Source organism: Schistocerca americana, chromosome 6 (assembly GCF_021461395.2).
Source record: "Schistocerca americana isolate TAMUIC-IGC-003095 chromosome 6, iqSchAmer2.1, whole genome shotgun sequence".
Classification (NCBI taxonomy): domain Eukaryota; kingdom Metazoa; phylum Arthropoda; class Insecta; order Orthoptera; family Acrididae; genus Schistocerca; species Schistocerca americana.
Window position 1 is genome coordinate 343,096,867 of NC_060124.1, and position 288,358 is coordinate 343,385,224.

Genomic DNA, 288,358 nt, shown 5'->3' on the forward strand with positions numbered 1-288,358 from the left:
TTTGTTACATTAGCATTTAAACAAAAAATCAAGTAAACAAAGATAAGAAAGAAAGTGAATGAAAACAAAAGGTAAGTTGAGGCCAGTAGGTGGAGAAACTCACACAACGCACTTATTTCCTCTTTGGAAATAGATGAATGTTTATCTCTCACTTACACAGCATCCATTTTATGATTATTTCATGGACGGTTCAAGATATCCAAACGAGGTGTTTGGCAAATGACAGTAAGCCGCTGAGATTGTAATTTTCTTTTATGGGTAATCGAACTATCTCCCGAAGCAACTTCGACTGCGCCTAAGTGACCAAAATTGCCTGCCTTCCAGAACCGAATCAGTTCTTTCCTGTTAATGCTGATGACAAGGGACGCACTCAGCCGTCTGCTGAAGCCTCCTAGCAAAATCACGTCATCGGTTTAGCCAGTACAGTATGGGGGAGGCAGGTCGCGTGTGCGGACCCTGGAGGGTTCTACAGTGCAGAAAGGAATTACTTCTCGCCCATTGTGATCCAGATCTCGACTACAACAGAAGTCTTTGTTGGGAAGCAGAGCCTCTGGCTCTGCAACCCATGACCGACCACCAACAGAACATAACAGCAACCGCCTCCCCTTCCGTTTCCCTTCTTTTCGTTGTTCGTCCTCCTAGACTGACATACTTCTGGTAACTTCCTAACCCAGGTGCACCCCGTGTATCCCATTTATTGAAAGACATTCTCTTTATTTGAACTCCTTTCCTGTTCTGTCATTTAATACCGTAGTTTCCTGTTCTGTCGATTAATATCAAACGTGGGTGCCTGCTCACAGGTTCTGAGGGCTCGACCAAATGCACATTGTCACCAGTAGTGAGATGCAATAACCTTACTGTCCCTGAAACTCTAATTTCCATTGAAGAAGGTTACTGATGTCCTGAAATTAGAGATGGGCAAAGTGGTTCATCCTTGGGAACTAGTTCACTGGTGATCGCTCTTTTTTGGGAACCGTAGATTTTTATTTGTTCACCGTTCATTTGTGCTTGGTATATGGTTCTTATGAAGAATTGAAAATTAGTAGCATAGGTGACTGAAGATGGTTCGCGCCAAGCGGGGGCACTAGCCTCCCTCCTGGAGTACAGACTTTTTATTCATTATACAATTCTCACACACTTCTAATTTTCGTGATTCTGCAAAACATCTCGTTTAGCCAACTGTAGCGTTATGTGGCTGATCGCAGTGGAATAATATAAGGTGGTGCACGAAAAACCGGGCCCGAGTACAGACTGTTCGCCAATTAAGAACGATTTCAAAATGTTCAAATGTGTGTGAATTCCTAAGGGACCAAACTGCTGAGGTCTTCGGTCCCTAGACTTACACACTACTTAAACTAGCTTAAAGTAACTTATGCTAAGACCAACACACACAGCCATGCCCGAGGGAGGACTCGAACCTCCGACGGGAGGGGCCGACGCACGATTTGTTGACCGCAACGAGTAGAATATATAAACATGTAATAATTAGCAGTGAAGAAATAACAAATAAGCTTATGCAAACAACTTCGAAACAACAGATGATGAGTGGTAAGCGACAATGAGCAGTCTAGTATTTGGGGCCGATTTTTGGTGCGCCACCCTGTGCCACTGAAATTATATTGTAGGAGTTACCATATTCTCTTTACAAAATGTGACACCAGACACTCGATTACGAAGCGCGAGCTGCATTCGGTTGTAAGTCGGTCTGCCTTCCATAACAATGAACATGCTCTTTTACCTTGGATCAAAAAAAGACGGAAAATGGCCACTCGTATGTGCTGTGCCGACGTTCTTTGCTTGTGTAATAACAAAAAATCTTGCCTTTCTTTAAGTATTTCTTCTGCTGCTTATCGAAATAGTGAAGTAAGCTGATACGCCGTTTTGTTACCTGAAAAGACTTATGTATTACATACCACGTAATTTTTATGTTGTTTTTGCAATTATAAAATACACTTTAATTATCGGTCGTGGACGCTGAAGAATACGAAAAGAACCCGAAGTTCAGAGTTCAGAAAAGGATTGAAAAAGATCTAGAATGGGCGTGCGAAGCGAACGAAACGAACAAGAACAACTAGATACTGAACTAACTATGAGCAGTTGGCAGTGGAACTGCGACGAGTGGCCGCGCGAAGGAGGACGATTCCCTGCGAACGAGACCGAGACCGAGACAGACGGGAACGGGACCGAGGCTGGAACGAGACCGGCCGACGTGCCGTTGCGGGAACGAGACGGACCATTTCCCGTTCCCAGGAACTACAAGTAGAAAGCCGCGACCGAAGTGAACTATGAAAGACCGTTCCTTAGAATTCGCTCCTCGCTCGTTCCGTTCATCTCGGTGAAGCGTTCCTTTGACCCCTTAGTTCGCGAACGACCCATCTCTACCCTACGCCATAGTCGGCCCTGAGGCCACACTATTGAGAATCGGGCATTTGATACTGTCAACTTTGACATGCTGCTTGGAGAAATGTGATCGCTGAAATGTTTAGATACTACGCCGGTGTGGTTTGAAAGATGGTTGAAGAACGGAAAGCTATGTTTTGTCTCTTAGACTGAAGACCGGTCCTGGAAGCGTGTTCTTTCAGGAGTGCCACAAGCGCCGGCTCTGGACCCAGCATTAGTTTCCTAGTGCGCCAATGACGTCTCGTCGGCTCACTTCTCCTGCAAGGTATCATTTCCATGCCGGTGTAAGTGCCACCACCGAAGACATCAATAGTGGCAGCGTCCAAACGAATGATATTCTGTCTTCGGTGACGCTTAAACTAAGTGCCAAAAATTACCCAGTAATTTTAGAATTCCAGTAGAAATTAATGAGCTGTGAACAACTGCCTCCTAGTCTTCTCGATAATATTCCAATATGTTATCGGAAAACAGTAAAGAACCTGGCTGTAGCTTTGGACGGACATCTCAACTGAGAAAAATATTTTGTCGCTACATGCAAGAAGACTTACGCTTCCCTTATGCCCTCAGAAAGCTTCCGAACATTTTCCACGGGATGTATATCGCAAACCTGTTTAATAGTGAGAACACTAGATGGACAGAACTAGCCATGATCGCTTATGTGTTTTACACATGCAACAACCCTCTGTACTACCACGTCAGCGCTTCATACGCCCGTTTAGGTCGCTCGCGGCAACACACGCTACGTCACTGCCATACATTGTGTCAACTTCAGTTATGAAACGTCCCCTTTTGAAAAATTATATACGTGACTAGGCTTAAACTGACACACAATATTTTAAGCGCAACGCAATCTGACTTTCAAAAATCCCTACAAAAGAATGGCCCTGACTAACATTAACCTATACCTTTCACAAATCACTTACCTCACCAAAAATCTTCGTTACTCGAACTACTGCAATACAGCGAGCGCCACTACTGCCAGCTAAATAAAAGATTCTAACTACGGAAGGCACTAACTACTGATCGGCATAGTTAGCAAATGAAAGATTTTAATAGAGAACAAACAATGTATTTACCTTAATAGTCATCAAAAGTCATAATATATATAGCAGTTCATGACATCCAGTCTTACAAATTTCAAAATTCCACCATTTCTCTCCCCACATCCACCACTGCTGGCGGCTCACCTCCAACTGCGCAACGCTATGCGCTGTTAGCATCCAGCTGCCCAACACTACAATGGCAGACGACAATGCAAACTAGCCACAGACTGCACACAGCACAGCCAGTGATTTTCATACAGAGCGCTACGTGGCGTTACCAATAAGAAAACCTAAACAGCCTACTTACACAGTGTTTCCCCAAGTCACACGCACCCCAGTACATCGCAACAGAGATGAAGTGCCTGTCATCTTATCGTAATCGAAACACAAGGTTCCATTCATCTAGTATCCAAACTGTGCCTACCCATTCAACAAAAATACAGGATGTGGTAAATAAAAGTGGCCGGACGAGTGGATACGACTAGTCGTGAATTTATGGCAGCATCAACGGGGGAGGAAAAGACCTGCAGTTACTTTCAACAGGATAGCACCTGCCCGTGCGGCCGCCCGAACCTTGGAGCGCATTCACACCATCTTCACTCATGACAGTGAAACTTAATAGTTTTTCACTTCAACTGCTGAGTGTCTCTTTGCTTGTCTTTATCCTTTCAACAGTGACCTACAGAACTTGCCCTGACAAAACGAAACTCAAACTTTTCCTGTTCACTAATTACTCACAATATTCAAGGATAACGCGATCTGACTGCTTTAAAATTATAACCTGACTTCAAATAATTAATACAAAAGAATGGCCCTATATAAGAAGAAATCCTAACAGTAACGTATACATTTCATATGTCACTTACCTCACAAAAATGTTCATTACACGAACTACGGTAACGCCGCAAGCACCAATACTGCCAGCTAAATAAAAGATTCAGACTACTGAAGGCTCTATCTACTAATAGGCATGTGGTTAGCAAAGGAAAGATTTTGTTGCAGAGCAAACAATGTATTTACCTTAAGACTGTGACAACCAGTTCAAAAACTATATAATCGACCATGACATCCAGTTCCAAAAATTATATAATCATGAATAATATTCAGTCTCCATGTCGGACAGTTCCAGATCGTCCGCTCGCGCTAATACTGCAAACCTCCAACACTGCTAATTATTAACCTCTAACCTCCATTACTGCTGGCTGTTCACCTGCAACTTCCATCACTGCTGACTATTAACTTCCAACTACGAGTCCGACCAGCCACAAACTCTCTTACAGAGTGCGCGCAGCGCAGTCAGAGTTATTAATGAAGAGCGCTGCATAGCGCTACCAACATACAAACAAATAAACAGCCTACTTACAATAGTTGTTTGCAGAGGTCAGTAGGGTCGCGGCCCTAGCTGATCTCCCAGGTCACCTGACCTGTCAGTGTGCGATTACTTTGTGTGGGGAACCCTCAAGACTAAGGTATATCGCAACGACTCTCATAGTCTTCAAGAACTGCAGCAGAACATTTCGGATGAGACTGCAGCAATTCCAATTCCAATTTACGCTCCTTCCATGAGACGGGCCAATTTCTTTTCCCCTGTCTTCATTAACTGTGTTTTATCACATCCTTCTTTCTCTTTCTCTCTTAAAGTTCTTCTCTCATTTCTACAGGGTTACGAACGTTATTGAAGACACTGGAGCAATAACCACTTCTATATACACGGGTTGGACAAAAATATGCCAGCATGGCGACTAATGCATGCTTGAACATAAATGCAGATGCTGGTCAAGACAGCAGGTGGCGCTCTTGTATTTAACCACGAACGGCACAGGCTAAACGTACCTGCTGGTAACAACAAACCCGACACGATTCTTGAGGCAACAGCCAGAACCGACAGACTTACACGTAAGACAGAAAGGAAAAGGCTGGACTAAGGAAAAAAAACAGAAACACTGGCATTCCTGACAGTAGACGGAAAAGATGGAAGGAAAGACCATTCCTCACATTTACAAGCTCGCATACCCACTGAATGCGGGTATGCGCATTCAGTGCACCTGAGCCAACAGAAACAATACTAAGTGGAATAGTGATAATGGTGAGTGAACTCTTCGATTTTACATCGTGCAAATTATGATCCGTATAAGCTACTTTAAAACGAAGTACTAAGCATTAATATACACAAGTTCTAATTATTTTTTACATCGTTATGCTCAGCCATGGAGTGCGACTGAAGCTATTTCGCTGGTGTGTTCGCTGTCTTCTTCTCCTAAAATCTCTTCATGTTCTCACTGTGTTTTTTTTAATGTTCTTCTGCCCACGTTGTCTTGCATGCAACACTTGGTTTAACTTTAAACTGATGCTTGCCAATTAAAAGTTTTGAATACTCCTCTGTCCTCTATAATTCTGTTTGTAATACCTATGTTCTCTTTCAGTTTCAAGTATCCAGTTGTGCCTAACTTTCATTCAGAGAGCAAGGCAGAAACTCATTTTGCTCAGCATATAATCGCTCATTCTGAGGATGTCGTCATAAAATTTCAATCTTCTGTTCCTGAAAGTGACCGAGATTTTCTCCAAATTTGGATATAACTTGTTAGAACTTCGTCTCATCCTAATTACCTCTACACAAACCGAACTAAAAATTTTCCTTGCTATTTTCCTTTCTTGTTTTTCTATGCATTTAGTTAACAACCTACCTCCAGTGGTTAGTCCCTGAAGCACATAACGTGTCACGTTTGCCTCTCATGACATAATATTTTAATTTTAATCCACACAGTTCTACAGAGTAAGTCACTAACTGTTGCCACCTAGAATAACTCCGAAAGTATGAAAGTAGCTGAAAAGTTTGCGGGACAAATGTTACATGGGACAACGGGGGCCATACTATGAAGTTGGTTTCTTGTTACTGGGTGGGGTCGCGTCAGAGATATGAAGGTCATTTTTGTTTTTTTAATGGGGTGCTATAGTTCGATACTTATTTTCTGGTGGCGGCCCCCGTTGTCCCATGTACCTTTTGTCCCACAAACATTTCAGCTCCTGTCATACTTTCGGAGTTATTCTAGGTGGCAATAGTTAGTGAATCATCTTGTATAAGCTTTTTGTAGTTTAATAATGTGTCTCGGTTTGCTTTCTCAATTTAATCCAGAGAGTTGGATGACTGCTGATAGGTATTTAAATTCGGGTACTTGAGACATTTTTCTCAAATTGTGTATATGTGGGTTGCCTATCTACGTATGGAGGAGAACCTACCACGTACTGGGCTTTCCCACAAGAAATTTCCAGCGCGCTTTTAGCTCCTAGTTCACGGAGTTTTTTCGGAGTGTTAATCAACTCTTATGTGTTGTTTTAAAAGATTGCTTGATCGTCTGAATAAGCCAAACATTATAAATGAATTTTATTTTCACGTAGTCTGTCAGTGGTTATTCCTTTTACTTATTTTTCCCTTGACCTTATGGCTTTTCCTAGCTGTCGCATCAATGTTTTTGTATGAAACAAGAATATGTGTTTATTCCAATCTTCTTTTAATGTGTTTTCTCCTTTTCCTTCTCTCTGTCAATTTCCTCCTTCCCGCCCTCTGTCTGTCCATCTCCCCCTATCCCCTCGCCTCTCCACGTTACCGCCCCTACCTCAATAGGAGACTGTTGTTCTGAACCCCCCTCCCTCCCCCACAGTATTTCTTTCCAGATAGTAAGTAATATATGTACCAAATTTGGCTGAAATCAGTCCAGGGGTTTAGGAGCAGTTTCTCACCTGTGGCTTTGCCCATGTATGTTTACGTAACATATGATGATGATGAGTCCCATACTTCTTTACAGAGCGTAGGGGACGCGGCGCGGGAGACCCGCGCCGCCTTACTAGGGAAGGTCCTAGTGGAGGTGGTTTGCCATTGCCTTCCTCCAACCGTAATGGAATGAATGATGATGACGAAGACGACAACACCCAGTCATCTCGAGGCAGGAAAAATCCCTGACCCCGCCGGGAACCGGACCCGGGGCCCCGTGCTCGGGAAGCGAGAACGCTACCGCGAGACCACGAGCTGCGGACTAATGTAACATATATTCCAAATATATTTAACATATTCCACACGTATTTGTGGATATATTTCACCTGTATCTCGAACGAATTCCACCTTGCAGTTTCATTTTCATGCAGCTCCATGTTTTTGACGTCGTATCTCTTGAACTATGTATCGTACAATTATCAATTTGTGTGGCTATATTTAGTGGCATACAGAGGTAAAAAATCTAAACGTAATGCATGATGCGGCGGTTTCTCACGCATTTCAGTGTTTATGACCACATATCTGTTTAACTTTGTGTCGTACAGCGATTTCATTCTGCTGATATGTCCGTGGTATATGTGAATACTGTCCGCAAAATGTGTCGTGAATTCAGTTATTAGTAAAGAAGTAAAACATCATGTCTTACGTGGTAGTTTTACTGCATCAGCTGAGAAAATGTAGTAAACATTAAACTTTTTTCCTTTCATCTCATTGTGTTGGCTGTTAGCGAGAAAAAGTTTCGTTAAGGTTTGAAATTATGTGTCAAGTTTGTTGTAAGTCAGTAAGTACGCTCATTCTGAAATATTCGACGAATAAAAGCTAAATATTCGCGCGTCATGGGCTACACGTCTTATCCCCATAACGATCCTTTCCAGACAGTAAGTGATAAGTGTACTATGTTTGGCTAAGTGTACAATGTTTGGTTGAAATTGGTCCAGCAGTTTAGGAGGCGATGTGGAAAACATACAAATACATACACACACACATTATATGTGTATGCACACTGAAGAGGCAAAGAAACTAGCACACCTGCCTAATACTTTGTAAGACCGCTGCGGGCACGCAGAAGTGCCGCAGCACAATGTGACACGGAGTCGACTAATGTGTGAAGTAGTGCTGGAGGGAACCGACACTATGAATCCAACAGGGATGTCCATAAATCCGTAAGAGTATGAGGGGCTGGAGATCTCTTCTGAACAGCACGTTGCAAGGCATCCCAGATACGCTTAATAATGTTCATGTGTGGGGAGTTTGGTGGCCAGTAGAGGCGTTTAAAGCCAGAAGAGTGTTCCTGGAGCCACTCTGTAGCAATTCTGGACGTGTGGGGTGTCGCATTTTCCTGCTGGAACTGCCCAAGTCCATCGGAATGCAGAATAGACATGAATGGATGCAGGTAATCAGATAGGATGCTTACATTCGTGTCACCTGTCAGAGTCGTGTATAGACGTATCATTGATCCCATATCGCTCCAACTGCACACACCCCACACTGTTACAGAGCCTCCATAGCTTGAACAGTCCCCTGCTGACATGCGGGATCCATGGATTCATGAGGTTGTCTCCATATCCGTACACGTCCATCCGCTCGATACAATTTGAAACGAGACTCGTCCGAACAAGCAACATGTTTCCAGTCATGAACAGTCCAATCTCGGTATTGAACGGCCCAGGCGAGACGTAAAGTTCTATGTTGTGCAAACATAGGGTACACGAGTGGACTTTCGGCTCCGAAAGGCCATATCGATGGAGTTTCGTTCAATGGTTCGCCCTCTGACGTTTGGTGATGGCCCAGCATTGATATCTGGAGCAATGTTCGGGAGGGTTGTATTTCTGTCACGTTGGACGTTTCTCTTGAGTCGTCGTTGGTCCCGTTCTTGCAGGATCTTTTTCGGCCGCTGCGATGTCGGAGATTTGAAGTTTTACCGGATCCTGATATTCACGGTACACTCGTGAAATGGTCGTGCGACAAAATCTCCACTTCTTCGCTACCTCGAAGATGCTGTGTCGCATCGCTCGTGCGCCAACTATAGCACCACGTTCACACTCACTCAAATCTTGATAACCTTCCATTATAGAAGCAGTATCTTATCTAACAACTGTGCCAGACACTTGTTGCCTTATATAGACGTTGCTGACGGCAGCGCTGTATTCTGCCGGTTTACATATCTCTGTATTTGAATGCGCATGCCCATACCAGTTTCATTTGATGATGACAAGGTCCCATACTCCGAGGAGCATAGGGGACGATGCGGGAGACCCGCATTTTGATATGTTTTAGTACACACTACTGGCCATTAAAATTGCTACACCAAGAAGAAATGCAGATGATAAACGGGTATTCATTGAACAAATTTATTATACTAGAACTGACGTGTGATTACATTTGCACGCAATTTGGGTGCTTAGATCCTGATAAATCAGTACCCAGAACAACCACCACTGGCCGTAATAACAGCCTTGATACGCCTGCGCATTGAGTCGAACAGAGCTTGGATGACGTGTACAGGTACAGCTGCTCGTGCAGCTTCAAACGATACCACAGTTCATCAACAGTAGTGACTGGCGTGTTGTGAGGAGCCAGTTCCTCGGCTACCATTGACCAGACGTTTTCAATTGGTGAGAGATCTGGAGAATGTGCTGGCCAAGGCATCAGTCGAACATTTTCTGTATCCAGAAAGACCCGTGCAGGACCTGCAACATGCGGTCGTCAATTATCCTGCTGAAATGTAGGATTTCGCAGGGATCGAATGAAGGGTAGAGCCACGGGTCGTAACACATCTGAAATGTAATGTCCATTGCTGAAAGTGCCGTCAATACGAACAACAGGTGACCGAGACGTGTAACCAATGGCACCCCATATCATCACGCCGGGTGATACGCCAGTATGGGGATGACGAATACACGCTTCCAATGCGCGTTCACTGCGATGTCGCCAAACACGGACGCGACCATCATGATGCTGTAAACAGAACCTGGATTCATCAGAAAAAATGACGTTTTGCCATTCGTGCACCCACGTTCGTCGTTGAGTACACAATCGCAGGCGCTCATGTCTGTGATGCAGCGACAAGGGTAACCGCAACCGTGGTCTCCTAGCTGATATTCCATGCTGCTGGAAATGTCGTCGAACTGTTCGTGCAGATGGTTGTCGTCTTGTAAAGTCCCCATCTGTTGACCCAGGGATCGAGACGTGGCTGCACGATCCGTTACAGCCATGTGGATAAGATGCCTGTCTTCTCGACTGCTGGTGATAGGAGGGCGTTGGGATCCAGCACGACGTTCCGTATTACCCTCCTGAACCCACCGATTCCATATTCTGCTAACAGTCATTAGATCTCGACCAACGCGAGCAACAATGTCGCGATACGATAAACGGCTATCGCGATAGGCTACAATCCGACCTTTATCAAAGTCGGAAATGTGATAGTACGCATGTCTCCTCCTTACACGAGGCATCACAACAACGTTTCACCAGGCAACGCCAGTCAACTGCTGTTTGTGTATGAGAAATCGGTTGGAAACTTTCCTCATGTCAGCACGTTGTAGGTGTCGCCACCGGCGCCAACCTTGTGTGAATGCTCTGAAAAGCTAATCATTTGCATATCACAGCATCTTCTTCCTGTTTGTTAAATTTCGCGTCTGTAGCACGTCATCTTCGTAGTGTAGCAATTTTAATGGCCAGTAGTGTATTATTATTATTATTAAATCCTAAACAAGTGATGTATGTTAGAAGTTTGTGTGACAGCAAATCACATTTGGAGAGGGGTCGGTGGTGCAGGAGACGGAAGGAAAAACATTGACAGCTTTCCTGCCCTCCCCCTCCCCCTCTCCCTCCCCCTCGCCACCCATCCCTGTAGAACCTAATCCTGGCTCCATGTATACCCTGACCCTTCAAGAAGTGCATGGTCAGCGTGATGCTTGGGTCAGAATAAGAGGTGTGGGAGGGAGGGAGAGGGGGGGGGGTAGGCCTTACCTGTCGAACGCCAGGTCCTTGATACCGGCGCGCAGCTGCGCCGCGACGTCGTGCGCCAGCTTACGCGCGCTGTCCGGGTCGTAGCGCTCCGGGTAGCTCATCTCCTCCCCCTCGAGTAGGTCGTGCAGCAGCAGGGACACGCGGTCACTGCTGAACGGCTTCTTCGGGTCCAGCACGTAACTGTTCTCGTACATGGCCTGTTGGACCACATATCCACCCTAAGTACAGCTAGAGCGCGAGTGTATGGCATACGTCTGGTGTTGCACGGTATCGCTTCTATTAAAGTTTTAAAAAAAATTGTCCAACGAACCGACACGACAGGAACAAAATCTCACTCCAGCACTTGGAGTGACGGTCGAGAAGAAACCCTACATCCTCGCACGAACGAAAAAATGGCTGACATCGAAATAAGTGTCCAAGGAATAGAAAAGCGACTGAAATCACTCAACAGAGGAAAGTCCACTGGACCTGACGGGATATCAGTTCGATTCTACACAGAGTACGCGAAAGAACTTGCCCCCCTTCTAACAACCGTGTACCGCAAGTCTCTAGAGGAACGGAAGGTTCCAAATGATTGGAAAACACATGGATGTGTGTGATGTCCTTAGGTTAGTTAGGTTTAATTAGTTCTAAGTTCTAGGCGACTGATGACCTCAGAAGTTAAGTCGCATAGTGCTCAGAGCCATTTGAACCATTTGATTGGAAAACAGCACAGGTAGCCCTAGTCTTCAAGAAGGGTCGTCGAGCAGATGCGCAAAACTATAGGCCTATATCTCTGACATCGATCTGTTGTAGAATTTTAGAACATGTCATTTCTGGAAACCCAGAATCTTCTCTGTAGGAATCAACATGGATTCCGGAAACAGCGATCGTGTGAGACCCAACTCGCTTTATTTGTTCATGAGACCCAGAAAATATTAGATACAGGCTCCCAAGTAGATGCCATTTTCCTTGACTTCCGGAAGGCGTTCGATACAGTTCCGCACTATCGCCTGATAAACAAAGTAAGAGCCTACGGAATATCAGACCAGCAGTGTGGCTGAATTGAAGAGTTTTTAGCAAACAGAACACAGCATGTTATTCTCAATGGAGAGACGTCTACAGACCTAACCTCTGGCGTGCCACAGGGGAGTGTTATGGGACCATTGCTTTTCACAATATATATAAATTACCTAGTAGATAGTGTCGGAAGTTCCATGCGGATTTCGCGGATGATGCTGTAGTATACAGAGAAGTTGCAGCATTAGAAAATTGCAGCGAAATGCAGGAAGATCTGCAGCGGATAGGCACTTGGTGCAGAGAGTGACAACTGTCCCTTATCATTGACAAATGTAATGTATTGCGAATACATAGAAAGGAGGATCCTTTATTGTATGATTATATGATAGCGGAACAAGCACTGGTAGCAGTTACTTCCGTAAAATATCTGGGAGTGTGCGTAGGGAACGATTTGAAGTGGAATGATCATATAAAATTAATTGTTGGTAAGGCGGGTTGAGTTGAGTTGTTTTGGGGGAAGAGACCAAACAGCGAGGTCATCGGTCTCATCGGAGTAGGGAAGGATGGGGAAGGAAGTCAGCCGTGCCCTTTGAAAGAAACCATCCCAGCATTTGCCTGGAGCGATTTAGGGAAATCACGGAAAACCTAATCAGGATGTTCGGACGCGGGATTGAACCGTCGTCCTCCCGAATGCGAGTCCAGTGTGCTACCACTGCGCCACCTCGCTCGGTCTAGGTACCAGGTTGAGATTCATTGGGAGAGTCCTTAGAAAATGTAGTCCATCAACAAAGGAGGTGGCTTACGAAACACTCGTTCGACCTATACTTGAATATTGCTCCACAGTGTGGGATCCGTACCAGTTCGGGTTGACAGAGGAGATAGAGAAGATCCAAAGAAGAGCGGCGAGTTTCGTCACAGGGTTATATGGTAACCGTGATAGCGTTACGGAGATGTTTAGCAAACTCAAGTGGCAGACTCTGCAAGAGACACGCTCTGCATCGCGGTGTAGCTCGTTGTCCAGATTTCGAGAGGGTGCGTTTCTGGATGAGGTATCGAATATATTGCTTCCCCATACTTATACCTCCCGAAGAGATCACGAATGTAAAATTAGAGAGATTCGAGCGCGCACGGAGGATTTCTGGCAGTCGTTCTTCCCGCGAACCATACGCGACTCGAACAGGAAAGGGAGGTAATGCAGTGACACGTAAAGTGCCCTCCGCCACACATCATTGGGTGGCTTGCGGAGTATAAATGTAGATGTAGATTCTTAAAGCAAACTACGAACTCACAGATATGTTCGTAATGTTGGGTACCACGATGTGATTCATCAGTATTTAAGTAGCCTTAAATACACCTACAGTCTGATTAAAATTGCTTATAGTTGACGCTTCCCGCCCGACAACTACATCTGTACTCATCAAGCCGCCTTGTGGTGTGTGTTAGACGGTATTTCTTGTATCACTGTCATCTTCCCATATTTCTTTTCCAGTCACATATAGTCCGCGAGAACAACGATTGTTACGGGCTACGCAGCGAACTGCCCCAGACGTGTTCGCATCCCATGTTGACACTACGACATTGCAGTTACGACTGCACTGGGTACAAGATCATCTAGGTTGGACTGAGCGGATGCACCGCGTTTCTTGTTATACCAGGTCGATGATCGTGTGCGAATACATCGTTATCCAGACGATACGTTGCTCTAAACGAGCACCGTGCAGCGTGTAATGGTTCTTTATTTACGTGATCATTACGGCACTCCAACCCCAGTTCTCGATACCAGTAATATCGTACTACTTTTCTGCGAAGTAACAGACATATTTTTGTGACAATATTCACATTTGGTTTTATTAATGTATAGGTACTCCAAGGTATATTACAGTGATATGGTCCTTGTGTGTATTCTTTTCTATGAGACTGTCATAATCTTTGACTTACTTGTAACCGTTTTGGCGCGAATGCGCACAGAGCAGTCTTTGTTTCACTTTGCAGAAGTTAAGTTGTTATTTCGCTTTGTAAAAGAACAGTCAAGTCTTGTGTTTGGTTAAAGTGGAAATTAAATATATGAAGATTGATACAAAACTTTTTTCTTGATGGTGTGACAGTTAAGAAGAAGTATAGGTGAATTTACAGGAAGTTTTATAAAAATGTGGATCGTGAACACAAAGTCAAAAATTATTTCTACCATACCATTGTTCTGATCTGGGATTGTTTGATCATTAAGAATTTCCTGAAAAACGCATTTTTTCGGTCTTCAAATATTGCTAAAATACAGATCTGGACCTTCTAAAGTCAAAGTGGAATCACCCTGGAATTAACAAGATGAGCCATAACAACTTCGACGAAACCTACGTGGAAATCCATTCAAGACAAGTGCCAACATCAATGACTTTTTTACAGTGACTTTATTATTTCCATTCTGACGTTACCATCCACAGTCAGTAACTTTGTTCTTGCCCGATAAAGCGAACATATGCTGCGTGAGCAACATTATTAATCTGATTTCTAGCCTACTTTGCAAGCGGACGCAGGCATGTGGGGCAGTATTATGCTACAGGGGACATTTACCTGTGTTTCCATGCGCCCGGTGCTATTAACTGAAGGCGCCATGATACGTGTGAACTATGTAAACATCGTACGAATACACGATCTCGCTGCGATGTGGCTTAATAAAATATCTGGAGCTTCTAGCTGCGTCAGGTGGTTAAAACCCAGGAGCTTCGATGAAACATCTGTCATTTTGAGGACGAAGGGATTTTCGTTCAGTGTCATAAAACAAGCGGTAGCAATTAAAAACTATCTGATAACGCCATCAAAAATGTGGTACGTAAAGTGCCCTCCGCCACACACCGTTGGGTGGCTTGCGGAGTATAAATGTAGATGTAGATGTAGATGAAATTAGGACGGCGGTTTGCAACTCAGCACAGCATGGGACCCGGTCATTGCGAAGTTGAAGCGACGGTCGAGGGACGAAACCATACCACAGTAGGCGAGGAAAAGGGCACCAGTGACGTCACAGCCAGCAGCGTGGCTGTATAACGGTGACGTCATGGCGACACGGCAGTCATTTGCCTCTTGACAATGGCCGAGGAGAGCACGGTAGAAAGCTCTTGAGATTTTAACCACCTGACGCGGTTGGAAGCCCGAGAAGACTTTATTACGTAAACATTGTTGCGAAGCACCTGCTTCCCTTCATGGTCGATGTCTTCCTCGACGACGACGTCATCTGCTAGCAGTGGAACAGTCCAGGTCACAAGTCCAGAATCGTTTACAATGTTTTGACCAGAATGATTGTGGAATTATGGTGAGCTCGGGACCACGAAATTCACCTGATCTGTACCTGATGCAATAGCGCTATCGGGCGCCAGCTACGCGACCGCAAAACACCAGCTGGAAACTTAAGGGAATTACATGACAGGTTTGTAGAAATGTGGTACCACGTATCTCCAGAAAACCTACTATGGACTCATCAAAATCTATGCCACGAGATTCGTTGTTATAATGCGTTCAAAAGGTGGGACAACGTGCTGTTAAACACGCAGTCATAAAGTTCTGGCTCATCAGTGTTTTTCCAAGAAGTGCTTTAAGTACCAGATTGTTCATATTCTTCCCTACTATGTTTAACGACACAATGGACCAGTACAGACTTTTACAGAACACACGGTAGTCGGCAAGACTAATACAAAGGCTACCAGAAAAAAAATCAGCTTTCTTTAAAATTCAACGGACATTGGTATGCTGTGCGGTATGGAATTTTTCACAGTTTCACAACTTGTTTTCAGTTAAGATCCATGCGTTTAGTAATATATCCCGAAAATCTGCGCTTTTCGCTAAAAATTCAAAAATTGTTATTAAATTCCTAACTTAATTTTTATTCTTAAATATTTCTTACGTGCTTGGTGGCTCATAACTGACCAATTGAACGTTAACGTTGCGACCTTAGCTGTTATACTACAAAGCAAATAAATCAGTATTAAAGCTCTAGACTACTAAAAGTGCTCGCATTCTGTGATCTGACATTTTCATAGTTTGTCTCAGCAGTAGAGAAGGGATGTTTCAAAAGCTAACACACGGGTCCTAGAAAAATCCGAGAGATTACGCCTTTTTAGGACGTAAATCTGTGACAACGCCACGTTTACTGAGCGTAAACGGTTCTTACGAGAGAAAAAGTAAAGTTAGCGAACTATACATCTATGAAAGAAATGAAGTTAAAAATTATATGGGATATATATTTACATGTACAAAAATCCTCCATCAACACTTGATTAATCATAGGAGCAAGAGCTCTAAAAACAGCAAATTCCATTCCATTATAATATCCAACACAGGTACGTATTTTCGAATAAAAATAATTTGGTGTGGAATGTCACGTTCCTTTTATTCATTAGATACAAACAGCCTGCAGTGTATGAGAATGCAAACACTGCCACGTCATTTTCGAGAAGGCAGCACTTCCTTCACAGATAACTGGAAAGCTGAAGTATTTCCTACATTCTCTAACTTTATTTTTACACATTTCCCATTTAAATTCATGTTAGTATTTCACACATATACGGTTTAGTCGCTTTGGTATCGCAAAGATTGCTTAATAGAATGCTGAAGTAAAAAAAAAATTATACAGCCCTTTTTTTTATAATGGTCACAGAACTCAGAACTTGTTACGTAAATTTCTGTTTCCCTCAAACACGAGTCCTGATGAGCAGGGATTATTTGTAAATGAAGGGTTGCCATGCTAAAGCGACTAAGAGCCAGATCTGCATAAATTGTGTTCCCTACTTCGTTAGGTGGTATGTGAACTGGGCTTTTACATACTTAAACGGCTGTCTCCGGTGATGGCTAATGTCGTGATACGACGACCGGTAGATGGTGTGAGAGACAACACCTATAATTTGTTCACGCTAAATAGCGGAAGTGCAGAATGCGTTACGGACATAGAGATGATACACATCCACTTGCTTCTGACGTTTTGTAGCCTGTCTCTTGTTTGTCTTCATCGGCGGTACAATGGATAATGAAATAATATGAATAATTCAACAAAGGGAATTAATAGAAAACTGCTAAATCGAAAAGAAAGCCTCAGCAAAGATGAAGAATTTCTCTGCCTCGTGATGACTGGGTGTTGTGTGATGTCCTTAGGTTAGTTAGGTTTAAGTAGTTCTAAGTTCTAGGGGACTGATGACCATAGATGTGCAGTCCCGTAGTGCTCAGAGCCAAAGATGGAGAAGTATTTCGTTCATGATGCTGCAATGAATACCATACCAATAGCTCGCAGTAAGCAATCATTTCAAGTGGTTCAGATGAAACGCAGCCAGTTTCAGCAAAGAGCTGATGTGATCACTAACACTACCAAGGATAAAAACCACCATGCTTCGATTAATTCAGGTAATAAAGACACTTGGTGGAACGAGGGCTGAGAAATGATAAAAGCGTTGAAAAAAGGATGTTGAAGTGAATATTTGAAAACGATCACTGGTACAGAGAAGAAAGGAGACCTCTGAAGTATGATGAAATATCTACCTGAGGGGCACAAACAGTTTTACAGTGAACAGCAATAGGACTGAACAACAAAACATTGGATTTGTTTATAAATAACTTTTCTGCAACCAGTCACGATTTTCTGGTATTCATAATTTTATACGACTCGTTTCGGGAAATGATTCTCATTTTCAAGTGTGTATTTCTTTGTGCTATGCCATTTTTACATAATTTATTTCGGTGTGTGGGAGCCTGTTTGGTTTTGTTGACTTTATTTAGCCCTTTTAGCATGATATCCCTTCAGATGATCTCATTACCAAGTACGAAGATCACGATTTTAGACACTCCAGTTCATTTCTTTTGTGTGTGTGTGTGGGGGGGGGGGGGGGGGGGGTGCGAATTACGTAGTGCTCATTTCAGTTCACTGAGTCAGCAGAGGAAATATGACACGGCGCGTATTTTGCGATTCGTTTGGTGAAGATACATCACAAATGATATGTGGTTTAATTTAATACATGCACTTTCCAGAATGAGATTTTTCACTCTGCAGCGGAGTGTGCGCTGATATGAAACTCCTGGCAGATTAAAACTGTGTGCCCGACCGAGACTCGAACTCGGGACGTTTTTTACATGCACTTTGTTGTGGCAGTTGCATGCATTCGCACAAAGTAAGATGAGATATTCAGCTGCAGGAGTGAAAAAAATGCACTGCAATTACTTATTGTTTCTGTGAGTTATTGACAACTGATAATGACTATATTTGCGTTTCTGCTGTCATTTTGAACTTCGTGTTTACGTAGCTTGTTATCTCTCCTACATATTAAGCTCGGTAGTGTTAAACAGACATTAGCTATTTTAGCACTTATTCAACAACAAAACTTTGCGTCAATGCAACACGTAATGTTGCAATAACATGAGTCACTACCCGCCAGTCGGTATTTTAATATTTCGTTCCATTTTCCTCTTTTTTACTCTTAATTAAGGATATAACATCTCTAACTCAGTTTCACCCGACTTTCCATATATTTCAGCAACTTGGTTCGATTCCTTATATCAACATCTATTTTTTGCCTTACTTAGCATTACTGTTCCAATATTTTGCTCTATGTTCGTAATCCCACTTGTTTGTTGTTTATTGACTGTACACAACGAGTTATGACCGTTTTAGCATTCACGGTGTTTTGTGTTGCCACGACGTCGCAATTTTGCCCGTATTTCGTTTGTTTCAGCGCGGTTATTGATCACTTGCATTTCACTGCGCGTTTATGTTTACCCATAATTGTTGCAGTAAGCGTCAGTTGTTCACATTCCTTTTGTGCAGTACGAGAGGTTTGTCAGCTGCACACACGTTCCCACTGTTATGCAAATGTGTTTGGTTTGTACGCCGGCAGCTGCAATTGGCTGGATCTTTCTCATCGGCCTATTTTCCGCATTGGATAATTTACTGAAGTTGATATGATTTTCAATATTCAGCAGGTTGTTCACTAAGCGTTTTCTTCATATTTGTATCAACATTCCTGTCCTGTAGCTAGCTGCATATTACTGTCTGTCGTGAACACATTAATTTTTGTCGCTTTCCTTTTTTCTTAATGACAACCGATAAAGCTTCCTAAATTTATGTTCGGAACAAGAGACGCTCATTTTAAAGCGCTAACGTCTGAATCAAATTTCCGCTACAAAGGCGTTAGTGAGGAAGTGAGAAAACAGGTTAGAATATCTGAACACCATGTTGCTCGTCATTGTTCCCTGCTGAATTTCAGACTACTCTGTACTAACCAGCATAGAGAGGTCATGCAGCACGACTGATAAATGCTGCAAGGACTTTTCGAGAATTCGAGTACGATATAAAATCGCTTGGCCACTTGAGAGCATCCGTTCAATTATTTATAAGTTAGTCATGTTCAGAAAAGCTCAAACGAGTACTACGCGAAATGAGGAACAAAAAAGCGAGTGGCACCAAATACCCGCTGATGTGTGGAAAACACTGAAAGATATTGGTGAGATACGGTTTGCAAAACTGCTTAACAACACCCTGAAAAGCAAGGATATACCAAACGCCTGGAGAAGGCAACTGAATCTGACGCGGTACCAACTCTATTCTACACAAAGTATCCGAAAGAATTTGCCGTTTTCTAGTAGCAGTGTGCCGTAGGTCTTTGAAGGAAAGAAATTTTCCTGTAATTGGAAAAAAACACAAGTCGTTCCCGTTTTTAAAAAGGGTCGTCCAACAAACGCACGAAACTGTAAGCATATATCTCTGACTTTGGTCTGTCTTAGCATTTTGGAACAAATTTATGCTAGCGTATTATGACACTTCTCGAGATCGATACTCTCCTCTGTAGCAAGCAACATGGATTCCTAAAGCAGCACTCATATGAGACCGAGCTTGTTCCCCTCGTCCACGAAGTCAGACAGAAGTAGATACGGGCGTCCAGCGAGGAACTTCCGTGGCGTTTTCTATACAGTTCTGCTCTGCCGCCTAACCAACAAAATAGGAGCGTATGGAATATAAGATTAACTGTGTGGGTGGACTGAAGGCTTTCTAGCAAACAGAACACAGCCTGTCATTCTCAACGGACGGAACTCTTCAGCCGTGAAAGTTACCTCCAATGGAGTGTTATAGTTCGATTACTTTTCACAACACTTATGTAGGAGTTAGTAGACGTCGAAAGTGCCACGAGGCTTTTCGCAAATGATTCTGTTATACACAGGGCTCTGGCTCTGAGCACTATGGGACTTAACATCTGTGGTCATCAGTCCCCTAGAGCGTAGAACTACTTAAACCTAACTAACCTAAAGGCATCACACACATACAGGCCCGAGGCAGGATTCGAACCTGCGACCGTATCGGTTGCGCGGTTCCAGACTGAAGCGCCTAGAACCGCTCGGCCACACCGGCCGGCGCCACAAAATTGCAACGAAATGCAGGAAGACCGGCAGAGGACCGATGCTTAGTGCAGAGAACGGCATTTGACCCTCAACATAAACAAATGTGACGTATTACGTGTACATAGAAAGAACCATTATTGTATAATCACACGAATGCAAAACAATCACTATTAGATTTGCCTTACGTAAAATATCTAGGAGTATGCGTACGGACCCGTGGTAAGTGGAACGACCACATAAAAATAATCGCAGAAAGGGCAGTTACCAGATTGAGAGTCATTTGTATGCATAGCTTGCAAAAGGAACTTGAAATTAAAATTGGAGGGATTAGAGTCGGTACAGAGACTTATTGGCAATAGTTCTTCCTGCGAATCACTGGCGACTGAAACAGGAAAAGGGGGGAAGTAACAGACAGTCGTACGCTAAGTACCCTCCATCACACACGGAAATTTGGTTGCGGATGATAGATGTAGATTTAGATACAGGAGCAATGACAGTGCAATCTCCAGGGGCACAAAACTTTTATACCGTACTCTTAAAGTTTGGAAAAGAGTCCTTGAATAACGCCTCAGCCATCTTATCTTGTCAATAGAAATTTAGTTTGGATTCACAACATAAATGGAAATACGCAACCAATTGATGCAATAATACTATAGTTCAATTCTTTTATCTTGGCGGCTCGTGCATCCCCGCCCAGACGCTGGAGATTGCTGCGTTGCCAGTTGCACACGACGCACGCGCCAATAGAAGCAGCGCCATAGTATAGCATAGTTCGCAAGCTTACGTGTAGGGGGGAGCGCGCAGTTCATGAAGTAAAGCCGCCACGGCCGCATTAACACTTTCGCTGCTACAAAGACGTGCTCCCTGCATTCCGCGCTGTGGGCGATTTTGTCACTGCACTGCTCGCCTGTGCAGACACATTGTGTTCCGACTGCTTTGACACTCTTTATCATTCGATTCCACAAAAACTATTTGGCTCAAAAATTAGATTTTTACCTATCTTATTGACTGATACCTTCCCCCCATAAATGACGTAATTTTGTTTCGATGTTCAACGCAGTTATTATGCAGCATTAAATATAGTAAACCTTTGCACGAAATTTTGAAGAGTTTGCAGAGGTAAAAGTCTATAGAGTATACTTTCCATACGGTCATTTTAGTTGCCACAATGGTGAGAATGAAATGTGGGCAAGATACCTATATATTTCATTTCATTTAAGTACCACATAAGTGTCGTATGTAATATTGAGAAATATTCCACCTTTCGCGACTGTAACAAAAGTTTTACTTAAACTGGGCACGTTTGGCTTTATTTTAAAACACTTCAATCAATCAAAAGGAAGTAGACAAAATACATTAAACAAAACTGTGGAGTTACAAAAACATTAGGACTTGAATATACCGTCTATCAGTGAAGTGCTCTGAGCTATGTCAAATATAATTTTTGTATGTGGCACACACAAACATCATTTATTTGCTAAAACACTGAAATGCCAACACAAACGTTGAATATTGTGTTACCGCAGCACAAAACTACGAAAGGTGACTTGGCAATGGAGGAGACAAAATACTGTCCACTGAAGATGCTTCAAAAGAGATAAACGCGTCTGGTCCAAATAAGTCGCTTATTACAGTTGCAGAAGAGGAATATGTTTCAGTACCATTGGTAAAACTGCGACTGTGGAAGAAAAATAAGAAAGAGAACATGAGTACCATTGTGTATGTGCCATACCTTTCCTTGATTGAAGTCCTTTAAAATAAAGCCAAACGCGCCGTGTGTAAATAATACTTTTATTACAGTCGCGAAAGACGGAATATTTCTCAATATTACATACGACACCTATGTCGAACTTAAATTAAATGAGATATTGTTATACAGTAAATTTTATATGAAATTTAGGTATCTTGTCCACATTTTATTCTCAACATTGTGGCAACTAAAATCGACCATACGGAAAGTATACGCTATGGACTTATACCTCTGCAAACTCTTCAAAATTTCGTGCACACATCAAAACAAAATTAAGTCGTTTATGGGGGGAAGGTATCAGGCAAGAAGACGTGTAAAAATCAAATTTTTTGGCAAAATAGTTTTTGTGAAATCGAATGATAAGTGTGTCAAAGCAGTGGGAACACCATGTGTCTGCACAGGCGAGAAGTGCAGTGATGACAAAATCGCGCACAGCGCGGAATGCGGGGAGCACGTGTCTGCAGCAGCGAAAAAGTTAATGAAGAGGCTTGGCACTAGAAATTTCATTCAAACGAATAAAATTCGTGAAGTAAGGCACTCCAATATTGTTTTTAAATAAAGAAAATATTACGTACTGCACAAGGTTTGAACTCATAACCTTTCACTTGGTAGCCCAACACCTTAACCGTTCCGCTACCTCAGCTCATCAAACAGTGTAGCTCCATAAGGACTCTAACACCTCACGCAACTACTTATAAACACTGTTGGTATGACTATGAATTACTCACGCTTCGTCGAAGTACAGTAGGAAATAAACAATTACCGCTGTTCTTTATTGCGAAAAAGCAGTTCGTGAGATTGAAACAAACACCTTTCCTTGCTATCGCCTGAATTAGGAGTCTTATTGCTTGTTTGGTTTAATTAATTAATAGAATATGAAGCAATTGGTATAAAGAATGCTTTTTCCAAACTTTCTGTAAAAGAAAGTCTGCTATCAAGACATTGCTTTTGTTCTATAACTTTATTTATGACTGAACGTTTCTAAAACTGAAGACACTCGTCCGTGCTCTGCACTGCTGTCGAGATCTGGCAACGTCGTTCTCTGTTCATTGGCTGACTGTGTTTTGTGACGTCAGATGCGCAGAACGAACCTAAATTCGGCCGCCAAGATATATGACGCGCACTTTAGTAATGGAAAAACCTGGAGGAAACAAGCAAAATCTCTGGTTGGTCTTTATAGATCTAGAAACGGTTTCTGATCAAGTTTCACGGACATTAAATGGCAAGCACTACGTACACATCAAGGGCTGCGGTACTATAAACTAATCATTATGGACATTTACAACAATTTCCAAGCTAGTGTCAGAAGTCCTGCATTCATATCAAAACGCTTTGATGTTAATCCACGTGTGCATCAGAAATCTCCATCAATCTACAGTCCTTTAATGTCGTCATGAATTGTGTAACCACAGAGGAACAGGGGTTGGACAAAAATGCGTGAAAACTGCGAGAAATGCATGCTTGAACATAAATGGAGACGCTAGCCAAGCCTTCAAGTTGCGCTGCTGTGTTTGACCTCGAACGGCACCTGTGAAATGTCCTCAATATGTTGCAAGTATCAGTTGTGGTCAGAACACTGTTCTGTTTAGTTGGGAGTGCATTACGTCGGAGCTAAGTGACTTCGAATGTAGGGAAAGTGTTGGTTCTCGTGTGATGGATGCTGCCATAACGACAGTAGCCGAACTGTTTCGCGTTTCAAGAAATATCATATCGAAGATTTATAGCGCCTACAGAGAAAGCGGAAAAACATCATTCGCTAAGTCGCAACGTGGACAAAAGTGTGTGCTGAATGATGACAGACGGTCACAGAAGACGACCGTAACGAAAAATAATAGGGACCGCCCACTGTGGCCGAACGGTTCTAGGCTCTTCAGTCTGAAACCGCGTGACCGCTACGGTCGTAGGTTCGAATCCTTCCTCGGGCATGGATGTGTGTGACGTCCTTAGGTTAGTTAGGTTTAAGTAGTTCTAAGTTCTAGGGGACTGATGACCTCAGATGTTAAGTCGCATAGTGCTCAGAGCCATTTGAACCGTTTGAAACCTTGATGACGTCACACTTCGAAGAGCTGAAATTTTTTATATCTGGGATCGGTAATATCAGAGCAAGAAATAGTTCAAGCAGACATAACACATAGAATACCATCGCATGGGACAAGTGTCTTATCCTGTCAGTGTTTCCAGTGACGCAAAAATGCCCATACAAGCCAAAGGCAAAATTTATAAAACTGCTGTAAGACCAGCACTATTGTATGGCAGTGAATTCTGGGCGTCAGAAATGAGTGCGAAGCAGAAGCTTCATACAACAGAAATTACAACTAACGGAGGAATAGCGCCGGAAAGACAAAGTGCGCAGTGAAATCATAAGGCTCAGATGGCATGGTGACGTGACACGAACACGTGAACATCATCTCGTGAGAATTGCCTTGCCATGGCCAAAAAAGATAAACGGATAAGAAGACCTCAGACGACCTGGTTGACGATTTTCCGCAGTAGTATGAAGAAGCTCAGCATTAGCGAAGATGACGCCTGCTAGCAGGATTGATGCTGCTGCCTGCTGCCGCGCTGAGTAACTGGAAAAGGCGAGGACAAAGAGAAGTCTCTTTCACGAAAGGAACGAAAGAAAAGCAAAAATCTTACACTAACGTGCAGACATGCATTGCATGCTCGAAGAGCGCTGTGTAAAAATATCCTGAAATAGGAACAGAGCAGAAAGTCCTGTCAGGACTGTTATACCAAAGCATCAGGTATCTTTTCTAATGGCAGGATTATGCTAGTCTTTCTGTTCAATGAGATTTGAGGTAGTTAACGATACATATATCGTGGAAACCCTTGCAGATACACTCGAACCCGGCGAAACATGGGTGGCGTCTGTACTCCAGAGGAGTGGCTAGCCAAAGGCGAGTGTTCCGGGTTAAAATTAGCCCCATATTTGGATCTCCAGCTGAGAGCTATATTAATGTCACAAAATCCTAAATAAAATCAGAGAACCAGTGCTTTCAAATACACACATATAATTGTCATTCGCTAATGTGAGACGAGACATCGACAGAAATAGAACAGGAATTAGGAAAAATTAACTGGAGCATTGTTGGCTTAAGTAAAGTACGTCGTAAAAGTGAAAACTGCCTTTGACGGAATTTGGGAAATATCTTCTATTACTGAAACTTCCTGGCAGATTAAAACTGTGTGCCCGACCGACACTCGAACTCGGAACCTTTGCCTTTCGCGGGCAAGTGCTCTACCAACTGAGCTACCGAAGCACGACTCACGCCCGGTACTCACAGCTTTACTTCTGCCAGTACCTCGTCTCCTACCTTCCAAACTTTACAGACGCTCTCCTGCGAACCTAGCAGAACTAGCACTCCTGAAAGAAAGGATAATGCGGAGACATGGCTTAGCCACAGCCTGGGAGATGTTTCCAGAATGAGATTTTCACTCTGCAGCGGAGTGTGCGCTGATATGAAACTTCCTGGAAGATTAAAACTGTGTGCCCGACCGAGACTCGAACTCGGAACCCTTGCCTTTCGCGGGCAAGTGCTCTACCAACTGAGCTACCGAAGCACGACTCACGGCCGGTACTCACAGCTTTGCTTCTGCCAGTACCTCGTCTCCTACCTTCCAAACTTTACAGACGCTCTCCTGCGAACCTAGCAGAACTAGCACTCCTGAAAGAAAGGATAATGCGGAGACATGGCTTAGCCACAGCGTGGGGGATGTGGCTATTACTGTGGTAAACCAAATGGAAAACTAAATGCAATCAAGCTTTTAGGGAACAAAATCATATTAGACAAAATAGTAGTATTAAAATGAACTGCAAGCTTAGTAGCGAGTTTGGTCGTCAAAATATCACGAAGTTATAAAATCCAGATAGTTCAAACATATGCACTTACTTCTAGTCATCCCGATGAAGAGATAGATTCCTTCTATGATTGCCTGAAAGAAACCTAAGAAAAAGGGAGAAATTGCTCTTATAAATTTGTGATTTATAATAGAACAGGCCTATGCTAAAGTCTTGTACAACACATTTAAAACCTCCATAGCGTGTGTGAATGTAGTTGAAGAAATCGATGAATTTTCCATCGAAATGGGTTAATGCAAGGTAACTATTTATCTCCAGAACTATTTTCAGTAGTGCTCGACAAAGAAAAGTCTACATTGGATCGGAAAACAGAGGGAACCCAAATTCAGGGAAAGAGATCAAATAGTCTGGGGTTTGCTGATGATAATGTTCTATCTGCAGATAATATAGAAGAACTTGAAGTACTGTTTAGTGTACTTGCGTTAGTCTGCTCTTAAGTTGGCCTAAAAATAGATTCTGATAGAATCAAGATCATGATGAATGAATGGACAGCCAAGGGAAATACAGGGTGATTCAAAAAGAATACCACAACTTTAAAAATGTGTATTTAATGAAAGAAACATAATATAACCTTCTGTTATACATCATTACAAAGAGTATTTAAAAAGGTTTTTTTTTCACTCAAAAACAAGTTCAGAGATGTTCAATATGGCCCCCTCCAGAGACTCGAGCAATATCAACCCGATACTCCAAATCGTTCCACACTCTCTGTAGCATATCAGGCGTAACAGTTTGGATAGCTGCTGTTATTTCTCGTTTCAAATCATCAATGGTGGCTGGGAGAGGTGGCCGAAACACCATATCCTTAACATACCCCCATAAGAAAAAATCGCAGGGGGTAAGTCAGGGCTTCTTGGAGGCCAGTGATGAAGTGCTCTGTCTCGGCCGTCCAGAACTTTTCCCTTTGCACAAACACCCATTCTCTGTAAACTGTTTATACCAACGTTTAATACACCACCTATCAGGAGGTTTAACACCATACTTCGTTCGAAATGCACGCTGAACAACTGTCGTCGATTCACTTCTGCCGTACTCAATAACACAAAAAGCTTTCTGTTGAGCGGTCGCCATCTTAGCATCAACTAACGCTGACGCCTAGTCAACAGCGCCTCAAGCGAACAAATGTACAACTAAATGAAACTTTATAGCTCCCTTAATTCGCCGACAGATAGTGGTTAGCTCTGCCTTTTGTCGTTGCAGAGTTTTAAATTCCTAAAGTTGTGGTATTCTTTTTGAATCACCCTGTATATCTGCTGGAAGTACGCAAGTGAAAAGGGTGCACAGAATATGCCAATCTGGGTCAGCTGCTAAATACGAAAGGAGACCAAAAACTTGGAAGATACTCATCAATTCTGAAGTCTAAGATGTCCGCAGAGCTGTAGAAAACAGTTTTTCATCAATGTATACTGTCAGTATTAACTTATGGCTGAGAGACGTGGACATTGATTGAATTAATTGTTAGTAGACTAACAGCAGCCAGAAGAGGAATGGAAAGATCAATGTTGAGCTACACAAAGAAAGAATGAAAGCAGTTGATATCAAACAGACAGCAAAGGTCAGTGACAAAGTGGAAAGAGTGAATGCCCTTGAAATGATCGTGGGCTGGTCACGTCGTTCGAAGGAAAGATGGCAGGTGGCCAAAACAAATGTTAGATTAGAGTCGAATTTACCAAAAAAGGCGAAAGGGAAGACGACCGGAGAGATGGTACAGTGACTTATGAAAGATATTGAAGTGGCAACGGGAAGCTCAAGACCGGCAGGAATGGAAGAACCTGCAGAGACCCTATGCTGTCAGCCGACTCAAAAAGGCGACGTCACCAAGTGATCGAAATCATCAAGTGATCGGACTGGCTGATGATTATGTATATATATAGAAAAGGGCAGTACTGGAGTTGTGCAGACATTACTCAAAGGACGGACGCACTGAGACATATAGTGAATATTTACTCTTCAAAACTGGTGACGATTAAAGCAAACTCACTCAGTAATACTCTGTAAACATAATGCATCAAAGGAGGGAGTGGCTCTGAGCACTATGGGACTCAACATCTGTGGTCATAAGTCCCCTAGAACTGAGAACTACTTAAACCTAACTAACTTAAGGACAACACACACATCCATGCCCGAGGCAGGATTCGAACCTGCGACCGTAGCAGTCGCGCGGTTCCTGGCTGAGCGCCTAGAACCGCTAGACCACCGCGGCCGGCAAAGGAGGGAGAAATGCCACATTATCTGTGATTTATACAACTTGTCACCAGACATATACAGTATCCGCTCCAAGATGCGCTGCTATGAAGGTCACTCCACTTAGACGTTCAACTGACGATGGCATACTACCCGAAACAAGCTTGCAATGAAGAAATACGACTAGCACAAGGTAAATAAAATATTTTGTATGTAACTGGGAAAAATTTATGCATAAGTGTGCCGTGAATGTTACAATTCACGATTCTCTGTGGATTATTTGTGGTATATCACAGACTGCGAATAGCATTGTAGTTGAAACATTCACCACTGATCTTGAAGAGACTCACTGTTGTACTTATCGAGCAAGCGGATTGTTCACTGCAATGTAATTTTACGGCAACAAAGGGCTCAAGCAGGTACATTAACACTTCGATACGAAAATCTATCAATTTACAAATCTGTACAAGTGTAACTTGAACAAGGTTTTTTTATTGTCTTCATGCTATTCACTGTACTAATTATTTATTTAATATTCTAGTTATTATTTGGGTAACAGACGCCAGTAACTGGGCAACTATGGTTGCATGAATCACTGGATCACATAGTGATAAGCGGCACGAGAATCTTTTGCAAAAATACAAAAAATTACTTAAATATTCAGTGTCTGTACTCATAAAATTAGTTTTATGGTAGTTTCCTATCAGTTTTGTCATGCCTACTTCTTTGCCGGTGCCCACTCTTAAAAATGATTTGTATGATACAAGAAAGAAATCATAAACGTTGACATAACCAACATCAACAAATTCCTCAGCGACTGACATAGGGTCCACTACACATACAAAAATAGCTGCTCTGGTATCGTATGTTTGTAGACTTATTACCATACATTAGTTTACCTACTCACTAGGTAGGAAAAAATAACTCCCTGTACCACCGTCACTAATAGCGTTCAGTCTTCCAAGTAAGATACAACTAGCTTAACAGCAAGCACCGTATTGATTAAACCTAAGGAGGTTAATAAAATATTTTTGTTAAACTGAAATAATTTGTTTGTGACGGTCGTTATATATGGTGGGAACAATGAAACATCCCGTAAATAGTACTGCATTCCTTTGTTTGGGGTGAGATCTGTGCCAGTTAGAGGCAACAGGGCAAAGTAAATGTTACATTTGCTACAATTTATATAAAACATTTCAGTTTTTTTGAATAACTTGGACATCGAATAAGAGTTCCAATAACATGTAGCTAACAGTTCAACGAGGACTAAAAGTTTATTACAAAATCCTGTGCATACGGCCAGTATCAACAGGTGAAGAACTTGCTGAAAGTCTTAAGGAAATTCAGCGAGGAGCCGTAACCACGAGTACGTAATATGAGGTGATTTCGGTTTGCGCGCTGTCAACTTGTAAAACTACTTTCTCGTCGTATGGGCTAAGGTAAATCATGACAAATTGTTCTGCTAATGTAGTTTAAGCATTATCTGAGACTGCTAATGAGACAAAGACATAATGACTGCAGTGCAGAGTTAGTTAATACGCGCTTGATAATCAGGTATGAGTAACGTACATGTTACGACCAAATATCTAATGTTGCAAAAGTGCAAATGAATGGTCGAAGGGTGTCCTGCAGGAACTGCACACTCAGAAGAACACTGTCCCAGATCCTTCGTGTGTATGGGGGAGTTTAAAGTAGACTGGAGTAGTAGTGAGAATTTGGATCAAGGAGGGAGGCATGCCAGAGTAATCCACGCAGTTGTGCAAACCGCTATAGCAAGGTGGCTTTGTGGCTAGCACACCTGCCTAATCAGTAGGAGGCCCTTGTTCGATTCCTGGCCTTGGTACAAACACAGACTTCAGTCTATATACATGAAATCAAACTCTAATTCTTAGTTACGTCTGGACTCTAGTGTATTCACGGTGTAGCGTTTCATTTTGTCATTCTTGTTCATTTCCATTCATATAAATATATACTTATTCTACTACTACAGGCCAACCATCCGGGCGGCCAGTGCGTGATGTATGAACAGCCTCTGCATATAGGCATACCTTCATCTTGTCAAAGCCGAGGCTGCTCCTGCGGAAGGAGATGAAGCTGCCAGACCGCTGGAAGGCCCTGGAGGCTGGCCGCACGCGCATCAGGCTCTCCTGTAACAACACAGAAACCTTTGCTCATTTCCATCACAAGATCATCTATATTTCTGTGCAAAAAGTGAAAAATATCTCGTCACTGTACGTCTCGTTTCCATCACCCACAACATCTTCCAATCAGTCTGTTGCTTAATGTACAGTTGACTACTTATGTGAAGGGAAAAAGAGAAAACCATAAATAAATACTGATAAATGAAAGAGCTGACAAAACCTATGTCTACATCTACGTGATTACTCTGCTATTCACAATAAAGTGCCTGGCAGAGGGTTCAATGAACCACCTTCAAGCTTTCTCTCTACCGTACCACTCTCGAACGGCGCGCGGGAAAAATAAGCACTTAAATTTTTCTGTACGAGCTGTGATTTCCCTTATTTTATCGTGGTGATCATTTTTCCCTATGTAAGTGAGTGCCAACGGAATGTTTTCGCAATCGGAGGAGAAAATTGGTGATTGAAATTTCATGAGGATATCCCGTCGTAACGAAAAACGCCTTTGTTTTAATGATAGCCACTCCAATTCACGTATCATGTCTGTGGCACTATCTCCCCTACTTCGCAGTAATACATAACGACCTGTCCTTCTTTGTGCTTTCGATGTCATCCGTCAGTCCAATCTGATGCGGATCCCACACCACACAGCAATACTCCAGAATAGGGCAGACAAATGTGGTGTAAGCAGACCTGTTGAACCTTCTAAGTGTTCTGCCAATGAATCGTAGTCTTTGGTTGGCTCTGCCCATAACATTACTTATGTGATCGTTCCACGATGTGGAAAATACGAGGGTTGCCCAGAAAGTAATTGTGGTGTGCGTACTGTAAGACCTTCAGTACACACACCATCAGATTATTTGACTTGTCGCTCTAACGAAGTAGGAGAGTGTCAGCAGTATGTCTCGTGGTCTTATCGTGGCGTGTTTATCTTCTGCCGTTAGGTTAGACGATAGAAATGCCACTTGCACGCTTACAGTAGCAGATTTACGGTGACCAACTTTAAACAGAACTTGATTAATTTTCACACACATTTATTAAAATAATAACAAGCGTAAAAATTACTTAACTTGGTTCTGGATGCTATTTACAATTGACAGTCTGAAGTTCCTTTGGTATTGGTACGTTAATCTTATTCTCACATATATCTCTGATACTTGACAACAGTGTCTATACATTTATCTTCGTGGCTATGTACAGGAATATGGTAATCTTATTAGGTGCAGACTGGAACTTGACTATAGACTGGTACAGACTAATGCAGACTGACTAATCGGAGGTCTGTGCACTCCTTATAATACCTCGCGCGTTCATGTATCACTGCGCGAGTGTGATCCGCGAGGAGAAAAGGTTCTATGTTAGCAGCAATCTCATTGGCTGCGTTACATATTAATACACGGATCGGCGGAAGCAGAATTTGGTCCGTCTCTATGGCAGCGCCATCTCGTAGTGCGGAGATGGACAAGTGCTGCGCCTGCGCTTTTGTGCTTAGCGGGGCGCGCTCTAGTGGGAAAGTTGTGTACGCGCTGACTACGCGGAACTATTTACACAACAGTAATGCACCGCATTTTTTCTCAGCTGAAAACAATGCTAGAAATGCGAAGCGTTACGTGTGTATTATTTGAAGTCTCCTGAGTGAGCACGCCAAGTTTCTGCCACTTCCAATAGACAGCGTAGCTGCAGGACAGTTTCAAAATGGCGTCTGTAGGTGATGTAAGTTACAAGGAACTTTCCATCATTGAATTTCTCACTGCAGAGAAGGAAACTGTGAAGAATATTCACAAACGCCTGTGCAAAGTCTATGGAGCATTTGCTGTCAACAGAAGTAGTTAGTCGCTGAGCGCGTAGGGAAACGATCATCAGAAGGAGGTTCGGCGGAGCTCCACCATTTGCAGCGATCGGGTCGCACCTGACATGTTGCAGCTAGCTGATGATATCATTCGCGAGGACAGACGCATTACGACTCGGCAGTTAGCAGACAATTTGAGGACGAGGAGGAGGTGATTCACACAGTGAAGCACTGGCTCTGCCACCAGGACAAGGATTTGTACCGACAGGTCATCCTCGCCCTTGTTTCGCGCTGGAGGAGGGCCTCAGAGCGGGATGGAGATTACATGGAAAAATAAGGTGTGTAGATAAAACACCATTCTTTCGTGAGTGTAATTCTCGTTATGTTCAATAGAGATTTGTTGAAGAAAAAATGCGGTACATTACTTTCTGGGTGACCCTCGTACAACACAGTGTAATTCCATAATCCATCCACAATAACTGTTACAACTAAACCATATAACACAGCCGAATTTGAAACTTATGTCTAAAGAACAGGAAGTTTTGAAAATTCTGTTTTTACTAGTATGAGTACTGCTCACAACTACAAAGGGAGAGTGCTTTAAATATATCCTTGGAAGTAAATACGTATTAAGATATGAGCTATTTTCATTTGTGCTGAAAACAGTAAGTGCTCAGTACTCATTAATGCACGCTGCCTTCCTGTTCATTGCTCATTTGTTGTATTTTGTCTGGGAAGATGCAAATCCTTGAGCGATCGATGTGTGGGCAGCAATCGTAGCTGAATGACTTTTAGGGCTATATATTTCTCCAAGAAGTTAATAGGTGCATACTGTTTCTCGCCGATTTCTAACTTCACTAGTGGACAACATTTCGCATGAAGGAAGAAAATAGACATGGATTATGCACGATGAGGCAACACCTCTTTAACATCTTGTATGACAGTACTGCGTACGAGGGCTGCTCAGTTAAGAACGATCATAGTTGTTTTGACAACATACTTTTACTCATACCCATAAATTTGTTGGTCCTTCTCAAACCAGTCTCCTTTGGATGCGATGCAGTTGTCCCAGCCTTTCTGCCAGCCTGCAAAGACATGCTGGAACACATTTTTTGAAAGGTTCTTCAGAATCTCCTCTGCAATCTTAACTACTGCTTCTGGTGATAGGAAATACGAGGGTAATCCCAAAAGTAAGGTCTCCTATGTTTTTATAAGTGCATAGACCTCGTTATTTCTACAATGGTTTACATCTGTTTACAGCTTGAACATTCAGCTATTTTTCGACATAATCACCATTTCTGTCGATGCATTTTTGTAGACGCTGTGGCAGTTTTTGTATGCCCATGTCATACCAGCTCGCCGCCATGCTGTTCAGAAAGTTATGAACCTCTTCTTTCACCTCGTCGTCGAAGCTGAATCGCTTTCCGGCCAAATGTTCATTTAACCCAGGGAACAGGTGATAGTCACTGGGCGCCAAGTCAGGACTATAGCGTGGGTGGGTGATTATGTTCCACTGAAACTGTTGCAGGAGAGCAACGGTTTGCCGAGCGATGTGTGGGCGACCGTCTTCATGGAGAATGTGTACGCCCTTGCTCAACATTCCTCCTCTCCGGGTCTGAATTGCCCGTTTGAGTTTTGTCAGAGTCTCACAGTACCTGTCAGCGTTAACTGTGGTCCCAGCGATTCTGCTCCGACGACGATGTGAAAGAAGAGGTTCATAACTTTCTGAACAGCATGGCGGTGAGCTGGTATGACATGGGCATACAAAAACTGCCACAGCATCTACAAAAATGCATCGACAGAAACGGTTATTATGTCGAAAAATAGCTAGATGTTCAAGCTGTAAACAGATGTAAACCACTGTAGAAATAAACAGGTCTATGTACTTATCAAAAAAAAAATAGGAGACCTTACTTTTGGGATTACTCTCGTACCATGTTCCTTCAGAATAGGAAACAGAAGTCACACACAGATAAACCCGGGCAATAAAGAGGGTGAGATATGCACTTCACATTGATTTTTGGAAGATATTCAGTAACAACATTTGCAATATGCAACTGTACGTGCATCCAGCCTGTTTTAGGGATATGTTGTCTTTTGGCACTGATATTGACCTACAAGGTTTCTAGGGCATCCCTGCAAGTATTTTCCAGTTACTGATGTGTGTGCAGATACAACATGATGATAAAGCATTCCAGGAACATCACCTGCACGCGAATGTCCTTTTGTACGGCAATCAGCAGTCTTGGAACCCAACGCTCACAAGCACGTCTCATGGGTGTGGCTGGCAACCAATGAAATTTTCAGTATTACAGAAACTGTTCGTTAGGTTAACCCCGTCGATCCTCTCTCATAGTGACAGCAGTGGTCTTGATGTTTACTTTCATATGAGTGGTAACAGTAGCGCCGGTTCACCCTCATTTGAAACTGATTGTCTGTCCTCTTCAAACAACTTGAATCATCTTCGAGCAGTTCTGTAGGCCTCCTGCAGCTTTTCAGAGCCCTCAGATGAAGAGCTCTTGTCAGGAAATCAGAATTTCAAAGCCGCCTCTTGTCCTTTACGCGTCACTTCCTTTGTTGCCGTAGGCGATACTGAGCATGTCTCAGCTTGTCCATCTCTCACATGCGAGAACCAGGAGTGCCACCACTAAAACTTGCACAGCGTGTTGTTTACACATTGAGCTAGCAGAATATCATATGATTAAAGTGTAGTGCGAGAAATTATGGCTGTAAAAGAATTATGATCATTCTTTATCGAAGAGCCCTTGTACGAACGTGTAATCAGCGATGCATCGGTCGGGGAAGTCTAATATTAGTGAAGCCTGACATTGTAAGGGAGGAGACGGTGATCTCAGTACACTTTATTAAATACAAAATTTTAAAGTAAAAATGATTTAATGCGAAGATCGAAGTTTTCCTATGACAAAGTACGATACGTAGTTTCGGTCCGTATTCGCAACCACTGTCAGATAGTTCAAAATGTAAAAAGGCGGTGAATAAGCGTTGGAAAGCATCATTAGCTGTAGTCGTGCAATGACATGTGTTCGTACATATCAAAACAATAACAGTACGTAGTTTAAAAACATCACCATTAGTGATCCAGCTTTTACTCATGTAACTGGACATTTTTCTGCATTACCTTCATCCTGCGAGATTACGGTCTAGAACCTGGCTTGCTCGCAGTGATATTTTTAAACTACGTACTGTTACTCTTTTGGTATTTACGAATGCTAGTGGCAATACTGGTTCCTGTCAGATCACCGAGGGTAAGCGCTGTCAGGCTGGGCTAGCACTTGAATGGGTGACCATCCGGCCTGCCGAGCGCTGTTGGCAAGTGGGGTGCACTCAGCCCTTGTGAGGCAAAACTGAGGAGCTGCTTGACTGAGAAGTAGGGGATCCGGTCTCGTAAACTGACATACGGCCGGGAGAGCGGTGTGCTGACCACATGCCCCTCCATATCCGCATCCGGTGACGCCTATGCGCTGAGGATGAGACGGTGGCCTGTAGGTACAGTTGGGCCTTCGTGGCCTGTTCGGGAGGAGTTTGGTTTCTTTATTTACGAATGCATGTTATTACATGACTACAGTTAATGATGCTTTCCAATGCCTATTCACCGTCTTCTCACATTTTGACCGATCCGAAGATAGTTGCAGATAGCAACCGAAACCAGTTATCGTACTTAAATTGTGATAGGAAAATTGCGGTCTAACATTTTCTGTATCCAGAAAGGCCCGTACAGGAGCTGCAACATGCGGTCGTGCATTATCCTGCTGAAATGCAGGGTTTCGGAGGGATCGAATGAAGGCTAACATCCGACCTTTATCAAAGTCGCAAACGTGATGGTACGCATTTCTCATCCCTACACGAGGCATCACAACGACTTTTCACCAGGCAACGCCGGTCAACTGCTGTTTGTGTATGAGAAATCGGTTGGAAACTTTTCTCATGTCAGCAAGTTGTAGGTGTCGCCACCGGCGCCAACTTTGTGTGAATGCTCTGAAAAGCTAATCATTTGCATATCACAGCATCTTCTTCCTGTCGGTTAAATTTCGCGTCTGTAGCACGTCATCTTCGTGGTGTAGCAATTTTAATGGCCAGTAGTGTAATACAATTTTCAATAAAAATCTTATCGGTTTACAAGCTGGGTCACACTGAATAAAATACTAGAACTTTCGAGACCTGTCGCTGCTATCGTCATCAGGAATTAAAATCACTGACTGCCGAAGCTGGCACGGTGTTATGCTGATACAGATGCAATGGCAGCAATGGAACCTTCGAGAGGGCAGGAGCGACGCACGCGCGGAAGACAAGTTGGGCAACTGCCAACAGCTCAGTCCTGCTGCAGGACCAGGGCCTACGAGAAACAGGGGCCCCGCAACGGACTTGTGACGTCACACTAGGCGGTCTGTCTGCCACACGGCTCCATGCAGGGCCCACGGGAAATCAAAACGTAACTGGAAAGGTACCCACTTAAGGTCCTAACTCTGTCGTGTGCTGTCGAGAGCTAACATGCATTCAAACGTGCTGTCAAGAACCACTGAATTCGTCTGAAGTAGTCACTCGCTCCCCACCGGAGACCCCTCTCCCGGTCGGAGACGACTTCTCTCACTCGTAACACCTGCAGTACGCGCCATGGCCTGCCTTTCTCGCGTACCTCGCGAAGGACGAGTGCCTTCAAATGGCACGTGGGGCTGGCGCCACGTTTGTAGCCGCTTCTCCTGCGTCCCTAGAAGCGTCGAGCCTCCGTATTCACTTTCACTCAATGTCCAAAGCCCTCTCCGGGCCCTACTAAATGTATATCCCTGAGATCTGCTAAAATTGTCGCTGTTTATTCTAATTTCGGACGCTTATTTTAAAACAGAAACTACAGGAGGTACGGTAATTTTGGGAGATGCTCGATTTCATTGTGACCTTCATACCATCTTATCTCCCACCTTTCATCCCAAACGCATTCTGAGACACGCAGTTTCCTGTGGTTGCCAAAGCTGTTACAAGCTGTCACTTGAACGTTAATTGGAGTTTGGTAGCACCATTGTTTCCAGTGGAGTGGCCGAATCATGACGTTTAGGATTTTACATACCGTTGAAGACGAGGTCGTTAGAGACAGAGAGCCCGCATCTCGTGGTCGTGCGGTAGCGTTCTCGCTTCCCGCGCCCGGGTTCCCGGGTTCGATTCCCGGCGGGGTCAGGGATTTTCTCTGCCTCGTGATGGCTGGGTGTTGTGTGCTGTCCTTAGGTTAGTTAGGTTTAAGTAGTTTTAAGTTCTAGGGGACTTATGACCACAGCAGTTGAGTCCCGTAGTGCTCAGAGCCATTTGAGCCATTTTGAGAGACAGAGCATGAGCTCGATTTAGGGAAGAGTGGGGATGGAAAATGTTTTAGGCGATTTAGGGTATCAAAGGGCAACCTAAATCTGGGTGACTCGACGGGGATTTGAAGCCCCGTCCTCCTGAAAGTGGGTCCACCATCTCACCACTGTGCCACCTCTTTCGGTGAATTTCTTTGAGTCCAATCGGATTGCTTCATGGAAGTGATCTGTTATGGCAGAGTTGTGACTTTCGACATTATCTCCCATTTTAGACCGTGACTAGAAATACATATTTAAAAACTATTTAGTAATACAACGGGGTAGAGAGTTGGTCATGATCCGTCAATTGCCTGTGGAGCAATCTAGTCACGTACGTCTCAAAGATCTGAACTAAAGTACGGCCATATTTTGCGATTGCAAGATTACAGTAATAAGGCGTCAGTAATTTCACAGTTATGTGAAACTGGTAGTTCAAAGTTGGTCTCATAGCAAGATGTAATACTTAGATATGCAAGAGTTGATAAAAAACTTTCTGCCTTAATACTTAGAAAATAAAATTGACTTACGTTGCAGTGTGAAAGGTAACGCTGGTGGCGATTATTTAAATGATTAAAAATGTTAGGATAATTTTAGTGGTCTAACAACACTTATTTTTTCTTTTAGCCCTAAGTACAAGGATAACGCAATCTGAATTGATCTGACGCTGAGGAGATTTTGATTAACTAAATCTACTGTAGTCTCTATATATAGGTGCAGCTGAAAGCAAGTGGCGATTGAGATCTGTACGCCCTGCCAATGCCGGAGCGGCAGTACGTTACCTTGTTTGCTTCGTGCGGCGATGTAACTTGCAGCTGGCGAGATGTGTGCGGCGGAGATGAGACGTGGATGCTGCACCTGTGCATCGATTGCGGCCACGAAAGAAATGCAAAAATCTCACGGTCTAGCGATCAGGCAGACGGATCGCAATTTACTCTCTACCAGAGCCTTGAAATCACCGTAGATTTCAGTCTGTGGCACACCATTCATTGGCCATACCAAGGACCAATTTGGCTCACTTATATGACAGAGCGCACAAGGATACCAAACGTCAAGACTGGTAAACAAAAAAGAGTAAGTGTGCCCTCGGCAAACGAGCAGTCCGAGACGTTTGAGGTCACACTGTCGGTATAGTGAGAACTTCACCACAGACTCTGCAGTCTGAACTACTCGCAAGTGAAGTCAGTCTTAGCACAGGTCCCAAGTACCAACCACACATGCCAGAGTATCGACGAGAGCTCTCTTACCACACCAAAGTCTCACACCCGACTGCCTTGCATCTCTTCAGAAAAAAAATCCGTTTTCCCTCAAAGTGCACGAAGGACACCACCTTCACCCCATCTTGAGCCAGTCATAGGGCTCTAGAGGCGCTAAATCTCCCCTTTCACACGACAGCACAAACTCATGTCGAACCAGGGAAAGAGTTAGGAAACCTGCGACTCTGGAAAAAAAAGAAACCGCTGATTACTGGCTTTTTTAAGCTTTTGCAGAGGGGGAAGATGATTTTCTCTGCAGTCATGTCACTTCCAATGGAAAGAAGCGAACAGATGCAATCTTAAAGATCTTTATCTAAATCGCCTGTGCCTTGGAGATTGTTAGTCTTAGCTATGAGGTGTAATAAAGATTCTCTCTCTAAACGTTTCTCACACGCTGGAGTTTCTTACACAACCGAGGTGGCCAATGGAAGTGGTTCACAGACCTATTTGCAGTATCGGCAAACACGAAAACTTATGAATTTTTACTAAGCGTGTCTCTGCACACAATGCCTGGTTTATGATTCCAATGTGCAGATGTGGCCCTTCAGACCATTGCCCCAGCCCAGGCTTCAGCTGGTGCCACAGCAGGTAGCTCAGCATTGTTCTGCTGGAGACCTGTCTTGGCAAGGGGCTACCCTCTCTTCCCGGTATGGTTGTGGACCTGTCCGGCAAGAATTAGTAAGGGGTGGGCTCACCGCCAATTGCTTTCAACTCCCAACATGCCGTTTCTATGACCTAAGAACCATAAAAATACCTCACGATTCTAGCACCCTACAAGGCTCCATCAACATCTGCTCAGCCTGTTAACTTTCTAGAGTTTCGTTCAAGGTGCGACAGGTTGTAATGGAATCTTTAATAACTTTCCATATTCGAAAAATAGTTGGAGAACAACTTGTCCTGTCTCAAGTGTTACATTTATAAATGGGGTCAAAAATCGACGTATCGGATTATGAAGCAAATTTTGTGATTGTTATTAGAAATTAGGCATTAGATATCATCAAAAATATACACTCCTGGAAATGGAAAAAAGAACACATTGACACCGGTGTGTCAGACCCACCATACTTGCTCCGGACACTGCGAGAGGGCTGTACAAGCAATGATCACACGCACGGCACAGCGGACACACCAGGAACCGCGGTGTTGGCCGTCGAATGGCGCTAGCTGCGCAGCATTTGTGCACCGCCGCCGTCAGTGTCAGCCAGTTTGCCGTGGCATACGGAGCTCCATCGCAGTCTGTAACACTGGTAGCAAGCCGCGACAGCGTGGACGTGAACCGTATGTGCAGTTGACGGACTTTGAGCAAGGGCGTATAGTGGGCATGCGGGAGGCCGGGTGGACGTACCGCCGAATTGTTCAACACGTGGGGCGTGAGGTCTCCACAGTACATGGATGTTGTCGCCAGTGGTCGGCGGAAGGTGCACGTGCCCGTCGACCTGGGACCGGACCGCAGCGACGCACGGATGCACGCCAAGACCGTAGGATCCTACGCAGTGCTGTAGGGGACCGCACCGCCACTTCCCAGCAAATTAGGGACACTGTTGCTCTTGGGGTATCGGCGAGGACCATTCGCAACCGTCTCCATGAAGCTGGGCTACGGTCCCGCACACCGTTAGGCCGTCTTCCGCTCACGCCCCAACATCGTGCAGCCCGCCTCCAGTGGTGTCGCGACAGGCTTGAATGGAGGGACGAATGGAGACGTGTCGTCTTCAGCGATGAGAGTCGCTTCTGCCTTGGTGCCAATGATGGTCGTATGCGTGTTTGGCGCCGTGCAGGTGAGCGCCACAATCAGGACTGCATACGACCGAGGCACACAGGGCCAACACCCGGCATCATGGTGTGGGGAGCGATCTCCTACACTGGCCGTACACCACTGGTGATCGTCGAGGGGACACTGAATAGTGCACGGTACATCCAAACCGTCATCGAACCCATCGTTCTACCATTCCTAGACCGGCAAGGGAACTTGCTGTTCCAACAGGACAATGCACGTCCGCATGTATCCCGTGCCACCCAACGTGCTCTAGAAGGTGTAAGTCAACTACCCTGGCCAGCAAGATCTCCGGATCTGTCCCCCATTGAGCATGTTTGGGACTGGATGAAGCGTCGTCTCACGCGGTCTGCACGTCCAGCACGAACGCTGGTCCAACTGAGGCGCCAGGTGGAAATGGCATGGCAAGCCGTTCCACAGGACTACATCCAGCATCTCTACGATCGTCTCCATGGGAGAATAGCAGCCTGCATTACTGCGAAAGGTGGATATACACTGTACTAGTGCCGACATTGTGCATGCTCTGTTGCCTGTGTCTATGTGCCTGTGGTTCTGTCAGTGTGATCATGTGATGTATCTGACCCCAGGAATGTGTCAATAAAGTTTCCCCTTCCTGGGACAATGAATTCACGGTGTTCTTATTTCAATTTCCAGGAGTGTATATTAGCATATTTTGCATGTCAGAGAACAAGTGATAGACACTTTTTTCTTCTTCACAACATTCCGGAGTATGTCTTAAATAGTTAATTTTGAGATTGCGATCTGTGACACAATAATGGTGACACTAGGCCGCACGTTGTAAGGTGCCTCTTACGTGAGGAAGACATTTTTACCAATTTTAATAAATTATTGTCTCTTATTGATGTATTCACGATAGTTAGGAAGTGCTGTAGTCCGTAGCCGGCCATGAGTCGGAGAGCATTTCCCACGCTGGCTGGCTAGGTGACGAAGCGACCATATGTCGCGCGTAGTGGGGTGGGGCTCGGCGGTGGACCGTAGCAACAAGAGTCAGCCTGGGAAATATACATGACGGGAAGTACCGCCATCTTGGCGCCAAAGTCACCGATTTTGTTTATTTATGTTTAATAATCAAAGTCATTTATGACAATATGAATACTAGGAAGAGCCTCTGGATGTTTAAAACTATTTATCATAATTTTGCCTCCTTAAAATTCACACCCGTTCATTAACAAATGTATATCTTAGTAAGTACGATCTTGATCGGAAATCCACGAACGGTGACGAAACTAGTACGAGATACGGACTGCGCGCCAAAGTCGGCAGTCGGCGTTAAGAGCTCTTCCTGTCTTGTTCGATGACAGCCATGCTCTCGGTTACGAGTAGTTAGTGACGCGAGTGTTTCATTATTGATCTAATAGGAATAAAAGTGATATTACGGCATTCTGAATGTTAATTTCGAGTAAATAGATACCTCAAAGTTGATCGACAGCAATTTCAGATAATTAGCTTCCACCGACAGACACATCCAATGCGCCAATGAAGAATCTGCACGGGACGACATTTACGAGAGCTGCACCGCGCACAGGTAGGAGGAAATCCGACGACACGCCCCACCAAGGAGGATCAAGGAAGGTCCTACTTACACTCGCAACTCCGGTTGGAAATGCTGACCAGTCATACTGTAAGTCACATATACCACCCTCTGCGGACTCGCGGCTGAGTAATAACAGTATCAGTTTAGAAGCGAGGGGATCTTGCAACGCTCAGGACTTAACATTGATTGCTAACAACTGACTGACGAAATGCACTGATGTTGTTCACAGTTGTTACTTCAAACTGCCACCGAAATTACTGAGCTGACGTCTCGGAACTTTCTGGAACGACGGTGTACGTAACAACAGTAGCTGCATTATGAAACTAAGGGCTGCCCATACTTTTCTTTTTTTGATATAGTACGAGTAGTTATCACAGTTGCCGTACCACTAGATGGCAGACCTTACCTGTTATCACAAATAATAACATGAAAAACGCCTGGAGAAACTTGTGGATTCTCTTTCTCACCGTAGTGCGATGTTAGAAACAACAGACCGACTCAGGACGAAATTTTCACTCCGCAGCGAAATTTGACCTGTTTTGAAGTTTCCAGACTTACTGTATTTAGTCCGAGACTCGAATCCTGCTTGGTATGTAGACAGGGTAAAGGCAGAATTAAAAGAGAGAGGATATGTCGTCAGTTGGGTGTGGATAGCTCAGGCAGTAATAGCGTTACCGGGGAAAGGCAGGGTACCAGATTCGGAGGAAAGGATGAGGATTAAAGTTTAAAGGCCCATCGACAGCGAGGTCATTAGGGATAGTCCGCATTCGAGTCCCTGTCCAGTGCACGTATTTTATCGGCTACCAAGTTTCAACAAAGGATTCTTTCGGGAATTAAAGTCGAATTGCTTTAGGCTCATCTTCCATGTTCAATATGTAGTTCTTATACTGTCCACAGGGCAGCACTTTGTATCATTACCTTTACTGTTTTTTCACAATACTCCATGCAAATATTGTTTTCCTAGGCAGTGGCTGGTGGTTTTCAGTTTGCTGATCTGTCAGGTTTCTTCGGTGTGATTGATTAATGCTATGCTTCTGAGTTACTGAGCCGAACGTTGTATTCCACATAATGTTTCCGCCAACAACCAAATTGTCATCTTCAGGGTCGTTTGCCAAAACGCCGTGAAAAATGAATCAACAACTCGGCTGCACACCCGAAAGAACTCCTTTAGTGTTCAGCTGTCGTCTTCCGATAGGATAACATCATATTTCACGTATGTTATACGTCTGCTTCGTCAACAACTCAGGTTTTACTGAAGACCGATTGAGAACAAATGAGTAACAGAATGTAAATGACACTGACTTTCTTGAAATGAAGAGAAAGAAAGACTTCTGGAGATGGATACCTTTTGGTCATCAAATTACTCTGGAGGTCTGATGAATACCCAAAACACTGCTGCTGGAGGACGCTAAGTTTTCGCTCTGAAAAGTACTCGAACACGCACACGCCACCAGTTCTCTCACGGAAGGCAGAACAAGCGATCGAACGGAGAATAGCTACTACAGCGCTGCACTATGGAAACAGACATGTCTGTGTGCAAACCAAACGTCAGCAACAGGTAGCAACAAATTCCAAATGAACGCCCAGATAACAGCAAACTATCGCAAGTTTGTCGTAATTAATTGCACCAGGGAACATGTACTACCCGACCACGGTATTGCTGCACTTGGCTTCGCGCGGCCATTATCGCAAATACACAGTGACGTCACGGTAAACAAGTGCATTGGCGCTTAAGGGACACGCATCACATTGTCAATGATTCCAACAGTGGTGCGTATACTGTCAAGTGGTTCAGTGCGTCCTCGTGAAACGTTATGATAAAAACGCACGATAAGGCGATTGCAGCGCCCTCACTCTCAGCTGTAATAATATTGCAGTCAACTAACGGCGTACATCAACGACATGGGACAAATGAGGAAAAGTCAGCCCGCGGCGGTCAAAACACGTGCCGCTGATGTTTACGCACGTGATCTGGCACTGGTGGACGTATCACTGCGCGTTCTGCGTAAAGGTCTTGCCGAATGTCGAAGTAATTATTTCGACTGATCCATCGATACATACGGCGGGATTACAGACTATCAAACTCAGAAATAAGTAGTCGAGAGCGCAGATTAATTTCTACATTTATCTAGTCTGCTGTGATGAAATGTTAATATTTGGTTTACGAAGAGATGTAGATTTCAGTAAATAATGTTATTAACTAGACTACACTGAACTACGCTAACTTTCGATTCATTGAGACAATTGAAATAGGTCCTTTTGAATGATCCTAAAATGGTGGCAAGTTCATTATATATACATATAAAGTTTAGGCGTCATTATATAATTACACTATGTTAATATAAATTATCTACACTTCTGGCCATTAAAATTGCTACACCACGAAGATGACGTGCTACAGACGCGAAATTCAACTGACAGGAAGAAGATGTGGTGATATGCAAATGATTAGCTTTTCAGAGCATTCACACAAGGTTGGCGCTGGTGGAGACACCTACAGCGTGCTGACATGAGGAAAGTTTCCAACTGATTTCTCATACACAAACAGCAGTCGACCGGCGTTGCCTGGTGCAACGTTATTGTGATGCCTCGTGTAAAGAGGAGAAATGCGTACCATCACGTTTCCGACTATGATAAAAGTCGGATTGTAGCCTATCGCGATTGCGGTTTATCGTATCGCGACATTGCTGCTCGCGTTGGTCGAGATCCAATGACTGTTAGCAGAATATGGAATCGGTGGGTTCAGGTGGGTAATACAGAACGCCGTGCTGGATCCCAACGGCCTCGTATCACTAGCAGTCGAGAGATGACAGGCATCTTATCCGCATGGCTGTAACGGATCGTGCAGACACGTCTCGATTCCTGAGTCAACAGATGAGGACGTTTCCCAGACAACAACCATCTGCATGAACAGTTCGACGACGTCTCCAGCAGCATGGACTATCAGCTAGGAGACCATGGCTGCGGTTACCCTCGACGTTGCATCACAGACAGGAGCACCTGCGATGGTGTAGGCCTACTCAACGACGAACCTGGGTGCAGGAATAGCAAAACGTCATTTTTTCGGATGAATCCAGGTTCTGTTTACAGCATCATGAAGGTCGCATCCGTGTTTAGCGACATCGCGGTGAACGCACGTTGGAACCGTGGCGTATCACCCGGCGTGATGGTATGGGGTGCCATTGGTTACACGTCCCGGTCACCTTTTGTTCGCATTGACGGCACTTTGAACAGTGGACGTTACATTTCAGATGTGTTACGACCCGTGGCTCTACCCTTCATTCGATCCCTGCGAAACCCTACATTTCAGTAGGATAATGCACGACCGCATGTGCAGGTCCTGTACGGGCCTTTCTGGATACAGAAAATGTTCGACTGCTGCCCTGGCCAGCACATTCTCCAGGTATCGCACTAATTGAAAACGTCTGGTCAATGGTGGCCGAGCAACTGGTTCGTCACAATACGCCAGTCACTACTCTTGATACACTGTGGTATCGTGTTGAAGCTGCATGGGCAGTTGTACCTGTACACACCATCCAAGCTCTGTTTGACTCAATGTCCAGGCGTATCAAGGCCGTTATTACGGCCAGAGGTGGTTGTTCTGGGTACTATGCACCCAAATTGCGTGAAAATGTAATAACATGTCAGTTCTAGTATAATATATTTGTCCAATGAATAGCCGTTTATCATCTGCATTTCTTCTTGGCGTAGCAATTTTAGTGGTCAGTGATGTATATTTGGTTGGTAGATTAACTAATTGGGCCGGCCGAGGTGGCCGAGCGATTCTTGGCGCTACAGTCTGGAACCGCGCAGGTTCGAGTCCTGCCTCGGGCATGGATGTGTCTGATGTCCTTAGGTTTGTTAGGTTTAAATAGTTCCAAGTTCTAGGGGACTGATGACCTCAGAAGTTAAGTCCCACAGTGCTCAGAGCTGTTTGAACCATTTTTGATTAACTTATTTTAGGTACAATACACTGATGGAAGAAAAACCGCAGCACCAAGAAGGAGCAGTGCTACATAAATGAAAGTTGGTAAGCGTGTTTCCACATCTGAAGGATGATATCTGTTCAAATTTCAGGCCACTCGCGTAAGTTAGGGTTAGTAGCGCCACTATGAGGGCGGAAATCAAGTTTGCTTTTAATACACGAAGTAACGGTCGTGAGCGTTAATTGCCTTTGAGGTTGATCGTGGTGAGCTGATCTTAGTCAAGAATGCCTTTAAGGTGACATAGATGCTGTTATCGACACGTCACTGAATCTGAACGAGGTCGTATAATAGAGTTACGAGAAGCTCGATGTTCCTTCTGCGATAGTGCAGAAAGTCGTGGCAGCAACGTAATTACTGTATGTTATTGCTGACAGCTGTGGTCACAGGAATTTACGGTCCCAAGGAGACTGGGCTCCGGACGGCCAAGATGCACGACCGAGAGGGAAGATCGTCGAGTTTGGCGTATGGCTCTGGCGCATCATACAGCATATGTAACAGCAATCTGAACAGCACTTGGCACCACAATGACACAACGAACTGTTAAAAATCGGCTACTTGATGGACGGCTCCGAGCCAGACCCCTTACAGCGTGCATTCCACTACCCCAACCCAACACCGTGTGCCACTTCAGTGGCATCAAGCGACAACTCTTTCGAGGGTGGCGTGGAGGTCTGTTGTGTTTTCTGATGAAAGTCTGTTCTGCTTCGTTGCCAGTGATGGCTGTATGTTTTTTAGAAGGAAGCCAGTTGAGGCCCTGCAACCGGCTTGTCTGCGTGCTAGACACACTTAGCCTATACCTGGAGTCATAGTCTGGGGTGCGATTTCGTGTGACAGTGGAAGCACTCTCGTGGTTATCCCACACACCTTGACTACAATTCTGTACGTCCATCTGGTGCTTTGAAGTGTTGTGCTGCCATTCATAAACAGCATTCCAGGGGGTGTTTTCCAACAGGATAACGTTCGCCCACATACCGCTGTTGTAATCGAAATTGCTCTACAAAGTGTCGACCTATTGCCTTGGCTTGGTCGTTCACCAGATATGTCTCCAATCGGACACATGTAGGCTATAACTGAACGACAACTCTAATGTCATCCACAACTAGCGTTAACCGTCCTTGTATTGGCTAAGTGGAACAGGCATGTAGCTCCATTCCAAAACCGACTCCAGCACCTGTGCAACACATGCTTGCATTCAACGTTCTGGCGGCTACACCGACTATTAAAGTTGTAAGTAGGCTGTTTAGGTTCTTATACTGGCAACGCCACCGCCACCTAGCGCTCTATATGAAAATCACTGGCTGTGCTGTGTGCAGTCTGTGGCTGGGTGGCATTGTTGGAATAGTCGCTATTGTAGTGTTGGGCAGTTGGCTGTTAACAGCGCGTAGCGTTGCGCAGTTGGAGGTGAGCCGCCAGCAGTGGTGGATGTGGGGAGTGAGATGGCGGAGTTTTGAGAGCGGATGATCTGGACAGAGACAGTAAATTTGTAATATTGAATATCATGGACTGATATAGATATTATGACTTTTGAACACTATTAAGGTAAATACATTGTTTGTTCTCCATCAAAATCTTTCATTTGCTAACTATGCCTATCAATATTTAGTGCCTTCAGTAGTTTGAATCTTTTATTTAGCTCGCAGTAGTGGCGCTCGCTGTATTGCAGTAGTTTGAGTAACGAAGATTTTTGTGAGGTAAGTGATTTGTGAAAGGTATAGGTTATTGTTAGTCAGGGCCATCCTTTTGTAGGGATTATTAAAAGTCAGATTGCGTTGCGTTAAAAAATATTGTGCGTCAGTTTAGTGTTGATCAGAATAGGGAAAGAGCGAAATGTCTGAGTACGTTCAGTTCTGCTCAGCTGTTTGAAAATCAAATAATGTAAGAGGTTTATCAGCACAGTCATTCATAAATTTTTCTAAGGGGACGTTTCAATGTACCACCATTTCGCTTCTGCAATGGCTTACCTCGTGCTTACATTAACCTGTGACCTTGCAGTGTTAATTACTTAAATATGTTCCCTAGACAAACGTATTCCTCAAATTTCATTACTCTGCATTTGTTGTTTTTTTATCTTGCAATGTTTTTCCCATCAGTGTATTTCACTTTCTAGACGGCTCTAAATATCGGAGTCAAAAAAAATCACATTGTCTAACAAAGTCGAACATTATAGACAAGTAATCATTGGCACGTGTAAGCGCTTAATAAAGAGAGTTAATCAGATCATATTCGGGAATTTCTGCACATGTCGGCCAGCCTAGAAACAGGCATTATGCCGCTGTAGACCTGCTCGAGAGAGCAATATCCGCGCACTGCCGCGGTAATGGCGCCTCATTCCTCATTCGAGCAGCCTAAGCAGGAAAGCTCGCGAGAAAATTGGAATCGATAGTGGAGATGGGTTCGGTCTTCGTGCTACAGAGGCAGGCGTTGCTGGAATACAAACTCTGAACACGAAGTGCAACTTATCTCGAACGGAAATTAGTCTCTGATCTGGCTGACAACTTGAGATAGAGCAGGCAGTGTTACGAGGGGCGTTCACTAAGTACTGCAACACATTTTTTTCTGAAAGAAAGTTAGTCTTATTCATGATTCCAATACACCATATTATTTCCCACTCAAAAATGGTGCAAATGGCTCTGAGCACTATGGGACTCAACTGCTGTGGTCATCAGTCCCCTAGAACTTAGAACTACTTAAACCTAAATAACCTAAGGACATCACACACACCCATGCCCGAGGCAGGATTCGAACCTGCGACCGCAGCAGCAGCGCGGCTCCGGACTGAGCGCCTAGAACCGCACGGCCCCCGCGGTCGGCTATTTCCCACTGGTCTGGCAACAAAAATCTATTTTTCAACATTCAATGTGACGACCTTACGCCACCTTACTGGCAGGGCCTGTATGCTCGCATTGTACCACCCTACTGGTCAATGTCGGAGCCACCGTCTTGCTGCATCAATAACCTCCCCATCATCCACATAATGCTTTCCGCAGAGTGTATCCGTTATTGGGCCAAACAGATGGAAGGCAGAAGGTGCAGGGTCTGGGCTGTAGGGCACATGAGGAAGAACGCCGCAATGAAGTTTTTTGAGCTTCTCTCGGTTGTGCAGCTTGTGTTAGGCCTTGCGTTGTTGTGGAGGAGACGTTGGTTTGCATCCATCAGTCACCTCGAATGTGAGTGTCCGCACATTGCAAAATTACAGGAGTCACATCTGTGTGCAGCCGGCGACATGCGGGAGATCGCTTACGTCTGCGCGACCTTGTTGCAATGATGGCAGGCACCTCTCCTGACGACTCACCGTGCTTTTATTCACCGCCCGTCAATGTCTGCGTTGTTCTGGCCTTCCACCAAAAGAAACTAAATGGCATCTGTCTGCTAGGAACGCATCTCTGCTGCAGACGCCATTTTGATGGCTACATATAGCGCCGCCACCTGTCGGAACTTTCTGAAGCTGTAGGGGCACTATAGGAGCTGGAGCGGGAATATTCCACGATATCGCACCAACGAATTCCACATTTTTTGTTTCAACTGAAACTGGCAGAGGAAAATAAAAGTGTTGCATTATTTATTGAACGCCTTTCGCACCAGTGGTTATGGAGATTCGTTTTCAGCTGTATTAAAACTAGTATTTTATCCATCCTCAGCAATAGCAGTTGTGTGTAACGAAATACACTACTGGCCATTAAAATTGCTACACCAAGAACAAATGCAGATGATAAACGGGTATTCATTGGACAAATATATTATACTAGAACTGACATGTGATTACATTTTCACGCAATTTGGGTGCATAGATCCCGACAAATCAGTACCCAGAACAACCACCTCTGGCCGTTATAACGGCCTTGATACGCCTAGGCATTGAGACAAGCAGAGCTTGGATGGCGTGTACAGGTACAGCTGCCCATGCAGCTTCAACACGATACCACAGTTTATCAAGAGTAGTGACTAGCATATTATGACGAGCCAGTTGCTCGGCCACCATTGACCAGACGTTTTCAGTTGGTGAGAGATCTGGAGAATGTGCTGGCCAAGGCAGCAGTCGAACATTTTCTGTATCCAGAAAGGCCCGTACAGGACCTGCAACATGCGGTCCTGCATTATCCTGCTGAAATGTAGGGTTTCGCAGGGATCGAATGAAGGGTAGAGCCACGGGTCGTAACACATCTGGAATGTAACGTCCACTGTTCAAAGTGCCGTCAGTGCGAACAAGAGGTGACCGAGACGTGTAACCAATGGCACCCCATACCATCACTCCGGGCGATGACGAATACACGCTTCCAATGTGCGTTCACCGCGATGTCGCCAAACACGATGCGACCATCATGATGCTGTAAACAGAACCTGGATTCATCCGAAAACATACGTTTTGCCATTCGTGCACCCAGGTTCGTCGTTGAGTACACCATCGCAGGCGCTCCTGTCTGTGATGCAGCGTCAAGAGTAACTGCAGCCATGGTCTCCGAGCTGATAGTCCATGCTGCTGCAAACGTCGTCGAACTGTTCGTGCAGATGGTTGTTGTCTTGCAAACGTCCCCAGCTGTTGACTCAGGGATCGAGACGTGGCTGCACGATTCGTTACAGGCATGCGGATAAGATGCCTGTCATCTCTACTGTTAGCGATACGAGGCCGTTGGGATCCAGCACGGCGTCCAGCATTACGCTCCTGAACCCACCAATTCCATATTCTCCAAACAGTCATTGGATCCCGACCAACGCGAACAGCAATGTCGCGATGTGATAAACCGCAATCGCGATAGGCTACAATCCGACCTCTATCAAAGTCGGAAACGTGATGGTACGCATTTCTCCTCCTTACACGAGGCATCGCAAGAACGTTTCACCAGGCAACGGCGGTCAGCTGCTGTTTGTGTCTGAGAAATCGGTTGGAAACTCTTCACATATCACCACGTTGTAGGTGTCGCCACCAGCGCCAACCTTTTGTGACTGCTCTGAAAAGCTAATCATTTGTATATCACAGCATGCTCTTCCTGTCGGTTAAATTTCGCGTCTGTAGCACGTCATCTTCGTGTTGTAGCAATTTTAATGGCCAGTAGTGTAATAAGCAACCGGCTGCACAGTTTGAGTTATTCTTCAGAAGGTTACACCCATCACATTATTTACGAGTATCAACAATATGAGGCATATGCATAGTGCCGTGGTTAAGTAGTTCATAGTGTTTCTACAAAAATACAGTAGTATAAAGAAGCGAAACAACAAGTTCTGAAGAAGGGGCGTAAGTGCCCGAAACCTGTAAAGAAATTAAATTTTTTTCATGCAAGTGGTTGCTTATTATTTCGTTACGTGTAATAAAATTTCTAGACATATTAAAACTGGAAGGACATCCTGGTAGATAAAGTAGCGCAAGACATGGATGGATGACTCCGTTGATGAATTTATCTGCTAAAGACAAAGGTCTGATGTCCAACACTGATCAGGCTCAAAGATTTTTATCTTTATAGGACGTTTCCGTTTAGTCGTAAATATTGAATAGCTATACTTGACGTATTTTGAAAGGAGCTTATAAAAGGAATACACATAACTAGAATTGCGATATTCATATTTACGTTATAGGTGTCCCGTTGTCTTTCGCCTTACTGCTTTACCTTCTGTGGGGAATACTTCCAAAATGAGTCACCTACAATTTAGCTAAGCGAGTCTTTACCTGTAGCTATAGTTGCGCTCTACCACAACTACAGTTCGTAGTTTTGGTACAGTACGCAAAATCACATAGTAAATGCAAGTACTAGCGGTAGTACTGATAGCTTTGATAGGGAAAGAAACATAAATGAATATGTAAGATAGCAACTGGGAGACAACGACTTCTGTTTGTTTCTTGTTTGTTGCTTTGTTTGTTTTGCACATAATTGGAATGCACATCATCGAGTGTGAGTCCACTGTGTATATTTTACGCCTACAGAATGTAAACTGCATTTTATAAGTAATAGAAATTAGTTGATCGCATGACTTCGGCGTTTTTTATGCAAGTACAGTTTAGATGCACAAAATAAAAAAAAACTATTCTTATTTGGTACTCAGTAGAAAGTTCTTCATCATAATCAAAGGCAAGAGTTCCCAGTTATTGCTGATAAATCCTAAAGTTGTTTATGAATAACAGAAACATGTTTTATATGCGTTCGTCGACGTATTGAAGCGATGTTTGATATATTTTTGTTTTACGGTTTTTTTATTTTGTCCCTTTTGAGAGATTTGCGTTTTTTTTTTTTGTCACTGTGTAGTTAATGTGTACGGCTATCTTCATATTTACGACACCATCCTTCTGTTTCACGTTACAAAGCAACAGTTTTCAAATAAAAGCTGAATTAAGCGTTGACTATTTCTATTTTGCAATAAATACTGTTTATTTTTACTTGATAGACATGAGGATAACTAAGGAGAAGAAAAATGTTCCATGGGTGACCTGGCTCTTTATATAGCCTCACTAAGTTTGTAGACAGATCACCGCATCCGATTTTAAGGGAATCTATCGCATACATAAAGAAAGCAGTTGTTATGAGGTAACGCCCCGTAAGTACGTAACACACCTATTGGACAGGTAACATGGGTATGACATTAACTGACCATAGCTAGTAGGAAAGCTACCGTAGTCAGCGCTTACTTATGATCGTCCACGGTAGCCTGCAGTAGTTTAACAACTCCGCATCTAACGGCTGACCAGGGAATATTTATAGCCGCTCTCGCCAGCTGTGTTGTGACGGGAGCCTGTCCCCTGTGGGTGTTCATTGTTGTGCCATAGCATACGGAAACCCACCCACTGCTACGGCAGACTGCTGTATTGCAGAGTGATGTACAAGAATTATTTTAGTACCCAGCGGCAGCATATCGCTGGCAACTCATCTGCACGCCCTTCGTCTGACTACGAAGTTTGACCTACGGTTGTTTCCACGACGTCTGAGTAATTTTGTACAAGGGACTCGTAGTCTTCAGTGACTTGTGTAGCGGAGATGTGTTCCAAGCAGAGAACTGTCACTGAGTTTCTTTTGGCGGAAAACCAGACCGTCTCAGATATTCATAGGCGCTTGCAGAATGTGTACGGAGACCCGACAGTGAACAAAAGCACGGTGAGTCGTCGCGCAAGGAGTCTGTCGTCATCGCCATAACGTTGCGCAAATCTGTCCGAACTACTGCGTGCAGTGTTGCCAACTTACGGGGTTTTCCCGCCCAAATTTAGGTGGAAGATAGATGGAAAGGGTTTTTTGTAGGGGATTCATTTTTATGGGGGGATTTTTGGGGGGACTCTCAGAGAAAGACAGAAACTGCGCGCGAAAGACAGCAGTTGAGATCATGGAGACTAGAGCAAAGGAGTGTGCACAGTGTGCTTCAGCAGTAGACACAGACTCCGTACCTCTTGTGATGGCGCTGCGGTCGTATATATATGTAGACGTGGCTTTGATGGGAATCGTTTACTCTAGTCTCCAAGGCAACATGAAAGACCTTCATATCGCGCAAGCGCTGAACGGTATTGTACTGCTATTGGTCGATGTTGCGCATCTTCGCGCCGCTCGCGGTAGAACACAGAACTATCGAAAGAACTGATTTCCAGTACACTGGTACTACGTAATCTCCTATTCTGTGCACACTCCTTCACTCTATTCTCCATGGTTGGGATTCTAACGTGGCCAGGTACCCGATGGCCTGTGTAGCAACGTATTCTACTCTTTGAGATTACAAAGTAAGTTATAATTGTCTTTCTAAGGAACCGCGAAATGAACAAGAACATCAATGAATAACGATTGGTGCTTATAGTCATTCTAGAATGCCAAAAGAAAACAGGAAACGATATCAACAAAAATATGTGAAATGCTAGGAGCTTGATCCATAACTCAAAGATCTGTAGCCAAGCTTTTTTTTTTTTGTAATTGGTATAAAAATTGTTCGTAATTTATCGCATTCTAGTCGAAATATTATATTCTCCGTATCATACTCTGTCCGAGATAAAGAATAACCGAATGTGATCACGGAAAACCTAAACTGAAAAGTAAAATGAGGTTAGGAAGATAGTCTAATTTCCGCAGTCAGATTGTTTCCATCGGCCATTGGTTTGCAGCAATACGTAATGAATAGTCATGTAATTGTTGATTCTTTCGATAAATATTTATTATCCAAGAATTTCTTCAAAGCTTCCAGACCAGGAGACCAGCCAAGATTTTCGCAACATTTTCTTAAAAAAGGTAAAATAGGTTAAGTATGTCAGTTGTCAGTGTGTTTCAGTTCAGTTCGTTGAATGTCTTTGAACAGGAACTTGATTTGGCAGTGATTGATCATTACTTCCAGGTGTTGCACATTAATTTTGCTCAGTTTACATGTACTAGCTTGATTGCTTGTTTTTCTAAATGAGTTCGTTAATCTCTCTATCTTACGAGTGAATCATGAGGATATTTCTATCGGCACGGCATATTGAATATTTTCATGCTTGCACGCGTGACGTTTGATATGGAGGTGGTCTGAAAGTTCTTTTTAACTAATGTTTTTACATTTATTCCGTTCCCCAGGTAGTTGACGAAATATTCAATGTTTTGTAAGTCGAAATCGAAGAACATTTTTATCATTCCCGAAAAATTTTTGTTTCATGTTAAATTTCAAGAATTCGTACTGTGCGTTATTTTTTCCCATTATCATTATTGTCTTAACTTTCAGATTTTTTAACCTCGATGTTAGTTAAGAAACAGCATTACTAAGTTTTTCAAATAATGAATCAAACATCCTTACATAAAATGTCTATTTTTATATCAATTAACATTATCACAACGCTTAAGAACTAGTCGAAAAATTTCGCCAGTGTCTGTTTATCGTAATAGGGTATTTAGATTATAAGTTACATTGCATAAAATACAACTGTGTAAATTAAATAATCATTTCTTCCTACTCGAATGTTTTTTATTAATAGTTCAATGTTTCTACGAAAGTAAGATCTCCTTTTTTTTATAAGTACAGAACTCTGTTTGTGTGGCAGTTGGTCACATTGTTATGAAGAGTGCTTCACGCGCTGTGTGTAAATATGCGCACGCCGCGCTGAGGCGCTCAGTGTTGGCTTGGCAGCCGTTGAGAATGGAGCTACCATGGATGTTACCGCCAAGTTTGAATTGCGCACAGTTATTCGGTTTTTGAACGCAAAGGGCACTGCGCCGATTGAAATCCATCGCCAGTTGACGGAAGTGTATGGTGAGTCGTGCATGGATGTCAAAAATGTTCCTAAGTGATGTAGAGAGTTTGCAGCTGGTCGGACCGAAATTCACAACGAACAAAGGAGAGGGAGACCGTCAGTTTCTGAGGAGACGGTGTTGAAGGTTGAGCAAAGCATACGTGAAGATCGGCGGATCACCCTGGATGATCTCTGCACATTGGTTCCTGAGGTTTCCCGAAGCACCGAACACAGAATTTTAACGGAAACATTGAACTACCGGAAGGTGTGCGCAAGATGGATGCCACGCATGCTGACTGAGGACCACATGCGGCAACGAGTTGATGCTTCCCGCTCATTTCTTCACCGCCTTGCAGCCGAACAGGACAACTTTCTGGACTCAATTGTCACCGGTGACGAAACCTGGGTGTACCACTTTACACCCGAGACAAAGCAACAGTCACGCCAGTGGCGGCATCCTTTTTCGCCAAAGCCCCGGAAATTCAAACAAACACAGTCTGCCGGCAAAGTCATGACAACCGTTTTTTGGGATCGGAAAGGGGTATTGTTGGTCGACTTTATGCCCACTGGGACCACACAATTAACGCTGACAGGTACTGTGAGACTCTGAAAAAACTCAAACGGGCAATTCAGAACCGGAGACGAAAAATGTTTAGCAAGGGCGTACACGTTCTTCATGACAACGCTCGCCCACACATCGCTCGGCAAACCGTTGCTCTCCTGCAACAGTTTCAGTGGAACATTATCACCCACTCACCCTATAGTCCTGATTTGGCGCCCAGTGACTATCACCTGTTCCCTAGGTTAAAAGAACATTTGGCCGGAAATCGATTCAGCTCCGACGACGAGGTGAAAGAAGTGGTTCATAAGTTTCTGAACAGCATGGCGGCGAGCTGGTATGACATGGACATACAAAAACTGCCACACCGTCTACAAAAATGCATTGACAGAAATGGTGATTATGTCGAAAAATAGCTAAATGTTCAAGCTGTAAACTGATGTAAACCATTGCTGAAATAAACAAGACTATGTAATGAAACTTCCTGGAAGATTAAAACTGTGTGCCGGTCCGAGACTCAAACTCGTGGGCAAGTGTTCTACCACCTGAACTACCCAAGCACGACTCACGCCCCGTCCTCACAGCTTTACTTCTGCTAGTACCTCTTCTTCTACTTTCCAAACTTCACAGAAGATCTTCTGTGAACTTTGGGTAGCTCAGATGGTAGAGCACTTGCCTGCGAAAGGCAAAGGTCCCGAGTTCGAGTCTCGGTCCGGCACACGGTTTAAATCTGCTAGGAAGTTTCATTTCAGCTCACACTCCGCTGCAGAGTGAAAATCTCACTCTGGAGGTCTATGTACTTATAAAAAAATAGGAGACCTTACTTTTGGGCTTACCCTCGTGTCAAACACAGATGCCTATTCGGAGTTTTAGGAGGTTCTAACGAAAATTTAGAGGGATTTCGAATTGATCCTTGTGGTAACGTTTTTTAGGAGTTGGGAACGCTGGCGTTGTGGCGGCAGGTCGCACACAGCTGTGACTGCTGCAGTGTTGGACTGTGTAGACACTATCATTCGAGGTGATTGATTGTGATCCATCCAACACCTCGTTTCACAACAGAACCTCTTTGTTGGTAGTGCTGACACAATCGTCCACCAGTTGGGGTACTCAAAGGTGTGTGTCCGCTGAGTTTCTCAGCACGTAGCCGCGCGGTTTAAGGCGCCTTGTCGCGGTTCGCGAGGCTCTCCCCGTCGGAGGTTTGAGTCCTCCCTCGGGCATGGATGTGTGTGTTGTCATTAGTGTAAGTTAGATCAAGTAGTATGTAAGCCTAGGGACCGATGACCTTACCACAAATTTCCAAATATTTCCTTCCCACCTAACAGAGGACCATAAAGAGCAACGATGGACTATCTGTGCCGAATTGCTTCGCGCGTTGCTAGGCTGATTGTGACACGTTTTCGACGAACATCGTCAAAGGTGATGATATATGGATTCATCATTTCAAACTGGAAACAAAACGGTAATCCATGAAGTGGCGCCACACCATCTTTCCACCCAAGAACAGGTTCAGAGCCGGGAAAGTCATGACGATAGTCTTCTGGGTCTCTGAAGGGGCTAATCTGTTTGATTTCCTCCCTCACGGTGCAACAATCAACTCTGAATTATATTGTGCTACCCTCAGGAAACCGAAGAAACGACTTCCGCATGTTCGTCACCACATAAATTCAAACGAACTTCTTCCTCTCTATGACAAAGCACGGCCTCACACAAGTCAGTGCAGCCTAGAGCAGCTCGCAAAACTTCGTTGGGCTGTTCTTCCTCATCCATCCTACATCGTGTATCTCGCACATTCTGACTACCGTCTGTTGGATCCAATGAAGAACGCACTACGCGGGAAGGAGTACGTGGATGACGAGGAGCTTGTTAACGCAGCAAGACGTTGGCTCCGGCGTCGAACAGTAGAGTGATACTACTTAGGTATACAGCCCTCCCAGTAAAGTGGAGAAAGGCCGTCGCATTGAACGGAGGTTATGTTGAAAAATAGGGTTTTTTAGCCACAAGAGTGGGGAATAATATGGTGTACTGGAATCCTGAAAAAAACCAACCTGTATTCAGAAAAACAAGTGTTGCCAGATTTGTTCAACAAACTAAACTTTTATCCAATACATGAAATGGATTCGCAATTGTTAATAAGAACAACTATCACCTGTAGAATGGAATGACGACAATGCCGGACTGGGACTCGAACCCGTATTTTCCAGTTATCCATTGTTGTTGTTGTTGTTGTCCTCAGTCCTGAGACTGGTTTGATGCAGCTCTCCATGCTACTCTATCCTATGCAAGCTTCTTCATCTCCCAGTACTTACTGCAATCTACATCCTTCTGAATCTGCTTAATGTATTCATCTCTTGGTCTCCCTCTACGATTTTTACCCTCCACGCTGCCCTCCAATGCTACATGTTTGATCCCTTGATGCCTCAGAACATGTCCTACCAACCGATCCATTCTTCTTGTCAAGTTGTGCCACAAAGTCCTCTTCTCCCCAATTCTAGTAAATACCTCCTCATTAGCTACGTGATCTACCCATCTAATCTTCAGCATTCTTCTGTAGCACCACATTTCGTAAGCTTCTATTCTCTTCTTGTCCAAACTATTAATCGTCCATGTTTCACTTCCATACATGGCTACACTCCATACAAATACTTTCAGAAACGACTTCCTGACACTTAAATCAATACTCGATGTTAACAAATTTCTATTCTTCAGAAACGCTTTCCTTTCCATTGCCAGTATACATTTTATATCCTCTCTACTTCGACCATCATCAGTTATTTTGCTCCCCAAATAGCAAAACTCCTTTCCAACTTTAAGTGTCTCATTTCCTAATCTAATTCCCTCAGCATCACCTGACTTAATTCGACTACATTCCGTTATCCTTGTTTTGCTTTTGTTGATGTTCATCTTATACCCTCCTTTCAAGACACTGTCCATTCCGTTCAACTGCTCTACCAAGTCCTTTGCTGTCTCTGACAGAATTACAATGTCATCGGCGAACCTCAACGTTTTTATTTCTTCTCCATGGATTTTAATACCTACTCCGAACTTTTCTTTTGTTTCCTTTATTCCTTACTCAATATACAGATTGAATAACATCTGGGACAGGCTACAACCCTGTCTCACGCCCTTCCCAACCATTGCTTCCCTTTCATGCCCCTCGATTCTTATAACTGCCATCTGGTTTCTGTACAAATTGTAAATAGCCTTTCGCTCCCTGTATTTTACCCCTGTCACCTTTAGAATTTGAAAGAGAGTATTCCAGTCAACACTGTCAAAAGCTTTTTCTAACTCTACAAATGCTAGAAATGTAGGTTTGCCTTTCCGTAATCTATTTTCTAAGATAAGTCGTAGGGTCAGTATTGCCTCACGTGTTCCAACATTTCTGCGGAATCCAAACTGATCTTCGCCGAGTCGGCTTCTACTAGTTTTTCCATTCCTCTGTAAAGAATTCGGGTTAGTATTTTGCAGTTGTGACTTATTAAACTGATAGTTCGGTAATTTTCACATCTGTCAACACCTGCTTTCTTTGGGATTGGAATTATTATATTCTTCTTGAAGTCTGACGGTATTTCGCCTGTCTCATACATCTTGCTCACCAGATAGTAGAGTTTTGTCAGTACTGGCTCTCCCAAGGCCGTCAGTAGTTCCAATGGAATGTTGTCTACTCCCGGGGCCTTGTTTCGACTCAGGTCTTTCAGTGCTCTGTCAAAGTCTTCACGAAGTATCGTATCTCCCATTTCATCTTCATCTACATCCTCTAACATTTCCATAATATTGTGCTCAAGTACATCGCCCTTGTATAGACCCTTTATATACTCCTTCCATCTTTCTGCTTTCCCTTCTTTGCTTGGAGCTGGGTTTCCATCTGAGCTCTTGGTGTTCATACAAGTGGCTCTCTTTTCTCCAAAGGTCTCTCTAATTTTCCTGTAGGCAGTATCTACCTAACCCCTACTGAGATAAGCCTTTACATCCTTACATTTGTCCTCTAGCCATCCCTGATTAGCCATTTTGCACTTCCTGTCGATCTCATTTTTGAGACATTTGTATTCCCTTTTGCCTGCTTCATTTACTGCATTTTTATATTTTCTCCTTTCATCAATTAAATTCAATATTTCTTGTGTTACTCAAGGATTTCTACTAGCCCTCGTCTTTTTACCTACTTGATCCTCAGCTGCCTTCACTACTTCATCCCTCAGACCTACACATTCTTCTTGTACTGTATTTCTTTCCCTCATTCCTCTCAATTGTTCCCTTATGCTGTCCCTGAAACTCTGTACAACCTCTGGTTTAGTCAGTTTATCCAGGTCCCATCTCCTTAAATTCCCACCTTTTTGCAGTTTCTTCAGTTTTAATCTACAGTTCATAACCAATAAATCGTGGTCATAGTCCACATCTGCCCCTGGAAATGTCTTACAATTTAAAACCTGGTTCCTAAATCTCTGTCTTACCATCATATAATCTATCTGATACCTTCTAGTATCTTCACGATTCTTCCATGTATACAACCTTCTTTTATGATTCTTGAACCAAGTGTTAGCTATGATTAAGTTATGCTCTGAGCAAAATTCTACCAGACGGCTTCCTCTTTCATTTCTCTGCCCCAATCCATATTTACCCACTATGTTTCTTTCTCTCCCTTTTCCTATTCTCGAATTCCAGTCACCCATGACTATTAAACTTTCGTCTCCCTTCACTACCTGAGTAATTTCCTATATATCATCATACATTTCATCAGTTTCAATTTTCATCAATTATCCGTTATTTATATGTAATGGATGTCTGAATACAAGTGGTAGACTCACGGCTGACGACATGTGGAAGTTTGGGCTGGCCGTGAGTCGTGCACGGATAGGCAAATGATAAGGTGACCATACCCAATAAGCGGGAAATCCGCGTTGGAGTCCCGGTGCGGCCCAAATTTTCATTGTTGTCATTCCATTCTACAGCTGATGGTCGAATACTTTTAATGTATTTCATAACGGCTGTAGTCGCCGGAGTGCTTGTTCATTTGGATATGCATGCGTGTTCGAAGGAATTTTGCTTCGTAATCAGATTAACACAGGCACTACGGTATCGTGTAAACCTTTATCTGTCATTTCCAAAAGGTTCCACATCAATAGCAATGCCCCAAAATAACAAGTGGATAACAGTAACGGCCTTGCTGTGCTGGTACTGCGAACGGCTGAAAGCAATGGGGAACTACAGCCGTAATTTTTCCCGAGGGCATGCAGCTTTACTGTATGGTTAAATGATGATGGCGTCCTCTTGGGTAAAATATTCCGGATGTAAAATAGTCCCCCATTCGGATCTCCGGGCGGGGACTACTCAAGAGGACGTCGTTATCAGGAGAAAGAAAACTGGCATTCTACGGATCGGAGCGTGGAATGTCAGATCCCTTAATCGGGCAGGTAGGCTAGAAAATTTAAAAAGGGAAATGGATAGGTTAAAGTTACATACAGAGGGAATTAGCGAAGTTCGGTGGCAGGAGGAACAAGACTTCTGGTCAGGTGAATACAGGGTTACAAATACAAAATCAAATAGGGGTAATGCAGGAGTAGGTTTAATAATGAATAAAAAAATAGGAGTGCGGGTAAGCTACTACAAACAGCATAGTGAACGCATTATAGTGGCCAAGATAGACACGAAGCCCATGCCTACTACAGTAGAAAAGTTTATATGCCAACTAGCTCTGCAGATGACGAAGAAATTGAAGAAATGTATGATGAGATAAAAGAAATTATCCAGGTAGTGAAGGGAGACGAAAATTTAATAGTCATGGGTGACTGGAATTCGACAGTAGGAAAAGGGAGAGAAGGAAACATAGTAGGTGAATATGGCTTGGGGCTAAGAAATGAAAAATGGAGTGTAGCCATGTATGGAAGTGAAACATGGACAATAAATAGTTTGGACAAGAAGAGGATAGAAGCTTTCGAAATGTGGTGCTACAGAAGAATGTTGAAGATTAGGTGGGTAGATCACGTAACTAATGAGGAGGTATTGAATAGGATTGGGGAGAAGAGACGTTTGTGGCACAACTTGACTAGAAGAAGGGATCGGTTGGTAGGACATGTCCTGAGGCATCAAGGGATCACAAATTTAGCATTGGAGGGCAGCGTGGAGGGTAAAAATCGTAGAGGGAGACCAAGAGATGAATACACTAAACAGATTCAGAAGGATGTAGGTTGCATTAGGTACTGGGAGATGAAGGAGCTTGCGCAGGATAGATTAGCATGGAGAGCTGCATCAAGCCAGTCTCAGGATTGAAGACCACAGCAACGACAACAGCAGTATACATAACAATTTCCTCCTAGATCATGAACTTTGTCAGTTCCACGAGAGGAACCCATATTGAAAAATGGTTCAAATGGCTCTGAGCACTATGGGACTTAACATCTGTGGTCATCAGTCCCCTCGAACTTAGAACTACTTAAACCTAACTAACCTAAGGACATTACACACATCCATGCCCGAGGCAGGATTCGAACCTGCGACCGCGGCTCCAGACTGAAGCGCCTAGAACCGCAAGGCCACACCGGCCGGCGAACCCATATTGAGCCAGACTTCCTAATCTGTTATCAAAGGTGGAAAGAGGTTTGTAGGAAGGTGATAGGTGGTGCAAATGACTTAAAGCTGAAAGAACGTATAAACAAGAAACAGAAAAGCAGATACAGTATCTCAATCACTCACAGACAAAACGCAGAGGTAGGTCTCTAAATGACCCACAGAAACCAGCAAATATATAAGCAGGATCAACGTTTATTATTTAGTAGGATTAGTTGCCTGCACCATTCGTTTATGTTTACACTGTAATTTATAGAATGAAGAGATCCTAAGATCTGCTTCAGGGGGTAGTCAGACAGGGCCAAATCTTCATTTTAGCGTTTACTATTGTCTGTTGCGCACATTCATTTTACACCCACCTGGAGTAGCATCTTGGATGTTTTGTGGTAATAGGAAATGCAGATGACAGTAAGTAATGTGTTTAGAATCTTTTTCAGAAACAGGAGTAAAACTAAAAACAGAAATTCAGGTATTGAAAATGTCAGTCAATGTGTGTTTGTGTGCGTGTGTGTGTGTGTGTGTGTGTGTGTGTGTGTGTAGAGACACAGTATAGAACAGTCAGCTTCCATTGATAGACCGAAATGGTGAGTCCGAGGAAGGATTTTCCTTGGGCGCTGAATGTAAATACGTAAGGAAAGGGTAGGTCCAAGTTAGATTAGTTAGTGAAGTATAATGTATGTATAGATATTCTTATGTTTGGAATATTAGTGTGTGAATTAGATGTGTATCAGAAAGTTTTTCTTTTGATTTGTAGTTTACGGATATATGCTAAAGGAATTTGTGAGTTGCAGGAAACTGAAGGGAAAGCAATGACAAAACGAAATGTAGAGAATAATAAAAGATGATACCAAAAAGATATGAACAGTCTCAAAGGAGGAAATGATGGACAACTGATAAAAAGAACTATCGTATGAAGAGAGAGTCGATTTCCATTGAAAGAACACAGTTTGTATTTACTGCAGTTTATTTGATTTGTAAATAAAAACCTCCTTTTCTTCCTTTTCGTCTTGTCCGTATTGTTGTGATGCATTATCAACCTTCTTTCACTAATTACAGACAGTTTTCGACCAAATATATATAATTAGTGGCAGAAGACTGATACTGCATCACAACAATAAGGACAAACAAGATGAAAAGCGGGAAGAAAAAAGTTCGGAACATAAAAAAATGCATATGTTTCGTAAACACAGCTGTTGCGCAACCTCCAGCATTTGACAAGATGAGAGGAAACGCAGATACCAACCAAGAACGCGAAGAACGGTAAATAATCACTGACTTATATAAGCGGCTTCTTTAGGAGTCTGTTTTGACCACTGGAAAATCGCTGAGGCAATAGCAGCACGGCTGGTGAATGTGCTGCCACGGAGAGTGTCTTTCATTGTTGGAAAAAGCCAAAAGTCACTAGGAGCCAGGTCAGGTGAGTAGGGAGCATGAGGAATCACTTCAAAGTTGTTATCACGAAGAAACTGTTGCGTAACGTTAGCTCGATGTGCGGGTGCGTTGTCTTGGTGAAACAGCACACGCGCAGCCCTTCCTGGACGTTTTTGTTGCAGTGCAGAAAGGAATTTGTTCTTCAAAACATTTCCGTAGGATGCACCTGTTACCGTAGTGCCCTTTGGAACGCAATGGGTAAGGATTACGCCCTCGCTGTCCCAGAACATGGTCACAATTATTTTTTCAGCACTGGCGGTTACCCGAATTTTTTTTGGTGGCGGTGAATCTGTGTGCTTCCATTGAGCTGACTGGCGCATTGTTTCTGGATTGAAAAATGGCATCCACTTCTCATCCATTGTCACAACCGACGAAAAGAAAGTCCCATTCATGCTGTCGTTGCTGGCGTGGTGGCCGAGCGATTCTAGGCGCTACAGTCTGGAATCGCGCGACCGCTGCGGTCGCAGGTTCGAATCCTGCCTTGGGCATGGATGTGTGTGATGTCTTTAGGTTTGTTAGGTTTAAGTAGTTCTAAGTTCTAGGGGACTGATGACCTCAGAAGTTAAGTCCCATAGTGCTCAGAGCCATTTGAACCATGCTGTCGTTGTGCGTCAACATTGCTTGGTAACATTCCACACCGGCAGCCATGTGGTCGTCCGTCAGCATTCGTGGCACCCACCTGGATGACACTTTTCGCATTTCCAGGTCGTCATGCAGGATTTTGTGCACAAAAGCCACAGAAATGCCAACTCTGGAGGCGATCTGTTCAACAGTCATTCGGCGATCCTCCAAAACAATTCTCTCCACTTTCTCGATTATGTCATTAGACCGGCTTGTGCGAGCCCGAGGTTGTTTCGGTTTGTTGTCACACGATGTTCTGCCTTCATTAAACTGTCGCACCCACGAACGCACTTTCGACACATCCATAACTCCATCACCACATGTCTCCTTCAACTGTCGATGAATTTCAATTGGTTTCACACCACCCAAATTCAGAAAACGAATGATTGCACGCTGTTCAAGTAAGGAAAACGTCGCCATTTTAAGTATTTAAAACAGTTCTCATTCTCGCCACTGGCCGTAAAATTCCATCTGCCATAGGGTGCTGCCATCTCTGGGACGTATTGACAATGAACGCGGCCTCATTTTAAAATAAGGCGCATGTTTCTATCTCTTTCCAGTCCAGAGAAAAAAATCAGAGGCCTTAGAACTTGAATGCACCTCGTAGAAGTCATGTGAAAACGAGCTCTTCCAAGTAGTTGGTAATTTAAATTTAAAGCACAGAAGCAAAAATAATATGTTGGGCTGGTGTACTTCAATCAAAATGTTTCATAGTAGAATTAAGTGATAAAGATGTTTAGAACAGCTGCAAAGTAAGTCATTACGTTATTATGAAGACACCATTCAGTTTCGCTCTTTGAAGTGCCAGACAAGTATTTGTATGTCTCATATTTCGTGCAAAGACGTCATTAAATGGAGAGGCGTGAAACTGCCAAAACATGGAGTTATTCCTAATCATGTAAATCTGATAGCGTGTCACAAATTAGTTCTGATTTTAATTTTCCGTCCTTAAGAATAAAATTATGTATTAAATGCAGAGTGAAAATAGTGTAATGCAGAATGGACATGAAAATACTTGTTTTGTGTTTTGATGAGCGTTAGTAGTTCCTTTGCATAGTGTTTTTTTTTTATTGAAACGAATTATAAAATTATGTGGTGATAAATGTGTGTAAAATTATTAATGTATTTAGGTTTAAGTATTTAAATCTTATAAAAATTGTAAACGAATTGTGGCCACGTTTAGGAATTATTTTGCTTAATGTAGTGTCACCTGACCCGACTCAGGACAGGGGATATGAGACGGAAAATGTGGTCTTTTGGTCGTAATGGTAAGTTCGGAGCGGCAAAGTGCGGCGAGTGTAAGCATGGACGCCAGTGTATGTGAAAGAACAGCGTGAAAGTGTGTAGGTGCGAGACAGTAAACCATGTGTACGAATTGCACCGATTATTATTGATCCAGATCGGTTTGTGAACTTTAATATGCATGGCCACAAAGTTAGAAGTGTTTTTTTTTTAGATAAATAACTTTCAATCTGACCTTGTATAGTCTACCTCATTTTGCGCAAGGTTATGGTATAGACAATTGTGCATTCATTTCACTGCTGTTCAGAGGGTAGCCAATATTTGACTCAGTATTAGGGGTGAAAATGCAACCGTTCACTACCAACTCCCTCTGCAGATGAGCCACGTGTAAAACAGGTAGTGAATGAGCCCGGGTACAGTTGCAGTACGACATGAGAGGCCGAGCTGGTCGTTGTCATCATGAATCGACGGTCCGTCTACACTGGGATGCAGCCATAAGACCCTCCCAGGTTTTCCTCCAAGTGGCTGCCCTCCAGTTGCCCTGTGCCGCGCCCCCATCGTCGAATGTAAGGGAACAGTGACGTGTGGAAGTTCAAATTAGTACAATATAGGTTTCGCGTATCCGTCTACAGTGATCACTTACTAAGTCAGTGCTTCTGCTTCGCCGCGTAAGGACGAGTATACGTGTAATTATTATTTTCTTATCTTTTGTATGACTTTTCTAAGTGTGTATTCCGTAAATTTCTTTTGCTTAATAGCTCCATTTCATAAGGTGACCCACAAACACCCCTTGCTGGGTTATTCCCTCTTTTAATTGAACTAAGGTGATATCATTTGTATATTTGCACTCAATGTTATGCACAATTTGTTACTATTGTTTTTGTTGAACACCATTAATCATGAGCAATTTTTGGAACTAAATTTGCACTGAAAAGCTAGTTTCAGTACATCGTTTCTTTTTGGAATTGTCGTTTGGTGAGAGAGATCTGTAAGATTCCTCTCATATTCTTTACTTTTTGTTAATTGTTCATTGGCATTTGCTATTTGTTTGTAAGTGGCAAAAGTGAATCAACAATACATGTACTAATTATTTGCAAATATCATCAGCTTGCAGGTATTACCACCCTCTCGGAGAGGACGGTATGCCATTGTTATTTTATGTAAAATGTAAAATAAATGATGATTTGGGTCCGCACTCCTCATTTCCTTCCCAATCCAACTTGACACAAAGCAACGAAGAGGTAAATTATTAAAAAGAACATGGGAAGACGCTGACGTATTTCTCACTAAATGCGCTTTGATTGAGACATATGCCTGCTCTCACCAAAAGGCAGTTAAGATACGTTTGCAGTGCTTAAAAGTTAGGTAAGATTAATTACCACCTGTTATTTTGGTGTGAATAGAGTAGAAACAATTGCTGTTACCATCGTAATTAGATGCTTTTGTTTATTCTAATCAGGCAGTTTAATGCTCCTATCAACATCTCAAGATACAAGTAAGTCGGTTCTAATTGAAGTAATAGTTTTCGTTCGTAAACTAATGTCCTTATGGCCGAAATTTCACAAGCAGCCCTTGCAGCAAGATGGCTCTATAGGTCTATTGTGGGCACTACAGTCGCAAGTGAAGTATTCAACAGAGCCGCTGCCCGGCGCATCACTTTTCACGCTCGACAGGGGTCCGTCACGGAGTGTTCTGCGTGGTACACACCGCGGAGGTTAATTAATTAATTGCTGAGACTTGTACCTCACTGCCTCACCGGCTGCAGCCCACCAAGACAGTTAAGAAACTGATGACCATTCTACGCCCTCATACAACGTACCGCCGGCAGGGGAAAGTTCGACAACTTTCTGACTGAAGCGGAAGTTACACCCCCAGCAAACGTACTGGTACCAAGGGTATATAGCAAAACCGTGAGAGGAGTTAAGACATTTTCGGAATATATTCAGGATGGTATGGGAAGAAACGAGCATTCGCACGTATCTCATAGGCTAACGCATAAACTAGAGCTCTCATTGCTCACCAATATGTGACGTAATTCGTTCTGACGCTCGTAAAATGAGAGGAGGGGAGTTTTGTGGATAATTTTCTCTTTTTACAAGACATGGTTGCCTGACACGAGTTGTGAAAGCAATTATGTTTCGTGGACCGAAGAATTGGGGAAGTGAACAGTAAGGAGTAGATCCTGTTTTGGAGAGTGGTTGAGTATGGTCAGTGTTTTTCTAGAGAGAGGAACAAGAAACATTCTGCTTAAGAGAGCGGTGAAACAGTTGGTGATTGGCCGAGATCCGATAGTGTTCTCGCCGCTGTGCTAGGAAGTTAATCGAGTTTAATACAGCGAAGTTTAGGAACGTTGTGATCAAGTTAGAACTGTCCCACATTTAAGTTATTTCTCGCTTCGGGCTTACCATTTTGTTCCAGTGATTTTTAAGTGACCATTGACTTGCTTGTTAACTTTTCCTGTGCCTGTGTTAATTGTAGTGCACGTGCCGTCTTGTTAATGACATGGAGTATAAGTGTACTCAATCGCAATCTTTGGAAATAACACTTCTTTTACTCCATGTTCTCCAGTACCTTTTGGACCAACATTATCTGTATTAATGAGACGGAAACATAAACTTTATTGTCTCTAATGTCGTGTATGAATGATGACGTTTGCCATGTTCAGTTTTGTCCATATATACAGATACTTATAACATAAACGTGTGTAATTCGAATTCTTTTGAATATCATTTCAGTAATTAGTTGATCCTACGTCATTTCAGTACAGATTAATCAAAGTGCCTGCCATAGATATACGTGCATGACGTCGCTTTTCTATGACGATAAAGTGGTGCTAATTTTCTTCTACAATTACAGATAGCTTTCCATCGGCGAACAGGCCATTGGAAATATTACTTGATTTTTGTTTTAATTATTGATACTCAAGCGTCTGGCGACATTTGGATTGAATAATTAGAAAATCAAATAGCTCGCATGGTTCCTTCCGACGTAACAACAGTCAGGTTTCACATAATTCAGCCTGTCGAGATAGGTACTTCTCCATGTTGTATAGATAGCTCACGTTTAGATCATCATGCCGGGATTTTAACTACGTATTAATAATACATGGGTAACAACAGAAACAAGAGATCTAAGAACAACACGGTAAATGAATAATGATCAACATTTTAAAACTTACGAAATATACTGATTTAGTAACATACGAGTATTAGTCCGTTTCACATTGTAATACAACCCTAGAAGAATTAACAGATTAGTAACATACGAGTATTAGTCAGTTTCACATTATAATATAACCCTAGAAGAATTAACAGATCAAAATTACCTGTCTGCACCAAGAGAAGATTTAATTCTGATCTCGACTATGATGTATCAGAATTACATAATTATATAACATTATCTGGATGCTTAGTGATCAAGACTACCTACTACTCACGGTGCACATGTAGTTGTGCTTGTATGCTACCTCTGGTACTTACTCGAGCTGATGCTAGCGACTGCCTGCTTGAAGTCCGCAAACCCTGCAAAAAAAAGAAGAGAGTTTCACTACGTTAGTTTATCGCAGTATTTTGAGGGATAAGTATCGAAAGCCAATTATTAGGCGACTGTTTCTTCGGAAACACTCCCGTAACGTATGTAAAATTAAAATACGGAGGCTCTTTCGATCGGAATAATTATTCGACACCGAGGAAACCCTTATTAATAACAATGCTTTGTAATAGATAATTCCGTTATGATGAAGATGGCGTTCAGTCTTTTAGGCTTGCCTATCTTAGTAAACTCCCCATAATTAAAAATGCCTTCATAAATTACCAGTAGGGCCATGATAAGATTTCTAAGTGGTGCGTGGCAGCTCGCTTTAAATGTTCAGAATTGTAAAACGGTGTATTTCACAAATCATAGTATTTCATGACTGCAATATCAGTGTATCACAAACGGAATGAATCTAAGACACTACCATCACATATAGTTAGGCAACATTGTTTCATTTTTCTGATATTATTTTTTATTTGCTAGAGAGGAAAGCATTGCATTTTTTCCGCTGGGTCGGTGTGCTCCTGCTGTGGCCTCCGGTTCCTGTTAGTGAGCAAAACATAATGTATCTCCTTACCAGAGGCGAGCCTCCCCTGAGAGATGGACAACTTTCGTGTAAGTGGGGCTGCGTCTTGCTCCCCGCTTTCGTGTGCAGAGCCAGCACCTGTCCTCACTGGTGGCAGAGCCGGCACCTGTCCTCACTGATGGCAGATGACGTCGTACCTCCTTGTCATATCCATAAAATAACTGAACACGACAGTTTCGCCGTTTCTGCAAGAACATCAAAGGACGAGACGCTACGGTTTCACCTGACCAGCATGAAAAGGTCGGTTGTTCCAAAAGTTATTGTGTATCTAATCGAATATGAGGCCCTGGTCACCGTGCTTCGTTCGAAGAATCTGGCCAATCAAGGAGACACTGCTCCACGCTGGAACCAATCTCGTGTTTGTTAACGCGCATTTTGTATGCCACGAGTGTGAAGTTTCTGCTGTGTTCCACTGTTTCTTCGTCAAATAAGCTATATTTTAGTCCATTACATTGACAACAGCATTGAGTCATCCCTCTCTAACATTCTGCGTGGTTTCTGTTTGTTCTATGTCGTGTCTCCCTACCACTTTCGCGCAACGACGCTCTGAGCGTGTTTTTTTTAGGGAATTGACTATTTTGAACCTGGGCCCTGTTGCTGGTAAGGAGACGCCAGACCACACATGACATGTAGAGTTCAGAAGAGTTCAGTGAGATTAGCGATGATATAATCAAACACTTAATGATTTCAGCGTCAGCTCCACTGCACTCCCTGTAAAAGAATGTTAATACTAACTAAATTTAGTGGAATGGATTCAAGGCTTTCCTATTTTTAGTTAGCTGGTAAAATAACGTCGAAAAAGATGTTAAGTTTACCATTGGAATTTTTATCCTACTCACAAGACATTGTTTATAAATTGCACTATTGGTAAAAGGAAATATTTTAATACAGGATGATAAAAACCAACTGCATTCAACAAAAATGTGAACGAATATTCCCTGAGTGGGTTTCCAAGTTCTACAATGGATCGAAGGATGACCTATGCCATATCACATATATAATCTAGGTTTAAATTAAGTTTCACAAAAGAGAAAACTATCAAAATGGTATACAGTGACCCTCAATTATCTTTAATTACTTATCTAACTTGTCGTAAATTACAGTGGCTGATGTGGCTTCTCAATAATTATATAACAGAAAAATCATCGCGTTTCAGATTTTAACTTACGTAGCAAACGTGAATACCATGAGCTTTAATTGACGATCGACACTAGTATTACGTAAAAAGGGAATGTAACAGATGAGACTTCTGCAGTTCTGAGTGAAGCCTTATGCGCTCTTACGCGGCATCACGTGCGTTCATTACCTTGTCGGTCGTTAGGGAGCGTCAGGGGCGGCTGGCGGCGCAGCTCCACACACCTCGCCATCGCAGCTCCACACACCTCGCCATCTCGGAAGCAACTCTCTCAAACTTATCCTTACTACTGGTTACCGAAGTTGGTTTAAGAAAAAGGTATCTGGCTGTGTTTTCAACTGACCAATAAGCGTCTCAATGTTAACCTTAAGCTCCACCTACAAAAATTCTGTCTATCCAATGAGAAACGTTATACTTTTTGTGGTGGGGCAATGTTTTTAATGTTTGCTACGTAACACAGATGCATATAGCTCACGCTAAAACTTGCAGCTGGGATGGCCCTTTTACTGTTATCATAAGATCTATACTGTTCTTCTGGAGGGCTCTAGCCTTTAACATGGGCTGGGGGGTGGTCTTGGCGGCCGGCTGGAGATGTGGGTGTCCGTCCCTTATCATAGGGCCTTCTCGCTTACACGACTCTGCTCTCGGCTTCTGTTCTCGTTTCTCCCCTCAGAACTGCGTCTGTTTCACGGTGGGAAGGTATGACCTGCATTTAGGCGTTCTTGTGTTAGTCTGTGGTATTCCATTTGCTCACTCGTTGATCGTATGACTTTGTTTAATTTAATGTCAGGATTTATTCGGAGCTATGGGACATATTGCCGGATTTGCTACCATGTCAGGGTTTTCATGGAAGGTGTCGGATTTGCCTGACACTTTACACCTCCATGTAGAGTTGACAACAAGAACGAAGATTTGAGGCTCTTCATTTCATGTCTGTCGTCTGGTGCTGTTAGGCGGACACTTTGCTGATTCTGGAGACATGTGTCGCAGTCCACCGTAGCGCAATCCATATTTTGACCAGCTTGCTATTTACTTCTTCTGGTACGCAACTTGAGTTGCCAATTTGACTTTTTATTTCTGATTTTCTCTCATTAAAGTTGAATCCACCAGCTACCGAGATAAGGCTGTCTTGTTGCGTTTTCTCCATGCAGTCTTCCATATAATTTGGTACCTCTGCACAGTGTTAGGGCCATTTTGTGTGAATTTAATCGAGTTTTTAGAGCACTTTCTTCTCTATCAACTTCTTGTGAACTGTGCCCGTCAATAAGCACAAATAAAGAAATCTGTTATAGGCAGCCTTGACTTAAATTTCAAGATCCTTTAATTATCCTACAGCTTTTCTAAGTTAGGTGGCCCCCTAATAACGAATATAGCCTGCTGTACAGCTAAGTTTGTTGTTCTCGTTGTGACGGTGTTATTGTTGCGTACAGTGGCCAAACTCACTGATATGTTAGTTATTATTCAGTGGAGGTAACGAACATTGCACTCGCTCGTATTGAGTGACTACAGATTTGTTTATTGACTAGAGATGGCCGTGTCAGTTTCCGTTACGATTATAGCTTTGCTCTATGAAGTTTCGTGGTAATTTAGGTAACAACGTTTCAGAACTCACACGTAATAAGCAACAACGTTTTTATAGCAACATCTTATCATAATGCAGGACAAAGGCACACTTCCAACAAAATTAGCGACGAACATACATACAACTTACAAGTCAAAACATAAAAATAGCTAGTGTAAAGTTTGTAGGGATATGAATGGAATTGTCAGATAGCCTCAGTTTTAGGGAAAACAAATGCCAGACGTAGGTTCATTCATTCCGCACTCCATAGCCAGTAATTTGGAGGACACTAGATATCGAGAGCTTAGTCGTAAAACCCCTACCATCTCCCAATCCTCTAGAAGTCTTAGGAAGCTATCCTGAAGGGTGATTTCGTCTTTTCAAACTGGCTGGCACCTGCTTTGTGTGAATCGCGGCTACTGTCACGGCCTTCTGAGATCAAATTCCTAGTTTCTGTTAAGAAATTGTTAGGGTTGCCATCTTTCTGGCACAGAAAGAAAACGATATAGTCAACATAACTTAATGAACAAAACATAGAACGATAAATATAATGCTGCCTAGCTTATGCCTTGGGAAGCAACTGGCTAATCTCCTTGCCCCACACTCTTGCGACGCAATTTCTTGTGGCGAATACTACCCCACCCGGCAGACCGGAACAAGAACAACATGGGTGATGGGCGGAGGTATGCGGTGACAGATATGCTGTCCGCATACACAGTCACATCCAAAAGTCTTTGATCCACATGCGTGGATATTGCAGTTCAGTAAAGGACTTAAAACCATTCGGTGCGCCTCAACTCTGATGATTCGCTTGCGCCTGGACTGAATTCCTGCTTGCTGAAGTCTGCACTCGGATTTCAAACATTACTAAAAATTAAGAGCTGGAAACATTTCAGTTTCAGTCAAATTTAACACATAAGCTGTGTTCAAAGTGGAACAAAACATTTTAGTTCTTTATTTATGTTACGATGCGAGTCGGCAGCCTTTGTGTTCCGAGGAGCCAAATCTTATGTCCTCGTCGCTAACGATAAATTGGCGGAAGATGGCCAAAGGGCTCTGTCGCCATGGTAATCTGGAATTTGGACAGGAAGCAAAAGATTAGTTCTACAAGTGCACTTTAAATAGAGAAAGACGATCGCTTACTTATGTATGTACAGAGCACCTGACGATGGCAATTTGCCGAAATGGGCTCATCATGAATGATATAAAATTTAAACAATTTACATAACAGTGTAGCTGGCTATTATTCCTAACAACCACGTCATTACAAGATATATTTTGCACTGCGGGCCCCAAAAACAATAGCTATATAAATAAAATTTACTCAACTTGGGCGAAACAGGTGCTACACTGCTGACAACGTGTGGCTGCCGTGGCTAGCTATAAGCAGAGGCCCGGCACGGGCGTGCACCTAAGTACACGGAATGTCTGCCGGTGGAACTACCAACAACTCAGACTCTCGCTCGGCACCTACTAACGACACGGAAGTACTCTCAACCAGAAGACTGGTGTCCAGGTGCCCATTGCTTATAAAACCGCTCTGACGTTCTTCATTTGTCGGCGGCCTGGAGGTTCTTCATTGGTGGCGATGTTCAAATCTCCTTCGCGGACACGGAGGAATCTTCGAGGCGTCGGTTCCGGCAGTATCGATAGGCTACGATACTACCATTTCTGTTTAAGGACTTTTGGTGGGCAAAACTCTTTTCCCCACTTATTAACACGGGACCGAGGGACCTCCTCGTTTGCATTTCGTATAATAACGACGAAGAGTCCTGTCATGACGACATTTTGTTACAAGATAGCCAGCCGTGTTCACGTTTTGTTCCGCAACTATAACTCTCTCTCGTTATTTTGTGTTACGTTCGCGGAACATTTCCGTGACATTGGGAAGTCAGATGAAGTCCTGATACAGGTTGTCACATGTCGCATACTGCTAAATGTCAGTCACATACTTCCTTTTACCATATGTACGTCAATTGCAATCATTGACGAAAACTGTACAATAATATTGATATCGTCCTTTAACTTTTATCCAAGAAGTGATTATTATTTTGAATATCCGAAGATCTGTCAAAGTACATTATTATCCGCACAGATATCTAGCCATTGGATGGGGCTCCGACCTCCGCCAATCAGAGGACATCTTTTATGAGTTGACGAGGAAAATGAAGGTAAAAAAGCACCCCAATTTCAGGCACGTGATTACTGCTGAGGGTTTCCGGCTTCTCATCCTTTTACGACTCTTCTATATTACAAAAATTACCGAGAATATTGGTCGGGTAGTCTCTTCAACGAAGTTCGAGCGTATGACTGGCGTCACCACTTTCTCAGTGAACTCGTATGACCTGGCGCCAAACCTAGTATTTTTTATGTGCCTCCGCTACTGGTTCATGGTGGCGGTTACTCTTCCAAGCTGGCGATTCTACGACTGGCTTAAAGTATAAAATATTTCGCATCTCACCACCTCCTCGCAAGAACGCTATCATCATTCGATATCACATTAGGCAAAAATAATATCAGTGATTAAACAGGAATATAAACAGAGCAGTACTTTCGATAATAAATAAGCTAGCGTCTCGAAACACGATGTTTTTTCGAGTGTGTGTGTGCCATGTGTGTGTGTGTGTGTGTGTGTGTGTGTGTGTTGTTGGGTGGGTGGGTGTGGTTGGTGTGGTTACACATGTTTGTTCGTAATCTCAAACATTTTTCGTAACTGTCGAATCTTTAATGAACTTGATTAATAAATGATACCTAATTTTTACGGCAGTCAGCAACCTTCAGCTCACGTGAATGAGTTCCAACAAAGCGAATACACTTGATTTTAAGAACAATTTTTTAATATAAAACGCAAATGTCAAATGGAAATGCAGCAAGTACAGTATCAATAGAAGAGTGGCGTAACCATTCACTAATTTAAAGCCCGTTCCTATTCTTTCGACGTTTTCGGAAGATTTTCCCTATCGTCATGTGGAAGTTTCGGATAATAGTTGCTTTCTGTGGGACACTTTTGTTTTGTGTGTGTTCTAGTGGTTATTTGGGTTACCGAAGATTCATTCCTATTAATATTTTTAATTATGTAAATCTTCACGGTGAATGATAACAGCCAAACAGTAGCAGGATAAAGATTTATTGAAATCTTTGACCACAGTTTCGGTATAAATGAATACACCTTCATCAGACGCTAAAATACACCTGAACGGTAAGACACATTCCTTAGCAAAAAACTTAGCACCATAACAGACAAAGAAAAAACACTTACAGCTTTAAGTAACCGTAAAATTACCAAAGTATTACAAGCACAAAAACTTTTAGTCACTTACTAAAATCACATCCTGCAGTGGAGACACAATCATGCCAAAGTCGTCGTCAGTAATTAAAATTAAAATATTATAAGACGTGGTCTCCTGACCTTCATTGCTTACGTATTCCGCCCTCACAATCATGCTCCGCACATCAAGACGCTTCATTCGAACCCAAACTCGGTAAGATAAAGTCAATGTTGTATGAATTCATGTAAACGATATGCAATTGACAAGTGAGCGCACCATGATTGAAATACTCGAGGCTGGCGTGCACACATACATTCCAGACACGACGGTCACAGAGGGTTTTAGTTCAGGAGAGAGGCCACACAATGGAACGCCAGGCCCTTCAGAGGACGACCCAGCCCATGTCGGCCAGCGACCGCCCATAGCAGACAGCGTGGGCTCGAGTGAAAAGGGGAACGACCCCGTGTTCGGCTTAAAAGCAAATTCCGCTACATTGTGTGGGAGCGGCCAGCCTACGCATTCTTTACACATAGCATGCAGTTTCAGAGATTTTCACAGGGAGACATCAAACGCCAAACGCCAATGTTACAGGTTTCCGGGTTGGTCGCCTTAAACGAAACGTCATTCTCCGGTTTTAGAAGAGCAATGCTGATTGGCAGACGATATTTCTGAGCCCTTGAGCTGAAGGAATAATGGAAGAGACCAAAAGATATACCCCTTCACGTCTGGCGTGGAGAGGGGCCGTTCCGTTGTTGCTCTTGGAGCGAGAACACGTAACGAGAGCGTGCGCGCTCGTACATCTTCTCGAAAGAGCGAGGAACAAGTCTCTCCTCAGTACTTCACTGGGAGAGCACCTCTGTCAAGAGCGAATGAAAGGGCGACTCTATATTGAGTCCTTGCAATTAAGCGTTGTTCACTGTGTTGGCCGACACACTTATTGTGCGGTACGAACGGACAGAGTTGTAGTTAAACGCCTGCGAGCGAATTTTGAGTGGCATTGCAGTGGACTGGTTATCTGACCAGTGTACCACGCCAATAGTTAGACTAGGGGCGAATAGGAATCCTTGACTTCATCAAGGCATAGGGAGAGTTTGATTGGCGAAGGTCAATCCAGATAGAACGAGAGTTATCTTATTTGTCAGCAGCGAGCGGCACAGACAGCAGTCATCGCAACGTATGGTATTATGTGCTACAGCTATTGCGAGCCCCATATTTCCTCCACAACAGTACACTTCACTGCATTTCACACAGGACAGCCTCGACCGTACCTAACAACATTCTAAAGGATAATTATTCAAGTTGAGTAGGTGTGCCTCTCAGCCATTCTGCCAAGGCAACAAGCATCTTAAACTTTGTATAGAAATTTCATTAGCGAATCCTATCCTTGAGAGGTAACTTCACATTCCGAAAAGAACCAGGATATAACTTGTTCAGTTCATAACTAAAAGTGTCATTGTGATTTCTCAGTATTTTTCCAAAATAAATAATAACTTTCGTTAGTTTCATGTTTTTTACACTAACTAGCACTACTCCAGTACCCAAGTATCCCACTAGTTACATAAGAAATTTTGTGAATTTTTGTGTCATTTCCTTACAGTGGACAACTCCAGAAGATATTTATTGCTGAAAGTTTTTCAGAAATTTCTCTTTAGAACGTTAGGATCGTCTGTCTGACTTCTGTAGTAGTATGGGAGTGGAAATTGCATCTTGCAGGACCCACAGGGTAAAGGGTACATCTCAGATTAATCCATTGCGCAGAATGACAGATCAACCCCCGTTAGCTCACAATATCACCTGCATTTGTACAGCATTATTATGCAGAGAAGGTCGATGCGAACACAGCATATAATCAGTACTTGGCCTGTGAGCTAGCCTGAAGAGGGTGTGGAAGCTCTAGGGCAGACAGTTTCACCAAGAGAGGGCACCTGTAGTATGTGCAAGACAATCACGCTCATTAAAACCCAGGGTTACATACTCATACCCATCAAAATTTTAAGAGTTGTGCTAATTCAAACCCTCTGTCTTAATAAATAAAACATATCAGAACCATTTAAGACACCTACATACAATATAAAATATGAAACCAATTTGCCTGTGTCCTAGTGTCAAGCGGATGGAGCTTGTGTTAAGGAACACACCTAATGAGAGAGGGCACTAGTGTTTTTTGCTAATGAAGGTGTCTTCCTGTTCAGGTGTATTTTTGCTTCTGATGAAGGTATATTTAGATGTATCGAAACCGTGGTCAAGGATTTCAATAAATCTTTGTCCTGCAACTATTTCACTGTTATCATTTACCGTGAAGATTTTCAACAGTTGCTGCTTCAGCCATGTTTAAAATTTTGTTATTGCAGTTTCCAAAGAGATGTACAAAATATGAAAAAGGAAACTATGTGCTGCACAGAGAAGCTGTTAGATGAGAAGGATGTGACTGTCACCCTTTTCTTAAGTCGGCAAGAAGTGAAGAGTCACTGGTGCTTCTTGATGAAGAGCTGACGCGAACATTTTTATCGCTCTTCCTACTGTAACAGTTTGGTTGATTGTAACGGATTTTGGGTTGGTATAACATTCATTAGGCGACGCACAGCAGCTGTATTCGAGACGACAATCACAGCAAAAGGAAAACTTACAGTTTCCCACTGACAAGAAAATACAACTAAGAACATTTACTGTTTAATTTCCTAAAAAGTTTATTTCAGATATGTTCGATGATATCTGTTCAGCAGCCGCCCGAAAAGCATTTCATTAACTTCCATTCATGACTTCACAATTAAACTCAGAAAACATTACCAATTCAAAAACTCTAATTCATTATCCACCCAGTATTAAAATATAGAATATAACACACTGGCGACTGGACAGAGACAGGATCACGCAGTCTCCGGATCCCAAGTAAAACGTTATTTAATTGTAACAGTGAATGCTGAAATACTACTTGTATTCTTTGTTCCATATAATGAGGGCGCTATGAGAAAAGAAGAATGTTGCCAGTAAAAACGGAATGAAGTTACGGAAACTGAAGAAAGTTTTCTCCAGAAACAATTGAACTTTACCTATCATCAGAAGAAATACATCAACCAAAGGTAGGATCCAGAATATTCCACTGATCATAGCACGCAATAACAATTTCGCCACAATATCCTTTTTCCTTAAACTGCTTAAAATCCTTTTGCAGGGAACAAGATTTAGGGCAGGGTTGATTTTTCATTGCAATAGAAAAGATTTTCGTACACATAACAGTGACATAATGAAAAGCCATCTTATCGCGGACGTATATCACGAGTGAAATTTTCCACAACTATTGAGTTTCTATTATATTTCAATACCTCAATTTCAGTATGCACCTTTTATCGTCAGTAAACATGGAATCAAGTGTCAATGAGAAAATTAACACTAACGATAGTGATCTCGAAAATGCCGAATCAATCTGATGCATTAGATAATGAAAAGGATGATCCATCGCAACTGGTTGGCAATGTCACAGTCGAAAACAATATACAACTGAACTCAACTCAAATGCATGGGCAGAATGTTAGACCAAATGATGACACATGGCAAACAGTCAATGATGCTGATTCAAAATCCTCAATAGGAAATGTCTCCTTTAAATGACAGGGACAAAAATACACATGATGACACATGGTGTAAGTAGGCTGTTTATGTTTTCTTTATGTAAGAGGCTGTTTAGGTTCTTATGTAAGTAGGCTGTTTAGGATTTCTTATTGGTAACGCCACCTCTGTATGAAAATCACTGGCTGTGCTGTGTGCAGTCTGTGGCTGCTTTGCATTGTTGTAATACTCGCCATTGTAGTGTTAGGCAGCTGGCTGTGGACAGCGCGTAGCGTTGGGCAGTTGGAGGTGAGCCGCCAGCAGTGGTGGATGTGGGGAGAGAGATGGCGGAGTTTTGTAATTTTTCATGAACTGCTATATTTATATATGATGATATCAAGGTAAATACATTGTTTGTTCTCTATTAATATCTTTCATTTGCTAACTACCCCTATCAGTAGTTAGTGCCTTCAGTAGTTTGAATCTTTCATTTAGCTGGCAGTAGTGGCGCTTGCTGTATTGCAGTAGCTTGAGCAGCGAAGATTTTTGTGAGGTAAGTGATTTGTGAAAGGTATAGTTTAATGTTAGTCAGGGCCATTCTTTTGTAGGGAATTTTGAAAGTCAGATTGCGTTGCGCTAACAAAGTATTGTGTGTCAGGTTAAGCACAGTCTCGTGTAGAATTGTTCAAAGGGGACGTTTCATATGTCGACCCTTAGCCGAGGATACCTCACTGGAATCTTCTGATTTTTCTTGTAGTTTGTGTAATTAGTGTAGATTTTGTTTATTGCTAGCGCGTAATTATAGAGAGAATTTCCTTTGTAGTTGCAGTCTTTCATTGTTGTATAGTAAAACAGTTGTGGCATGCATGTAGATTTGCACTAAGTATTTCGCAGCTGCGCTTGCAATTAACTAGATATTATTTTCAGTGCTATGTTAATGTGTTCTCTTATTTTTGATCTTCAAATTGTGTTTTTCTGTGTTGTCGTGTGAAATACTGTGACAATAATGGCGTGTGAAAAACGTAACACTAGGCTCCAAAGTAAACTGAGAAATGACAGTGGAAATGAAAGCAGTGTGTTAGCGCCACCGAGTAATGAATTAACTGATGTTCAAAGTAGTAATTTGGTAATCGTGCATAGGGAAATGGAGCGGGCGGCGAACAATGGCACGGACAGTGAAACAATTAGTGAAGAGGGAAGCATTATCGATCGATCGGTCGGCAACAGCTCGCCTCAGGAATCCGAAATGACAGGACACAATTTTGCAAATACTGTAGATTCAGGTTTTGCGTCCTCACCGTTTTCTCAAATGAGTCAAGACACATTTTCCGCTTGTCAAAATGTGAATGTTGCCGGTGCAAATTCACTGCCGAAAAGCACTGAGGAACATGTTTCAGACACCAGTGCATTGTTATTACAGTTAATGCAACAAATGGGACAAAAGCTTGAAAAGTTAGACACAATGGAACAAAATCTTCAAAAGTTAGACACAATGGAACAACACCAGAGACAAACACAGCAACAGTTAGACGCAATGGGACAAAATCTTCAAAAGTTAGACACTACACTTGAACAAACACGTGAAGATTTAACCACTGAGTTACATAACATCGAATCGAAATGTCAAAAGGTCTGTAATGACGTAAAAACTCAAATTTGTGAGCATTTTCAACCTATTTTTTCGCGGCATGAAAATACATTACAGAATCACGAAGCAGCCATAAAAGAACTGCAAACTATTGTTCATGAAAATCATGAGACCTTGCAAGCTAAAACTGACTCAGTTGCATCTACCGATTCGGTTACGCAACTTGCAAAAACTCTGGAAAACTTCAAGGACACAGTAGATACTCTGAAACTTGGTTCAGAAAAACACACTGAGGAAATAAGTACACTATCGGATAAAGTAGCCGAACTTTCAGATCAGTTCACTAACTTATCTACAAAGGTAGATGATGATCTGAATGACACAACACCTGTAGCCTTCACTGACACAGAAGAGTATGAACAAATTAAGAAATTCAAACAAAATCAGAATCAAATTAATACGCAACACCAAAGAGAAATCCGGGAAGTACAAGATCAGCTGACACAGGTAATACAAGAATTACGTATTTCAGAGGACACTCGCGCCCCAACACGGGAAGAGGGACTTAGAAATACGGAAAAGACGCAAAATAATAACACAGGGCATTTCGGAAGTTATGAAAGAAACTGGCAATGTGCACCGAATTTCGAGATGGAACGGCCGACACGACCTAACAACGACCGATATGCGACTCGCCGACATGATGATTTTGACTATAAGCTGTTCATTACTACACGTAAATTCAAAACATTTAAGAATTCAGGCAACGACATTCATCCACAAGCATGGCTCCATCAATTCTCTCATTGTTTTCCTCCCAACTGGTCGTTAGATCACAGATTAGAATTTATGTGTGGCTACTTAGAGAATGAACCAGCTGTAAGAATGCGATCGGTCATTCACGATTGTCACAGTGAAGGAGAATTTTATCGTGCCTTCCTCTCAGCATATTGGTCTCAAGCCACACAAGACCGCGTAAAACATGGCATCATAATGATGAAACATTTCGAACAATCTGAATTCTCCAGTCTTGTGAAATATTTTGAAGACATGTTGCACAAGAATCAATATCTTTCAAACCCATACAGCCCCTCAGAACTTATCCGCATTTGCTTACTCAAATTGCCTGAACATTTACGACATATTATTTTAGCAGGACGTTGCAAAGATGACATTGAAGCATTTCAGGGTCTGTTACAAGAATTGGAAATTGACACTGACAATCGGGGAACGCGGAAACAGGAGCACAACAATTACAGGTCACATCTGTCACAATTCCACGATGAAAGAAGTAATAACTGGACACGACAAGGCTATTCTCACAACACATATCGTGACCAAAACAGACACCACCCGTATGACAACCGTTGGCAGAGTAGTAATAACTACAGGGAAAGATCACCTCTCCGTGGTAATGACTATCACAGAGACAATCAGAGAAACAGACAATATGGGAACCAAAACAATCATTATCAAGGGAGACAGAATAACTTTAGACGCAACGGTCCAGCGCGCAGTTACGATTCAGGGAGAAATTCTCCACCACTTAACCGACAAGAAAGAAACTACAGGAACTATCGACATGACGACAGACGATGCGATCGTAACGACAGACCTGAATTGCATCAGAACTGGCGGGATTTAAACAGGGCAGGGCCCTCTCGTCACGGTGAATTTGTAGAAGTTAGGTCTCCAAATCCCAATAACGACGCTCGCCAACAAAGAGACAATAGGCAATGACTCACACCGCTGGGAGCCACAAAACGTTCTTATGACACTAACGACGCAGCTGCCGTAGCTAGTAATTACGTAAAAATGGAAGACATTAGGGACATCTTACTCCAAGAACAAGACGTAAAACATAACAACATTGCATATCCTGTGATTCACATTACAGTAAATGACGTAAAATTTACGGCAGTACTTGACTCTGGCAGTCCCATTTCAGTAATCAGTGAAACAGCCTTTAGCAAATGCAACAAATCGAACGATTGCCCCACACTTCCGTTACGTAAGATTAAATTGCAAGGTGCAATCTTTGGAAAAAGTGTAGATGTACGCCAACAAACCAACCTAGAATTCTTTTGTCAAAGCCACAGCTTCTCTATGAACTTTCTTATTGTTCCATTATTGTCGACGGAAATTATACTGGGAGTAGACTTTTTAAATGAATACAAAGCAATCTTAAGCTTTCACGATGCTGAAATAAGTTTAGAAAAAGAAGGTAAGTCAGTAGCTTTGAAATTTGAAGATTGGCTCTCAAACCATGACGAGGAAATTAATCGGCTTTACCTTCTGTTAGACAACAGTTCGGAATTTTCGACGGAACTTGACACTAACAATCACTCTGCAAGTACTGACAGGGATGACATCGACGGCATATTTGAAATTAATGAGTTAATTCAGAATAAAATTCAAGCAATTGAGAATTGTAATGACACTGATAGGCAGGACCTTTTTGAAATTTTACAAGCACATTCCACAGTTTTTACTCACAAAACAGGAACAATCAAGGGATTTCAATACCAATTTCGTGTTCGTGAGCATACTAAATTTTGTGTTAGACCATACGTAATTCCGGCGCATTATAGGGACCGTGTTAGAACAGAAATACAATCTATGCTTGACGAGGGCATTATTGAGCCTGCAGTAAGCTCATACAACAATACGTTACATGTTGTTGAGAAGAAAAATGGATCGATCAGGCTTGTCTTAGATTCGAGACAAATCAATACGATCATTATTCCTGAAACAGACAGGCCGCAAACGTTGGAAGAACTTCTTCAAAATTTTAATGGTGTAAAAGTGTTGTCTTCCATTGATCTCAGATCCAGCTTTTATCAGATCGAACTTCATTCAGAATGTAGAAAATACACAGCTTTCCTTTGTTTCGGCGTTTGTTATCAGTTTCGGAAACTTCCCTTTGGTTTGAACATTTCTTCGGCAGCATTCATTCGTGGGTTAAATTCCATATTACCTGAGTTCTTAAAACGTCACATCACCTTATATGTGGACGATATTCTGATAGCAGAAGCTTCATGGGAACAACATAATCGCATTCTCAACAGTTTGTTACATATTTTTGCAGAATCTGGAATTACAGTTAACTTGGAAAAGTCTGAATTCGGTAGGTCAAAGGTGAGGTTTTTGGGACATATTATTTCTTCTGAAGGCATTCAGCCGGATCCTGAAAAGTTAGAAGCAATCAGAGCCATTCCAGTCCCATCCACAAAAAGACAAGTTCGCAGTTTTCTAGGTCTCGTAAATTTTTACCGTCGTTTTCTGAATATGCAAATTCTTGTTACACCAAAACTTTGTTCTCTCACTGGAAAAAACACTATTTGGAACTGGGACGAACAAGCACAGATGGAATTCAATTCTTTGAAAGAATCGCTACTTAACGCGCCAATACTAGCTCATCCAGATCTGTCACAAGATTTCTGCCTTAGCACGGATTCTTCTGAAGTCGGACTTGGTGCCCATTTATTTCAAGAAGCCACAGAAAATGACACTACTGTTCAGAAAACCATTGCTTTTGCTAGCCGAGTGCTAACCAAATCTGAAAAAAATTATTCCGTTACTGAATTAGAAGCTTTAGCTATCGTTTGGGCATTTAACAAATTCCGTTTCTTTCTTTCTGGTAAGCACGTAAAAGTATACAGTGATCATCGTGCATTACAATTTCTTATGTCCTCAAAATTAAATCATGACAGGTTAAAACGTTGGGCATTGTTTCTGCAAGAATTCCGCTTCACAATAGTCTACATTCCCGGCAAGGAGAACATTGTTGCGGACGCACTGTCACGCGCACCGGCTGGGCTTGAGAAAAGTAACACAGAAGGCAACCTCGAGAAAAATTTCAGTATTCTTTACATTCAGAAAGTCGCCTTTGAAAACTTCATCACCACATCTTTAAAGGACATTGCTCATGAACAAGATAAAGATCCGATTTGGAAAGACATCAAGAGCAAATGGCATGAAAAGACACACACTCAGATTCGGCATTATTACCTGGTTAGAAACAACATACTCTTCAAACGCTGCACTGTTGATGACAAGCTATGGGTACTTTGCATTCCTGACGATTTTGTTAATAAGCTCATTTGGTACATTCATTTCAGCTATGCACATTTTGGCCCAAGAAAATGTTATCATATTCTTCGAACGACTTGTTATTTTAACAATATGGAAAAGAGAATTCGAAGAGTCTTGTCTATTTGTAAACTTTGTCAAAAGGCGAAACCATCTACTATCTCCCATAGTGCTCCGCTGTTTCCTATCATTCCTTCTAAATTAAAAGAATTTGCTGCTGTTGATCTCTTGGGACCACTTGTCAGAACATCTAATGGATTTTCGTACGTTCTAGTCGCTGTTGAACTTACTTCAAAATTTGTTTCTTTCACACCGTTACGTAAAGCCACTGGACGGTCTGTATCCAACGCCTTTGTTAAAAATTTCTTACGTGAAGTTGGACACGTTAGTAAAGTCATTTCAGATAACGGACCGCAATTCAGATCTGCTGTTTGGTCACGCATGCTTCGCAACCATAAAATCAAACCTGTTTTTATTTCATTGTACTCACCACATTGTAACCCGTCTGAACGGATTATGAAAGAAATCAATAAGCTTTGCAGACTTTATTGTCACAGAAAGCATCAGCATTGGGACAGATATTTACACTTATTGCAAAATGTGCTGAATGAAATGCCTCATGATTCCACTGCTTTACCACCTACTCTTGTACTGAAGAATGAAGAACCACCGAACAGAATCAGAGAGCTTGTACCTTTCCCGAATACACGTAAACTTCGACACAAAGACATAATTGATTTGGCTCTTAAAAATATAAAATCTGCAGCAGACAAAAGGAGAAAACTACACGGTAAATCAAATGCAAAGAAATTGTATATTGGTCAGAAAGTTCTTATTAAAGCTCATTCATTGTCACATAAGAAGAAACACTTGAGTCACAAATTCTTTCTAGTTTACAATGGACCTTACAGAATCCGACGTATACCACATGATAATTGTGTTGAAGTTGAAACTCTGCGTACTAGGAAGAGTAAAGGTTTACACCACATTTCACATGTAAAACCATTTATTGAGAGATGATCTGCTTTTTAACTTTGTCTTTGCCATAAAACGTTTCACTTCACGTTACTAGTATGCTTAAGAAACTGTTAACATACAACAATGTTTGAAGTACAATATCCAGTCTAGAACCTAGGGAACATTTTTAAACAGAAATTACGAATGCATTGTTATAGTGAACAGACGACACAGTGTTGTATTTGTACATTCTTGCTTGTTTGTTGCACGATTACGTAACGACTATAAGGCTCACATACTTAGAACATTTACCAGTACTGCTAATGAGATTTTAAGGCAACAATGCTGACGAATGTTTTTTTTTTTTTGACACTTATATTTATAGGATTTTGTTTCTACAGATTTGCAACGCTAATTCTTGACCTGTGAAATATTTTTATATGAGACTGCCACGGTAGCAGAAACTGCTGTCGTAAATATTTCCGTACGAAAGTTAAGTGACCACCTGCACATAATGCGTCGTGGGCACCCAGCTGCACGACAAACGCGTGGAGAACAAGCCATTAGTGCCTTTCAGAGCACAGGAAGAAAAAAAAAAAAAAAGGGACGCCATTAACCTCGCTTCTGACATTCCTTTGTAGAAAGCATCGCAAAAACGACACGGTCGAACTTGTGATTATAACAAGTATTTTTCTCCGAGAGTTGAGTGCTACTGACTTACGAAATACCACATGACTATTGAATGATATTTTTATGCTTTGCTTTTCATAGTTGCTTATTTCATTTGACATCTGTTTTCCAGCTGTGTTGTGGCATTGCTTTTATAAAATAAAATGCATTTGCTAATGTGAACACTTTCTGTCAACAGATCTATTAAATAATTATTTTATGATCCACATTCTTTAAAAAAGGAGCACTTGGAAAGGAAAGAACAATACGAAGGAACTAGTAACAGTAACACATAATTTTCTTTTCAAGTACTTGGTAATTTCTTTTGTAGAATAAATTGTGATGCATCACTCTAGTGTTAAGATGTGATATAGGTATTAGACATGGCCATTTTTAGTGTAATATTTTTTTCTGCTTGAGCTATGTCATGTTTTGATATAAGTTATTACAATTGCTGCTGCTAGCTTTGCCAATCTGTACTTTTTGTCATTGCTGCTTGTGTTAATTGTTTTATGTGCTGCTGCATTGCCTCGTCCCTTAGTTTAGCATCTGAGCTCAGTAGATTTAAGTTAGCTTAAGAGGGGTAGACTATGTAAGAAACTAACTATGATGAATTGGAGGAAATGCATTGAGAAGCTATAAGAAAATGGTTTGGCCAAAAAAAAAAAAAGTATTTTAGGTAGAATTTTCTTGGAAATAAATGATGAGGTAAGATAATGGAAAATAAAAATGAGGTAAGAAATGTGTGAACATATAAACACAGAAAGCATGCTTAGTTAGAATTTTTTTTGGTGGAAACAAAGGATGAAATAAGAGGAAAGATGTATGAAGTTTTGGGTTGGACTGCAGTACCAAATGTTACACTGAAAACGAACCCTGTCCTTTCCTATTGGTGTTATCCCACTATGTGTGTGTGTACCCTTGTGTATTTGTTTTCTTCCTGTCTCTGTGTAGTTTCATAGAATTTTTTCTTCTTTTAATATTAAGCTACATTCACTATGATGAGGAATACTTTTATCCTCGAATATAATTGGCATTAATAATATGTTATTTACTTTGTAAAGATGTTAGACATTATTAATTCGTTCTGTTTCATGCTCATGTGTGAAGTTGATGTTTCAAAAGTTATTGTGATCTTTTATGTATGTACTCATGTCATAATTCCACTGATGTATATGTTAGTTTGATTCTTTTGTAAAGCCTGTACTACAGATGTTGTCTGTATTATTATGTTTTTAATGATGTATCATGTACCTTTGTTATTGTATTTTTATGTTACCAAATTGTAATTGTTACCAGTTCTTCAAATTAAGTAACATTTCACTGCACACGTTTCTGTTGGTCATAGTATATGGACAATATGTGAGAAGTAGGGACTGTTAGTGTTTGCACGTGTGTTAATAATTCAGCAAGGGACTGGATAACAGCATTGCTGGTTCTAAGGACAATTCCAAAAACATTGTGAGTGCACAAGTGGTGGTTTATGGACTTGCTATATTCTCCGCAAGACTCTTCGATGGTGAATGTGCACCTGCACAATCGCAACAGATGGCTGCTGGCCATCTCTACAAGGACTACAGTGGGTCTGCATCTTTGATGGCCCACCATTACCATTATCTCTACAAGGACTACAGTGGGTCTGCACCTCTGGTGGCCCACCAATACCACAATCTCTACCAGGACTACAGTGGGTCTGTTCTGTGATGACCTACCTACCAATATTCTTCAAAACGTCGAATGACTCTGCTGTGGGTTTGCTCTGTTGTGGCCCATTATCTGTCAGCATGTTGCTATTCTGCTGTTATGTACGATTAGGACTGTCTTTATGGACTGTGAGAAAATTTGAGCTTTTGACCAACGTTGTATCAATAAGTGTGTGCATTTTATATCTTTGTTACTGTAATTGTGAAAAATTTTTGTCAAATCTGTATTGGCCAGTGCCCAACACCATTTGTAAAAATTTTTTGTGGGGAGCATGGGGGCTATGTAAGTAGGCTGTTTATGTTTTCTTTATGTAAGAGGCTGTTTAGGTTCTTATGTAAGTAGGCTGTTTAGGATTTCTTATTGGTAATGCCACCTCTGTATGAAAATCACTGGCTGTGCTGTGTGCAGTCTGTGGCTGCTTTGCATTGTTGTAATACTCGCCATTGTAGTGTTACGCAGCTGGCTGTGGACAGCGCGTAGCGTTGGGCAGTTGGAGGTGAGCCGCCAGCAGTGGTGGATGTGGGGAGAGAGATGGCGGAGTTTTGTAATTTTTCATGAACTGCTATATTTATATATGATGATATCAAGGTAAATACATTGTTTGTTCTCTATTAATATCTTTCATTTGCTAACTACCCCTATCAGTAGTTAGTGCCTTCAGTAGTTTGAATCTTTCATTTAGCTGGCAGTAGTGGCGCTTGCTGTATTGCAGTAGCTTGAGCAGCGAAGATTTTTGTGAGGTAAGTGATTTGTGAAAGGTATAGTTTAATGTTAGTCAGGGCCATTCTTTTGTAGGGAATTTTGAAAGTCAGATTGCGTTGCGCTAACAAAGTATTGTGTGTCAGGTTAAGCACAGTCTCGTGTAGAATTGTTCAAAGGGGACGTTTCAATGGCAAACAGTCGATGATGTTGATTCAAAACCCTCAATAGGAAATGTCTCCTTTAAATGACATAGACAAAAATAATGCAACAGAAGTAGGAAATTTTCCGAGTTCGATATTGAGTGAACGGAACCAGTAAAGTCCCATGACCCACTATCAGTCGATGCCGCAGAACCTTTTCTTATGGCAGGAGGAGTGAAATGTGTAATAGCCCTGTATGATGTGTTTTCTAAATATCTGCAGATATATGCCACTAAAGCTCTAATGGCAAGCCCTGTAATCAAGCGGATCGTGGAAAAATATTTTGTGAGAAAGGGTAAAACAAAAGCTGATCTGACTGATAGTGCAACTAACTTTGAGAGGTGGCATGATCCCTCTCTCATATTTCTATCTTAGTCTGAGTAATTCGATCTTCCTCTCTAATTGCATGCAGTAAAAAGTCGCTATTCCCTCACACACGTACTTCCCACGCAGAGTCTCTCGTCACCCGGGTGGTCCGGTGACAGGTGGGCGCTTCTGATCTTGAAAGGGTTAAGCTGACAGGTGTGAGGGAGTTGAGTGAATGCTTTCCAGACGCTGACATTGTCATAATAGCGGCGGAGACACGCCCGCAGGGGCCTGAAGGAGCGGCTGGGCTAGAGGTTCCGTTACTTCGCAGAAACTTAGCGAAAACACTTTCTGGAAAGCGAGGCGTGGGAACGACTTGTGTACCCAGGCAGTCTTGGCGGGCAAATTCCCGCGTTTTCTGCAAAATCGTAACTGTGATTGGCTTGCTCAGGGCATAGCTCCATGACGTAGCAAAATCGGCGCAGAAATTGGCGCCAAGAGTCTCCATTGGTGGAATGGTAGTGCTTCGGCAATAGAGTGGAATTTTCCACCGGTTTTCGAGTTGCTGATTGGAACGTTTAACCACAGCCACTGTCGTGGGGGCGGGAACGTTCTGTGTTCGGCTTGTACGGGTGCTCTTGAGAGAGTCGGCTATCACCTTTTGGTAGGAGTAGGTTACAAGACTGAGCTCTCGCTGCTCTGGACAGCCTGCCTTCCGTTGGCTGTCTAACATACTTTTATTTAATTGTAACTGTTTGACGAAGTTGCTGAAGTTTCGACATCAACGTAACTTTCCGAGTACAGTTGGCAGTTGAGCGGTCTGCGTACAAGCGGCCTATGTTGTCTGTCTTGAGCAGTTCTGGCTAAAGTTGACTGTATCAGAGTTACTGTGTGACTTTGCTTGTTAAAATCAATCACTGTACCATCAGTGATTGTGTGGCGAGCCTTCTTCGTCTCCCTCAGAGGCGCATTTGTATTGCTAGGAAGTCTTTTGTCTGGAACAACCAGACCAGGATAATTTGTTTTGGGCTATACTCGCGACATTATCATCACCATGATGGGACGTCGAAGCAACCATCCATCGCCTCCGGTACGCCAGATCGTGTTCTTGCAGTTAAGAAGACAGTTTGGTAATGTATGTCCGCAGCACCAGCAGATAGGGATTTTCCTAGGTGATAATCAGTGCTCAGCAGAGCGCGCCTGTTCGTCTTTTTCTAACTTTGTTCTGTCTTGGGTGTTCATTGTCTGAGTTCTCAATACTGTAGCGGCAATTAATGTTGGGTTGGCTGTGTGTTTCTCTTAAGAATTGAGTTGCAAGGTATTGGCTCGACATACCACTTCGTCATAAATGTCACAATCTAGTTTAGGGGCAACTTCACCTTCACAGCATTTATTTGAGTATCCAATTTGAGCCAATTTGATGTATTGTAAATGTTTCATGTGTTTTGTTTATTATTTTGATTTTAGTCATAATAAATCATGTTGTTATTTTGGACAGAACTTTCATTCTGTTGATCGGTAGAGCAACCCTTTCATTTCTCACTACGTTAATGGAACTTTCCTTTATTTAACTTATTTATCAAATTAAATTATTGCAGGTGCCAAACTCTTTTCTACTCCACTTGCAGGGTCGATTACAGTCAGTTCGCGTTTCTTTTTAATCCATGTGCAACAGCAAAAGTCGGAGTTAGAATAGGGGGGGGGGGGGCTTAGAGCATCATTTATATATGAAGATTCTAGAAGAATTTAGTGTTAAATACACTGATAGCCCTGGCACCTCGCAACTTCACAACTGCAAAGTGGAAAGAGTTTTTCAAGTCACGTAACATAAAGCATGTTTGTGTATCCAAATTTCATTCCGAAGCCAGCCAAATAGAATGGATATATCATGAGTTTAACAGGTTGATCAGAACGTATACACCACACAGACACACTACGTGGACTGAATTTGTGACGCCCTTCCCGCAAGTAGTAAGCAATTTGCTACACTTGTCAACATGTTTTACATGAATCGAATTAGTGTACGAGATATATAAAATAGACGACTGTGTTAAAGCCTTACCTAAATTTTCTGAGAAAGATATGTCGTTAGAAGAAAGGGTTAGAAAAGCCTTAATAATGTTGTGAGCATACGCACTAGCTAGAAAAAAAAACAGTATGATAAAAGAATAGGTCGTATAACTATTTTTCATGTTCGACAGATGTTACTGCACACATATCCTCGATCTAGCAAACATAAAACGGTTAACAAGAATGGCAGTCATTGTACACAGGACCATACATTATATACAGAATACCACACCTGGAATGCTATTTGTTTAGCAACGAAAACAGGGAAAATACGTGGATTATAAAACAACATTCTATAATAGCTATAGAAATTAGGCGATTCTGTCTGATAGCAAAAACTGAAAACACATCTAGGATGTGACACAATATACATTTTCGTTTAACTACACACAAAATATAAATATCACATTTGAAATAAATTGGAGTATCTCATAATGAATCTTAAACTATATATGACGGTAGTATCCGTTCCCGAGAGAACAGTTACCGTGGATGACCATGCAGCTTTGCTGGAAATGAAATGATAATTAAATGGACACCCTAGCTGCAAACAGGCGTTGATGTACTTCATAGGGGACATGTTGAAAATGTGTGCCCCGACCGGGACTCGAACCCGGGATCTCCTCCTTATATGGCAGACGCTCTATCCATCTGAGCCACCGCGGGCACAGAGGATAGTGCGTCTGCAGGGACTTATCCCTTGATAAGGGATGATAGGCAAACATCTATTAGGCGCACTACGAATGTAGTGGTGTGGACATGTTGGGAATGTGGATCTCACGGGGAGCGTGCAAGGGATAAGTCCCTGCAGACGCACTACCCTCTGTGCCCGCGGTGACTCAGATGGATAGAGCGTCTGCCATGTAAGCAGGAGATCACGGGTTCGAGTCCCAGTCGGGGCACACATTTTCAACATGTCCCCAATGAAGTACATCAACGCCTGTTTGCAGCTAGGGTGTCCACTTAATTATCATTTCAAATCTTAAACTAGATATAAACCAAGGTAAGTACGAAGTTGCTTTGAAATCTGTTACGAAAATTTTCTTATTCTATTCAGAGCGAAATGACAATACACAAACTGTGTGCTAAATATATTTTTAGAGACGGTAAATCTGTGGCTTGGTCCTAAAAGGGCCAATGTCAAGAATCTTAGTTTTAAGTTATAAGCTTCTGAATATTTCCTGTCTTTTTTTGACAAGTATCAACAATACATTTGGGGCTATTTGTTACTATCATTATAGTAAATCAACTTAACAAAAGCTTACTTTTAAACAATAAATTTCTAGAATTTTCGACTTCAGAATTAAAGGACTTAACAGGACATTGGCCCTTTTTGACATCATGAAGTCTCTTAAATTATTTGACATTGGCCCCGTTGGACATCAGGGTCAGGTACACTGAATAACCAGAAACACGTAATTTTGAGATAAATATTTTCTTGTACCAATTAATTAAATCTCTTTATTCATTCCTAAAGAATTTAATAACTGACAGCAACTGTTACATGTTCCAAAACTCACATTTTATCACCGTACATCATGAAAACACTGTTTGGTCTCGTAGTCAAACGGGTCAAATGGCTCTGAGCACTATCAGACTTAAAATCTGAGGTCATCAGTCCCCTAGAACTTAGAACTACTTAAACCTAACTAACCTAAGGACATCACACACATCCATGCCCGAGGCAGGATTCGAACCTGCGACCGTAGCAGCAGCGCGGTTCCGGACTGAAACGCCTAGAACCGCTCGGCCACCGCGGCCGGCTCTCGCAATTAGGGGTGAAACTGTTTATTCACATTTCTAAATATCAGACAAATAATTTTCCTACAATATGGTTGATACTGTAAAAGGGGAGATAAAAAATATAGCACTCGTTTCCGTCATCTTTACCATCCTCGTCCTCCCTTCGTAAGATTTCTGTTTATCTCTTTCATCTGACTGTGTATTGGCTCTCAGGCGATTGATGAACTGTATGTAGAATGGATGACTGCTTATATTGATGTACGGAAGGAGATTCCTTAAGTCCTTTAATTTCTTTTCTGAAACAGGTATGATGGCATCAGAAATAGGTGCAAGATTTGGCATAGACAAGCGTCGATTTTTCTTTCTGTTCAGATCTATCATCTTGAATGGTTCTCCTGAGGAGTAACTGTGTAGGAGACAATTCCTGGCATACCGGTACCTGAGTGACACTTCATCCATTTAATCTTGTGCCAAAGAATAGGCTTCCCTTCTGTATTAATTTTCTTGTGCAGATAATGACTTCTCATAAAGTCTTTAAAGTTGTAGAAGTCCTTTTGGTCCAACTCTGTTGCAGTTATGGGTGGCTTTCGGGGAATCATGCGCATTAATTTGGCTCAGTCTCTTGGCAGTTCTACCTCAACAGTTGTTTTTTTCTTTGTCTTCTCAATGCCTGCATGAATTGAGTCAGCTCCCAACTGAGTATGTCCAACTTCAAGAAACTTGTGGTTCATTTCCGAACGTCTTCCCCAAATCATGAATTCTTTCACTACTCTCAGAAACATGATGGCAATAAAAATACTTGTTTTGTCCGATACACGAATCGCTGTACAGGTGTACGTCAACAATTTCGTCCATCAAATAATCACATAGACAAGATGTTATTTCTTGGCCACCTCTTTCTGCCTCTGTTTCATTCCGAATGTAACATACTGGAGAACATTCTTTGTGTCTCTTTACATAGATGGTCGAGTCGAAGGTCCAAATCAAAGGCCAGGGTTACTACATTAGAATTCTGCTCAGCTTTCTTTTTATCTTCAATCCTTGAAGATCTTTTAAGTGTCTTTCGTACAGCTACAGTCCCTCCGTCATTGCTTTCATCACTACTTTCGCCACCACTTGGAACATATTCATCAGAATCTTGAAATACATCTTCATCACGTCTGCCAATAATGATGAACATTCATTTCCTTCTGTACTGGTAGTGGGATAATCTTACAGAAAATAAAAATGAAATAAATTTAATAGGTGGTTAATAATATTTTAAATCAGCATTAAGTAGAGATACCAGTCAATTTATGGTCTTGTGTTAGAAAAAATACATATAACTGCTCCTGATAACAGTTTATTTTAGTAAACTTACCTTCAAGGCAAAGTGACGACTTCAGCCGTGATATTTCAAGTGCAGTTTTTTCCTCAAGCTCTTCTTTATCTCCTCTGTGAAACATGATGTTTGTGCCCACCAAGAATGTCTAGTCTCCTCACTAACAATGCGCCGAATGGTTATGGGAATTGTTAAAGGAACAACTCTTATTATTGTTTATTCCTGCCAGATTTAAGTCCAATGTCACAGCACTGATTCAATTGTTGAAATCATCAGTCAGCAAAACAGGCCGATGTCGACATTGGCCCTTCTTACAACAAATGTAAAATAAGAGGTAGGGCCAATGTCAAGATTGACCCTTTCATATTGACTGGAAACTTCATAAAACACTTTGGGGCTTACGCATTTAAACCCCACTATCTATCATCCTATGTAGCTTAGACACTGGCCGTTTTAACATTATGAAGAGTACGTGACACTATATGGAATACATGAATAAAACCAGTTTTGAAGAATATTGACATTGCCACTTTCAGAACGAAGCCACAGAAATATAAACGACAAGAATACAGTCTGGCAGCCTGCACTTGGCGCAGCAGTAGGGAAGGAATTAGCTGATTTGCGGATGGTAAACATTTCATCCCCTCCCCCCCCCCTCTCCATTTCCCACCCTTGACGTAGTCCGCAGTTGCCATATTCGCGCAATACCCAACGCACTAACGCGCTGCTTAACAAACAATAACTGAACGTAAGAGAAACAGCGAGTCGTTAATTTGTGAATATGACAAAATAAGACTTGATTACGCAAAAGCAATACTGCCAATAAGCCGCATTTAATAAACGCCGACGCATACGTAACATCAAATTACAGATATTCGAATAAGTGAAGTGGCAAATTTTTCATGTTAACGTATACATCTGGTTATAGGAACAAAGACTACACCTGATAACCGTATCGCTAACCAGGGTATTAACCATAAGATTAAACATGTATAACGAGCACTATTACTGCACACTTTGTATTTTCTACACGGATTTTGCTAGTATGAAATATCTGAAATGTCCATTTTGTCACGTCATTCTGTGAAAACTTCGAAATCAACGTCACACATACGACCGTATGTAGACGTGGGACTGTATAAGAGAAGAAAGATATATCAGAGTAAGAAGCTATATACAAAAGAAATTAATTATAGAGAAAGAACAATTGTCACGCGCGAGGAAAGAACTTTTTACGGAAAGGTACGATTGAACAAAAGTAATAAATGTTAGCGCATGAGCTACGAAGACAAACAGTCTAATGAATATAGTGACTGTACTAAAATTAAGTGCAACTTATATTACACTATCTACAGCTGCTTTCAGTAAGAAAGAACTAAGCAATTTATACAAAACTACAACCGATTAAGCTATGACAGTCCTTTACACTATTCTATTGAAAACTACCTCTACATTAAAGTGAACACGAAAAACTAATGTAGTGGAAGGAATTTAAAAAGAAGAAAAGATTAAATTCGGGACACGCGATAAAAATAGCAAACATTTCGCATAACTAGCAATATACTCTGACAGGTATGAAAACGAAATATTACTAGCAAAAATATTAAATGTACCGAGCTGTACTTTATGTGTGCGTATGTGTGAATGAACACGCTGACCGACCCACAGGCAGTTATGCATAATTTAGAGGTTAGGCAGCATTAAGAATTTTGTAGGAAATGATGCAAAGTAGCACATCCCGGTTAGCAAATGGATTGAGTTTCGGGTGAAGGTACCCCCTTGATTTTAATTTATAAGTTATGTATAATTGAGATTATGTGTGAATTTATGTGAAGAAGGATAAGTAGGTACATTTATATTCAGTACGTTGAAACAGCTAAACACGAGTGTAGCTCTGCCAGCTGAAGAGTAATAACGAGCACAGTGGATCTCACATTAACTCACTTAGTAAATGAATCGACTTCATTTACTTCCGGTACGATGGACGTGGAAGAATTATGGGCAAATTTTAAACACATTGTAAATCACGCAGTGGGCTACGGACGGAAAAGACCCACCGTGACTTAACAGCGCAATTCGGAGAATGCTCAGGAAGCAAAAGTAGTTGCACTCGCGGTACAAGAAAGATCGGGAGAATGAGGACAGGCAAAAGTTAGTAGAGATTCGTGCTGCTGTAAAAAGAGCGATGCGCGAAGCACACAACCACTACCACCGTCATACCTTAGCAAAAGATGTTGCTGAAAACCCAAAGAAATTCTGGTCTTACGTAAAATCGGTAAGCGGGTCGAAGGCTTCCATCCAGTCATTCACTGAGCAGTCGGGCCAGCCAACGGAAAACAGCAAAACGGAAGCTGAAATTTTAAATGTAGCATTTGAGAAATCTTGCACGCAGGAGGATCGTACAAACATACCGTCGTTTTAGTCTCGTACAGATTCCCGTATGGAGGACATAGTGATAGACATCCCTGGGGTTGTGAAGCAGCTGAATGGGTTGAAAATAAATAAATCGCCAGGTCCTGATGGGATTCCAATTCGGTTTTACAGAGAGTACTCTACTGCATTGGCTCCTTGCTTGGCTCCCATTTATCGCGAATCTCTTGCCCAACGTCCCGAGCGACTGAAAAAAAAAAACGCAGGAGACGCCTGTATATAAGAAAAGTAGAAGGACGGATCCTCAAAATTACAGAGCAATATCCTTAACATCGGTTTGTTGCAGGATTCTCGAACATATTCTCAGTTCGAATATAATGAATTTTCTTGAGACAGAGAAGTTGCCGTCCATGCATCAGCACGGCTTTAGAAAGCATCGCTCCTGCGAAACGAAACTCGCCCTTTTTTCACATGATATCTTGCGAACTATGGATATGGTATCAGACGTTTTCCATATTCCTTGACTTCCGGAAAGCGTTTGACTCGGAGCCCCACTGCAGACTCCTAACTAAGGTACGAGAATATGGGATTGGTTCCCAAGTATGTGAGTGGATCGAAGACTTCTTAAGTAGTAGAACCCAGTACGTTGTCCTCGATGGTGAGTGTTCATCGGAGGTGAGGGTATCATCTGGAGTGCCCCAGGGAAGTGTGGTAGGTCCGCTGTTGTTTTGTATATACATAAATGATCTTTTGGATAGGGTGGATAGCAATGTGTGGTTGTTTGCTGATGATGCTGTGGTGTACGGGAGGTGTCGTTGTTGAGTGACTGTAGGAGGATACAAGATGACTTGGACAGGATTTGTGATTGGTGTAAAGAATGACAGCTAACTCTAAATATAGGTAAATGTAAATTAATGCAGATGAATAGGAAAAAGAATCCCGTAATGTTTGAATACTCCATTAGTAGTGTAGCGCTTGACACAGTCACGTCGATTAAATATTTGGGTGTAACACTGCAGAGCGATATGAAGTGGGACAAGCATGTAATGGGAGTTGTGGGGAAGGCGGATAGTCGTCTTCGGTTCATTGGTAGACTTTTGGGAAGATGTGGTTCATCTGTAAAGGAGACCGCTTATAAAACACTAATACGAACTATTCTTGAGTACTGCTCGACCGTTTGGGATCCCTATCAGGCTGGATTGAGGGAGGACATAGAAGCGATTCAGAGGCGGGCTGCTAGATTTGTTACTGGTAGGTTTGATCATCACGCGAGTTTTACGGAAATGCCTCAGGAACTCGGGTGGGAGTCTCTAGAGGAAAAGAGGCGTTCTTTTCGTGAATCGCTACTGAGGAAATTTAGAGAACCAGCATTTGAGACTGACTGCAGTACAATTTTACTCCCGCCAACTTACATTTCGCGGGAAGACCACAAAGATAAGATAAGAGAGATAGGGCTCGTACAGAGGCATATAGGCAGTCATTTTTTCCTCGTTCTGTTTGGGAGTGGAACAGGGAGAGAAGATGCTAGTTGTAGTACGAGGTACCCTCCGCCACGCACCGTATGGTGGATTGTGGAGTATGTATGTAGATGTATTAATGCCTGCGTGTTAAGCGATTACGTAAACTAGTGTAGAATACAGGTATTGGCAACAGGTCCAACTTCCTGCCCGCTCCCCATCGCACAGTGGGTTGGGTTGGGTTGTGAGAAAAAGCATGGTCCGACACACTGCCACGATGCTTAGTAAGTAATGGGTGTGCTGGCTTTGCTCGGCGACAAGATTGCCATCAAAGTATTTTACAATAAAGCCCTTTAATCCAAATTCTGATAGGTACGCTGCAGAGACGTGTAGCACTGAAAAATCGAGATGATTCCATAATTTTTGTTTAAATTTCAGGTGTTTTGAAGTATTTTAGATACCATGCTTTGTCCACGAGGAAAACTGTTAGGCTCTCAGTCGACTGTGCATGTCAGGTATTGAGGTCCTGGTTTCGGAATTAGATAAGTGATCATGTATTAATTAAGTTGGAACTGAAGTGAAACAGTGTGAAATTTATTTTTCTAATAATCACTGAGGCCATGTCACCAAGTGTTGATAAACTAAATGAGTGTTCATTTCATAAAGTGGTGAGTACACAGCTCCAGCACTGTTGAATGAGATGATCACACCGAGTGTTAATTTAAACGAATTGAACCGTGGCTGTGTGTAAGATATTTTTCTGATGATCAGTGGGGTCGTCAGCCATCACATGTTACTTAGTTCATGGTGCGCGCCAGTGCATTCCATGCCGTTCTTCCGTAATGTGCTACATGTTCCACTCGGCGGTTCTACATGTTTTCTTAAATACTGAATTAATTGTTTCATGTTTCCTCAAAATAATTCGTGTGTATGATTTTGTTTCGTGGTACCTATACGATCCACTAAACTCCACCAAACGTAAGTGTTGTCCTTATTGTTCTTTTCTATTGCGTATTTGATGTTGATTACAATATCATGCCACAATGCTAGTGTGGTAAGCCAAAAACAAGAGTGTTAAGCTATTAGGCATGTTGTAATACTTCAGGATTAGGTTTTGTGTTAAACTAATGTTATATTTAATCCATCTTTAATTGAGTTACATTACCCAAGCGTCCACGTCTTTCCCTTGTCCCCATGAACTAATAACACCCGTTTAGAAAGAACAGCACTGATTTGAGCTCTAACAAAACGAAAAGCTGCTCGTTAACTTAAGGGAAATTTTTCAGTATTTACGACGTTCTCTTCCATGTGAATGTGTTTGCCTGTCTTGTTTTATATTCAGATTTAAGTCGTTATGCATTTGCGCCAGGGAAATTCGTGATTAACATTTTAAATGGCTAATTCATGCCAAATAATACACCATGCATTATTAGATAGCACACAAGCTCCCGAAGAACGCGTGTGTGAGTCATATTAAAGTGTAATAAGAGGACATGTTAAACCAAGTCTCCCTGATATTAATGTCCCATGCGACAAATAAAAGATCAAGAGCGGGAGTCTCTCAAACGAACGGTGGTATGCTAATCGTTTAAAGGAAACCGGAGGCCACTGAAAATTGTCTCAATTTCATGAAGTAATTTAATAATATCTGAATAAAAATGACGAAATTGGTATAATTTAACAACATGATTTACTCTTTTGAATACACAAAAGGAGCGTATTCTGCACTGTGCGCGTCCATCAATCACGCAGTCAGAACACGCCAAAGTCGTTAGTTGTTTGTCTAATTTTTAACTATCGAAAATATTTTATGATCTCTAACATTAAAATTCGGACCTCCGGGCGGGGACTACTCAAGAGGACGTCGTTATCAGGAGAAAGGAAACTGGCGTTCTACGGATCGGAGAGTGGAATGTCAGATCCCTTAATCGGGTAGGTAGGATAGAAAATTTAAAAAGGGAAATGGATAGGTTAAAGTTAGATATAGTGGGAATTAGTGAAGTTCGGTGGCAGGAGGAACAAGACTTCTGGTCAGGTGATTACAGGGTTATAAATACAAAATCAAATAGGGGTAATGCAGGAGTAGGTTTAATAATGAATAAAAACATAGGAGTGCGGGTAAGCTACTACAAACAGCAATGTGAACGCATTATTGTGGCCAAGATAGACACAAAGCCCATGCCTACTACAGTAGTACAAGTTTATATGCCAACTAGCTCTGCAGATGATGAAGAAATTGATGAAATGTATGACGAGATAAAAGAAATTATTCAGACATTGAAGGGAGACGAAAATTTAATAGTCATGGGTGACTGGAATTCGTCAGTAGGAAAAGGGAGAGAAGGAAACATAGTAGGTGAATATGGATTGGGGGGAAGAAATGAAATAGGAAGTCGCCTTGTAGAATTTTGCACAGAGCATAACTTAATCATAGCTAACACTTGGTTCAAGAATCATAAAAGAAGGTTGTATACCTGGAGGAATCCTGGAGATACTAAAAGGTATCAGATAGATTATATAATGGTAAGACAGAGATTAAGGAACCAGGTTTTAAATTGTAAGACATTTCCAGGGGCAGATGTGGATTCTGACCACAATCTATTGGTTACGAACCGCAGATTGAAACTGAAGAAACTGCAAAAAGGTGGGAATTTAAGGAGATGGGACCTGGATAAACTGAAATAACCAGAGGTTGTACAGAGTTTCAGGGACAGCATAAGGGAACAATTGGCAGGAATGGGGGAATGAAATACAGTAGAAGAAGAATGGGTAGCTCTGAGGGATGAAGTAGTGAAGGCAGCAGACGATCAAGTAGGTAAAAAGACGAGGGCTAATAAAATTCTTGGGTAACAGAAGAAATATTGAATTTAATTGATGAAAGGAGAAAATATAAAAATGCAGTAAATGAAGCAGGCAAAAAGGAATACAAACGTCTCAAAAATGAGATTGACAGGAAGTGCAAAATGGCTAAGCAGGGATGGCTAGAGGACAAATGTAAGGATATAGAGGCTTGTCTCACTATGGGTAAGATAGATACTGCCTACAGGAAAATTAAAGAGACCTTTGGAGAGAAGAGAACCACTTGTATGAATATCAAGAGCTCAGATGGCAACCCAGTTCTAAGCAAAGAAGGGAAGGCAGAAAGGTGGAAGGAGTATATAGAGGGTTTATACAAGGGCGATGAACTTGAGGACAATGTTACGGAAATGGAAGAGGATGTAGATGAAGACGAAATGGGAGATAAGATACTGCGTGAAGAGTTTGACAGAGCACTGAAAGACCTGAGTCGAAACAAGGCCCCGGGAATAGACAACATTCCATTAGAACTACTCATGGCCTTGGGAGAGCCAGTCATGACAAAACTCTACCATCTGGTGAGCAAGATGTACGAGACAGGCGAAATACCGTCAGACTTCAAGAAGAATATAATAATTCCAATCCCAAAGAAAGCAGGTGTTGACAGATGTGAAAAATACCGAACTATCGGTTTAATAAGTCACAGCTGCAAAATACTAACGCGAATTCTTTACAGACGAATGGAAAAACTGGTAGACGCGGACCTCGGGGAAGATCAGTTTGGATTCCGTAGAAATGTTGGAACACGTGAGGCAACACTAACCTTACGACTTATCTTAGAAGAAAGATTAAGAAAAGGCAAACCTACGTTTCTAGCATTTGTAGACTTAGAGAAAGCTTTTGACAACGTTAACTGGAACACTCTCTTTTAAATTCTGAAGGTGGCAGGGGTAAAATACAGAGAGCGAAAGGCTATTTACAATTTGTACAGAAACCAGATGGCAGTTATAAGAGTCGAGGGGCATGAAAGGGAAGCAGTGGTTGGGAAAGGAGTGAGACAGGGTTGTAGCGTGTCCCCGATGTTATTCAATCTGTATATTGAGCAAGCAGTAAAGGAAACAAAAGAATAATTCGGAGTAGGTATTAAAATTCATGGAGAAGAAGTAAAAACTTTGAGGTTCGCCGATGACATTGTAATTCTGTCAGAGATAGCAAAGGACTTGGAAGAGCAGTTGAACGGAATGAACTGTGTCTTGAAAGGAGGATATAAGATGAACATCAACAAAAGCAAAACAAGGATAATGGAATGTGGTCAAATTAAATCGGGTGATGCTGAGGGAATTAGATTAGGAAATGAGACACTTAAAGTAGTAAAGGAGTTTTGCTGGTTAGGGAGTAAAATAACTGATGATGGTCGACGTAGAGAGGAAATAAAATGTAGACTGGCAATGGCAAGGAAATCGTTTCTGAAGAAGAGAAATTTGTTAACATCGAGTATAGATTTAAGTGTCAGGAAGTCGTTTCTGAAAGTATTTGTATGGAGTGTAGCCATGTATGGAAGTGAAACATGGACGATAACTAGTTTGGACAAGAAGAGAATAGAAGCTTTCGAAATGTGGTGCTACAGAAGAATGCTGAAGATTATATGGGTAGATCACGTAGCTAATGAGGAAGTATTGAATAGGATTGGGGAGAAGAGAAGTTTGTGGCACAACTTGACTAGAAGAAGGGATCGGTTGGTAGGACATGTTTTGAGGCATCAAGGGACCACCAATTTAGCATTGGAGGGCAGCGTGGAGGGTAAAAATCGTAGAGGGAGACCAAGAGATCAATACACTAAGCAGATTCAGAAGGATGTAGGTTGCAATAGGTACTGGGAGATGAAGAAGCTTGCACAGGATAGAGTAGCATGGAGAGCTGCATCAAACCAGTCTCAGGACTGAAGACCACAACAACAACAACAACACTAAAATTCAATAGAGCTGTCTAATCGATCGATAAAGCAAAAAAAGTGCAGAGATCTTCCTGACATGAAAGCACACTCATTGACTTGTATCCCTCCATCCATACAAATACGCTGCCCCCTCACCCAGTGGCTATGGATTTTAGTGCAACAAACGATACCTACTTCATCAACGAAGTACATAACTGTAACTATTGACGACACAGGAAAATAACTGCTCTCCTCCTCCCTACAGAAAACGTTATTTTATTATTTTGACATAATTATGAAACATCGGAGGTATTCCCGTTATGAGGTACTCCTTGTATATGCTGTATAAATACTATATACACACGCTTGATAGACTGTTTACGTGACTATCTGTTTACAGTAAAACACAGCGTAACTAGTACTAAATTATTACTTTTTATTTAGGACTCGTTTCAGAGGCTTTGGTTCTCATCCAGTGGCAGTTCCCACTATTTAGTTCACGCGTATTGGGCCTTGGAAACTTAGTTGTGTACTTTCCCCACGAGAACTGCAGTGAATTTGTTATTTGTTTATGTATTTATTTTACCTGGCAAGATTAGGATCTGCGGGTCCCCTTTTTCCTTAACCAGAACTCCTTAGAGAGTCAACATTACATGTTGTATGGTACTTGAACAGTACAATAATATTGGCAATATGGATATTAATGAATGTACTGAATTTAAGAAATGTTAGTATTATTACGAGTAACGTTAAGCAGTTTCTTCATTATGGTCTTGTCGAATATGAGTCATGACATTTAATAGAAATTTGTGGCTACAGTACAGAAGAAAACAATGTGTAGAAGAAATCGAAATACAACATCTTTGGAAAAGGAGTTTATGATCTTGAAAGATTTCGTGAACCAGAGTACGCTTTGGAAAGTCAGGAACAAGAAGGACAAACAATGCTTACGTACCCTAACTTCAACAACGGTAATGGGCTGTATACACAATACTTCTGTACATTAAAGAAGGTGTTCGAAGTGGCGTCTACCACATTCAATTCATACTTAACATTTTGCTGGCGCACTCTACAAAGTATACCAGGCATTGCATGAACCTCGTTGTAAGTATCCTGGCCAGAAGGGTTTGTTCATCAGGAAAAAGCTTCTCACTCGCCCTACAAAAAATTAAAAAAAGATCAGGAGGACTCAGATTAGGGTAGGGAGGTGGCCATGCAATTCGACCCACCCTTCTCATCCAACAGCCTGGGTTATGTTGCACTGCGTACTTGCAGGGAACAGTGAGTAGGTGCTCCATCTATATGCATCCACATCTGACGACGCATGTTAAATGGTACATTCTCCAACTGTTCTGGAAGACTTGTTCGATGAAGACCTTGTATCTCGCTGCTTTCAAACGAAGGTATGAGCCGCCCGCGTGATTACCGATAATACCAGACAATATCTTCGCTGCAAACCGTGAGCCGGCCGGAGTGGCCGAGCGGTTCTAGGCGCTACACTCTGGGACCGCGCGACCGCTACGGTCGCAGGTTCGAATCCTGCCTCGGGCATGGATGTGTGTGATGTCCTTAGGTTAGTTAGGTTTAATTAGTTCTGAGTTCTAGGGGACTGATGACCACAGCAGTTAAGTCCCATAGTGCTCAGAGCCATTTGAACCTTTTAACCTTTTTTTGCAAACCGTGGCTGGTGATGGAGTTCGAATGGGATGAAAAGATAGTACCAAGCACAGATGTAGCTCTTACAGCAATTAAAGACTTCACGTCTGGTGAACTGTGCCTCATGTGTGAATAGCACATTTACATAGAGCACTCAACTCATTCTCATTGTGCTGAACAGTCATTTCACAAAACCGAAATCTTCGTCGCAAATTATCCACTCCCAAACCATGAATTTGCTGGTGATGATAGGAGAAGAACTTCTTGTTATAGAGGACACACCTCACACTACATTGAAACATACCCATAGTATGAGCGATTACACACTTGCTTGTTCATGGTTGTTCTTGCGTTCACTGATGAGCTAAAACATTATGACCGTCGCTTAACAGCTTGTTTGTCTGTCTTTGGAATGAAATATGCTTATCAGGGATCCGACAGTTTCTTGGTAGGTTTGTGGAGGTATGCGACATTAGATGTTTACACAAGCACGTGTGTAATAATGGCTCATGCCATGGGTATGTTCTGATATTGAGAAGGCTGTTTATACATACAGTGAAAATGTCCTTAATTCATTAGACAACAAATTAGGGGTAACTGACATATTCTGTGACCTGTCAAAGGCTTTTGGTTGTGTGAATCACAGCATTTTTTTAAGTAAATTAAAATATTATGGCATCACTGGTAGTGCTGCAGAGTAGTTTCAGTCATATTTTACTAATAGAAAACAAAGGGTGTCATTATGTAACAGGCAATCAGACATCATCTGACTGGGAAGAAATTACATGTGGTGTTCCCCAAGGTTCCATACTAGGTCCCCTACTTTTTCTTGTGTGTATTAATGACCTGTCATCTGTTACATTACCAGATGCCAAGTCTGTCTTATTTGCAGATGATACAAACATTGCAATAAATAGTAAATCAAATGTAAATTTAGAAAGGGCAGCTAATCAAATTTTTGCTGAGATCAATAAGCAGTTCATAGCCAATTCACTGTCATTAAACTTTGAGAAGACCCACTATATGCAGTTCAGAACTTACAAGAGATTTCCTTCTAGTGTGTGTATAAAATATGATGACATGGAAACAGAAGAAGTTGAGAGTGTAAAATGCTTGGGATTATAACTTGAAAATAAGTTCAGCTGGGAGCAACATACTAACGAGCTGCTAAAGCTCCTAAACAGGTCTGTGTTTGCAATGCGAATGATGTCAGACATAGGAGATATAAATATAAAAAAACTGGCATATTTTGCTTATTTTCATTCCATTATGCCATATGGTATGATATTTTGGGATAACTCCACAAACTGAGAAAATTTTTTTAGAGTACAGAAGCGTATAACAAGAGTAATGTGTAGTGTAAATCGAAGAACATCATGTCGAAACCTATTCAAAGAATTGGGCATACTAACCACAGCTTCTCAGTATATTTATTCCTTAATGAAGTTTGTTGTAAATAATACATCTCTTTTTCCAACTAACTGCTTAGTACACAGTGTCAATACTAGGAATAAGAACAATATACATAAAGATTTAAAATCACTTACACTTGCCCAGAAAGGAGTCCAGTATTCAGCAATACACATTTTCAATAAGTTACCAGCAACCATTACGAGTTTAGTTCCAGACAAGGCACAATTTAAACATAATTTAAAAGAATTTTTGGTGACCAACTCCTTCTATTCCATCCATGAATTTCTCAACAAGTGCAGTAGACCATTTTAATCAAAATTTATTATACTTTAATTTTTGACAATACTTGGTTGTAACAGCCAAGTAACTTCCTATTGTGTGAGTGACGGATGTATGGAAAGCAGATGTATGCCTTAAGCCTGTAAATAGTGGAAGTTTAATTTTAAATCTTGTACATAATTTGACTGTTCTTAACTGAGGATCATCGAAATGAATAGTTTACTTTAATTTTTGACAATACTTGGTTGTAATAGCCAAGTAACTAGCTACTGTGTGAATGATGGATTTAATGAAAGCAGATGTAAGTATTAAACCTGTAAATATTAGAAGTTTAATTTTAATTCATGTACATAATTTTACTGTTTATTGACTGAGGATCATTAAAATTAATGAAACTCGAGTTTTTCTAATTACATTTTTATAATGTGTTTATCTGACATGTTCCACACCCAGGAGGATCCTCTCTTTGTGGGTCTATGGAATGAATAATTAATGTAATATAAGCACAGGTTATGTAATTCTCGTAAATAACGGGCCGCTGGTTTTCGTACGCGGTGATAGCGCCCGGTAGCGAACCAGACATGTTCCATAGGATTTACATCAGGCAAATTTGGTCGCCGAAACGCCAACGTGAGTTCACTATAATGCTCCTCAAACTACTGTAACACAGTTCTGGCTCCGACGCACGGACAGTTGTATTGCTGAAAGATGACATCGCGATCGAGGAAGACATCAAGCATGTAGGGATGCACGTGGTTCGCGCCCGTCAGCGTGTCTTCGATTATTACCAAAGGCCCCATGCAGGCGCAGTAGAAAGTCTCCCATAGCACAACACTGCTCCCACCAGCCTGCGTCCGTGGCGCGCTGCACTTTTCGAGTCGCCGTTCACCTCGACGACGGCGTTCATGAAGAAGACCAGCGACCTAGTGTAGCAAAAATGTGATTCACCCGAAGAGCCGATACGTTTCCACTGATTGACGGTCGGATCCGGATGGTCTCGTGCTCACTGCAGTCGTAATTGACGATGCCGTTGGATCAACATGTGAACACGTAGGTTTGGTCTGCTGTGGAGCATCACGTTCAACACTGTATGATGAACAGTGTCCTTCGAAACATTAGTGCGTGTACCTGTATTGTGCTCTTCCGGCAGAGATGCCACACGTAACCATCTATCGTACTTTACATAGCAGACAAGTCTCCGAACTCCACGTTCTGTGAAGAGTCGTGGACGTCCAACCACTTAGCGCCTGGTGGTAGTTTCATTGTACTTCTACCTCTTTCCATAGATGCCTACGTCAGTAGCACGTGCATATTCGACCAGCTTCGGCGTTTTCGAGCTACTCGTTCGTAGGCTCTGTGTAATAATAATCTGTCCTTTGTCAAAGTCGCATATCTCAATGGATTTTCCTATTTGCAGACCATATCTTCGCTAGGGTGATCCCTCGCTCATGTCTGCTGCGCTTACAAGCTTTTGTTACCGAATCACCTGTCCGTAGCGGCACCAGGCGCCATCCAACGTCCCCGTGGGCCGTAGTTATAATGTTTTGGCTGATCAGTGTATGCGTAAGTACTTACTCTTCCATGGCGACTGATAGAGTACTCCGTGGGCGGCCCGCGTAATGTACTGGATGTAAAGACGCTGTTTCTCTGTGACGGCAGTGAACGGTATGTAACTTTCAAGGCTGTGGATATTGAGCGCTGTACAGGCGTTGAGCTTCGCGTGCATTGCCAGTGGCTCTACCATACATGAAATGCTCGTCTATAAGTTCTGTGTAGGTGTACCGCTCCATTTCGCAAGTAATTTACGTATCACAAACACAGCAGTTATCTTTGGTAATTCCGCTGTGTACACTGGCAATATACAGCAGTACTGCAATGCAAATAACCCGATTGTCTCAGAGCGCACGAATGGAAAGGAGATGTATGCACGCAGCAACCAGTACACAAGAGCTTTATGACATGACAACAGAATGAACATGCTCGAGTGACAGGCAAATTTAAGTAAACAGAAACAGTGCGTCATCTTTGCCGAACTTATGGCTGGTGTGCATTGACTGTCGTTGCTTATGAGATTTCAAAGCTTTCTCTGATTCACGACTGCTTCCAAGACTACAAACTGCTGTTCCAGGGATGTTTTCTTTTACTCCTCTATTAGCTTCTTCAGTTTGTGGGAAATCTTTTGAATCACCCTGTATCTAGAATAATGAATAGATTCAATTTAAAAACTGACAGTTTTTTTACCATTGACTAATTTCCTCGTTACGTTCTGGTCGAGAACGAGAAATAAAATGATAAGATTAGCCGATGAGATGGAAGGAAGAGAACATATATAAAAAAGGATGAAATAACCGTAGCAAGTTACACCGTGACTGAGGTACTCGTTCACAATTGGGCAGAAGGGAAAAAGCTACGCCGATAACAGATGCAGGTTTTGATCTGCTCTTGAATGAAAAGTCGTTGCGGGATAAGACGCAGGTTAGGTATTTTGAAACGTACTGATATGGCAGAAATAAAGGAATATTTAGTTTTATGTACAGGTACAGCCAAGATGGCGAACGTAACAGATCTGGTATTGCAATATTAAATGGCGACAGGTACCTGAAGTGTGGGGAGAGCTACTGATGTCAACAGTGGCTAAGAAACCGATAAAATAAACAGGGCGGTGTGTAAACCACATCGCCCATCCGGCCGCATCTAGCATGAATGTAGAAAAGACTGATGTCATCAATGTTATACACATGTCTTACACGAGAGCTAATAGCTAGTTCGAGTCACCTGGATTTGTGTGTGTGTGTGTGTGTGTGTGTGTGTGTGTGTGTGTGTGTGTTTGTGTGTCTAATGAACCACATCACGTTAGTAAAGATTTGGCAGGACTAATTTAAGTCTAATTTGGGGTCGAATACTTTCCTACATTTTTGGACTCCATATTGGTTGGAAATGGACGATCATATACTCATGTCTTGGTCACTATATTATTTTTATGACTGCTCCTGATTATGAGTTTCGCTTTAACAGCATTATCAGATCAGATCTGTGGTGTAATGAAGTAATATTAGATAGATGGAACAAATTTTTATGAGAACAATTTGTAGCATAATTGTGGTGACGCTTAAGTTGATTACATACGTCATGGATACATTCTATCTTCTCAGAGTTAAACATCTTGCTCAGCATCAAAAGCTTAACTGGCTCTCGCCATGCAGGCCACTCCAAAAGGAAGCATTTCGACTACCAGGTCGCTGAAGGGAACAGCATATACCGAATACAGTTTCCTACGTAAATTTTAATGTCAAATAACTATTCCTTAAATAAGCTAATTACAGTCAAAAAAATAACATTTCAAAATCATTTTGCACTGTGTGTTATTCTGCCTCAAAAGATATGATGACGCTAATTTCTTCAATATAACCTCTTAAAAAAACCAAAACATGTTTATTACATGTGCAGAGTAATATAAGAATGCAGCATTGCCGCAAAACTATAGCTACCGGTGTTACAGGTGTAGAGGAGAAAGGAACTTTATTTTGAGGCCAGGATAGGAAAGAAAACGTTTTATACGGCATCCAAGACAAAGGATCATATAAAAAACAGTGATGACAGCAATAACATTAGTGACTGTAAAAACACTGATGACAATAATGACAGTAATAACGGTAATGGCAGTGAACAAGACTGACAGTGACAGTACATATGTGACACGCCTGTATGTATTATATAAGGCTTAACACTCATGTGTGAAACTTATATGCATAAAATGTAACATTCTTGTGTGAATTTTGTGCACAGTGAAACCAAAATTAAATATGTAATCTTAACTAATATGCTTAGTTATTTGGCGAAAAACACATCAAGAACATCAACAGTAATGTGGGATGTGAGGTGTGCGATACCGGAATGGCTATGCACAACATCCAGCGTGATATGCAAGACTACCACTATATTTAAATGCATCTAAAACAAATCCTGAAAAAATGTTCCTAATGTGAAAATGGTAGCAAGATGCGAAGGTCTCGTCAATTAACACTTTAAGGGTCGCTCAGTGTCAAAATCGTGTAAGAGCAAAAGCCCAAACAGTATGGAAGTACTTCCACTTAGCTAAAAGCTCGCTTGGAATACCATATTACGCCAAAGTTACAAAACACCATTAATCAGAAAACCACAGTATCGGCAACCGCGCTTCTAACATTCTGCGTGGTGTCTGTTTGTTCTATATCGTGTCTCCCTACCACTTTCGCGCAACGACGCTCTGAGCGTGTTTTTTAGGGAATTGACTAGTTTGAACCTGGGACCTGTTGCTGGTAAGGAGACGCCAGACAACACATGACATGTAGAGTTCAGAAGAATTCAGTGAGACTAGCGATGATATAACCAAATACTTAATGATTTCAGCGTCAGCTCCACTGCATTCCCTGTAAAAGAATCTTAATACTAACTAAATTTAGTGGAAGGGGTTCAAGGCTTTCCTATTTTTTATTTGGCTGGTAAAATAACGTCGAGAAAGCAGTTAAGTTTACCATTGGAAATTTTATTCTACTCACAAAACATTGTTTATACATTGCACTATTCGTAAAAGGAAATATTTTAATACAGGATGATAAAAACCAACTGCGTTCAACAAAAATGTGAACGAATATTACCTGAGTGGGTTTCCAAGTTCTACAGTGGATCGAAGGATGACCTATGCCATATATCTATAATCTAGGTTTAAATTAAGTTTCACAAAAGGAAAACTATCAAAATGGTCTACAGTGACCCTCAATTATCTTTAATTACTTATCTAACTTGTCGTAAATTACAGTGGCTGATGTGGCTTCTCAATAATTATATAACAGAAAAATCATCGCGCTTCAGATTTTAACTTACGTAGCAAACGTGAATACCATGAGCTTTAATTGACGATCGACACTAGTATTACGCAAAAGGGGGTGTAACAGATGAGACTTCTGCAGTTCTGAGTGAAGCTTTATGCGCTGTTATGCGGCATCGCACGCGTTCATTACCTTGTCGTTGGTTAGGCAGTGTCAGGGGGCGGCGGCGGCGAAGCTCCATATAGCTCGCCGTCTCGGAAGCAACTCTCTCCTACCTTCTCCTTACTACAAATTACCGAAGTTGGTTTAAAAAAACTATCTGGCTGTGTTTTCATCTGACCAATCAGGGTCTCAATGTTAACCTTAAGCTCCGCCTACAAAAATTCTGTCTATCCAATGAGAAACGCTATACTTTTCGTGGTGGGGCAATGTTTTTAACGTTTGCAACATAACAGAGACGCAAAAAAGTCTCACGCTAAAACTTGCGGCTGGTGTGGCCCATTTAGCGTTATCGTAAGATCTATACTGTTCTTCTGGAGGGCTCTAGCTTTTAACATGGGCTGGGGGGTGATCCTGCAGGTTAGCTGGCGATGTGGGTGTTCTCGTTTCTCCCCTCGGAACTGCGTCTGTCTCACGGTGGGAAGGTATGACATGCATTTAGGCATTCTTGTGTTAGTCTGTGGTATTCCATTTGCTCACTCGTTACTCGTATTACTTTGGTTAATTTAATGTCACGATTTATTTAGAGCTATGTGACATACTGCTGGATTTGCTTATCAGGTCAGGGTTTTCATGGAACGTGTTGGATTTGCCTGACAGCTTACATATCACCACCCTTCGAACTTAATTTTTGCACTGAAGTTAGGCAGTTATTGAATCGTTGTCTAAGTCAGTCAAAAATTATTCCTTAACTAAATTTTGTTGCCTACTGTTCAGCCGCATTACTCTGGTTCTATGCTAGTTTGTATTACTAATTTATATTTTTATATTCTTCCACATTATTCTCAAAAATATTTTTATATTGACAAGAGAAGAATATTTTATGCTATTATTATTATTATTAATTTTTAATTATTTTCTTTCTTTATTTAAGTGTGAAGTTTGTTTTTTAAGAAGTTTGTTATCGAAAGTGAGGAGTCTTTCACATCGATTTTCTTAGAAATATTTTTTTATAAATGTAGTAATTAAGTAAAATCTTTTCCTAACACATTTTCTAAATATCATGTACAAGTAAAATGTTTTTGTTTCTAGACACTCATTTCAACATTGTTACACTAACAAATAAGAATTATTTCCAAGAATTGCTTTGACAAAGAAATATACGTACACAAGTATTGAGATATTATCCTAACAAATGGTACAAATGTTAAAAAAAAGAGAAAACATCCAACAAGATAATTTTTTATTCTTTGATTTTATAAGGAGAAAATAAGTAAAATATAGTTATTCTTTTATTTTTACGAGGAGAAAATAAGTGGCATATAGTTTTAGTGTTTATTATGCCTTACTTTTGTTTTTTATATAATGTCCATTTCAGAACTAATGACACATTTTTATCGGTAGTCTACTTTTTACTTAAGTCCATAGTCAATGACTGTTATTTTGTAGTTTATTACCTGTTTGGTGTGCTTAACTTATTTAGTTTTTCACACGTTTCTTTTGCACAATTTCTACATCACATAATTTGATTTCACACATTGACACAATCCTATGGATGTTTAAGCATGAGGTTGGCGAATGTTTTTGCACGAAGGTGATGGACTTGAGCGAGATGGATGCGGGCAAGTATTTGATGTACAGCTTCGTTCATCATTCCTTGTTGGCTTTGCAACAGTGTGTTGCTGTTATGGAGTTCCCATAATGGAATGGCGCTGTGAGTGCAGAATCTCGTGGTTTACTGGCTCCGTATGCGTGAAAGTAATCGTTATGTGTCGCTGAAAGCGGTCGTTTTTCGTTGTGATACTTCGCAGACGACTAGATTACAATAGGATAGGGATTTGGGAAGGTATGTCGTCTATTCTTCACCCATCTTCTTTCTTGGTCTCAATCTTGAGAATCTTCAACTTCTGTTCCTCCTGCATTTTCTCTGCTTCTTACTTGATTCTTGGTTCTTCTCTGGGCAGGATATGGGAATATTTATTGATAACTAGTCGCTTTGAAGTTCTCCTATTAGTAACAGTTTGATAAATTGTTTGGACATGTCATTTTTACTTTGTGGAAGTTTTCTTCAGTTTCGTGCATCAGCATGCTGTTTAATAGCAGTAGTGTGAGTTTTACACAATTTTTTTTTTTTGCCAGTGGTGGCTTGCCCAAGCCATTTTTTGTTCGCTCCGCTGAGTCGGGGCGTACCGGGGTTTACGAGCGGTGAAAGTCCGGTGTTTGCTTGTCTGTCCCTTCAGTAGTAGATTTACAAGTGCCCTTTGTTGGTATTACTGTCCTTTCCCTTCTCTCGACGCTTCTGCCTTGTAGGAATCGTGTCTTGCTAATTACGTCCTTTCCTTTCTTGATACTTCTCTGGTTGTAACTTGTGGGTCGTTGCATCTGGTTTTTTGCTGGAGTTTTTTACAATGGTTCTTACAAAAAGTTTTACTTATATTCATTTAACATATGTCTAGTACCTACATTGTTTTATGCCTTTTTAAAAAGCTTTATAAATTTTGGCGCCCTTTCCATGTTACAATTCTAAGATACTTTGAATCTTAACTTCTACAAGAATCCTCAAATTCGTTTTTTATTTTTGTGTAGTGTCATGGTGTATAGCATTTTAGTATTTCATGCTGTTAGACTATCTACACTTTATCCCTTCACCTTAATCTATGGTACTATTGGTGTTATTTTTGTTTCTGTTTTTATTGAAACTACTTTCTTTTTCCCAGCTTCCTCTCTCTTCATTCTTCTTTCTCCTGACAATCTTATCTGCAACATAATCTTGAAATATTGTGCTGATTATTTACCAGTAATAAAATTAATCTTCAAACTCTTTGATATAGCTCACATGGTGAAGTCCTAAAGTTTTGCCTGTTTTTGGGTTCATTACTTCCACAGCATTATCATGAGCAATTCAGCTAATTATGACAGGTCCTTTGTATGCAGTGTAAAACTTATGTATTTTGTGTTTCTGATTGCTGGAGAGATGGTGTGTTTTTACAAATACTTTCTGTCCTACTGAGAATGTTCTTTTAATTGCTGTTCTATCTCCTCTTTATTTTCTTTTAATGGCTGCCTTTCTGATGTTGGAGAGTGCTGTTGCTATGACTTGTTTGGGCTGTCTACGTGGTACAATAGGAAATCTAACATTTTCTCTGGCTATGTTTGGGGGTTCAATATTTTTAAGTACAGTAACTGGAGGTAGTAGTGTAGTGCTATGTGGCATTTCATTTATTACTTCTTGAAAATCTTTAAGGTATATATCCCAAGTGTTGTGTCTTTTTCCTGCATATAATCGGCATAAAGTGCCTATGTCCTTCATAGATCATTCTGATGGATTTACGCTAGGTTTGTACTTAGATATGTAGATGGGTTTTATTTTGTGTTGTTTTAAAGTGTTCTGCCATTGCACTGATTTGTATTGTGGGCCATTATCCAAAATTATTCGTTCCACTCGACCTATTTGTCTGAGAAAATCTTGTCTAAATGCTTTACTTATAGTAAGACCTGTTGCCCGTTTTAATGGTGTCAAGGTACCATATTTAGAAGTAAGTTCAAAAAAGATAAATATGAAAATATATCCATTTTTTGTGTGTGGGAGGGGCCCCATCAAATCTGTTGCAGCTATTTCTTTTAATTTTTTAGGGATTATTGGAAACATAGGTGGTTTGGTTTGGAAAGTGATGTGTTTAGCCCTCATACATTTTTTGCATTTGACTAATACTCTTCTAATTCGTGTTCCCATATTAGGAACATGGCTTGTTTGTTTTATTTTTAAAAAGCATTTCTTTGATCCAAAGTGACCATTACTTAAATGTGTATACCATATGTACTTATTAATTAGTTCAGCTGGGATATATATTAACCATTCATCCGTTGCAACATTTCGTCTAAAAAATAAAACATTGTTTTTTACGAGATAGTGCTGTCGAATGTCTGGAAAATCCTTACTTCTCCACTTGTGTTTGATTCCTAGTATTTCGGGATCCTTGTCCTGTTCTTTGCCTGTGTTTTTCAATGCTGTCGTAATGTAGTTTTCGAAAGGTACTTGTCTCATATAGTACACTGTAAACTGGTCTTTTGCTGCTTCCAAACCTATGTTATTGGATGCGCCCTGTGGACATCATGATAAAGCATCTGCTAATACATTCGCTGGTCCTGGTATGTGTGTAATAGTGAAGTCAAATTCTTGTAGTATTAACATCCATCTGGGTAACCTCCCATGAGTTAGTTTGGCGGATAACAGAAATTCTAATGCTTTGTGGTCAGTGTATACTTTTGTTTTTCTTCTGAATAGGAAGTATCGAAAACGTTGGAAGCCCCATACGATGGCCAATGCTTCCGATCCGTGACTGAAGAGTTTTTCTCGCTTTTTGTGAGTACACGACTGTCAAATGCAATTGTTCTATATGATCTTAGCCCTGCCTGTTCGTATTCTTGGAATAAAACAACTCCTAAACCTGATTTCGCGCTATCAGTGGCCATACAAAAATTTTGTGTTAGATCAGGATGTGCTAAAATCGGTGCTGTTCTTAGTGCGTTTTTCACTTTTAAAAATTCTTCATTGGCTTGTTGATCCCATACCCATGGCGTGTTTTTTCCAGTCAGTGCACATAGGCGTGGTGTTGCGAGAGAGTCGATCCAAATAAATTTTTTATAGAATCCGGTGAGACCTAGAAATCCTCAGTGAGTTTTCTTATTATATGGAGTACAGAATTCTTTGATTACCGTTAGTTTTTCTGGGTCGGGCATTACCCCTTTCTCTGAAATTATGTGTCATAGAAATTTGACCTCTTGCCTTCCAAATTTGGATTTTGTTATATTTACTGTGACCCCATGCGCTTTCATGATCTGTAAAAACTGATTTAATGTGTCGTTGTGATGTTCCCAAGAGGGTTCTGCTATAATCACATCATCAACATAACAAGTAATTTTTTGTAGAATTTCAGGACTGAGTATAGTATTAAATCCCCTAATAAATGCTGCTGATGATATGTTTAAACCAAATGGCAATCGTTTAAATTGGTAACATCTATCGAATACGATAAATGCTGTAAATTTTGTACATTCTGGGGCCAATTCTATTTGCCAGAAACTACCCTGTAAATCAATTGATGAAAATATCTTAACACTGTGGAAGTTTTGTATCAATTCCTCTAATTTTTCTGGGCGATCTGTCTCAGTGATTATGATTGTGTTGATCTGTCTGGAATCAAGCACTAACCTGATGCTCCCATCTCGTTTTTGTACAACATGGAGCGGGCTGTTATATGTGGAGGTAGCTGGTTCAATAATATCATCATCTAACATTTTAGATATCTCCTGGAATACTTTATTCCTGTAGCTTAATGGGATTGTATAGGGTGGCACTCTAAATCGTTTGTGCTGTTTTACTTCAAACGTGTACTGAAAGTGTTTAATACTGCCAGTCTTAGGTAAAAATACCTTTGCTTTATCTCGTAAAATACCCTCTAATTCTCTTTTACTGTGTTCCGAAATACCTTGAACTTCTTGCAGTTTTTCGTCGATTTCTTTATGGACTTCTAACATGAGTTGAGGCGATTCCCCCTTTTGTGCATACAATTCTAATTCTTCATCCTCTTTATCTAGCATCATTCTTAATTGTTTGTTTATAACTGGTATTTCTTCTAATTTTAGCTTTTGCTCAAAGAGAAGTGTGACATTCCCGAATGTTACGCTACCTTTCCCCATATCTATTATCGCTCGTCTCTCATTTAAAAAATCTGCACCTGTAATCAAATCTACAGTTAGTTTAGGTATAATCACAAAGTTGGCTTCAATCTTCTGACCTTGACACGAAAGAGTTAACCTTGTTTGTCTCGTAACTTCAGCAGCATTGTTTCTAATAGGACCTCTTACTTTAATCTTACGTGTTTTCATAACTGGCAATTCCTCATTGGCATTACACTGCATGAATAAATTTTCTGAGATCGCGGTCAGTTCACTTCCGCTATCAATTACAATATTGACTGGGATATGCTTTACCATGGCCTTCAAAATTGATTGAATTTGAAAGGGTTGGTTCTGTTCTTCTTTTTCTTGCATCAACGAATCCTGCACTGAATCATACATGAGTCTTTTCAGGACTTTCCCCTGTGAATTCGAACTTTCTGTAGGATAAGCTTCGACTACTACTTCTCTCTCTTTTATTTCCTCTTCTCTATTTCTACCTTCATTTACGCTTTCTTCAACATCCTCTACTTTTTCCTCATCCTCGTCTATCTTCTCCTTCTTCGTCGCTACTTCCACATAATCGCATCTAAATGCTCTAATTATCGCTTCATAACTTCCTTCATTATATACGTTGGGTTGTGTGCCCACTAGTAACTTATTTTCAACTTCTGTCGACTGCGGATTATCCTCACTGAATTCGCTTTCCCTGGTTTCCATCTCAAATAGCTCTGCAATACTCATTACTTTGTCCTTTCCTCCTACATTCGTTGCGCATGCCTCTGGTAATTCATCTTCCTCGTCAGTATTCTCCCAATTAATTTCGTCCCAACACGATATTGTTATTTTCCTGTCTTCGTTTTCATTTGGTCCCTGCGGATTTGTTTCTTCCTTCTTCTCTTCTCGTGATAAGGTATTTACTTCTCTGTTCAAGGTGCTGCGATGGTCCTGGGTCGGTGCGTCATTCTCTTTGGCATGGGCGCTTAGCTGTCAATTCGAACGTTTATCGGGGTTTGGTGGTCTTACCTCCACCTCTTCTATCTGTATTCTCTTTTCTTGTTCAGCTTGTTGATATTGGTTTCTTTGTTGATAATTTGGCGGTCTATTGGTTCTCCAGTACCCGTTCCGGTTTTCGTTATTCCCTCTGTAATAGTTGTTGCCGTTCCTGGGTGAATTATAGTTATTGCCATATTCTCTTCTAAATCCATAATCCGTTCTTGGTGCGAAGTTATCACATGATTCGTAATTATTGTTTCTTCGTACTGTGTCTTGTGGATTCCACTGCTTTTTGCTTTCGTTTTCACGTGCACTTCGTCTTTTTCTTGCGTCATCTTCCGAAAATATGAACTCTAGTTCCCTTAGAATACCTTTAAATGCTTCGACGTCATTGCCTCCGCAACCTACTAATGATTGCTGGTATTTCAATGGTAACTTCATCGCGCATAATTTAATCAACTCTCCGTCACTGTAGGGTACATCTAAGCATTGATTTTTCTTTGCCATTAATTCGAAAAATTTCTGGGGACTCTTCTCTCCTGAATTTTCAAAATATGGGTTCTGTAATAATTCGTACTTCACTCTGTTCTGTGCTTCGCTGGACCAATATCGTGAGAGAAACTTCTCTCTGAAATATTCGTACGATCGGCATGTCCCTGCAACATTCTGCATGGTTTCTGCGACTGTTCCTGACATGTGTGCACATATAAAGTCTAATTTGTGTGCTAGCGTCCAGTGTTCTGGTAATCCTACTCGGAATTGATCTATAAAAGTTCGTGGATGTAATGAGTTTCCTTCTCGAAAGTGTTGAAATTTTCTGACTGTGAGGAAATGATCGTTGTCGTACTTCGTCATAGTTCCATATGAAATTCGCGATTCTTCGCCACATTTGTTTCTGATCATTTCTCCCGTCGTGCGGTAGCGTTCTCGCTTCCCACGCCCGGGTTCCCGGGTTCGATTCCCGGCGCGGTCAGGGATTTTCTCTGCCTCGTGATGGCTGGGTGTTGTGTGATGTCCTTAGGTTAGTTAGGTTTGAGTAGTTCTAAGTTCTAGGGGACTCATGACCATAGATGTTAAGTCCCATAGTGCTCAGAGCCATTTGAATCTCCCGTCGTTCTTTCCGGTTTTAGTAGATCCATTGGATATTGTCCACTGTAACTTTCGCGTACCCTTGCGTAGTATCGTTGGAGTGGTACGCAATAATTTTCTTCCATCGGTTGTGAACGTGTAGCTGAATGCATTGCACTGTACTCTTCGCGACCTGGCTTTACATTGTCACGTATTGGTTGGGTATGTTGTCTGGCTAACCTTGCCGCTTCATTGCACGATCCAGACTGTCTTGAAACATACATTTGTGGTTCTGCATGTATTTGTGGTGCCGTTTGTGCATCAAGAATTTCGAAACGTGTTTGTTGCGGTGCAGGCTGTCTGATTTCAAGTATGTTATTTTCCGCCTGTGATTGGAATCGAAAATGCATGATATCTTCGATAATTGCTTGTTTTTCCGGTGCTGTTACAGATACGGATGTGGTTGCAGACTCAGTGCTTGTTCGATCCTGTTCACTACGCTCTTCAATGGTTTGCAACGACTCTGTTCGCAATTTCTGAAATTGTTGCTTCGTTTGCGCTTCTATTTTGACGATGCGGTTATCATATCTTTTCAGCGCTGCTTTTGTGATACGTTTGTGTAACACACTATTTTCAACAATTTCACGCGCTGTTCCTGCTGCTTGTCTAGTAATTACGTTTATCTGTTTCTCTAGTTTCTTGACTTCTCCCTGGGTGTTGTTACGTAATGTTTTGATCTCGTCCTGAGTGTCATTACGCAATGTTTGTACGTCCGCTTGTACTTTGTCAATGTCTGTTCTCAATTGATTGTGACCTTTTACTAAGTTTCCTATCACTTCTCGAGATTCTTTTGCCACGTCTTCAATACGACTTAGGTGTAACTGAATTTTTTTTGTTTTGTTCTTTAATCTCACGCATTTGTCTCGTGGTTTCTGCAATTTGGTTCGTCGTTTCTACATTCTGAATTTTAATTTGGTTCGCAGTTTCTTTATTTTGTCTTGTCATGGTTTCCGTCATTAATTGTAATAATTCTGCCGCATTGGTGGGTCCTATTACGTTTTCTTCCGACGTCCTACGCTCTGTGTTTTACGCCCAAGTGTTGGTTTGCAACCGATTGCATTGAACTGTGCGGTGACACGTTTCTGCTCGAATTCCTTGTACTCTGTGGTGAGCGAGCTCTGATTACTTGTACTATGGGTTCTACGTATTCAAGACGCAAGTTAGAATCCTCATCGGCTGTCTCTCTACTTTCCTGCTCCTCTGTCGTATGCTGACCTAGGTTTTCTGTGCCTTGGCGTACATTATCCTCGTTATGGTGCGTTATCTGTTCTATTTCTCGCGATACTGCATCGTCTGTTGTACTGTCCTCTATTCTATTCTCTGTCCATCTTTATGTTAGGCCTCTACCTCAATTCGGTCAAGGTCTCGATTTGCCTTTGCTAATCTTTCCGAATCCCTTATTTTCTGTTTTAAAAGCAATTCACGCGCCCTACTTCGCGTCAACATGCGCTCATACGATCTCACGCGTTTCATAAACTTTTTGTTCACACGACTTAACACTTATTATACCCAAGACTGATGTTCCATTCACTTACTTGTTGGATCAGAACCAACTTGTCAACGATGTATCCGCCATCTGTGCGCTTGCGTTGGAGAAAAAACTTAATTCTAACAATATTAAAATTTCATAACTTAATTATGCTATTCTCTCTGCTAGAATGTCTCACGTTCTATTGAATATTTTCTTGCTATCTATCGCTGTAGCTACTGTTTTCGACTGTTTATAACTTTCAACAAAAATTTTTTGTTATGAAAATTTTTCAACAGGATATTTTTCTGACCTAGTTAGGCATGTGTTCGACCTTCAATCATGGTATTTTACCATCCTGGAAGGGTCGCCATTTTCTAACATTCTGTTTGTTCTATATCGTGTCTCCCTACCACTTTCGCGCAACGACGCTCTGAGCGAGTTTTTTAGGGAATTCACTAGTTTGAACCTGGGACCTGTTGCTGGTAAGAAGACGCCAGACCACACATGACATGTAGAGTTCAGAAGAGTTCAGTGAGACTAGCGATGATATAACCAAATACTTAATGATTTCAGCGTCAGCTCCACTGCATTCCCTGTAAAAGAATCTTAATACTAACTAAATTTAGTGGAAGGGGTTCAAGGCTTTCCTATTTTTTACTTAGCTGGTAAAATAACGTCGAAAAAGCAGTTAAGTTTACCATTGGAAATTTTATTCTACTCACAAAACATTGTTTATAAATTGCACTATTCGTAAAAGGAAATATTTTAATACAGGATGATAAAAACCAATTGAGTTCAACAAAAATGTGAACGAATATTCCCTGAGTGGGTTTCCAAGTTCTACAGTGGATCGAAGGATGACCTATGCCATATCACATCTATAATTTAGGTTTAAATTTTTACAAAAGAGAAAACTATCAAAATGGTCTACAGTGACTCTCAATTATCTTTAATTACTTATCTAACTTGTCGTTAATTACAGTGGCTGATGTGGCTTCTCAGTAACTATATAACAGAAAAATCATCGCGCTTCAGATTTTAACTTACGTAGCAAACGTGAATACCATGAGCTTTATTTGACGATCGACACTAGTATTACGCAAAAAGGGGGTGTAACAGATGAGACTTCCGCAGTTCTGAGTGAAGCTTTATGCACTGTTATGCGGCATTGCGTGTGTTCATTACCTTGTCGATGGTTAGGCAGTGTCAGGGGCCGGCGGGCGGCGAAGCTCCATATAGCTCGCCGTCTCGGAAGCAACTCTCTCCTAACTTCTCCTTACTACAATTTACCGAAGTTGGTTTAAAAAAAAAAAAGCTATCTGGCTGTGTTTTCATCTGAACAATCAGGGTCTCAATGTTAACCTTAAGCTCCGTCTACAAAAATTCTGTCTATCCAATGAGAAACATTATACTTTTCGTGGTGGGGCAATGTTTTCAACATTTGCAACGTAACAGAGACGCGTAAAAGTCTCACGCTAAAACTTGCAGCTGGTGTGGCCCTTTTAGTGGTATCGTAAGATCTATACTGTTCTTCTGGAGGGCTCTATCTTTTAACATGGGCTGGGGGGTGGTCCTTGCAGTACTTTTCGTGGTGGGGCAATGTTTTTAACGTTTGCAACATAACAGAGACGCAAAAAAGTCTCACGCTAAAACTTGCGGCTGGTGTGGCCCTTTTAGCGTTATCGTAAGATCTATACTGTTCTTCTGGAGGGCTCTAGCTTTTAACATGGGCTGGGGGGTGATCCTGGAGGTTAGCTGGCGATGTGGGTGTCCGTCCCTTATCGTAGGGCCTTCTATCTTAACACGGTTCTGCTCTCGGCTTCTGTTCTCGTTTCTCCCCTCGGAACTGCGTCTGTCTCACGGTGGGAAGGTATGACATGCATTTAGGCATTCTTGTGTTAGTCTGTGGTATTCCATTTGCTCACTCGTTACTCGTATTACTTTGGTTAATTATATGTCACGATTTATTCGAAGCTGTGTGACATACTGCTGGATTTGCTTATCATGTCAGGGTTTTCATGGAAGGTGTTGGATTTGCCTGACACCTCACAAAGTGCCTATGGGTCTAAACTGCTGAGATCATCGGTCCGTAGGCTTACGCACTACTTAACATTAGCGTACGCTAAAGACAACACACACACCCATGTTCGAGGGTGGACTCGAACCTCCGACAGGGGGAGCCGCGTGAACCGTTGTAAGGCTCCCTAGACAGAGCGGCTATCCCACGCGGCACACCATTATTCTTTTTTACTTTCTGATCGAGCAAATGTCCATTCTGCGAAGGCGCAGACATTATCAGATATGAGTTGTGGCCAATTATCTGTAGAGGATTGACGCTACTTGTAATTAGCTCGGTGCCAATTTGTGGAAACATAACATGATTAATTATTACTGCGGGTTCTAACCCGTTTAGCACATAAACGTAGCGTATATAACTGCACGTTGACAACTGACGTTTTTTAGTCTTCATAGGAAGAATAAAGAAAAGTAAATAAAGGTTTCTCTCTATCATTTAACAGTCACTACTTATCCCCTCAGATTTTCATGTTCGCAGAATACGCTACCGGACAGTGACGAGGTTGTGGAGGAAAACAAATTGTTCTCGTATCTCGTAATTTGAACAGTCATGTGAAAGGAAATTTAAATCTAACGTAATACTCATTTATTGAGTCACAAACCTTATTTTCAACGAGATACGAGAAGTTAGTGCTTCCCAATTTCGATGCTTATCGACAATTATGCCGACAGCTCCTACTGTGTCACGCTCAAACGAAGTGCTCAAAGAGAAAAGTACCAAACGCAGATGTACAGGACTGCGCACATGCAACATCAGTGTTTTTCTAGGAGTGATGCACCTGAACTAACCATCCGGCTGGTCCCGGCGGAGGTTCGACTCCTCCCTCGGGCATGGGTGTGTGTGTTTGTCCTTAGGATAATTTACGTTAAGTAGTGTGTAAGCTCAGGGGCTGATGACCTTAACATTTAAGTCCCATACGTTTTCACACACATTTGAACATTTTTGAACCATCCGGATCTGTCATCTTATAATGAAGTAAAGCTTCCTAAGAGAGCGATAAATTTTATTTTTTTTAAAGAAGGCTTCCTAATGTAGTGACTGGCACGTTGCGTTTTTATTGATGTTACAAAAAGACCGTCAAGGAAACATTCTACCAAACGTGTGTTTGTGTAATATTTACAAATATCCAAGCAAAAGTTCTAACTGAATAGTCTGAAAAAAATTCTGCTGTCTGACAAGGGGTCACTGTAGCTGAGAAGGTTACGGGCTAGATAAGGTTTACCAGGTGTACAAGGTGTCCCTCGGAGCGCTATTTCATAAATCGCTCAACGTTAGAAAACATGTTTTCTGTGAGGGAGAGGAGAGTAATTATTTTTGTGTCTTGCGCTTCTTTGTCTACCGCTATACTGATTAGGCTATCTTTCGTTTCAGTGACACTGGATTCCATTAGGATGTTTGTGCACTACGACCACACAACAAGCAACGCAAACAAGGGAAACTCCAGCATTGGTCGTACAAATTTGAATAACAGTAAAATACGGTATAAATTTGAATAATATTAAAGAAACGGTTTCAAGTTTATTCGACCAGTGCTGGAGTTTCCCTTGTCTGCCAATTTTGTTTCAGTGGAGTCACTGTGATATCATCACCAATGGAGGGTTGGCGGGATGTTGGGCAGTGAGCCTAGCTTCTAGTCAGTAGCGTCGCTGAACATTTTTTTGCTGTTTCTATTAGGCAGGTCTGTTGAGGTTTATCTACTAGGAATCAAAAAATAATTTCGATCGTTAAAGAATTAGAGAAGCAAGAAACGACTTACTTCTGTTCTGACTGGGTGGTAGAGAAAGCACCATCACTGTATTCAAAAAAATAAATCATACTGTTGAGCACACAGATGATGCGGTTTTTTCTGTTCGTATATCTTTAAATTACAACCTGATTTTGGACAATTTTCAGCGGCTGCCGGTTGCCGTTGAAGGATTAACGTCTCACCGCTAGTAATAATGAGTGAAGTGTTTGCATACGAGTTTGCAATATGTTAAACCAGGTACTTTTTTCAACAGAACTATTCTTAAGTAATGACATATTTCGTTAAAATTAATGCGAAAAGAAATTTGTTGCTTTAGCTTTGCATTTCGTCTCACAGTGACATATTTCACTGACAGTTTCTCACAGGGCGACATCAGAATGAAATATATACGTAATTTAATTGTAGCGACCAGACGGTAAGCCACACTGATGACGGATAACAATGTAAAGAAATCGAATGGTGCAGTACACTGGTAAAAATGTGAGCGTGGTTGAATATTTTCTCTTTACCTGTTTCAATCTATCACCCAAATCTTTTTTGTAATTGGGGATGCGTCAAGTCCATGAGTAGGTTTGTTTGATGTCGTTGTTCGACGTCGAGTGACCGGTCAACACCGTACACTTCGTACAAAATAATATTACGTAAGGTAATGAAAATGGTCAGTAGAAATTTCTGAAAGGTTCTAGCTTCCGTTAACGAAACAGTCAATGAAAGAACACGAATAGCGTTTGGTTGTTCACCGCCAAACAATTCGCCTGCATCTTCTCATATTTTGCGCAGAAAAATACATCCAAAATACAAAGTTATTTGTACGACAAGGATACGGGCTAGCGACAACGTTTAAAATAATTAACAGGACTAAACACGGTAAATAATATAAGCCAACAGTTACAGACATAGTACACTTACATGTTGTTAGTACAACCTGAGAATAGAAGACAAAATAAGGAGGCAGGAAGAAGACAAAATGGCTCTGAGCACTATGCGACTCAACTGCCGAGGTCATCAGTCGCCTAGAACTTAGAACTAATTAAACCTAACTAACCTAAGGACAGCACACAACACCCAGCCATCACGAGGCAGAGAAAATCCCTGACCCCGCCGGGAATCGAACCCGGGAACCCGGGCGTGGGAAGCGAGAACGCTACCGCACGACCACGAGATACGGGCAGGAAGAAGACAAGCGAAGTGAAATTCATCACTTGTTTTCGGAGACATAGACTCCCATCTTACGTAGGTCTAGTACTTTCGTTAAACACAAACGTCCACCATGGTCACAAAAGTGCGATCTGTTTTTTTTAACAAATAGCACTCCAGGAAAATATGTCACCGAACATATTCAAGACCAACTGACTCTTCTTTATACATAATCATTTTGAACATGTGTTAAACAAAAAAATATAAAAGGTAACGCTTCATTCCTAGATTGGAACTGTGTCTGACCAGAACTCGAAATCTGTGCCAGAATGGCACTATATAATTAAAATTTTGAATCAACTCATTTCTTGTGCCTACACAGCTAAGTTGGTAACAGCATTTTCCCCATAACATAGTATCCAGGTTCGATTCCCGGTCTCGTACACATTGATGTGGGGCCCTTTACGCTATCTTCACAATGGAGTGGAAGTGAAACTGCACATTTCGCAGAGTCTGGTTAATACTGTGACAGATTTGTTTGTAGTGTTTAACAAACATTTTATGTCTTTTTTTTCTTTTCCCACTCTTTGATATGCCATTAAATGAAGGGCAGTGGCCTTAAAAATATAACGTGCTTGCATTGGTATCTCTGCATACAAAGCAGTTATGGCTATAAACACCAAATTAATCTCTCCTCTTCACAGGGTCTCTTGCGACAACCATTTTACGATATTAATAACAGTTCCTAAAACGTTAGAAATAAATGTGTTACGCAGAATGCTTTGTGTGTTAGGCACGGACTCTTTAAACTGTTACAGATAAAAAGAAACCGAGGGTCTAAAAGTTAAATGTTTACAGTGACGTCGCTACAAAAATAACAAAGTGAAGAAAGACGTCGAGTGAACACAAACACGAGAACGCACACAAAATAAAAGAGTACTGCAGAAACCAACAAACCTGCCGCAACATCCAGCGGCAGCCGAAAGCCCGGAAAGAAAAACAGCGCGCCTCTTTTATGGGGAACAACGTAAACAACAGGTCGCCCACCGCTCTATCTTCTAAACCAAACTCAAAGCTGAACGATTTACGTGCTCTCTCCTAGACTGTTCGTCTATTCTGTTGGGGTGAATACTGAACAAGGGCCACTAGGACTTGAGCTCTGAAGGTTTAGTGCAAACTCAGTTATATATATATAGATAATTAATCTACAGATTTTGATGAGTGAGTTTGCGAATGTCAAAATATGTGACATAAATGGGCGTATATTTTTGACTGCGTTGACTTAGAAGCTTACATTTTTGCATCTCGAAGAGACTGCACACCCTAGTAGTGGACATGAATTTCAACTTGATACCTCTAGCCATTCCTGAGAAAGAAAAAAGTGTCCTATCCCAGTACAGACACAGAGACAGACAAAAAATGACAAAAAATGTTTTATTCGTGTGATATAATTACAAATTAATCGCTTTCGGATTTTTTCCCTTGCTTATACTTTGAAACCTTACTTCTTGCCAAATTTCATGATTCTAGGTCAACGGCAAGTACGCTATAAGTTTAGATGAGTGAGTTTGCAACTATTAAAATATGTGGCGTAAATGTCCGTATCTTGTTACTGCATTGAGTTAGGAACTGAAAGTTTTTACATGCCAAGGGATCGCAGAACTTGGCATAAATTTCAACCTCATAGCTCTAACCGTTCTTGAGAAAAAGGGGTCTTAGCAAGCGGACAGATAGTCAGGCGGTTAACAAAGTGATTTTATAATAGTTACGTTTTTACTTATTGACGTACGGAACCGTATTAGAAAAGGACAGCTAATAATCCGATGCTTGTGGAGTTTGAGTTTGGCAAAGAAGCCAGAGTGCAGTAACACTGAGAAACTCGTTTAACTTATCATTGTGCCAGTAAATCTGCATCACTCCATCAGATATTTATTCCAACAGCACAGCAAATTTGTACTAACTGAAAAAGAAACATTTGAAATAGTTCTTGGGCAACTTAAAAAATGTCGAAATGTCTTTTATAGTAATAGCGCGTTTCGCTGAAAAAGATGCAATCGTGTTTGTCTCTGCTTTTTTTTTTCTAATGGGCAAGTTTCTCACCTTCTTAGTAGTTGTCTGATACGTAGAATAATCAAGCATTCTTTAATATTAGGAATACGCACACAGTTACAGCACCTATCAAACATTACAGTTATGCTATGTCAGTGACCCGCCATGGTATTGCACAGTTAAAACTAACTACTTGCGGGTGGATGACTTATCGGAGGGAGCGGTAATAAATTAAATACCCAAACCTTCCTAGCGAATCTCAGTATTAGTTAGTGAAAACAGCATCAAAATCTTTGTAGCATCTCCTGGTATTAGTCTCCACATACAGACGTAAAAGCGTAGCGGGGAACTTTAATTTGTAAAATGTGTAGATAACCATATTGACAACTAAAAAATGCGTGCTCAAGAAATGAATCATCCAGAGACCCTGCGTAAATGAGATGAGAGACACATTTTATGTATTATATGACCGTTCAGTATTAGTGAAACCCATCATGTACATAACTCTTAAATTCACTACCGATTACTGTTGTACCCTCATCCGGCGTCGACAAAGACGAAAGATCACAAAGATGTTTGATGTACGGCTGATGACTGGGCGGTATGCACGGCATATAGCACAACGCTGGGACGGGGAACTCAACAGAATGCCGTGCACATTGCTACAAGCCTCAGCAGTAGCACTCAAAAAGTAATGTCTAAATATTGTATCGGATGTAGTCGAGACACATACCCGTTACAAAGCGCCCGCACTTGTCACTTTGTTACGAGACCTCTTTAGGATAAGGCAATTAACATGAAATTACCACTGAAAGACATCAGATATAGCGGTAAAAGTTATTTTAGATGTCATATATGACTTCGTAGTTTGGAAGCTAAAGTGCAATATGAAGTGTATTCCGTGTCGTAACTTGGATGCTGAGAAGAAAAATTACTGCTTCTACTCGCCAGTGCACTGAAGGTGGTACAATTTGTTATAAGAAGGTGTTAGAAGAAAACTTGTCACCATTGACTGAGCATCTAGTTAACTGGCACTTAGCACATATCGATTTGGAATTATGTAACTGGATTACAGACAATACTGCAGTTCAATAAAAGCTTAATCTTCTATCGTAGAAAAAGGATGGAGGAAAGTGGCGAGATTGGACTGAGCAAAGGTTGGGAATTTGTACGGGCGCTGATAGCCGCGCAGTTGAGTGCCCCACACGCCAATCATCATCATAATCATCATCATCATCTATATGAACCAGATGGGAACGCACCTTACTACCCCGGTACAGACGACCTCGCTGTGCACCTGTATTCTGTATTGTGTTCTCTATGAACAGCTCGTATTCTGCTGGAGAAGCACTTGCCTGAATTTGCGGGAGATGCTGAAGTTAGGGATTCAATAGCTTTGTCACCAGCAGCCTTACTAGATACAAAAATACCTTACATGTCTCGTGGTTTCAGCGATGTCTGTTGTCATAAGCGAAATTGCAAAGACAATCCCTGGGGAATGCTTACTAACAATTTTCTTCAGAATTTCGGAATGTCAGGGAGTTATTGTATCACCACTTAAAATCCGCCAGTCGTTTGGAAAACCCGTTCTTATGATATGCTAAAATATAGCATTTGAAATATGCATCTAACTATTTGTATGGTGCGTGGTTAATGAGAGTGTACATTTACTCAAGAGTCTTAGCTGAAGTAAACTGCATTGATCCTGACTTGAGATGTTACTCATACGTAATGGTACGAAAAATCAGCTGAATAAAAAACCTGAAAGTGCATGTAAAATTTAAACTTTCACGGCCGGAAATTTCACAATCAATAAAATGATCCAGGCTATTATGCCGTGATCGAATGGATTTCACCTTAAAACCAACGTTTCGTCCCCATCTGTGAGAGATATTTTCAAGGGGGATGGTAGCTTTTTTGAATGTCCAATTCATACCGTACTGACTGCACGTTACACATGGATGGCTAACCACTTAGCAAGAAAGTAGGAGTGGATTCATTCAGACATGTTACAAAATTTTTAATGCACTGGCTAGAGTTTCCACTGTCAGCTGGGTTGGTGGATAGGTCTCCAACTAAGCTGAGAATTGAACACAACTGCTGTTTCATCCTGAATACACAGGTCGCCCTTTCGTAAGGAAATGACTACGTGCAGTGTACGATCAAACAGTTTCCGCGAAAGTCTGACCACGATGAGACATAAGATACAACAATAACCGACGTATGGCATCTCAGTTTAGATTTTAAGAAATTGTATATTCAGTTTTCCCGACATTTTTGTCGCGAGATGTTCCGCAATTGCATTAATATCTAAAATGTATCGTTTGTTTCGCCGTCTTAGTTTCTTATTTATTTTTGTGGTACGGCTAGTTTCGTTAAAAGTTACTCATCTTCAGAGCCAAAAATAAAACACAGCAAAATAGTATGTATGTAATTTACATTACTTCACGACATGCTCGTTACGCAACCACATAGGTTAATGCTTATCTGTAATACTTTTTTACTTATTACACAGTAATGGAAACTAAATACTTTTCTTTTTACTCTGTTTTAATTTATATCTGAATATGATTAACTTTGGTCGAAAGTGACGTCGTAAAAATAAAACTGCGATTTAGACAGTAAAATAAACGATACGTTTTACGATCTGTAAATTTCCTTGGGGAAAATGTGAGACTGTTTCTCTGAGAATGTCACTAATGAACCACACACCGCAATATCACGTCACTCCATAACGAAGCTACCTAATCTGTTAGAAAAGTTTTCCATGTGTCGGAATTCTTCCCAGACTGGTGTGCAAAGAAAAATTTGGCGATGTTGAAGTCATCAAATACCGAGAATTTCATACCGTGACTCGATTTACTGTATTAAATTTCGTTTCGCAGCTCTACAATTAGCAAAGCGCTGAAATACACTACACAGCTAACCGATCTGTCGCCGGTACACTACGCAATGCGGCTTACACGGCACAACAGCGCAAACAACGGGTGATTGTACTACGTACTATGTATGTGACGTAACCATAATACGTGGTAGGTTGCATAGCGTAAACATGGCATGTACCTGTGCATTGTTTGGAAGCAAATCACGTTACGGTCCAGTTGTATTGCGTATACGTTCACGTTGTGCACATGAATTTTGCAGAATTAAAGTTCCCTTCAATACCCATACCTCCCCAACGAAGCATTTGCGGACTTACGTTCATATAACTTTTTTTGTTCAGAATTACTTATACTATCATTGTTTAAAATATTGACTTTTCCTCCCCAAACACCAAACACCCTGTATGCTGCTGTAAGACGAATAAAATGGAAGACATTATTTTAAATTGATTCTTTTTGTGATAGTCAGCAACAGGCTACTCGAATCGTGGATTCTAAATAAAATCTTATTATGCTTCCAGTCGTCTCAGAAGAGTGGAAATATCGTGTTTGACAGACCACCAGTTTTTTTTTTCAAATAAATTGTATGTCCTACTCTTTAATCAGAAACTGGAGGCGAGTAATAAAAATATTGAACCAGTTTGAGAAGTACAATAAGCTTATTGATGGTTTTATTTCAGAAAAAATCTTATTCTCCAGAACGGAGGTTAAAATGAATGGTTGTTTATGAACGGCTTCTGATTGGCACCGCTATCTCAACGAAATAGCTTTCATTTAGTGCCATAAATATACAAAACTCCTGAGTAGAACAGACTACTTTCAGACCGCAGACGAATGTATAACTCTTTTGCAAATCAGGCTCTTTACGGTTAAAGACCAGGGCGGATGTGGATATTCTCAATAACAATTATTTTGTGGATAAAAGCCCACACCGATGCCTACATCCCCAGGTATATCTGCACACATCCGCAATAATAATTACCTCATTGTTAAAAGGTTAAAGGATTATGCCAGTACTACGATCTTTCCCTATTTGGATTACATATGATCATCATCATAAACTAAAGGCTATGCCTTGTCGATTTAGCCACGTCCCTCTCATCCTGTTCAATTCTTCATACGATTTTATCCCCATATCTTCTTTGATGTTATTAAAATACGTTGCCCTTGGCCTGCCTCTTGGTTTTTTACCTAAAACTTTTCCTTAAAATACATTCTTTAGGGACTGGTTGTGTCTCATTATGTGCCCTATCATTTTTGATTTTCTTCTTCCTATATAATTTAGCAGCGTCCTGTTCTCATTCACTTCTCTTAAGACCTGTTCATTACTTTTTCTATCTACCCAGCTTGCTTTCGTCATTCTTCTCCATATCCACATTTCCATTGCTTCCAGTCTCTTTTTCTCTGCCTTTCCCAGAGTCCACGCTTCACATCCAGACAAAAGTTTTGGCAAACTTTTTCCTACTTTCTAGGCTTACATGATTGTCTGTTAGTAAATTCCTTTTATTTTTGAAAGCTTGCTTTGCCAAGGCTATTCTTCTCTTTATATCTGTGATACATTTATTGTCGTCAGCGATTGTGCTTCCCAAATAACAGAAGTTCTCAACCTGTTCTAGAACATCATTCTCTAGTTTAATATTAACTTTACAATTTTCTTTTGTCTTCCCCACTACCATAGTTTTTGTTTTCTTCTTAACTTTTTAGATTAAATTCTCTTAGGATTTTGGCGGATTTTGGTAAATTTTAGCAACATAAACTCCATTTCCTGTACTGATTCAGCAAGTACTACTATATCATCTGCAAAACGGATACAGTGTATTCGTTTCCCGTTAATATTAATTCTTTTGGTTATTCTTTTCAATTTTTCAATCTTTTTTTCCAGTAAATAAGTTGAACTAATATGGTGATAATCGGGATACTTGCCTTACTCCCCTCCTTATCACTGACATTATAATTGTTTTAAGTCACTCTTATCACTCGTTCTGAAAGGAGTGCTATAGTGTCGACCGGAATTCTCACTGTCCTAGAGAGGGGAGAAGCGATATTGACACCTGAGAGAGCTGAAGATGGAGACACCGCTTTTTTCCTCCTTTACTTCACAAGTGCACGAACATCCTACTTTCGTCTTACCAGAAGCTAAGTTACGACATAAACAATGATCGGTATAAAATAAGTGAGTTTCTCAACATTTCTCTTAAACTACAACACATATTGCAACTCCTATTAGATTTAGAAGTGTAGCACAGTGATGTTATGTCACACTGTAGTGAGTTAACGTACATTTGGTAAAGGAACAACATTAAAAATGTTTGACATTATGCAATATGTGATGACAATTTGTGACGACTTCATTATACGAGTAGTTTCCAAAGTAGTAGAAGTGTTCCGCAGAGAAATTCACAAAACCGGTATCATTAACAACGGCAGGAAGCCATAACTTATAGACCATATTAAAAATATGACAGGCCATGCTATATTAAAATGTGGTTAACACTGGTCTCTAAAAGGTTCGAATTCGGCAAACGAAAACTCAAGACAGCTACAAGCCTTTCGTCGGAGCTCCGGCGCACCGAACAACTTAAAATGATTCATCAGTTTTGTAATTTCTACGTATGCAGTGACAGAGTTGCGGATGCAGATGTGGATAAAGGACTTGCTGATTCAGATTGTATTTCTCCTGTCCGTGCGCATCTCTCGAAATGGTCCTCATTGAGTCATCGGGATTACATACACAATTCTATGTGCAAAATCACATTTATTTTCCAGCATTTGCTCTCACCTCAGTCCAAAAACTTCCGTGAGAGGATTAAAATAACATAGAAATAAGAGGAGATGGTTGTTTCAGTGCTTCATGTGTTTTACATAGTCTCTCCTACTTGAGTACAGTGCAGAGAACGTTCATACAATCATGTGGAACTGTCAGAAAACTCCTTTGATATGTTGTTCAACTAGTGTGTCATATTGGCTTGAATGTCTGTTATGACGTCAAAGTGTTCCAGCATTGCACAAGCTCTCCAGCTGTACTGGAATAGCACTTCAGATCGAACGAAATGGGGGATTCTGCCTGAAACCCAGGCATAGGTGCTTCAGTCAAATGAAACTATACGGTTCCAGAGACATTTTCAAGTTTGAGACTTTCGAGTTTAGAGGGAAATACCACGTGGGATGAGGTGCGAATGGGAATTTGGACTGAGGCGGTAGGCGTGGTAGTGTAAGTAGTGTGCCATGGTGGCGTAATGGTTAGCTTATCTGCCTACTTACCTGGAGACTCAGGTTCGCATCTTGGCTTTGGTACAAATTTTCATTTATCGCTTCAGTCTCCATATACACATCATAGATGTCTGAGACTTGAAAAGGTCTATGGGACCGTGTATTTTCATTTGAATGCTTATCTGTTGTTTACAGGTGTTAGTTCAAACTGCTATCCTATTTACCACGCCTACCTTATTTATGCGGCAGAAATAAAATCACTGTCGGAACTTTTTGGACAGATGATATATATACCCACTAATCGGCCCATACCCATTACACACATTTTTACCTACACATCTTCTGGTAATGATCGCACAGCTCGTCCTTGCCATCACCCAATTTAAACTGAATTTGTCTGACCGTCCAATCCAGATACGTCGTGATCTCTAAACGTACTCTGTAATTGCATGCTCTACCCTTCTGCACACAACCGCGTTTCTTACCACACCGCCATATTATTAGTGTTACAAGCAACGGAAGCATAACCGCAGCCAGCATGAGATGCAGGGGTCGAATTATGATGACGTGGCTTCGCCACGTAGCTGCAATATTTACTCCTGAATGGAAACATATACCTTTTCAATAAACACGAATGTTACACGTTATTTGGTGTTTCCTGATGGCTCATATCGCTTTAATACTTCGGATTCTTGCAAGTTATTTCAGTACTCTGTGCAACTACGCAATGACGTGGCTTATCTACAGATCGAATTATCTGAAAGTCATCACCTCCGCCGAAGCGGAACCAACGTAATATAGCTTTAAACCTCCATTTGCAATTTAATTCTCTTCGTCCGATATCCTCCTACGGTATTATAAACTGCTTTCGAAAACTAATCTAGTCCCCAATAAAACCAACAAATGAGAATTTCAATACTCAGAGCATTTGATCATCTGCTCGTGCATCCCATTCCCATGACTTAAGCATTTAATTCAGTCTGCGTAATCTCCGCCACAAGGAACTCTTTTCATTCTAATCCTTGCACGGAAATGACTTCAGGTGCTGTGACTTCTGTGATGGTTGCCACATTGAAGATTCCAACTTTTCTGGAACTTCGCTTTTCTCAACTGTGTACTTCCTTTCCAGAATTATTTTCCAGGTGGTCTCTCTCATTGCAGGTACTTTCTGCAAGCCCCCACACTGGTAAACGTCATATTGTGAAAAATATCTTCAGCGCCAAATTATGTTGTCAAGTAAGCACAAAATCTTTGTTAACAGAAACGGAATACCTAGTAGGAGATTACAACACTAATCTAGATCTGAATGTCAGCACCAAAAAGAGGCGTTTTACGATTGTCACACGACATCCTGATTCGTTTACAAATGCAAATCTGCGATTCAGTGACAGCTTAATATAAAGAGTAGAAAAATTGAAGTACATCTGGCAAGTGGCTCTGTGAAGTATAGAGATCAGATACGGAGATAAAATGTCGCTTAGAGAATTCCCGTAAGGCTTTCATGAAATTCAACAAAATTCTCACAGATACAGACCTAGAGCTTAACACTAGAGTTCGAATAGTGAGATGCTGTATCTGAATTGGACTTCTAATTGGTTCTGAATGGTGGACACTAAATATTCCAACAGTGAAGAAGGTCGATGTGTTTGAAATGTGTCATTTATACTCAAGTGATTCACGTGAAACAGTTATCGACGTGATTTCGGTCTCAACACGGGATGTGAATGGTACTTGGAGCTAGACGCATGGGTTCAAATAAAATGGCTCTGAGCACTATGAGACTTAACATCTGAGGTCATCAGTCCCCTAGAACTTAGGTCTGAGGTCATCAGTTCCCTAGAACTTAGAACTACTTAAACCTAACTAACCGAATGACATCACACACATCCATGCCCGAGGCAGGATTCGAACCTGCGTCTGTAGCGGTCGCGCGGTTCCAGACTGTAGCGCCTAGACGCATGGGACATTGCATTTCGAAAATTGCTTGGCAGTTCAACATTCCGAGATCCACAGTGTCAAGAGTATGCCGAGAATACTAAATTTCGGGCATTACCTCTCACCATGGACAACGTAGTGGCCGATGACATTCACTTAACGACCGAGAGCAGCGGCGTTTGCATTGAGTTGCCAATGCTAAAAGAAAAGCAACACTGCGTGAAATAGCCACAGAAATCAATGTGGGACGTATGACGAACGCATCCGTAAGGACAATGGGGGTGAAATTTTGCGTAAATAGCCTATGGTAGCAAACCCCGACACGAATGCCTTTGCTACCAGCACATCATCAGCAGCGCTTCTCCTGGGCTCGTGATCATCTCGGTTGGACCCTTGACGATTGGAAAACCGTGGCCTGGTCAGATGAGTAGGTAACAGAAGGGCTGGAGAGTGGCGCAGACCCCAAGAAGCCACGGAGCCAAGTTCTCAACAACGCACAGTGCAAGCTGATGGTGGCTTCGTAATGGTGTAGTCTGTGTTTACATGGAGTGGACTGGGTCCTCCGATCCAAATGGATCGTTCATTGATGGGAAATTGGTGTGTTCGATTACTGTTTGCAGCCCTTCATGGACTTCATGTTGCCAAACAATGATGTCATGTCATCAGGCCACAATTGTTCGCTATTAGTTCGATGAACATAGTGGACAATTAAAACGAATGATTTGGCTACCCTGCTCGTCCGAAATGAGTCCCACTGAACGTTTATGGGACATAGTAGAGAGGTCAGTTCGTGGACAACACCCTGCACCAGCAACACTTTCACAATTGTGAATGGCTACAGAGGCAGCAGTACTCAATATTTCTCCAGAGGATTTCAAGCGACCTGTTCTGTACATGCCACGCCGAGTTGCTGCACTACTCCAGGCAAAAGGGGGCCCGACATGATATTAGGAGTATCATATGATTTTTGTCACCTCAGAATATATGCATATAAAATTGATAAGAGAAGGGAAGATCGGGTGCAAAAGAAGAAAAAGGGATACAAGAATATCTTGGTTGAATAACGTAAATCAGTGGATAAGAGAAAGTAGAACAACTACTACATGCTGCGGTTTGTAGAACAAATATGCATCTCGTGGTCGCCAGCATCCATTAATGGATAGGCAGAAAAAGAAGAATTAAATTTATTAGCAACTGCGTACTGTTTCTGACATTAGTGCATTAGGTATGAAGATATTACCTCTTGGTGACGTATACCTAATGCAGCTAATGTTAGAAATATTCCGCAATTGCAAATAAATTTGCCGGCCGGAGTGGCCGAGCGGTTCTAGGCGCTACAGTCTGGAACCGCGCGACCGCTATGGTCGCAGGCTCGAATCCTGCCTCGGGCATGGATGTGTGTGATGTCCTTAGGCTAGTTAGGTTTAAGTAGTTGTAAGTTCTAGGGGACTGATGACCTCAGAAGTTAAGTCCCATAGTGCTCAGAGCCATTTTTTTTTGCAAATAAATTTCATAAATTTAGCCGCAAGGACATCATCAATGTCCGTTTCTTCAGGGATTGTTCAAAGTAAATATTACAAGCACTGACAGGCAAAATGACAGTCGTAATACTAGCGTTGAATACGTTTGTCTCCTTGGAACCCTGTGGCGGGAATCTAAGTAAAGTTGCGAACAATGGCGTCGTAGACAGTATGACATATGGAAGTTTGGATCGGTCATGGAGGCGTGCTTGAACAGCTGAGGTGGTTAAGAGGTTAGCAGTGGTTAGCATCGAGCGCCCGCTTTCAAACGCAACGAAGTCTGACGTAGACTGTTATTGCACATAGTGATCTCAACGCCTTCTTTGGAGGTAGAGTCCCAGTAGGCGGATGCATGGGATGTGCTTTTCTTTCAATCAGGAGTAAAGATTTGTTTGTTTATGAACCTGTGTTCTGCAGCAGCAAGATTAGTCGAAATAACTATTCTTGATGTGGCGTCAGTGCTCTGTCCACAGTTCTCAAACCGCATATATGGAATGATCAATGTAGCTGCTATCGCTTTCACCAAGGAATTTTCTAAATTCCAGGAAGACTGGGAAGAGGAGGTCCCCAGGGGTGGGTTCGAATTTATGAAATAATCAGTACACTGATGTAGGTTAACGAACCAGGTGTTACATCCTACAGTTGTTCACCCTCGTGGACCCTTGTTTGCAAGTAATGGACAAAAGGAAAATTCAGAATTTTGCGTTATATTCGAGACCCCTAAAAAGGATAATATTAGGCAGAGCAGTGTTGTGGCACAGTGGTTGAGGTACGTTTGTTACTTACTTACTGACTGTGGGTTCGAATCTCATCAGGTGCCTTAAAATTTTTTATTTTAAAATCTTCATCACAATTTCTTTCATCATTATTTTTATTCATTTAACTGGTTGACATGCAATTTTTAAAAATTTATTATCCTTTGTCATGTCATTTTGATCAATGTATAAACAATTCCAATTGCTCTTGTTTAATGTTGGAAAAAGAATGATTTGAATCTTTGTGCGTGTGTTTTTAATTATTTTTGTTTATCTACCATAATGCTTAAAACTTTGAAAATCGATTAAAAAATAAAAGACGAAATAATCTTTTTGCACTGGCTGTGAAATCGTGTAAAAAATGTAGTTTTCGTTACAAGATACCCGTTATTTTTTCAGTGTTAATTGTCATACAAACACTTAAAACAGAAATTCTTCTTACACTATGTACAAAAAAAGACAGATGAAGATTTAAACGAAAAAACACTATGTACAAAAAAAGACAGATGAAGATTTAAACGAAAGAAGGGATTATAAATAATACGAAATCCAACCAACACGCGGAATGGAAATAATAAATGCAACAACATGGACGAAAATACAAAATGATACAGAAATTAAATACGTAAAAGTTAATAAATAAAAATAAGTGAAATCACATGCACAAAGATTCCAAGTGAAAAAAGAATGATTGGAAGACAAAATAGGAGCAAATGACATAGTGAATATGATAATTAAAATGAAATGATGAAGGATGGGAAATGGAAAAAAAGTACATTCAAACTAATTTAGGAATGAAAATAATGATGAAAGTATGGAAAGTCTCTTCGGGTTTGCTGCCGGATCCTAAAATCAACTTGACTCGATATTTCGGCGATCCAACTGTTCGCCATCTTCAGGAAAATGCTGCTTATACTGATGAGTCCCGCTGAGCACTGACGCCAGGTTGCAAATCGACGTCCTATATAGGCCACCGTTCAGTACACGGCGCATGCGCCGCCCATCACAGTTTCTACCTTCCAAAACATGTATGTGGCGCCGCCCTTAGTGAAACACTGCTGGCAACGATATATTGCAATCATGGCCGCACCGAAGAACGTTCAGTTTTGATGCGAGATAATACAGGATTCCACGTTTTGCTAAGAGGAAACCCATTGTCTCTGTTGATTAAATTATCAGTCAACCTAATTTCAATCGCCTCTTTATACGCACTGTTCCAAAAGCCGGAAATGTTGGCAACCACAACAGTTTCCTCAAATTTCATTTTGTGTCCCTCATTTAGGCAGTGTTCTGCTACCGCCGATTTTTCCGGCTGTTGTAGCCAGCAGTGTTTCACTAATGGCGGCGCCACCTCCATGTTTTGGAAGGCACAAACTGCGATGGGCGGCGCATGCGCCGTGTACTGAACGGTGGCCTATATAGGACGTCGATTTGCAACCTGGCGTCAGTTCTCAGCGGGACTCACCAGCATAAGCAGCATTTTCCTGAAGATGGCGAACAGTTGGATCGCCGAAATATCGAGTCAAGTTGGTTTTAGGATCCGGCAGCAAACCCGAAGGGACTTTCAAGACTTATTACGCCGGGAAAGCCTACGTAATCAAATGATGAAAGTACTTTCGATAAAGAACTGAAATTAAAAAAGTTTGAAGCACCTGACATTTGTACGTCAGAAATGTTCGTTAACCATTACACCACAACCCAGACTGCTCTGTTTTCTTGTATCTTTTTAATCATACGAAACTGAGAATTTTTCTTTCGTCGATTACTTGTAAATAGCGGCTAACCAGGGTAAATGACTGAAAAGCTGTGATACTTGGGACCTTAACCTCCAAAACCGTACCCACAGTTTCAAGAATTCGATCCTTGTGAGACCAAGGCTGTCTTTTCTGGTCATATTATTTCTTTGATTTTCTTATCAATGGCATATCTCCTCTTTCATTCAAAAATTTTACGAGGTCTTGAACGCAAATAAGTTTCTTGTCCACACACTCGTGTTTGGTCTACATACAAGGTGTTCAGAAACAATCCGAAAAGCCCGTAATGGTGTTGCAGGGTAGGCTGCACTGAGAAATAATTTTTAAGAAAAAATTCGATACGTTGCGCCGTTTCCCAGTTAATTGGCACTGACTTTAGCCAGAGACACCGTTGCGCGGGCAGATTCAAACGGCCCGCCAGATACAATTGAGGCGCTGATATCAAAAATGGGACTTATAATTTTTGGGGTATATGAGTTATTGCTGACGTTGTTATTTTCACACAATGCCGCATCTGTTGGTTCTAAAACGTGACTTGTTCAGTGATTTTTTCCCTGTCTAAACCAGTGTTAAATTTTTTTCCGTGCAGAAAGAGGACTTGTCACAGAGGCAAGTCACCATATTATATGAAAGAGCTTGAGACGCGGTGGCAACACTGTAGCGGAACGCAGTAAGAAAATATCCGAGTGCACTGTACAGTCAAAATGCGTCTCCGTTTCACCCAGTAGCAATGGAATGGTGAAATATGAATTTCCTCTGGTTAAGATTGGGATAATCCCTCATTTTCTGGAAGTGCCGAGAGCATACATGTACCTCATTCCTCTGAAACCTCGGAAATTTTGTGATGTAGCACGCATCATTGATATTGTTCCTTTGCAGTTTCAGGAGTATTTTGATAAAGTTCTAAAAAATGTGCCTTTAGTAAAGTAAATGTTGGAGTAGAAGAGAATGAATCTAGAAGTGAAGTTTGGGACACAGATCAAGAGTGACAAATTGATGGACATATGTGTCCGTCATACTAAACAGGGTTGCTTAGCAAGTAAACAACATGGAATTAACTCCCCATGTTACAAGTAAAGGCACTAAAAAAGATATTGTATTCCACTGTTTTGTCTGTTTTTATATGTATTGTTTAATTATGAATGTTTGTAAATAACAGGAATGTGTATAAACATGTTGGAATACTTAATATTTTGCGTGAAAATATAATATTATTTTAGTCAGACGATATTTATAATAAAATGAGTGTGGTTTATATCAAGAAAGGGATATGTCAGTCATTTTCTCTCATCATTTTCCATTATTTGCCTTTATTCTATGACTACAAATTTTGTTATAAGATTGTATTCTTCCTTATGAGCACGTGGGAATTAACTATAAGATTTGGGAATAATACTATTCAAGATTACAGTTTTTTTTCACTATATCTCAACACTACTGTTGAGTGACATGTCCCTCTTCTGATTTCAACGCCTCAGTTAGTGTCAGCTATTCTCACAGCGTAGATAATAGCATGCGAGAATGTTCAACCTTTCGCTAGGGTGCGCTCCTTTCTACCGTCCCATGTCCTGTTTTTGTATTGCTCTCTTCTCTGGTCGTAGGAAACCAAACGAAGTACACTTCTGGCGACACCGTCTCTGCCGGACCACGTGAACTTGAGCGCGGAACGCCTGATTGACTTCAACTCTTTCGTTGGCAAAAGTAGTTTTCAATAACATCATTACCGTCAGCATTAATTTAATTTGCGGCATTCCACATTTCTTTTACCTTTACACATATTTCAACTGACAAAAGTCGCCAATGTTTAAAACTAGAAAAAGAAGACTAGAAAGTTGAGAAGAAAACGTTACTTATTAATTTGAGTAAATTTAAGTGATAGTCGGCTGATTTTGACACTGAATAGGCTTCATTATCTTTAATTTATAATGGTGTGGTTAATTTCGTGCTGTATTAATTCTCTTGACTGCTGAGACGCAAGTGTCAAAAACGTTCTAATAGCTTGTTCTGAGATCATGACATACTTTTGAATAAAAACGCAAAAAACTAAATAATCCACTAAAGTTATTACTGCTGTTTCTAGAAATGCAGCTTCAAGAACCATATGTGTAGTATCATGCAAGAAACGAGATCTTAGCGTATAGTATGACACGTGCACAGAAATCTAGAACCAGAAACAAAACAGGCCTCATTATTAACTCTTTGCGTGGCAAACAGCTTAAATAATTGTATCCGTTTTATAGTTAATTGTTTTCTGCTTTAGAAGTTGCTTAATTCCTTTCATCACTTGTTACGTCGTTAAGAATTCAGTGTGTTTTCCAGCAGAGGTAATTAATATACAAACGGACAATGACAAAAGGGAAAGCAACTCGTCTTTGTGCTCTGGCGTGGACATCGACATGGCACTCGCTCATCGATCCCTCTGACAGTGAAAGTTCACAATTCTTCAGTCACACACAACTGAAAATTTGTATTAGCATCGACAGAAGGAGGAAATAATACGACTTAAATTAATAAGTGCCTCTTGAGAAGGAGTTTCGCTTCATTCGTTAATAATCTCCCAGAAAATGGTCCAGTATCTATCCACTGTTGTAATATCTGATGTTTCCCTGGGATGACTGATGGACGTTGCGTTTCCCGTCGTTCTGCCGTGTTATCAATTTCATTTTTAATTTTTATTTATCCACTGTGCTTATAACCAGTGTCCTAGTAGCTACAACACACAATTTTCACAGTTGCAATTATTACTATTATTATTATTATTATTATTATTATTACAACAATAGACACAGCAGATTAGGTCAATATGCTGGATTTTGCATTTTATCAGTAGCGATGCGCCGGAGCATAATTCAAACAGATACTAGTGAAGCTGCTTTTTATAGTTCGCACTTGAGTATTTTATCAGTGACAAAGGTTGTCAAGTGCCGACCCAGATCTATTGGCACGACTTATAGTGTGCCGAGAACCACTGGGACCACTTTCATTGGTTCGCTGTGCTTCGATTTTCAAGTTCTCGTATCTGAGCTCTTTTTCAACTTCTTTCTCGTCCATTATACTATCACCGGACGTGGCAATGTTAGTGAGATTTTCTCCACAATCATGACATCTGGTGTACTCTGTTATTATCATTACCATTATTATTATCGTTATTATTATTATTATTATTACTATCATTATTATTACTATCCATAGTGAATTAGAGATTTTTTCCTGATTTTGGAAATAGTTTAATGTATGACCCCAAAACTAAACGTGACTACACATTATATAGCTAAAAAGACGATTTAAATGCCAAGAAAGTTGTCTAGACACGGAAGAAAGAAGGAGGGGGAGACAAACTAAAAGGCTCTACACACGAATTGAACTAAACACATGGGAAGCCAATCGCATCGTAGATCGCACATGAACGGCCAAATCGTGCTGCTCGATCGCTCATTAAATGGAAATGCCTGGCCATGTCACGCATGACGTGCGATTCGCACGTGCAGTATAGCTGCGTGGCCGGTTAGCAGACAGTAAGGCTGCCAATCATTTCTCTAGTCATTAAGAGCAGTTGTGTAGTTTTGCGTCGTTTCGCTTTGCCGACATTGATTGAGAACTTCGCGTTAGAATTTATAGCTATTGAGAGAGGCTGAGACCATGGATATCATTTTCATTAATAAGTAATACAAAATAAACCTCTAGTTTTTCAGTAATTAGCGTTTTGAAGCTTATGCTGTAGAAATAGAAATGATGGAAAGCACAAAGTAATGGCAACGATACATTGGGCGCCATGTAATGATTTTGAGCTACTTTTGAAAAGATTACATACGTTATCAAAGTTTTTAACTTATAAATAGAATTACGTACCGTAATGTTAAGTGGGAATTTTAATTTAAAAGTTCAGGGGGAATCTGTTTATGTAGCTAGGCTCAAGTCCCTTGCCATTTCATATAATCTAACTCTCCCCCACACAATTGATAACAAGAGTTACGGCAATATACAGTGCTGCTATTGACAACATTTCTATACTCACATCGAGGTTGCAAAACAAATTGTGTAAATACTTGAAGTTAAAGTTAAAGGCTAATGAATGAGAAAAGAATTGAGTGCTAATAAACCAAAAAGGAAATGTATTAGCACACTGAAAAGATGTACACAGACTACTTTGGGTCAGTAAAACATTCTCTACTGTTCCCATGAAAAGCTGTTCAAAACAAGTTTAATAACTTAAATTCCTCGTTTTCTTTAATTTATTTATTGAAATTATTCGAGAGGATATGGAGATCAACTGCGACTGCTGGTGACCGTAGCAGTACATTTTTCATAGCGGAGCTTCACCACTCACTGGCGTCTGTAATACTGACTGAAATTTTTGTGGGGCCGTTAAGTTAGTTGTCTCACCTGGAGGGCGCATACTGAAAATGAAGGGCGCTGACGATATGAATTCGATAGAAGTTGTCACATGAAGTGCTTTTTCTATTTCAAAGACGAAGACTTGTGTCTCTTCTTCCCGGGAACCATTCACAACTGGACAAGAAAAGGGGAAAGAGCCCAGAGATACACAACGCACCCTCCGTCACACAGCATTAGGGATCCTGCAAAGCATAAAGCTGTAGATGGAGACACTGTCCATTTAAACCGTTATGCATAGACGCACTTTATAGTCAGCTGTCGCTTCAGAAGGGCACAACAGGTCGGAATCGCGATCATGAATAACCACTCGTAACAACAGCACAAATGTAAAATGTAGTCATTTGAGAAATTCAGCAAAACGAATATGTAGTTCTCAAGGACACCGTAGGACGTAACTTACATATCTCTGGAGGACGTGAACACAGCTCTGTACTTAAAGTTATGGTTACAAGACAATCTTAGAATTCCTAAGAGATTGTACAGCTACATCTACTCGTATACTCATACAACAGTACCCCACAAGCTGGCTTGCAGTGCGTGGCGCGGGAAGTGGTGGTGGTGGGGGGGGGGGGGGAGAGGGCTGTTTACTTCTGGTGTTACAACCTTTTGCCACAGCCCCCTCCCCTCGACTGTCCGTAAAGAACGACTGTGCATAAACAACTACACGAGCTCCAATTTCTCATATTTTCTCGTCTTGATAATTTCGCGAGATGTAAGAGGGAAATTTGAAAAGTAAGTTACACATTAGTCTGGGGTTCAAGTAAATGTATTGAATGCTGCAGTACACGACAAATAACTCTATTTTTCGACATAGTCATCAAGACTCTGTAAACAACGGTCGGAGCCTTCTACAGAATGTTCTGTTGGAATGCGACAGAAAGCCATTGGACATGTTCAAAGAAAGTTTGTGATTTGTGCGTTGTGTGCGGCGTTGCATTGTCGTGGAGAAGAATAGTGTCTTTTCTCAGTTTTCGACGCCTCTTGTGCTTTGTGGCAATGTAGAACAGTCAAGGAAGGAAAATTAAAAGGAAAAAATTCGTGTAGTCCCAGTTTTCTTACAGCCAGGGAATTCCATGAACAAGTTACTAAATATCCTGACCGGTGAGACGTGACAGCAGTGTCGTATACATATGGGGGGCGCGCCCCTGCAGGACCTCCCGCATTGCCACCCGCGCCGTCCCCACCAGTCAGCCCGCATGCTATTCGTTCGTTTCTTTCGTCAGTCGACTCGACTGAATCGTGTTATCGGCTAGTTGTACTTTCCTATGTAGCATGCGCGTCCGCGTCATCGTATTTTATACGCTTCTGCCTGGCACACAGATAGCTAACACATACCTACGAGAAAAGTCGCGGCCATTCTAGTGATCTCGATACGTTATTCTGTCTGGCATTTGTTCGACAAAAGTAGCGAATATTCTACTGGTTTCCTGTGTAGAGAACCTTCGATACGTAGCGTTATAGATACGGACTATCCGCCGAATATGAAGCTACTTTATACAACCAGAAGCGGAAATATTAAGACTGAAGAATTTTATTCCAACACTGGGCCATGACATGAGAGAACGATTTGCTGAAGAAAATATTTATCATCTAAAACTTAACATACTTTTGCACTCACAACTACTAAAATATGACGCTAATGATCTGGTACATAAATTGAATCAGTGCTTAACTGAGCTCCCGTTCTCTGAAGAAGAATCACTCTGTGATTAAAAAGAGACTAATGGGAGAGATTCAATACAAGCAAACGAGCATAAACGTCCTTAATGATCGTGATTCTGTTATGCAAGCGTTGTCTATTTGTCCTAGATCTGACTGACCTACATTGCACACGCTGTACAAAATATTTCCTTGTCTATCTGTGTATATTGTTACAATAAGAAGAAGATTTTCAACATCACGGCGTGCAAAGACATGGCTGAGGTCGACAATGAAGGAGGATCGACTTAACGGCTTAGCTCTGTCGAACACTCACCCTGACATTGATTGCCCTGTTGACAATGTAATTTGCCAGGAAGAATAGGCGCATGGAATTCATAATTTAAGGAAGAGAACCACAACTGTAACTTTTTTATATCATGAGATGGCACTGTCTTGAGTATAATCGTTTAAATAAAACTTTCTTAATTTTTGCATGTGACTTGACTATTTTTTTACGGTAAAATTAAAGGTAGTTCAATATATCTTTAGCGCCCCCTCTTGAGGCTTTTCTGTGTCCACCACTGTGTGACAGTGGAGGGTGGACGGGGTAGGGAGCGTTTAAAAGCTACTTTTTTATGTTTTTCGTGAATAACCCGAAAACTGCAGCCTCTGGAGCAAATGTTTCAAGCTGCAAAATAAAACAAAACTATGTTTCATACAAAAATGTACTCTTCACTTCTTCTCTAGGACTGAAGTTTCCACCTTTCAGGAAAGAAAAAATAGCAGATTATTAAGAAACATATTTTAAGGGATAAAGTTACTATTAAGAACAAGTATTGAATGGGTGCACCACATCTAAGCGAAGCTGAACCGTATTGGTGGACAAACTAACTGTGTTCCGGTGGCTGGTGACGGGCTATGGGAGCGGGGGTGGGGGGTGGGGGACTGCGGCAGGAGGAGGGTTTTTGGGAGAGTGGGGAAAGAGCGGACCCGTGAGGGCAGACAGATCGCACTTCCACCCTTCGTAGGTCTGAACACACAGCAGGGGATCCTCTCTCTCTCTCTCTCTCTCTATCTCTCTACGCCACTACGTTACAAGAACAGGCTGTTTCACAAAGATAGACCGACTCTCCAGCAGAGCAACCCATGAATCAGTGGTGACTCTCTGAGCAGACATGCCTGGGGCAGAGTATATTTTCCATAAAGCGCCTTAACACTGGATAGAATACGGATATCAGTTACTAACAATACTAACACGAGAAGCGCATGTGGACAATACCCACATTAATCACTGCACACTGTTCTACGAACCAATTCCCTGTTAACCTGTACGGCAGTTGTAGTGTTCTTCCGGGAAAGGCAACTTCCCTCACCACAAGCGCTGCTCACTTTTCAGTTCAGACATAATATATCTTCCAATCATTTCCAGTTCTCATACATGAATAGACAAAATAATTTCAATGGGCTCATGTTTTCACAGTGCAGTTGTTTTCAGTAGTAGTTAGTTCCAGTTCTTAAGTGAGCTATCAAGTAACGAAGCTCAACAGCTGGAAGTCTCAGCTGTCTACCACACTGAAGGACCTGGCGCAAGTGTAACGTATTGTCATTATGTATTCGACAATGTCAGTTTCATTGTCTCCTCTATAAATGGCTCGAATATTTCTCACAGCGTGAGTGGTATCAAATGCATCACACCAGCCTCAGGCGGGCCCAAATGTTTCAAAGGATGTTTCGTCTACACTGCAGAAGTTTCACTGGTAACCGTTTACACGGCCTCCATACAGTCCCAATCTGTCCCCATCCTATTTCGATACTTTTGGGAACATTCGTGGCCCTCCATTTGTTTCGGCCAAAGAGATGAACGTCTAGGTACAACCACGGTGCCATAGACAACCGCAAACATCTTTCCATGAACACGTTGACCGTTTTGTCTCACAGTGAGATAAATGCATTAACAGATACGGCGACGGCTTTTGAAATATCAAGCAATTTACTTTTTACCCATGTGTCTCCTTTTCATTTGACTATCCCCTATGTGTTGTTCATGGCACTCGACCCTACTACTATACAAAATTATACCAAATTTTTCCTCTATTCGACCTTTCTTGGTCTTTGTTGACCTGAGTCTTTGTGTATACTTGACAGGGATCGAGCAACCCAGCGTGAGGACAATTTCCGAGATTGCAGACGATCTCAACTGATGAAATGAGCGCCAGTTGTTGAGATGCACATTAGCTGCGAAACTCTCGCAATAGTTATTCTGCAACTGCTGTGAACCAGTTCCTCCAGTCATCCCTATCAGCATTACACAGGTCCGTGCGGCCTTGGTCAAATTATTGATACCATTCCGTTGTGGCTGGACAGAACACTGTATTTGGTCCACATATTGCCACAGTATAGCGAATCAGTATGCAGTTTAGACGTTTGCCCACAAGAATCTCATTGTCCCGCGTACTTCAGGTTTATTGCGCCGCTGCACTTTCACACTGTGATGTATTTGTTATTTGTACCAGAACACAATTATGTCTACAGAAAACCTGGAACATGTACTTTCTTCTGACAACGCACCACTCTCGTTGCGGAAGAGTCTTAGCGAAGGATGACGTGTGAAACATACTTTTTGAAGTCCCTACGTTTATGAGAGAACGTAATACATCGCACCACTCTTCTTCGAATGTTCGCTCAAGAAATTTCAGCAGAAAACCTCGCTGTGATACACAGCGCGTCTCTTGCAGTGGCTGCTGCTGTAGTTTGTTGGGCTTCTCCATAAAGCTCTTGAACTTACTTAACGATTCCTGGACAAAACGTGCAAATCTTTCTTAGATATTTTCTTTCTCTTCTACAGATCCAACGCGGTAGTAGTACATATCCTTAGGGTTCTTCCGATTAATCTCAGCTTAACAATGAAAAACAATCTCAGCGTAGTATCAGATTTTCCTACAATTTCTTTTATGTAGTCATTCCACCTTGCATTACTCCATAACTTAAAAACATTGAATGAGTCAAGTGTACAGTCAAGTGTTCTATTAAGTGTCAACTATCCTGCAGAAAATGTATTTACTAATAAATTGGCTTTAGTTTATAATACATGAACAGACATAGTTCAGAAATGAGATGTTTATTGGGAATTTTAACGAAATTTTGTCAATGACAAATTAACACATTACAATGCCATATGTTTGCCTAATTTGTTCACACTTATTTTAGACCACTGGCCACATATAATGAAACACAAGTATTAGGGAATGAACAGTTCCAAATGAGGTGTCTTTTAGTCTGTAAAGGTTGCTCCTTGCATTACCAAACCATAAATACTACATACATTCTTCTGTTATTACAACTGATATGAAAACCTACATTAAGTCAAACGTCTCAATTAAAATAATAATTATATGATCAAAAATCTATGCTTCTGCCTACATGTCACTGTGTCAATAAAATGTACATGTAGTATGTTGACATGTAGTATGTTGAGTATGCAGAACTATAACAGTTAATAATTTTATTAGTTGTCACCAAAGCCGTCACACAAAATTAATCTTACAAGGCTATCTGTCTCCCTTACATAAATAAGATATTTCATTGCACAGTATCATACATTATGTATCTGATATACTGACATGATTTTATACTTTACTGTATACACATTATGTCAGGCTGTTTGTGTGCTGAATGCACAAGGGAAGTTACCATGTAATACCTGTAATAATCATGTGCAATGAACTAATGGCAATGTTTTAGTAAATATGGCTGTTGAGTCCTAATAAAAATACTACTGACCACTGCTGAATAGTGTAACTAATGCTAAATTATTCTAGGAACTATACATAAGCTGACCTTGCTAGTACTGTTACTCATTACATTCACATGTATTATACACAGAATAGTGTTCTGAGTTATCTTCTCCAAACATAGTTTATACTGTGATGGTATAATAGCCATATAAATAACAGAAAACATATGTAGAGGTGCTGCAGACTCATTTATTAGATATGGTGCCCTCACTAAAATAACAATGAAAAATAACACTATATATAACTTAAATTTCTAATCTATGACTATGACACTTACAGAATACACATATGTATGCACAGTGCACAACATGTGTGGTAGCCTAGCCACTGTATCTCACTAGTCAATGTGTCTATAAACTGTGCATTACAATTAATTTGTTCCAGTAAACATGTGTCAAAAACCAATGAAAGTTAGGTGTTGTAGATACCACTCCCAGTAGTAAACTGATTAGCTACTTATACCTGAAGATTTAAATTTTAAAACGTACATTTATATTGCAGTTATTGCTTCTCTTCTGAAATGATCAGTATTTGGGAATACATTAGCGTGAGATTATTTATATGATAACACCTTAGTACATATGTATAGAAGCCTTGAGCATATGCTAAATATAATGTCTTTTAATATATGTACTAAATATGATGTCTTTTAATATAACAGATTATAATATCATAATAAAAGTCCCTAACATTTACCATATCATATAATGATTACACAATTTGTGTCACGATTTATATGGGGCATATGGATAAGAGTTTTTACAGTCTAAAATGTTTTTATATTTTGTGATATACTGTTTTCATAAGTTACTTAATCTGTATAATTTAATTATTGATTAATAATGTTATAATGATATGTTTTCCACTCTCAGAGAATGTACATGTAAAGCGTAATATAATATGGAGGTGAAGTAGCTAATATATATTATTATTTGCTTTTATGGCGTCATTGGACCACTTTAGTCAATCATTTCCTGGTCCTCTTCTTCAATAAGTGCATGATTCGTTCTTTCTTAACTATCCAGTATCTTTTCATTCATTCTGATCTTTCCTATCTTTTCTCATCTGTAAATATCCATGTCACTGTGTGTTGTTTGTCTACTTTTGGCTTAAATCTTATTTTCTTGTCTTTCAGTTTCTTGAGATTTTCTGTCTTGTTTTGCAGATCATCCAAGGTTATATCTAGTTATCCCATATCCTCTTTAATTTCCTTGATCCATCCTAATTGTTCCTTCAGATTCCACAGTTTATGCATAATTTTTCTTCCTAATCCAGTTTCTGGTGTCCTCATTACGTGGCCAAAGACAGAAATCCTCTTTTTACATATAGTATCTGTGATGGGCTCCATCCCTGTACACTACTTCATTTGGCACTATCTGCTATTGCCCTTCCTTCTGGTATTTTTTATTTATGTGTGTTCTAGCTATTCTTCTCTCTACTTTTAGTATTTTGTCGACTCTGCTTCTCTGAGTGACTTTAAAAAGAGTCTCGCTTGTGTATGTTACCTCTGGCTGAACCACCATCTTGTGTTTTAATTTTGTTTGACATGATCGACATTTCTTATTGTGTGTAGACCATGTTAGTTTTTGAGTTTTTATCATTTTATTGGTTCTTTCTTGCCAAGCAGTTTTTCATCCAAGTTGTGTGTTATAATCTCTCCAAGATATTTAAATTCCTTCACTATTCTAATTTTTCTGTTGTCTACTGTTACGTGATCTATTGCTAGTGGGTCTGCTACCATCATCTCGGTGTTTTTGAAAGATATCAGGAGTTATAATTTCTGCACTATATTGTGCAGGTTCATTATTGCATTTTTAGCTTCTTGACATTATTAGCTAGTAATGCCAAGTCAGCTGTGAATCCCAAAAACTTTAGGTGGATCATCTTTCTTGGTTCCTATTGTTATGTTTCTAAGCTTTTCTTTGTTCCATTATTACATCATGTATTCAAGAGTACAGTTGAAGAACAGTGGTGATAGACCATCTCCTTGCCTTAACCCTTTTTTAATCGTAAATGTCTCAGATAGTTCTCCTCTGAATTTTACTTTGGACTTGATGTTTGTAAGGGTTAATTTTATCATTTTTATTAATTTGGGTTGAAGTCCAAAATTTTTTAATATGTCCAGCATAGCATGCAATCATAAGTTTTTTGAAGTCTATGAGAGTTATGACTAGTTGCTTCTGTCTCCTTTTGTAGGCATCCATTATTAATTTTAATGTGATGATCTGTTCTGGGCAGCTTCTCCAGAGTCTAAATCCTCCTTGCTATTCTCCTAGCTCTTTTTCAAGTTGATCTTTACAGCTATTGTAGAGAATTCTTGACAATATTTTATATGTGCAAACCAATAGTGAAATCTCTCTGTAGCTGTCCAGAATTCATTTTTCTACTTTTCTGTGCATTGGGTGTATGATAGCTGTAGTCCAATGTTTTGGTAGCTCTTCTCTGACCCAGATTTTAACTATTCATTGATGTAGTGATATATTCATGGGTTCTGCTGCACGTTTCCAGAGTTCTGCAAATATTTGATCTTCTCCACTTACTTCTCAGTTGTTGAGTTCACTCAAAGCTTTGTAGACTTCCTGAATTGTCAGTGGGTTTATATTTTCTACTGGAGTTTTTATTGCAGTTTCTGTGTTTATTTCAAGAACCTCAGGAGGATCCTCACAATTTAGTAGTTTGTCAAATGTTTTTGCTAAAATTTCTGAATTTCTTTTATCACTATAGGCCATCTTATTGTTTTTATCTTTTAGCATTAGTGTTGGGGATCATATCTTTGGAGTTGTCTGCTGATATATATATAAAGTAATACTAATTACCTTATACATTAACAGTTCTAGATACCCTGTATGATCTATAAATGAGTGTAGAGACCTAATTCAGTTTCGAACTTGATGATGTCATACTATATGCAAGGCATATTATGACTAAATGTTAATATAGCTAATATTATATGTATGTTCTTCTCTTATCCTACTAGTGTTTATATGGCTACATATTCATTCAGCATTAGGTAAACATAGATTTCAAAATTATAGGCATGTGGTATTCACCACATTTTTTTAATTTTAAAGGTAAGTTTTTAATGGTTTTAATGGATACCATATTTTGTTACACTTTTATTCTTGTTTCTTAGTAAAAAATATTGTATTGGTTGTGTATTGAACCCAGATTCTACTAGAAGATGACTGTTTAAGTTTGACAATAGTTGCAGAGTAATAAAATACAAACTTTTAATGGCTTGGTGTGATTAATTTACCAGAACATGTCTTTCATGCAAACTGTACTGCACAGTTTTAAGTAGATTACAAACGATGTTTCAAAGTGTAATAAAAAATCAAAATGGGGGGGGGGGCATAGTTCTTAATCTTTCCTCACTCACCTGTATGTAGGTTCTTCATCTCCAACAAAATAATGTTCAGTGATATTGACTGAATTAGCAACCTCTAAACATCGTCCAAAATGTAATGAGAAGAGGGGTGAACTGAAAACTCAGTCAAGTAGTTTGAATATTTGACTTGTTAATGTTTTAGTCTTTTTTAGTGTCTGCATACTATTTACAGACAATGGAGGTACATAGTAGCTCCCTATTGGTTATACATTACTGTTCTCATTAACAATTTGGTCTTTTAGTCGTGTGGTTATGTCTGCAAAAGTTATATTGAGATTTATGGAATTATTAAATATTGGTAGAAGAGTAATTAAATCAGTTGTCCAATATACAGAAAACGATGGTGAAAACTATTGTTTTATGTAATACGTAATTTATTTATTATTTACCAACAAATGAGTAATAAATGTTGCTAATAGATGCCAAGGCATCTACAGAAATTTATACAAGATGGGACAAGATTCCAAAAGTTCAATTTTTGATGCAGCTGATTACTTGAGTCCAAAAGCATGTGACACTTCAAAAAATAAATTTGATGGTAAGTACAGAAACCTTAAAAATTTGATAAATATTCAGTCAATTTTTTTCTTAAGATAGAGTACCGCTACATCTTAAAAGCAAGCACAATTAATTAGTGTGTCCAAAGTATGTCTTTGGTCCGAAACAAGATACCTTTCGTCTCATTAGTTCGCAGTATTACAGGTAAGACATGACAACTGGACTACAGAACTGTTGACTCGATGTTGCACAAGGCTGCATGCTATACGGTTTAAGAACTTTATAGTTAAAGACTTTGATATTCCACCCTCACTGAGCGCAGGCTTTTTTTTTTTTTTTTGTATTTGGGATGAAGTACTGGTGTATTGTTACATCTGCAGTATAATATCCCTGTATTCTTCATGCCATGATACAACGGCTCTAGCAAGTAAATCCCAATAAAATCTCAGCAAGCCATAAAGTGTTAAATGCAAATTTGTTGTTGAGACATTTACTGTTGAGATTAAGATACGTAAAAGTGGAGAGGATCTTCTTATTGGACTTGGGTACAGGTGTCAGGCAGTTATACTGCAGCTGTCTTCGTATTGTGATGAGTGTCGGGACTGTTCCTTTCCATAACTCACTAAAATCTGTACAAGGAAGTGACAAAGAAAAGGTCTGGTACTCTATTTCGCCAATTTTTGGCAAAAACTCTCATTTACAAGATGGCAGAACAATGACGAAACTGCTGACATTTTCCGTGAACAGCCTGACAACCGAACAATTTAGAGCATTTAATAATAAAGTCACTGTGTTACTCATTGTTCTTCACTGAGTAGAATCAGAGACAATTATTTCTAGAAAAATGCGAGAATTTTTAAAATAATGAAATGTGTACAACAGATTCCAGGAGACGGCAAGTGGCCGCCCTCTTGCACCCTCCCTCCACCCCCCCCCCCCCCCTCCACTCCCATTTCCTTGAGGGCGCCAATAGGTAACATTTATGATCGCATTATGTAACTAGTGCCTAAATCAGCATAACTCACCCAAATAAAACGCAATGACTTAAACAAAGCACTAACTATTAAAAATGTTAGCTTTTCTGAACCCCACTCAGCTACATCAGAGGTCCATGAACCTTAAAAGGTTTTTGTTACGAGAGAAGATAGAGAAGTTCCAAAGAAGAGCAGTGCGCGTTTCATCTCCTATTCATTTACGAGATGTAGTCTAAAGCTTTAATTACAGGGTCAAAAAATAAAGTTAATTTTGTATTTGTTTTCTAATACATGTCTGCAGTCCTTGGACAGTACCGTAAGAGGGCACTAGAAGAGTCAAAATAAATTATGCAACCCATTGGTCAAGTTGAGTATCACGTTCGTTATTCACATTTGAACGGCACATTAAAATATACAGCAATACTGCACCTTCATATGGCTTAGGTGTTAGACGTCGCAGACACTTCGAGTGTGATTAAAAGGTCTAACCAACGAAAACACGAAGTGGCAGACCATCACCCGTGAGCTGCCGGGAATCGCTAGAGAAGTTGATGCCCGGTGCTCTCAGAATCGAGGCGGTAGTGCAAAATGTGAAAATGAGCCATCGATTTTTCGGCATCTTGTTAGAAATTTCGACCGTTGAAAGGGTCCTGTAGCCACCTTTCATTAGTCCGGTAGCCCATTTTCACTAGAATTTCTCTTTCCTTCCTTGTTTCTCTTTTCTCATAATTATCATAGTGGTGTGATTGAATGAATGTGGTTGTGTGTCACGTTGCTGGACGGTGGCGTAGTCTGCTGCAGAAAGTCTGCGATAGTCGTACAGATTCAGCAGGAGTTGTACAGATAGCCAACTCTCGTAGTGGTCAAGCAGGCAAAGAGGTTTTCGCTACTTGTGAGAAATCCACCTGCGTTAGGTTGGTGGCGGGAATGGCATCTTTGGGTTTTCCGGGCCACGCGGAGCGTGGAAGAGGCTGGAGAAGAAGCGGGGGGCAGTCTGCCGCCGGTACGGGAAGCGTCCACAGCTGAGCTCCAGTCGAAGAAGGGTGAGTTAGACTGACCGCGTGGCGCGTTGTTACTTGGCGAGGGGAGAGCTGTTAGCTTTTGGTCTCGCTTTTCAGCTCTGAAAGATTGCTTTGCCTTGTCGCAGCAAGGAATGCAAAACTTTGGCAGATGTTTCATTTAGTAAATTTCTATAGCAGACTTGGATCCACCGGAAGAGCGCCACACAAAGGTGTCGATAAGAAGTGAGCACTCGCTTCTGTATGAATGTCTGCTTGCCTTCAGCTGTGCCTGTATAAGCTTTCATTTTTCTAAATATTAATAGCTTTGCCTTCTCGTAAATTTTCCTTGCTTTATGTATCTTTCGTCCGTGGGGAGCCGACCACGTGGTTGAACATTAAAGTTTTGTTGGGCTACCGTCATCACTAACTGTCCGGTCTCATGCTTGTTTTAAAGAACTTTAACGGTTCATGATTGTGTGGTGTGATATTGTTGCAACTTGGACACGATACCTACGAAGTGCATCTCCACAAACCACGTGGGCACCCGGGTGTACTGCGAAACGTGTACCGCTTTACGAGTTATTGCGATCAGGCAACAGCAGTGGTATGAATGATTCACACCAATGATTTTAGGAGTAGATTATAATGGTGAAAGTATCGATGCTTTTCTTTAATGTCTTAGGAATAAATGATTTTATCCACAATTTTCTCTTGTGTTCCGAGGTTACGTTTTTGCACCTAAGCCACTCACCTCATAGCTTTCCCGTTAGCACATCCAACGCGTTTCCTTACACACAGGTCCAGTGATTAGTTTCCTTTTTTATTTTAAAACAAGTGCTTTAGATTTAGATTAAGTCTTATTTTCAGGTGTGTTCTGGGAGCTGATCTTATGCAGTGTTCATGCATTTTCTATTTTATTTTAAATGTTTGATTGTCGTGAACAGTGCACGGGCAATACTATTAATTACATTGTATTCGCTATGAGCGACATCACAGCGTATGCACTTTTGTGAGTTTTTGGTCTGTGATCAAATTAATTTATTTCCCGACTCGACCAAACCTTCGATTAGTTGTATGGTTAGAGTCGTTGGCGACCCTAATCTTCTCACGTTAAATTCCCAAGCAATAAGTATTTACATTCCCAATAGTAACGTAATAACCCGTAGCAACGGGTTAGTTACACCATGTCAAACTGGGCTCACTGACAGAAAACGCCCAATCAAAATCCAACCGTACCGAGGTATCAGTGGAAATGCAGCAACTGTGTTGGGCCAATACAGATGACTCTTTAGATGGCTAATCACCATGACAGTTTCTGGGTGCATCACTAACACCAGACAAAGGACCAAAGCAAACAGTGGATTCACAATTGCTGGCAAAGGTGGAGACCCAATCCATGTTCTTGCAGTTCAGGTGTAGGCGTAACATACTATAGGAAATTTGTGAAGCAATGTGACTGATCATTAACAGTCCAAACTTTACAGAAGCTCTCCTGCGAACCTTGCATAGCTAGCACTAGCACTAGCATTGCGAAGGCATGGCTTAGCCACAGCCAGGGGGATGTTTCTAGAATGAAATTTTCACTCTATAGCGGAGTGTGCGCTGATATGAAACTTCCTGGCAGATTAAAACTGTGTGCCAGACCGAGACTCGAACTCGGGACCTTTGACTTTCGCGGGCAAGTGCTCTACCAACTGAGCCACCCAAGCACGATTCACGCCCCGTCCTCACAGCTTTAGGTACTGGCAGAAGTAAAGCTGTGAGGACGGGGCGTGAATCGTGCTTGGGTGGCTCAGTTTGTAGAGCACTTGCCCGCGAAAGGCAAAGGTCCCGAGTTCGAGTCTCGGTCCGGCACACATTTTTAATCTGCCTGGAAGTTTCATATCAGCGCACACTCCGTTGTAGAGTGAAAATTTCATTCTAGAAACATCCCCCCGGATGTGGCTAAGCCATGTCTCCGCAATATCCTTTCTTTCAGGAGTGCTAGTTCTGCAAGGTTCGCAGGAGAGCTTCTGTAAAGTTTGGAAGGTAGGAGACGAGGTACTGGAAAAAGTAAAGTGTGAGGACGGGGCGTGAATCGTGCTTGGGTGGCTCAGTTGGTAGAGCACTTGCCCGCGAAAGGCTAAGGTCCCGAGTTCGAGTCTCGGTCCGACACCGACACACAGTTTTAATCTGAAAGAAAGTTTCACATTAGTAGTTCTCGAATAGTTTGGTATACACTGTGTAATCATTTATCACTCACGGCCTGCACCCCGTTTCACTGTCACCATCAGCAGAAGGAAGCAATGCGTTAGTTAGCTGCTCACTCCCTGCTATCGGAGGCTTAACCGAGATGCAGCTAACAGACGGTGTGGCCACGCTGTGTAGCCACATGGAAAAAGTTAAACAGCAAACAGTTTTAATGAGAGTGTAGTGTCCTCGTACCCAGTATGACCTTAAGCGTGTTTTTAGAGTGTTGAGAGTGTGTTTAGCGTATCTTTGTGCTGCCACATCGCTGCACACTGCTCGCTGCCATGGCAAGGCGATAATGAAACAAGCCCACTGGGTCTTATCGGTGCATTTAATCTGCACCATCGCTCCTCATCCCACTGCTCGCTAAGATCCTCACTAGGCAATGATGTCAAGCTTTTCTGTGTTTCGCTCTGCGACGATCGTCGTTTGTCTTAACCTGTGATTGGCTGTTCCAAGGACGCTGCGGAAGTGCCGTGTTTGACTTTTGATTGTGTGGTTTCTCGCGCACCATACATCTTCTTCTACATTTCCACTACATCCACATTCTGATAATGGCTGAAGTGCATGGCAGAGGATACTCCCCACTCTACCTCATATTAAGGTTAATTCCCTTTCCATTTGCGTACTTAGTCGAGGAAAAAAGACTTTTTAAAAGTATTTAAGCAAACTGTAATTACTGTAATCTAGGCTTTACAACCATTGTAGGAGAGATATGGCGTAGGCTGCTGTTTATTCGTAGATCCCGCACTTGATACTGGTACTTGTATCTGAGTTGAGTAGTCTAACGAAAGATAGTTTTCGTCTACGTTAAGCATCTGCTAGCAAAAGTTTTTCGGCATTTCGATAATGCTGTCTTGTGGACCAAAGAAACATGCGACTACTGGTGCTGTCCTTATTCTTATTCTTATTATTATTTACGTTCAGTATCCCCTGACGATACTATTTCGTATGGATGTCACACACTTAAGCAATATTCTAAGATGGTATTTTTTAACCAAAATCCTACGTAGACTGACTGCAGTTTCATAGTATCCTGCCAATTAAACCACAATACACAGACGTTAATGTTTGTTGTGAGCTTATAAGATAATTTCACGAAACAGAATTACAAGTGATGATTTTAAACAGGCACTTTTTCATCTCTTTGTGCGCAAAGCTATCTGGGCCTCTTGGCATTCCAATCATCAAATCTTCCTCATAATGGATAACATCACGTAAAATAATTTTTGAAAATTAATTCCTCTGTATCATCTAATTTTCGTTATCTTTTCTTCGAGAGAATAGCACACGAAAATCTGTGAGTGGGAGAGATAGTACATGAAAAGACGTATATAAAAACTGACGAAACATTATCTTCATATATTTAACTATTCCGAGCGAATAATTTTTCAAATAACCTGGAAAATTTTTTGCGACATTCGTAACTGTCCGAATAAGTGCTCTGGGTAACTTTTTAGCTGTTAACACATCTGCAATGGGGATGGTCTGCATTCAAAGGGTGGATCTATATCTACTCTTCTTTCCCCTTTTTAATAACCACATTTTTGGCGTGAGGAACCACTGTTTTTGTCGTGAGACGATGCCGAGGATATTGTTTTGTTTCCCAAGTTGCAAGTAATCCACTCGACTCGCGATGTGAACAGATGCATGGTAATAGATCCTGGCGAGAAGCGATAGGACAGCGCAACCAGTGACTGGCAACAGCGGGGCTGCAGCATGAACGTACACTGTGGGGGAAGCGTGTCTAATGTCTAATGTGCCATTTAATTCTGCACCGAGAAATGTTTATTTTTCGGTCATTTCAGCGATTACTTAAAAGATGGATTTATCAAAGGCCACATCACCCTCCTCCTAGTTTTGTTTGAAGAACACCGTTTCTTTCAGCAGTAGAGATATAACAGTCCGCTGAAACATTTGGAGTCTGATGGAACTACTGTTTGCAGCAGTACAGATGTGAAATTCTTACAGACTTAGAACGTTGTGGGCATGCACAGAAGAAATGGGAGCAAAGTTACAATAACCCAAGTTGGACATGAAGGGAGAGAAAGTGTTAAATGGCAAGCCATTTACAGAACGTGTACATCTCACAGTCAGAGAGAGAAATTTGCTCCAGAGCTTTTATGGCTTTGCTATACAGAGAAAAGCTATACGGTCAGTTTTCTTTTCTCTTCTCAACAGTCATTAATATATAGTGCACACTGTGATCGAAAGATTTCGAAACCAGATACATGTTTTACAAGTTACTTATCAAAGTTGCAGCTTTCATTCACAATCAGTGATGACAGTCTTTAAACTTGCCCTTCAGGATCTAAGTAACAAGATACATGTAGCAAAATATCTCCGTAGTGGCACGTTAACAAGGACAAAATTTTTAGTCACATAATTTTAGGGACCAGTAGGAAAATCTGTTTTCGTAGGAAAAAATAGCCTAAAATTTGAAGAACTGGATTTTGTAGGATGTTTCAGTGGCGCAGTAACAAGCAGGCGAATAGAGTTAAGGAAGGATTTGCGACAGAATGTGGAGAGACCTGCACTCATCACTGTGGACAAGAATGCGTTGCCGCTGTGGAGACTTACTCTTCACATATAAAAGAAACAGCATGTATGGAGAGAGCAGTTGAAAGAAAACAGGAATAGCAGTACTTTAGAATGAATAACGCCAAGATGCTGGACTGTTGCGATGCTATATGAGCTACCTGAACTCTAGTACGCGGTTTTCTCAGGTTACCTATAATTTAAATTTTCAGTGTTTTTCGGTAGGCCTTACGCGATACTGTGGAACTACCTGCGACAGACAGCTAGCAGTTTTGATGCTAATTTATCTACCGACATACTGCGAAAGAGCGGAACAGTTTACTTTAATATTTCAAAAAGTGGCAAATAAGTTGAAAAATATTCAAACATGTCACGCATTTTTGTTGATTTTTATCAGTAGGAACAACAAATAAAATGTAAATACTGCGCTTATTTTACAGTCCTATTATGTTTTCTTTATTTTGTGTAAGTTTCTGAGTGGGGACTGTAACTGTTTTCTGTGAAGTGAACCGAGTATTGTTGCAGTAGCATAAATTGATAATTCTGCTCAAAATTACCAGCATGTTGAGTCAGAACATTTGAGCTACACCATGTTTCATTATTTCTACGCCACCCTAATATTCACGCAAAGCATTTGCGCTTGAGTTGAAAAGAAATGAAGAAAAGTTCCCTTTTGTGAATCTTTCATAACTAACAAGCTAAACTACCCGTTACCCTGATACCAGAAGATGGTAGCAATAGTGCCTGCTTTCACCCTCACCGGTCTCTGGCCAGCTAGTACTGAAATGCGGGAGCCCGCCGTCACGGACATCTTGCTGCGAGATTTCCGCTGCGGCTCCTTTTCCGTTGTTGGTGTCTCTCCCTCTCCGGCTTCCTGAAAACGGAATTGATGCACCGTTCAAAAACGAGTGTGCCACAGCCACTGTCCATAAGTTAAGACGATCGTACACATATATACCGGTTAAAAAGTTTGTAGTATTCTTAACGTACTGAGCACCACAATGCAAAAGTTAAGGACGACAGTAACTTTCGCATGATGTGTCAATACGAAGTAACATAGAACGATGCAACTTGGACCATACTTACAAGGAAACCTCCCCATCGCACTCCCCTCAGATTTAGTTATAAGTTGGCACAGTGGATAGGCCTTGAAAAACTGAACACAGATCAATCGAGAAAACAGGAAGAAGTTGTGTGGAACTATGAAAAAATAAGCAAAATATACAAACTGAGTAGTCCATGGGCAACATAGGCCACATCAAGGATAATGTCAGCCAAGCAGTGTTCTTGTCCCGTGGTTAGTGTGAGCAGCTGCTGAGCGAAAGGTCCTTGGTTCAAGTCTTCCCTCCATGGAAAATTTTAAATTTTTATTTTCAGACAATCATCAGAGTTCTGGCACTCACACATAATCAACTTCGCTCTCCAAAATTCCAGGACATGTTCAGATTTGCTTGGACATACGCAGGATGTGACGGTCTACACACGGAAAAATTTGAAAACGTTAAAAACATATGTTTTGACAGAGCACAGAGAAAACTGTGCGACTGTGAAACTGTTACATTCATTTGTTGCAGTTTATGTGACACACTCTTATGTTTTCTTCACTTTTTTGGGAGTGATTATCACATCCACAAGAAAACCTAAATCGGGAAAGGTAGAAGAATCTTTTTACCCATTCGCCAAGTGTGCAAGTTATGTGGGTCGACAACATATTCCTGTCATGTGACGCACATGCCTTCACCAGTGTCGTATAGAATATATCAGACGTGTTTTCGTGGATCAAATCTTTCCGTTTCCCATTGGAGAAGCACGTCCTTGCGTCTACTAATCGCACAGTTTTGCGGTGCGGTCGCAAAACACAGACACTAAACTTATTACAGTGAACAGAGACGTCAGCGAACGAACGGACAGTTCATAAATTTGCAAAAATAAAGTAAGTAAAGTTTTCGCTCGAGGGAAGACTTGAACCAAGGACTTCCCGCTCCGCAGCTGCTCACGCTATCCACCGGACCACGGTGCTCCTGTGCTCACAGCATCATTGATGTGGCCTATGTCGCTCATGGACTACTCTGTTTGTATATTTTGTTTATTTTTTCATAGTTCCACACAACTTCTTCCTGTTGCCTCGATTCATCTGTGTTCAGTTTTTCAAGGCCTATCCACTGTGCCAAATTATAACTAAATCTGAGGGGGGTGCGATGGGGAGGTTCCCTTGTCAGTTTGTATATTTTGTTTATATCGGCAGGAAATCAGTCCATTCGCCGAATATTTTGTCGCCCAACACCTCCTCCACCTGCACTGTTCGATGTGATTCTATGCACACTGTCATCCAGAAGAATGATCTCAGGAGTGAATACAATCCTGAAAAGAAGCACATGGGGATGAAGTACAATGACGAAATAACGTTGACCAGTAAGTATAGTAGATTTGGAGATTAATACAGCCATGGAACACTATTTGTCTCCTCACAGCATAGCACCTGGACCACCAAAACGATCATATTCGACAATGCTAGATTTATCCTCATATCGCGAGAGGTGCGAACATGTAATGCTCCCAGGGACACTGTTGAACATGATCGTTGGGGTTCCCCAGGTGTTATGGTGTAAGACGTCGTGGTCTCCTGACCTTCATTGCTTAAAAAAATGGTTCAAATGGCTCTGAGCACTATGGGACTTAACATCTATGGTCATCAGTCCCCTAGAACTTAGAACTACTTAAACCTAACTAACCTAAGGACATCACACACATCCATGCCCGAAGCAGGATTCGAACCGGCGACCGTAGCAGTCGCACGGCTCCGGACTGAGCGCCTAGAACTGCTAGACCACCGCGGCCGGCCTGTCATTGCTTACATATTCCGCCCTCACAATCATATTCCGCGCATCAAGACGCTTCATTCGAACCCAAACTCGATAAGATAAAGTCAACGTTGTATGAATTCATGTAAACGATATGCTAATAACAAGTAGGCGCACCGTGGTTGAAATACTCGAGACTGGCGTACACACATACATTCCTGACACGACGGTCACAGGAGCTTTTAGTTCGAGAGAGGCAACCGCACACCCGGAGGCCGGTCCCAACCCATCTATGTCGGCCGGTGACCGCCCGTAGAGCAGAGAGGGTTTGCCCGAGTGAAAGGACGACCCCGAGTTCGGCTTAAAAGCAAATTCCGCTACATTGTGTGGGAGCGGCCCGCTTACGCATTCTTTAGACATAGCACGCAGTTTCAGAGATTTTCACAGGAAGACAGCAAACGCCAAACGCCGATACTACAGATTTCCGGATTGGTTGCCTTAAACGAAACGTCATTCTCTCGCTTTAGAAGAGCAATGCTGACTGGCAGACGATATTTCTGACGCCTTTAGCTGAAGGAGTAATGGAAGAGACCGAAAGATATACCCCTTCACGTCTGGCGTGGAGAGGGGCCGTTCCGTTGCCGCTCTTGGAGCGAGAACACGTAACGAGAGCGTGCGCGCTCGTACGTGTACTCAAAGAGCGAGGAACATGTCTCTCCTCAGTACTTCACTGGGAGAGCACCTCTGTCGAGAGCGAATCGAAGTGCGAATCTATATTGAATCCTGGCGATTAAGCATTGTTCACTGTGTTGGCCGCGACACTTATTGCGCGGTGTGAACGGACAGAGTTATAGTTAAATGCCTGCGAGCGAATTTTGAGTGGCATCATGGTGGACTGGTTATCTGACCGGTGTACCACGCCAATAGTTAGACTAGGGGCGAATAGGAATCCTTGACTTCATCAAGGCATAGGGAGAGTTTGATTGGCGAAGGTCAATCCAGATAGAACGAGAGTTATCTTATTTATCAGCAGCGAGCGGCGCAGACAGCAGTCATCGCAGCTTACGGTATTGTGCGCTACAGCTGTTGCGAGCCCCATATTTCCTCCACAACAGTACACTTCACTGCATTTCACACGCGACAGCCTCGACAGTATCTAGCAACATTCTAACGGATAATTATTGAAGTTGAGTAGGCACGGCTCTCAGCCATTCTGCCAAGTCAATAACAATCTTAAACTTTGTATAGAACTTTCAAATGGTTCAAATGGCTCTGAGCACTATGGGACTCAACTGCTGTGGTCCTCAGTCCCCTAGAACTTAGAACTAATTAAACCTAATTAACCTAAGGACATCACACACATCCATGCCCGAGGCAGGATTCGAACCTGCGACCGTAGCAGCAGCGCCGCTCCGATAGAACTTTCATTAGCGAATCCTTTCCTTAAGAGGTAACTTCACATTTTGAAACGGACCCGGAAATAATGTGTTAAGTTCATAACTAAAAGTGCCATTGTGATTTTTCAGAATTTTTGCAAAATAAATAATAACTTTCGTTAGTTTCATGTTTGTCTTACATTAACTAGCACTACTCCAGTACCCAAGTACCCCACTAGTTATGTAAGAAATTTTGTGTCATTTCCTTACAGCAGACGACTCTGGAAGATATTTACTGCTGAAAGTTTTTCAGGCATTTCTCTTTAGAACGTTAGGAGCGTCTGCCTGACTTCTGTAGTGTGTGGGGATGGAAATTGCATATTGAAGGAGCCACAGGGTAAAGGGTACATCTCAAAATGGTTCAAATGGCTCTGAGCACTAAGGGACTTAACAGCTGTGGTCATCAGTCCCCTAGAACTTAGAACTACTTAAACCTAACTAACCTAAGGACATCACACACATCCACGCCCGAGGTAGGATTCGAACCTGCGACCGTAGCAGTCGCGCGGTTCCGGACTGCGCGCCTAGAACCGCGAGACCACCGCGGCCGGCGGTACATCTCAGATTAATCCGTTGCGCAGAATGACAGATTAGCAACCCCACATGCTCACATTGGTACGGCGAGGCATGAGTTGTAAGTGTTTACTTGCATAATCTTACAATACGATACACTCACCGGCCACCGTTATTGTGATACTTTACTCCTTCCCCATGTGCGTCTTTTAAGGGGTGCATTCGGCCGTCACTTCACTTTAAGGATGACAACGAGCGACCGCATCGAACAGCACAGGTGGAGTGGAATGGGTATCCCTCGAATGGACTGGCCAACTCGTTCCACCGACACAAATCCCATCGAGCGCGTCTGGGACGCGTCGGTGAGAAGTATTCTGGCATGTTCACATGCACCAAGACCATCCAGCAGTTGTCAAACGCTCTGGTGGAGTACTGGAAAGCCCTGTCACCAGAACTTCGTGTCAACCATGTGGCCAGCAAAGATGCGCGCTGCAGAACGTGCAACGCTGTCCGTGATGATCATACACGGTGCAATGTCCAGGACACCGTCATAAATCGTGCTAAGTGTAGTTATTGTCTTTGAATGAAAGTGTCGTTTCTGTTCATCTAATATGTACTATACTGTAGGAGTTGTTTCTATCTATAGTCCACGTTTCATTAAGCTAATGTTATGTGGGTGTAACACGTCATGTGAAAGCTACTTTCGTCCTTCAGTTTTATCCATTACTGAGTAACAGAACGAGCTTATGCATTATTGAAGTTATAGAATCTGTAACTCTGTACTGAATATGAACAAAGAAAGCAGTAACAATTCACTTTGCGAAATATTTAATCCCTTTTACTATATTTCCATCCTTTTCAGATTCATCTTTATTTCCATGCACTGGTGATCGGAAGTGACTCTATGCCAAGAAGATACATATAAAGTTTTAACGTACCGCCGTGAATGATAGTTATATACCAAGTTGTGCCAAAAAGGACTATTTTACTTACTCCGCCGTGCGGTTCTAGGCGCTACAGTCCGGAACCGAGCGACTGCTACAGTCGCAGGTTCGAATCCTGCCTCGGGCATACATGTGTGTGATGTCATTAGGTTAGTTAGGTTTAATTAGTACTACGTTCTAGGCGACTGATTACCTCAGAAGTTAAGTAGCATAGTGATCAGAGCCATTTGAACCATTTTTTACTTACTCTAGTAGTATGGGTGGCACTGTAGTTAGGATGCACAAAGCTGTTTCCCTTTTAATAATAATAATAACAAAATGCGTCAAATAGCTCTGAGCACTATGGAACTTAACATCTGAGGTCATCAGTCCCCTAGAACTTAGAGCTACTAAACCCTAACTAACCTCAGGACATCACACACATCCATGCCCGAGGCAGGATTCGAACCTGCGACCGTGGCGATCGCTCGGTTCCAGACTGAAGCGCCTAGAACCACTCGGCCACTCCGGCCGGCTCCATTTTAATATCTATTGGCCACAAATTAAACACATTTCGCCATAAATGTGAACACTGATTGTCACTATAGATATGGCAGCATCCAGTATGGGCCACACAACTAATATTTATGAGAAAGATCTTCACTCAAAGATATAACATACTTTGCTCAGAAATAATTCTTTGAATATTGTGCACATAACACAATAAATGTGTGGGTACAGAATGAGATTTTCACTCTGCAGCGGAGTGGGCGCTGATATGAAACTTCCTGGCACATTAAAAGTGTATGGCGGACGGAGACTCGAACTTGGGACCTTTGCCTTTCGCGGGCAAGTGCTCTACCAACTGAGCTACCCAAGCACGACTCACGCTCTGTCCTCACAGTTTCATATCAGCCCACACTCCGCTGCAGAGTGAAAATTTCATTCTGGAAACATTCACCAGGCTGGGACTAAGCCATGTCTCCGCAATATCCTTTCTTTCAGGAGTGCTAGTTTTGCAAGGTTCGCAGGAGAGCATCTGTAAAGTTTAGAAGGTAGGGCACGAGGTACTGGCAGAAGTAAAGCTGCGAGGAGGGGCCGTGAGTCGTGCTTGGGTAGCTCAGATGGTAGAGCACTTGCCCGCCAAAGGCAAAGATCCCGAGTTCGAGTCAGGGTCCGGCACACAGTTTTAATCTGCCAGGGAGTTTCAATGTGTGGGTTAATTCACCGATCTAAGTTGGTTTTAACATGAGGTATGAAAACTAATGTCACAGTAATTACATGTTCAGAAAAATTGCATATATACACTGATGAGTCAAAACTTTATGACCACCTGCTTAATAGCTTGTTTGTCCCTCTCTGGAATGAAATATATCGCTGATTCTGCGTATCAGGAATCCATCAGTTTGTTGCTGGGCTTATGGAGGTACGTGGTATTACATGTCTACAAACAGGTCATGTAATTCACGTAAGTACACGGTGCCGGCGCTCCATAGCGACCCAGACAGGTTCCATAGGATTTACATCAGGCAAATTTGATCGCCGAGACATGAACTTGAGTTCACTATAACGTTCCTCAAATCACTGTAGCAAGTTTCTGGCTCATAGATACGGCCACCCCATTACAGTCGGAGGAAGGTAATGGCAAACCACCTCCACTAGGACCTTGCCTGGTACGTTGGTGCGGGTCTCCTGCATTGTTCCCCTACACGCTGTCACGGATTATAGGACTTCATCATCGTCACATATATATGTACACATGCTGACGGCTGCGAGCTACTTGCTTCCCTTCATGCTTAATGTCTTCCCCAATGGCGATATCATATACATATATCCTTGTGTGTGTGTATCGGGAAACGTGCTGGCGTTTTTTTTTCTTGAGAGTCACTGGATTATGATAAACACAGATTCGGGTTATTTCAGCTACCATGATAGTATGTATGAGAGCATTAAATTTAATGCTCGACTTTTATGTAATTATTTTAGCATAACTGTGATGCCATCGGCTTTGTTTTTAAATTAACACTAGAGTAATTAGTTATTTGGCTACATAGCACCAGAATTATTCTCTGATAGGTCACTGAATGGCGTTACAAATGTAAGTCAATAAATCTTGTAGTTCACTAGCGAAAATTTGTTTCCCATTTCACTCTGGTCTCTGAGAGAAGGTAGCCTGGTGTTATATATGTGTTGTTAAGATTTCAATTTGTTCAACAAGGTCAGTTCTGACGCTTTTGGTAGAAAAACGAAGTACCTGAAGGTTCTCTTCTATGCAATTTACAGAATGTCTGTGTTATGCAAGATATGTGGCAAAGTTGGGTTTGTTCAGGTTGTGTGGCTGAAGTGGATCCATGTGCTCGTTGAATCTTGTCGTGGAGCTTCTACGACTTTCTTCACTATAGAAGCTTGCATACGAGTTATAATTGATTTGCTACACATCGTCTTCTTATATTACTGTCCATCCCCATAAATGAGTGGTCAGTGTGGCAGAACGCCTTGCAACGGGCCCTCATTCGATTCTAGAACGGATTGGAGATTTTTTTCGTTTCGGGACTTGGTGTTGTGTTCCCTTCATCATTATTTCATCCTCACCGGCACGTCAGTCTTTGAAATAGTGTCACTAAAAAGATTTGCGTCAGACGGTGGGGCTCCCGGCAAATGAAGCTCCCGGTTCAGACGCACGTATTATCGTTGTCCCATATTATTGCGTTGTAATTTGGGTGCTTTCGATGATCATTCATGCACTTTTCGAATCTTTTTATCAAGTTTCTACCAGTTTGTCAAACGCTGAAACTTGGACATGAGTTACCAGTGGGCTGGTTACACTTGAGTTTTCAAATTGTTGCACAATAATTTGTGTGTTGTGGTTGATTGTATTCTGTATGTTATTGCTGGTCCAAATGCTTATTCTTATAATCTTAAAGCGATTGACTGCTTAGTGAGAGACCTTCCATAGGAAAGGCAGAGTTACAAATGAGGTTTCCTACTTCCTGGGTACCCAATTGTTCACCAATTGTTTGGTTACATTTTGTTGTACGGATTAGTTTATTAGTTATCAAATGGTTGTATCCATTATTGGGCGCAGTAGATTCATTGGGATGCTAAGTTCACTATTAATCATAGCTCTGAAGAATGCCTTCTGATGCTGCCTAGGTGACGTAAAGAATTATGGTTGGGAATGTAGGTAGTTGTTGACTTCTTGAAAATTTGAATATTATGCTTTTAAGCTTTCCATTTGAGGATTTTAAGCAATGATAGTTAATTCCATCTGATGTTTAATTTTACACAGTGAATTCACTGTGTAAGATCTTTGCAATGTACATCATTTATACAGCCGATGCTTGATGCAGACGGATTAATAGCGAAACTCTGTATAGTGAAGGGTGATGAAACTGTGGCCAATATTTTCTTAAAACGGAAGCTGCGATGTGGATACTAAATGAAATGCCTCCCATCATGTTTCACTAAATAAAAGAATACCGTTTTAGAAACAGTACGCCATGTAATATCACTCATGGAGGTATTTTAGTTTTTTTATCGATCTCTTTCTTATCACACTACAGAATAAAGATGTAACCTCCACGTTCTCCATCTGAAGATGAGCCTTACAAGGATCGAAAAGCAGGTCATGGGAATCAACAAGTATTTCAAAACGGATTCTAGAATGATTCTGCTGCCTCAATCACGTACGTCGCGGAAAAAATAAAGAAATATTATCGAGTCAACATACTGACTTTTTATTCCACACGCCACTCGTGAGATCAAAATGGCCCCCCTGAACGAAAAAATTAATAGCCTCTGGTAGCTGTCGTATACATAGTTTTACTTTGTTTAGTGGGGACCAATTACAAAAGACGATGCGTGAAAGAGAAATGGATGAGATCTAATGAAAATATGATTCTATCTGTCACAGTTTCAAAACATCATGGCAGTTTTCGTAAATATCAGCGAACAAAAACTACAATGAGTCATACTTTTTGAAACAATGTTTCAGATCGTCCTAATTAGTTTTGGGCCTACGCCTACAGTCAGACGGCAGTATGTATTTCTCGCACAAATTTCACGGGTTTTATCTTATATCATAACAAGATTTTTACAATGTGCAGTCTTCATACATATTACTTACTTAAGGAATGGTCTTACTTTACGTTATTACACTACATAAGTCTGTTTCATTGATATATGAAACGCTGAACCATACGCTGGGCTAGATGGCAGACACACTTGTTTACATCTTTTATACAGGATGTCCCAAAATAACGTACACACTCTTTGAAACAATATCTCTTTAAGTAAAGGAGACAGAAATACAATTCTTACGGGTAGTAATATAGAAGGCGTTGAAAAACATAACAATGCTTTATCTGTTTCAGGATTGTCAACAAACATGGCGTTATCGTATTAACAACGAAAATGGGTGGTAAAGTGTTACTGGAAAACATGTAAGCGCTGTACGCCGACATTGGAGAGTTGAAATTGTAACACCACCACCGGCAAGAGTAACAATTACAAGAATCAGAGATAAGTTTCAAGACGAAGGAACGGTGAACGATATGAAGAAGGGACATAGCGGATGAAAGAGAAGTTCAACAGACAATGAGAGTGTTGATGCAGTAATCCAGGCATACACACGATCCCCGAAGAAATCTGTGAGCCAATGCTCTCGACAGACTGGGATTTGCAGAAGCAGTGTTCATAGAATTTTGCAGTCTCAGAACTTTAAGCCTTACATTCCAAGACTTCCCCATGCTCTTAACGAGGATGATCCTGATTGGCGAAGCGAATTTTGTGAGTGGTTCGTTAACAGATGTGAAGAAGAGTAACGTTTTCAAGATCGAATTGTTTGGTCAGATGAAGTTACGTTTAAACTTGATGGAACAATTAATTGCCATAATTGCGTGTAATGGGCCAGGGAGAATCCATACGTAACTGAGCAAAGGCATGTTGCCCTACCAGGAGTAACAATCGGGTGTGGTCTGTCTTCTAGAGTGTTAATCTGGCCGTACGTCTTTGACGGCACTGTCACGGGCGACTCGTACTTGGAAATGTTGGATATGATAACTCCTGGTCTTAGCGTTGTGTTTGGAAATGAAGATAATTGCTTTCAACAGGATGGGGCGCCACCTTATTTTCTCCTGGATGTGAGGGCATTTCTTAATCGTACACTCGCTGCCAGATGGGTAGGACGACGAGAGAGTGGAGTATTCCGCTCGATCTCCAGATTTAACTCCTCTAGACTTCTTTATGTGGGGTACTCTCAAGAACACAGTTTACGCTGCGAGACCACACAGACTGGATGATCTTAGAGAGCAAATTGAGAAAGCCTGTGATGCTATTCCTTTAGAAACAATAAAGTTGGCATATCGCTCAGTCGTGCGTCGTTGTCGACGGTGTATTGCGATGGACAGATACTAGTTTGAACATTTACCACCTTAAGTCGGACCATGAAGCACCTAACGTCACTAAAATTGTATTTCTAACTACTTTCATTAAAGATATGTTCAGTTTCAAAGAGTGTATACATTGTTTTGGGACACCATGTATTTAATCGAATGTCATGTTAACCTGCGATTTGGTTGGCTGTACCAAAGGACAAGTAAGGAACAACCTGTGATGTCTGTTGTTGAAAAGATTCTTATTCCTGGCCTAAATCCTGATGAACCTTTAGTTTTAAATTTTTTAAAAGTTGAAATTAAGTTTACACTGAACATTATTAATGAAGTGTCAGAACATACTGTAACAGACAACTGATTATTACTAAAGTGACAACGAAAGATTGTAATAAGTAAACAAATAAGTAGCAACAGCAACAACGAGCTTTAATGGAAGTCAGGACTTGAAAACATAATTTTATGATACCTGTATAGCTGGAATAGTCCTATAGTTCATATAAAACAAAGTAATAACTCATAGCAGCATAACTGGTTATACAAAAATTATCATGTCCTTGAAAGAGCAATTTTTTGGATCTACTATCAGTTCAAGTATTTGCCTAGAATGCAGCCTTGTGAGGTAGTGAATCTTGAATCGTACGCAGTTTAGACAAAAAGAGAATACAAGCTTTTGCAATGTGGTGCTACAGAGGAATGCTGAAAATTAGACAGGTGGATACAATAAGATATGAAGGAACGGAAGTGGTCTGGGGTGAAAAGAAATTTATATCACAACTTCACTAAAAGATGGAACAGTTGATAGAACACACCTTGAAGTGTCAAGGAATTGTCAATTTGGTAATGGAAGGAAATGCAGGGGGATAAACACTGTAGAGAGAGACCAAGGCTTGATTACAATAATCAGATACAAATGCATGTGTAGTGCAGTGGTTATGCAGTGGTGCACATGCTTGCACAGGATAGACTAGCATGGAGAGTTTCAGCAAACCAGTTTTCAAATAGAAAACCTCAACAACAGGCAGACTACGTGAGTAGATCTGTATGTGCTTTGAAGGTATACAGGATGTGAAGTTGAATGCACAGTCCTGCTACCTCTGGCAGCTGTAATGGCTCTAATGAGGCTGTTCATCAAGTCGAACTGAGTTTGGCTGACATTTAGAGTTACATCATTCCATGCTGCTCCCTCTATGTTGGAGTTTATCAGTCATAGTGGCTGGCAACTGGCTGTTTTCAGTGAGGTAGAAATCTGGAGAACGTTGTGACAAAGCAACAACTGGACACAGTGTCTATCAGTGTAGATGAAGAAAGGATGGGTGGCACTGCATTATCTTGGTGAATGATAAGGTAACAGAAACATCGAGGATAGTCCTTAACACATCAGAAATGTAGTTCTAGATGTCCAAGTTACCAAGTATGTGAACCAGAGGTGATTGCATTGTTTACCATCAGGTCAATTGCTGGGTCCACTTGACAGTGATGTATGAAATCTGAAAAAGTTCAGTCTCACTGTAGCTTCCATTGTGATGCCACGTGCGGAACTGGGTCTTAGAACTGACAGCCTGTGATACTCCAGATGTCGTTGCACTGTCTGTGTAGATACTTGTCTGACTTAGGATATGTGTCATGAATGTACGGCTCAGTGCAGTTGAGTGAATAACATGTCTGTCTCCGAAGCGTGACTTGAATGGGGCTGCTGATATCCTATAAGATGCTGAATATGCCCTTGCTGAATCCATCGATTCCATTTCTGCATGGCAGTCGTAGGATCCCGACCACTGTGAGCAGAAATATTGTGGAATGATAAAACACAACCTTAAGAAGGCACAATCCTCCTACTATCTAACTGTGACATGCGCTGGTAGGCGTTTCTCCTTCAACAGTGGTCGCCATGCTCACTGTTGGTAGTGCCACAGAGTTTGTTGCACTGTCTGAGTGGATATTTCATTAAGTAACTACAAGCCCATGTCCTTAACCATACTAATTATCGTATAAATTCTACTACCTGCTTGCATTTTCTAAAATCGGAGGAGTGAGACTAGTATCAGAACTGCAGATTTGACATTTGATGCCCAGCATCTGGTGAGGCCATAGCAAGTAAGACATAGAATCTTCTGATTATGGTTGGATTAACAAAAGTAATAATAGCAATAATAAACACTTTTTGTTACTGTAACCTCATATCTATTTTAAACTTAGCAATTTTTTATTATAATATGGGTAATGGAGGGAAATCTTCAGACTTAAATGTTACTTCAGATGTACCAAGAAAAACTGTTGTATATTACATTACCTTACATTACATACACAGGGTGAGTCACTAACTATTGCCACCTAGAAGAACTCCGAAAGTATGACAGTAGCTGAAGAGTTTGTGGGACTGTGGGACAAATATTGCAGGGAACAACGGGGGCCATAATATGATGTTGGTTTTTTGTTGTTAGGTGGGATCGCGTCAGAGATATGAAGGACAACTTTTTTTTAAGTGGTGTGTAATAGTTTGGTACTTATTTTCTGATAACGGCTATCGAGACGAATCCATTGGTGTATAACAGTAAGGTCTTTGATGGTTAACGAAGGTCAAAAAGGTGGCATGAACATCCATTTACAGAAGGTGTTCGAAGTGATTACCTTTGGTATCAGTGCAGTGCTACAATCTTCTTATCATAGATTGAGTGGCATTCCTTATCACTTCAGCACTTATCAAAGCACATGCTCTGACAATTCTGTCTCGTATATCGCACAAACAATAAAGATTCGCCAAATACAGTGTATCCATCTAACGTGCCATGACATGTAAACATCATTCGACGGTTTCGCAATAAAACACTAGTAGGAACGGTAAGACTAGTATCGTCGAATCGAGCGAATGTGAATGATGTATTCCTTCGATGAACAAGTTGATATGCTCCTCATTTATGGAGAATGCCAACGAAATTCAGTGAGAGCTAGAGATTTATACGCTCAAATATATCCTTAATGTACTCACCCTTCATGTCATACATTTAAATATGTATATGATAAAGTGAGATCTTTAAGGCATTGGAAACATATCTGGCAAAGGAAAGTTACTAATAAGGAAACAGAAATTGGTACTCTTGCCACTGCAGTTTGAGATCCTTGTGTTAGTTCGTGTCATACTGCAATGGAATCTGGCATGAGCCAGAGTAGTGTTGTTCGTGTTCTGCATCGCCATAAATATCATCCTTACCACATAAGTCTCCACCAAGAATTGACTGGTACGGATTGAATTCAGCCGATGGGCTCAACTTCAGTTTCAATGGGATGACACATTTATTAAGTTGATTTTATTTACTGAAGAGGCTACATTCACAAACAATGGAAATGTTAATTTGCATGCCACCCATTATTGGGCAACTGAAAATCCATGTTGGCTGTGGCAAGTTGCACACCAGAACCATGATTAGTGAACGTATGGTGTGGGATTCTGAAGGACAGAATTATAGGTCCCTATTTCATTGAAGGAAACCTTAATGGTAGGAAGTACACTACATTCCTGCAAGAAACATTAGGTCTGTTATTGGAAGAAATACCTTTAGGAGTAAGGAACAGAATGTAGTATCAAGACAATGGGTGTCCGGCATATTTTTCGCTGATGCCTAGAAATGAGTTGCAGAGACAACTCCCAAATAGTTGGATTGGACACGGAGGAGATGTGTCGTGGCCCGTTCGTTCGCCAGACTTGACACCTCTGGATTTTTTCTTGTGGGAATTCGTTAAAAACATTGTTTATAAAGATGTTCCAACTACACTTGAATATATGGGAGAGAGAATTGTCAGAGCAATTGTTTTGATAAGTGCCAATGTAATAAGGAATACCACTTTGTCCGTGATAAGAAGATTGCAGCACTGCATTGATACCAGTGGTCATCACAATTAACACCTTCTGTAAACGGTTGACCTTCAAAGACCTTACTGTTATACATCATTGGATTCGTCTCCAATTAAAAAAAAGTTGACCTTGATATCGCTGACATGACCCCACCTAACAACAAAAAACCAACGTCATATTGTGGCCCCCATTGTCCCATGCAAGTTTTGTCCCAGAAACGTTTCAGCTCCTATCATACTGTCAGAGTTATTCTAGTTGGCAATAGTTAGTGGCTCACCCCATATAAATCTCTTAGTGGATAACGTTAGAAGCTCCATGAAGTTCGTGGATGACTCTGTTGTGTACACAGAAGTTCCAACGACAGAACATTGTAGTAAAATGCAGGAATATCCGTAGAGGACGATATGACCTATTTCAGCACTTCATGGCTCTCGTTACTATGATTTTCATTAAGCACATCCGTGGAGCTCAGGTTCATATAAAACTATTTCAGCACTTCATGGTTCTCACTATTATGATCTTCATCTAGCACATCTGTGGAGTTCAGGTTCATATAAAAGTACATATACATCTCCAGTTACAAAGTATTACTACAACATACATAATGTAGATACTATATTATGTTGTTAACTATAGATAACAATTAAACAGCACTGAGTAACAAAATTATGCTTTGGGGACTCATGGAAATGAATATCTGAGAAATTAGTGAGCCAATTTTTTCTGTAGGTTCTTATGTTCAGTGCAAGGCTACAGGTACAGATAAGTCCAGTTCATCATAAGATCAACAGATGTCAGGAGCATGCATACATAATTCAGTCTCAAAATGGATGATGGTCTGCATTAGGCCTCAGCATGTGGATTCGAATAAAACACCAAGTATAGCAATTTTCCAATTTTTATTCGTTACAGAGATACATCTATTGGAATGTAACCCAGACTGATACTCTCCGAAGGTGCTAAGCAAAGACAAATGGTTAAATTCAAAGCTGATTTTCATAAATTCCATCTCTGAATTCTATGCACTTCTTAAATATCTCGAGGACACCATGTGTAGCTCTTATAAGGTTGTCTTAGTGTTCTTTTATGTGGACATCGCTGTTCATAACCAAACTATCAGTTTGTCATTTTCATCTACTTTTTCTTCGTACATTTCACCTTTCAACCACCCTCAAAAGGCAAAATTCTAAATGTATAATGTCCACAGACCATGGTGGCCAAGAAAAGTGTCACCTGACACTAGAAGATGCAAGGGTCCCATCATGCTGGAAGAATACACAGGGGCTTGAAGTTAAAGTAAGCTTGACCAACTCATGGAATGTAGTTTTCAAAAAGGTTAGACAATGATGCCCTTTGAAACAATGTGGTAACACAACAGATCTGATGAACGTATTGCATATCAAACTAAATCACATATTTACAGAGAATCGTTCTTAAAAATGTGTCTCCACAGAAGCATATGGGATTTAATCAGACCACTGATGTCACTTATGGTTGTTATTGATACTGTCACAAGTGAAGTGAATCTTAAGTAAACAGTATTAACAGAATCAGTCAGCTATTTGCAACAAACCATCTAGCTTCACCTTCTTCTCAAAGGTGTTGAATCAGCTGCATACAATAAGAATAGTGACTGTGTGAATGTAACATCCCTCATATTCTTGTAAATGAAACACTAACACATATAGAAATCCTTCATGTACTTAGAGGAGGACTATGTTCTACCTACTGAATAATGTCTTCTATTTGATCCACATTGCTCATTGGCATTTTAACATGAGATATGACTGTTGGGCATTACACCAATCTCACACAGTTTAGCGAGAACATGAGAAAAACGCTTCAGTTGGCTACCCTGCAGTTGTGAAATCATCTACCAAGTCCTCTACAAGTACCAGAACAGCCTTTTCATTACAGAACATGAACACAATTACAGATGGATTGGCGAGGATTTCAGAGTCACAGCTGAAACATTCAGTTACCTATACTCAGTCATGGGTGGCTTCACATACAGAAATTCAAAACAAAAAAAAGGAGTTGGCAACCACCTCCATAGCAACTGGAATACCCACATGCAATTTGAAAACTTATATGTATAAGTGGCTGAATCTCTATAACCAATAAAAACAGATTAAATGTTGTCTGGAAAGTTTTCCTCAACTATCACCTCCTAAAGCATTTACTGTTTTTACTGAAACATGCTGCACACATGAATGCTGCAGATTACAATAGAATAAATATAACACAGGGCTAAAAGTTTACTTTACACATTCTTGCATCCTAACATAACACTAAATAATGAGTACTTTATGAAAAATTAAAAAATATTCATAATAAAAATTTCAAAAACCTGAACGAAAAATTCATTAAAAACAAAAACATCAAAACACATATAATAAATTAATAAAGTTACTTATTTTCAAAAATGTTCAAAACATCTAGCTGAGGGCAATTTCATCTCAAATCATACACCACATGTCGACTTATAATTATGAATTCCTCTGGAAAAATATATGTTAGATGTTTAGATCATATGTGTCAAGAAAGAAGGTATTATCATTTTATCTTGGTTGTTGTAAATGGTGTAGTCCTTTGAAATGTATATTTTGTAAATAACTCTTAAAATAGTAGAGAAGTAAAAACATATAACTAACAAACCAAAAGTGCTGGAGACCCATCAGATGTTTAGCTTTAAGGGTCCCTCTTTAAATGTTCAAATACATACACTGATGCACTTTCTTTTAACTTACAAATTTAAGACAAGAATACAAAAATTTTATTTTACTGTTTAAGTTTTTTTAAATTTGGAATGTCACAAAATAATAACTTACTTGTTATATTACCAGATCAACTAATATAATTATAAATAATATCTTCTACTCTCCAGCTAACTGTATTCTGTTAATACTTATTATTAAAAACTTAAAAAATCGCATTTTATAATTTTTTATGAAGTATTTGCTCGAAACCACTCATCACAAAATTTATGAAAATTTCACAATATGCTGTTTGGTTAATGTGTTAGTAGTTACTGCAATCAAAGTGGGCAGTATTTTTCTGCGTAAAGTATTAGACATTTTTCTACACCCTGCATATTTTGCATCATTAAATTTCTAATGTAAAATGTCCATGTAGCTTATAGCGAAAATGGTGAAAAAGTCAAAAAGGCTAAAAGATGTGTGACAAGATCAATAAGAGAAGCATATCACCTAATGAAGAAGGAGAGACCAGATTTAAAAACTAGTCTCATAAAATTCCACACCTTATAACCAAAATGAGTAAAATGCCATGTATATGCATTTACTGCAGTAATTTGTAACTTATTTGTTTCACCACCAGTAGTGTTACAGGAAAAAAGTACACAGAGATCAGCCTAATTCTTTTGTGTACATCAAGAGCCACAAGATAAATGCTGTTTGGAGGAGTTTGCATTGTGCCCTGGTGCTGAAGAGATGACCTCTACACCTTCATGATACTGACAGTGATGTAACCTATGCATTGTGGGATAGAGGAGAGTTAGTGAAGAAAACAGTGGAGCTAGGGAAGTTTGTTACAGAGTTTAGGCTTTGGATTATGAAAGGAGTAGCTCATCACTGTATCAGCAGGATTAAAAGATAGGCTTTATCAAAAGTAAAATCAGCCACATTCCAGAATACTGACACATTAGTTCTTCATTTCGTCTTTGCTCAGAACTGGTCTGTTGCTTTGCAGAACTAAGTTAAAATTTACCACTGGCACACATTGCAAGTGTCAATGTTCACATGTGTTGCTCACTCCTTTGTAACATCACATTGTTTTGCTATTGTTAGTGATGATCTTATTCACAACAGTGCACATGCATGGTATGATGTCATCACAATAACTGATGACATAGTACCTAGAGCCCTTACAGTTCTCAAATATGTATGTGGCTGATTGTGGTGGACCTCATTTTAAAAATCGCTTTCAGCTTTATGAGGTTGGGAAACACTGTGAGGGATTAAGACAAAATTGATATTTTCAGCAACAGGTCATGGATAAACTGCATGTGATAGGGATGAGATCTCTGTAAACATCTTGCAAGAAGATTTAATCTCCAGCATGAAGCCGTTGACACTATAAGAGATGCTACTGGATTTGTACAGACCATAACAAAATTACTACAAAACATGAAAATCTTACTTTTGAATAAAAGTACATTAGGTGAACTCCGCTTAAAAAAGGGACAAGAGTGGTCTGTTATGAAGCCAGTGGAAGGAATTCAGTAAAGTCACTACTTGCTTGCATCCCAGAGTGGTATATACATTGTAAGAACAGTTCATCATGAAATGCAGGCTAATAATGTGAGTGAAACACAGAGAGCTCAGTATACTTTAGAAGACTCGGTTCTCACCAGCTTCATTTATTATGTGTATGACGATCAGCAGCTGGTGGGACAAATAATTAGCATCTCTCATGAGCTGCAAGATTAGCTGTTTCCTTTATGACACCACATGATCTGTCAAATTCTTTCAAATGGCCATCATTAACAGATCAGTGTGCAGTTCCCATTTTCCAAGTACTACTACTGTTGGATCATCCTTGTCCATCTGCAAATTCAGCTTGGTTATACATTTTCAATTAGGAGCAGATGAAAAAAAAAGACAGATGATCTTTTCTCAGCAGTGCAGTTTGACTGTTACAGTGTAGGCAATTTTAATTCATGGAATGTTATAAAGAACGTAAAATCATGATAAAATACAATAAAACTTTGTGATTCATATCAGAAACAGCAAAATGTATAGACGAAGCTATTTTCTGCACCTAATTTTTTAATAAAATGTTTGAACAAAACTAAGACTTACAATGCTATGAAATAATGGTTCTGACTAAGACATACCAGTTTTGCATTACATTTACTCAACATCAGCAATTAATTTAAATTTTAAAGTGTTCAGGAAATTTTGACCTTGAAAGTAGCTAGGTCTAACATACGAATTTCCGAAATTTTACTCTGCACAATACTGCCCACTCTGATTGCACTTTCCACAACTTCAATGACCAACAAATATACCATGCAAATTTTAGAATATTCAGAATGATGATTATAGAGAAAATAATTTATACACAATCAAAAATTTTCGGATTCACTCATTTTTATGTAGAAATATTTTGATAGTTTAAGAATTTCAGGCATTTTGCCACAGCTGACCGTTATCAGTCTTTCTTCTTTATCATTTCTCAAGACATTTAACATCCTGTGACAATTTATAATTTCAAAATCTAATTTTGAATTTTGCTAAAAGTTACAAATTTTCATAGTTTATTATTCTAAATTAAAGATGAATAAAAGCTCAGAAGTGCGTAAACCATGTGTGATAATATTGTAAATGAGGTTTTTAGTAAAAATAATTCCAGATTTCTACCAATAGTAGTTTTTTATTACAATTTCGCTAAAAGTTACAAATTTTCATAGTTTATTATTCTAAATTAAAGATGAATAAAAGCTCAGAAGTGCGTAAACCATGTGTGATAAAATTGTAAATGAGGTTTTTAGTAAAAATAATTCCAGATTTCTACCAATAGTAGTTTTTTATTACAATTTCTTTGATGTTCCCATTTGTGAGGACATTTACATAAATTCCCTCATGTAGAGAGGTCTATGATGTTTCAACAAATCATCAGAAAGTCAAAATATTTTAGGTTTTGGGAGGTGTCTTGTGGTAATTCAACATTTATTTGCGTTAGAAAAACTTCGAAATAATGATGTGAGATATTCACCCTTGACGTGTGTTAACTGAGATGAAATCGCCCTGCATGAAAGCATAAAAGAAGAATTAGAAACTACAAATGTGTGAATATTTCACATATTGTTTTCAAAGAATAGTAGAAAAGAGCTTAAAAATTTTAAAAAATTTGGTATAGTACCTATTTAATAATTAGAAATGTGTGATGAATCTTAAAACTCTAAAATATAAAATCCTGAATAACCCTGAACAAATGTTCAGGAGATATATATGTGTGTGTGTGTGTGTGTGTGTGTGTGTGTGTGTGTGTGTGATGTGTGTGCATGTAATGTGTGTGTGTGTGTGTGTGTGTGTGTGTGTGTGTGTGTGTGTGTGTGTGTGTGTGGTGTGTGTACTAATGGCATCCTAATTCCTTAGATTGATTTCAACCAGACTTATTATACATAACACTGTCTCATCTGAAGTACTGTGGGGATAAGCATCACCTAGTTCTCATTGCAATGGGGATTTATGAAAGGAGATGAACAGAGATGAGGAGATCAACAAAGAGAGGCGGAAGCATGAGATGGGAAGTGACATAGGGAAAAGGAGGTGGACAGAGAGATAGGGAGGAGTAGATGGAAAGAGGGGGGGGGGGAGGAGGAGATAGGAAGAGAGAAGGGAAGAAGAAATGGACAGAGAGAAAGATAGAGGAAATGGACAGAAAGAGGGAAGAGGAAAATGGATAGAGAGAGGGGAAGAGGATGTGGGCAGAAAGAGGGGGGAGAAGATGGACCTACAGCAATGGAGAAGGAGAAAGACAGATTGAGTGGGGAAGAGGAGACTGTGCAAACAAAATATGTGGCTCACATGTGCATGGTCGAATCCATAGGTAAGAAGCTTGTAGGAATAAAATAATGAACCAAAAATTAGTTATTATTCTGTGACAATTTAGTTTCAGACATAGACATCCTGTTCCTCTTATCCTTCAATCCCTTACATCTATGTAGACAGATTTATTATTTAACATCTATAACACATACTTATTCACATTTTTAACTTACCTATTGGCTACATTAATTTTGCATCTGTACTGTAAATTTCATGTAAACTTTTTCCATAAGTTTGTTTCAGCTATTTCCAAATCGGTAGCCCTATGCTTACCATTTATCTCAAACTAAGGCAATTTAGAGAACCTTAGTCAGTTATCTAACTTTGTGAGAAACTGATCAATTTATACAGAAGAAAGTAATAGAGCAGAAGAATTTGTCAATAAGTAATGATGCACTGAATTTCTTGTGTAATATTTCAGATGCTAAAGATGTAGTGCACAGAAAAATATCACAACTAATCAAAACTACGTTAAATTTCTTAAAAGTAATACTGTACCTTTTATTGAAGTAAAACGTGATAAATCTTTGACTTTAACATCTCCAGTTTTCAACAAGTTAGAAATAACTGGAAATGTTGAAGTGAAAGCCTGTAAAGCGTTATAATCTCTAAGAGATGCAACTTCACCTCAATACAAAGGATGAAACACGATTTTTGAAGTGCAATATGTGAATACAAAGTTGTATCTGTCCACAACATCAGATTAGAAATGCATGATGTAAAACATTGACTACACAATATTTTTGTTTCATAGATGTTGTGGGTGTTTGGAAAGTAATATACCTGAATGAAACAGCTCTTCAGTGAATCCTTGTGCAATACAGGATGGGACATACTACATACCCCATTACAGTATGCGTATTATATATATTTTCTGGAGGTGTCCTCTGGTACACTTTAACTTTAGTGGTCAGAAACGTCAGTGGTGGATTATAATGAGAGATACCAAACACTTGTGGCATTTAGCGATGCTGATTTACAATTCCAGTGTGGATCGTAAGTATTAGAGATCGTGACTGTGTATTTTGTTCGTTTTGGGCAAAAAATATGTATTTGCTACTGTTTGAGTTTGTAGAACTTACAACTTCTCAATTACCCATATAATAGATAGTTGTAGTATAGGTCATGCAGATAGCAGTGACTTCTTGTCGTTTCTGTAACTTTACATCTGGTTTTTGCAGTATTGACTCCTCGTGACCTACTGATGACTACTTTATCGCCTTCTTCCTCCATGCCCTAAAGGATTTGCTTTATTTGCCAACAGAAGATTCTACAACTCTGAGGATAAAGTTCGTAGTACTCTGCCAAAACGAGTTACAAGCCTGAATGCGCTTTGAAGTGTTTTTAAAGCCCAACGTTCATAAAAAAGACATCACATCACAGGATAGCGTTTTCTTTCATTCCAGTGTACTAGAGTGACCATGCTCAACTAAGTGTACTCACTACGTGTTACAAAAATCTGTGTTTCCAGCGCTTCTGCCAAAATCATTGAAAAGCATTTATAGTGTTGATATTGGTTACATATAAAACAAAATAAGTAAAGTAAAGTGGGGACAGTTGTGATGATGATGCTGTTGGGGACTACTGTGATGATTAAGTTGGATTTAGTGTGACAAATAGACCAAACTACAATGCCCTTTCTGGATATCAACAAACACATCTAGTAGTGTCATGGGTTTGCTGCCACATGCGAAATTGTTGGGACGATTTTTCATAAACACATACTAGTTGTGAGAACAAATGGTTTCAGATTGATGTGCCCTCTGGGGAAAACAGGGACTGCAGTGTTGGACAAAGAGGTGGATCACAGTTGTATGCTATGGACGATGACTTTCGTGGCAAAAACATGAAGACCAGTATCAGAATGGAAGAGGCCATGTTTTCTGAGTTTGAAAGTGAGTGTCTAGGGTGCTGCAGTGCGATAGATGTGGCGTTGTGGATGAAAATTGGTGGATTGCCTTTATTATATGCAGTTAAAACAAAAACAAAATCATGAAGAATCACTACCTACTCCTTGCAGTGCCTCACTAATTTCCTTTGCTTTGTTTGCCATTACCTCTACCAATTACTCTTAACATTTGTTTGTACGTAGTCAATACCTTGATTTTCTCAATTAACACTCTTCTTCTCATCTTCCTTCCTCCTCTAGATCAGTTTATTTTCATTGATTCTTTTTTCTTATTTTTAAATAGTGAAGTAGTGAAATACAGTTTTGGATTAGCTACTCATAAAAGTAGTAATTTTTTTAATGTGCTGTGAATTGTAGCAATAATAATAATAACTATATAACACGTGCTGTCCTTATTTTTAGGGAGCAGTGCATGTGTAAAAACACAATCTAATAAAAATAAATAAATTCAAACTAATATAAATGTGATGGTAACTCTGTTTCTTACGTTTTCAAGACTAACATGCTGAACTGATATCGATGGAGATAGCTTGAACTATGAAGAAGGACATAGGCTACTTGAGAAAGCTACTGTACAAGACACTTACTGATTTGAACAATTTTACATGAATTAGGGGAAAATATTTACTCTTTGATGAAGCTCTTGGCTCATTAACTTTCGATCTCTTTCATTTGTGAAATCATTTTCACAAATGGTTGATGCATGTTATGTGATACCATTCAAAATAATGAATACAAAGCTTTTACTATCTTCATTGTGTTTAATCCATACTTGGATACTATCTGTTGTATAATGTACACACTGTATAATGCATAGTTACTCCAATAGCAGAATGCATACATGCACACCCCTACCGATACCCCTCTGCTGCACCACTTGGCAGTGGTGCTGTACATACCGACACATCATGCACTGGGACAGCTTGGGAGGGGGGAGATTATGGCTCCTATCATGAGCTGTGCTTACCTGAACAGGCAGACATGTGAGGACAGCTGATGTTATTACACATACTGTAACTTACTTAGCATCACATATCCTAGCAAAACTATTTATATGCAAGTACAGCTATGGGTAACAGCTGCTAAACATAAACTAGTAGTTTTCTTCAGAATGCCTGGATATGATGGTGGCAGGTGTCAGTGCTGGTAGGTATAGAAGTAACTCACCACTTTGCTGGGTTTAACAGCTGCCTCTGCTTTGCTGGGAGTCGGCGCAGCTTCTACTTTGCTGGGAGTCGGCGCAGCTTCTACTTTGCTGGGAGTCGGCGCAGCTTCTACTTTGCTGGGAGTCGGCGCAGCTTCTGCTTTGCTAGGTGTTGGTGCAGCCTCTACTCTACTAGGTTTCGGTCCTGTTTCTGCTTCCGCTTTGCTTGGAGATGGTGCTACTGCCTGGCTAGCAGATGGTTGTACCACAGCTTTACTAGCAGATGGTGGTACTGCCGCTTGGCTAGCAGAGGGCGGCACAGCTGCTTTGCTAGCAGATGGTGGTACCGCAGCCTGGCTAGCAGATGGTGGTGGTGCCATTTTGCTGGGAGATGGTGCAGCTTCGCCCTGTGGGGGCGCTTCTCGTGCTGCTCCTTCCTCGTCTGCCATAGTTCTGTTCAAACAAGAATAACACTCATCCTAGTTGATCTCAGTTATTAATTGAATTCCTGGCTTTGCCCATTTACAACTTAATCTTAGTATTATGTTAGATGAAACGAGATACGAATATTAGTTAAGAAAAACAAAAAAAAAATTATGTATAATGTAAATGCAAACTCAGTTCATTTAGATGTTTCACATGTATCAATACATGCCAATAATTTTTAAATGAAATCACCAAAAATTAATTGTAATACTGTACTACTGTTGTAATGCAAAGATTGATAGCAAATAACAAAACTTTACTTGTTATGAGTATAGAGTGTAGCAGGGCTAACACGTGATTAAATTTGTAGATGATTTAGGGATTCACAGACTGCTTAACTAAAGAGTGTTTGGATGACAAGTATGCACGTTCCCAATTGTCACAATATGAGGGCACTTAATGCACACAGAAATGCTGTCCAACATGATCGTTTTGGAGATTCAGGTTTTATGATGTGAGGAAACATGATGCTGCATGGGTGTTCTGACCTACAAATCTTTGAACATGGCACACTCACCGGTCAATGTTATTGTGTTTCTCTACTCTTTCTTCATACGCATCTTTTCAGTGGTGGATTCGCTCCTGGCTTGTTTTCTAAGGATAGTCAGTGCACAATCGAATCGAACAGCTCAGGTGTCGGATCTTGAGGATATTTGGCGAATGTACTAGCCCATCCTTTCCTTCGATTTTAATCCCATCGAGCACATGTGAAATGCGTTGGAGAGATCTGTTGCAGCATATCGACATGCACCATCGACCATACAGCAGCCGCCAACTGCGCTGCTAGAGGAATGGTATGCCCTAACACAAGAATCCCCAACGATGTTGTGCCCAGCAACGGAGCAGGTTATGTAGTGCGCAGTTCCGTTCTTGGTTAACGCACAACCTATGGAGAATCCTGTACTGCCTTTTTTCATGTCCAGGCAACCATCATGAATCGTTGTGACTGATGTGTAATTGTTCTCGTTGAACAAAGGTGTCAATTCTTTTCGTCTGACTGCGTATTTCTTTCAGTTACCATCTGTATTAAATTGTAGCAGTTCTCTCTATGTACAATTCAAGTTTCATTGAAGTATGTTACTTGGCAGCGATACATCATGTCAAGGTTACTTTCGCCCTTAAGCTTTGTGCACCAGTGTACACTGATGAGCCAAAACATTACGACTGCTTGCTTCATAGGTTGTTTGTCCATCTTTGGAACGAAATATATCACTGATTCTGGGTATCAGTGTTCCGACAGTTTGGTAACAGGTTTGTAGAGGTATGTGGCATTACATGTCTTGGCGCAAGTCATGTAATTCGCGCAAATAACGGGCCGCTGATTTTCGTTTGCTATTACGCGCTCGATAGCAACCCAGATGGGTTCCGTAGGATTCACATCAGGTGAATTTGGTCACCGAGAATTCAATGTGAGATCAAACTGCTATAGCAAGATTCTGGCTCACTTGAAGCATGAAGGGATGTAGGTGGTTCACAACTGTCAGCGTGTCTTCGATTACTACCGCAGATCCTATGGAAGCGCAGGAGAATGTCTCCAATAGCGTAATAATGCTCCCACCAGCCTGCGACAGAGGCGCGCTGCACGTTTCGAGCCGTCGTTCACCTCGATGACGGCGTTTCTAGAGACGACCATCGATGTAATGCAGTAAAAATGTGATTCACCCGAGAGACGACACCTTTCCGCTGATCGGCTGTATAATTTCGATAGTCTTGTGCCCACTGAAATCATAGCTGACGACGTCGCTGGGTCAACATGTGAACACGTACGGATGGTCTGCTCTGGAGCTCCATGTTCAACACTGTACGATAAACGATGTGCTTCGAAACACTTGTGCGTGCACCAGCATTGTGCTCTTTCAGAAGAGAAGTCACAGATCACCATCTACGAGTATCATGCTTAACAGAGCAGACAAGCCTCCAAATCCCAATTTCTGTGAAGAGCCGTGGACGTCCAGCCATTTAACGCCTAGTGGTAGTTTCGCCGTCCTTTTGCATCTTTCCGTAGATGCTCACAACTGTATCACGTGAACATTAGATCAGTTTCATCGTTTTTTAGAAACTCGTTCACAGGCTCTGCGTAATAATAATCTGCTCTTTGTCAAAGTCACTTATCTGAATGGATTTCCCCATTTGCAGCCCATACCTTCGCTAGGATGATCCCCGGCCCGTGTCTACTTCGCTTACATACTTTTGTTACCGCATTACGTGCCCACATTGCCTCCAGGTGGCATCCAACGTCGCGGTGTACAGTGGTCATAATGTTTCGGCTGTTTAGATATATTGTGATGATGCAGCTGAAATGCCTAAATACAAGAAGACTGCAAGTGAATACTGGACATCATTCTACCGCTCGCTAGTGTGAAAGCAACACTTTGCGAGGTGCCGGGGCTAGCAGTGTATTTAACACTAAATTCTTCTAGAATCTTCATATGTAAATGATGCTCTAAGCTCCCCCCCCCTATTCTAACTCCGACTTTTGCTGTTGCACATGGATTAGGAAGAAATGCGAACTGACTGCAATCGACCCTGCAAGTGGAGTAGAAAAGAGTTTGGCACCTGCAATAATTTAATTTGATAGACACTAATTAAATAAAGGAAAATTTCAGTAACGCACTGAAAAATAAAAGGGTTGTTCTACCGATTAACAGAATGAAACTTCTGTTCAAAATAACAATTTGATTTATTATGACTAAACTCAAAATCATAAACAAAACACATGAAACATTTACAATACATCAGATTGGATCAAATTGGATACTCAAATAAATGCTGTGAAGGTGAAGTTGTCCATAAATTAGATTATGACATTTATGACGAATTGGTATGTGGAGCCAATCCCCTGCAACTCAAATCTTAAGAGAAACACCCAGCCAATCCAACATTAATTGCTGCTACAGTAGTGAGAACTCAGACAATGAACATCCAAGACAGAACCATGTAAGAAAAGACGGGAACAGGCGCGCTCTGCTGAGCTCTGATTATCACAGTGCAAATTCCCTAATCTGCCGATGTTGCGGACATACATTACCAAGCTGTCTTCTTAACTGCAAGGACACAATATGGCGTACCGGAAGCGATGGCTGGTTGCTTCGACGTCCCGTCGTGGTAATGATAATATCGCGAGTATAGCCCGAAACAAAGTATCCAGGTCTGGTTGTTCCAGACTAAAGACTTCCTATCAATACAAATGCGCCTCTGAGGAAGACGAAGAAGGCCCGCCACACAATGACTGACAGTACAGTGATTGATTTTAACGAGCGAAGTCACACAGTAACTCCGATACAGTCAACTTTAGCCAAAACTGCTCAAGACAGACAACATAGGCCATCTGTACGCAAAACAGTCAACTGCCAACTGTACTCGGGAAGTTACGCTGAAGTCGAAACTTTAGCTACTTCGTCAAACAGTTTCAATTCAATAAAAGTATATTGGACAGCCAACAGAAGGCAGGCTGTCCAGAGCAGCGAGAGCTCAGTCTTGTAACCTACTCCGACCGAAAGGTGAGAGCCAACTCTCTCAAGAGCACCTGTACGTGCCGAACACAGAACAATCCCGCCTTCACGACAGTGGCCATGGTTAAACATTCCAATCAGCAACTCGAAAACCGGCGGAAAATTCCACTCTATTGTCGAAGCACTACTAGTCCACCAATGGAGATTCTTGGCGCCAATTTCTGCGCCGATTTTGCTACGTCACGGAGCTATGCCCTGAGCAAGCCAATCACAGTTACGATTTTACAGAAAACGCGGGAATTTGCCCGCCAAGACTGCCTGGGAACACAAGTCATTCCCACGCCTCGCTGGTAGCCTGCCAGAAAGTGTTTTCACTAAGTTTCTGCGAAGTAACGGAATCTCTAGCCCAGACGCCCCTTCTGGCCCCTGGCCCCTCTGGGCCGCTCTTATGGCAATGTTGACGTCTGAAAAGCATCCACTCGACTCCCTCACACCCGTTGGCTTAACCCTTTCAAGATCAGCGGAGCCCGCCTGTCACCAGACCACCCGGGTAACGAGAGACGCTGTGTGGGACTCCGCGTGTGAAGGAATAGCAACTTTTCACCGCAACAATTAGAAAGGAAAATCGAATTACTCAGAGTAAGATAGAAATATGTGAGGAGGCTCCTGCCACCTCCCAACTTTCTTTCTAAGTAATTATTTCCACAGAATATTATTCCATAGCACATTATAATACGCGGAATATCTCAGGAGGTTCATTCATTTATTTACGAGTCTAGAAATTATGTTGTTGTTGTTGTTGTGGTCTTCAGTCCTGAGACTGGTTTGATGCAGCTCTCCATGCTACTCTACCCTGTGCAAGCTTTTTCATCTCCCAGTACCTACTGCAACCTACATCCTTCTGAATCTGCTTAGTGTATTCATCTCTTGGTCTCCCTCTACGATTTTTACCTTCACGCTGCCCTCCAATACTAAATTGGTGATCCCTTGATGCCTCAGAACATGTCCTACCAACCGATCCCTTCTTCTGGTCAAGTTGTCCCACAAACTTCTCACAAAGAGTAAAAATATCTGAACTGACTGAGTTCAAGTTTTCATCTATGCGAACAATTTAGAGCATTTCACCCAATTTACTGACTGGTGTTCATATGCTACGTCAGTTGTTAGTATGACTTTATTTGTTATACAGAAGTGAATACACTGCGTTCTCTCCAAATTTAGGTAGAGTCCATTTTCAGAGGACCACTTAATAATTATTTGGAAAAGATCATTAACAATGCCTCATGCTGCTTTCTCTCTAACATATTTATTATTGCACTAGTATCATCTGCAAAAAGTAACAATTCTGCTTGTTGAATGTTAAGTGGAAGGTCATTCACGTACATAAGGAATAGGACTGGACACAAAATTGAATCCTTTGTGACACCTTTTGTGAGTTCTTACCAGCCACTTAAATTTTACTTAGATTTTCTACACTTCCAACATTGTTTGAAGAACAAGAGCTGAAGAACAACATGCAGCTATTGCGGCGGGCCTATGAAGTGATTAATGGACCTGTTGCAAGATCCCAGCGGGACATACTTCAGATATCGAATGAAAATTATCAATAGAAGGTTCATGTATTAGCCAACAGTTGATAACGACATTGAAAAAATAAATATGTTGTTGTCAACCTCGTTCCTCCGACCAAACACCGCATCTTACTTACCACTGTGAAAATATTTCTCACACTCATCATATCACCAAGAAACGTTCCACAGAGATTCATGTACTCATCTGATCTGTTCTTAGGCTCGTAGTAGATCACGTATTTTCAGACTTAATTTGCATCGCCTACTCCATCAAAAATTACATTCAGGGCGCTACAAAACATTTTGCCATAGAAGGAAGACAGTAGATCATACTCACAATTTACATTCGCATCCTTTATCAATTTCTGCAGCAGAACTAACAATGAATGCATCACCAAACCACCATTCCACCCAATGGGGACGACGAATGAACAGCATGAAGTTGAAAACTTACATGTGAAAAATCTTAATTGATACATCTAGCTAATAGGCAGTAACGTCTTTCCTAAGCACTTTAGATCCACACTAAACGATAGCAGGAGATTGTCTAGTTTTCTGAACGGGCGACGTCATCACACACTGTTCGACTTACTCCTATGATGTCCTTGTTTCCAAACCGATTATGGAATATGGTTCCATACCTATGAACACCATCTCACTCGGGTCCCCAGAACTATCAGGAGTCACCAAGGCAACAGACTACTCGCAGGTGGTGTCACAGGCCATCAAATAGTTTGTCATCCGAACCAGTGTACACACGCAGGAGAGAGAAATGGAAGCACTAGCGTGAGAAATGACACTGGAACACCACCATATAGCCTCCAAGTCAGGATCAGCCTTCAGCCTCCACACATATCACCAAAAAGATCTAATGTCCTAAGGTCCCAGGGAACAAAATGCTACTGTCTGAAATTTCCAAGAGGTTCCCACCTCTGTGGACACTACAGTTTCCCTGAACGCCTCATGTCTGGTCAGTATGGAACTTCTAGCTGGGCTCATAATTGTGGCTGTGGCCTCACTCTGTGGGCTAGTTATGGGATGGAAGGGGGAAAATGTTCAAATGTGTGTGAAATCTTATGGGACTTAACTGCTAAGGTCATCAGTCCCTGAGCATACACACTACTTAACCTAAATCATCCTAAGGACAAACACACACCCATGCCCACGGGAGGACTCGAACCTCCGCCAGGACCTGCCTGGAAGGGGGAGGGAACATCTGTCTTCAATCTCCATCAGATATTAGTGTTGTCTGATAATGATTCACTGGACTATGTCCAGGTCCACCATTTCAAGTTAGTTCATCAGGCCCATCACAGTGCCACCAGTAGCGGTTTACTTGGTCTGTGCCAGTGATCACCAATCCAGGAAAGAGTCACTATAGCTATTAAGCAATCACTCACATGTATTTTTTATGTGGTAGTTATTCTCAGTTGTGTATCACTTAAAATTTAGCTTGGGCCCGGACATGTACGTATTAAATCGCTTTTGGATTTGGTGTTAGACATATGTTCAGATTCTTCTCGGACAGAAGAATTCCAAAGTAATTCCCATCTATCAAATGCCATATTTGACAGCTTGTTAAAGTTACCAAGCTGCTGCACCAGCCATAACGATTTGATAAGGACATAGCTGGAAATACTGTCTGTAGTTCCGAAAGTGTTGTCAGTGCAGGATTTCCTGCTCGAACTGACCTCTCGATTACGTCCTATAAATGTTCGATGGGATTCATGTCGGGCGATATGGCCGGCCAAATTATTCGCTTGAATTTTTCAGAATGTTATTTAAACCAATCATGAATAATTGTGGCAGGTGACATGGTGTATTGTCATGAAGTCCATCAATGACTGCAAAGGGTCTCCGAGTAGCCGAACATAACTACTTCCAGTCAATGATCAGTTCAGTTCGACCAGAGGACGCAGTACATTCCATGTAAACACAGCTCAATCCATTATAGAGCAGCCACCAGCTTGCACAGTGCCTTGTTGACAGCCTGGACCCATGGCTTCATGGGGGACTGCGTCACACTCGAAATCTACCATCAGCTCTTACCAATTGGTTCAAATGGCTCTGAGCGCTATGGGACTTAACTTCTGAGGTCATCAGTTCCCTAGAACTTACAACTACTTAAACCTAACTAACCTAAGGACACCACACACATCCATGCCCGAGGCAGGATTCGAACCTGCGACCATAGCGGTCGCACAGCTCCAGACTGCAGCGCCTAGAACCGCTCGGCCACTCCGGCCGGCTTACCAGTTGGAATCGGGACTCATCTGACCAGATCATTGTTTTCGTATCGTCTAGAGCCCACCCAATATGGTCAAAAGCACACGAGAGGTGCTATAGGCGGTGTCCTGCTGTCAGCAGTCACTCGTGTCGCTCGTCTGCGCCTGTAGTTCGTTAATGGCAAAATTCGACTCACTGTCCTAACGGATGCATCATCGTACACGCCAGACAGATTTCTGTGGCTATTTCACCCACTGACGATTGTTGTTAGCCTGACAACGCTAAGCAAACGTCACTGCACTCGGTCGTTAAGTGAAGGCCATCGGCCACTGCGCTATCAGTGGTAAGAGGTAATGTCTGAAATTTGGTATTTTCGGCACACTCTTGACACTGTGGATCTCGAGATACTGAATTTCCTAACGATTTACGAAATGGAGTATCCCGTGCGTCTAGCTCCAGTCACCATTCCGCATTCAAAGTTTGTTGATTCCCGTCGTGCGGCAGTAATCATGTCGGAGACCTTCTCACACGAATCACCTGGGTACAAATGGCAGCTCCGCCAATACAGTGCCCTTTTACACCTTGTGTACACAATACTACCGCCATCTATATATGTGCTTATCGCTGTCCCATGACTTTAGTCACCTCCTTGTATTACAGTAACGTTAGTGATTAAAATGATTTAGTTTCTTGACAACAGATTCACAACGCTGTCGGCCCACGAGAAATAAAAAATGAGCTATAACAATTTCAAAACAATATACAGCCACTGGTAAGAATTCAAAGAATAAATCAAGAAAGCTGCACAGACAGCAGCAATATGAGTTAAGACTGCAAGGAAGGAATGGTTTAAGAAAGGCTTGGTCTAACAACTGTGCTAAAGCATTAAAACAAAGGTGTAAGAAATGGGCAAATGAACAAAATGTGAAAAAACACCATCACAAAGTAAATGAAACATTAAAACTACTACTTAAAACCAAAATGCCATTTGTAAAATTGCAGTGCTCCAAAGAGGCTTCTATGACACATTTGGAAATAAACCCAGACTATATTACCAAACTTCTGTTTCCAAGATAGACACAATAAATGAGAACTAAATAACCATGAGAACTGTGGAAAATAGCAATTTGTTTTTATAAACACTTTGTAAGTAGGCTGATTAGGTTTTTATGTTGGTAACGCCACGTAGCGCTCTGTATGAAAATCACTGACTGTGCTGTGTGCAGTCTGTGGCTGGTTGGCATTGTTGAAATATTCGCTATTGTAGTGTTGCGCAGTTGGATGTGAACAGCGCGTACGTTGCGCAGTTGGAGGTGAGCTGCCAGGAGTGGTGGATGTGGGGAGAGAGATGGCGGAGTTTTGAGAGCAGATGATCTGGACGTGTGTCCATCAGAAAGAGTAAATTTGTATGACTGGATGTCATGAACTGATATATATAATGACTTTTGAACACTATTAAGGCAAATATATTGTTTGTTCTCTATCAAAATCTTTCATTTGCTAAGTATGCCTATTCTAGTACCTTCCGCCGCAGAAGTCGCACACGCGGCAGAACAAATGGACGTGGTCAGCCCAGAGGGCTCCGCCACTGCGGCGGCTATTCCGCGCAGCGGCTCTCGCGCAGCGAGGGCGCCACCGCTAAGCCACGTGCAGACAGCGGCCAACAGCCGCTCCCTCCGGTTTCGTATATAGGGACCCGCTCGGCCCTAGTCCAACCCCTCCCTTCCTTCTTCCAGTCTCCCTCATCTCCTTACACCTGGCATATCCTCCATTTTGATCATCGTCAGTGTGCCACATAAGTGTTGTGTTTAGTGCTGTTTCTCCTGTGTGTCAAGAGGTGTGATTTTAATTGTGTACTGCCTCGAGGTTCGCCGTCAGTGTTTGTTATGTGCTACACCATCCGTCGATACCTTTTATGCTCCAGTCATACTGTGCCTTGTGTTCTTTTAATTGTCGCAGTGTGTGGCTTTTTGTGTGTGCTACTTTTAAACAGTTTTAACAGTTTTTTTATCTCCATTTTACGGTCAGCCCGTTTTTTGTCTATTGCCTTCCATGATGTTCCCCCTTTTTTATATCTATGTTCACCATATTCTCTCCTTTGTTCTTTTTAAATATCTTCTATTGTTTGTTCTATGTCTTTCGGCTGAAGAGCAGCGCATATGCTGCTGCCAGCCTGCCCCGATGGGGAATTTAAATACAGTAAAGAAAAAAAAAACCTAGTCCAGCAGTCTGGTACTCGCTCTGGATTTCGTTTTTATCTCGGCGGTACTGCGTTCTGGTCGTTGCTCGTTGTTGACATTTGCCTGGCTCTGGTTCCGAGTGGATTTACGTTTAGTGTTTGGTGTTGTGGTTTCCACAAGCCTCCGTTGTTTATCTCTTCCTTGTTGTGTCGCTCATAGTCGATCGTGGTCAGTTGTTGTCAGTTGTCGTTGGTCTGTCACCCGACTCGTCCTGTGTTTACCACGCGGTGCGTGCTCCACCGCCGGCGGCTTCCCCGCCTGGCGGCTCCCATCCACAGCCCAAGGCGTTCCCGCTGTTGGTTGTGGTTACTACACGTACTACAGATCTTGCCCTCTGTAGATACAGAGACTAACCTGGGCAAGTGGCATCCCATATTGTTTGTTCTTTATCAAAATCTTTCATTTGCTAACTATGCCTATCAGTAGTTAGTGCCTTCAGTAGTTAGAATCTTTTATTTATCTGGCAGGATTGGCGCTCGCTGTATTGCAGTAGTTCGAGTAATGAAGATTTTTGTGAGGTAAGTGATTCATGAAAGGTATAGGTTATTGTTAGTCAGGGGCCTTCTTTTGTAGGGATTTTTGAAAGTCAGATTGCGTTGCGCTAAAAATATTGTGTGTCAGTTTAGCGTTGATCAGAATAGGTATAGGGCGAAATATCTGAGTACGTTCAGTTCTGCTCAGCTCTCTGAAAACCAAATAACGTAAGAGGTTTATCAGCACAGCCATTCATAAATTTTTCTAAGGGGAGGTTTCAACTTCAACAGTCCAGTTTCGAGATGAAAATTATAAACTGAAGAGAATTTATGCCAAACAGAGGGTAGAAAAACGGCGAAAAAGCATAAATAAGAACATTCATAATAAGAGCTACACCTCTGGTAACAAAGTTACTATTATTAGTGACAAAAAGATCGCAAAGGAAATGATTGCTCTTATTGAAATGACAACCGAAATTTCCAATTAAATAATTATGAAATTGGTCATGTCAGTCGTATGCTGCTAAAAGTTGTAAAAACAGAATTGAGAAAGCGACACAGTAGTAATCATAAGGCTTAAATTGGTCAGTTGACTGTCAGGTCCTTAAATAAAAAGGTTAATGAAGGGACAGCCGTTGCCACTAGAGCAGATACGGGGAATACTGTAGTGATGTTATAGGAGGAGCAGTACACTGCGAATACGAGAACGTTATTTGCCGAAAATGACATCACTGGTATTCCAAACTACTTAATAGCAGATTTACAAGCTGTATTAAAAAACATTATCAGAAACACAATCTTCCTGCTAACGGACATCAAAAAAAGATGTTATATACAAATGTAACTGCGCCTAAATTAAGTTAACACCTGAAGAATCGTAAAGGTTCAGCATGATTCGTTCATTAGCGAACTGTAGAAGCAGAGCAGCCTACAAGGTAACTGGGCTTACATCTATGAGAACAACTATGCGGTAAGTGATAGTATGGCTCTGATCGATGGAATCAAGGAGAAACAGGTCACTAATTGTTCCGTTTGGTTTCACTGGATGTTAAGTAACTCTACTCCAGTGTTCCTGTTAATGAAGTGATAGGGATTATGAGAATAAATTTGCTAGAGTACAGTAAAATTTCAAAACAAGAGCCCATCTAATCCACTGAACTTTTACATATGATTACAAATTTTAACTATTTCACTTTTAATGGTTTAGTCATGGGGTTCAGCATTTCCCGGACTATGGGTAACATTTTTTCAGTGAAATTGAAGACAGAGTTTTAAATTCTAACCAAGACGTTATAGGTAAAATTGCTTCTCAAAAATTTTACTTAGACGATATACTTGGTTGCTTGTTGATAGTGCAGATGAAGATATTGAAGAAATACTAAACAAGTTCAACAAAACCCGTTTACAATTCCTCGATTTGACCATTAAGAAGTAGAGAAACAAACACGTATTTACCGTTCACAGAAAACCAACAACGGATGCTGTGATTGCTTATGGTTCACGCCATTCACAGGCTTATAAGAAGCAGCATTCTGTTTCCTGCACAAGACAGACAGTATGCCAATGAGCAGGAAGGATAAAGAGACGGAATTAAACGTCATTAAGAAGACAGCGGTTAACAAGGGTTACAAAGTAGATATTTTTAATACGTTTGCGAAGAAAAGAAGGAATAAACTTAGTGAATATAAAATTAAACTAGTCGCGGTGTCATGGTGTGGGACCGTCACGCAAAAGGTCGCGAACATTTTTAACCATACTGTGTTAAAGTGGCGTCTCAGACAAATGATCTAGTAAGGTAGGACTTGAAGCGCGATATGGGTAAAAAGATAAATAAGTTCGAAAGATAGGGAGTTTATATAATTAAATGCACAGTCTCTGAAGCAAAATTTGTTGTACAGACAGGAAGAACAATTTTCGATTAGGTACAAGGAACATAATATGCAGTTAGATGAAGCAATACGACAAATCAGCTGCTGTGAATCGTATACGTATCTCCTTAAGGCAGTAGCAGAAGTCTTAGAAATTTGGGACATAGAAAAGAAAGGAAGGAAACACTCGACTTGCTACAGGAATTGGAGCTCGCTGTTCGTAAAAGGAATACAGCAATATTCTGAACGCACAAGTAAAAGACAACTAAATGAGAATTATTAGCGACTTTGTACAATTTTTTTTAGGGCAGATACGTGATTATAAATTTGTAATACCTCTTTGAGGAACCGCTAGAGACTGACGACCGTCAGCTTAGGAAATGAAGAAAAGCACACCACCAACTGAATAGTATTATATTTGAGCCAGTAGTTTCAGTTACTTAGTACCACGGCTGACGTGTCGGTTCACAACCACCCTCGACCTCTGCAGAAGCGTCAACGTGACATGCGGTGTGAGGTGAGGGGTAGGACGGTCACTGACAGGTGTCGACGATTTTAATGTAACACGACGACCCAAACTCCAATGTGTTTTTTCTATTTTATCTTGTGAACACCGAATTTATTATTGTCGGTAGATTTTTAGTGCTTTAAATTCATGAGCAAAGTTTGTCACCTGATGAGGAGAGCGTTGTCTCTCGGAACGTGCTGTAGAGCTACGTGTAGGCCAGAATTACGGTTGAATGTTACCAACTGTTACCGTAAAAACTTAACAACGGTTACCTCACGTCCGTTATGGATAATACACTACTGGCCATTAAAACTGCTACACCAAGAAGAAATGCAGATGATAAACGGATATTCATTGGACAAATATATTATACTAGAACTGACATGTTATTACATTTTCACGCAATTTGAGTGCACAGATCCTGAGGAATCAGTACCCAGAACAACCACCTCTGGGCGTAATAACGACCTTGATACGCCTGGGCATTGAGTCAAACAGAGCTTGGATGGCGTGTACAGGTACAGCTGCCCATGCAGCTTCAACACATACCACAGTTCATTAAGAGTAGTGACTGGCGTATTGTGACGAGCCAGTTGCTCCGCCACCATTGACCAGACGTTTTCAGATGGTGAGAGATCTGGAGAATGTGCTGGCCAGGACAGCAGTCGAACATTTTCTGTATCCAGAAAGGCCCGTACAGGACCTGCAACATGCGGTCGTGCGTTATCCTGCTGAAATGTAGGGTTTCGCAGGGATCGAAAGAAGGGTAGAGCGCCGGCCGGAGTGGCCAAGCGGTTAAAGGCGCTACAGTCTGGAACCGCGCGACTGCTGCGGTCGCAGGTTCGAATCCTGCCTCGGGCATGTATGTGTGTGATGTCCTTAGGTTTAAGTAGTTCTAAGTTCTAGGGGACTGATGACCTTAGAAGTTAAGTCCCATAGTGCTCAGAGACATTTGAGCCATTTTTGAAGGGTAGAGCCACGGGTCGTAACACATCTGAAATGTAACGTCCACAGTTCTAAGTGCCGTCAATGCGAACAAGAGGTGACCGAGACGCGTAACCAATGGCACCCCATACCATCATGCCAGGTGATGCGCCAGTATGGCAATGACGAATACACGCTTCCAATGTGCGTTCACCGCGATGTCGCCAAACACGGATGCGGCTATCATGATGCTGTAAACAGAATCTTGATTCATTCGAAAAAATGAAGTTTTGCCATTCGTACACCCAGGTTCGTCGTTGCGTACACCATCGCAGGCGCTCCTGTCTGTGATGCAGCGTCGAGGGTAACCACAGCCGTAGTCTCCGAGCTGATAGTACATGCTGCAAGCGCCGTCGAACTGTTCGTGCAGATGGTTGTTGTCTTGCAAACGTCCCCATCTGTTGGCTCAGGGATCGAGATGTGGCTGCACGATCCGTTACAGCTATGCGGATAAGATGCCTGTCACATCGAATGCCAGTGATACGAGGCCGTTGGGATCCAGCACGGCGTTCCATATTACACTCCTGAACCCACCGATTCCATATTCTGCTAACAGTCATTGGATCTCGACCAACGCGAGCAGCAATGTCGCGATACGATAAACCGCAATCGCGACAGGCTACAATCCGACGTCTATCAAAGCCGGAAACGTGATGGTACGCATTTCTCATCCTTACACGAGGCATCACAACAACGTTTCACCAGGCAACGCCGGTCAACTGCTGATTGTGTATGAGAAATCGGTTGGAAACTTTCCTCATGTCAGCACGTTGTAGGTGTCGCCACCGGTGCCAACCTTGTGTGAATGCTCTGAAAAGCTAATCATTTGCATATCACAGCATCTTCTTCCTGTCGGTTAAATTTCACGTCTGTAGCACGTCATCTTCGTGGTGTAGCAATTTTAATGGCCAGTAGTGTATTTTACAGTGAATCACGGGTAAATGTATTCGACACACCAGAGGAAGTTTATCAGAAAAATTTTCAAATACCTCACGAAAATCAACAACAGCCTGGATCAAATAGATTGGAACCAATTAACAGAAATCAGTTTCAGTATGTAAAAAATCAAGTTCATTTGAGAGCATGCCAAAGCAGAGGAAAAAACAGAATATGTATGAATGGAAGACGGGAAACATTAATACATAAATGACAAACATAAAATGAGACTATCGAAGGAACGAAAACAGCAAATGAACTGAAACTAGTATATGGTTCCTTAGCTGGCCATGACGAGGGGAAAAAGTTGGAACTGTTCTGCTGCTCTGCAGTTTAATATTAACATTAACCTAATAAAGAACGCGCCATGAAATTGTAACGTAAAACGTCACCAACATCTGATACCTCACAGTTTTGTTTCACCCGCGGGAGAGCGTCACTGAGATGTTGAAAGAACTGAACTGACAGACTCTTAAAGACCGACGGAAACTATCTCGAGGATGTTTGCTAACAAAGTTTCAAGAACCGGCTTTAAATTATGACGCTAGGAATATAATAAAGCCCAATACATATCGCCCCCATAGGAATCGTGAGGATGAGATTAGATTAATTACAGGAAGCACAAAGGCATTTAAACAATCTTTTTTCCAGCACTCCATGCGTGAATGGAAAGGGAAAAGTTCTGACAATTGTTACAGTGGGACATATTGTCTGCCATGCACTTCACAGTGGTTCGCAGAGTATAGATGTAGATGCGCAGTAACTGCGTTCAATTAGCCCAAGAATAAAGCAGTTGACATTGGTGTCAGTAGCACTTGGTGATGTCTCTAGCGTTGAAATAAAAATTTTCTCTTTAACAGATAAGTGCTGCAGATTTTAAATGAACATTTTTAACTGTCCCAATATACACAGTAACAGATTTTATAGGCAATTTGTTTCATATTGAAAACAAGACAGAGTGTGGGGGTATTGTGGAGATAGCGGGACTACGTGTCTTGTTTGACCAGTAATGTAACGAACATCCGAGTTGAAGATTACGTAACTAACGAGGCGACTAAAGTGTCATACCTTTGGCCATATTTTGAACTGTGAATTAAACAGACAGCTTTGATTTCGAGATTTTTGTGCATCGTAAAACAAAATAACTCCAATTATTAGTACGGCGCTCAGTCACAGATCAATAAAATCAACCATATCTGAAGGAAAACGAATCGAGTATCGTAAAAAAGGCTGTGCAGATGTACTGGACACGACAGTAAGCAGTACAATGTAGAAAACGTATTTACTGCTACGGTCGCAGGTTCGAATCCTGCCTCGGGTATGGATGTGCGTGATGTCCTTAGGTTAGTTAGGTTTAAGTAGTTCTAAGTTCTAGGGGACTGATAACCTCAGATGTTAAGTCCCATAGTGCTCAGAGCCATTTGAACCATTTAGAAAACTTATTTATCTATCACGATGCAATTAAAGGTAGTAGCATAAAACCAATTTTATCTGTATAGGTCAAGTAAGAGATCAGAAGTAAATCGGAAAGGTTATCTAGAGGAACTGTTTATCGGAAGAAAAACGAATCGAGTGTACTAGAAACGCTCTGCTGCAGAAATACAAACGACGATATAAAACAAAATATAAAAATAAGACATATTTAACACAAAGAAATTGAAGCCAGTGTTTCAAAATAAACCATAGATCTGTAGATCAAGAGCGGACAACAGCTGCAGTGGAGACAACGGTGTACAGTAACCAGCGAAAATATAACAATGAATAAAGCCATAGAATAATACAGTTCAAAATGTTCACCAAGAACTGAAGTGATTACCATTATTCCACTTGTGAAACCGTTGGGAAATATTGCAAATTCCTCTTTTGCTGCTTCGGTAACTACAACGTCTCATAAATTCCATCGGAAGACGAAGAAAGTTAAAGTCGTCAGAATTTCGGAGATGGTATTAAGTTTTATATCGCCTGAAGCGCAACGAAACTACATTTTTATGTGCATCTGAGACTCCCGCCAATTTCTTCTGTCCTTTTAACCAGTAGATGATACATCAAGTCTATCTGAACTATAAGTTACAGAACAAAATCAGAACAAAACGGAACACAATACACATTTAATCTACAAAAGTTTTGACGAAGTCTATGCATTTTCCGAGGCTGGGTAACAATTAAAATTATATAACAGTACTGACATCTAAAGTGCAATTTTAGACGTGCACTCCATATACTCCGTCATGGTTATCACCATCAAAATATATTGAGATCAAATTTTAAAGCAAACTAAATTACACAGTGTGGCGTGAATAAATATATAATTACCAGGATTCAATAGCAGTTGAAGTTTAGGCTGAACTCTAGTTGTTATGTAGCAGCTGACCCAAAGCGATTAGAGAAACACTGACGTTTCCAGTCAATGTCTGTTTATTATTTTTTAACTCTTTGGTTCCAGGAACACCCAGTCTAAGATAATGTGTAGGGTACTGTGCAATTTACTCTCTGAAGCGATATGAGGTCCTTACTATCACAGTCTTAGCAGTCGTGACACTCTGTCTAGTTTTTGTTACTCCGATAGCAGCGCTTCAAGCGGTCAGCGAGTGACACTTGTGAGTACGACATCGGATGAGTGCGAGTATTATCTGTTATACTGATCTGTAACATAGCTTTTACAATAGGAAGCATATGTAACGCCACCAAAATCGATAGCAACTAAAAATGACATCACATTTTCATTCATTAGTTTCCTAAGAACCCTAGAAAATATGAATCGATAGATTGCAGGGCAGTTTAATCAGATACTCTTGTACCTTACGGATACTTAATGAAGAGCAATCAATGAATTGCTAGTAAACACCGGAAGACCCGACTTTCTGCAAAAATGTTCGCTACACAGCCAAATCAGTGAAAGTGGAACATAGGAGACCAGTGTGGAATTAATACCAACGTTATTTATAGTGCTCAATAAGTCACCAAATCTATATCTGAAGGGAAAACCGTACAGATGTCATAACAAAATTTCAAAAAGTAACAAATCCATTTCGCAACAGGGAAAAAAACCAGTTCCATAATTGTTGCTACATCTGTGTCACAAACGGCAAGAATCTTCAACATATTCGCTTCTGAAGCAAAAGTAATTATATTTACAAAAATATTCGTGTATTGGAAAGTCGGATGAAGTGTAAGAATGGGAGAATCATTAGACTCCATAAAAAACTTTTTACGTGGCAAGAATAGTACCTCTCATAATAAGAAGAGACAACAACAGGAATATATGCTTCTCGTGTATCAAATAAGTATTTATATTCTTTTGCTGTCGGTGGAGTACGCTGTAGTTCTGCACATATTCGATAGTAGACAATTTCTTAATGAATAAGTTGTAGCTTACGTCACTGAATCAGTGAAATTCGGCTGTTTTTACATTTATTTCACGATAATTCACGTTTCTTGGTGATTTAGTAATGTATGAAACGCAAACGTATAACAAATATTTCTTTAATTAAGTAGAAAAATAAATAAGATACACATTATCCTTACGAAACATATCACTGTCTTCTCTCTCACCACTTGGAGCGCTAGTGTAGCTCCATGTGTAAAACGGTAACAACTTTCATACCAGAGTGTCGAGATTGTGTTATTACTGTAGATCGTCTGCGACACTTAGTGTGTAACAGACAGAACATGAATGATGAGCTATCTGTAGACTAATAACTCAAGAAGTAGACTGGAACAACACTCCTCTTTTCTTTCATCGGGTTATCTATGTTTATTCAGTTGCAACGTAAGTGAAACTACAACGAGGTCATGCCGTTTCCAATCACTACTCAAGTCCCGAACAGAGAGAATCAGCAGTCCGTTGTCATATGGATGGTTTCTTCGATTCTTCAGTTTATTCCCGTCTGTTTGAGACAATTCATATGTTGTAAGGATGAAGCAAAATTAATTCTGATATTAATGTCCTTGTATGTTCAGCGTAACACAAATTTTGTAGACGAGAGTTTGGAAAAGGTGCTTGTATCTCTCTCTCTCTCTCTCTCTCTCTCTCTCTCTCTCTCTCACTCACACACACACACACACACACACACACACACACACACACACACACACACACCACTTCAAGCAAAGTGATATGCTTTTATTTATTTTATCCCGTTGGGGGATAATTTACTCGAAGACAGATGGACAGATGCGTGTGCTTTATTGAGAGGAAATTGGTATTAGTAGTAGTATTACTACGGGCTACTGAACTGAATGCTAGGAAAGTACATTGTGACTGCTCTCATTTCTATCACATGTACATTTTTAAACAGTGTTATTGTAAATGTGCATGTTACGGCTGTAAATTTAAACCTCATGCTTTAAACTACTGATCTGTAAGTTGGACGTTGCCAGACCTGTTGTTTAGAGTTTAACTGCTCGCCGATATTATCGTCAGACACCGAACACTCCTAGGCTAACTCGTCTGGAGTAGGATCGGAGTGGAAATTAGCCATGGTCTCCCGAGCTGCTATTCCAGCGTTCTTCCAAAGTATTTCAAGAAAACCTGGATCAGGACTAGCAAATGGGTATATGACCACGACAATTCCTGATTATGAAGCTACTGGCTTGGGCACTGTGTTATCTTGCCGGGTCTCCACCGCTGGAATCCTGACAAGAAGATATGGGACCTTCAGGATTGTACAGTTGCAGAGGGAAAACACGATGCAGCAATTATTGGCTTTAACTACGGTAAAGGATGAACCCTAAATTACCGAAAAACATTCGGAGGCTGTCCAGGAATATCTTCTGAGTGTTTTGGTTCAAGAGACCCGTGCTCTCTGGTGGCTCGACACACAGAAATAGCATTTAGTTTCATTTCTAACCCCATTTATCTTTGTACCACACTGACAGTTTGCGACAGAAGTGCAGACGTCGACAAGACTTTGAAAACAAATTCGTTCCATTCACTCAAGTCACTGTTGACAACAGTAACGCCTTTTTCATTGTTCACCCTGATGTTTGCACTCTGTACTGCTCAGTTGTTGCAGCATCCACAGCAGTTCACGTGATGTAAGAATTTTTGTTTGTTTTGGTAAGTATAGCTCAGTGTCGGATAGACCATCAGAGACAGAGCACCTCGTGTTACTGCTGCTAATAAGGCGAGTATACTGTTCGTTTGTTATATATTTTTACGAGCTTCCAACAGGAGCTGTAACCTGTATAGTTACTAGATTGTATTTGTAATTTCTTGTGTGTTCGAGTGCTTACAAGGCACAAGCTTTTATTTTAATAACAGCGTGGAGTACGCTACCGCCGTAGTTATCGATCCTCGTATTGTAAAGGCTTTTGTTTGTTTTGGTTAGTGCAGCTCAGTGTCGTTTGGACTGTTAGTGAGAGAGCACTTCGAATTCCTGCTGCGAATAAGCCAAGTACATCGTTATTTGTTACATATTTTTACGAGCTTCAAACAGAAGTGACTGCAGTAATGGATAGGAACTGTGATTGCTGTCTACAGATGCGAGCTGAGTTAGCGACTCTTTGCTCACAGCTCCAGGTTGCGTTGGTTTCGGGTTCCCGGTTTCGATTCCCGGCGGGGTCAGGGATTTTCTCTGCCTCGTGATGACTGGGTGTTGTGTGATGTCCTTAGGTTAGTTAGGTTTAAGTAGTTCTAAGTTCTAGGGGACTGACGACCATAGATGTTAAGTCCCATAGTGCTCAGAGCCATTTGAACCATTTTTTTTGCGTTGGCTTCTGTCACACAGCTTGAGGCTGCTCCCAAGGGGCATCACTGTGGTGGGTCAGACATTTTACTTAAAACTGACTTTGATAAAACATTTGATAACAAATCAAAATTTTCCAAGTAATGAAATTAAAAACTTTACTTTACCGTCAATAGCCAAACCATTTTACTTCAAACAGAGTTTGATAAAGCATTTAATAACAAAATTAAAATTTTCCAAGTAATGAAACAAAAAACCACCAATTTGCATACAATTTCGCTACCGAACATGTAGGGAGCCAACTTCTTTTAAACTTTGGCACAACAAGATATTAAATTACAAGGGCTCGCTAACAGGGAGGCAGAACTAGCACTTTCAAAGAATGCCCAGTAGATTAAAACAATCAAAGTAAAGATACAGTCATTCACCTTTTACAATAACTAACAATTTTAAAGCCGCGTAATTTTAAAAATCCACCACTGAAAGGCAAACTTAACCTTTTTAAACAATGGCAAAAAAACAATCAGAGTAAAATACAACAATTTAACATTTTACAATAACTAACAACTTTAATACCATGTCCTGCTATCAAAATGTCCTGGGATAGATATAACTAACCGACAGGGTGCAAGGGCGGCGACGATTGTCTCCCGAAGGGTGCGCAGGCTAGAGGCGGACTAACAGACCCACAGCGCCTCACATTCAACAATCACCTGCACCTCACGCGAGGCCAGGGGAGGAGGAGGAATCAAATCAAGAACCATAATCCCTGTCCAAAAATACACTTCCCCCCAGGCAGTACTAACAAGAAGCCAAAAGATCACTGTCTATAATTACACCGCCGACAGGGACAGGAAATCCGAACGCAGGAGGTCACAAGGCAGAAAAAACGCTGGTTGCACAAACCAAAATTCTTCAATTAACATCTAAACCTTTAACCAACTGAACTTGCAGTTTATCAGAGAAACAGCAGGTGAACTCCGATGCAAAGGTTCCTCACACCCGACCGTGTCCACGTCGCCAGCGTACGCAACTGGGCACAGTCACGCAGCCACGCGCTCTGTCACCGAAGCCCTCGTCTTCTCTGCACCCACGGCGGCGAAAAACCACTCCTCAGGTTAGGCGAGTTACTAGTCCATCATTCCCGCCTCCAGACGGACAATTTAAAGACATCCGTTGCCGCTCCCACCAAGTAGTGACTCGGAACCACAGCCGTGGCCCCCGGGTGCTCACAGCAAGAGCTTACAGCCTCGTCCCGTCAACTCGTCCCACACGTCTCGCACCGCCAGGATAGACCACGCAGCTTCTCGGAACAACAGCCAACTCTCCACCACCACGCCACGCCGCGGTCTAATCGTACGACATTCTCTGATTCCCGATTTTAACACCCGACCGACCGACTCGTCACCGCTAGACAACCAACCGGCCATCCCCCCAAAGATCTTCTTCCCTTACACAAGGCTAACAGGAGGCAACGACTCGAAGATGGATAAGACCAGACACGCCGCCAGAGGGGAATCTCAAGAGAATCGTACACAGCATAACGATAAATATGAAAGAATCAATTAACGATGGAATGGAAGGACTCAGAACAATCTTTATCGCGCGATACAACCAATTAAAATCCCAACTATGAACAGTGCTACAATATTTACGTAATTGGCCACCCCTCCACATAAAACCACACTATGCTACCACTGAACTGGGTGTAGACATCGTAAAGCAACTTAATACGCTGCTGAGTAGTAGGGCTAGGTCGGAAGGGAAGAAAGCAGTGTTCACAGTTGAAAACATGCATAATCTTTCATTTCAAAAATGGCTCTGAGCACTATGGGACTTAACATCTGAGGTCATCAGTCCCCTAGACATAGAACTACTTAAACCTAACTAACCTAAGGAAATCACACACATCCATGTCCGAGGCAGGATTCGAACCTGCCACCGTAGCAGCAGCGCGGTTCCGAACTGAAGCGCCTAGAACCGCTCGGCCACAGCGGCAGGCTTGTGTTTCAGTGTAGCAGCCCTGGTGTAATGGAACTGAAAGGTTGCCTATGTTTGGCCTGTCTTAAAGAGTAAAAACTTATGTACGAACTCCATATTCATGGAGAATCCGCTGACCTGGTCGCACGCTTGCACACTGCTGTCCGCTGCATCTGACCGCTGAAAACATCTCCGAACTAGGTCACGCTTTACCTGTCTGTTCGGCGGTCCCCAGAGGCGTGCGGGAGAGCATAGAGTTTCCCGAGGAGAGTCATTCCATTCGTACCCAGGCATTCTGCGTTCAGACACGACATAATCATTAGATTAAAAGATTGCACGATTTGAAGGAACTCGAGTGCACGCTTAAACAAAGAGTTGACAGTGATCATTTGCTGACTCAAGCCATGCAGTTGCAAATTAGGCCTATTACGTTGGGTTGGAGTGACATAGGGGGTACTAAAGAAAAGGGTAGTGCTACGCGAAATAATGCTAACGAATCAAGTCCTGGCACTGTGGGTGAAGCACATCCTCAGGTACTGATGGAATCCTTTACTAGGTTGCTGAATCCATGCAGACGCGGGTCTTGGGTTCGATCCTGGGGCGTGAGGTCACAGTTTGTCACAGTATCTCAGTCCCCCCTTCCCCCTTATCCAAATTTAACTTACCATAATCCCATCACGATAATAATAACAATAATAATAATAATATAGATTGTAATCATAATAATAAAATATATAAAATGTTTTTCTGTAATAATGATTATAAGAACAATTTGTTTACCTCAGTGGTTTAGTATACTGCTTCAACAATACATTGAAGAAATTGCGATTCAGAGAAGTACAGCATTTGAAAGGCATTCGTCGTAAAATTTAAGAACTGCCTGTGTTGGGCAGTTAATTTAAGAACTTCGAGAGGCGTTGAATAAATAATGCAACACATATTCTTTTATAAAAGCAGGGCGGTTTTATTAGGGATTCCAACACACCGTATTATTCCCCATTATTTTGGCCACAGAACCCTATTTTTCAACATAGTTCCCGTTCAATGCGACGACCAACGCCACCTTACTGGGAGGGCCTGTACGTCTGTATCGTACGACACTACTGATCGACGTCGGAAGCAACGTCGTGATACGTGAATAACCAACCCATCATCCTCGTAATGCTTCCTGCGGAGTGCATCCTTCTTAGGGCCAAACAAATGGAAGTCGTCAAGTGCGAGATCAGGGCTGTAGAGTATCAGGAAGAACAGTCCAAAGAAGTGTTGTGACCTTCTCTCGGGTGCGCAGAGCTGTATGAAGCCTTGTATTGTCGTGGAGAAGGAGACGACCAACACGCTGAAGTTGTTTTTTCAATTTACTGATGGTAGCAAATACACTTCCGAGGTACACTACTGGCCATTAAAATAGCCAAGATGAAATGCAGATCATAAACGGGTATTCATTGGACAGATATATTATACTAGAACTTACATGTGATTACATTTTCACGCAATTTGAGTGCATAGATCGTGAGAAATCAGTACCCAGAACAACCATCTCTGGCCGTAATAACGGCCTTGATACGCCTGGGCATTGAGTCAAACAGAGCTTGGATGGCGTGTACAGGTACAGCTACCCACGCAGCTTCAACACGATACCACAGTTCATCAAGACTGGTGACTGGCGTATTGTGACGACCCAGTTGCTCGGCCACCATTGACCAGACGTTTTCAACTGGTGAGAGATCTCGAGAACATTTTCTGTATCCAGAAAGGCCCGTACAGGACCTGCAACATGCAGTCGTGCATAATCCTGCTGAAATGTAGGGTTTCGCAGGGATCGAATGTAGGGTAGAGCCACGGGTCGTAACACTTCTGAAATATAACGTCCACTGTTCAAAGTGCCGTCAGTCCGAACAAGAGGTGACCGAGACGTGTAAGCAATGGCACCCCATAGCATCACGCCGGGTGATACGCCAGTATGGCGATGATGAATACACGCTTCCAATGTGCGTTCACCGCTATGTCGCCAAACACGGATGCGACCATCATGATACTGTAAACAGAACCTGAATTCATCCGAAAAAAAGACGTTTTGCTATTCGTGCACCCAGGTTCGTCGTTGAGTACACCATCGCAGGCGCTCCTGTCTGTGATGCAGCGTCGAGGGTAACCGCAGCCATGGTCTCCGAGCTGATAGTCCTTGCTGCTGCAAACGTCGTCGAACTTTTCGTGCAGATGGTTGTTGTCTTGCAAACGTCCCCATCTGTTGACTCAGAGATCGACACGTGGCTGCATGATCCGTTATAGCCATGCGAGTAAGATGCCTGTCATCTCGGCTATTAGTGATACGAGGCCGTTGGGATCCAGCACGGCGTTCCGTATTTCCCTGCTGAACCCACTGATTCCATATTCTGCTAACAGTCATTGGATCTCGCCTAACGCGAGCAGCAATGTCGCGATACGAGAAACCGCAATCGTGATAGGCTACAATCCGACCTTTATCAAAGTCGGAAACGTGATGGTACGCATTTCTCCTCATTACACGAGGCATCACAACAACGTTTCACCAGGCAACGCCGGTCAACTGCTGTTTGTGTATGAGAAATCGGTTGGAAACTTTCCTCATGTCAGCACATTGTAGGTGTCGCCACCGGCGCCAATCTTGTGTGAATGCTCTGAAAAGCTAATCATTTGCATATCACAGCATCTTCTTCCTGTCGGTTACTTTTCGCGTCTGTAGCGCGTCATCTTCGTTGTGTAGCAATTTTAATGGCCAGTAGTGTAAATGTAAACGTCGTGTGACTAGGTCCTCCAATCGGGTAGACCGTTCGCCGGGTGCAAGTATTTCTATTTGCCACCACTTCGGCGACTGGCGCGTCGATGGGGATGAAATGATGATGATTGGGAGAACACAACACCCAGTCCCTGAGCGGAGAAAATCACCGACCCAGCCGAGAATCGAACCTGAGTCCTTAGGATTGACATTCTGTCACGCTGACCACTCAGCTACAGGGGGCGGACACTTGCGAGTTGATCGTTGCACAATGAGCGAGGACATCAAACAGAATAACCCATTCAGAATCCTAAAAGGCCGTCGCCGTGAATTTACCGGCTGAGGGAGCGGCTTTGAACTTTTTCTTTAGAGGAGAGGTGATGTGGCACCAGCCCATGGATTGCTGTTTTGTTTCCGGTCAGAAGTGATGAAATCATGTTTCATCGCCTGTGACGATGTTCGAGTAACAGTTGTCACGATCAGCCTTCTAACGCGCAAGCAATTCCGCACAGATTGTCCTTTGTTACTCTTGCAGGGTAGTGTCATAGGCCCTCTGCTGTTCCTGATTTACATAAATGATCTAGGTGATAATCTGAGCAGCCCCCTTAGATTGTTTGCAGATAACGCTGTAATTTACTGTCTAGTAAAATCATCAGATGATCAATTCCAATTACAAAATGATCTAGAGAGAATTTCTGTATGGTGCAGAAAGTGGCAATTGGCACTAAACAAAGAAAAGTGCGAGGTCATCCACATGGGTACAAAAAGAAATCCGATAAATTTTGGGTATACGATAAATCGCACAAATCTAAGGGCTGTCAATTCGACTAAATACCTAGCAATTACAATTACGAGCAATTTAAACTGGAAAGACCACATAGATAATATTGTGGGGAAGGCGGAACAAAGACTGCGCTTTGTTGGCAGAACACTTAGAAGATGCGACAAACCCACTAAAGAGACAGCCTACATTACACTTGTCCGTCCTCTGCTGGAATATTGCTGCGCGGTGTGGTATCCTTACCAGATAGGATCGACGGAGGACGTTGAAAAAGCGCAAAGAAGGGCAGAGCTCGAACGGAAGTATTTAGGTGTTCCTTTTTTCCACGCCCCATTCGAGAGTGGAATGGTAGAAAAGCAGTATGAAAATGGTTCGATGAACCCTCTGCGAGGTACTTAAGTGTGAATTGCAGAGTAACAATGTAGATGTAGATGTAGATGTTTTTATGGTCTCCTGTTGGGCGGCGAGGAACCCAGCTTTGAGTACCTCACGTGGACGAGTGTGTCAGCACTGCCAACAGAGATGTCCAATAGTGCAGCGAGGTGTTTGCTTGTGATTCGTCGGTCACCTCGAACGAGAGTGCCTGCACGTTCCAACATTGCAGGAGTCACAGTTGTGTGCGGACGGCTGGAGCGCGGGAGATCGGATTGCGTTGAGCGACATTGCGATGTTGACAGACGCTTCGCCCAACGACACAATGTGCGTTTTTTTTTTACTGCCAGGTCACCGTAGACATTCTGCAAACTCCTATGAATATCTGGGATGTTCTGGGTTTTCGCCAAGAATCTCAAATGGCAGGTTTCTTCTTGGGACGCACCTACGTTAGAGACGCCATTTTGAAGGATACATACAGCGTCGCCATACATCGAAACTTCATGAAACTATAGGGGCTGAAGCGGGAATATTCCTCAGTTTTCCGCAGCAAATTAAGCATTTTTTTAACCGAAATTGGCAGAGAAAAAATGTGTTGCATTACTTATTGAACGCCCGTCCCGTAATAGCAACATTCTTTCACTACTTCGACATCACAATTTACAGTAGTGTAAATGAAGTGTGCATTAACCATTAGCATTACGGTTGTGAACACAGCTCTGCAGACGATAGGTATGTGAAGGTGTAAATGAGGAGCATGCTTTTTCTTTTCATCGTTTCCACTTACAGAACGTGACTCCTTGTGTTATTTTTTCATAGTGGGAGTAAGTGTGTGGTTTCCTCTTAATTGTTCTATTATTTATTAATTAATAATTACATTTTTATAACCATACTGCCTGTTTAAAAGTTTTCCTGGTAGGCCGACCAATCTTTTTTGTAGCGAAGAATAAGCTTCAGGTCCCTTTTTGCTTAATTACCACTGGTAAGCGAGGATAACTATACTAAACCTCTCCCACAGCAGCACACGTCGTCCGCCTTGTTGGGCAGCACAACGTAAAATCTATTAATCTATTACAAAATACTTACGCTTACAGGGGCAGTAGCAAGGGGGGGGGGGGGCTACAGAGGCTATAGCCAGATTCAATAATTTTTTTTAAATTATGTGCCAATATAGGTTGCAATGTATTTCAAACACATTTTAACAAAAGAATAAGAGCGGCAAATAGCTTACTATCTAACTCAAGAAATATCATTTAACTTAAAATGGGCGTATTATTATTTATTAATATACATTGGATGTATATTACTGTACGAGTACCACTTCCAATAATCAACAAAGCTAAGTATGCCGGGCATGCATACCGACACTTAAATTGCTGACCCGAGACAAAAACTTCGAAATTGCCAGACATCTGGGTCAAATCGTATTATTTTTCCGGGCACACACATTCTGCAGACACGTTTTTGCGCTGAACTACAAAACAGTTACCAGAAACTACTGTATGCAACACCAAATTTCACCAGTTTGTCCGTGGATGACCCCAACTCTCCTTTTGTTAAGCGATATTCAATTCCCCAACCCCCCCACCCCCCCCCCCCACCCGCCCCCGCTGACCGACTTCTAGAATCCTAGAATCGCACCTGTACGCTTATATGTAAATTAAAGGGATCACTGCTATCAGCTGCAGCGGTACATTACGTGGAATCAGGGGCGCAGGGGCGACGAGCGAAAATGTGTACTGGACCGGGATTCGAACCCGTGATCTCCTGCTTACTAGGCAGATGCGCTTATCACTGCGCCATCCGGGACACGGCGTTATCGTAACTGCACGGACTATTTCGACACGCCTCACGGCCGAGTGCCTCCTATCCGCTGTCCCTGTCCATTGACTCCATGTTCGCTACTCTGAGATTCCCACAGCAAACTGGACGTATCTGTGCATACGCAATGAAAAAGCTGGATCCATTGTCCAGGTAGGCGCATCAGTTATATGATTGCGTTGTGTCTGTTCTTTCGGACACGTCCGAATTTCCCTGTAGACAACAACACGCCTCGGAGATTTTTGTAGAATCTTCTTCAGGGTAGAGATAAATCGATCTGCGATGTCGTATTCATTCCTTATGGACTCACAAACCCTGCGAAGGGCGTGGAGCAAGCATATTATACGCTTCATCTTAGGGAACAAATGTTTCAAAAGTTTAACAACTGAAACCACGTATGGAGCCTGATCCAGAACCACCAGAAGAGCTTTTTGAAACTCGATACCAATAGGTCATAGTTTTTGGCAAAAGTTCATGACTGACTGCATTACTGTGCTAGTCTTACTGCAGCTCGTACGTCTTTAACAACATGGGATTAAATTTCTCCCCTGGTAAGGAAAAAACTAAACAGTTTAAAACGTATCGTTCCATGAAGTCTATGGTTTCATTCAGAATAATTACCACATCCCAGACATACGCTCTCTCCTTGATTCCTTGCCTGGTTTCTTCATAAACAGGCGCTACGTAGCTTTTACTTGAAGTATTCTCATCGAGCACTGACACCTACATCTACATCTACATCTATACTCCGCGAGCCACCTTACGGTGTGTGGCGGAGGGTACTTATTGTACCACTATCTGATCCCCCCTTCCCTGTTCCATTCACGAATTGTGCGTGGGAAGAACGACTGCTTGTAAGTCTCCGTATTTGCTCTAATTTCTCGGATCTTTTCGTTGTGATCATTACGCGAGATATATGTGGGCGGTAGTAATATGTTGCCCATCTCTTCCCGGAATGTGCTCCCTCGTAATTTCGATAATAAACCTCTCCGTATTGCGTAACGCCTTTCTTGAAGTGTCCGCCACTGGAGCTTGTTCAGCATCTCCGTAACGCTCTCGCGCTGACTAAATGTCCCCATGACGAATCGCGCTGCTTTTCGCTGGATCATGTCTATCTCTTCTATTAATCCAACCTGGTAAGGGTCCCATACTGATGAGCAATACTCAAGAATCGGACGAACAAGCGTTTTGTAAGCTACTTCTTTCGTCGATGAGTCACATTTTCTTAGAATTCTTCCTATGAATCTCAACCTGGCGCCTGCTTTTCGCGCTATTTGTTTTATGTGATCATTCCACTTCAGATCGCTCCGGATAGTAACTCCTAAGTATTTTACGGTCGTTACCGCTTCCAATGATTTACCACCTATGGCATAATCGTACTGGAATGGATTTCTGCCCCTATGTATGCGCATTATATTACATTTATCTACGTTTAGGGAAAGCTGCCAGCTGTCGCACCACGCATTAATCCTCTGCAGGTCCTCCTGGAGTACGTACGAGTCTTCTGATGTTGCTACTTTCTTGTAGACAACCGTGTCATCTGCAAATAGCCTCACGGAGCTACCGATGTTGTCAACTAAGTCATTTATGTATATTGTAAACAATAAAGGTCCTATCACGCTTCCCTGCGGTACTCCCGAAATTACCTCTACATCTGCAGATTTTGAACCGTTAAGAATGACATGTTGTGTTCTTTCTTCTAGGAAATCCTGAATCCAATCACAAACCTGGTCCGATATTCCGTAAGCTCGTATTTTTTTCACTAAACGTAAGTGCGGAACCGTATCAAATGCCTTCCTGAAGTCCAGGAATACGGCATCAATCTGCTCGCCAGTGTCTACGGCACTGTGAATTTCTTGGGCAAATAGGGCGAGCTGAGTTTCACATGATCTCTGTTTGCGTAATCCATGTTGGTTATGATGAAGGAGATTTGTATTATCTAAGAACGTCATAATACGAGAACACAAAACATGTTCCATTATTCTACAACAGATTGACGTAAGCGAAATAGGCCTATAATTATTCGCATCTGATTTATGACCCTTCTTGAAAATGGGAACGACCTGCGCTTTCTTCCAGTCGCTAGGTACTTTACGTTCTTCCAGCGATCTACGATAAATTGCTGATAGAAAGGGGGCAAGTTCTTTAGCATAATCACTGTAGAATCTTAAGGGTATCTCGTCTGGTCCGGATGCTTTTCCGCTACTAAGTGATAGCAGTTGTTTTTCAATTCCGATATCGTTTATTTCAATATTTTCCATTTTGGCGTCCGTGCGACGGCTGAAGTCAGGGACCGTGTTACGATTTTCCGCAGTGAAACAGTTTCGGAACACTGAATTCAGTATTTCTGCCTTTCTTCGGTCGTCCTCTGTTTCGGTGCCATCGTGGTCAACGAGTGACTGAATAGGGGATTTAGATCCGCTTACCGATTTTACATATGACCAAAACTTTTTAGGGTTCTTGTTTAGATTGTTTGCCAATGTTTTATGTTCGAATTCGTTGAATGCTTCTCTCATTGCTCTCTTTACGCTCTTTTTCGCTTCGTTCAGCTTTTCCTTATCAGCTATGATTCGACTACTCTTAAACCTATGATGAAGCTTTCTTTGTTTCCGTAGTACCTTTCGTACATGATTGTTATACCACGGTGGATCTTTCCCCTCGCTTTGGACCTTAGTCGGTACGAACTTATCTAAGGCGTACTGGACGATGTTTCTGAATTTTTTCCATTTTTGTTCCACATCCTCTTCCTCAGAAATGAACGTTTGATGGTGGTCACTCAGATATTCTGCGATTTGTGCCCTATCACTCTTGTTAAGCAAATATATTTTCCTTCCTTTCTTGGCATTTCTTATTACACTTGTAGTCATTGATGCAACCACTGACTTATGATCACTGATACCCTCTTCTACATTCACGGAGTCGAAAAGTTCCGGTCTATTTGTTGCTATGAGGTCTAAAACGTTAGCTTCACGAGTTGGTTCTCTAACTATCTGCTCGAAGTAATTCTCGGACAAGGCAGTCAGGATAATGTCACAAGAGTCTCTGTCCCTGGCTCCAGTTCTGATTGTGTGACTATCCCATTCTATACCTGGTAGATTGAAGTCTCCCCCTATTACAATAGTATGATCACGAAACTTCTTCACGACGTTCTGCAGGTTCTCTCTGAGGCGCTCAACTACTACGGTTGCTGATGCAGGTGGTCTATAGAAGCATCCGACTATCATATCTGACCCGCCTTTGATACTTAACTTAACCCAGATTATTTCACATTCGCATTCGCTAATAACTTCACTGGATATTATTGAATTCTTTACTGCTATAAATACTCCTCCACCATTGGCGTTTATCCTATCCTTGCGGTATATATTCCATTCTGTGTCTAGGATTTCGTTACTGTTCACTTCCGGTTTTAACCAACTTTCCGTTCCTAATACTATATGCGCACTATTTCCTTCAATAAGAGATACTAATTCAGGAACCTTGCCCTGGATACTCCTGCAGTTTACCAATATTACGTTGACTTTTCCTGTTTTTGGTCTCTGAGGACGGACGTTCTTTATCAACGATGATAATGTCCTCTCTGGTAAGCCGTCAGGTATTTTATCGTTTCGCCCAAGGGGGGGTCCCTCTAACCTATGTGTATTTTTGAAGAAATCTGTTGAAGGCCGGATAGTTGACCTTACCGTGTGGAATTCCTGCTTTTGTAAGAGCTGCGCACAAATCATTGTTGAGTCCCTCCAAATTTTGGCTTTTTAAAGAATACTGTTCACATGCATTTCGTAAAACAAAATGGCGTGATTTGTTCGTTTGAAGAGTCTTGTTTTATTGATGCTTACAAGGGGACCATACGAACTTATCGTCGTCGATCTGATTCATATTGACAGGGTGTATAGGGCACGGCTAAGACTTCAGCGTATATAAACAGGAAGACGCAACGCTCCACCGTTTTCGAGGAAATCGAGTTTCACAATTTTAGACGTGCTTATACAGGGTGTTACAAAAAGGTACGGCCAAACTTTCAGGAAACATTCCTCACATACAAATAAGATGTTATGTGGACATGTGTCCGGAAACGCTTAATTTCCATGTTAGAGCTCATTTTAGTTTCGTCAGTATGTACTGTACTTCGATTCACCGCCAGTTGGCCCAATTGAAGGAAGGTAATGTTGACTTCGGTGCCTGTGTTGACATGCGACTCATTGCTCTACAGTACTAGCATCAAGCACATCAGTACGTAGCATCAAAAGGTTAGTGTTCATCACGAACGTGGTTTTGCAGTCAGTGCAATGTTTACAAATGCGGAGTTGGCAGATGCCCATTTGATGTATGGATTAGCACGGGGCAATAGCCGTGGCGCGGTACGTTTGTATCGAGACAGATTTCCAGAACGAAGGTGTCCCGACAGGAAGACGTTCGAAGCAATTGATCGGCGTCTTAGGGAGCAGGGAACATTCCAGCCTATCTCGCGACTGGGGAAGACCTAGACGACGAGGACAGCTGCAATGGACGAGGCAATTCTTCGTGCAGTTGACGATAACCCTAATGTCAGCGTCAGAGAAGTTGCTGCTGTACAAGGTAACGTTGACCACGTCACTGTATGGAGAGTGCTACGGGAGAACCAGTTGTTTCCGTACCATGTACAGCGTGTGCAGGCACTATCAGCAGCTGATTGGCCTCCACGGGTACACTTCTGCGAGTGGTTCATCCAACAATGTGTCAATCCTCATTTCAGTGCAAATGTTCTCTTTACGGATGAGCCTTCATTTCAACGTGATCAAATTGTAAATTTTCACAATCAACATGTGTGGGCTGACGAGAATCCGCACGCAATTGTGCAATCACGTCCACAACACAGATTTTCTGTGAACGTTTGGGCAGGCATTGTTGGTGATGTCTTGATTGGGCCCTATGTTCTTCCACCTACGCTCAATGGAGCACATTATCATGATTTCATACGGGATACTCTACCTGTGCTGCTAGAACATGTGCTTTTACAAGTACGACACAACATGTGGTTCATGCACGATGGAGCTCCTGCACATTTCAGTCGAAGTGTTCGTACGCTTCTCAACAACAGATTCGGTGACCGATGGATTGGTAGAGGCGGACCAATGCCATGGACTCCACGCTCTCCTGACCTCAACCCTCTTGACTTTCATTTATGGGGGCATTTGAAAGCTCTTGTCTACGCAACCCCGGTACCAAATGTAGAGACTCTTCGTGCTCGTATTGTGGACGGCTGTGATACAATACGCCATTCTCCAGGACTGCATCAGCGCATCAGGGATTCCATCCGACGAAGGGTGGATGCATGTATCCTCGCTAACGGAGGACATTTTGAACATTTCCTGTAACAAAGTGTTTGAAGTCACGCTGGTACGTTCTGTTGCTGTGTGTTTCCATTCCATTATTAAAGTGATTTGAAGAGAAGTAATAAAATGAGATCTAACATGGAAAGTAAGCGTTTCCGGACACATGTCCACATAACATATTTTCTTTCTTTGTGTGTGAGGAATGTTTCCTGAAAGTTTGGCCGTACCTTTTTGTAACACCCTGTATACTATGTGAGAAAGATAGTTCCCTAGTAATCCGCCTCGAGAGAGTAAGCACTTGATTTCATAGGGTATAGATGCTGGCTTCAGTCCCGCTGCCCGAACTGGTTTTTTTTTTTTTTTTTTTTTTTTTTTTTTTTTTTTTTTTTTTTTTTTTTTTTTTTTTTTGTCATCTATGTGTACTAGTGTTCGGTATTACGCTATGGTATATGTCGTACGCCTCGAAACTGTGTGGCGACTGACAACCGTTTCTGAATGTAAACCACGTCTTTATTGTAACAGACAAACTGAGAAAATCATGAACATAAAAAAATTCGGCGTTCGTTACATGTGCTGTGTACAGCAATAATTGTTGTTTTCCATGTTTCTGCGACCAATATCATCCTGATTCGGACAGTTTGGCGGGTGATACGGTGGTCAGAAACAGTCAGAAAAGCTTGCAGTTGGGGAGGATGTGCTGAGAAATAGCTGTTAAGAAAAAATTCTGTACGTAGGGCCGTTTCTGAGTTAATTAGCGTTGAAGTTAGCCAATGAGGCCGTTGCGGGCACAAATACAAGCGACCAACCATATATAACAAGCGTCATTTGTCCTCATAGCGTAGATGATGGCGCACGAGACTGCTCCTCGTTCGGCTCGGCTTCGCTCCTTTCTACTGTCCCATGTCCATTTATTGTATGGCTCTCTTTCTCGGTTTTTAGGTAACCAAACGGAGAACGCATTTGGCTACACAGTCTGCGGCAGACCGCTTGAATGTGCGTGCAAAATGGCCTGTAAAGATTCATTATTAAAAATAAAAGGAATATTGTAGTTTGAAAGTTCTAGTGTATTCCTTATCTTCAGTTTCCTTAAGAAAAGTACCGGCGGTGAGATTCGATCCAGACACCTCGGGCTTATGGAAATAAGTGCTAATTCGCTTTTATAAATTTTTCCCTGCCTTGAATATCAGCGTCCCTACAAATTATATAGGCACACCTATTGTTTCAAACTCGATTTTCTGAAAAACTGTTCAGAGTTGCGTCTTTTTGTTTACATATGTTGAAGTTTTAGCCATGCACTACACGTCCAGTCAATAGGCTACAAATCGATGAGGGGAAGTTCATATGATCCCAGTCTCAGAGCTGGAAATGTGTCGTTAGATGCGATACTGCTTGTGTTTCTCATTTAACAAAATTCCTGAATCGCCTATAGTATACAGCATAACAGTTTTATCAGTCTGTGTGGACTCATGTTTGAATTACATAAAAAAAATCGGGCACTGGATATCTTAGGTATGGAAAATCTAGTAATACTCGACTTCAGTAACAAAATTACACTCACGAACAGCAAGCTACTGATTCTGGCGAGATAAAAAGGACAGAATGAAAACACATTCATTGTCTTTTGCATTATTGCAGGCTATTTGTAGCGGCAAAGGAGAGGAAGAGAATTTTTCATATACACAATTATTTTCCACTGCTCCAGATGTGCTTTCAGTCCCATGTTTACTAAAAGAAGTGGGCTTACCATTCACACGTTCACTGCAAGCTGAGAGGACGTTAACTTTGATTCCAAACCATATACAAATGGAATCAAACTCGCGGCTCATTTCCCTTAAAAATAATACAATGTGCTTCGGAAGATTATTAAAAAGCTACAGTAAAAAAAGAGAGGGAAGAGGGGATTATAGACATGCTTGGAACGGAAAAGCGATAAAGGTCCCAAAAAAGAGAAAAATAAGCACGAAAAATATCTTCGCAACTAGAACCAAAATTTACCCTAAAAACAGGTCGCTCTTAAAAATGCCAATCCTGGTTATAACTATGTGAAGATTTATTATTTTACGTTATTTATTAATAATTAAATCTTCGTGCAGTAGATACAAATAACAAGTCCTGGGTCAACAGCCGAACCAAAAATGTAGAAAAATATTTGTAATTACGGGAGTAGACAAAGCTCTGTACTGCTCGCTCGCACCTTGATACAAAAGAAAGTACATTACCAAAATTAGAAATAAAAGAAGTGTTGGGAGATAGATCAACACCAGCGATTTGATATGGTCATAGATAAGGATCATACAATAGAAATGAAGTAATAAAGAAAAATTACATAAATTTACTCAACTTCCTGCGGTTTGCACATTCTGTCTTAATGACTCGAAACGTGTCAGCAGGTATTGTCAGGTAGTAGTGCCTTTCTCTGGCTGGAGTATTTTTCACAGGCATTCAGGACACACAAGCCTATTCAAGTGCGCAAGGAACTGGGAAGCATTCTGTATTAACAGAGATTGCAGTTTTATAGGATTTATTGGCATTTTAGAGACTATTAGTTTTCATAGTATTTTATTTTACGAAAGTTAGATGAGAAACTTGGAAATAGATATATGAAATATACACTGGTGTGCAAAACTTAAGGCCGAAAGTGACTGAAGTTTGATGTGTCACTGCCAAATAACACAATTCGATGAAACTTGGACCATACATAGAAAGAATTCTTGTAGTGTAACACAGAAATCTACAATGAGGAAATTACACTTTTATTCAAAGGAAATAATTACACTGAAGTTATGTGTTGACTTCCTCAATTTTCTCATTGAGATACAGTTGACACCCTGTATTCCAGCTTTCAACAAATTGAAATGTATAGCCTCGCATCAATAAGACTTTCCAGTTCCACTAATTCCACGTTGACTGGCTTGATTTTCTGTCAATATATAGATGCAAGTGCTTTGCAACCACTGAGGGAGTGTGTGACACATGGACAAATTTCTCCATATTCAACATTATACTGATAAGTTACATTTTGGTACCCTGTCTTTCACACAGAATCTTATTGCTGTTTCATCTGCATTGACTCTCATTCAGTTTCCTAGTTTTATCTATAACCAGAAAGCCATACTGCAAGTTATTCCAACGATCGTTTCATATGAGAATGATTTCATTTAATGTCATGTTGGTTCCTATGTGGACTTTGTAAATATACTTTAAATTCAGATTGTGCATTTTGAAAGTTATAAGATTTGCATTAACACAGACCAACTGGTTTGGGATCCTTGAGTATGACTGGCTCAAATAAAATATATTGATCTGAGTATGGGGACCAAACTAGATATATCTGGCGATCTCATTCTGACTTTCTACTGCAACATCATCAAGTATGAATACACTGTCAGGCTTTAGTTTTTCCAGTGGTGCAATATCACTGCTTTTGCTGAATGTGTGGTATGTTATTCCCTCAATGCTGTGCAAAGTATCCTGCTATAGCTGCTATTTTGGCTGAAACAAGGTTTCTGAAAAAAAATATATACGTTCTCTAAATGAATTTCCTCAGGAGTGTTAACAGTGTTAGAACCAGATTAGAATTCCTGCAACCTGAAGACCCAATAACCAAAGCACTTGTATTATCAGAGAGTAACAATCAGTCCATATTATTCTTCCAGTTTTCAGCATCAACTCTGCAGGACCAGTCATCTACAACAAAACCTGTTAGGTTTTGCACACTGACTCCTGGTGGTGATTGCTGGTTTACATTGGGATTCAGGGGGTTTTGTAAACTCATATATGGCTGGGTATATAAACAAACTTAAATAACATCGTATTTTTCTCCCCACATCTGGTAATGTTGAATCATATGCTTCCACATCCATCGAAGCACTGCATGTGTCATAGAATGGAGCTATGCTTTCTTCCAAAGCGTGGAGAGCTTAACATGCTGCTGTGTACTAAACTGTTATTGAGATAGTGTACAACTTATACATACTTTGAAACTACTGGTGACAATGGGAATCAAGTGCCTTTGCTATCACCGTCATATATTCATGCATAAATGCCAGTAAGCGATAGTCTTTGCTGTGACACGCTATGGATGGAGGCAGAAAATTAGAAAAAGAAGAAGAAGAAGAGGGAGTATAAACTATTAATGCCTTCATTAACAGTTACAGTAAAGCTAAGTTTGACACAACATACTGGGTCATATTATGATGACTCGAATGAAATCAAAGACCGATTACGACTTCTTGTAACATCAGCTGCTGCAGGGAATGTAGATCGCACAAAAGAAATAATATCAACTATATCTGACCTTCAAGAAGGAAGCTTCATAGAGTCATTATGGAGACAGTTGTTCATGAGTTTCAGAGGTTCGCACAAAGAACATCTGAGCTCAGACATGTGATAATATAAGGAATGGATAATTTACGGCAGGCCGGTCTTGCAGCTATGAGAGAATATTCCCGATTGAATAAGGGTTTCAAATACATAACAATGGTGATAGATACATATTCCAAATACAGTTGGACTCTACCTGCGAACTTAAAGACAGGAAAATGATTTCAGAGGTTTTCGAACGATTGTTCCTACCTGAATGAATCAGAGTCCCAGCAACCTTCAGATCAGCCATGTAGGTGAATTTTACAAAAGACATTTCAAAAGTGTAATTGAATGATATGAGATAAATCACTATTCATCATTCTCCTATTTGAAAGCTAGTATTGTAGAACAGTTGAACAGGACAATCAAAAACAGGATACGGAAGCAATATACTCTTCAGGGGACATATAAATGACCAAACATCCTACCACAAAACACTGAAGAGTATAATCGCACTACTCACTTCATATTAAGAATAATTCTATTGACGTCCATGAGCCAATCATTTAATATGCGACCAGAGGTACATACTTCGTGTGAAAAATGAGAATTCTTCCTAATCATCACTGTGACATTTACGTTGCATGTGAGTATAGCTAATCTTGGCTCCTTGGCTGTCTGGGCCTAGGGTAGCAGACAGGTCTACACTGGCTGCCACTGATATCGCAGTCATGTGAGCAAGGCTTGGTAAACTGATGGGGAAAATATTCGCTGGACGCACTGCAGCCCATGCATGACATCGAATATGATACATTGCACACCGGGACTGCAATATAACAACTTAAGCTTGATAGTGCTGTTGCAAAGCAGCAGAAAAAAATACTAATCTTCTGAACTGCAGTGTGATAGTGAACAGCCACTGACTCACTTGCACCTATGTACACAGCAAACAGATTGCCTAAGGATAAAAGTTCTCATTTCGTATTGACTGAAATAAGTGGCCCTCGCCTATGGAAAGGTACACTTCAGCATGGACAGTCATTCTGGTTTAACTGTTAACAGGTCACTTATCTTCATTCTGCTAATGAGTAGACTGGTCACAGCAATTCTTTCGTGCTTTTCAGTAGCTGTCCCAATACTCATTCCCTATTGAGTAGAGCTGCTGGAGCAAATCTCTGGCTCTTCTCAATAGTAACCATCCCACAATCCCAGCATTCCTTTCATCTCCTATTGCTGCCATTGCTGTGGACGACTGTGCCGCTAATAAGTGGTTCAGACTGGTCTCTGATGATTCTGACGATATGTGGAGATAATTTGTGTTCGAATTTTTTTCCCTGTGTGTACGTATTTCTTTTTATAGTTGCTTCTGTTCCTTTTTATTTCGTTGCAGATGGGAGCAAGCTGTCGCCCCTAATGACCCGCAGCACTATCGAGGATCTGGTGTGGCAATTTGTCATTTTAGAGGATGGTAGTTGGATAAAACGCGATTCACGTGAATGTAAGTACCAGTTTCTCTCTACCTCCCTCTCCCTCTTTCTTATGTAGTGTATAATAAAGCTGTTATGTACTGTTAGGTTTCTTGTTTCTGTCTGTTGTAGAATTCTTCAAAGAGACCGAGGCCATGTGGTGGATCTGGTGCCACAGCCAAGTAATGAAGAATACCGAGTGGATGTTTGGACATAGCCTATGACCCTATTCTCCAGCATTAGCTCAAGGGGATGATGGCGGTCAATGAAAAGAGTCTACGTGAGCAATAGCTCTGTTCTTCTTCTTCTACAGTACCCAACATATAGCTGCATGCATTGATTACTAACGTGACGCATTCTTTTTTTTTTCTAGGTGCACTCGATGACATGAGTCAGAGGAGTGTGAATCCCGAAGCAGAGCTGGACTGAATATTGCTGGAGACAGTGGCCAATTGGATCCTGTAGACTGTTTTGGATGTGGGGAATTTTGAGCTTGTGTAGAAATACTGTAGACACCTCTATATATTATTATTTTTTAACTACAGGTGATAGTTAATTTTGTACCTCTTTCTGTCTGTGTAGGTGATATGGAGGAGATAATGGATAGCGGACGTGCAACTGCAGCAGCTAACCCAATGATGATTGTACATCCATGGCTGAATATGCTGCAGCAGCCTGGCATGTCATCAGTAATGTACCAGCAGCCTGATCAGTCGCCTATTATGATGCACCGGCAGCCCAGCCTGCTGCCCACGATGGTGCAGCTCTTCATGCTATCTGTGCTGGTGTAGTAGCAGCCTGGTACATCAAACATGATGATGATGATGATGTACCTGCAGTCAGCTGTGCAGCAGCAGCCCAGTGCACTGCCTATGCTGATGACTGTGTACAAGTCATGCAGAGACAACCTGATGCACTGCCCATGATCATCACGATCCACAGTCGCTTGCGGCTAGAGACACAAATATCCCTGAACATTCATATTGTACAGATACATATAAAACATCTGATGTCTTTGGGCATTACAATTTTCAGGGAATCTCATTTCCCATAAAACTCTAGGACACTCCAAATTCGAGAATCAGAACCCCGATTATACGATACTCATTTACACCATGGATGCTGATAAGCTAGAAAATGAAGACAACCATGAGCACACTGTGCACAACAAAGTCAAGTCAAGCATGAAGTAGCTGGACTCCTCTACTTTTCCAAATTAGCTGGTAAGCATCCCAAATATGCTATTTTCAGAAGGCAATGGCAACACTATGTGTGGAACAAAAGAAAGTCCTGCATACTTTCTGCCCAAATATCTAAACATCAGGGTGTTTGGCATTTTTGCAGACATGTCACAGCTCGTTTACCATGAGTGAGTATCTACAAAGGCACCTCATTAACTGTTCAAACCAGGAAATGCTACCCAATATAAAAAGTTCTTAAAATTTAGGAATGCTCACCGCCATGAGCATTATGCCTTCCTCATTTGCGCCAACTTCGTGTACCTCCTAGTTCCTGTAGTGTATTGTGGAGGTGACCCCCCTGCCTCTCATACCACCTTCACAGAACAGCATGTAACATATACAGCTGCATATCAAGTTGTATTCTCATATGACTAGTCACAACAAATTCGAATCATACATTGGGGACAATTCTATGAGATGGTTCCCTGCTAAGCTCAAAAAATTTCTATGGGAAGTTGATGTGATTTTTCGCAACTATATCCCTATGACCAAATGGAAGGTGAATGTCATACCCATGAGCTGCCATTGGATGGAGAGATGGAACTGCACATAGAGACCAATGACATATCATGGGGAAGTCCTGCAGTATAGCACATAATGCATGTAACTTGAAGTACTAAGTGCCACTGCACATACCCATCTTTTTCCACAATGTGAGCAGGTTTAATGCCAACTTTCTCGTTTAGTACTTTGGTGATTTTGGGTTGAAGGATAATAAGGAAAGCGCTATGCCTGACATTACTGAGAAGTACTTTTCGTTTTCAAAGGCAACCACACCAAGAATAATGCTCCACCTCCTGGGGTCAATCCGTTTCATGCATGAATCTCTTCAGGAACTTGCTGAAATGGGGCATCAAGAGGATGTGCATCTCACCAGAACTGTATATTCCGAAGATATGAAGTTTCAGCTTGTGATGAAGAAGGGGGTCTTTTCAGACAAATACCTGTATTCGATGGAGAGGCTTCATAAAACCACACTGCCCAACGTAACCGCATCCTCCAGTAAACTAACAGGCATTGCCATAGCAGATGTGAAGTATGAGCACTTGGTGAATTTCTGGCAGGAGTTGGGTACACCTAATTTAGGGGAATATACTAGATTATATTACATGAAAACACATGTACATATACATAGATTTTCAACAAATTCAGAAGTGTATGCCTGGGCACATACTACCTGGATCGTCCCTTATATTTCACTACACCAGGGCTCTTGTGGAACTCAGTGTTAATGAAGATGCATGTCAGCATCAAACTGCTGACCGATGTTGACATGCTGCTCCTCTTTGAACGGGGGATCTGTAGTGGCCTTTGCCAATGTGTGTTCGGGTACACCAAGGCGAATAAATCATGAATGAGTGAGGAGTTCACGCCATCTGACGATTAGGTTAATCCTGTACCTGCATGTAAACAACCTCTATGGGCGTGCCATGCAACGAAGTATATTATTTTGAGGGTTTGGATAGCTGCCTGAGGAGTAAATCGTCAGTTTGGACGAAAGATCAAAGATGTGGCTGACAGTGGTTGGGAGGAATACGTTTTGGAGGTAGTGTGGAATATCCCAACCATTTGCATGTTAAGTACAGGGACTTGCCACTATGTCTGGAGCATCTAGTCCTGCAAATTAGTTCCATCTCAAAGCTGTTATCAACACAAGGGAACAAACAACGTTATACTATCCTCTGCAGAAACCTCCAGTAATGTCTCAGGCGGGGACGGAATGTGTTAGCACCACCCACAGAATCTCCTTCTAGCAGCATTGCTGGGTGAAGGAGTATATTAATTTTAACATCAGACGGGGGCGTCTTGTGACACGTGATTTTGATAAAGACTTTTATAAGTTAATGAATAATTTAGTTTTCAGAAAAACCATGGCAAATGTTTGAGAATACTGCAAAATTCATTTACTTTACCAGAGGAATGGGAATTATGACACAAGAGATTACTTTGCCAGATACAATTTTAAATCAGTCAAGAAGCAGTAGTCACTGTCGAGATGACCATGATTTCAGTGCAGTTCACGAAACCAGCAAATTTGAGATGTGTGTTCTGGTCCTCCCCAAACTCCACATGTACTGCTGTCACTATGAGTTTCTGAAGCCACACTTTGTTGACGTCAAGTTCCTTTATATGAATGCAAACAGTCTTATCCACTGGGTAAAAGCCATGCTGTCAGTATGAAGTAATTAGGTACAATTGTGAAAGATTTGCCACTTCTGGATACAAGGCCAATAGAAGAAACAAAGATGAAACGAATAGGTCATATATTGTGAAGTTTGTGGGACTGATATCTAAGATGCAGATGTGAAGTATAGATATAGGTGCCACGCAGAGGCAGGCTACATATGCCCATCATAGAGCCTCAAAGGCTCTCATTACTGAAGGCCTCATCGAGGGTTCTAGTGCAGCTCCACATACGGAGCACCACGTAATCTATTGATCATAAGGCCAAGAGGCACTGTAGCACTCCAGCTGAAAGTAGGGCTAGCCTGTCATAATGGCAAATGATTCATCTGTGGGAATGGGATTGGCACCCTACAGTTTTCACACTATTCACTGGAGTAATTGAGAGTGTGGCTGTGTATTTATTTGTTTGTAAGTAGTGGATGTATGTGTGAGTGTGTGTGGAATAGCTGGATGAACTGCTTGTCATGTCTGTGCATGTGCGTCCACACATGTGTATCTGTGCATGAGGCTTTTTTCGTCATCTGGTGTTTCTATTCCCTGTTTTGTCTCTTATAAATTACCAAAAAAAAAACAAATGATTAGAAATTGTTAGTTGGATTGTAAATACTTTATATAGAATGATCACAAAAAATTGGAAATTTGTGATAAGTTCCTATTGGACCAAACTGCTGAGGTCCTCGTTCCCTTGAATTACACACACTACTGAGTCTAACTTAAACTAACTTACGCTAAGCACAACACACACGCTCATGTCCGAGGGAGGACTCGACCTCTGATGGGGGAGACATGTGGTGCCTCAGACCGCACGAATGATCAGAAAGAAAATGTAAGAACGATATACAGAATGATGAAAAGAAAATGTACATATTGTATAAAAGAGAAACAGGTATATATAGAAACAAAATGGGAAATGTATTATTTATATTCCTCTTCTCTACAGTAGCTTTAGTGAGAATTGTGTCTCCTTACCTGATACTATTAATTTTATAGAAAAATTCGTATAGAAGCAATCTTTTTAATTACAAGAAAAGTAATTTATCATAAAATGACCTAGTAAATGTTTCTGAATAAGCCATAAACTAAGAAATTATTATTGTTAATAAATATACAAAAAATCTGTCAACAAAAATAAAAAAATTAGTCAACGAACCATAAGTTTTTTGTATCAGTGCTATTTTTTTGAAAAGAACATGACACTACAGGGTACAATCGACTAGGCTCATTTAACTGAACTACAGAGAGAAGAAATTGTTGATAATCCAGAAATTAATTTGCTATTGTTCATAACAAAATTGAACCTCTCTGTCATGATGCCCAGATCCTGAATGAAGAAGCCTACATACAACTCAACCAGTTATAAGGGATGGTAAGGGGGAGGAGGCGAGGCTATAAGCTTGTTGCGTTTCCCACTGTTTGACTGTGCTCAGATCGGCTGAGAGAAATGGGGAGATGGTAGGTGTTTCCCAAAAATTTTAAATCATGTGACTAGTATTGGGTTACATCGTGAATTCAAATGTAAATAGTACACTTGGCTAATGTGTGCATGATCCCCCATTGGTAAACTTGATAAAGTCCTGGTGATTCCCTATTCCCTGAAGGGGGGCTGTGGAGGAAAGTGGGGGTGACTTTGAATATACGAGGAAGTTGCTCAAGCTGTAACCTGACATCAAATGTGTAACCTCACACTGTAAGTGATAACATCCTTATGTGGACTCATATGCCCATGGCAATCTCACTCAAGTCATCATTGTTGTAGTTTCTGTACACATAGTATCTACATAAGTCACATATTATTTTGCCTGTGTTTTCCACAGTCATTTGTCACCTGTCAGTGGCTGAACACTGCAAAGGATGGTTTATGAAAATAGTTCGTGACCAAATAAATATAATTTTACAGAGCATCAGGTTGTTTTCTTATGGTCACTGTCCAGTCACATTAATGTGACCACCTGTCAAAAACCTGAATAACCTCTTTCTGCAGTGCAGACGACTGCAAAGCGAGCAGGAAGAGAGACAGTGAGATTCTAGAAGGTACTGCAGGGATGTGGAGCCATGCTAATTCCACAGCTGCACCCAGCTGCACTATGCCTCTTGGTTGAGAATCGACATTGCATACAGCTCAATGCAGGTGGTCCCACAGATTCGTTACTGGTTTAAATCTGGTGAGTTTGGTTGCCTGGGGGGTATCGTAAACTCATCCTGGTGCTCTTTAAACTACACACGCACACAGAAAGCTGTGTGACACCTTGCATTGTCCTGCTGTTAGATGCCATTGTGCCGAGGAAAAACGTATTGGTGTGCATATGGTCCCTAAGGATAGATGCAAGCTTGTGTTCATCCATTGTGCTTTTCAGAATTATAGGATCATCCAGGGAATGTCCTAGATCATAACACTCCCACCCCAGCCTGAACCTTTCCGACAATTGTTGCAGGATGTTTGCTTTCAGATGTTTCACACTGTGCATGCCAACAGCCATCTGTCTGATGGGGGATAAAATGTGATTCGTCTGAAAAGGCCACCTGTCATCGTTCAGTGGGACTGGGCGCTAATGACCATAGAAGTTTTGCGCCCTAAAACCACAAAAAAAAAAACAAAAAAAACAAAAAACAAAAAACAATCGTTCAGTGGACGTCCAGCTACGCTATTGACGTTCAAATTCCAGCCTTCATCGCTGATAAACACCAATCCACTGGTTGCATGACTCGGACACTTGCTGTGGAGGTCCACATACGGCAATGTTCGTTCAACGGTCGTTGAGGAGACACTTTTGATAGCCCCCATTCATCAGAATGTCAGTTGCTCAACAGCTGCACTTCTGTCCACCTACACACATCTCTACAGCCGCCTGTCACCTCTGCCATCTAAGGCCCAAGGTGCACCAGTTTTCTCGGCTCCAGTTTTAGATAATGCCATTTTGCCATGCACGGCATCATTTAACCATGGCAGGAGGTAAACAATTCACAAACGTAACAGTATGGGAAATGCTTCCACCCTTAGGCCGAAAGCCAATTATCATGCCCTTTTGGAGATCAAATAAATAGCTCCGCATCCGCATTATGACAATGACAGCACTGTTTTCTGCATGCCCCCGAAACGCCATTTATGTCCGCGCTGCTAGTGCTGCCACCTGCTATCTGTCAGTGGTTACTAGACTCTGGCTTCGAACATAGGCTGTAGTTACAGTGATGAGACTGGACCGTGTGATATTGTCATCACATTCTGCCAAACAGACGGAAAATTCGGTTAATATTGTATTAAACCCTATTATACTGAGAACAAGGTGACAAGGTCATAACATTCACTATGTGATCAAAAGTATCCGGACACCCCCAAAAACATGTTTTTCATATTAGGTGCATTGCGCTGCCACCTACTGCCAGGTATTCCATATCAGCGACCTCAGTAGTCATCAGACATCGTGAGAGAGCAGAAAGCGGCGCTCCCCGGAACTGACGGAATTCGAACGTGGTCATGTGGTTCGGTGTCACTTGTGTAATATATCTGTACGTGATATTTCCACACTCTTAAACATCCCTAGGTCCACTGTTTCCGCTGTGATAGTGAAGTGGAAACGTGAAGCGACACGTAGAGCTGAAAAGCGTACAGGCCGACCTCGTCTGTTGACTGACAGAGACCGCCGACAGTTGAAGAGGATCGTAATTTGTAATAGCCAGACATCTATCCAGACGATCACACAGGAATTCCAAAATACACCAAGTTCTGTGACAGTTAGGCAGGAGGTGAGAAAACTTGGATTTCACGGTCGAGCGGCTGCTCGTAAGTCACATATCACGCCAGTAAATGGCAAACGACGCCACGCTTGGTGTAAGGAGCGTAAACATTGGACGCTTGAACAGTGGGAAAACGTTGTGTGGAGTGAAGAATCACGGTACACAATATGGCGATCCGATGGCAGGATGTGGGTATAACGAATGCCCGGTGAACGTCATCTGCCAGCGTGTGTAGTGACACAAGTAAAATTCGGAGGCGGTGGTGTTATGGTGTGGTCGTGTTTTTCAAGGAGGGGGCTTTCACCCCTTTCTGTTTTGCATGGCACCATCACAGCACAGGCCTACATTGATGTTTTAAGCACCTTCTTGCTTCCCACTGTTGAAGAGCAATTCGGGAATGGTGACTGCATCTTTCAGCACGATCGAGCACCTGTTCACAATGCACGGCCTGGGCGGAGTGGTTACACGACAATAACATATCTGTAACGGACTGGCCAGCACAGAGCCCTGACGTGAATCCTATATAACGCCTTTGGGATGATTTGGAATGCCAATTTCGTGCCAGGCCTCACTGACCGACATCGATACCTCTTCTCAGTGGAGCACTCCGTGAAGAATGGGCTACCATTCCCCAAGAAACCTTCAAGCACCTGACTGAACGTATGCCTGCGAGAGTGGAAGCTGTCATCAAGGCTAAGTGTGGGCCAACACCATATTGAAGTGCAGCATTACCGATGGAGGGCGCCACGAACATGTCAGTTATTTTCAGCCAGGTGTCCGGATACTTTTGACCACATAGTGCATGTGTACAGCAGAAGAATATTTAAGCTAAAACTGCTGCATACAAATGAGAGTATATATTATTTCAGGACACTGATAAGTTAGGAAATTGAGGGAGAGGCGTCTGGCAAAATAATACTGACTTTGTTTTGTAGCATACAGACGGTGGTAACTCAAAATCATTTATATAAAAAAATAGCAGTTCTATAACAATCCAGATCTCAATTTGACACACACACGCAGACACACACACACACAGAGACATAGAATCAATAAATTATCAGTTAATATTAGCAGAAACTGACGCAATTAGCGATAAGAAGTGACAACTCGACTGCGACAAGCTACTCGCTGCCTCCATTTTTAAGGCTCCCATTTGACTGCACCTGAAAGCAAGCAGCCGCCTTTCACTAAATAAACAAAACACCGACTACAAGGACCCAAGAAATTAAGTTTGTGCCTATCGTGACAAATGACGCATCAGGTTCAATCGTTTTAACTCTATGCATCTAAATGCATAGCCTTTCATGTGTAGAACCTTACCAAACTGCTGCTCGTTATTGGTCATTGTTACTATTGAAGGCAATTTTTATTTTACTCTTCCAGCTTGCCGATGGTTTTTCATATTGTCTGTGCTACATGAAGAGATTTGAGATCAGTGTAATATACTGTACAGGACGTCAGGCTCGAAGCTGTCCTTAAAGTAGACATTTAATTGTAACGGTGGTACCAACTGCTGCTCGAAATGCTGCTGCAGACGCAATACGATGCGCCGTAGCCATACGCCGAAGACGATGGTCTTGCCTCTCGGTAGCGCCACTTGGCCATCCGGCGTCCTGACTTTTTGCCACCGTACCTTACCTTGAGCCCCTCTGGCAGTAATAATGTAGAGTGGTTACATTCCTCCCAAGCCTTTCTGTAGCATCGCAGAAGAAACATCCAGCTTCTCGTAGCCTTATTACAACGATCTCGTGCAAACTCAGCCAGGTGTTGATAATGGCGTCTTCTTCATGGTAAAGACATTCTTGACTGACGTTCAATCACTACGTCCTATCTCAAAGGTAAGTAATGCTCACGAACGCTATATTGCGTATTTAAAGTATACCTGATCTGCATCCTCACAGAAACACTGCTAACGCTATTCTTATGTGACGTCATCTTACAGATGTAGAAACACGTCTACCAACTTTCCTTTACGCCGCACAATTCCTTCTTGGCGTTGGGATCTTTTTTTGCGTTAGTGTACATGTAGTGCACACAAGGATGTAACCACACCAGACAAAAAGTTAGCAACCCATAGAGGACATCGCTGCAATATCGTGTAGCTCCACCTCCAGTCTCGTAACGGCATCAGTCTGGCCAAGAAGCGCGTCAAGTTTCTCCACTTGTGGCATATCTAGCTTAAGTCACCAGGTAGCTTCTCCACAGTTTCTGTGTTGTTTGGCATACTGAAGATAAGCTGGTTCAAATGGCTCTGAGCGCTATGGGAATTAACTACTGTGGTCATCAGTCCCCTAGAACTTAGAACTACTTAAACCTAACTAACCTAAGGACATCACACACATCCTTGCCCGAGGCAGGATTCGAACCTGCGACCGTAGCAGTCGCGCGGTTCCGGACTGCGCGCCTAGAACCGCAAGACCACCGCGGCCGGCTGAAGATAAGCATCAACATGTATGTCTGTGAACAGTTGCTTCTTGCTAGATACACCTTGCGTCACTTCAGATGTCCACTGTAGGTCGTTCCCTTCGGTTTTTTCCGTCGGCAACTGTTTATCATGCCCCTACATTCACTGACAGCAGAAATTTCTGTGATCAAACACGTGCCTATCGTCATTTGGCTGTAGTAAAACTTAGAAGTATTTGTCGTAAGCTTAGAAAGCGGAAAAAGGAGCTACAGGTCACGAAACAAAAGGCGATATAATCATTGTGCTGAGGAAGGTACAGGGCAACGGCCTTGCCGCAGTGGGTACAAGGGTTCCCGTCAGATCACCGAAGTTAAGCGCTGTCGGTCGTGGCCGGCACCTGGATGGGTGACCATCCGAGCCAGTGTGCGCTGTTGCCATTTTTTGGGGTGCACTCAGCCTTGTGATGCCAACTGAGGAGCTACTCGACCGAACAGTAGCGGCTCCGGTGAAAGAAAACCATCATAACGACCAGGAGAGCGGTGTGCTGACCACACGCCCCTCCTATCTGCATCCTCATCTGAGGATGGTCCCGATGGGCCACTTGTAGTCTGAAGACAGAGTGAGGAAACTATAAATGTAATTTGACAACTGAAGAAGGATGAAAGCCCAAAACGCATATCCGCAGAAAGAAAACTGTATAAAGAAAATGGTTTGTTGCAGTATTCCTTCATGTTTCACATTTCTACACCAGCTACAGCGCCTCAAAGCTACTACTGCGCTGTTTTAAGGGGGTTCCTAATGTTTTGACCTGTGAGCTTATAATCTCACAAGAAAATGTGAAAATGTATTTCCGTCGGTAATGAGACATCCAGTTCTGCGAATTATTTGCGACAAAGAGAGAATTGTCATTCTCTCTTCGCTGGCAGAGAATGGCGTTGAGGTAGAGGATGAGGTCAAATATCATTAACGAATATTATGAAGATGCACAGCTGCTGTAGTGTGTCTCAAAGATGAACACTTGATGTCTCTTAGACACAGCTCCCTCGCACTGTTGTTCCTGTCAACCCGCCATTCGTAATATTCACACCAATCGCCAGGACGCCTTGTGAATTATTCGTCCTACAGATAACCTACACTGAAGGGGGTAAGACGTCCCTCTACCAAAACTCTGCATTAGCCCTACTACACTTACAGGAATCTTGAAGTATAGTCATTTGGTTGCACTTTAAAATGTACTTAACAATCGGTTTCGTAGCCTAAAAGCCACATCGTCAGGTTAAATATGGTGAATCATGACATTAAAGTTGCAACATGAACGCGACAGAACATTCGTTGTCTATGTACAAATGAGACAAAATTTATTCACAGGCAGGGATTAAGCTGTCCCGTCCATATTGCAGCTTTAAAGTCATGATTCACCATATTTAACCTGATGATGTCGCTTCTAGCCTATGAAAAAGGGCGTTAAATAAATTATTTACGACAGCAGCCAAGCGGTTATTATTCAAGATGTCTACTTATGGCTGTGGTCGTCCCTAGTTCAAGACAGTGTGTAGCACAGAGGTTTTATCTGAATACTAAATTACTACTAAGTGGGACATTCAAATAGAATGCGGTCGGGGGTAAACCGAAGTCAATAGGTTTGTAATTGTTACCACTGAAACCTAGGAAAGTGCTCAGTTTGTAAACCATCCCCTTTTCATACAATAGACAAGTTTGAACTGAGGGGAATCTGGCACAACGTCAGTCTGCCACCAATTATCTTCTAATGTTTCCCAAACTTGCCGCCGAGCATCTGTCTTCAAGCGCTTCAGCTGGTGTTACCGGTAATTTCAGCAACTGCAATTTTGTCCATATAGTCTGTCTTCCGACAAGTCTGCCACCAATTATTTTCTAATGTTTCCCAAACTTGCCGCCGAGCATCTGTCTTCAAGTGCTTCAGCTGGGAGTTACTGGTAATTTCAACATCTGCAATTTTGTCCATATAGTCTGTCTTTCGACAAGTCAGAAATAGGTCAATTGATACTTAGCGCTCATTTCCATGAACAAAATGCATTGTATAATTTGTAACAAATCTTTTGAAGGAAACGCATAGATTCCAGCGTGCTCCATGTGATTATTTCTTCTTCGTCCTCTTCACTTTACTTTTCAGGCCGTATATTTGCCAGAGTAATGAGTTGGTGCGACCTTCTGCGGTGTAAAGTCTTCTAGACATAATTGGAATACCGTGCTAATCAGTTCATCACAAAATTTAAAACCAGCAGTTAATTCGATTTATTCTCACCTACTTTACATTCTGTAACAGCTCCTGCCATCAGCAGACTTGCCCAGATTACTGAGGATAAGCGTAAACAGGCCAGAGACAGGCTGCGAACGAACAGCAGGTCGATATGAGATTGGCAACACAGCGCCAGCCAAGGCTCGTGTGTTTTGCTCGGTCATAACTCTGCGGGCCACAGTGTATGCGCACAGCCTGCAGGCGGGAACACATCACTGGCATGCCTCTAATGTGCTACGCATGTATGCACGCTACAGCCCCGGGCACGTCCGCCAAACATGGCAGTGGCATCGATCGCAGCCCTGGCAACGCCGCCAACCACAACCAGCACCAACACGCGAGCTCATCTAGAGTCGAGGCGCGGGTGCCGCGAATGGTATAATCAATTACACTTCCAAAAAAAATGTTCAGGTGCATCAATGTTTCTACTAATCACGCCAGTCATCATTTGAAACGAGAGAAACGTTTTGTTCCAGCGACTGAACTGCGATTTTAGGCCATGCAGTGGTTTCAAATGACTTTTAGGCTCGTCAGAGGGTTAAACTAACTCTTTGAAACTACAAACGAAGTGTTTAAAGATTTGCCTAGGATTGAACGACGTGCCAAAAAGGGGAAAATCACCAATTTCATAAGAACACGAAAACTGTACTGAAAGGTTGAAAAACAAGTACACTGTTTTTGTTCTGTTGATTTTTGTTTATTCCTAATTAGGTTCTGGCTTATTGGGTCATCTTCAGGAAACAACTGACCACTGTGTATTGTTCATAGCCCAAAGTTTAATTTGAATTGTTAAACAACATGTTTGTTACACAACGTAAATGAAGGGTGCTCAGTTTGTTTCTCGGCCAATGTCAAGACTTCGGAAACTTTAGCATAATAACCACTGAACCAATAATAATGTGTAGTTTAATTATTTATTGTGCTTACTATTTTCCATTGTGTGAAGTGTAATTTCAAAGTTAAGGAACAAGTTTGATGCACAACACTCTATGCAAGTCGATTGTATCTTCGCCTGTAGTATTTGGTTACGTAAGAATTAGTGTCCCTTTCAGAGGCTAGTTAGTCGTTTTCTGAAGATGGCCCAATATGCCAAAAACTAGTCTGAAATAAACAAAAATCAGTAGAACAGAAACAGTGTGCTTGTTATTCAACCTTAAGTATGAAACTGTTCTACCAAGATATAACGGAAGAACCTGTGAATAAAACTGTACTGAAATATTGACCCTCATTTACTTTACATTCTGTAGTACATTCATTTCTAAACAGTTGCGAAGACTAACGTCTATGATTAATTACAAATAATATTACTTTAGATTCCAAGACAACAGGGAAAAACTGTGTGAGATTCTGTGAACAATTACTACAGGTGATCAATTTCAAAAAAGTGAAACGCAGTGACTCACTCACATTTTTGTTTCGTTGATCCACACTAAGGAGATACTCAAGAATGTAGAATATGTCATAAAATAAGAATTTGTAAAACATACCTTCAAAAAAAGGAGATGTACCAACATCCATTCCACAGATATTAAATGGAAAAGTCCCCATCGATGTGGGATAGGTCAATATACCATAAATTTTGAAGCTAACATGAAATCAGTTACAATACATGTAAATGTACAACAAACTGAGATGCATAATAATTCTTACATTACTGTAGCCATTCATCATCGAAGAGAAAATCAGTTTACAACATTTATTTCAATTTATCGCATAACTGCACTGAAGCTGTGCAGAAGTCAGCTTTTACACAGAACTTTCATTATTTTATACCATAAATAATATATACGTAGCACTTGGTAATACTAAGAAATTTCTCCATAAAGTAGAAGGAACTGTTTAGTAACACATCCGTTAGGCTTCTCTTAAACTGAACTTTGTTAGTAGTTACACTTGTTATGACTGCTAGAAAATTGATGACAAGGTATGTTCCTGAACAATGGACCCCTTGATAACTTTAAATGTTGGTGAAGATTATCCAAAATTCTAGTACTGATTCTATGAACAATGCAATTAATTTGAAAATGAAATATAAAATGTGTCCATAAATTATTTTTACAGCTTAAGACTTTGATACCTTTAAAACTGCACTGGGTATTAAAATGGCTTCCAGCTTGCGATAACTCACAAGGTTTTGTTTCCTCATACATACACATCAATGTGTACATTGATAATGTCTAGTCTGAATTCGATTTTTCTCCACATACGATTCAAGTCCTCCATGGTGACGTGCTCAGAAGCATTATGTGTGTGTGCCTTCAAGTCTGGTAGATACCTAATCTTCGTTCTGTACACCAGTCCCTTTAAGAAACGCCACAGAAAGCAGTATGGTGACGAGATGGCAGGTGATAGGGCGGCCATCAAATTGGACCCTCTCGTCCAATTTACCTACCTGGAAACTCTTCACCTACAAACTGACAGATGTTTAGGGAGTGGGAGGTGCTCCATCCTTCTGGAATGTGACATCAGGTTGCAGTATTGGACGTCTTCTGTATGAACCAGACGACACCCAGAGTTTCTCGTGTGGCATCCACATTTTATCAGGTTTTCAGGTTTAATTTTGCGCCAAAATTGCGTCCCCTGGAAAGTAAAAAAAAAAAAAAAAAAAAAAAAAAAAAAAAAAAAAAAAAAAAAAAAAAAAAACTTAAGCAGTTATCTTACCAAGCGTTGAAAATCAGTTGTTAAAATGTAGTATAGTTTTAAAGTTATTAATGTTGTAAGTTGTAAAGATAATTTTTGGATGCTATATTATTATGACAAATTACATTAACGAATAAATATATTGTGAAGTAGTAGTTAATATTCCCAGATCCTTGAACAGGCCTCTGCTGAACATAATTGAGTTCATACCACAAATAATTCGCAATACATGCTTTATGACTTAGAAAACTATAGCTTGTCTTCCTGAATTACTGCCACACAAAATCTCATATGATATCATGTTGCTGAAATCTTACTCTATTTTTATTGACAGCTAACATACTTATGGAAGTAAGTGCACATCTTTTATTTATGCGAAAATTTTTGCAACAGAGATAAACACAATGGAAACTAATATGACAAGAACATTACACAGGCAAAAGAAGTAATATCAGATTACATGTATGAAACCACATTTTGTTCATTGTGGTGTTCTAAAAAGCGAAAGAAATTCATTTTCTTGCTTACTGTAAACCTCTTATGATCGTTTAATATTTTGGAAGTATTAATACAGTATATCGCTCACGTGGCAGTGGACACAACTCATTACTCACGTCGACTTTGGAGGACGAAGTGTATTCAAATCTGCAGTGTCGTTTGGTTTTCTCGTTTCTAATACTCTCAGGATACTTTAATGTGCATTTGAAAGCTTACCCTGCTCATGTGAGGGAGCCTCCTGTTCGCATCTTTTAACGTTCCATGTGACTTACACTTTCAATAAAATTTTCGTCGGTCAAATGTAAAATTATCGTCCTCCAGTATATTAAAGGAAAAAAATATATATATAAGGTAATTTGCCCAATTCAACACTGCACTAAAAAACACATTGTTCCCAAAAGCAAAAAGGAACACAATGAAGCTGAGCATATAGTTCTATAACAAGACAAAAGTGGAGAACGAGACCAGTTTAGTTAAGTATAGGTGTGCTGTGTCCGTAGGTGAACGGGTGGCACAAACGCTTCAACATTAATTAAACGTTTAAATTTGGGCTTCTTTAGCTACACTATTTACAAGACTGAAAGATTTACACGTCAGTTTTATATCCTTTGCTGTACATGTTCTACACTGTGACCGTTAGATAATACTGTGGGTTCTTTGCTATCAATACAGTGTTCAGTCACGTCATGAACGTCATGACTATTATTATATTAGTAGCGTCATGCTAGGTCCATCTATTCTCATTGCGAGTCCTCCGAGATCAGGACCGAAGAAGATGTGGGGCACCTTAAAAAGACGAGCGTAGAGTTAAATTTGCTTGCAGAGAATGGAAGCCATGACGGCGTCCCCTGGTGGCGTACCTGACACCACCCACAGGAAGACGGTCAGGCATAAGGCAATGGCAATCTGAAGTCTTGCAATCTGGCAGCTCAGAAGTAAGGAGTCGAACAACCAAGTGATCTACAAACAGCAGTCCTAAGTGCAGTTCACACATCATAATTTGGCTGATATCAAATGGGGTGCAGGGTGTGGGTGAAGCAAGTGTCGCTGGGAAGAGGAGTGAATTGTATGTAACACTCGCAATGCACTGAGAACTGCTTCATACTTCTATAAAAAAGAAAAGATTATTAGAAATAATCAGCACCAGTCGTCTCGTTGATCCAGTAACTCAGGATTGAATAAAACACCTACAAAAAGTAAATATCATTTACCTTTCGACATTTTAAAAATGAACGTGTTCACAGAGAAAATTCTTTTTCATTCTCAAGTACAGTTAGGCGCTAATGTTAGTAGTGAGGTGTCTTTCACAGCTAGGGACTGTGTTATGCCGTGTTACCGTGATTGAGGGGGGGGGGGAGGGGTGTCCCTGTGGTTACGGACCTTTTAGGGCGTTTGCAGTGTGTTACGATGACTTATTCCAGGATCACTTGATAAGAACTTCAAGAACATGAAAAACTGGAGCAGTGCTCCAGAATTGATCGAATCGTAGTATTACCTAACACGAGGGAGTATGCTTTGCCAGTCATAGTCACTTCAAAAACGATTTTTTTGGATGTGTCTGACCGTGTCATTAAATAACAAACCTAACGACATGTCGGCTACTATTACACACAGCCTTCATTAGGGTGATTATACTGGGGTTGACGAGAAAGTAATGCCTCCACATTCGTAACTCTTCAACAGTTGGTATGCAGCAGGTACTGGCTTGTTCCGTAGCCTCTCCTCTACAGCTCCAGATGGCGGGAAGTCTTAGCATTAACGGTTATGTTATTGCAGTGTAAAGTATGGAACCCTGCAGAGACGGTCGGTCAATGTTATTTAAGCAACGTGCAGTCTTTGAATTCTTGGCAGCAGAAGGTGTCACCCCAAAGGAGATTCATCAGAGAATGAAAGCAGTTTATGGTGATTGTGTTGATGTGAGTACTGTGCGTCGTTGGGCGAGTAAGTTTAAAGATGTTGAAATAGGAGCATCTGACATGCGTGACAAACAAAGGGTTGGACGTCCTGTGACAGCAACCACCGAGTTTCACAACCAAAATGTTGAAAGGTTGATTCAGGACGATCACCGCATCACTCAGAGAGAAATTGCAAGCACAATTGGCATTTCAAAAGAACGTGTGGGTCACATTACTGTTTTTCTTGGCTATCGGAAGATCTGTGCACGTTGGGTACCCCGGATGCTGACTCCTGAAACGAAAGCGCACAGACTTGAAATCTGCCAGGAACTCCTCTCGCCTTACGAGAATGAAGGTGACACCTTTCTCCATTCAGCTGTGACAGGAGACGAAACGTGGGTACACCATTACGAGCCGGAGGCGAAACGTCAGTCTACGGAATATCGCCACAAAGACTCGCTCCAGATAAGGAAATTCAAGACGCAGCCCTCAGCTGGAAAAATCATCTGGGAAGCAGATGGTGTTATCCATGTTGATTTCCTTGATCGTGGAACTACAATAAATTCAGAACGTTACATCACAACGCTGCGAGCTCTGAAACGATGGCTAACAGGGGTCTGAAAGGAGTAGGGAAATGTTTTCCCGCAGCATGACAATGCCAAAGCACACACTTCACGTGCCGCCACAGCAGAACTTCAGAGACTGAATCTCACCACCGTACGGCATCATCCATACAGTCCAGATTTAGCACCGTTTGACTTCCATCTGTTCCAGATAATGAAAAACGACCTGCGAGAACATCATTACGCTTCTGATGAAGACGTTGAGAGAACTGTGAGACTGTCGTTGCGGAAACAGAGTGTCGACTTCTTCCCTGACGACATCAGAAACTTGTTCATCGTTGGCAGAAATGTATACAATTGGCTGGTGATTATGTGGAAATGTGAATATTGGTAACTAAAGATTACATTCTAAGCATTATTTCTGCGTTTTATTTATTAAAACATTCCCATCCAAACCCAATTATCGAAGGTGAAGGCATTACTTTTATTTCAACCCTCGTAACAGCCGAAACGTCGATAGTTTTTTGATATCACAAGGCCCTCAAGTTTTCTACCGCATGTACAATACTATACGAGGATCCCACCAACAAATGTACCTTTTATTAGCCTTTTCACTTGCTTTCACTTTCCCATACTAATTTAATACGTGGGCGTTACAATTCCCCTTCATGTCGATGACGAATGCATTAGACACAGAACACAAGAATATGTTGGTCGCACATTCTTTTATATAGGAATCCACTCTGGGCATTCGGCTCCGTCAGTTTAGGTAACCGTAAGAAATCTTAAACTTCCTGGCAGATTAAAACTGTGTGCCCGACCGAAACTCGAACTCGGGACCTTTGCCATTCGCGGGCAAGTGCTCTACGATCTGAGCTACCGAAGCACGACTCACGCCCAGTCCTCACAGCTTTACTTCTGCCAGTATCTCGTCTCCTACCTTCCAAACTTTACAGGAAGTTTCATATCAGCGCACACTCCGCTGCAGAGTGAAAATCTCATTCTGGAAACATTCCCCAGGCTGTGGCTAAGCCATGTCTCCGCACTATCCTTTCTTTCAGGAGTGCTAGTTCTGCAAAGTTCGCAGGAGAGCTTCTGTAAAGTTTGGAAGGTAGGAGACGAGACACTGGCAGAAGTAAAGCTGTGAGGACCGGGCGTGAGTCGTGATTCAGTAGCTTAGATGGTAGACAACTTGCCCGCGAGAGGCAAAGGTCCCGAGTTCGAGTCTCTGTCGGGCACACAGTTTTAATCTGCCAGGAAGTTTCATATCAGCGCACACTCCGCTGCAGAGTGAAAATCTCATTCAGCCAGATTATATTCTTGCATTATCTGAGAGTGAGAGCACTTAGCAAATTCCAACAAACTTCAAACATAATTTCAAACTCCATGAATTTTTTTTCTCGCTGACGTGTTAATCAGAGGTATTTTAACTGGATAGGACGGTCATTAAGGGTATGATAAAGGTCATGGGGATGGAAGCTGTGGGTGGTTTGGCGTATAATCATTGCCTGCATTTTGGTAGGATTGCTTTTGAGGAGCCACTGGTTGCACCAAAAGGTCAATTGATTGAGGTGGAGCAGGAGGGATAGTTGGGATTTCTGAAGAGTAGGATAGAGGGCAAGGAAGGCAGTGTCATTGGCATACTGGATATGGCAGAAGGCGCGGCTTGGGCATATTGGCAGTGTAGAGGACATACAAGAGAGGCGAAATTACGGAGCCTTGGGGCACACCTGCAGTGGATGGCAGATACAGGAGTTGGTGTTGTTGATGGTGACATAAGAAAGGCATTTAGAGAAAGGAGGCAGTGAGATGGATGTAATTTATAGGAAGGGCAAAGGTCTCTAGCTTAAAGAGGAGTCTGGAATGCCATACACAGTCATAAGCTTTCTCAAGGTTTAGGGAGACACAAATGGAGGACTTGCGATTGTTGATTTGGTGAGAGAGGAGATGACTAAGGTACAGGAGTTCGTCAGTGAAGTAAAAGTTGGAGCACAAGCCACATTGGTGGATAGGAAAGGGTAGGTGTTGTTGTAGGTGTTTAAGAATACGTTGGGATAGACTGGACTCAAGAATCTTGCTAAAAAGCGGAAGTGAGGCTGATGGGACAGTAGGAGGAGGTGTCAGTGCCAGGTTTATTAGGTTTGAGGAAGAGGAAGATTGGAGATGTTTTCCACCATGGCTCAGGACAGTAACCCATGTGAAGGATTATATTACAAAGGGCAGCTAGGTTTTCTAGAAATGAGAGAGGGTATTCTTTCAGGTATCTGTAGTAGATTGAATCATGACTGGGAGGCACGGTGTGTTAGTGATGCAGTATCTGTTGAATGTCTTGCATTGTTACTGTATTATAGAGTTCTGTCTGTGGGATGCTGTTCAGTTTGGAAGCTAGGAGCGAGAGGTGGAAGGGATGCATTGGTTTGCTCATGGTATGTCGGGAATAATAAGTAATCGAACTGAGCATCATCTGGCATAGTGAAGATGTCAGAGAGATGGGGCACGAAGTAGGAGAGGGCGTTTATCGTACAAGAGGAGGTAGGTGGGAGCAGAGTTGTTGCCAGTAAGGCAGTGAAATGCCTTCCAGAATCTGGAAGAGTTTATGGGCAGTAGGACGTTGAGATTACCGCTTCTTTGCAGTCAGCAGTTGCCAGTGATATATAAGTTTGTTTCAGTCATGGGCCTGCAAGAAGGATTAGTAAAGGCACAGAGGAGTATGGTGAGTTATAGCGTTTGGCAAAGTGGAAGGAAGTGGCAGCATGATGAATGTCATGGGGGTCTTGGAAAGATAAGGGATGGCTCCGGAGTTTGGTAGCAATGAATTTTCTATGGACATCCCAGTTGGCATGGGAAAAGTCCTGGTTTTGTTTGGGAGAGGTCGGAGGAGTGGGTGTACAAGTAGGTTGTGCAGTGTAGGGGATGGTGAGTAGGACTGGGAGATGGTCATTTCTGATGGGGCCAAGGACATCTGTAGTAATGTACCTGCAGAGGTTATGAGAGGTAAGATAACATCAGGAGTGGAATTGCTTTACAGGGCGAGTAAGTAATGGGACAGGGACTATATCACAATGGAGGGAGTCAGTAAACTGATGCCACCACTGGAGTTCAGGATGAGGTCCAGTGTTATGGATTCTGAGGTCAGTGGCAGTAGTATAGGTTGGAAAGGTATCGTGTAAATTGGTGAGTAAGTCATACGGAATGGGATGATGTGGTCAGATATAGATATGTGGTCAGTTATAGTTTTGAGGAAGGGAATGAGACTAAGGTGTTTGATAGCAGTGCTATAGACTGCTGTGGCCAAACGAGGAGGTTATTGCGTTATCCAAAATAGGAATAGTAATAACGGGTGGCGTAACCGTGGGAATAGCTGGAGCAATGGATTCAATAGGAACCGTCATTTTCGAAATGAGAGGGCGCATGCAAATTATGATGCAAACCCTGGAAACGGTGTAAATCGAGATCAGGAAGTCATAAACCAGTTACGTAGAGAACATAACGAGGATGTAAATGCGGATGCGCGACCACCACATGGGGTGGAAATTAGGCCTGCGAACCCCCGACACAATCTTCGTATCGAAAATGAGCGGCAAGAACTTTGACTGCTGGACGGCGCGGAACGGAACAAAATTGCAAGTACGACCAACATGAGTATTTTGTACATGGAAAATGACGATATACGGGAAGATTTACTACGAGAGGCTCTAGGCGGTGAAGTGCCAGTTATTACGCCCGTTGTCACGGTCTCAATTAGAGAATTGCAATTAAAGTGCATTTTGGACACAGGGCGCGCGTATTCAATTATTGGCGAGGGCACATTCAGGCAGTGAGAGGAGAGTGGAGATTGGCCTGTTCTTCCGGTGCGAGGGACGAGAGTAAGGGGAACGATTTACGCGAAAAGCGTGGAGATCAAACGGCGAGCTCGGATTAACTTCAAATGGCAAGGTTATGAATTTGAGTTTAATTTTTATATTGTACCTCTGATGCGGGTGGTGGTCATTCTTGGGACCGATTTTATGTATGCACACAATGCAATAATCAGCATTTGTGGAGGTTTTATGACAGTGAAGGTTCAGTGTAACCCCGTCAGTTTAATTTTTGATGAGTGCGTGCTCCAGAATGAAAGTGAAGTGAATTGCCTGAGATTTCCCGCTTGCACCGAATCGCAGTCTGAACTTGAGTTCAACGTTAACCTGGTGGATCGGCCGGTTTCACTGTCTTCTGAGCAGTATCAGAATGGTGTTTTTTCCAGGTTTCTGAATGAGAGGATTTCCTGTCCTGGAAATGCGGATGAGGACCGGGAAGCATTGCGTCGGATAATCATAAACCACGCAAGCGTGTTTGTGAGAAGCAAAAAAATGTGTTCAAATGTGTGTGAAATCTTATGGGACTTAACTGCTAAGGTCATCAGTCCCTAAACTTACACACTACTTAACCTAAATTATCCTAAGGACAAACACACACACCCACGCCCGAGGGAGGACTCGAACCTCCGCCGGGACCAGCCGCACAGTCCATGATTGCAGCGCCTGAGACCGCTCGGCTAATCCCGCGCGGCGTTTGTAGAAGCACCAGGGACGATAAAGGGCTTCAATTACAGGTTCAGGGTACATGAGCACAAACCGTTTTTCGTGAAGCCGTACCCTATCCCACTTGCGTACAAGGCGAGCGTAGAAAATGAATTAAAAAAGTTGCTAGAGCAAGGTATTATTGAGACGACACGAAGCTTATACAGTTCGCCCTTACTGATGGTGCCAAAGCGGGCTAATTCTGTCCGTTTAGTGTTAGACCCCCGTCAAATAAATGCTGTAATAATGCCGGAAACGGACAGACCAGAAAGCCTGAACGAGCTTTCCAACGCTTCTATGGTATTAAAATATTATCATCGATCGATCTCCGTGACGAGTATTCTACATCCGAATGTTGTGGAAATAAAAGGACTACACACCTGAAAATCAAAAGGGTTGCACCACATATCGAATGAGAAACCGTTTTGGAATAGACGTATTCGAGAATGAGCTATTGTCGCTTAACGAAGAGGCATTTTCATTGAGGAGACGTAATAACGGACTTGTATTAAGCAATCTTTAAGAGTAGGATATTTGTATATTATTTCAGTTATGTTGTGTCAAGCAATTACGTATACAGAGGTACTGTGTACAAAATGTAACTGTATCTATATTTTGTTGTTTTGATCTGAAGTATACGTTCAAGGTAGCTCTCCCGCAAACAGGTTGTGTGGCAGCAAATAATTCTGCATGTACAAAGAAAAGAGGACAGGAGACTCCTGATCGTGGTGACATGAAGTATAGAATTTAAACTTATTTTTTGCTAGTATGCTAATCAGCAGTTAATCGTAAATTAGTAAATGAATGAAGTAGCTTTAAAAAATATATTAATGAGTGTAATATAATTGTATGTTGTAATAAGAATGATTTTTTTTCAGACGTGAGGTTTTGTGTATGTAATTCTATCAGTGAAATAATGTATGACATTTATGTATGTTCAAGGGGGTGCCAGTCAATGATTTCAGTCGATATCGTGAACTAATGTTACCTACTCCAGAGAGAGAGAGAGAGAAACACCACACCACAAACCGGGATAGTGGTGGTATTCTGTTTCGAACATGTAGTGCACACTCCTTAAATCAGCGGACGAGTTCCGCTGTGATAACAAGTAGATTTAGCATTTGATTCTATGTGGGATGTAGTTAAAAGCAGCTAACAAGTGTTGGAATGTCACTAACCGATTTTCCTTGTGCTGTCTTTATTCCTGCTCCAAAAATATGATCACATTCCCTTTTCGAGGAACTCGAATAATCTTTCTGGTACCTTAATTTAAACTGATTTAAGTAATCGTTACCTTTAAACGTGTAATCGAAGGAGTAAATCCACGAGATTCTGAGATAACAGTTGTAATTTTCTTTATTATTCACCGAATATTGATTTCTTTTGAGTATTTTATATTTATTGAAATAGCCAAATACGTTTTATTTGATGTGTGAGCACAGCGCTCCTATATAATTTACGCTGAGTAATTCACTTTGTTCTTGTGACATAGTAGTGCTCAAAAAAAAAAAAAAAAAAAAAAAAAAAAAATATCAGTGCATCAAACACTAGAGACAATTTTGCATAGTGATTACTGAGTATCTGTTCAAGAAAATTGTTTGAACATAAAATTTTTATACTTGTTCTAATTTTTTTTTAATTTCTTTCCTTTAGTGCAAGTAAGCATTAAGGATTTAGTCAGAGTTCTATGTCATTCTATTTTATTTTCGATAAATTGGCAATTATGGTTGAAATTTTTTGTCCAATATTAATTAAATGCCTTTTTTATGAAATCTTACTGGACCAGTTAAGTATTATCCTTTTAACCATGCTTTTTAAGAAACAACGCGAGATGCTTGAGTTTGAAATGGAAGTCGTTTACCGTATTTTCAGTTTGTCAGTGCAGAATTGTTTGGGTGGATCACAGTGGTAACGGCGCCGCCAGTTAACAGAGTTAACAATGGAAGTCTGGGAACGGGAGACAGCGGTGCTCGGAAAACGCGCTCGGGCGAGCTGACGAGACACCGCCGCAGCAGAAGGAAGGGTGGGCAACTACCCCTACCTCACCGTGCACAGGCTGATGGATCTGCCAGACTCGGTCTTCGTGTCCGTGGCAGCCACTAACGGGACCAACCAGCCGGGTCGGGGGCCGCACAGACAACAGATGACAGGCGCTGATGAAACTGGAGATAGAGAAGATATGGCCAGTTGTCAAACCATAGCCACGTGGGTATCTGCCCGGTGTGGAAGAGGCCTGAGAAACTGACAGTTGCACGGACACGCTGCGTTATTGAAGGACGGAGAAAATGTGGAATGGTCGATGTCCTCTGCTGCCTAGGATGGTGCACAGAAGAGCCAATTGGTGCCATCCTTGCGCTAGAACATCCTAACAACCACGTTAGTCGCCAACCACAAAAACGAGCATGACAAGAAGAGTTGGATCCGCAGTTTCGCGTCGCATTGTGGGACGCTGCTGAGGTGCCATCCAACCACGATGTCACCTGACATAGATTGTGAGCAGTTGCTGCTAGACAATTCTGGTGGCACTACATATTGGTCGATGCTTTGTGCTGCTGAGGGTGGCACAAAGAAGAGCCAGTCAGTGTCGCTCTCGCTCCAGAGTATCTACATGGACAAAAATTCATCGACTCACGAGCATGGAAAGAAGAGATTTAGGCTACTTTTTCTGGAATGGGCTATTCCACGTCGCTGAGATGGCAGTAGCCACAAGAGATTTGTTTGACATTCTGAGTACCGAGGACGATGTAATCGCCGCATGTGCAAGTTGCGTCGACAAATTTCCTCATGACGTTTCTCAGACACGAAAGTAAGTGGGCGAGATCTCACTGATGTTTCTGAGTATGGAGAGCAATAAAATCGTCGGCAAACTGGATACACCAGTGGGAATTATGTCGACAAGTTGTCTCCATCTCTACGTAAATGTGAAAATTTGGATGTGTCGAAAAGAATACAGCAATGTGATTGTGCAGTGCAATTTTCAGTGATGTTTTTGTAAACGAATGTGCAGATTTTCCAGCATTTTTTGTCGTGTATATCTTTCTCGAAAGGACAAATCAAAGAACGACAGAGTGCCTTTATAAATGATTTCATGTACACATTTACGAGATTTTTTTTAAAGGACCTAGATTTCAAATGATGAATTTTGTATTGTTATATGTCTTTGAATTTCAGTATCTTAAGGACTGGATTAATTAACTCGTCAACATATTTGTGTAGGTGCAAAGTTTTTTTTTTGGATATATGGATATAACTTGTTTAGTCGAGATACCTTCTTTCCTTTCTTTGTAACATAGTATATTAATATTCCTGTAGGTTGAGAGGAATCATTTTGTTGTTCACATGTTTCATAGCGGCGTTTTATGCTTGATGATTTGATCCATACTAGTTTTTACTTCTTCTCCATGAATTTTAATACCTACTCCGAATTTTTCTTTTGTTTCCTTTACTGCTTGCTCAATATATATATACAAACTAAGGCTTATTAAATGATATTATGTTTGATTTTTTTGTGTTCCATAGGAAATCTTGTTTTGTATTTATTACATTTATCCCTTCACGTATTTATTACATTTATCCCTTCACCCTACCCTATCTGTGCGTGAATGTGACTGAATGAGCGTTTTTACGTGACTGGATAAGAGTTTTTACGAGTGGTTTCCGGTTTCTTTTTTGGGGGACGCTGAGTTGGTTGTCGTCTACCAGGAGCAGGTGATGTTTGCTTCTCGTTTGGAGGGTAGCACAGGATGACCAACTTAGGATCCCAGTACCTGGACAGAGAGGTTTACCCCTTTTAGTCTAAGGTTGGTTTGCTGCCAAGTTGGTGGCGGAAGCCTACCCCTCTGGTAGCTTCCGTTGCACCGGTAGTTAGGCGAAGCTTGGTGGAAAAAGACACTCTGCAGCTAGCGGTTGGTGAGTACAGTTCGTAGCTCCTAGAGAGGGTTTCTGCTGATAGGAAGTAGGTCGAATTAGAACTTCCCTATGTTAAATTCATGGCATATTTAAGTACCTCAGCTTAACTGAAGCGTGTGTAGTTATGTATTTACGGAATGTGGCATAATTATTTTGTTAAAAATCGGCGATGATCGTGGTTGAAATTAAAAGTGTGGAAGTTGCTTTGTTCCTTTCGGACAGTCGTGCGTATGTAGATGGAATGATTGAATTATTGTGTTCCACTTCCCTTTTGTGTGTTTTTCCTTTTTAATTGCGTGATTCTACAAATTTTTGCGAATTATTTAGCTAAACTTTTTTATTCAGGGACCAGTCATGTGTATTCATAGGATGTGCATCAAATTCAGTAATGGAATAAATGTGCTACGTAAAAGATAAACTCTGCGTCCCTTATCTTTCTCATTGATACCAATTTTCAAATTAATTTTCTATTCCCCTATTTTTTAAGTTAATCTGCTTGCTTGTCATGAACAAAAGTGGGAGGAAAAATCAATTTAATTTAACAAGCTCATTGATATACGACATACAACGCTGTTCATCTTGTTAGTTTCTTTAAAAAAATTGCGTTCTTATAATTAAATTCTTAATTTAATTGAACTCATAATTTCCTGTTCGGTCTTTTCTTAATTGTTAGAAAGGGCTTGGGCTGGTGGTGACCTTGTAATTTTTAAATTTATAATTGTCCTTGTGAGGTGGCTTAACCAGAAATTGCGCACAAGGGTTACATCTCCATTATTCTTGGTACGTAACATATGTCGAGCCTTGGCTAGGATCCGTTTACAGTTCTACATACATACTTTACAACTGGTACCGACATGAGCAACCACCTGCAGTTGGCTGCACCCTGTGCTCTCCATGGCATCCGGGAGGACCCATTCCACATCTGGAATGACTCCGCCCGGTATGCACGCGGAGTGCACATTGGTTTTCTTTCCCTTCTTGGCAACCATGTCCCTAAGGGGCTATAATTTCTGCAAATTTTAGTAGAAGGAGATGGCGTCATACGGTATCAGATGCGGCTGTAGGATGAGTAAGTGGTACTGGAGTCTTTTCTTTACGCTGGTAGCCTGCTTCGATAAAAATTTATCACAGCAGCTGCTTTTCTTTTGAAAACCAGCTTGCTGGAGTGGAATTACCTTGTCATTTAATGGTTGGATTCGATATAGCATCATCCCTTTTAGTAGTTTATAAACTCCACTAAGTAGTGAAGTAGTTCTGTATAATGTCATGTTTCGTTGCCGTCTTTATGAGATTTTTTTGCCAGCTTTTGCATTTTCTTTCCTAGGTTTTGTTGGAAGTTTCCCGGTACTCATAATCGTGTTATACAGCTGTAATTTTCGGACCCGAGTTTTTCAGGAATCCCGGAGGCACTTCGTCAAAACAACCTGCTTTGTTAATACGCACACTCGTAATTATTTCTCCATCTCATCAGTCGTGAACTCACACGAGAGCTCTGGATGGGGCACTAGCTGCAAGCATTTGAGTCATTAGTGGGTCCTAACGAGTACAGTGCGGATCTTGTCATAGTTGCTTTAGAGTTCTGCAATAAGCGTGTTGCGACTTCGTTTGGAAGAATGTTGCGTTAACGTCTCTGAGGTTTAGAATATGATTCCAGTTTCTTCAGTAGTTCAAACTCTGCCACTCGAATGGGTAAAATCGTTACTCTCTATAGTTCTTATTCTCCTGGTCACAAAACATTCAATCCAGAGTATAATAATAAGTTTTTTAATCAGTTTACCTGAAACAGTTGACAGATTGCAGGGCACTCTCACTTCTGATACGAAGTTATGCTGCGTAATGTTCTAAGGGAACATTTATTACTTGGTTGCTATACCTGGATACGATCTGACTTCGTTCATATGATGAAATGGTTGGCAGTAATTAAAGCTCTTGCTTGAATTTCAGTGGGACAGGTCAGTGGCGCCCAGATGTCCAGACTCTGCTACAAAACATATTTCTGAAGGTACCAGGCTTTTAGTGAGTTTAAGGCCATTATTTGGAAAGTTCGACATGGACGCAACGGGGGAGATAACGATCTTTTTATGGAGGGCTGTGGTTCCATCCAGGTCATGCTTTAGCAAAGACACAGCGTAAATGCGTAGGAAAGAGGTCGCGAAGATGAATCTTTTTCCTTTTCTCCCAATTAATTTTTAAAGTCGCTGATTGGTAAAATCCGTGTATGCAGAGCAAGGGGCGTTCTCCCAGCCTCGAATGCCACGCTCCACGCCATGACTGCACACTGGAATCCACCGGGGTTTCAGAGGCTTATAGAGAAGTACCTGTTTCCGAATTAGCCGAACGCGAGACCGCGTACTTGCTATGTTACCGAGCTGGCGAGAAAAGATGAGAGAAAGAGAAGAGGTCTTTTTTGTACTGGCACTTCGTTAGTAAAGAACTGCAGCTCTTTACCTAAGCGGTGAGACTTGTATCCTTTGATAGTGTGCCACTTAGAGCCTGTGCCAGTCACCATCTGAACCGTCAGAGGTACTGCTTCTAGCATCATGCACACGAGTGATACGTGGGTGTGTTTATTCGTCTTGAGTAGGCCGTCTAAACATTTGACATTTTCCGTCGTAGCACGGAGTCAAATCGGTTTGGCAGACCAGCAAAAGGGTCCACCTGCGCACTGGAATCCACTGGGGTTTCAAAGACTTATAGAAAACTACCTGTGTTCCGAATTATCCGAAAGCGAGACCGCGTACTAGCATTTTTTGGGCGCGCGCCCTGATAACAGATTGCTGTCGTCCATGACTCCAGTCACCGAGCGCATCGTAGTGTGCTGCCCTGACTGCAGAATGGTAAAGTATTCGCTGCTACGGCGTGGGGCTCCAATATAAACTTCTTAGCACCCTGTTCTTTGGAACCATATTTTTTTTTATGGAGTACTATAGCATAGATGCATGGTAGTAGCGTAGATTTCGGGCCATACCACGGAGTCACATGTATGAAGTCAGGCAAAGCGATTAGTTCTGGTTAGTGTCATGTGTTGATCCCCAGCTGATCACTTTGCTCACCATAGATCGCATTTCATTGAAAGCATCTGTCAAGTCAAAAAAAAAATTGTGGGTCGTTTCTTTAGCTATTTCTTATGTTGTTTTTGTCTTGTGATGTTTATAATGAATAAATCTATTGTTATTTAGACCACAACTCCTCCCAGTGTTCTAATTAACACTACCTTTGCAATTTTTATTCAAGTCGTAATTACAGCTATAAGTAGGGAGCTTGCATGCTCAAGGAGAGAGGGGAGTTACTATCAAGTTTCTGCCCCGGTTCGGAAAAATTGTAGATCCGGAGCTGGTTTTAGACCATACATACTGCAACTGAAATATTGCTAAAAGTACAAAAAAGCTTTGAAGTGGTACTTACACAGATATCCGTCTCCGTTCGCAGATAAATGCTAGTTATTGGGTGGCGTCAAAGCCACAAGCCTACGGAGTTTGCGCGAGTTTGGCTTGGTTTAGCGTAGTGTCAGATATTGCAGGATATAAAAAACCAATTATTAAGTATCACTGCGTGTCTAGTGCCGGTCCGCCGTGTTATTTTAATGATGCAAAGTCGAAATACACGCAAATTTTTACCTCGGCCACGTCCGATTGTAATGGACAGTCATCTGCTATGGTTTTACAGTGGGTCACATTTTACTCGCAAACAATTACTTGTTGTCCACATCCTACAATTAATAGAATGTGCATTTCTCATTTGCAACTAGAAGAATAAATTAATCTAAAATGAGACTTCATTGTGGAAGGACTGTGACAAAAGCTTGAAATACAGTGCCTATTTACTTTCTAGTTGGAAATCAAAAACGCCAGATGCTAAAAGATATAATTACATTCATAGATGTCTACATCTACATCTGTATCTACATAGATACTCCTCAAGCCACCTATGGTGCGTACCCTGTACCACTAATTGTCATTTCCCCTTCTGTCCCACTCGCAAATAGAGCGAGGGAAAAATGACTCTACGTCTCCGTATGAGCCCTAATTTCTCGTATCTTATCTTAGTATTACTTACGTGCGAAGTTTGTTAGCGGCAGTAAATACTTCGGCAGTCAGCTTCAAATACCGGTTGTCTAAATTTTCTCACCAGTGTTTCTCGAAAAGAACGTCGCCTTCCCTCCAGGCATTTCCGTTTGAGTTCCCCAAGCATCTCCGTAATACTTACGTGTTGTTCGAACCTACCGGTAACAAATCCTGCGGGCCGCCTCTGAATTGCTTCTATCTCTGGATTTGATTAATACGCTTTTGTAGTTCTGCAAAGTGTACTAACACAAGGTATAAATAAGTACGTGTTTCAGATCGGCCTTATCTCCACTTTCAAAGAACTGTGCATACTGTAGCTCTTATGAATAGTATTTCTGCTTATAGACCCCGAGAGACCGCGCTCAACGAACAACAGTCAAACATGGCACTGCTGGAGTGACCTTGAAGCAGCCAATCACAGCTCAAATTTCAGGACATAGAGCGGTGGTCACAGCGCGAAAAAGAAGGGCTCGATGCACACTAGCGAGTAATGGTCGCGTGTGCTCGCAGCGAGATTGCGGCGTCAGAAATCATTTCAGTACACACACGGCGGCGTCGCTGCGTAAATCAAGCAGTAGTACTGGACTGGAAGCCAATCTGCACACACGAAGCCGCGCGGGATTAGCCGAGCGGTCTCAGGCGCTGCAGTCACGGACTGTGCGGCTGATCCCGGCGGAGGCTCGAGTCCTCCCTCGGGCGCGGGTGTGTGTGTTTGTCCTTAGGATAATTTAGGTTAAGTAGTGTGGAAGCTTAGAGACTGATGACCTTAGCAGTTAAGTCCCATAAGATTTCACACACTTTGCACACACGTAGGCAGAAGAAAGCAAGTAGTGTTTGCTGATTGCGGTTGTAAATGCATTAAGAAAGGCAACTAGATGTTTTGGACACACCCACTGATTAGTTCAGGTGTTTTTGAGAAGAACGTTCGTGACTATGGATTTAAGAGAAGATGAAATTAAATTCTTTATTTTCGAATGAATGCGCAGTCTTTCGATGAATTAACAGTAAAACAAAAGCTGTAGCGTCAACGGTTCTTTTTTTCCACATATCTGTGTAGAAGCTACACTCAAATTGTTCTGCATTATCAACACAGCATCAGCGACACGGCACTGCGTAAAACAGTAAGGAGAGTTCTAAATCTGTGTGGTAAGTCTTGGAAACAGAGAACATACTGAAATTCACACGCCGGCCGAAGTGGCCGTGCGGTTCTAGGCGCTGCAGTCAGGAACCGCGAGACCGCTACGGTCGCAGGTTCGAATCCTGCCTCGGGCATGGATGAGTGTGATGTACTTAGGTTAGTTAGGTTTAAGTAGTTCTAAGTTCTAGGGGACTAATGACCTCAGAAGTTGAGTCCCATAGTGCTCAGAGCCATTTGAAATTCACACACGAAAGGTAAATGAAAATGCCAGGGGATCTGAAAAGCATGCTACGTGATCTGGACAATGAATTCACACCAATCCAAGGAGGAAATTCACTTAATAGTAGTAGCAAGGACGATGTTCACTTAACAGTAGTAGAAAATTTTTCTCTGCTTAATTTATAGACAATGCTGATGGAGAACTGTTGAGTGGTACTTAAGATAGGTAAATAAATTAGTGAAATCAAAAAAAAAAAAAAAATGGTTCAAAAGGCTCTGAGCACTATGGGACTCAACTGCTGAGGTCATTAGTCCCCTAGAACTTAGAACTAGTTAAACCTAACTAACCCAAGGACATCACAAACATCCATGCCCGAGGCAGGATTCGAACCTGCGACCGTAGCGGTCTTGCGGTTCCAGACTGCAGCGCCTTTAACCGCACGGCCACTTCGGCCGGCAGTGAAATCAATGTGAAGTGAAGTAGAAATTAGAAAATACATGAAAACTTAGTTTGGTTTAGAAGAATGACGCACTGGCAAACAGCGGACAAAGCAACAGTGGCGACGGCCGGCGCTTGAAGTCAGCACGTTCAGGAGAGAAGCGGAAACTGTCGATTCAACCGTCAGGGCATCGCCCGACTGCCTCACGTCAAGAAGATTCTCCGAGAAGCTTTTCAACGTGACAGACGAAGCCATCGCCCTCCCCACATACGCGGACGTTGTCGATTCAGCCGTCAGGGCATCGCCCGACCGGCTCACGTGTTTGTCAATTGTCACATGTGATCAAAGCCCCTCGCCTACATTCCAAGAGCCAATGACCGACGTTAAGAAGATTCTTCGAGAAGCTTTTCAACGTGATGGAAGAGGCAATGACCGGGAAGTCGTTCACCTTCAGTGAACTGAAGTGAATAAATACGCGAGACGCAGTGTGCCCGACGAGCAGAGTAGCAGTAGTTTTCAGTCAGTTTCGGTTGAAACACGTATGTATTCATTACCAGCGATGGCGAGGCATGACAGAATCTCTGACCAGAGAGTTATTTACCGTTGCTAGTCTGCGCTTGACCGCGCGAGACGACAGTGCTAGTCAGTACCGTGTAGCGAGTCGGCAGGAACAGTAGTTGCGTTTAGCCAGTCGGCAGGAACAGTTGTACTCTGTCTGTAGTAGTAGTCAGTCGGATACGGTAGCAGACGTCGGCATGCGGCGGCGGCATGCTCTTTTTGCGACTCTGGTCAGGATTGTGGTGGACGATGAGTATTGTTGTAGAAGGGAATGAAGCAGGATTGCGCACATCTAGTAATGTATGTTAATTGTAATTAATTTGTTCAAAAAATGCCCCAATAATAATTTTGTTATAAAGTAACACTTTTAAAGAAAAACATTCATTCCAATTTAAAGAATATTTCCTATGCATTTCCTCCAAGAATCAAAATTAAATATACGCCAGCATTGCACGAAGCTGTGTCGATAAATAAGAGCAGATATAGATGCAGTTTTTATTGAGGTAAGAATTTTTGCTTTTTTATTCAGAATACAGGGCCGAAGGTCAGCGCTACTGTCCTTATAAAATTTATCAGGTTTAATTATTTCACAGGGCCGAAGGTCAGCGCTGCTGCCCTTATAAAATTTACCAGATATTATTATTTCTGTTGAGATGTTACATTCGGTTCATGGTTCATTATTTAATTAATGGAATTGCTTGGCTCCAATTTGCATTCTTATTTAACAATATTTTCTGTGGGGAGGTTACACTTAGCTCAATTTCCACATTTATTTATTTAATTATTTGTGCGGGGAGGTTACACTTGGCGACATCCGGACCAGGATCGTATTTCTTTGTGAATCTTCTGAGAAGTAGTCATATATCTGCTCTTATTTACTTAAATATAATTAGCATTTGGCGCAACGCATTTACTAATTTTGTCACTTTCTTTCACAGATCATCGGCAATTCGTTGCTCTTTGTTGTATTTGTGTTTGTTGCTTTTTACATTATGGTTATTTCATTTGTGATTAATTTGTTTTGAGAAAAATGCCGCGAAAAACTGTTAACAGTACATCGCGATGTGTAATGAATGAAATAGACGATTCTAATAATTTGAACGATAGTACTTGTGACACACAGTGTAATGATGACAATCCTCCGTTTACTGAAAATCAGTGCGTACCGACCATTAATAATGATTTTTATCTTAACGATGAACAAACGAATTCGATTGTGTCCTCTGTTAATTTAACGACAATTGATGACGCGGGGCGTTCTGTTACAATGAGCGCTGCCCAGCTTGACACACCCGGTTTGCAGGATTTACGTGACGAACAGACAAATTTTACTAATGAAAATGGACAGTGTAATCAGAGTACGACAGATTCATTTGATTCCGGTGTAGCGACTAACAGTGCACATCCGATTAGCAAACAATATCAAGAATCACGAAATCACTGAATGGTTACACAAAACGTGACAATTGCAGGTACAACATCAAACAGCACAGAGAATAGAATAGGTAATGTTACTGTAGATCAAGTTATCGCATTAATACTACAAATCAATGAAGAACAGAAAAACCATTTCAAAGAACTTAATGAAATAATTAATGAAAGTTTCAAACAGCGGAATGAAATGCTAGATAACCATTACAAACAACTTAATGAAAGTTTCGACAACCATTTCAAACAGCTTAATGAATCGCGCAAACAATTTAATGAAAGTTTCAAACTGTCGAACGAAAAACACAACAACCTTAACGAACAGAACAAACAAGTTCGTGAACAGATTACAGCTGTTACCCTGCAACGTCACGACACGAAAGAACAATCACGTGAAGAAAGTAAGGCTCATGCTAGGGAAAGCAGTGAAGAAAATAGATCTGTTGCACAAGAATTAGTTAATACACATGTAGCCACAACAGAATCACATAGCGATGAAATTAGTGCGGTCACTGAACAATGTTCTGAAAATGCGACTCAGTTACACGACGACTTTAATTTAAAGTCACCAGAACTTTCACACATTGTGGATACGGAAGTCGATCAGAAATGTGAACAACAGAATAGCCAAATTGACGAACGTATTAAAGTGACAGAAATGAAAAATGTTTCAGGTAATAACACGTCACAGCAGACGCCACTTTGCGAACATTTGTCAGACTCACACAGCCAGTGTAACTTAAGTAATTTACAGAGAGTACGCGACTTAAAATCCGAAAAGCTACGCGACTTAAAATCCGAAATGACACAGACAAACAGATTCTTATGTAATCGTGAACCTGTTCACACATTCAGTGACGAGAACGTTGATTATAAGCAATTTGTACGTGTAAAAAAATCTAAGGTATTTGAAAATGACAGAGTGCAGATACACGCATTGAACTGGATACGTCGATTTATTTTTGTACTTTCACCATCATTACCTGTAATGCAGAAACTAGCTTTGGTCTGGATGCTACAATTTTCTTTCGAATTTTCACCGGCATTGCCTGTAATGCAAAAGCTAAAATGTATTTGCAGCGCATAATTGACCTCAGGGGATTCATTGCGCTTTAATGAATATGTGCCGTAGCGTGCACAGGGCCCCGAGCCGTAGTAGTGCTGTTTCATCTTTAGTTTTCCGCACTTCTGCCTTCTCTTCTACTATCCTTTATATCTATCAAAACAGCTCTTTAACTATTGCTCTAGCTTGTATTAAGAAAAGTGTAAAGAAAACCTGATACGACAAATTTTACCGAAAGTGACAGTTATCATTAGATGCTCAAGAAATGACAACCATGAGAACTTTAATATTAGAGAAAATTTTAATCATCAGTATGTGTAAAATTATCAGCAATAGCGAACGCATTTTAGTAACAATAGAAGTTTTTCTTCGCAATAGCAACAAAACCAGCCGGTTAGCATACCTAACCAACAATGCAGTCTACAAGGTCAACCAAGCTTTAATGTTTCGCCGCGTACACGTATAGTCTCAGCTCCAACAAATAGTAACGCACAGCAACAAGGAAATCAGTACGTACAGAAAACACACCATTTCAATTCCTATCGCAATGCACCGTAAAGAAATGACTATCATGACAGAAGTGAAAGTAATGAGCACAATTTTCAGCGTACATTTAATAACAGTCTATCTTATCAGCAGCAAGAAAATTAGCAACAACAAATAATCATGAATGAACCAGACAGTAGGTATCATCCAGAACGTAAGACGTCAGAAAGAAATAACAGTACAGTACAAATAGTCGAAATGCCACAGAATCCTCCTGAAAATAATAACACGCCAGATAGAATTTGATTAAATATAGTACAGGTTGCATATTCCAGTAACGCAAGCAATACTTTTAACACGCAGAATCTTGTTCACGAAAACGTTATTTGAAACATGCTGATGTAATTAATTCCATACCAAATCAATCCACTATGCTATCTCCGCCTGTTATACTGAAAAATGTTGAACCACCTAACAAAATTAAAGAATTAGTAAACTTTCCTACATCTCGTCGACTACGACAACATGAAATAATTGACATTGCGCTGAACAACATCGAACGTGCCGCAGAGCGTCGGAGAAGACAGCAAAAACAGGTTTGTACTCGCTGTGACCTTCACATTGGACGGAAGATATTAGTACATACACACTATTTATCCAACAGAGTAAAAGGTAGGTGCAGTAAATTTGAACTTCTATACGCAGATCCATATCGGATTCGCAGCATTCCTCACCCCAATGTTGTACACGTCGAAACTTTGAGAACCAGAAAAACCAAAGGAAACCACCACATATCGAATATCAAACCTTTTATTGAATGAAGATACTTTATGATTTAACATGCTGTCATGCCATTTGCTAATTTTTTTATGACCACTTATGCAATTATATTCACATGAATACTTACTGATGATTGTCGTATTTTTCTTGGCAAGTGCCCGGCAAGGTAAGGTTAGCAGGTCGGTTTTCTTGTCGTTACACATCAGACTGTGCACATTTTCCATTCTTCATGTATGTATGATTGTTTTCCCGTTTTGTTTGTATGCACTGTGAAATATTTGAGATATAAAAACACCAGTTGACTCTGACATTTTTGCCTTATGATATCTCAACATCGTGACTACTTTACTTCTTTTTTTTGCTGCTACATTGTGATACACTGGGTACATTTTTGCCTCTGAACACTATCTATGTTTTTGACATATTACGTTTTCTGTCATGCTATGCTGTATGCTCAATTATGCTACTATAAACCAGTTTTCATCTAATGGGTATATGAATTAAATGCAAGACATTGATCTTTGTTCATCATTTTCAGAAAGAAATAACGTGTAAAAGAAATAAATTAAACAGAAATGGGAATTTCACCTTCGGAATGAACGAAAGAGGATACAATACTTCGTGATGAAGAGTAAATGGATCAGGATTAACAAGCATGAACAAGAATATACTATACACATCGTAGAATAGCAGTCTTAACTAATTTTTTCTTTCAGAATACAAGCCGATTGATGGAGGCTGTCAGACAGAACTACACATCTTAGTTTTAGTGATGAAATATGCTAGAAATAAGGAATAGTTGTGTAATGAGTAATGAAGTAAATATTTTTTTTTTGCAGATGATAATGAATGGTGATGAATAATGATGAAGAATATGCTACTACAGATAATAATGAAGAGCCGGCCGCGGTGGTCTAGCGGTTCTAGGCGCACAGTCCGGAACCGCGCGACTGCTACGGCCGCAGGTTCGAATCCTGCCTCGGCCATGGATGTGTGTGATGTCCTTAGGTTAGTTAGGTTTAAGTAGTTCTAAGTTCTAGGGGACTGATGACCACAGTAGTTAAGTCCCATAGTGCTCAGAGCCATTTGAACCATTTTTTTTGATAATGAAGTTTTTTTTTACAGGTGATGATACTAATGGAGTTATGGTGATATGGATAATGAAGTTTTCCTTTGCAGATGAAAATTATGATGAAGTTTATATATTTGCTGTTAGTTAAGAGATACTACGTAGTTATTTAAGTATTTGTTGCAGTTCGTTTTGACAGTATGTGTTATATTGCATAGTATGATGACTGAAGGTTTTGGAAAGGACAGCTAGGGAACACATTTTTTTATATACATTTCACTACCTGTTAATTCGAAGTCCACTACTTTTCAGCATAAATTGCGTTTCTTCTTTCAGTTTAATAATCCATTTTTGTATTTTGCAGGAGAAATTATTTATGAAATTAATGTGCTATAAGCAGTAGTTCATTAAACCTATGTCATTTATGAATGTGATTACATATACTCTACTTGTTTCATAATATTGCTACAGCTGACTCATGACGAATGACGTTACACATCTTCATTTGCAGCAACAACTCAAAAGCAAATATTTTCATTCTTCAGTAATTACCCAACGCAATGCATTGCTTAAATAATATATGTATATAATGCTTTATAATTAGGCAATGAGTGCCAATGTTCTCTGTAAAACGACTGATGAACATTATTCTGTAATACTATGTCATTTATTAGCTCCTGTTTTCAATGATGACTTCTGATGGTTTGTAATTAGGCAATGAGTGCCAATGTTCTCTGTAAAACGATTTGTGTACATTATTATGTAATACTATGTCATTTATTAGCTCCTGTTTTCAATGATGACTTCTGATGGTTTGTAATTAGGCAATGAGTGCCAATGTTCTCTGTAAAACGACTCATGAACATTATTCTGTAATACTATGTCATTTATTAGCTCCTGTTTTCAATGATGACTTCTGATGGTTTATAATTAGGCAATGAGTGCCAATGTTCTCTGTAAAACGACTCATGAACATTATTGTGTAATACTATGTCATTTATTAGCTCCTGTTTTCAATGATGACTTCTGATGATTTATAATTAGGCAATGAGTGCCAATGTTCTCTGTAAAACGACTCATGAACATTATTCTGTAATACTATGTCATTTATTAGCTCCTGTTTTCAATGATGACTTCTGATGGTTTGTAATTAGGCAATGAGTTCCAATGTTCTCTGTAAAACAACACATGAACATTATACTGTAATACTACATACATGGTACAGAAATGTTCAGTAACTGGGCAATGAGTGCCACCAACTATTAGCGTAATTCTCAATGAAGACTAGTAAGTGACTTAATGTCCTTCACCTTCTGACCTAATTACCTGGAATTACTGCAATATCCGTTTATCCTGTATATCCTCATGATCATGGAGCACTATATTTGGTTTTTGCACTAATTCTACGTTGGTGTACCTTACAAGAACGTGGTGTTGACACAACATGATGTCCACCACCGTGAGCAATGGAGATGTTATTATGGTCCCACTGTTTGGTGTACCTAATGTACTACCAAAAAGATAACATGGAATATTACTACGAAATTTCAGTGTCTTGGCTACGCCGATTAATACTTCTGGGAAAAGAACTTCAGATTGTCTCACTTGGTGCTGTGCTTCTGTAGAAAGATATGGACTTTCAGTGCAGCTGTGTGCAACCTAAAGTGCTACAACCATGATGCAATCCTTCCCTTTCCTATCCTAATTCTTGTAACATAGTGAAAATCATTTTTGCTAACATGATTTGTATTCATGACCTATACATTTTTTGATTTACTGATATGTTCTGAACTACAGTGCATGTGCACTTATGTCATTTGTTAATTTGTTTTGTACTCATTGTATATATATTTTGTCATTATCTGATATGTTCTGTACTCGGTGCATGTGCACTATATTTATTTCATGTTCTATACCTATATATATATCTGTATATTCTGCGATTGTAAAGTTAGTTAGTTAACAAAAATTTGTTGCTCATGGCAAGTCCAAATGACTCACCATCGCTGCCAAATTTTTGACCCCCCCCCCCCCCAGTGGAGGGTTATGAAACACGTATGTATTCATTACCAGCGATGGCGAGGCATGACAGAATCTCTGACCAGAGAGTTATTTATCGTTGCTAGTCTGCGCTTGACCGCGCGAGACGACAGTGCTAGTCAGTACCATGTAGTGAGTCGGCAGGAACAGTAGTTCCGTTTAGCGAGTCGGCAGGAACAGTTGTACTCTGTCTGTAGTAGTAGTCAGTCGAATACGGTAGCAGACGTCGGCATGCGTCGGCGGCGTGCTCTTCTTGCGACTCTGGTCAGGATTGTGGTGGACGATGAGTATTGTTGTAGAAGGTAAAGATGCAGCATTGCGCACATCAAATAATGTATGTTAATTGTAATTAATTTGTTCAAAAAATGCCCCAATAATGATTTTGTTATAAAGTAACTCTTTTAAAGAAAAACATTCATTCCAATTTAAAGAATATTTCCTATGCATTTCCTCCAAGAATCAAAATTAAATATACGCCAGCATTGCACGAAGCTGTGTCGATAAATAAGAGCAGATATAGATGCAGTTTTTATTGAGGTAAGAATTTTTGCTTTTTTATTCAGAATACAGGGCCGAAGGTCAGCGCTGCTGTCCTTATAAAATTTATCAGGTTTAATTATTTCACAGGGCTGAAGGTCAGCGCTGCTGCCCTTATAAAATTTACCAGATATTAAACATTATTTCTGTTAGGAGGTTACATTTGATTCATGGTTCACTATTTAATATTATTGTGTGGTGTTTGGTCAATTTTCATTTATCAATTTTGTGGGGAGTTCATGCATGGTTCAATTTCCACATTTATTTATTTCGTGCGGAGAGGTTACACGGTGCTGAAGACCGTCATGCAAGAAGAGACTACACCATACACAGACACACCAAGTCCGCCGCTGTAATGGAATAGCAAGCAGCAGCCTCGGCGCCAGAAGACAGAAGCTAAAGGGTATTTGAAGTCTTATTTTTACGTACCCGGGTGACTCGTGAGGGCGGGAAGGAGACGGGCTCACATCAGCAGTCACCTGTGAGCTGGGATGAAGATCTGACAGCCGAAGACTGGCAAGCGGGAGTCTGCTGTTCGAGTCCGGGACACTGGCCTTCCCCCGCCGCGCCGCTCCGCTGGTCGACACACAACACACGCGGCCGCTTAGAGAAGAGAAACACTGGGATGCCACATCCAAGGTATCACCATCCGATTCACGACTTCGTTCTCAATAATTAAACAGGCCACAGCACAATGCGCGTCTCCAGTCAACTGGGCGAGACAGCGACACGAGATACACACCGCCACGCATAATCAGACATTGCCGCTGCCGCAGCAGAAGGCTTTGCAAACGACACAGCTGCCGCTCTCCGAGGCAGAACATCCAGTAAGGAAACAGCTGTACAAAACTTTCAATACAAATTATCTAATGTAAAAATGCTGTTTCATTCCACCTCATACCCGAGCCAAGGAAGACCCCACCCTGCCCACATGTTGTTAAGAGAGAAAAATTAATTTATTTAGTATTTTCACCCTGACATAAGGCTTTAGAATCAAATGCCCTTTGCAGTAATGCTCATCCTGACAATTTACTAGCATCAAAAGAGAAAGCCCAGTTACATTTAGTGTCAGAAGTGCTACATTTAGTATCAGAAGTGTTACAGAACCAAGGCCAGACAAATGTATTGGTAACAATCATAGTGAACAGTGAATCAATTTATTCCCGAATGTGAAAGACTATCCAATTTATGTCACTAAATGAGTGCTGTTATGAATTTTGTGGCTGAAATACAATAAAGCATTAAGAAAGGCAAGAATAGGTTTTGGACTCACCCACTGAATTTGTTTTACACTCTTGTTATTAACTGAAGATTTATTTTAATTTAAAAAATGGTTCAAATGGCTCTGAGCACTATGGGACTTAACATCTATGGTCATCAGTCCCTTAGAACTTAGAACTACTTAAACCTAACTAACCTAAGGACATCACACAACACCCAGTCATCACGAGGCAGAGAAATATTTTAATTCAGATTAAAGGGCTCTCGTTTGACTTGAAACAATATGGCTGACTCCTTAGTCTCATGATGATAATGCTTGCGAAATGTACTCCATATTTCAGGGTATTTTTCTCAGTTCTTCAGTCAACACTTCCACCTACAAACCAGCTGCATCCACTGCAAAAACTGTTCAAATGTCTGTGAAATCTTATGGGACTTAACCGGTAAGGTCATCAGTCCCTAAGCTTACACACTAATTAACCTAAATTATCCTAAGGACAAACACACACACTCATGTGCGCGGGAGGACTCGATCCTCCGCCAGTACCAGCTGCACAGTACATGACTGCAGCGCCTTAAAACCGCTCGGTTAATCCCGCGCGGCCATCCATTGCAGGCAGGTATTAGTGGAATGGACTCGCATTCAGGAGGACGACGGTTCAAACCCACGTCCATTAATCCAGATTTAGGTTTCCCGTGATCTGCCTAAACCCCTCCAGGCAAATGCTGGTATAGTTCCTTTTAAAGGCGATGGCCGATTTTGTTTCCCACGACACAATACGAGCTTTTGCTCCGTCAAGAGTGACCTCCATGTTGACGTGACTTTAAACCCAATCTTCCTTCTTGCATCCGTTCATTGTAGACTGACGGCAGCTGTCACTTGAGTTGAGAAGGCGACGATGGGCGATATAGCTGCGAATGAACACAGTTCTCTACCGTAATCTGCGCGGCACCATTGTTTCACACGCACTGCTGAAATGCGCGAGAAAATGGCCCGGCGAGCTCGTGATACTGAATGGCTAGTGTGCATCGCGCCAAACCAGCTGGATGTCATCGCCTGGCGACGATCGAAGCGAGCAGTGATGGTGCAGGTTAAATGGGCCGGTAAGGTGTGGGCGGTTTGATTCATCATTGCCAGTCCATGGCAGCAAGCAGCGAGAGGCAGCACAATCGCATCCAAAGAAACATTGCATCTACAGGCTGCGTTGATCCGTGGCCTCTAAAGGCGGGAAACGGTACTGGCAAACAGAAAGCCGGGTGCTATTGCCCCATCACACATGGAAGGTAATGGCAGTGGCATCTCCGCAAGCAACTTAGCAGCTGTGTGCGAACTTTCAACAACCACAGACTATACTCATACAGCGTCCACTTTGAAGTTGGCGCGAAGTTGCACAGTGGTGTACACTTAAGAAGTGGCATGCCTTTAGATGCACACAGTGACTTGCCCCTTCTCATATTTATATCTTACTCTGAGTAATTCGATTTGGGGAAGTATGACCGAATATTGTCGTTACAAGGCTAGTATTGAGAACTCAGAAGATATGAATATTTTCCTCTCTAATTGTGTTATATCCTAACCAGTAATGCCACCCGAACCCGCTGACAAAAGGTTGGCAGCATCAAAGTCCGGACGCCGTCCGCATAAGCAGCGCCAGCGAGACAGGAAATCGCCGCAAGTCTGCGCGCGCCACCGCTGGCTTCTGGCTTCTTAAGCGCTGGAGTCGCGAGCGCTAGACAGTTCTGTATTCGCCGCTCAGTTGTATACTCGCCACCGAATTGGTTCAAATGGCTCTGAGCACTATGGGACTTAACATCTATGGTCATCAGTCCCCTAGAACTTAGAACTACTTAAACCTAACTAACCTAAGGACAGCACACAACACCCAGCCATCACGAGGCAGAGAAAATCCCTGACCCCGCCGGGAATCGAACCCGGGAACCCGAGCGTGGGAAGCAAGAACGCTACCGCACGACCACGAGATGCCGCCACCGAATTGTGTACTTGCTAGTCAGTTGTGTGTTCATCGCAGCAGAGTTGTTGTTTGTCGTCAGCCGACGCTGACCTAGCCGCTCCGACTCGAACTAGACAGATTTCTGTAGACACCGAGTTCACTACTGTGTTTCTGTATCTTCGTTAATAAAGATAAGTACCGACTTTTCTTTAATCAGAGTGTTTGGGTTTTCATCTTTCTGTTCACTGTTCCAGCGGACCGGTCGGCCCGCTATTAAAAGTGTGGCGGTGACTTCGTAAGCCGTTTCTACAGCGAATTGCTTGTCGCTACGAACGCCGCCACAAAACTGACGACGAGGACTTCCGAACTCGTGTGCAGGGCTTGTTCAACTTGTTTCTGGTTATACTAATTATAGCGATAAAATTTTGGGGGCTGGTTTAATTTGTGTTCACTATGTCTGCCGAATTACAACAGTTATCTTGTTACAGAGTCAGCAAATACAAAGTCTGGTGGAAGCAATCGCCAAACAAGCGGCTAATCCACCAACACAAAAGGAACAAGCACAGGCAGCACCACCTTTCCGTGCTTTTGATGCATCCAGAGAAGAATGGCGAGAATATTTCGCGCAGTTGCAGGCGCACATGACAGTCTACAAAATCACAAGTACTGAGCGGCAGCTTTATTTAATCTCCACTGCAGGCGTGGAAGTCTATCGACTACTTTGTAAGTTGTTCCCGGAATCCCAGCCAGAAGCTTTAGACTATGACGTTGTTGTTAACAAGCTTGCTGAGTATTTCGAGTCGCGAGTTCATGTGGCAGCAGCCAGATTCAAGTTCTTCAGATTAAAGAAACTGCCACATCAATCTAATAAACAGTGGTTAACAGATTTACGGGGCCTCACCCGTCAGTGCCGATTTAATTGTGTGTGTGGAGCTTCCTACAGTGATGTCATGTTACGAGACGCTAATTACTCAAAACATTGCAGATTCTCGTATTCGTGCTGCTATCTTAAAGTTGCCTGACCCGTCATTAGAGACTGTGATGAACACCATTGAAGCCCAAGATACTTTTGACTATGCTGAGTGTGAGTTAGATCAGCCATGTATTTCTCAAATTGCCTGTGCTAAGCAAGTTATGTCACGCCCGCGGCCCCACCTGCAGAGTCAGACTGTAAACACTAGCCGGCCGCGTCATGTTAAACACATTCGTCAGCCGCGTGTGCAAAATGATAGAGTTAAGTCTTGCCCTAAGTGTGTTCTTGCTCATCCTCGTGAACGTTGCCCGTTTGTCACTTTTGTCAAAGGAAAGGACACATCCAGACTATTTGTTTGCGTGAACGCAAGAACAGTTCTAGTGCTGCCCAGCCCATGGATATTCATGTTCTTCAAAGCCAGCCCGCCCAGAAGGTCGCGTTTAAAGACTCTTCCACGGTTCGTGTGGGTAATAAACTTGTTCGCAATAAGCCACCCACCCAGCCCTCTGCTATGCGACCCAGGCGTAATTCAAACGCTGTAAAAAGTAATGTACAGACTGCAAGTGAAGCGGGAGTTGTTGTTCCACCCGCCCAACCCACGAGTTGTCGTAAGCAGCGAACACGCGCTAAACGCGCTGATTGTGTGTCTTCCGCCTCCACTGCACCGATCCAGAGACAGTGTAATAAACTATTTGTGAAGCTACGCATCCAGGATAAGACCTTCAATTTTCAATTAGACACTGGTGCGTCTGTGACTCTCATAAATAGTGCTACGTATGCGGCTATCGGCCGCCCTAAACTTTCAGCGGCAAAACATTCTTTGGCTTCTTATAGTGGAGAACAAATTCCTGTGTTAGGTGTATGTAGCGTGCCAGCCACATTCCGTGGCAATACAAAAACAGTTTCATTCACAGTGCTCCGCGCTACAGACAGTGTAAACATTTTCGGATTAGACTGTTTTGACTTGTTTGGCCTGTCTATCCAAGACAATGTGTTGTAAATTAATTCTGTTGTTGTTCCTCAAGACAGCATAACCGATTTGTGTAAACAATACAGTGACATATTTAAAGACGAACTAGGTTGTGCTGCGAACTTCGCCGCTCATATTACGTTAAAAGGTAATGCTCAGCCTCGATTTCTTCGTGCTCGTCCAGTGCCTCACGCCCTCCTGGCACCTGTAGCAGATGAACTTCGTCGTTGGCAAAACAACGGTGTTATTCAACCCGTTTCAGCGAGCCAGTGGGCTTTTCCCTTAGTTATTATAAAGGAACCGTCTGGCAAGTTACGTTTGTGTGCTGATTTTAAGTCGACAGTTAATCCTCAGTCTGTCATTGATTCTTTTCCTTTGCCTAGACCGGACGAGCTGATGGATAAGTTAGGGGAAGCTCGTTTCTTTTCCAAAATTGATCTCCGTGAAGCCTATTTGCAATTGCCCCTCGACGAGCAAGCACAACAGTATTTTGTCATAAACACGTCGTTGGGGTTGTTCTGTTTTCTGCGTTTGCCTTTTGGTTGTGCGTCAGCTCCAGCTGTTTTTCAGCGTTTTTTGTCACAACTATTTAGACGATATTGTTGTGTCCGGTCGGACGCCTGCTGAACATTTCCGTAATTTGGAGTGTTTGTTTACAGTGTTGTCTCAGGCAGGCCTACGTTGCAACATCGATAAATGTTCATTTTTCCTTACGGAGATGGAGTATCTGGGACATGTTATTAATGCTCAAGGCATTCATCCCTCCCAGTCACATTTAGCAGCTATTCGTGATTTGCCCGCCCCTCGCGATCTGCAGGAATTGCAAGCAGTTCTTGGCAAATTGACATATTATATTAGGTTTATACCTAATCCATCACAGATTGCTGCACCGTTTCATCGTCTCCGCCGTAAGAATGTTCCGTTTGTGTGGTCAGCTGATTGCCAATCAGCCTTTCAGCAGCTTAAAGAGGCTTTATTGAATGATCGTTGTCTGGTCCATTACGACCCTAACAAGCCTCTGGTGTTAGCTTGTGATGCCTCTTCTTTCGGCCTCGGTGCTGTGTTGTCTCACCGAGTCGGTAACACCGAACGTCCTATTGCGTTCGCATCTAAATTGCTAAACAAAGCTCAGTGTAATTATAGCCAATTGGACAAGGAAGCGTTGGCTATTGTGTTCGGTGTCACAAAATTCCATCACTACCTCTATGGTAGACCATTCTATTTAGTTTCATCCGTCTAAACCAGTTCCTCAGCGGACAGCTCAGAGACTACAACGTTGGGCTCTTTCGTTATCACAATACCAGTATGAGATACTGTATCGCCCTACAGCTCAGCATGCAAACGCTGACGCGCTTTCTAGATTGCCGATTGCTGCGGATGATGTCTTCGATTCCTCTGACGACTCTTGCCATCAGATTGACGCCGATGAGCATCAATCCCTCCGGGATTTTCCGATTGATTATCGTCAGGTGGCACGTGAGACAGCTACGGATCCTCATCTGAGTTTACTATTACGTATTGTTCAACGTGGTTCGTCGCTATTATCCGCAACGTCATCTGTTGTCTGTTTCGCACGGAGTTTTGCTGTCACGCACCGAGAATGACCAGCTTCGTGTAGTGGTTCCCCAAGTGCTCCAATCCAAGGTCCTCGACTTGTTGCATCAAGGTCATTGGGGAGTGGTCCGCACCAAGCAGCTTGCCCGCCGTCATTGTACATGGATCGGCATTGATAAGCAGATTACGCAGATGTCTACAGATTGTTCGACGTGTGCCGAACACCAAGCTGCTCCGCCTCAACGCTATTTTGTATGGGCACGCCCTGCCGGTCCCTGGCAGCGAGTACATATTGATTTCGCTGGTCCATATTGGCATTCTCGTTGGCTCATCGTGATAGATGCATTTAGTAATTTTCCGTTTGTTGTGCCCATGCAGTCTACAACGTCTGCACAAACTATACAGGCGTTGACTTCAATTTTTTGTATTGAGGGTCTTCCAGAAGTGTTAATGTCTGACAATGGTCCACAATTTACCTCTGCTGAATTTGAAAGTTTTTGTTCTGCCAATGGCATTCGCCATGTTCTTACTCCGCCGTTCCACCCTCAATCGAATGGTGCAGCGGAACGTTTTGTATGTCCATTCAAGGATCATATGATCGACCCGCCGCTTCTGAGCATCGCACGCGTTTTCAGCGCAACGACGCCGTTTTTTTCAGAGTTTATCACGGTCGCCGTCGTTGGGAACGTGGTACCGTGATAAGTGTCCAGGGTCGCGGTTTTTATACTGTTCAAGGTGCTACTGGGGTGCACAGGAGGCATCAGAACCAGTTGCGCCGCGCTGGCCGCCCGGATTCTGCCGCTCGTTCTTTGTCCACAGATTTGGTCCGCGGCGGATTCCAGCCGCGACTTCCGACTTCGCTGCCGCCCCCAGGGCAGCAGCAGCAGCCGTCGCCGCTACCACGCCGCCAGCCCGTCCCGTTGATGCCTCCCGCGCAGCTTCATCCGGGAGCGCCCCAGGTGGTCGCTCCGGTGCCTGCGGTCCCTCTTCAGTCGCCACCACCTTCGGAGCTGATGGACGTCGACCCCTCAGCCGGGCCGCCTTCCCAAGCGGTGGCTGTGCAGCCTGTCCTGCAGCCGCTTTCCTTGGGCTCCCCCAAGGAGTCTGACACCGCAGCGCCTTGTCCGGCGCCCACTCAGCAGCCGTCGACGCAGCGTCAGGAGACGCTGCCTCTCTTCGTGGGTCCCGACGCCCCGTCGCGTCCAGTACCAGAAGCTGCGCCCGTGGTCACAGGCGTGCACCCTGACCTCGGTTTTCAGTCGGTGTTTCCCGAGGCCCCGCCCAGCCAATGCTGGGGTGCGGACCGGGGACTGCCACCGACAACAGTCTCCGCCCCGGTCTCTTCTGCTACGCCTGCGGCCAGACCCCTCCCCCGCCGTCGACGCTCGCCACGTCATTATTCAACGACGGTGCGGCGATTTGGGGGGTAGGAGTGTTATATCCTAACCAGTAGTGCCACCCGAGCCCACTGACAAAAGGTTAGCAGCATCAAAGTCCGGACGCCGTCCGCATAAGCAGCGCCAGCGAGACAGGAAATCGCCGCAAGTCTGCGCGCGCTACCGCTGGCTTCTGGCTTCTTAAGCGCTGGAGTCGCGAGCGCTAGGACAGTTCTGTATTCGCCGCTCAGTTGTATACTCGCCACCGAATTGTGTACTTGCTAGTCAGTTGTGTGTTCATTGCAGCAGAGTTGTTGTTTGTCGTCAGCCGACGCTGACCTAGCCGCTCCGACTCGAACTAGACAGATTTCTGTAGACACCGAGTTCACTGCTGTGTTTCTGTATCTTCGTTAATAAAGATAAGTACCGACTTTTATTTAGTCAGAGTGTTTGGGTTTTCATCTTTCTGTTCACTGTTCCAGCGGACCGGTCGGCCCGCTATTAAAAGTGTGGCGGTGACTTCGTAAGCCGTTTCTACAGCGAATTGCTTGTCGCTACGAACGCCGCCACAAAAAATTGCATATGGTGAAAAGTTGCTATTGCTTCACACGTGGACTTCCCACGCAGCATCTCTCATCACCCGGATGGTCCGGTGACAGGCGGGTTCTGCTGATCTTGAAAGGGTTATGGCGGGTACTGCTGATCTTGAAAGGGTTATGCCGACGGGTGTGAGGGAGTCGAGTGCATGCTTTCCAGACGCCCACATTGTCATAAGAGTGGGGGCGTCACGCCCACAGGGGCCTGGACAAGCGGCTGGGGCTAGAGGTTCCGTTACTTCACAAAAACTTAGTGAAAACACTTTCTGACGGGCTACTAGCGAGGGGTGGGATGGCTTGTGTTCCCAGGCAGTCTTGGCGGGCAAATTCCCGCGTTTTCTGCAAAATCATTAATTGTGATTGGCTTGCTCAGGGGATAGCTCCGTGATGTAGAAAAATCGGCGCAGAAATTGGCGCCAAGTATCTCCGTCGGCAGAATAGTAGTGCTTCGGCAATAGAGTGGAATTTTCAACCAGTTTTCGAGTTGCTGATTGGCACGTTTAACCACGGCCACTGTCATGGGGGCGGGAATGTTCTGTGTTCGGTTTGTATGGGTGCTCTTGAGGAGTCGGCTCTGGTCTTTCGGTCAGAGTAGGTTACAAGACTGAGCTCTCGCTGCTCTGGACAGCCTGCCTTCCGTTGGCCGTCTAATATACTTTCATTTAATTGTAACTGACGATGTTGCTGAAGTTTCGAATTCAACTGAACTTTACGAGTACAGTTGACAATTGAGCGTTCTGCATACAAGCGACGTATGTTGTCCGTCTTGAGCAGTTTTGGCTGAAGTTGACTTTATTGGAGTTACTGTGTGACTTCGATTGTTAAAATAGGTCAGTGATTGTGTAGCGAGTCTTCTTCGTCTCCCTCAGAGGCGTATTTGTGTTGCTAGGAAGTCTTTAGTCTGGAACAACCAGACCAGGATAATTTGTTTTGGACTATACTCGCGACATTATCATCACCACGACGGGACGTCAAAGCAACCAGCCATCGCCTCCGGTATGCCAGATCGCGTCGTTGCAGTTAAGAAGACAGCTTGATAATGTATGTCCGCAGCACCGGCAGATTAGGGAATTTAGCTATGTGACAATCAAAGCTCAGCAGAGCGTGCCTGTTCCCGTCTTTTCTAACGTGGTTCTGTATTGAGTGTTCATTGTCTGAGTTCTCACTAGAGTAACAGCAGTTAATGTTGGGTTGGCTGGGTGTCTCTCTTAAGACTTGAGTTGCAAGGAATTGGCTCCACATACCACTTGGTCATAAATATCACAATCTAGTTTATGGACAACTTCACCTTCACAGCATTTATTTGAGTGTCCAATTTGACGTATTGTAAATGTTTCACGTGATTTGTTTATTATTTTGAGTTTAGTCATAATAAATCAAATTGTTATTTTGGACAGCAATTTCATTCTGTTGATCGGTAGAGCAACCCTTTCATTTCTCACTACGTTAATGAAACTTTCCTTTATCAAATTAATTCCTATCAAATTAAATTATTGCAGGTGCCAAACTCTTTTCTACTCCACTTGCAGGTTCGATTACAGTCAGTTCGCGTTTCTTCTTAATCCATGTACAACAGCAAAAGTCGGAGTTAGAAAAGGGGGGCTTAGATCATCATTTCCATATGAAGATTCTAGAAGAATTTAGTGTTAAATACACTGCTAGCTCCGGCACCTCGCACACTCTGGTTGCGATTAAGCGGTGAGCAGTTGCAGAGAGACAGCCACGCCGGAAGAACACCTGCACGAACACTTGTGCGGCTTAAGCTGCAGTCGTCATGACGAGGCTGGTGGTGTGCGGCAGCCGACGCTGCCTGCTGCTGCTGTGGAAAGTTATCTTGGGCGGTTACTCAGCCGACAGCCGTCACACATGTCCAGCTGCAAGAGCGCTGCTTCGCACCTTAGAAGGCAGTGCAGTCGCTGCCTCTGGTGAAAGTTCTGCTTAATGCAAACGTCTGACACTAAAGTGTAACTCACTATGTATAAGGCGGAAAATTTCTCGAAGTGGTCTATAAGTTGCCTAGAGTTTTTTATATAGTCACATCAATCTACACAGGCCAAGAACCATACACTCGAACATAACTGATTATTCACTATATTATTATTAATTATGCATTACAATCAGTTTGACAGTAACGTTTTTCAGTCTATCACAAAAAAATATACAGGGGGAACCAAAATTGGCCCACTCGCAGGCCAGGAGGAGATACGAAAATGTCTACAACAAAATTTCGTCCAGCGCGTGTTTTTGGTATATATGGAAGTCAAAGGAAGGTGATCACATGCTGGAACGAAATAGGAGCTTCCATAATTTCACTTCTAATTGAAATGACCATTTACACTTACTAAATTCAGAAAAGAAACGAGGATAATGGAATGTAGTCGAATTAAGTCGGGTGACGCTGAGGGAATTGGAGTGGGAAATGAGACACTTAAAGTAGTAAAGGAGTTTTGCTATTTGGGGAGCAAAATAACTGATGATGGTCGAAGTAGAGAGGATATAACATGTAGATTGGCAATGGCGAGAAAAACGTTTCTGAAGAAGAGAAATTTGTTAACATCGAGTATAGATTTAAGTGTCAGGAAGTCGTTTCTGAAAGTATTTGTATGGAGTGTAGCCATGTATGGAAGTGAAACATGGACGATAAATAGTTTGGACAAGAAGAGAATAGAAGCTTTCGAAATGTGGTGTTACAGAAGAATGCTGAAGATTAGATGGGTATATCACATAACTAATGAGGAGGTACTGAATAGAATTAGGGAGGAGTTTGTGGCACAACTTGACTAGAAGAAGGGATCGGTTGGTAGGACATGTTCTGAGGCATCAAGGGATCACCAGTTCAGTATTGGAGGGCAGCGTGGAGGGTAAAAATCGTAGAGGGAGGCCAAGAGATGAATACACTAAGCAGATTCAGAAGGATGTAGGTTGCAGTAGTTACTGGGAGATGAAGAAGCTTGCACAGGATAGAGTAACATGGAGAGCTGCATCAAACCAGTCTCAGGTCTGAAGACCACAACAACAACAACAGATTCAGAAAAAACTCTGTTACTGGTCAATAAAGCAATTTATTATCTTTGTTGAATACTAGTTGCGGCTAAAGTTGTTAGTCATCTTGAGATCCCAAGATAATATTTTTTTCTTTGTACTGCCACCAGCCTCCAGGACAGAGCGTCATATATTTTTTGCAAGCTGCATACCTCAATCTTATTATACAGGTCGACGAAACATTAACTTAAAATCACTCAAGACTAAAAGATCGTCGCTGCCAGCGCGTAATAACGTTATGTCACCTAATCCGCGTGATGTCGTCAGTCATACGACCGCACCGCCACCTGAGAGATCGATCCGCCGGATGCGATTCTCTCGATAAACGGAACAGAAGAACGGATGTGCTAGCCAAAGAGTACGCAGCCATTTGCAGTACTTGTGCTCGCAGCGAGGCGACGCTAGGCCACTCCATGTGTAGCAGTAGTGCAGATGTGCCAGTCGCAGTTCGTAGCCGCGGTCAGTGGTCAACCAGCGCCGATGTTAGTCAGTCATTGCTGCCATCAAGTCTTTCTAGCCCGGTTCCAAGTTAGTCTTCAAATTCACCGGATTCGACATTCAAGATTACAAGAGTTTAGTTCGTCACTGCAAGATTTGTGATTTGTAAATTATATCATTCTACAGACGCTTAGTCAAGTCGCGTCTTCTATAATTGTCAACCAACAGCTCATGGACTACAACAAAATTAAGTAATAAATACTTTCTTATTTTGTACTCCTGCTTATTAATTTTGTTTTCCTTTAATAGCTACCAAGCAGTCTTGGGATAGTAGAACACACGTTTCCACCTCCTTGGCTACCTCATATTTGCTACATGTTGATGGACTCGGTTATGGTGGAAGATCGAGAGCCATCAATCCCCATATCTGCAGACGAAGGCCACAAATGAAACACTAAAAATGGTTCAAATGGCTCTGAGCACTATGGGACTTAACATCTGAGGTCATCAGTCCCCTAGAACTTAGAACTACTTAAACCTAACTAAACTAAGGACATCACTCACACCCATGCCCGAGGCAGGATTCGAACCTGCTACCGTAGCGGTCGCGCGGTTCCAGACTATAGCGCCTAGAACCACTCGGCCACCCCGACCGGCGCAATTGAAACACTGCCTTGCTCTAGAGACATAGGAACATCAGACACTACTTACCCAGAGTAGTGCAGTGTGCAATTATGATCTTATTCTGCACTCAGCACATGTAGAGATCGTATCGTATAATGTTATTACACAGTGCATCCGACGATCTTTTAGTCTCGATTGATTTTACAGCAGCGTTTCGTCAACCAGGGAGAAATCCAGACACTTGTCGCATCTACTGTGTCACCGAGGACAATTGGAAACAATCAGTTTGCATCAAAATTAAGATCATGTGTGCATCCGGCAAGGCTGCCATTGACACCACGGCTGTGCCATACATGACTCTTCTGGTGTCCTGGAATAGTTGTCTGGAAAGTGGAATGCCGCTCTGTTATCTTCAGTGAAGAGAGTGGGTTCTCACTGTATGCAAGTGATGGATGTTGGGGTATCCCTTAGCTCCGACTTCAATATTTTTGAGCGCTCACTCTTCATTATTGTCTGAATGACTCTGAAACATGTCTGTACAAAATTTTGTTGCCATTGAAGCACAATAACCCGTAACAACTTGAGCGTGTACTCTTATAAGTAGACCTCGGACTTTAAGGTTCTAAAAATGTTAAATTAGGTACCTAAAGTAGGTTCTATCACTTACAAAAATAGATTATAAATATAAGGAAATAGGTGATCAAAATCTGAAATTTTATTGTCTTGAAAGATAAATAGATTGACAAAAATCCACATTATATTATTGTTGATGTCAGTAAATAACTAACACTTTCTCAGATTTTTCGTTGAGAAAATGCATCTCTTGTCTGTTAACAGCGTCTTATATGCCGAGAATGAGCGTTCCACGTCAACGGATGTCACCGGAGCATATTTAAATGGTGGTATTGGGCGCAATGGGACTCCACCCTCATGTTCTGTTGTTTATCTGATAAGATGTCAGCCACTGTACAGAAGGTGGTCGGTCTCGGTTTTTTTTTTTTTTTTCCTAACACTGTCTTTAGTTTCTCACTATCCTTCATGCCAATAGAACCTGGGACCATATTTACTTTTTCTGTCACCTCTTCTATTGATCACAGTTGCGTGTAGACTGGTTTCCCTGAACACTCTCGAGCTTTAATAATAGGGACCAAAAATGCGTAATGAGATTTTATATATGCAGTGTCGTTGGAAATTGTTGGATCCTTTAGAAGATCTTTAGCTGACGTAATGCTCTCTGCCTCCTGCAATTTAAGAACAATGTTCTTAATGTCTTCCAAATCCTCGCTGTAATATTCCACGGCCTCTAGCCACGTTCCCCAGCGAGTAAGTATGAGTTCTGGTGGAATGGTACGTTGGGAATTTCCTCTCGAAATAACTGAATTTTTGCAGGTGCTTTAATAAAAACCTTTTTCATGGTTGAAACTAGCTTATTCACAAGTGGAAATTCGAGACGTATCGTCTCAGCTACACGATTCATGGCATGGGCAAGACATGTGAAATGGAGCAAGGCTGGGTAAAATACTTTCAACAGTTTAACAGCAGCAATCATGTATGCGGCTGCACCAGTGTGGATTACCAGTACTTTATTTTCATCTAGAATGTTGGGGAAAAGTAATTTGAGGACTTTATCAACAAAGTGAGCAGTTGTTTCCTGGTTAGTCTTTTTTAGCTCTTTGCTGCAGATCAGATGAGGTACAAAGCTAGTGTCAGGATCTAACTTTCCAACGACCAAATTGGCCACATATTGACTTTGTCGATCAGTTGTCTCATCGACAGAGATCCACATGTATGAATCACCTATATCTTCCTTTATCCTGCTGAATATATTTTCATATAAAATGTCTAAATAGTTGTTTCTCAGTGTGGATTCTGATGGAATGCTGTGGTGACAGTATTTCTTTGCAAAACTTTTGAACTGGCGTTTTTCAACTGCATTAAATTGTATGTTTGCTGCAACAATGGGTCGCATAGGTCAAGATGAAATTCGTTTTCATTTGTTGCATTTGGTTTAGCTACAAATGTTTGTTTTAAATTTGATTTATTTTTAAATTTGCCTGCTGTTTTATCCCTACAACATGCTGACTTATATGCGAGCTCTGTTCAGAACGTAGCATTGGGATGGTAACATGTCGCCAGCATTAAATGTCACGGACCCAAAAGAAGAATGACTTCTATTCGTTGATCCAAATTACAGAATGGTTTTGGTAAAGCTGTTTGGAATGCAACAAAGTACTGGGGAACTGACGACAACGTGCATTTTCTCTGCAGTGACACGGCTGCCTCAAGCAATGGACATTTTAATGGGACATCTGTGTTACTTTATCAAAAACTGGGCAGGGAGCTGTATTCCCTATGCCATCCTCCCATACAAAAACTTATTTTAAAAAGAGTGTTAAAAGAGTCCTGACGTAACAGTTTTTAAACATTTGAGAGAAAACTGGAAAAGTATCATTGTAATTACAATGATTCAGAAACTAAGGAGATGTTGGACCTTTGTGTAAGATGATTAGGTGAACCAACAGCGAGAGCTGATTGCCGTGAACTCATAGAGTTCTACGTAAAATTTTTCATAGGAGCCGTTGGAAAATAACTGAAAATATTCTCTCCTGTGGCAATGCATCAAGCAGTATGCATGAAAATAGGTACTTATTCCTTTGGCCGTGCCGTTCTAGGCGCTTCAGTCTGGAACCGCGTGACCGCTACGGTCGCAGGTTCGAATCCTGCCTCGGGCATGGGTGTGTGTGATGTCCTTAGGTTAGTTAGGTTTAAGTAGTTCTAAGTTCTAGGGGACTGATGACCACAGATGTTAAGTCCCATAGTGCTCAGAGCCATTTGAACCATTTGAACTTATTCCTTAAAAATGTTTCTGCTAAGATCACAACTTTAACCATCTGTTGAAGGTAAATATACGTTGAAAGATGTATCTTTTCTATTTGTGTTCTTTTTCAAACTGTATTTTCAGTGTTGTACAGCTGTTAAATCTCCTCATCTGGATCTATGTTCCTAAAATAACTGAAATCAAATGAAAAGATTCCACGCTTTCAAAAGCAGCTTTATGGGGCTTCAGTCGTCATTTGTAGTGTTTATCAGATCGGTTGTCTCTCTTTTCGCTCTTTGATAATGAAGCATGCACACAAACGAAAATCTAAATGGTAATAAATTCAGTCAGAGAGACTCTACAAATGGAAAACAGATATTGGAGAACTGGATAGACCAATATGCGTTAGGATAAATATTATTCTGATTGCTCTATATGACTGGTTTTAATTCGTTACTTTGTATCTTCTAATTCACTCTCATCTTTGTTTCAGTGAAAACATTAGCCGACTTCATATCAAGCAAGAGCAGAAATTCGTTCTCTTGCATGATGGCTGTGGAGACTGGTTTATTCAAGAATATCTCCTTCGACATGATCGAGCAGTTCTTCATATTTAGACTGTAAAAGGATAGTTGAGGACTTACAAGTCGTTGACGACTCTGCTGAAAGGTGTGTTAAATTAATGAAAGATTTTCACTGACTCTTGACAGTAGACGAAGAGCAAAAGCAATTTATTGCGTCGTGTTCAACAATCGTAAACTGTACCTGGATTGCAAGAGAGAGAAACAGAGAGAAAAGAATAGAAGCTGAAGTAATAAACTAAAATTTGTGCCGCAGCCAGGGCTTGAACTAGCTTGCTCATTAGGCAGCTGAGCTAACCACAACACCACCATGGCATTGTGGCCACCATCGATGCACAGGCCCGCATCTCGTGGTCGTGCGGTAGCGTTCTCGCTTCCCACGCCCGGGTTCCCGGGTTCGATTCCCGGCGGGGTCAGGGATTTTCTCTGCCTCGTGATGGCTGGGTGTTGTGTGCTGTCCTTAGGTTAGTTAGGTTTAAGTAGTTCTAAGTTCTAGGGGACTGATGACCATAGATGTTAAGTCCCATAGTCCTCAGAGCCATTTGAACCATTTTCGATGCACAGACTATCCACCCTAATGCCCTCTATTACACGAACTTCAATCCGCGCCTTCAGCTCCTTTTCCCCTGCTTAAATTGTCAGTACTGTCAAGGCTCTCCGATATTGGAATAGCACCGCAGTTTTGTACGTAATGGAGAAATCCTGCCTGTACCGCGGGTGTAGGTGAACTACTGACCTGATGGAGTTATATTTTTCTGGAGACATATGAGTTTCAACTTTATCTTCGATATATGCATCCTGGAAAATGTAATTCCATCATATCAGTCACTTACGCCTGAGATAGAACTGGGGTTTCCCCATTACATGCAAAGCTGGGGTGCTGTTCCAGTATCGGAGAGCCTCGGCAGTACTGACGATTTCAGAATGGAAAAGTGGTCTGAAGGTGCGAATTGAAGTTGGTGGAAGACAACGCAATGCTCGTTTGCCTGAGCTTGAAGAACGTGTTCCTCGCACTGCGTATGAAATTCCACCAACTAGTGCAAGGAGAACTGCTTGAATGGAAGGCATTAATCACGTGACGATCTGGAACATTCTACACGAAAATCTTCTGTACCTGTATCACCTTCATCTAGTGCAAGAATTAAATGAGACGGACTTTCTCCCAAGAATAACTTCCTGTCAGCGCCTTTTGGGGAAGTGTGCTGTATTTCTGAGGGTCTTAACATGTAACTTATTCACTGTTAAGGCTGCCTTTTCACGTGGTGGGATCTTCAGTTATCACAACGGTCACGTCTAGCCTTAGGAAAATTGTTCTGAAGTGCGACAAGACAGATGTCAGTAGAGGTTCCGGCCCAGTATGTGAGATCGATTGATTCCTGATCATACTGGGCCCTACATTTCGCAACGTCTAACTGGATGGTGACGTATTTCTAGACCTTATGCGGCGAATATAGTTCATGCACGATGGTGTTCTACCTCATTTTACATTGATAGTCCGCCAGTATCCCGATAGCCGGCTTCCGAACAGGCGGATTGTTCTAGTGTGATCTTTCACAAGAATGGAACGCAGGCTGAGGGGGGGGGGGGGGGGGGGGGGGGGGAGTGGAGCAGATGGTGGTCTCTTTCTGCAGTTTTTCTAAATATAAATGTGTTTGCCAAATGTTTCATTTTTGTGCCATGAATAATAGTACTTTCATACCTGCAAATATGTTTGGTAAGTGTATCATTTTTTTGGCATGCATAATATACCCTTTCATACATGCATAAGCGTTTTGAAAATTTATCGTTTTTCTGCTGTGAATGATAAATGTTTTCTGATCTCCCTAACGAAGGGTTTTAGGAACCACGTTCATACGAGCTTTCTGTAGCATTTTGATTTCAAGAATAAATCACGTCCTGTATAGCTTAGCGATTTCTAGCCTTAAGTAGACAAAAAACAGAAAGACTTCCGTTGTTAGTATATAGCAAGTTGTACAATGCACGACATATGTAAAAGTATCAACACAAAAAAGTGGTAGCGTCATGAGAAGTACATCAGCATCTGTATAAATATCTTATTTTCCAGCATAGCATCCTACGCCAAATTTTTAGCTTCGCATAAGCGTACAACATTTAATGCCTAACTTTGTGACATATGCCTTTAGCTCTATATGTAAATAATGTAAAATTTGACGCCAAATTACCACTCCTTTGGAATATGTAAATAGCTTTATACAGAAATTCATATATCCCACACATTGTTAACATATGGTAATATTTTTTCCGTAACACGACAAATAAAAACCTATTGACGATAGCGCAGAAAGTGTCGATACATTTCTGAGTAAAACGAGTCTACTCAAATGGTGTCTTACAAACGGTGGACTTCCCCAGTTTCTCTTATAGCTTTTATTTCCTCTGACAGAACTCTAATTTGTTTTCCAGATTTACTCTTAATTTGGCCGGCCGCAGTGGTCTAGCGGTTCTAGGCGCGCAGTCCGGAACCGCGCGACTGCTACGGTCGCAGGTTCGAATCCTGCCTCGGGCATGGATGTGTGTGACGTCCTTGGGTTAGGTAGGTTTAAGTAGTTCTAAGTTCTAGGGACTGATGACCACAGACGTTAAGTCCCATAGTGCTCAGAGCCATTTGAACCATTTGAACTCTTAATTTCCTTTGCTGTAGGTTCTATCTAAAGATTGACGAACAAGGGGTATAGACAACGTTGGTGTTTGCAAAAAAAGATTTTTTCTACGAGTTATTTTTCTCAAAATTAACAACGGATCATTGCAGTGGTTTCCTTAGCATAAGATTGGAACCACTGTTTTCTTTCTTTTACTTCCATGTAAAATGTGGAAGATTACTGGAGGAGTTTGCTTCATTTACATACAGCCGTTCCAACAAACTAAGAAAACTCGTGTGTTCACCCCCCCCCCCCCCCCGCAACGTGTTGCTATGAACCGCAGGCCACACGATTTCAGAGGAACCACTCGCTGATGCGACCACAGTGAACTTGGATCGCACGGCGATGATCGCATGCTGCTACCAGGTCACATGAACTTGTAGCTCGTTCCGCCGTGAGTCAGCGTATCAAACAATGCGTGACTGCGCCCAGTCACGTAACCACGCAAGCATCTGGCTGTTACCGACCCACTTCCTTCACGTTTAAAAGCTTGCACTGATTTATCACGTCACATTTCCACAAATATTCCACACTCATGACATCTTATTTTAATGACCTTAATGTCGTGACCGTGGGATGACTAACTGCAATGTTTCCGTGATCCTATGAAGTTTGGACCATGCAAGTCTCTGCCATAAGATAATGATTCACGTCCAAACATATATGTATGACTGTTCTGATATTACTGTGTGAGCAAGCACTGATTCGTTTATTTCGATACCCATTTGCATCACTACTGATAAATTAACTTTGTGTTCTGTCCTACGGCAGGTCGTGTCATGGGGGAAGCCTCGTCAGAGATGTCCACCGCATGAGCGTCTAAGGATGTGATTCCAGTGGTCGTTTCCCGTTGCCTTCCACTGATGATAATGAAATGGTAATGATAACATCACGACACCCAGCCCCTGCGCGGAGAAAATCCCCGACCCAGCCGGGAATCGAATCCGGGCCCCTTCGCGAGACAGACCGCCGCGCTGAACACTCAGCTATCGGGGCGTACTCACTACCCATAGCAAGTGTTTAACGATTTCAGACTATCATAAGAGAAATCATACGGATGTAGGAAGTAGGTTTACAGAAAATTTTTGGGGAAAGTATTTACTTTAAAATTTCAAGCAATCAAGTGTGACCCCAAAACAAAAAGAATGGTCAGCAAAATGATGATATACGTTCATTGTCACTAATAATAACGAATTAGATGTGGCAAGGGGGAGGGAGGGAACAGGACGTGAAAGACGCATGCAGGATCGTAAGCGAGGCCGAGAAAGAGACCACCAGGGCTCGTGGACCACAGCTCGCCTCACAGTTCCTCGCTGTATTTGTGTGGTGTTTACCGTGAATGTGGACGGCGGTTACCATGAGGGTATCCCACGTCAACATCTTCAATCAAGAACTGAATGAAGGTAATTTATGGGAGGACATCAGGTATCATGAGGTAACAGGGTATCATTTTAAATGTTACGATGTACTTTGGTCCAGAAAGTATCTTCTCTGGTTATTTCCTTTGCGCCGAATATATTTCTTATTCTTGAAGAACGTCTAGAAAACTACAACTATGTAACTGCATACACGTAAAAGTGTACCCGAAGCGGTCATATTCTGCAGGTAGAAGTGCTCACTGAACCGTTCCTTATACCTACAAGAGCGTGTGAAAATCTAACAGGACATAGAGGATACTCCACGGAACAATTTGAGGTAGGGAACCTGTGGTTGGAGATAATAGGAATACGGTAACCACATTCCAGAACGAAATTTTCACTCTGCAGCGGAATGTGCGCTGACATAAAATTTCCTGGCAGATTAGAACTGTGTGGCGGACCCAGACTCGAACTCGGGACCTTTGCCTTGCGCGGGCTATTGCTCTACCAACTGAGCTACCCTAGCACGCCTCATGAACCGTGCTCACAGCTTCAATTCTGCCAGTATCTTGTCTCCTACCTCCAAATTTCACAGAAGCTCTTCTGCGAAGGTTCGAAGAAGAGCTTCTGTGTGTTCGCAGAAGAGTTTGGAACGTAGGAGACGAGGTACTGGAAGAATTGAAGCTGTGAGGACGGATCGTGAGTCGTGCTTGGGTAGCTCAGTTGGTAGAGCACTGGCCTGCCAAAGGCAAAGGTCCTGAGTCCGAGTCTCGGTTCGGCAAATAGTTTTAATCTGCCAGGAAATTTCCTTAACCACATTACTGTGTATTTTTTTATTTACATTAGTTACATTTAACTGCAAATACCATCATGGACACACGGTACATACCATTTGTACTGTATCTTACAAAATGTGCTGAAACTGGCGGCTATCAGCCTCAAATGATTGAAATGGCTCTGAGCACTATGGGACTTAACATCTGAGGTCATCAGTCCCCTAGAACTTAGAACTACTTAAACCTAACTAACCTAAGGACATCACAAACAGCCATGCCCGAGGCAGGATTCGAACCTGCGACCGTGCGGTCACGCAGTTCCAGACTGAAGGGCCTAGAACCGCACGGCCACACCGGCCGGCGCTATCAGCCTTGATGCAAGCACGACATTGCCGTACAAGTTTGTGACGCAGTCCGACAAATATCCCTGGTGTGTTTCGAATCACATCACAGGCAGCCACCGAGAAAATCGGACATCTTGAATAAATAATAAATGATAATAATAAATAGAAGTACAGTTTTCGAGACATTATCGTGTTTGAATTTGAGTTTGGCGCAATTTTCTAGTGGAGGTAGGCCTATAATAATAAATAATAATAATAATAAATGATAATGAGTGATAATAAATGACCATGAATGATAATGAATGTTAATAAATGATAATGAATAATAATAAACAAAAGTAAAGTTTTGCAGCCATTATCGTGTTGGAATTTGAATTTGGAGGGAATTTTCTAGTGGAGGCAGGTCAATAATAATAAATGATAATAAATGATAATGTATGATAATGAATGATAATACATGATAATAAAGACAGGTACAGTTTTGCATGTGTTATCCTGTTGGAATTGAAACTACCCGCCATTTTTTCTTCTGGAGGCATAGATTAGTGGACATAGTACAATTGGTCTAGTTTCCTGCCAAAATTTAAACTTACCGCCATTTTTTCTGGAGGTTAGGTTAGTGGACGAAGCACAATTGGCCTAAATGGTTCAAATGGCTCTGAGCACTATGGGACTTAACTACTGTGGTCATCAGTCCCCTAGAACTTAGAACTACTTAAACCTAACTAACCTAAGGACATCACACACATCCATGCCCGAGGTAGGACTCGAACCTGCGACCGTAGCAGTCGCGTGGTTCTGGACTGCGCGCCTAGAACCGCTAGACCACCGCGGCCGCCACAATTGGCCTATTTTCCCGCCAAAAGCCGCAATCTTGGATGATGTCATGCGCTGTTGCCAAGTCTATATGTCGCCATCTTGGATGACGTCATCACCGCCATCTTGAATAAATTTGGCAACAATGGAAAGTGGGGCCACATAAAGGTTGTCCCACTACTACCTGAGCATTAGCGCTCATGGCTAACCTGTCAGGTAAAGCAATTACACTAGGAGAACCTTATGTTTTTTACTGTACCTTTAAATAAATATAACAGTGTCTTGGTATCACCCTCATTTGTTTCTAATGTACACAGGGTGTTTCTGTAAGAGCATGTAAAAATATAACAAGACATTGAGAATGCTACACTGAACAATTTGAGTTAGGGAACATGGGGCCAGAGAAGCCAGCTTAAGGAGACATGGAAGTGAAGTTGTCTACTGCTTTGTCTAGCATTACCGTTTTTCAGCTTATTTACAACTAAAATGCGTACAAGTTTATATGTACTGTGCTGTTTATTTACGTGTACATTCTTTATTTGCTGCAAGGAAACAAGGAGAAAGAGCCTGATCCCTAGGAAGTAATGATTCAGGTTTTGTTTACTTTCTCAAAAAATGGTTCAAATGGCTCTGAGCACTATGGGACTCAACTGCTGTGGTCATAAGTCCCCTAGAACTTAGAACTACTTAAACCTAACTAACCTAAGGACATCACACACATCCATGCCCGAGGCAGGATTCGAACCTGCGACCGTAGCGGTCGTGCGGTTCCAGACTGTAGCGCCTTTAACCGCTCGGCCACTCCGGCCGGCGTTTACTTTCTCCTAAGGCGGCTCTGTTGTATCGTGCTTACATTGTCCCATGACAGAACGTGCTGTGAATCCATTCATTACTCGATGCAATTCAGGGACGTACATTACAATACGCTGGAGCAGTACCGGTGCAGATTTACAGAAGTCACTAACATGCACCTTGTGTGTGGGAAAGTACGTTGCAATGCTATCGCTGCTGAAAGGCCGTACATAGAATTATTTCCTAACAGGTATCATCCTTCACGACGAGTGTTTATTTCTCTCGATCGACAAATGCGGGAGACTGGTTCATTGGAAAGAAGAAACAACGAGGGACCTGGCGACACGAGGAACCACTCGCACACCCGATTTTGAAGAAGAGGCGCTGGAACCTGTTGCAGCGGACCCCACTGAAAGTACTCGTCGTACTACACGTGAAATGGGCGCTGTACGTACTAGCGAGTGCTCCACGAACAACAAAACCTGCCATTTCACCCACAACGAGTCCATGCATTGCATGTGACTCAATTTGCACCAAGCGTTGCTCCAGTTGTGCCAGTGGTTGCTCCAACAGTGGACTGACCTATCAGATTTCGCCCAGATCGTGCTGTTTATTGACGAGACCTAATTTGATCGTGATGGTATTTCGAACAGCAGGACTAGCCATGTATGGTATGAGGAATACCCTCGCGCTGTAGTAAAGTCACACCATTAAGTACGTTTTGCAGTGAATATCTGGGTCAGCACTGTAGGCAACAATCTCATTGTACCTGGCCGTCTGAATGGCCATCTGTACTTGAGGTTCCTGCAAAGAGTTCTATCTGACTTGTTGGACAACATACTCTTGGCTGTCCGTGAGAAGGTGTGGATACAACATGACGGTGAACTGCCTCATTCCAGTGCGAATGTCCGCAACCATCTCAGTGCTCCATTTCCTGGTGGTTGGATTAGAAGGGGGCAACCTATTCCACGGGCTGTGAGGTGACTTGAACAGAATGGGAACATCTTAAGTCACTTGTGTATGAGAGCCCAGAGAATACTTAGATAGAATTAAAAGTGGCTCAGAGCACTATGGGACTTAACATCTGAGGTCATCAGTCCCTAGAACTTAGAACTACTTAAACCTAAGTAGCCTAAGGACATCACACACAGCAATGCAAGAGGCAGGATTCGAACCTGCGACCGTAGCGGCCGCGCGGTTCCAGACTGTAGCGACTAGAACCGCTCGACCACCCCGGCCGGCAGATGGAATTAGTTTCCAGAATTGTAGCTGCCTGTGATGTGATTCGAAACACACAAGGCATATTTGTCGGACTGCGTCACAAACTTGTTCGCCGATGTCGTGCTTGCATCGAGCGCCGGCCGGTGTGGCCGTGCGGTTCTAGGCCCTTCAGTCTGGATCCGCGTGACCACTACGGTCGCAGGTTCAAATCCTGCCTCGGGCATGGCTGTTTGTCATGTCCTTAGGTTAGTTACGTTTAAGTAGTTCTAAGTTCTAGGGGACTGATGACCTCAGATGTTAAGTCCCATAGTACTCAGAGCCATTTCAATCATTTGAGGCTGATAGCCGCCA

The 288,358-nt window shown here is 41.7% G+C and overlaps 1 protein-coding gene across 1 annotated transcript; it reads right to left on the reverse strand.

Moving 5' to 3' along the window:
* Positions 1–11,180: 11,180 nt before the first annotated feature.
* LOC124620136 (skin secretory protein xP2-like) lies at positions 11,181–185,390 on the reverse strand. Its single transcript, XM_047146807.1, has 4 exons — positions 184,965–185,390; positions 161,158–161,271; positions 30,389–30,487; positions 11,181–11,381 (listed from the first exon to the last, which is right to left on the reverse strand). The coding sequence occupies exons 1-4, from the start codon at positions 185,388–185,390 to the stop codon at positions 11,181–11,183; spliced, it is 840 nt and encodes a 279-aa protein (XP_047002763.1).
* Positions 185,391–288,358: the final 102,968 nt, after the last annotated feature.

Coding starts and splice junctions, on each gene's coding strand:
- LOC124620136 (XM_047146807.1), bottom strand. CDS start 185,390: ATGGCAGACGAGGAAGGAGCAGCACGAGAAGCGCCCCCACAGGGCGAA. Junction 30,488..161,157: donor TACTAGCTGGCCAGAGACCG/GTGAGGGTGAAA, acceptor GTGTTGTTACAG/GAGAGCCTGATGCGCGTGCG. Junction 11,382..30,388: donor TCGGCTTTGACAAGATGAAG/GTATGCCTATAT, acceptor GTGGTCCAACAG/GCCATGTACGAGAACAGTTA.